The 288,358-nt window shown below is 36.6% G+C and overlaps 1 protein-coding gene across 3 annotated transcripts; it reads right to left on the bottom strand.

Moving 5' to 3' along the window:
• Positions 1-45,806: 45,806 nt before the first annotated feature.
• NDST4 (N-deacetylase and N-sulfotransferase 4) lies at positions 45,807-284,265 on the bottom strand. Of its 3 annotated transcripts, XM_087437694.1 has the most exons (13): positions 284,106-284,167; positions 194,954-195,041; positions 187,899-188,053; positions 163,594-163,779; positions 161,032-161,160; positions 105,219-105,401; positions 89,071-89,167; positions 83,091-83,214; positions 81,009-81,183; positions 75,279-75,449; positions 74,222-74,331; positions 70,675-70,777; positions 66,424-68,014 (listed from the first exon to the last, which is right to left on the bottom strand). In XM_087437694.1, exons 3-13 carry the CDS (start codon positions 187,980-187,982, stop codon positions 67,895-67,897), a joined length of 1,482 nt encoding a protein of 493 aa, XP_087293820.1. In that variant the 5' UTR covers positions 187,983-188,053; positions 194,954-195,041; positions 284,106-284,167; the 3' UTR covers positions 66,424-67,894. The 3 variants fall into 3 exon arrangements, with proteins under 3 accessions (XP_087293819.1, XP_087293820.1, XP_087293821.1); XM_087437693.1 differs by lacking the exons at positions 66,424-68,014; positions 194,954-195,041 and adding an exon at positions 45,807-46,247 and having other exon boundaries at positions 284,106-284,265; XM_087437695.1 differs by lacking the exon at positions 194,954-195,041 and having other exon boundaries at positions 284,106-284,244.
• Between the last annotated feature and the right edge of the window lie 4,093 nt (positions 284,266-288,358).

Raw genomic sequence — 288,358 nt, 5'->3', positions numbered from 1 at the left:
CTTTAAGAACTCTGCCCACACTAAAATATTCTGGGGATTGAACAGTGTGGGAAGTTATGAACTCAGATGTTTCTCTTGCTAATATATGCTTTTTGTATACTCTAGGAGAAGATCATTTAAAGTTCCTGTACTTTTTAGAACCTGAATTCCATATTTAACATTTAGTTGTTTTTGTTCAATGATCTTAAGTTCAAGGAAATTGTGGTCAAAAGTGTGAGAAGCAAATTTATCTTTGTGAGAGCATCTCAGCCAGTGTACCAGCAAAAGAATCCCTTTGCATAAAACATACAAACTGTCTAAAAGAAGAAAATTACACCACACCTCACACAGACACTGAGCTCAGGGGAAGGAGACTCTGTGGGGAAGTTAATTTTAGGCAATCCATGGAATGATTTTTCTGCATGTGACAGCAGGGCTGACACAAATGGGCGCAGGGGCTGCCATGTGGCAGGTAGAGACTGCCGTGGAGCTGGCAGAGCCCCCAGCGTGTGACCGGCAGGGGCTGTCTTGTGGCAGCGGGGAGCACCAGGAGGCAGCAGTGGTGAGCTTGAGGCTGGCAGGGAGACGATCACGAGGCTGGCAGGGGAGACTGAAGCAGCAACCTGGCTGGAGCCGCTGTCAACAATTCAAACCAGATATAAACCCTGCTTAGAGTTCTCTGAGAAATCAAGGGGGTTGATTGGTACTGCCTGATTCTAAAAATAGTCAGCCAGCCACATGAACTGGCAAGATAGAACATCTCATGTCTGTGTAGAATGACCTTCTCCATGAACAGCTGGTACTGGTTGTTTTGAAGGTACTTACTTTTCTTCAATGGAACTACAAGCATAGCAGCAGAAGGACATTTTGCACCACTAGAGAGACTCTTGAACCCACCCCCGTAAAGGCCTAATTAAATGGTAAGTCTTGACCAGTAACAAGCTAGGGAAGCATCTGGTTCTTTCAACCAAGGTTTAGGACAGCAGTGCTCAAATGTAACTTTCATTTTTATAGAAACAAGATTGTAATCTAATATTAAAGAAAGGTCACCTTGCTGGCAATCTACATTTGTGCTTTGCAGTTGCTTTAATCCACAGCGCATCCAAATGAGAGAACATTAGGATGGCCAAGATTAGCATTGGACCGCTCTGGAAAACACACATACACACACACACACACACACACACACACCCCTCCTACATGTACCCAGTTGATTTACAAAATGATGTTATGTGAGGAAAGAAGATTCAGATCAGTAGTACTAGATAAAAGCTGAGCAAAAAAGCATAGTTTGAGAATTCTTTGCTTTTATTGTGCTTGCCACTACATCTACAAGAAATTAATTTCTAGCATTTACTTGTAGCAATACGATATGGATTAGTAATCCTCATGTCGAGGGTCGTGGCTTCTAACTAAATTGTCAGACAGTCTAGAGGGTTTAAGGCAATAAAAACTGTTACTCTGAAGAGTGGAAACAGCACCATTTTGAAAAGAATAATCTTTTTTTCTCCTTATATCTCCATTCTTTCACCATTTTCCCCAGACATTTTCAAATTTCAAGATGTCTCTTTTTCGATAATACTGTTTCATCCCATTTTCAACAGCAAGCAGCTCCTGATATAGTTTAGAGGTAAAGAAACAAAGTTTTTGGTATGTGCATATGGTAGATGGGGATGTGGGGACATTTTGCAAAAGAGGGCCTCTTCCCCATTCCTGGCTCTGCTAGCAGTTGGCGTAATTTTCGGTAGGTTTCCTGCTTGTGTGTCAATTTATTCCCCAAGAGCATGGGGGTAAACCTAATGTAATATCCTCCTACTATGGTCTTAAGAGATGGTAATATCTAAATTTATAATTTGCAAATTGTTGTGAGGTCCTTAAAACTAGAAACTTTATACAATTAAATAGCTCACTTTTTCTAACACTTTTTACACTACCCAGTAAATAATATATAGCCAGAGGCTTTTGTGTACATGATACAAGGATTTTGCAAACAATATGGAAACATTTCCCGGATGTTTGCTGCTAATAGTCATTTTTGCTAATGCCATTTTATTTTCTTCCACGTCTCAGGAAGTCCTCAGCAATGCTCACTACTGAATGTTACTTTGTAATATTACAGGATTTTTTTTCTTGTAACTATAAAGATAACAGCTTTCCAGCATTACTGCTTTGGAGAAAGAAATTGCTCCTGAAACCAAATTGTAATTATGAAACAGTTCTTTATGGTATCTTTTTAAACAAATAAATTGGAAAAACATACATCTATTGTTTGAGTTTTGATTATCTCCTGAGTCTACTATTTGTGCATAATATAGGTAAAACAGTTCTCATTTGAACTCAGTTAGGATCAGATCCACAAAGGACACTCATGAGAGCAAGCAGCTGTCAAGAGCTCACGATTTGGGGTCGGGGAGTCCTGGACTGGAAACCCAGTTCACCTTCTTACCAGTTTGTACCTCTGAAAATTCTTAGCTTCACTTTGATGCCTTTCTTCATTGACAACATGGAGGCAATAATAGAAGGCCCATCACAGGGTTATTGTGAGGGTGCACCATGTAATTCAGGAAGGACTTGGCCTAGAACCTCACAAACAGTGGCACAAGTAAGGGCTGGCCCACAGCCCTGGGAACTGCATTCTTTTCCTCTCAGCCTGTTCCTAGTTCCCCCATGACAGTACCTGGCTTTTATCTTCAGGAATGCCGGTTTCATTTTTCTCAGCTGATGTGGACTGCTCTTCTATATTCGTGGAAATAATAGTTTCTATGGAGGCAATTCTCTGAAAAATAAAATGAAAGTAAGCAAGCCAACAAAAATCAAAACAGATATAACAAATATATGGAAAAAACAAAAGCTGTTACAATTGGTCTGCTTTGTTTTCTAGGATACTTGCACCTAAATTTCCTAAAGATGACTTAGGCTATCCATACTAAAAAATAAAAACAGATCTTCTCTGAAGCAAATTATAAATTTTTTACTTATTGCATTACAATTAAAAAGATATCTGTTGAGTATCTACTGTGTCCCAGGCCCTGCACTGTGCGCCAGGCATTCGGGAGGAAACAGACTGTGTTATAGGATGCGCAGGCCCATCTCCTGCTGTCCTGCAGCTTACAGTGAAGTGGTGCAGTCAGATGCGAATCCTGTAATTATGAGTGACAAGTGTGGGGAAGGAAAAAGACTAGGTAATACGGGAGCAGAGGAAGGGAATTTGCCGTAATCTGCCTTGGTCATAAATTCTCTTTAGAGTAGAGAATATATGATTTCAAACCTAATAAAGAGATCACTTGCATCAGAGATAGGTAGCTCTCTTTACTAGGAAAGTATTTTTGCTGACTCTTTATCAAGAATTGCTTTCTTCAATTTACCAATGTTATGGATAGAAAGTATTGCGTTCTTTTTCTTTCTTTGCTGTACATAACTTAATAATAAACATAATTTGATGAATACCTGCCATTGGCTAATGATGTTGTAGGGGCTTTACGGGATTTTAATACAACTCTGTGAAGTATTCTTCCCATTCGGTAGATACAGAAACTATGAGAGGCACAGAGCTGAAGAAACGTTTCCAACGTCACCCAAACAGGAAGTGATGAAGTGAGATGTGGGCCCAAGTCTGGTGTGTCCAACACTGGCAAGCTGTGTAACTCTCAGGACAGTATAACCCCAGTCAGAGCAAGTGCGTTCATTAGCAGGAGGCTGGTATTTGCACTTGCTGTCTTTAAAATGTATCCACACATCTTCAATAATGCATCTAATCAAGATTTGAATGGAACAGAAAGTTTTAGGCACTCAGATCAAACCAATGGTTGAGCTGGTCACTGAATTAAAAGGTGAAAAAGTGCGCTTGACAAGAGAAAGGATCTTTGATTTGTTCATTGATAAACCCAAGTGCCTAGAACAGTGCCTGGCACTGAAAATTATTTGTTGAATTAATAAAATGACAAAAGAGAAAAATTATCTAAAAACAAAAGAGTCACATTTGTCATTAAGAAGGAGAAAAGATACAGCACTTATTTGTATTTGTGTTAACTTCTCTCAAAATCTTTTGAATCAGATGAGGTATATTATCAGACCACTTTAATTGGTGAAATTACCAATTTATAAATTACTTAAAGTCTTGATAAAGGATTCCGATTTGCCAATATCATGATGAAGAACAACGGGAAATAAGTAAGTTGCTTGATAGATAGTGGAGTAGGTTTATTTTATAAGGTAAATATGAAGATGAAGTGGAAAGTTGTGTCTACATGAATGAAATGACAGTAATTTTAGAGATGAAGGGATAGTTTTAAGAGCATGTCCTCTTAATACCAAAATAGATTATTTTGTATACCTCTTTCCTTGTGTGAAAAATTTGAGGTCCCAGTGAGGCTTCCAGGAGTGTTGAAGCACGCAGAACACTATATTTAGCATGTAAAACCAATTAGAACTGTAATAATAGTCCTACAAAAACAAGATATTACCATATTTTAAAAGAAATGATCAATTACCATCAGAAAGCATAATCCTACAGGATTGCCGTTTGTATTTATTTGATCTCTTATTCATTCAACAAATATTTATTCTTGGTAACCACTGTATGCCACACATTGATTCAGGCCCTTGAAATAGACTACTAAACAAAGTAGAAAAAGGACTCTGCCGTTATGGGACTCATATTCTAAAAGGGGGAGACCATATATAAGAAAAATAATAAATTATATAGAATTCAAAATATGGTAAGTGTTGTAGAAACAAGAAAAAGGAGAGTGGGCTAAGGCATGTTGGGAAGGGGGGCAGTTAAAATTTAGATAGAGTGATCAAGATAGATCTCATTGAGAAGGTGACGTTTAAGAAAGGCGAAGGCAGTGAGAGAGTTGGCCACGCAGACATCTGTGAAGAACATTCTAGGCAGTGGGAATAACCAGTGCAAAGAACTTAAGGCAGTTTGAGATGCAGCAAGAAGCCATGTGAGCAAGGGAGAGAGCAGTGGGAGGTGAGGTTTGGCAGGGTGGGGATACGGACCATGAAGACCTTGTGATGTTGTAAGGCCTGAAGCTCTTATTGGGAGAGGAATGGGAAGACATTTGAAGGTCTCGCACAGAGTGATGGCATGAGCTGATCTACGCTTGTAAAGGATCATTCTGTAGGGGGCCGTAGTGGAAAAGGGAGACCAGTTGGGAGACTTGGAGTCTTCCAGGTAAGAGAGGATGGCGGCTCAGACAAGGGTGGTTTAAGTGAACTTGGTGCTCAGTGATCAGGTTCTGGGCATATTTTGATTCACTGCTAAATTGGTTGTGGGAATTAACAGAAAGAAAGGTTACTTTACCAGAACTAACTTTAAGCTTCAGTCATGAAGTTGAATTCTGGTAAGCATGAAATAGTAAACATTTCAAGGTGACTGCCTTACCTTGGTAAGGGGTTTTTATTTAAATGGAAATATTTTATGTGACTTAATCCCAAATCATTGATTTCACCAATGCCTTTTTTTGAAAAAAACATTTCAATTATATGAGGTTAGGTAGAGTAAGCCTACTATTTAAATCCTGGTTGTGCATTAGCATCTCCTGGAGAACTTTAAAAAATTATTAGATGCCAGGTGCTGCTCCAGAATAGTTGACTGAGCCTCTCTGAAGGCGGAGTCTGGGTACTGATATTTTTTAGTTTAAAAGTTCCCCAGGTGATTCTAACAGGCAGCAGGGTTAGGAACCCTGAAACATTGCCTGTTTGTGCTAAGTCAGGGGAATAGTGCCCCCCAGAGAGGAAGAAGATCATAACTTGATCTTGATGTTCCAATAACATAATTTTAATTCTTCCTGAATAATTTAAAGGCAAAAACCCAAGCACCAAAAATATTTTTTTATCCCTTTAGATCTCATGCCGAATAAGACAGGCCGTGTATAATAGCTTTTTAGCTAGAACTTGCAGAAATTAGCACTTGATCTCAGGAGGTATACACATTATTTCTGAAAGCATTATTGATGCCAAGCCTGGCATGAGAAAGGAAGCATGTTAATCACACGGGTTTCAGGTCCATTAGAAACACCAGAGAGGGAGAGAAATTCCTTTTTGCCAAATGGAAAATGTCAAACAATCAGCAGGGTGAAAAAGAATTTGATTTTCATGCTTCTAAGAAAGGGGAAAAGAGAAGCAAGAAAGACTAAAACCGTGCCAGCCGATTCCCCTAAATAAGTCAATTTAGTATGAGTTCATCAGGAATTCAAAGATCCTACTCCGTTCCGTTGACCATTTCTTTAAAATAAAAATATCCCCCTCTCCTGAATCATGTCTTCTCTCTACCTGCTGTTCCAAACTCCGGGTCTAGACTTGGTAAACCATAAATCTGTCCTTACCTGCTGGTTTAAGTCTCTGAATTCAGATTCCGTCTGTTCTTTTTTGCTGTTAATTGTTTCTACATCCGTCTGCTCACTGGCAATGTTAAAAGATGCTGTTAAAGGAAGAATACACTGAAATCACTTTTGAAATATTTTTAGAACATGATGAATTTTCCTCACTAGAGTACATGGCACATGTGCTTTAAATAACATACCTATCATACAAATAAGTCAAATCTTTAGTATAGACAGCGCAATGAGGCTTGATGATTCAGAATTATACTGAGATTTTTCAGTTCATAATTATGAATACAGGCATACCTAATCAAATGGGATCAACGTTTTCTAGCAAAATTGATTATAAGAAAATTGTTCTAAAAAGGACCATTATTTATTATTATCTTTGAGGAAAAAACAATCAGGATGAGTTTGTACATATCTTGTATAAACTAATGTGAATACACAGTGATGCACACAACAGCACACTGAAATATCAGAGAATTCGAGTCATGGCATTTGGCTCCAAAACAGATGGCATGTTGGAGAATACAACCAATTATACGTGTGCTGGAAGATAGAACCCTCTCAGTGGTTGAGACTTCTCGGCTGCCCTAGGCCACTCCTTTTACTGTACTGCTTGTACTCCTGAGCGCCTAATAAAAACGCTTTTAATTTTTGAAATACTGCTGTCTTTCTCCTTTCTTTTTTATATTTTATAGTATGGAAACAAAATTGCAATGTTTAATATCTCACTATAGTATCTAATAATATTCTATTTACAATTTAGCACAAGGTTTTATTTAAGTGGAAAATTCTTCATGTTTTAGGTTAGGCTTCAATGCATATGTAGATCTGGAGACAATGACTGATTTTATTTAAAACAAATTGCGGTGTCTGGTTCCAGATGCCCCACTTTGAATCCTGGCTTGGCCACTTACCCTCCCTGTGACTTAGGTTCATCACCTGTAAGATTGGGATAATAATGGTACCTACTTATAAGATTACTGTGGGAATTAAAATGAGTTCTTGTGTGTAAAACACTTAGAGTAATGCCTGGCTTAGAGTAAGCACTGTCCAGTTATGCGCTATTACCAACATATTTGCTATTATCAACATTATTAGTTTGGTACTATGTAATGTGATTCCCAAAGAGATAAGTTCTTTTGACATTTAATAACAAAAGGAAAAAGAGCTAATTTAATTTCCTAAAGTCTGTACTGCAGATGTTGTTGAATATCACCCCTTTAAGATCTAAAGAAATTAAGCCCAGCATAGTAAAAAGGAACATGCAATAAATAAACACGTATAAAGAATGTTCTATGGGGTGAAAATACAATTTTGGCCCACACTACATATTTTGAAAACAAGTATCAAAATCATTCGGAGTCTGGCTCTTGGAACGTGGTGTATATAGTTCATTGACAAATAGTAGGTAGCGCTGCCTGCTAAGGAAGTACAAAGATCATTTGAAAAGTATTGCCAGAAGTGTTCATAGAATGAAATTCATAAATGAAAATGAGAATTATTGGAAGAGTTCTTCATTTAATGCATATAGGAGATTTAGCTTTGATGACATATCTGATAGTCAATAAAGAAACCTCCAGGTCACATTGAAGTTCAAAATCTTTTTTAATTAAATTTTAATTAAAATTCAAAGGAATCTAGTGAATTATACCATTAACCTTTTACTGCTAGAATTCAAGGGATCAGTTTTTAGGTCAGTGTGAATAATGAGTTTTCTAGTCTCATCCAAATGCACATTTGTATACATCCCAGGCCAGGAGCATGATTGTTAAATCATCATATATTTAACGAAAGAAAAGTGCGAAACACGGGTCTCAGGTCAGGACTGTCTTGGATTGACAATGCTGCATGACAAATGGAGTGAAGCCTTTTCTTGATTTAACTCTGCTATCAATACCTGATTTATTCAAAAAATTCTAAAAATGGTTCAAGGCTTGCCAAAGAGGGCAGAAGAGAAGATAAAAAGACTGAGAAAATAGAAATCTGTTTAAAAAAAATTTTAGCAGCACTGTCTGTGATACATTTGATTGCATCTGTATTTGCATTCTGTGATTGAAAAATAGCTCAAGGACTAGTGCTAATCGCTGGGCAAATTATTAAGAACTTTTGAATTTTAAAGCAAACGAGAAAGTGAAAGAATAGAAAGAAGGTATCTTTGAGGAAGACTTCTTTATTGGGGCTGAAATATTCCTAGATAGCACATAGAGAATAACCTGAATAAGAAGAGAGAAAAAAAAGATTGTGAGGAAGTTGAAGGCAATCAAAATCAGAAAAGCTATGCCGAAGACTGGAAACACCGCCGAGAAAGGAGAGAAGAATCTTTGGACCAACAGTGCTAGACGACAAGTAAATTCCTGTTCACTTGAGTGGAAATGCAGCTTTTGTTTCTCTGAACAGTAAAGAGGATTTTTAGTCATCAGCAGATTTGAGGAAATCTGTTGGTATCCCTCAAGAAGAAAACCTGAGGCTGGTGACTGAAGTGTACAGCCAGGTTGTTGTGGGCAGGCTATTGTGAGGCAGGAAGAGTGTTGTCTTCCCATATTAATTATCCTGGATGTGGCAGAGTATCTGATGAAATTTTTGAAATAATTTTCTTCCTGTTGGTCTATCTTGGGACAAACGCTGCTGCCAGAGTCTACTGGCAAGGCGTCTCTAAGGAACTGTGGATTTTCTGGTAGAAAACGAAAAGGCTTGAAGATACACCTGATTTTACCTCTTCTTGTAATGGAAGATTATAACTTTAGGGAAGAAAGAAAATTGGGGTGAACAAATGGTTGCTGTGTAGAAAAACAGGACTTTCTTTCCTTGACATGATTTAATCTAGGGAATGTGTCCTTGATTTGGATTGAATTATTCAGAAAGGACGAAGAACAGTGACCCAGACACTTGCCAATATAAACAGTAGGATTTTAAACTAAAGTGGAGAGAGGGAAGGGAGGTAGAGAGAGATTCTTTGATTAAATTAAAAACAAAAGACTAGAGTGCATAGATTATGAGAACCAAATTTTACTGAGTACTTAAAAACGTGTTCTAAGCTTCTTTCATGGATTAGTTTGGTTAATCATCTCCAGCAACTTAATGGATAGGTTTTCTTCTATCTTTTTCATGATTTTTAAAAAATTATTAGATGTAGATGAGGAGAACGGGGCCTGAAAAAACTAAGAAACTTGGCCAAGCTCCTATTGTTAGTAAAGATTTAAAATCAGCAGTCCAACTCCTGAGCTCATGTACTTTAATGGTATTCTTTCTGTCTTCCTGACGTAAATATGTCAAAATAAGAGTGGCAATAACAGAGAAAGCGCCAAGTGATTCAGTAAAGAAAATATTAAGAGTGTCAGGAAACATATTCATCCTCCATCTAAAGTGACCATGTAATAAACAAAATGAAGGTAAAATTTACGTAGAGGTAAGACTTTCCAGACAGATGGAGAAAATAGATGATGGACTTTAGGAAAAAAATGAATAAAACTAACAAAAGAAACATACAAGTTCCTATAGTGATAGAGTTTTCTGATCATGTGGATTCATCTGGAAGACAAATTCTGATAAAAGCATACCATTTGATGTGTTTATAACTGATTGTGTTAGTTTGCTAGGCCGGTATGACAAAGTACTGCAAATTAGGTGGCTTAAACAGAAATTTATTGTCTCCCAGTTCCAGAGGCTATAAGTCCAAGATCTAGGCACTGGCAGAGTTGGTTTCTTCTGAGAGTTGTGAGGGAAAATCTGTTCCATGTCTCTCTCCTAGCTGCTAGTGGCTTGCTGGCAATCTTTGGCGTTCTTTAGTTTGTAGATGAATCACCCTGATCTCTGCCTTCATGTTCACATAAGATTCTCCCAGTGTGTGCCTGAGTCCAAATTTCCCCTTTTTATAAGGACACCAGTCATATTGGATAAGGGACCCACTCTACTCTATATGACTTAATCTTAACTAATTACATCTGCAGTGATGCTATTTCCTAATAAAGTCACATTTTGCGCTACTGGGGGTTAGAATTTCAATATGTGAATTTTTGCAGGGACACAAATTCAACCCACAGCAAAGGTCTTGAATGATATTTTTGTTTTTCAGAACTTAGAACAAGTAATAATCGGGACTACTACTCTGGACTGAATGGCGACCATCAAATAAGGGTGATTGGATACCTGGGGATGGTGGATGCAGATGGTTGTAACTAAAGAAGGGAATACCAGGCATAAATGTCACACGTGCAGTGGAAAGTTCAGGAAGGTAGATTGTAATAGGTAAGAATAAAGATATTTATGGAATCTCATCCTGGGACTTTAAAAGGAAAAGTAGTTTGGCAGGGATTGACAACTCAAAAACAAAAAATTCCCCAAAATGAAGGACCCCAACATGGGTGAGTAAAAGTTGATGGTGTAGGGGGGTAGAGTGGCATTGTTCTTTCTAGGAAGAGCATTTTGAAGAGCTCAAGTATATAATATAGAGCACCAACTGACACTTAGTTTCTATTGATTTGGAGTGGAATTGGTCATGCACAAAACATGGAAATTAAATGACATGACCAAGAACTACTATTAAAAATTCTGTAAACTTATATAAATTGCATCAGAAAATCTGTAACTCTGAATAGAATGTGGCTTCAGAAAAATGTCAATGGTACCAAAGGGCTTTTTCAGGCGTGTTAAAAGCAAAGAAAAGACAAAGTAAGCATAAGCCTGCTGCTTGGGACAGATGGTATAATGTTAACAGACAACGGGGGAAAAGCAGAACTCCTTCTCTTCAGAAAGTGTTAGCTACTTTGTCAGAGGAAATGATCCTTCAGCTAGAGAGGGTAGAACACACATTGTCAGGCAGGAATTGATCTGCAAGAGAGGTGGGATAATTTACAGAGTGAACCTGGTGCTCCAAATGGTCCAGACAAATCGTATCCTAGGTTCCACGGGAACTGGGGAAAGAGATGTCTGCTGCTAATACATTTTGAGGACTTGTGGGAAATGGAAGAAATGCTAGAAGATTGGAGGCAGAAAATAACATCCTGATTTCCAATAAATAGAAGACAGAATAAATTATCTGTATGGCAGATTGGTGAGCTTGAATTAATTCCAGAAAAAGGTCTACCGAACCGCAGTTTTACAAACTTTGGTTGTCCAAGTCTATGGTTCTCCATGCCCTGGGGTTCTTAACAGAAATCACAAGGATGGCAGTGCAAGAGGGAGGGAGCTGGGGGTAGGTAAGAAGAAGAACAGGGAGAGGCTGAGCACATGTGCTGAGACCCCCACAAAAACATCAATGCTTCGCTTTTTCCAGATTAGACTTTGGTTGGGAAGAAGAGTTCTATGAATTTTTTTTTTAAATCACGAAAAAAACTTCCACATTGTATGACAGACTAATAATCTCTTGATCTGTGAACACTTGGGGAAGATTGCAATGACTACCACTACCCACAGTGAGTTGAGTGAGAATGGATGATGGGAATTTTCCTTTCTTTTTTTTTTGGTTCTTATTCTTTTCTTCCTCCACATCTCCCTCCTCCCTCTCTCTTCCTTTCCCTCCTTCCTTTGTTTCTTTCTCTCTTTATCTTCTTTTCCCTTCCTTGCTTATTAAGATTATCAGAGAGTTCTCTAGACATGTAGAACCTGATTTTCTGCAAGACATTGACAATAACTTTTAATAACATACTTGTGGACGAGAATGAAGGAAGAATGCTTGTATAATTAGGTAAAATTGTAAGTGGTTGATTAATGGGATGCAAAGGTTGAAAATTTAATGAGTTGTTAACATAGAAAGATATCTCATGTCAAGTCTCAGAGCTCTATCCTCTTCACAGTAATACTCAACATTTTCAATTAATAACTTTATTTCAATTAATAAAGCATGCTGATCAAATTGGCACATTACATGAAGCTGTGAGAAATAACAAATTTATTTTTAGATTCTTGTTTTTAAAGTGTTTCAGCAGGCTGGACTGGGAATACAACTTATATATCAGCCCTGCATGCCCAATGACCACACCAGCAGAGGACGTAGGGTACATCAGCCACTAGGGATGAAAAAGGGAAGTTTCAGCCATGCCTCTAGAGGATTACCCAAGTGAGTAAGCAGCAAGAGGGCCCATATGGCACATGAAGGTCATTCTCATGGCTGCACAATAAAAGCCAACCTTGGAAGCCATCTATGCCAAGAGAGTCCGTACGGTACCTGCACCAGCTGGGGGAGCAGATGAAACTGGAGAAATGATGCACTACCTACAACCATGCTGATGAGCACCCAACCATGAGCAAGACTTCCATTCTGTCCTTGCTGCTCCCAGCTCCTGGCACAAGTGAGGCAGGGAAATTTGAAAAGGGAAACAGGTGGAATAAGAGGGAAAGACTTTGGAGAATCGGAAGAAGATCAGAGAGGGAGTTGTAAACACTGGCTGAGAGATTAATACATTAATTACATTAAATATTTACCTCAATATGAATATGTTTTGATTCAGAAATGACTATAAGTAGCAAGATTAGTTCCTGCCAAATAGGAATAGAACCTCACAGGGAAATTTAGTTTTGTGAAATATAAGAGAATTCCTTTTTCTTCCTCTCTCCCTCTCTTGCGCTCACTCTTTTTAACTTACCTGATTTGATGCTCTCTCATTCCGACTGTCCTGTTTCACAAGCAAAGCATTTTGATGCATACCTGGCACTGTGTAAATGCTCAATAGATGACAGTTTTTACAGATAAAAGTCCTGTTTTATAGTATGGTGTCAAGGCCACACATGGAAAATTATAGTCAGTTTAAGATGAAAATTGGTAAAAGAAGGTCCAAAAGAAGCTGTCCAAGGTAATGAGTGTAATTCTTGCCCCAGATATTGGGGTGTTGACACTCCTCAAAGTGTCTCAACTGTACAGCTAATGTGTATAAAGTAGACGCAGGGGAGGGGGCAGTGCTGTGGCTCCCAGAAGAGGATGGCAGCCCAAGGTTTATAGCGAGGAAGGAGAGATCTAAGCCAGATGCCTTGGCATTCAAGCTTGTTATGGGAGAGCCTGAGGAATGAGTTTCCTACTGCGGCTTGTTATGAAGGGAGATTATTTTGGAATACTGCCTAATTGTGTAAGAAAAAAGATATAGGGGAGAACTAACCCCACGCAAAATTAGGAGCTGACTAGGACAATGGGTGGCATGGGACAAGATGTGGCACTATGCGGGTGCGGGTTGAAAACTGAATTATTGTCATACCTTCCAGATTTTGTGTTGCCTTTATATAATTAGGCAATGAGTCGGGTTGAGAAATTCAGAGTTACAAAGATAAAATCTTGTCCCCAAGTAGTTTGCAGTTTAGTAAATATAGGCATATCAACAAAGACACAAATAAATCGCTCTACCATGAAAGAAACATGTGCCTGTGTACAGCACAAACACAAAAGAGAGAGGGAGATCAGGAAAGACTCTCAAAAAAAGGAGATGCTAAAATTGAGTCTGGAAAGATGAGTATATTTCTTCCAAGTTGACTACGGAAGGGCCTTTCAGGTAGAGGGATTTCATGATGTTCCATACTAGAAAGCTTGTTATAAAATAGTCTGTCAAATTCAAAATGTCAGGAACTCAGGACTATTGGACTATAAGAGAGATTACCATGAGAAATAGAAATTATAGGTTATATAGGTCCTAGATCATGGAGAACCTTAATAGGATGCTAGTATTTTCTGCCATTTTCTTTTCTTTTCTTTTCTTTTTTTCAATTGTGGTAACATTGGTTTATAACGTTATATAAATTTCAGATGTACATCATTAAACTTCTATTTCTGCATAGACGGCATCATGTTCACCACCCAAAGACTAATTACAATCCCTCCCCACACACGTGCCTAATCATCCCTTTTGCCATTTTCTTATAAGGAGTAGAGAGCCAGTGAAAATTTTTAAGCCATAAAGCAAAAAATCACACTGACAAAGGTCTGAAGATGAAGTGGAAGAAAGAGCAAAGACATGCAGAGATTTTTTTTTGAGGCTGGTTCAGTGATCCCAGTAAGAGCTGACAAAGTCCTGGAGGAAAGCAGTAGTGGAGGCAATAGTGGAGGGGAAGTAGAATGAATAGATTTTGGTCGTCTTCTGGTATTTGAGTTGGAAGGAGAAGGATAAATAAGTCTTGGCTGGATCTCAGGTTTCTGCCAAGAACATTTACCAAGAACAGTAAAACAGGGTGGGAAATTCATTTCAGTAAACGAAGATGAGTTCAGTTTTAGACATGTTGACTTTAAGGTGTCTGTGGTCATCCAAGTGGCCATGTCCTGTAGGCAGTTGGCTATATGGGTCTGGAGCTCAGAAAAGAATGAATTAGTGATCCAGATATCAAGCATATAAAAAGCAGTTGAATCACTGGGTTAAGTGTTTAATGAGAAGTGTTACTGTGTAATGAGAAGAAGGAATACGTAAAATTTTAGGTTATATCAACATTAAACAGATTCCTAAAAGACCAAGAGTCAACAGAAGTGATTAGAGGGAATGTCTGGAGAGATAAAAGGAAAACATATGTGATGTATGTAGTAGAAGACAAGGAATAAGAGCTTCCAGAAGAAGGAAGTATACAATATTGTGGCAGAGAAGTCAAAACAAGTCGAGGACTTAACAACTGTAGATTGAATTGGTTGACTGAATGAGTTGCCAGGGGAGAAATTATATTGCAGTGGGTAGAACAAGAATGCCAGGGGAGAGAATGGACACAATGAGCATCAATTATTCATTTAAGGACTGTGACTGAGATTAATTTTAGAGAAGAGATATCCATTCCTCAGAGACTGGAGAAAAGAAGTGACAATGAGGTCAAATATAGTTACATGTGAGTGCGGGAACAGAAAACATCTGATAGCCTTATTTTTCTCAGAAAAGTAGGAGGCGAGGGGTATGGGGCTGGGTAAGAGTGCAGGTGGCTGGAGGAGGGTAGTGGCTACCTGACACCTCCACTTGGATATATTTAAAGCACCACATATTCAACCTATAGAAAATCTAACTCATGGTCACCCTGCCAACCTTGGCCTCTATTCTGAGCTCTAGATCCATAGACTTAAATATGTACTTTATGTGGGTATCTCAAAGATAGATAGTCTGAAACAAGCATTCTTCCTTGTCAGATCTTATCTCTCATCCCTCAAAACCAGTGTCTCTCTTATCCTGTTTTGCCATGCAAATGTCTCCACAATCTGTTAATTGTACTGTGTCTCACTGCCACTATTCCAGCCAAAGCTCCTGTCATCTCTCACCTACACAATGCAGTATCCAACAGCATGTAAGCTACTTACAAACTGGGACACTGTCTGTCTTCTTAACCATTCTATTCCCACGGTCTGGAAAAGGGGGTGGGGTTGGCACTTAGTAAATAGTAAATACATATTGATTAAATGAATCAAAGAATAGCTTCTTAAGATTTCCTCATCTCCCATTTTACTCTACCCACACTTCCTTGCTCTAAACCTTTGCTGCTCCAAGTGTGGTCTGTGGTAAGCAGAGCCATCTGGGAATTTGTTAGAAGAGACTCCACCCCCTACACATACTGGATCAGAATCTGCATTTGACAACATCCCAGGTGATTTGTAGGCACATTAGAGTTTGAGAAGCTCTCAGGCCCCTAATGCTCTAAATAACATCCAGAGAGATCTTTCAAAATGCAAATATAATCATGTCACTCACCCGTTTCTTAAAAACATTTAGTGGCTTCCATTGCTCTTGGGATAAAGACTAAAATCATAAATGTATCTGAGAGGGCACAGCTTGGTCTCATCCCTCTCCGCCTCCCGACCTCCCTTCCCTCCAGGCCCTCTCAGCCACTCCAGCCCTCTCCCAGGCACTTGAACACCCTCGCTCCCTCGCTCCCTCCCACCACACAACAGACCTCAGCTTCTCTGTTCCTTCTGCTTTGCTCAGTGCTGTTCTTACCTTCACAATACCTTTCACCTACTTAACTCTAACTTGTCATTCAAATGTTGCATCAATTTTACTCCAGAAAGCCTCTTTTGACCCCTAGATTCCTCCTCTATATAGTCACAAAGCCCATGTTTCTTTCCTATGTGATATTTAACACAGTTGTAATTTATTATTATTTTTCATATGTTGGTATTATTTAATTAATGGCTGGCTCCACAATTAGAGTGTGAGGTCCATAAATGCAGAAAAAGTGTCTGTTTTGTTCACCAAAACACCTCAATTGCCTAGCACAGGGTTGACTTGATAGATATTTATTTAGAGACAGAACAAAAGCAAGAAAGAATGAATGAATTTATTTTTCACATTGAAGTCACCAAGTGTATGGTAAGATTTGGAGAAGGAAAAAGGAAACTGAGAGAACAGATCTACAGTTCTGAGTTAATACATGGCAATGGTCAGAAAGATATATATAAAAACTTTAACAGAGGGATGTTAGAAGATTTATTAATCATCTGACCAGGGATAAAACACAGATCAAAAATGCTATTAAGTCACTGAGAGAAAGAAAAAAGAGATTCCTTGAAATTAAGAAAGAACTAAGTAACTAAGAGATTGTTAAAAATAGTAATCCCGCTTTTTCTTTGAGTTTATTAGACCAAACAAGAGACACTTTCCAATCAGTATTGTGAATTTCTTAACCCTCCCACAAAGGGGTAATAGGATTAGTTTCTTAATCAGGACATGGGGATAATGAATCTCAAAGGAAGACAGTAACTTCCCTCAGTCACATAGCAGATGCGAGCCTAAGTTTGCTTGAATCCGAAACGAAGTTATTTTTGCTATTTTATGCTCTTCTCCTGTGAACAAAATATTGTTTATAAAGTGCTGCTTCCCATTAACAGATTTTAAGTCTTTAGTACTGAGAAGAAAAACGCTTTGTTTGAAAAAAATAATAAAAGTCTATGAAAGCTTCTTTTCATTAAAAATTTTTAAAAAATGCACTGTGTACTCTTTTAGAAAATGAAAGAGTTCCTATCTTGTTAGTAGAGCATGTATCAACAGTGAACAGGTTAAATAACAAAAAGATCCACCAGTTCCTTCATCAGCAGTGTCTGTTCTTATAGAAAAAGACTACAACATGAGACAATATTTCACTTGGAAAAAAGTATGCAAAATTTGAAAAATTATCATCAGAGGTTTATATATTTTTGGAATTATTTTATTTGCTTTAGGAAAAACTGGACATCTGTGCAAAAAGTAGGACATTTGCAAGCCAAAATCCAATCCAAATAAACTAATGAGGGCAGAAATAGTCAGATAATATCTAACCAGAGGTTTCCCCTTGTTCTTATTTTAGTAGTAACATGTGCTCAAATTCATGATGGCTGACTTTTGAATCTAATCTGACAGCGCCTTTCAGTATGCATTCCTTTTTGTTGTCAACTTAAGTTCTTTATCTCAGGAAGAACAGAATAATAGAACAGATTCCCAAGGCAGTGCTGAGGTTAATAAAAAAAAGTCATAAATATACAACATGAGGGGAAAATAAGACTGGTAGGAACCAGCATAGTAATAAAACCTATTTCTTTCCCATTAAAAAGGAAATGTCCTGAATTTTTTTAAGATGAAAATTCTCATTGTAAATGCATTTTTTCATTACCAAATAAGGTCTGGTAATTTTATCTTGTAAATTGGACTGGAAGATCGTATGAGGTTTCACAGAGAGAACCTGCGGCAACGATCAGCACTCTCCCTCTTGGCAGGACCCTGGTGCTGCTAAGCATGATTTTCTTTTCCCTTCTCAGAGTTATAAGTGTTTTCCCAGCTGATAGAATTAATGGGGGAGAATTGTGAAGGATGTGACACTAATAATCTGGGAAACTAAAAAAAAAAATAATAATCGTAGTATTCTTAGCTGCTCAGGGCCATTTTTGCTCACCACTTCTTAAATTACATCCATTGTATGATTTACAGGCATCTCTCTTTTATCTAGAGAGTCATCTGGATCAAACAGTAATATAGCTTTGCTGACAAATGCTACAAAGCTGACTTTATTCTCAGGGTCCGTCTTGAATTTCTGCTTAGTCACAAGCAGACCACAAATGAACATGATGACAATCTCAGAATGATCTTTGATAGTGGGTTGCTCATCTTGGCAACGTTGGTTTTTCAAGGGTATTATCTTGTGCTTCACTGGTACACCAGTATCATGTAACTCACCAACACTCCCGTGGTGGACATCTTGCAAGGAGAAGTAACGTTATGATTCACACACTTAGCTAGGAAATCAAAAGACTTTTCTGGATACTGAATATTTGGGAAATTCCAGGAATTAGAGAGGAAAACAGACTGCTTCAAGACAGCTGAATACAATACAATTCTATTCCTCCTCAACTTTATATAATCAAATACTTTTCTTGTATGTGTGTGCGAAATCCAGAAAGCTGAATTTTAGGTCCCTTGAAGGGCCAGGAGCTTATAACAGCTTTCTCTTCAACTAAGATCAGAGAAGGAAAAAAATTGAAGGAGTTATTTTTCGTAAGTGACACTGTTTCCAAGTAATAGACACAGGGAAATGAAAAGGGTCATGTGGTTTAAGAAGTCCACAGTTATGGAGATTCGCTGAAATACTTGCCCAACTTGGAAACTTCATCAGCCCGTCAGATCTTCCCCCATATGGGCACTTTTATAGTATACTTTAAGAGACCACTGTGTAACCTTCACAGGCCAAACATCTACCCAGCAGCATGTGATTAAACTGTTAAACATATATAAAAAGAGCCCTGCTGGATACTCTCCTGTCAACCGGACGGTATTTCAGGCTTCACAACATAATGTTTTTTATAACAGCTTGCATTATGAGGAAAGTCTGCATAACTTGAGGACTAACCAGCTGTGGTTGAAGAAACTGAATGTTGCAAACTGCAGGTCTTCCTGAAACTATTGAAGGCATCTCAGCAATCCGAAATTCAGTAATGGCCATTGCAAATTCACAAGCATTCCAATCACCTACCTGATCAAAATTATATGTTAAATTCTAGCCCTAAAGATGGTATTGTTGAGTATTATTCCTTATATGATTTAAGGGGATGAATGAGATTAATACATACCTTATAATTATCATTATTCTTAAGTACTTGTGGTGTAGGTAGTAATGGCATGGTATTGAATCGAAAGGTAGGCTATCACAGAGTGGTTAATCACACGGGTGCTGTAGTCTGACTCTCTGGGTTCAAATCCCATTGTTTTCCTTTTGGCTAGCTGCATGACCTTGGGCAAGACTTCAGGTTCTTCATCTGTAAAATGACAGTAATAGTGTTTTCCTAACTGGGTACAGGATATTGTGGAGATGAAACCTTGTAAAGCATTTCAGGCAAGTTGTTGGCATTCGACAGTTGCTTCTGTTGTTTTTGATAGCTTCATTATTACCAACATTGTTCATATATATATATATGTTTATATATATACACCATTGTTCATATATATATACCAATGTTGTTCATATATATATACCAACATACATATATATAACAGGTCCTTTGAATTGGTTTACTTTACTCTTTATTAATGAAAGGACCATCCAAAACCTTGAAAAGCTTAAATTAGCAGCAACAAGGTTTGCTGAGTATGAGATGGTGTTTATGGTGGGTGGAGTAAGAAGAAGTAAATAGTCACACAGATCAAATCTGTCAACTGGCATTCCTGAACTTAGTGAATCGCACTAGGTAACTATCTGTATCATGATTTAGACTTGAAGGGCTTACAGGTTTCTTCTAAGATGCATTTCCTGTCCTCTGAATATCTTCTATTAAAAGAACATATGCATTCAAATAGATTAGATGTCAACTCTCTGAATTAACATTTTTGGATTAGTTAATAAACATTTTTTGTGCTTTTATTGCCCTTTAGGACAATCCTTCCTGATTGTTCTGTATACTATGGATGAATGCAGAATTTGACTGGTACTTGTGATAGGCAGCAGGCCATGCACTGGGAAACAATACCGAGAAAGATAACATTCTGATCTTCTAGGAGCTTCCTGTCTGCGGAAGAAGATAAACAGATAAACAAGTACATACAATAGAATGTGAGGAGTCCTGGTCCTAGGATTCCACAGGGGCACGGTCTTGGGCAAGAAGGGGTGAATGGTCAAGGAAGGGTTCTCAGAATATCTGAGCTCATTCCTTAATGAGATGTAGTAGTTAACAAGGAAGAGGGGAATCAGAAAGAAGGAGTATCGTGTAAAATCCATGGTGTGCTTGGGACTACAGCTTTTATTTTCAGTATCAAAGGAGGACACATTAAGGAGATGGTGTGAGAGTCAGTTTCCTGGAGCAAAGCCACATCACAATGTGAGTGGCAAGGAAGTTGAGTCTTTATTGAAGGCATTTGGAGCCATTGAAGAGCTTTGAGCAGGGAAGTTTTATGATATGTGGCTGTGAGGGAGGGAGCGAATTTCGGGGTGGTGGCAGGGAGACTAGTCAGTCTCAATCTTAAAGGAAGAGTTAAGAGCCAGCTGCTGTGGATTCTTTGTATTCTAAAATTGTCAAGGGTTATATCTAGCCCATGTAAATCTAATTATGTCTAAGAGGAGAAATTGAAAATTGATGCTCATGTAAAACTTTGTAGTCATGATCGATATGTATTCACTTTTACATCAATTTCTCTGGCCCAAAGTTTTTACTTTTTGTTTTGTTTTTAAAATATTTATACATTAGAAATCTGGGTAAATAAAAAGTGACTCTCTTGCTGAGGTTCTGTTTGGCCACAGCTTTTTCACCAATTCGCAAATGACAAATCTATTGCTTTTGCCAAATCACCTAAAACTGAAATGGCAAAGATGTCCTATAATTGCTATCATATGTATATATTATTTTATTTTTGCTCTAACAACATTCTCTTAAAATAGTTATTAAATATTTTTATTTTAAAGAACAAACACAGCTTCAAGAGATATGAAGGAATTTTTCCAGAAAAATATCTTAATAATATTGAAGGCAAGTGGGACTTGTTACCAGTGGAAGGAGCATGTAGGCCTGAGGTTGTTTTATGATAAGATAAGAAAAAATATATTTTCATTTCTTAAGAACATTTTCCAAAATACCACCATAAAAGTGACAAGCTTCAGTTTTATTTTACTTCTGGCTTGTGTGCGCTGTTTTAAAGATATAAGGGGATCTATAAAATTTGTTCTGGTTTCTGGGAATGGGTGACTGTGATAGTTCACAGAACATTTGAGAATAGGCATGAATACATTCCAAAGGTTATATTACATGTGTAATATCTATACATATATATGGCAGAAAGCTCTACAAATCAAAAGATTTCAGATAAAATTTATTCAGATAGAATTTGAATGAGGGGACAAGAATGGCAATGGTTTCTGAGCCCTGTTGAAAATTGTGGGAAGCTTTTCTGTTTTCCTGTTAAAGAAGCTAGACCCAGAAAACCTTGTAATCTCTAAAAAATAGAACAGAATCAATTGAGCTACCTAATGCCAGATTTTTCCCTGGGGCTCACCTAACTTAAAACTGAAAATGTGATTTGAAAACAAACAAACGAGAAATTCATCATTCGTTTACCTTTCATTTGTGCTGAAGCTCCTTTTTTTTTTAAGTGTGCTCAAATCTTGATGAATTTTTAGGACAAAGAAACTTAAAAATATCTGGGAAATTAATATCAGCAGCACAAAAAAGGCAGGACAGAGCCTTTGAGGTTGATCACAGGATGAAAACTTCTTAGTTTTATGACTTCTTGAGAGGAGCTTCCTGCCAAAATATAGACAATAAGTTGTTTTAATCAAGTTTATATTGTATTCTTACAGTTAGCGAGAGGAGAACTATATTTCTCTTTAGTGATCAGTGAAAGTACAAAAAGCATAAGGGAAGTTAACAGGAAAAAAGGCACAATATCATACGTTGGATATCTTACCTAAAAAGAGCTATGATTTGAAGTTATTATAGATACTTGAGAAAGTGTAATTTTGTTTTTCTGCATTTGGTTAATAATGATAATTTTTTTTGTTGAGGTCGTAATAGTTTATAACATTGTGAAATTTCAGTTGTACATTATTATTTGTCCGTCACCATATATGTGTGCCCCTTCACCCCTAATGCCCACCCCAGCCCCCTTCCCCTCTGGTAACCACTAATCTCTTCTCTTTGTCCATGAGTTTGTTTATCTTCCACATCTGAGTGAAATCATACAGTGTTTGTCTTTCTCTTTCTGGCTTATCTCGCTAAACATAGTACCCTCAAGTCCCATCCATGTTGTTGCAAATGGGATGATTGTGAATAATGACAATTTTTAAGGAAGAATCGGTATTTAAGTTAATATGTCTGAAAGGAGATCTTGACTGATGACTGGTCATCAGTCAATGATGAGGTGCAGCTTCCATCCTTTTGCACATAGGGAGAAATGCACCACCACTGCTCTATTATCACATTAAAGGTAAGCTTGACCTTGATCTCAAAAGTCCAAGAGCTCCTTCCTTCCTTCCTTCCTTCCTTCCTTCCTTCCTTCCTTCCTTCCTTCCTTCCTTCCTTCCTTCCATGTGACTATCTTTTAAACTATTGCCTATGTAGAAAAAACATCTTAGTGTGATTTTTTTCTTCTTTGAATTTTCCATTTTGAGCACTTTACTAAGTACTTTTAACTTTGTCTTACAGCTAATGGTATCATGGGAGGTTACTGAGCAATTGAAATGTTTTGGCCGTGAACTGTAGGATGGATTGGTGGGATTGCAGTCTAGAGGACAGGAGGCTCTTACAAGAGGCCACACATGAGAAACTGGGGCTTGGGTTAGGTTGGCAGCAGTGGAAATGGAAGGAAGAGACAGTTTTGAAAAGGAGGAAGCAAAGGGACTTGCCAACTGGCTGTCAGGGGAGTGAGAGCTATAGTTGTAGCTAAGGTTTCAGCGTCGCCATGATGAGGAACAAATGATGGAATACGTATAACAGAAAAGAAAAAGAGTAAAATATTATAAAGAGAAAGTGGTGGCAGTAGACGGAATTTGAGAGAAAAAAAAGAAAATGCATTAAAAACAGACATGTCACCTCGAGAGTATATCACATTGCAGGAGGCAGCCCTATTACTTCTCTTAGCTCTTCACATAACAAGCAGTCTTAGTGAGGGCCAGGAAAGCTGCACTGACAAGGTTGGGGAAGCTCGCTGTCCTAGGCCATTTTGGTCAGTTTCACTACAAATGTATAAGATATGATAAAGGATGGTAAATCTGAAGGTAAAAGCTTGGTACAAGAAGGTAAGACCTGGTTGTATCTTAGCTAATTTTGGTTAATTTTTTTCAAGATTCTCTTCTTCTGCAAGCACATGTGTGTACGTGTATGACTCTTGATTACGCTTTGATTAAAGTTATCACAAGCATAACCAAACTACTGAATGCTTCCTCAGTGCCCTGAATTGTGCAGAGCACCAGTAAGCATCACCACATTTACTCTTCACAGCCACCTTTAAAAGTAGTAGCATTATAATTCCCATTTTACAGACGAGGACACTGAGGCTTAGAAAGATTAAGAAATTTTGTCAACCTCCCGAAGCTGGTAAACGGCAGAGCCGGAATTCAAATCCAAGTAGTCTGACTCCAGAGTCTCAGTTCTAACAAATATACCTAACAAGTATTTTACTCTCAAACTGTATGTTGGCTTTGAAAAAAGGTGCATAATGTCTTGTAAAAATTCAAAACAACGCATTTACTTTCATCTCCAATTTCTTCCCATCTTGTGGAGAGTGGAAGATTTATAGAAATGCAATACAGTAGCACATAACAACTTTCATCTGTGTAGACAGAACAGGTATAGTCCGGATTTCTGAGGGGAAGACTGAGTCTCCCCTCCTTATCCAAGAGAGTGTAATGTGGAAGCATCAAAGCTGCCATGTGCATGTTTAATTAAGCAGTATTTCCTAGAGATCACTCGTTCACAGGGGGTAATGTTTCTTGGTGGATGATTTAGAATAGCTAGCTAAAGAGATTTGTTTCTCCACTTTTTCCCTTACTTGATGTTTCAGACCTGGATTGCCTTTATCCCTTCTCCACAGAGCACATTTCTACTCATTCGACAAGACATAGGTCAAACTGGATTCCTTAATAATTCCAGGGAGTTCATAGCTCTCTTTCTGGGATTATCTGGCACTCTGTGTAAGCCTCTCCTAACACTTTGAGCAATCCTGTCTTGAGGGCAAGGATCACACACTCTGATGTGCCCTATTACCTGACGCATAGTAGGAATGGATTAGAGGTGGTTGAGGTGATGAATAAATGAAAAATAGGTGTGTTTCAGAACACCACCATGAGCATTTCAAGCCTGAGTTTAAGAGCCCTTTGTTCTAAGCAGCACAAATGACTTTCGGAAGTCCTGAGGTGCTGTAGAGATTTGGTGAACAAAAGATTTCATTTATGGGCCAAATGAAACTGTTAAAGTAATTTGACTTGAAAGCCATAATGCACACTGCCTGACTACGTTTTTAAAAATATGACTGTTGATGGTGCTGTCTTCAATTTTTTCTTTCTGATTCTGAGTCTATTCTTGATTGCCCTATCATCTTGCTGTTCAGAGCGAATGTCCAATTATATTTAATTGCATCACTTTTCACAGTTAAAATTTCCACCATGACCAATTTTTCTGTGTTCCTGGATAGCTTTATGAGTAATCTATTATTTTTTTAATTTCCAATTTGAAATAATGACATGCTCAATTTGCTTCTTATGTTTTCTAAATGTATATGTCTGTGGGTTTCAATTGCCTTTCTCCATTCTTGCAAAATTGTTTAATTCACTTTAATTATAAATTTGCTATGTTTTTGCTTGGACCAGGCACGCTATAAGATTCAACAGTTTTCTCTGCTATAACAATTATATTTCCCAGGTGGCAAGCCACTGTGCCCGAACAATCAAATGACCCAACATAGTTGGCCAAAGGGGATAATAGATGTAAATGGAAGGTTTATCTGGCACACTTAACTGAGGTGATTGTCTTTTTATGCATTTTGAAGAGAATAAGTTTTATACATTACTAGGCAGAAATGATGAAATGAGTTTTTTCTACTCTCCTATTTTAAATAACATATTCAGCCTTATTCCTGCAACTTTTGTGAAGTCAGTGTCTCTGAATGAAGTTATGCTTTCATCTGCAAAGAAGTAGAGAGCAAACCCAGTTCTGCCCCTCTAACTACGGGTAGAAAGGGCCTTGCTTGGCAGTGGAATTTGAGTCAAACATTAGCATATGAGGCAGCCACACAATCTCCCCCAGTTTGAATTCACTGCCTCTCATGTCTCCAACCAGAGAGGCAAACATATAGCCATGAGACAGTATGTCTGCAGTTAATCATTTAAGCAGCTATTGTTAGAAAGTAACCATTTGCACAGAATTTTTTTGTTTCTCCCAAGTTACGTTGGAATCACAGTAAGTTATAATAATTTATAACCAATTTTTCAACAAGCATTTCCTGAAGCTCAACTACACACCCAGCACTGTATCAGTCTGTGGAAGTTACTGCAGTCAATACAGTATCCAGGACCCTCAGGCAGCTTGCAATCTAGAGGGGACCATGGGCATAATCAAATTAATACAAGTGGGATGACTACCATTAAGGAGACACTCAAAGAGCAAATGAAGGCCAGTGGATTGATCTACCAAGGTCACAGCTGGGAGGGGCCAAGTCATGTGTTGAATCTTTGCCCCAGACGTCATCAAATCTAGTATAACTTAAACCCCTAATCTCCCTGCTGCAGTCAGTAAAATACACAAAGGTTTCAATACCTATATAAGGAGTCAGAGAAACTGAGGGTTATTATGTCTTAGTCTTAATTCTTAGAAAGAGTAAACGGCATTCCCTGAGCCTCAATTTTCTCTTCCACAAACCAAGAAAATCTACCTTGTAATGTTGTTGTGAAGACAAAATTAATATATTCAATATAGTACTTTGCACATCGTGCTCAATAAATGGTGGCTATTGATTTTAGTAAGACCCTGTATATGAACTTTACAATAACGGAAGATTAAATGAAAAATGTAGAATTTTCTAAACAGACTTTAGCTCTTTCTGCTTAAATTCAGTTCAGTACAAAGTGCTAAAGTTAGAACCCATGTTTGGAAAAATCTGTAGTGAGTTTGGGAACAGTCGGGAAGGAATACTGGTCACGGTGGCCTCCCTTCTCCACCTCCCTCCCTCCTTTCCCCACCTCCCTCCTTGCCGTTCTCCTTCCCTTCCTACTTTACTCCTTCCCTCCTTTCCTTGTTTCAGCACTTGGGGTGCATTTTATTTGTCTCTGTTGAGGGAATTATTATCTCCAACCTTCCCTGAGGGAAGGAGATATGGGAAGGAAGCACAGAGAACGAACGAACGGGGCTTTCAAGTTTAAAAGGAGCCTAGTTTGTGCTTATCCGTTCTGGAATCTGAGGAAATTTAACTCTGATTGTGCCAAATCCCCACTTCTAGTAGTCAGGGTGTTTGGGGAGTCAATGAATGAGCAGAAACAGCATCCAGTGAAACAAACCAAACCAAAACAAAACAAAACCAGATCAACAGAAGCTAGGGAAAACCTGCCAAAGCCCCACGTACGTTTTCTTCACGCTCTTGGTAATACACCCTGAATACTAGTCACAGCTGAATAAGAAAAGTTTTTCACCTAAAATCTATGTGTTTAAATTATTTCCACATAAACAACTTATTCTCCTGATTCAGTTTTCAGTTAACACGTTTGTTTAAGGGATGAATATGTTAACCTTAAGCAAAAAGGGCATAAAACTTCAGTAATAAGAGCAATTCCTTTTGACAGTTTCTATAATTTTAATTAAGAGACATTTGTTTTCAGGAGATAGAATATCTGGTTTCAATGGGTCTCTGTTGTTTACATTTTTCTTCTCTTTAATGGAATCATTAGACAAATAGACATTGTAGCACTTCATGGGTCTTAAATTTTTTTTCACCTGTAAATTCTTTCTCAATTTTCTATGCCCATTAGGAAGGGATTTGGGGTATGTATGTCACCAGGAGAAGGGGGATTACTGCATGACATTTCCAGTTGTCATATTCTGTGTGATTTAGAGACATTGAACTTAGTGGGTTCAATTTTAATTTGTTTTACAAGAAAGTGTCACTTTATATCATGTGAAAAATACACTTCCTCAATGGGGGCACAAAACATGAAAATATTTCTTTTAACCTTTCAATATACCTCCTAGGGTAAAAACAAAAACCCTGTCTTTATTTTACACATCCTACAGACTATTTTCCACAATCTTCAGCCTAGATTAATCATGTCTAAAATGCACTGGCTGTCCTAACATTTAATATGCTTGTGGTTTTAATGTTGATATGTCATGATGACAAAATGGTTGATTTCTGCATCACAAACTAATCTCACTTAGCATCGTAAGGCATGTTCTCAATTCCAAATAAAATATGTTTTTTTATCAACAAGATTCATCTAGAGTTGATTACTCAAGCACATGCCGAAAACTCCTTTAAGATTACATTGTACTTACCTCCAGTTTGTTTTGGTAGTGGAGACAATGCAAATAGACATTGAAAGCTAACATCATCACATGGTAGAGTTAGTCAATTTACCAAAAGCACGCATAACTATTTTCCAGAAACACAGACATGCAAAGCATTTGCAGCCTTCACATTATAAAAAATTATTGAAAGCAAAGCAAAGAATGTAGGAAGGTTGTCTATATTCTACACCCATCAGTGTCTCATGTTCATTGTTGTCTGTAATTTTTTAATCTAAGTGTCTTTCCACTGTGTAGGATTAGCCTTTTTGGAGTCAAGCTGATGACTGAAACGGTCTGTTGTTATTGTTTGCAATTTGGGGCTGTTTCCCTAAAGAATTGCAATCAGTTTACTTTTAAAGAATAAGTGATGGTTTGAGAGAGAGTGACAGGCATAAAATTAAAAATAAAATGATTGCAAAATGGAAATACATAACGTAGCCTGAGAAATTGTCTTATTATATTTGTCCAATTGGTCTGAAACAAGCTCTAAACTCATGCTCTTATAAATGTCAAATCTATATATGTATCAAAAGTGGTTCAATTTTAATTTATCCATATGCCTGTGATTTAGAGAAAGAAATAGGAGACACCTGGAGACAAACGTTCCAAACTGACCTTAGTCACAGCTGATCAGTATTGGACAACAACCACGTGGCTTTTTATTTTTTCTGTTATGCCTGGCTCTAAATGTACAGGAGTAGAGGAGCCATAGATTGAATCTGAGTTGGCCGGCCAATAATAAACATGCTTTCTGTTTAGAGATAGGTAATTTGATAAATATCCGTACATTTAAATGCTCTCTTCAAAATTATTAAAATCATTTAGCAACTAGATATGATAATAAAATACCCCATTGGCTCACATTCCAATGCTTAGATAAAACATTTTACTGTCACGTATCTAATCCATTTGTATGTCTATAGATAGAATTTCTGAGTGTTCGTTTACACTATGTCCACATATACACACATAGTTGTAAATTAGGCAGTCTGTTTTGAATAAAATTACTTTATTCACATATCATAAAACTTACCCTTTTTGAGTTTGATGCATCAATGAAACTTTGCTTTTGTCAAACTCTTCCAAGTCTGAGTCATTGTTTAAGAGAATGTATTTTTCCTGCTTGTCGGCTTCCATTGTTTTCATTTCTGAAAGTCTTGATTCAATAATCTCCGAAAGTCTGCTTGAATCCTAAGGTGGTTTTAAAGGTATGACTATAAATTCTATTTGTGTCCCATAAGAACATTTAGGAAAAAACTTCAGGGCAGACGGCTTGTGAGTCTGAGTTCCCCAACTTAGTGTTGGGTCCAAACCCCAAGTGGCCTATGGGGCTTTTCCGTCAAACCCTCCTCCCACTGTCCCTGCAGGGAGAATTTCAGCCCGCCCTTCACAGGACTGGATGTGGGGGGGAGAAGGAGGAACAAGTCTAGTAACATAAAGGACTAAAATGTAGGGAGAGGATGTGAAAACCAATATCTACAAATATCCAGCAAACCATTTGGTGAATTTTCACCTAAATTTTTCTTTCATCTGAAACTGTTACTTTAAAAAAAGTCAAAAAGAAGAATTTTTTCAAAGGGGGGAAAAACACAGTAGCATCCTGAGATGACATACCCTATAAGGCACAGATTTCATTCTCAGGCAAAACACTAAACAGCATTCTTGAGCCAGATTTTTTTCCTCCCTAGCTCAGACTATTATAGTCTCCAGGCTCTGCAATGATTTTTATTCAAGTCAGAATGCAGGTTCATTCAGATAACATTTAAAAAATATTTATTCTGTTAGGTAACCCTCACAATAAAGTATTAGTACCTATATGTTGGATATAAATAAAGCTCCTTAGTGAGATGATTATCAACAGAAGTCAGAAAATTAGTACATTTCTCCTATGTGGACAATTTTCTTCATATTCTTTTGGTTCTGTTTATTTTGTAAAGGTGGTTACTCACACATGCAGTTCCCGTCTTGTGTCCTTTCTCTTAGAGAAATCGTTCCTGGTCCTGACTGCACGTTATAATCACCTGGGGAGTATTTAAAAAATACCAATGCCAGTGCCCCAATCCAGATAAATTAAACCAGAATCTTTGAAGGTAGAGCCCATTTGTATAAAAAAAAAATTCTCTAAGTAATTCTGAGATCTAGCTTATATTAAAAATGCTGCCCTAAAATCTGTTTTCAGTTGTTGCTTGTTAGGTAACGTTTTTGGTTGCAAGTATCATAAATTTACTCTTATTAGCTTAGACAAAAGATTTTGGGTGTGATAGAGGCTTGGCACCAAGTTTTTGCCCTTTTCTGGGAATGTGAGCTAGATAGAGTGACTGTATGATTTCTTAATTGTATCCCTTGAGTATAGGATGAGTACGTTCTCTGTTTGGGAGAAGGAGTAAGGGGCATTTGGTGACGAGAAGTGTTGACTATGGCAGAGACTGACTAGTTGTTCACCAAACTGTTCTTTCTCTCTCCTGGGCACATAGCTAGATAATATGCAGACAGTGTGCGGCCATAGGACTGAGTTCCAGCCAATGGATGGCGTAGAAGTGATTCTGACATTTTCAGGTCTGAACTGTAAATACACTTTCTTTATTCACTTGCTCAACTCTGAGGACTTAGAGGAGGGTAGAGTCACAAGATAGGAGAAGCTTAAGTTTATAAATTGTCAAGTGGAAGACACCTCCCAGGAGAGCCATCTTACTACAACCACCCCCACTGGGCTATTGTGTGAGCAGAAGATACCTTTTTACTCTAGTAAGCCACTGAAATTTGGGGGATTCTTATTTACAACAGTTAGCCTATTGAGGAAAGTATCAGAAGACAAGTTCAATATTCACGTCTCAAGAAGAGACGGATCCAGGCCAGACGTGAGAATCCCAGCAGGAACTTTACTCATCTTATATCTAGAGTACTACACGTAGTTGAGCTCCAACAACTACTAGCCTCCATGTTACTTTATTCTGAACTTCTATGTACTGGAAAAAATAATCTGAATGGTCCAAAGTTGATCTAAACCTGGATCAGTTAGTTAGCTGTGGCCAGCGGAAAAGAGTCTAGCTCAGAGAAGATATGAGAAGTCTCTTAAGTGCACTTGACAAGCCAGCAGCTAGGGCTCTCCCCTCCCTACCCAATTTAATTTTTTTTCCTGTTCTTTTTCAATTATTGCTGTTATTATTTCTATAGCACTTTTGTGAAAATCCCCCCAAAGCCTATATGAAATTAGTAGGACAAAAATAAATAAATGTATAAATAATAAATAGATGAAAGATTCTATTTCTTTCCTCTTTTTAAATTAGCAGTGGTATTTATTTCTCCACAGGCCTTTGGCATCATTCATGTTCTCCAAACTTTTCAAAGATTTCTAACAGTAGTTCACTGATCTCATTTACACGTTTCCCTATATCTTGAGATATAATTATCCTCCCACCGTGAGAATTTAATTCATTTACAACAGCCTGGGTATTCTTTTACAATCTCCCCATTCACACTAGGTTTTATTTCCTTCCTGCCACGCTGAAGATCATTCTCCTTGACAGGGAGGATAGCAACGTGATAACAGAGAAAATAGGCTTCATGTTGTCCATCAACAGTATATCATAGGCTGATGACAACAAACCTTCATATTTCATCATCTTTCTTGATTTGAATTAACCAAAAGAGTGGGTATTATTGTACAGAGCAACTTTTTAAAGCCTAAACTCATTAGGGGCTTTAGATGCAAGGACATTAATCTTATTGATCTTGTTGGTATGTGCCATCTTCTTATTGATCTCTAAGTGCATTTTCCCCACCATTTGTATATGGATTTTAAAGTGTGAGCTCATCAGATCACACTGTATGTACTTTTTCTGGCATTCTTTAGGTGTTTTCTTCCATCTTTCTCAATGCTATCATTTATGATTGAAAAAATAAAGATTATATTTCTGAGAACCCCTAAGCACCTTCTATGACAGAATCTCATATCATGAGTTCAATACTATCTCTTTCCTGAATATTTGGATTTCTGCCTTCAAGGATACATGTCTTCATCTTCTCAGTTATTATAAACTCTGAAATGACATAGTTTCTTTGTCCTTGTTTCATTTTTGCAATGAGAAGGAATAATGCTACCTGAGGAAGGCTGATCTTTCTTCAAAAGAAGTGATTGATGATCACATTTCAGAATTTTGTTCTCAGGTTTGCTGCCTTGGAAGTGTAATTGTTAATGTATGCAGAGTCACTAGCCTTGCTGCAAAACTAGCCAAGAACAGAGCAAAATAAAATTTAAAAACCAGGATGACAATCTATGAATTTACACCAACAGACCTATATCAACCAGGACATGTAGGTACTTGCGTTGAATGATGAGCTTATTCTTTCTCTGTAGAAAAATAAAATTGTAATCTAAAATCATGAAATTGGATAAATTAAAGTGAGTTGGATGATTTTAATTAGGATGTCATTCTGTGAAAGCCTGATGCATCAACCTTAGTAGGAGGGAAATATCTAAATATGAACTATTTTTCACACTGCTATTCAGGAACTCCTAATGTCATTTGGTATGTTTTGGAGATTTACTAGTTCTATGATTATGTTTTACTCCTGATTTTCACTTATAGAATTGTAAAAAATGAGTCATAAAGACCAAACTGTATTTTTTTAGTAATTGTTCACAGTTGAAATGAATTTTTAATTCTCAAGTAAATGTTGTAAAATTGACGTCAACAGACTCCTGGAGGTTTGAGGACAAAATTTGCAAGGGTTTCTGACTATATTTTCCCTTATAATAGGCTCCATAGCCTACTCAATTTTGAGAAACTCTACTATAGTTGATTAAAACTACAGGATAGTTAGGATAGATATAGGATCCTTGGCCCTGGATAATACCAAAGACACTACTAACATTTACAAGTACTATTTTTCCCAATCCATTCCTTCCATTTCTAATCATATACACTCGAGTTTTCATTAGATATCTTAGCTCGTTGATTCAGGTTACAGTCTTGTCTATAAGCCATTTCTCTCCCTGCTGAAAACTAAATCTCTCTGATCTTTCGCTAGCCAATCAGTCATAAATTACCTGCAAAGGCTTGTTTTTAATACAAGTCCCCAGTTTCAGTAAGATTTGCTCAGAAAGCCCTAAGTGTGCAGAAACATAAAAACATTTCTTTGCAGTTCCACACTCTCCAGGGCAAATTTGCCTATCTCTGTTTTAAGCTCTTATGTGCTAATAGTTTAACTCTCTAAGGATAATCTCATTTTCTTATGTTCAAATTCTCTGTGGCTCCATCCTTCCGGATTCCTGCTAGTTTCACTTCAACGTAAATTCATCCTTATTAGCCTGGAGTAGTGGTTTTCTTCATCTCCAGTATGAATTTTTCAAGAAAGCAAGAATTTGTTCGGCATTATGCTTTATTAGTGAAATAAACTCCTAGGATTTCCCAGTATTTGGAATTTGCAGTGGCTTCTTACTTTTGTGCCAGGAGTGGGTCAGAGGGTCCAGAATACTTCCACAATAATGTTGTCTCTGTTTCTCTTTCCGTTTCTCCTCAGCCACGTGTTTACAGGTCAATGTGCACAGGCCCAAAGGTTTCACAAATTTTCATGCAGGTCACTATCTTCTTGAGATACTGCTTTCCTCTCTAAACAGGTCTTTTTTTACATAAGGAATGCACTTTTATTGCTCTAATCTGATATCCAGCTCCATCCTAATAAGTCTCAATCAAATCTGAGAGATCTGATTAACCACTTTGAATGTATAGTTGCCACTTCAATTGGTCTTTTAACGCAACCTGAGGAAACTACCATGGTTTTCTCATCAGTTCCCTTTCCCGTTCCCCATAACGACTTCATGAAACGTGCTCTCCTTTTTCTCAAAACTCTCTGGTCTACCCTCACTTCACAGGAAATCAAAGACTTAAGAGGTGAATAATCTTAACTTGGGGGAGGGAAGGGAAGAAAAAACCTACCTGTATCTGTGTGACCATCTTTACCTCTTTTTCTTCTTTTACAATGTTTAGTAATTCATTGCTACGTGCTAAGGAACTAGATGCTGTTATGGGGATTTACAGCCTAGTAGTCAGGGAAAAATCCAAGTGCATTAGTAAGTCCCACACAAATTGATAAGTGCTGTTGCACAGGTATAAGTGGGTTTAGGGTACTCACAGAACAGACCTCTAATCAGACATTTGAGTCAGGGTTCTCTACTGTCTGTATGGCATGAGCCCAGTGTTGAAGAACAGGGAAGGGTTAGAATGGAGAGCGGAACGGGAGGTCCCCCATGCTCTCCTTGCTCTCTCCGAGCTCTTTCACCTCCTTACTTCAACAATTACCTCTACACTCACTTTGTCTTTAAGCTTATCTTCTCACACAGAATGTGTCTCTTTTTCCGTTTGCATATTAGATTCAAATATCCAAATCTGAATATCAACTCAATCCCCACTACAATCTATCTTCTTAGCCAAAATCTGAATCTTGATCAGTTTCATCATTATCCTCCTTCTGAACTAGTCTTCTTTAGCTCATGACGCTTTTCCTTAGACTTTCCCGCACCCACTCCCACCATCTGAGTCAAGGAAGATATTGAAGCCGATGCCTGGCTCCAGCTGCTTTCGACTCTCGATTCTCATCTCTCGAATCCATCCTGAATGTGCAGTAAGACTAATTTTCCTTGACTGACACGTTCATCTCGTTACTGCTCTATGAGACCCTAGAATATAGGATCGCTGCTTCAGAAGTCAGTCCACTCCAGCAAGCTGCGGATAACATGTATTAGTCTCCGAGCTATAATGAGGCTATTTCCTCATCTACTAAATGAGATGATGACAACATCTGGCCTGCCCACTGCAGATGCTCGCTGTGAGAATGCTTGAAAGAGCTGTCAAGAGCCACACTCACACAACATCATTATCACATATTAAGTTTATACTCCTCTTCTTAACTTTTGAAACTCTATACAATTTTTCTGTATTTTCTTTTTCTTTTTTTATTGAGGTAACATTGGTTTATAACACTATATAAATTTCTGGTGTACATCATTATATTTCGATTTCTGTGTAGACTACATTTTGTTCACTAATTATCATCCATCACTGTACACAGGTCCCCTATTACTCCTTTCATCCCTCCCCCTCTTCTGCTCTGGTAACCACCAATCTAGGTGGGAATGTAAACTGGTGCAGACGCTATGGAAAATGGTATGGAAATTCCTCAAAAAGTTGGGAATGGAATTACCATATGATCCAGCTATTCCACTTCTGGGTATTTATTCAAAGAACACAAAAACACTAGTTCAAAAAGGTATTTGCACCCCTCTGTTCATTGCAGCATTATTCGCAATAACTGAGACTTGGAAACAGCCTGAGTCCCCATCAGTGGATGAGTGGATAAAGATGTTGTATATACATACAATGGAATACTACTCAGCCATAAAAAGAAATGAAATCTTGCCATTTGCAACAACACGGATGGACCTTGAGGGTCTTCTGGTAAGCGAAATAAGCCAGACAGAGAAAGCCAAATACCATATGATTTCACTCATGTGTGGAAGATAAAAACAATAACAAACAAACACATAGATATATTTTCTATTCCACGTTTCTTCACTGCTTCTCAAAATGAATCCTTTAGGATAAGGTTTTCACTGACCTAAAAATATAATACAGGTCTTCCTACCTTTATATTTTTGTTTGATGTTTCCCTTTGCCTGGATTATCATTCTCTTTTATATACAGCTGTCTAGATATATTATTAGGTCAATTCAATCTTTATTTTCTCCATGAAATTTTTCCTACAGACATAGTCATCATCTTCCTTCTTTAAAGTGAATCACTTAAAGCCTGTTTACAATAGTCACTGCAGCAGTTCATTGCTCTTTTGCTGTTGGTATTATTCTACTTTCACTTTAGCAGTTACCACACTGTGGTGGGTATGGTGGCTGCTCCATGATAGTTTCAATTGACTGATATAAGTAGCAAGCATTGTATAATATAGCAAATACAAATTCTTTTTTGAAATAGTTTATTCTAATATTATTTGCAAAAGGACTGATGAAAAAATTTCACTATGTTAGCAAAGCAACAATTATTACTTTATGGATTTAAAATTGTTAGATATAGATAAAATTATCACTCTTTATAGTCAAGTGAACCACAAGGACAAATCAGCCCAAATAATAAATTATAAGTCTGCAATGTGCTTGTGTCACTTGACAATGAGTTCCATCAATGTAAATTGATACCATGGGCAGATTTCTTATTAATCATGCTTCACCAGGGCATTGGGTTAGATGTTTAAATAACAGGATGATAGAAGTCTTGCTGGCAATTTAATTCCTGATTTCCAAGCTCTAGAAGACAGAGCTCCCTTTCTCCCTGGAGAAGGGGAAGTCCATCAAAATGTCATTATTCTGCATGTATAACGATGTCACTTCTCTTGGTTTCCGTGCAGGTAAAGTGGCAGTCAGCTCTTGGTGATGAAGTGCTGCTGATTGATCCTCGTGGATTCATTCCTTTCCCCTCCTTACAACAAAGATCCTGTTTTTAATCACCTTGCTGGGTACTTCCTTTGCCTTATCCATTAGGCAAGGAGGTCAGTTAGTTACACTCGATATGACTAATTAAACAGAGAACTCCAAGGAAAAGAGCACAGGGGCTCTCTGGTAATTGCAGTGATATCTGCGAATAATAATGACAATTAACGAGAACTGTAATAGCTTTGTAAATAGTCATTTGCCCACTTACAGGAGGTGAATGACAATTTATGCTTAGTGAGGAGAGTCAACTCTTGTGATTCCTTTGAGCCTTCTTTCTGCCTTCTCAAGCCAATGCTGTTTTTGGCATTTTAGAAATTGCTGAAGGGATAGACTTGGAATCATGCTCCAGGTGATAGCACAGTGTTCCAATTCAGGGAACAAATGGCATCTTCTCGCGTGGGCTACTTGATGGGAAAAGATTCGGTTAGGCTAACCTGAAATACCCTTAGCAATGGTAAGAAGAGTGGCCAGATCCAAATGCAGAGGAAATGTAGACAGTTGCTGGAAATAGAATCTTCTAATTTTATAGCTACAAGGGGCATTAAAAGCCATCTAATGAGAAAATTGAGGTCACATGTGGTAAAGAAATTTGTTCAAGGTCTTATAACTTGTTTGGGTCAGAATTGGGGCAAGAAGAGAGAATTCCTGGCTCCACACCAGGGATCTTCACAGAGCAGACCTCCGAGGGCTATGAAAATCTTGGGAAGGAGTATGGATTGGATCGGGTTGGGAAGACCTCTCTATGATGTCATAATACTGTCTAGTAGTAAAACTGACTATAAACGACAGGTTGCTAGAGAAAGAACGTAAAATTGTTCAGATGAAACAAACAGCCAGAAGCACATCAGGCTGATAGCAAAAGGGATAATGAAAACAAAAGACCGGAGCGTTACTCTCCAAATTCAGGCAGAAGCACCTAAACATCTTGCACTGACTTAAAAGCAAACAAACACACTTAACCTCTGGAGAGTACTTTGTTGTCTAGAAAATCAGTATCACCTTCTCTGGGCATGCTAAACCTCTTCAATACCATTCTACCTTCAGATCTTAGATAAAGTGGTATTTTGTTGAGAATATCCTCCTGGTTTCTGACAAGTTCAACCATCCCTTTGTGATAGACTTCCACAGCATGGTGAATCTCTCTTTTGCAGCAGCTGTCACAGTTGTAGTTGTGTATCTGTTGTCCAGTTTATTTGATTAATATGCATCTTGATCACCAGGTTTAAAGTACCATGAGACCAGGACAGTATCTATTTTTAGATATTGTGGTGTTATTCTTCCTTAGCTTGCGCCTGACACCTAGTAGGCACTTAGTTTTAATGAATAAATGAATAAATAAATGTATGAAAAGAAATGAAACAGAGAATCATTTTAGAGGGGAGAAATACACAGTACTTTGCTCTGTGAGGAATGCTGGTCAGACTCCAGTCAAGAGAGAGCCCATGTCTGCCTTGCTTGCTGCTGAATCTTTAGCATTTGGCTGTTACTTGGCGCTCAAGCTTGTAAGATATGTTTGTTGATTGAATAGATACAAGTTTCTATGTTAGGAGGTAAATATGGCCCTTAACTACTATATTTAAAATTCTAAAAAAGTTAATGAGTTTACTGGTCAGTTGGAAAACATTTAACAAACGGTACTGGGATAGCTGGATCTCCACTTGCAAAAAATGAAGTTGGATTACCTAATTTATACCATATGCAAAATTAACTCAAAATAGATTATAGACCTATGTGTAAGAGATGAAACTATAAAATTCTTAGAAGAAAACAGAGGAGTGAATCTTCATGGTTTCTTAGATATGATACCAAAAGCACAAGTGACAGAAGAAAAAATAGATAAATTGGACTTCATCAAGATTAAAAATTTTGTGCGTCCAAAGACACCATCAAAAAACTGAAAAGACAACCTGTATAATGGGAGAAAATATTTTCAAATCATATATCTGATAAGGGACTTGTATCTAGTTTGTGTTAATTATGCCTACAATTCAACAATGAAAAGGCAAATTATCCAACTAAAAATGGATGACAAATTTAAACAGACATTTCTCCAGAGGACATAGACAATGGTCTAATAAGCAAATGAAAAGATGCTCAATCTCATTAGTCATTAGACAAATGCAAGTCAAAAGCACAATGAAATACTACTTCTTACTCACAGATGGCTAATATAAAAAAGACAGAAAGTAACTAGTGTTGGTGAAGATGTGGAAAAATCGGACTCCTATATAAGTAGTTGGTAGGATTGTATAAAGTTTCAGCCACTTAGGAAAACCGTTTGACAGTTCTTCAAAATGTTAAACATAGAGTTACCATATGACCCAGCAATTCCACTCCTAGGTATACCCAAGAGAAATGAAAACATAAAAATTTGTACACAAGTGTTCTACAAATATTACTTATAATAGCCAAAAAGTGGAAACTACCCAAATGCCTATCAACTGATGAATGGATAAGCAAAATGTGGCATATCCATGTAATTGAATATTATTCTGCCATAAAAAGGAGTGAAGTACTGATACTTGCTACAATATGGATGACTCCTGAAAACATGCTAAATGAAGGAATCTAGCCACAAAGGTCACATATTGAATGATTACTTTAATCTGATACATCTAGAAGAGGCAACTCCATAAAGAGGGAAAATAGGTTAGTGGTTGCCAGGGGCTGTAGGGAAGCGGGGAATGGGGACTAAATGTTATTGGGTACGGAATTTATTTTTTGGGGTGATGGAAAAGTTCTAAAAGTAGATAATGGTGATGGTTGCACATCTCTGTGAATATAATAAAAAACACTGAATTGCACACTTTTAAAAGGAAAGTTTTATGGAATGTGAATGATCTCAATAAAGCTATTATTAACAAATAAGCAGGAAAAAAAATCAAGTGAAAACAACAAGAACTTATACCTATGTGCATTACTGATGTTTCACGCTAAGATTTGCTGAAACTGATAGAGATGTTATGCTTTAATATAAGCCATTTTTTAAATCCTAGAATTTATACAGAAAAGTAATTTTTAGATCATTTTTGCTCATTATATTTACATTTACTCCTGACAGAATGAGCCATTTAGAGCAGTGATTGCTGGATATGACTATGAATTACAATCACACAGATTGCTAATATTTAAATTTTTTTATGATGAAATATTTCATATATTCATTCAAAAGAGTACAAATGTTACACAGATGTGTTATCAGGTTAAGGATTTATCACTTTATGCCTAGTATAAGAAGTTTTGTCATAAACGGATGTTGACTTTCATCAAGTGCTTTTTTCTCTGCTTCTGTTAATGTAATCATATGTCTATTTTTCCTCAATCTGTTAACATGGTGAATTCCATTAATTGATTTTCTAATGGTAAACTATTCTTGCATTAAAATTAAAGATGAACACACAGTGCGAAACCTGGACTATTTGTCTGCCTTCTTCCATACACTGCTGGTGGATGTCTGAGTGTGTACTGGTGTGCACTGGACAGTAACCTCTGTGGAGTCAGGGCCACATACTCCACAGCCAGCACCAACCAGAGTCTGGCCCTGGAGGTGCATTGAATGTGTCTTCTTTCAGAGAAGGTTTGTTTGAGCTTCTGACAAGTACATGAGGCCATCATAACTAAGGCCAAATGAGATTAATTTTTTCTTGGGATTTTTGGGCCATAGAAGTAGGGTGAATTTGAGCACCAAACCCATACACGTCTGTGGTTAAGAATTGTAAAGGTGAAGACTGTTAAGTATCTTTACATTTCTCTTTTTGGGTAGATTTTTTCAGGTTCATTCACAGAAGGCCTCATTCTGCTTCTTCATCTGGCTTATTTCAAATATTTAGATTCTATGGCCTCTTAACCTAGGCAAAGGTTCCAGGACAAAAGCTGGCTCCATCCCTAAACCATCCCTCTGGATTCACAGTCTTGCCTTCTTTTAGGCTGTAGATGAATTTCCTCTACTTTCACCTAAGTCCAGCCGTTCACTAGAGCTTTGTTTGTTTGTTATATCCCCCTCACCTGTGATGCTTTTTAGATTCCTAACCCCCTTACCCTAGATATCCTGATCAAGCATGTTGGAGAACACCCATTAATACGCCCCTGTTACTAATGGTGACGTTTATACCTTTCCTTCTCTTACATTCAGAAAGATGTAAGGTAGAATCTTGGCATAGAGAGATCTCAAGACCCATATTCCCTAAATCTGCTCCTATGATACTACTTCTATAAGATGTTCTGATAACACAGAGTTTCATATAAATAAAGCTGGGAAACGTTGCTTACCGTGTCCCCATTTTGAAGATTTACAATGAACGTTTGTGCAGTAAAAGTTCTGGAAAGTCATGCCATAGATTACACTACTTTATGTTGCTTAACATTTTTCTTAAAACATATTAACATCTGAAGAAAATAGCAGTCTATAGGTAAACTTTCTCATTTTACGAGAAAACACAATGTCAAAGAGGCTTATTGACGACGATGCAGTTGGCGTTGGAATTAGGAGTAGAAACAAGGTCATTTCTTAGTGCATTTCTTTTGCTCCACTTTCCACATATCTCAGAGGAGTGAACCAGGATACAAAAGAAATGGGGTACAGATGACATAAATATTCTCATATTTGAAATTAGTAAGAGGACCCAGTAAGTTATAACATATGAAAGGCTTTCCAAAGGAGATTTCTGGGATGTCTGAACAGTCAAGGGGGAAGGATGAAAACATTCAATTTTGGAATGGCGGAATAGAGAGATCAGGCATTTACCAAAAGGGATGGAGAAGACTCAAGGGCAGGGGCCTGCAAGGACAGAAATGACCTCTACCTAAGTAGATTCTTCGATATTTGATTAATGTTCTAAGACATTTAAATTCTGTACAACACAAAACTACTTTTTTCCTTTCGTTCTTTTAAAACCTCTGCTTATAAGCATTAAGAAATGGATTATCTTAATCCTACAAAGATAGAAAATTTAAAGTACAAAAAGTAACCTATTCCGTAGTATTATAGAAATCTTTAACATGTCAGTCTACCATGGCAAATATCTTGACTACTTTACCTTCACATCTTGCCATTGCACAAAAACATTTTATTTGTTTTTCATCTATATTATACAAATATTCTCATTTAATAAAAAGAGATCTGTTATTCACTCCTTTTCTGTGTCACAGGACTCTTTTAACAAAGGAATTCTTGGAAGTTCATATAGAAAGCTTTGGTGAAGAGAATTAGAAGATTCGCAGCTCAACTTTCTCAGCCACTCTCTTAACCACTTACCCCTGAGTCATGGAGGCACCTCCTCAGCACCCATAAGACTCCATACAAATACTTTTAAAAATTGTAGAAATAGGTAAGAAACCTGAAATTTTGTCTCTATTCAGCCTTTCCCCTTAAGCTTCATCCCCTGGTAGTTCTGTGCAGAATGGGAGGAGGAGCCCCCTCCCATCCACAACTAAATCAGCATCTGTAGAATCTCTTCTCTGCTCTCACCTGAGTTCTGCTGTCCTCAGCCAATCCTTGGATATACGTTTTCCTTGGGACCAGGGAATCCCAGGACTTAAGTCTCTGCCAGTGCAGGTCAATTCTGAACCCACAGACAGATCTAGGCCTCGACACTACAATACTTTCCATATTCCATGTAGCTCCCAGCAGTTATGTGTATCTGACTTGGAAGACTTGACAATAATCAGAAATAAGTATATTACAGGGAAAATAGTTAAGTTAGGTGTTAAATACGTCTATCTCCAGACAAGAGAAGAGAAACGTAATTTATATACTTTGTAAGATTCCCTTAATGAGTACATTCTTGTTTCTAGTCTTGCTAACCTGAGTCTATATTCGCATTTCTAAGAATAAGCTGTTTATTTATGTTTTTAGTGTGGTGTCCAACTACTTCTGGGAAAACTTCATTTTACATTTATAAGGATTTTTCTTACCCTATCATTAGCCTTCTCCCCCTCCACACCTCCATCCCCTTACCAGGGAAATAGATGATTAAAATAATCCATTGTTCATTTTCAGAAAAGTTAGAATTATTCTGGCTAGAACAACACCATAGGGTGGGTGGACTTCAGTAGAACAGCAAGGAATGACCATAACAATTTTAAGTCCTGGCCCGTTTAAATTTTCCACATTTTTTTTTCCGGGTTTTTGTCTCATTGTTTAATCTTGGAAAGTAAAGACATTCAGAGAAAAATAAACACTAACAACACACATGGCTTTCTCAGAGACAGAATCTACATTCATATTAAAGAGAAGAAATATTTTCCAGATGGCACCATAATATGTCAAGACTTTTCCCATCCTGCAGTGCATATAACATTTAAGATAATTATGCAAGGAATTTCAATTCCCCAATTCTGATATATTTCAAACCTGCAGAAAATCATAAGCATCAAGATTAAAATATTCCTATTTGCTATAGTAATTTAGATGTTATAACAAAATAAAATATTACAAATACACCTAAGCCCAAGGTAATAAGGCAGTGTGTATATTTCTCATGCATGTGTTTATATTTTACTGCATATGGGTGCAAAAAAATGTTCCCTTTTTTCTAATATTCCTGCTGCAGTCCAAGCACCGGGGCCTATAGGTGCCTACTATTGAGCTTCTCCCCATGACATTTACCTCCAATTTTTTTGCAGTTGTTTACACAGAGAACCTAAAGATGGGAGGAGTGAGTACTCACATTGTTTAGAACCCACCTCTATTCAGATGCTTTACCAATCTTTTCGTTTGATTATTACATCCATTATATAAATGGAAAAATTGAGGCCCTAAGAAGTAAGTGACTTAAACTATGTCCATGCCGTGTCATAGGAAAAAGCCGGTATTTGAAATTCATCTGACATTACTCCTGAGCTGGAAGGGGGAAAAGTTTAGGGTCTCTAATCTCTAGAGCAGGTTTGTTATTTAAATTGTGAAGTGGTTAATACTGTGAAATGAAAGATAACTTTATAACAGAATATGAATATCACTTTAACAAGTACCTCACCATTACCTTTTAAATACAGTTTATAACAGAATTTTCCATTTCTACATGCACGCTCAAGTCAGGAAGATGTTTCCAAAATGAATTTGGTAATGGTGATGAAATTTCGAGACTTTCAATAAACGTAGATTCTGAGGATCTCCTCCATAAAAATAAGGAAAATTCCTTTCAAGTAAATAGCTAGAAATTATAAATGGATCAAATGAAATATGTATAATAATTTCTTTTTTGGTAGATTTCTGATAATGTTGATATGCATTTAACTTTAAAAGATAACCATGAGTTGATATTATTTTGGCATCTTCTAAGATTTTGAGGTCTATGGTTGCAGAATGGTTTATGATTGTATATTTCTTTTCACTTGAGGAAGGCAGTTTGTAACTTGTTTCTGTTGATATTACCCTTAATAGGCCTGAAGAACAATGAACTGTTCATGTCCTAATGTCTTTCATGACTGTAACTATAAGACTCTGATATCTGACATATAGACGATATTGTAATATAGCCCCTAAAACTCAATGAAGAGCAGTGTTACTTACTTTCTCTATTTTTCCGCAAGCAGCTGGAACTTCGTAACAGCTTTGTGACTAATAAAACATGGCATCTACTTTCTAATATAGAACCAAGGAAGTAATGCTACTAAGCATTGTTGTAAACTGGGTCACAGCCACATACCGTACTATCTGAAAAAGCTGAGTGGTGCTGCAGTTAATGAATGACCTGGAACTATAACTGGGCTGAGGGTTTTTGCCTAACTCATTTTTCACAAGACTAAATGCAAAGCTTTGCAGAAAGAAAAAAAGTCTAATGGCATCATTATCAGCACACACACAGAACATAAATCAAGTAATGAATAGTGGAGGAAAAGTGTGGGTAAGAGAATTAATATTCATAGAGTGCTTATTTTTTATTGATATGTGCTGTACCTTTCCTGTAGGCTACCTTATTTAGCCTCCATGGAAAAATCTGTGAGTTGATATTATTATTCCCATTTTCTGATGAAAAAACTGAAGACCAGAATGGTTAAATAGTTTTGGTAGGTAGTAAACTATGTGAGTGGGATCAGATATCAATCTGACTCTGGGGCAACACTTCTTCCATTAAATTGCAACACCTATGAATCAGCAAGGAAGTTTTCCAGGATGAATGTGTCCTTGGGTTCCCCAAAAAGGATTCTGAGATGGAATTTGGTGTGCCACATGCTTGTTAGTGCTGTTAAAATCAACACCTGTGGAAGGAAGAAGATGAAGCAGGAGTGGGCAGAGAGAAAAGTTAAACTGTGACACAGGCCCAAGGACAGGCTTGGCCCACCCCACAGGGAGTGGTGGGGCTGCGATGGCCCCTCAGTGTTATTCCAGGTTGAGCTGAGAAGGCCACGTCCTCATATTCCCACGTCAATCAGCCACTGAATGTGAGCCAGGAAAGAAGGAGGCCTGACCCTGGGGGAGGTGGTTCTCTGCAGCTGAGACTGTCCTTGGGGGCTGACAGCTGATGGCAGTCAAAGCAGCTGAGGCAGTAAGTCCTTCACTGAAAGGGGTTCTGGGGTTCATGGCACAGCATTCACCTCGAATACCAAGTGGGCTAAGGATTTCTCAACAAAATCAGTTAGTTCATGAATATAGGTAGGAAATGGCAAGTTTTTTGATCTGTGAAGTATTCCAACTGCATGGCCAGTTTACCCATTACAAGCTGAAATTGCAAAACAGCTGATAGATTGCAAGACTAAGAAACAAGGAAAGGGATTTGCCGTCTGTCGCAGTAGCTTGTTTAGCTTAAGACAGTGTTGGTAATGTATTTTCTAAGATAAACTGGAAAGCTATTTCACCAAGAAAAATGACAGAGGAGCAGACCAGATGTACATAATAATAGCTAGGGTTGTGGATCAAGGGATTCCTGCATAATTCAGAACACTCCCCAGGGAAGTGAGCAGGTACACAGGTCTGAACAAAGTGGACTGGGTTTCAGTTGAGATTTCGGTCCCTGAACATAAGATTAGTTTGGAAAAGGCAAGTATGAGACAATTATCATATTTATCAGGCAAAATGTATTCTAGAAAGGTGATTTTTTTTAAATTACGCTTTTCCCTAAATCGTATCAAGCTCATAAACAATTTTATTGGGAACATAAACATGTTTGTTTAATTTTCTGCCTGTTAGTTGACTGTTTTCTGCATATGCATTCATTATTTTACAAGCCACTTTCAGGTAAATTAGATTACTGCTGCCTTGAAGTTTGTGCTTTGTCATATGTCTATACCCTTTCACTCTTCTTTTCATGAACCTTAGATCTCCTTCATTCTGAGACAGGAAAGACATGAAGATGAAAGAAAATAGCAAAGGTTGATAATAATATGCAAAGAAACATTACCTGGGCAAAAATAAGTGACAGTTTGGAAAGAACACTTAGAAACAGAATAGGAATCATTTTGTCCTGTGTTTATTAATTACCTGTGAAAGTCACTTCACCTGAAGGGTAGGCTCCCAGGGCCAGCCTCACACCGGGCACACAGTAGACCCTCAGTAAGTACTAGGTGAACCCCAATGAAAGGACAAATGAATCCAGTTTCTGGGATGAAAGTTGTATACTAAATGTACTTTATAGCAATAACACAAAATTATTAGAATTTGGAAGACTAACAGGATGTTGTCTGTGGCATTCTGCATGGCAGTCTCCATGACTTGCAAGTTGAGAAATTTACCACCTGTGATAATTTACCACCTGGGGTATGGCATAGGTCATAGTTAATCTACTCTGTCCAGCTATTATTTCTTGAGGCATCCATCTTGATACGATGATTAAAGAAATTTATCTACCTGAAATCCTATATTTACATCCCATCATAAACTTTAGAACAGCTTAGACACCAGACCTTGAGAATAAGCCAGAGCCCCAAATTTCTAGCTATTTTGAGATATAAACTAGGAGGGGAAAAAAGCCTCCTTAGAAGCAGAGTCCCTCTTCCTGGGGGCAGGGTTTGGTATTTGATTGTCTCTTTTCATCCTCATTGGCATTATTTTCCTTCATCTTGGTAACTTGGAGACTTGGTGTTTCAGTTAAAGTTGAAATCACAGACACTGCACAGAAAGAGAAGAAGATGATAAGGAAAAGGGAAGAAAACATCCTGTACTTCTGCTGAGCATTATTGACTCCTAGAGGAAAATAAAATCTGGTTGTGACTTTTTGGCTTGGGAGGAAAAAAGTGGCAAAGCTGCCATAGTTGGCAAGAGAATTCCTTTTGTAATTGATGAAGGGAGAGAAGATGGAATAGGTTCCCTTTGAAATTATAGAAAGAAAGAATACCCCGGAATGTATGTGCTATCGTCACAATGACAAATAGCGTCATAGTTCAAATGTTACTGGCAAATTCCTTACATTGAATATTGTTTGCTATGCTCTTCCTGAAGGTATGCATGCATTCGCTTATTCAGCAACTCTACGGTGCCCCTCACGTAGTTCAGGAGCTCTGCTCTGTGATGGGAATCTATTTGTGAATGAGACTAAAACCTTTCTTGCTATCTTATCGGAACCTAGTGTTTGTATGAGGGTTACCATTCCTATGAAAAAAATCCAGCCGTAGAACCCAACCAAGAAACAGTATCCTATGAAATTTACAGATCTCTCTTACCCAGGCCCAAGATGTCAATCACCTGGTACAGTCCTTCTTTGGATCCAAAAGTCATTTGATCCAAAGTCCTTTCTTTGGATCCTACTCACTCCCTTTGCATATGTCCCCCGCCTTCTGTATTTGTTCAATAAAAAGAAATTTCTATGTACTCAAAATTTTGCTTTTTTACTTCATTATCTTAAGTGAATCAGGCTTCTCCCGACGTAGCACCTGCATTTCAATCTCATGAAATTGAGACCTGTAACTTGTAACTTATGACCTGTGTGACCTTGATAATTAATATACTTACCCTTTGGAGCCTTGGCTTTCCCATCCATTAAAGGGTGTAATAACAGCACTTAAGCCATGGATTTGAGTATTAGGTGAGATAATGCATGAGTTTGAGCATCTTTTCACATATTTATTAGCCATTCACATTTTCTCTTCTGTGATATGCTTATTCTTGTCTTTTGCCAATTTTTTAATTGGCCAATCAATTCAGTATAAAAGTTCCAAGTTGTGTTATTTCGTGAAAATATTTGTATGCTTATCTTTTTCCTTTTCTAGGTGTGGCCTCTGACTGAGGGCTCAGGCCTTGCTGCTACTGATGAGGGGAAGAGGGAATGAGGGTAACAGATACACAGTAATAAGTATGCTGAATTCTGACTTCTGTGGTAAGGGATATGTCTATATTTATATCTATATCTATCTATATCTTCATATCTATATTTATTTCTATTTCTATCTATATACACACATTCACATATAAGCATACGTATAATTATTATTGTTACTTTTAATCAAAGAAAGGGGAAGGAATTGCAGGTTTCATGGTGGTAAAAGGTAGAAGGTGAAAGGTAGAAGACTCTGGGCGCTGGTCAAAAGGAGAGGAAAAGCCTGTAAGTAGGATTGACTCTAACAAGCCCCAAACACACCATTTGAAATCATATGTCATGTTATCATATTATATACAATATTATTTATATAGATAATCCATTTAAGTGAGTGTGAAATATAATGAATAATTTTGAAGTATTGTCAATTTCCTAAAAATAGGAAATTAATGTGATGTAAAATGAATGTGCATTCTATAATTCTGTTTTCAATTATCTTTTCAACAGAGGCAATTACAGAATACATCTTATTTTAATTTAATGACTTTCTTATAGACACTATTATAATAAAAAGCATTATAAAGTAATATTACATGTTGTCATTCATTGTCCTCGCTGTTTACATTTTGTCATTCTGCTCAGCTTGAATATTGATGTGAAGAAATTTGTTTCACTTCCCTGGTCTAATGCATTAATATTAAGAGATTTAGGATATTACGTACTTAAAATAACAATCTAACATTTGTTACTTTACATATACACCACACTAAGTTTTGCTAATTCTCTACTAAGTTATTTCAAAATAAATATACAAAAATAACATGTGAGATCCATGAAAATATGTATAATTTTTGATAATAAGGAAGGGTTGGACATTTACATCTTAAACTGGCTAAATATCATATATGTTTGTGATATTTATTTGAATCAAGTTTTTTACCACAAAAGAAAGACTTTTATTTATATTTAAAAACATTTTTAAAGGTACAGTAACATTTTGAATTTTCAAAATGCAAAATTTAGTATTCTAAACCATAGTTTAATTTTTTTCATCAAATCAGCTAAATAGAGAACATATTGCTATCACTAATTTACCTAACTCAATGTTTAGACTCAGTAATTGAATTCTTCTCACTAAATGTGGAAGTGCCTATAATATATTTATAGTGACTGAAACATTTAAAATGATGGATACTTAGTTTATGAATATTCTACAATACATAATAAACTTTTATTTTTTATCATTTTTCATCTGCAGGCCTAAGTTTTAGTCATTTTAGTATATTCCTTTACAGTATACACCTGGAACTCAGTAAATATGAGCACATTTTAATCTTCCCTTTGGAGATGTGTTTCGTTCTTTAGATGCTACAAAGAAGTCTTAAAAATATAATGTCATCTCTGAGCATATGAGCATCTGGAAGGCAACTGAGTTTGTAAAAATTGCAGTAGATTTTTATTGTCTAGACTTATTACAAATTTATCAATCTAAAATGCAGTTACTGTTACTTAAGTGAATCAATCGTGAAACTAAATTTCAAAAGTGCCCTTAGCTTCAGAGAAAAACCACACTCAATGAGCTGTAGACGACCATTCAAGAGGGCACTTTTCCAAATACTGTTTATGACATTGTGCTCGTATTCCTTGACATCTCTTCAAGGTAACTTATTTCCTTATAGCCACTTTTTTAAAAATGTGATTTTTTCAAACAATAATCTAATACAGGCATTTGATGAACATGCAAATACGTCCTTTAAGGTTTCACATCATTTCTATGCTACCACTGTCTTAATTTCTGATTTATTTACGTCCACAATGAGTTATAATAGCCAGTTCACTTTATTCCTGGGGTGCCTTATTTAGTGTGCACTTTATTAAAAGTGTCATTGCTGCTGCTGCATTGACGGCAAAAATTAAAGCTGAGTTACACATTTTGGTTAGAGGGCTTTTTACATACGTGTTTTAAAAACTCTGCATTTTGAGAAAACTTGAAGTATTTTTCTAATAATTTGATATTTCTTAAAAACACAAAATCAAAGTACAATATTTTCCAACTTGTAACTAATTTCCTGATGGCTCTTTTTATATACTATTATACTATTAAATGAATACTATATCTGGCCAAGTTTGATTGCTTAAAATATTAAATACTGTGATTTCAGAGTCTAAAACATTTTATCCTTACATAGATAAGAATTGTATAGAATACCCAGTTTCCCAAGTTAAACTGGGCAAAACCAGATTGTTTAATGTGACAGCTGTACCCTGTAAATTGGATCATATTTCTGTATGTTAAACATCAGAATGGTGGGGTGTGTAGACCAGAATTCAGAAGTGGTACCAATCTGTGCAGATGCAGTAAAGCTTTTTAAAAGCTACTGTAGGGCCGGCCCGGTGGTGCAAGCGGTTAAGTGTGTGCGCTGTGCTGCAGCGGCCTGGGGTTCGCCGGTTCGGATCCCGGGCGCGCACCGTCGCACCACTTGGCAGGCCATGCTGTGGCGGCGTCCCATATAAAGTGGAAGAGGATGGGCACGGATGTTAGCCCAGGGCCAGTTTTCCTCAGCAAAAAAAGAGGAGGATTGGCTGATGTTAGCTCAGGGCCGATCTTCCTCACACACACACAAAAAAGGTACTATAATGCTAAAACACGTGTACTGTATCACTCTAGTCTGAAAAAGAAAATTGTGTTTGAACTGACCACCTGCTACGTCAGGTTAGAGAAATTTTTGGACCATTTGATAGACCATCAGATCTCCTCCCTAGGTTATGTGTATCGACGCATGATCCAGTTGGAAAGAAATCCAGCTAAACTTATGTAATAACCATCTATTTCATTAAATCGAATTTCCTCTCTGGGTTTTCGTCACTCCTGCCCTCTCTAATTCCTGTGCTCTCCCCTCCCTTACATACCCATTTTGCTCACCTTCATAATTCAGAATTTTGTTCAGATAAATCTTCCTTTAGGAAGTGTTCCCAAACCCTACTGTCTAGGTCAAGTCCTTATTTCGCCCATAGAATCTATGTGTTGTTTTATTAGAATATTAGCATTCTGTGTTGAAATTGACTGGTCATTTGTCTCTTCCCCCACTTGACTCTAAACTTGAAGGCAGAAGCTCTATCTTTTTCATTAACATCTAGTAATCCTGAAATATTTTAAGGGATTTATGACTATCTATTGAGAGAATGAATGACGCTGGTGTATGTGAAGTTACAGCTGAATTGTCAATCTATCTGAAAGTGTTCATTCAATCGCAAGCACTTCTGACTCAGACTCTGGGAGGGTCTGATACACAAGAAACATTTCAACTGATTAAAAAGAAGAGATATTTAAAAATGTTTGGCATGATATTACATATTTAAATTAATGATTTGGGAACAGTAAGATGGATATATATAAGCCTGGGCATTGGTAGGTCAACATTATAAAGAATTTTAATTCCTGCGATTTTGGCCCAAGCTTAAGAAGTTTTTTGAAAGAAGTTCCTAAGTACAGTTTCACCACTTCCATTACTTTTTTTCTTGTTAGTCAAGCTTAATGATATTGTAAGAGAGGACCAATTAATTTTATTTTGTTCATTTTTATATTCTGGATGGCAAATCAATATAAAAATAGATTTACAGAATAAATTATTAGGTTAATATGGTAATGGTCATAAAGCAATTAGATGGAGTTCAATAATAAAGCACCATAGCCATATACATTTTTATTGTCTATTATCTCATTATTTAAAATCGTGATTTATGAAGTGAAATATTACTTTAACGCTTTTTTCCAGGTTTAGCAATCTTTTCATTCGATGACATTTAATCTTATGAATAACAGTGTTTCCTTGTTAGAGAAAAAGATACTAGAGAAAGCAAATTTGAAAATGCCACTTGTGTGTTCCTCTAAATTCAATTTGATCGAGTTTGATTTAAAATAATTTAGCTTAGCAAATATTTGCTGAGAACTTTGTTCTATCCTGAATAGCTCTCAGTCCAAGCTTACTACACACAAACATTTCTAAACTCTCTTTCTATCTCTGGAAGAGTTGTCTACAATATCCTGACAATATTTTTATTTTTATAGTTAAAACAGATATATTTATTTATAGATATATCACTTCAGTATTTATAGTGAAGCAACATTGAATGGCTGTAAGCTTTGTGGTGCATGGAATTATCTTATGGGGCTTTGTAGGTTGGTGACAGTGATCTAGCAAGTTCCTCCAGGAACGGGGGTATGAATTCACTCATATGCTACAAAGCTTCCAGACATGTTTCTTTTTTATTCACACGTATGTTTTAAAGATCCTGGGTTTTGTCCCTAATCACTAAGCCTTGATGAAGTTTGCTGCATACAACATAATGAGATATTTAACAAATCTGAACTACATTAAACTTAAAAAATTTAAGTGGTTAAATAAGTCCCTCCCTGGAAGTGCATGGTAGGCTTACACCTCCCCCAGTGGGTATGAAGAAATGAACCCATATGAACCTAAATTTCCAAAAGTGAGTGTGTTTTATTAATTTAGAAGACTATGTTCAACCTTTTTGAGGTTCTTAATGATACAATTAAAAAATGATATGTGGCTCTATGAAGCGAAGAGAAAATTATCATAATTTTTCTGTTTCAAAAATTTCCATCCAAGAAACTCAAGGAAATCAAATGCCAAACAATTAAAATTTTTGGAAAACCGTCATATAGTACCAAAATAAAATAATTAAAAGATTTCCATAGCTCTCCTATGGGAACAATAGTCTCCCACAAAGAAACTAACACTCTAGAAATGACACTGGGAAAAAAACTCCCCCAGGCACAATATGAGCTAAACTGTAAAATGCATGAAGAAAATTGGGGGCTAATATTAAGACAGCTCTAAAATCTTATTTTATACATGTAGTAATTTTGTACAAAAAAGAATACTTAAATACACAATAGTTTTGACAGAAAAAATGAATGATTTAATGATATTTTAGATTATATTTCATGTATAATGCAATTGCATTCAAAACTTTGATAGGATTAACATGTTTATATACTTGGCAAGATGATATTAAAATTATATTGGACAATAAACAAGCAAGAAAAGACACAGCACATGGGAAAATCAAGAATAATTCTAATAATATAAACTAAAAGCTATAGTGATCAACAAAGTTTGATATTGGCACAGTAATATTTCAACAGAAGTGAATAGATAGCCTAGTTTATATTATTTAATATTTATTAAAATGGTTCTATGAACCTGTGGTGGGGATGAAGGAGAGAAATCTAGACAATTAGTATCACTTGACGTGTGGGCAGTAGTTTATTGTGAGATAATGAGGCACCATCATTCCTCCAGCAGAAACAAGTAGTGAAAGTCATGTCAATATTTGGTATGGCCTCTTTTGGAGACAAAGTAACTCTGATCATATAGTTATAGTATAATACACTTGCAACAATTTCATGAATATGAATTTAAACTAATTTGTTTCATGAAATTGGTATTTTCTGTAACCACACAGTTGCAGAATAATGTAAATATGCACAAATGTATCCTAAATTAAGAATGTGTTTCTAATCATATATAGACCAGCCAGTAATATATAACACATGGAAAAAAATATTTTTGTTATGTGTTTGGGTGTCATGGACAAATAACCTTTTTTTTGTTATATATTTCAGCTTCATAAGTACTCGGAAAGGTGATACTTCATATAACATTAATAACATAATATCTTAAAGTTTGCCTATTATCTACTGTCCCAAAATTTCATTTGGGAGTTCATTTGTGGAGTTCTACAATGATCATTTTGATCAAAAATACTATACTAATTGCCCAAACTAACTTTACTTTCTTATTTGTTTTAAAAAAGATTTAAGCATATTAAGAAGGAAAACTGAATTTTTAGCAACTTTTCATTTGTATTTTTCATTTGTTTCATTTACATTCAAAATCATTTTAAATTAAATTATCATTTGCTAAATTATGACTTGATAAATTATGTATGGGAAGTAACTATCACCTAGACCAACTAAAATGAATGTTATTTGCTTAATCATGTAAATGCCATGTTTAAATTTTTTTCCATTTTTTTAACTTCTTTTATCAATGAATTCAAGAATTTGAGTTCTTTTTCCTTCCTTATCTAAATCTGATAACAAGATATATGTAGCAGAACTCTAGCCTTTGGGAAAATTAATTAGTGTCAGTGTACCTGATAGTAAGTATAGGGTCACCTTTCTAACTCTCTTTGGTTCCCTCCTAGCAAGATAAATGAACAGCCACAACAAGAAAAACAATCCCCGTCTAGAATTTAACAACTGAAAAAGTAAAGCATCTTATTTTATAACCCTCTTCTAAGATTCTTGCCTGGACTCTGAGATGAGCGTTAAATCCTCAGACTTCCTGGGAACTGCTTCCCCTCCAGGCTTCCTGGGCCATAAGGACCCTCTTCCTTGGCCTGGCTGGTCCTACCAGGGACTGCTCTGATGTTATCCCAAAGCATTAAGCTTATTTCCATGGCCTTCTTTGTTTTCCTTGGCTTAGTCATGACACAGGTTTTCTAAGACCAGTACCTAAACACAGTCTTTTAACATGCCCCACACAACCGCTGTTTTCCCACGGCACTTGTGTTATTAAATCCAATACAGTTCTTCTTGTTTGGCTTCTCTGTGAACCCCTGGCTTTCTGTGATTCTGGTGGAATAGATCTTAGCAGTTTCTACCTTTAAAAAAGTTGTAAAAGAGGCCGGGAAACAATGTGTTCAGCACCCTCCCTGGAGCAGCGGAGAGATCTGCAATAAATCCATAGAACTTATTGCTGTTGCTTTGAGCTTTGAAACAGACCAATTTACTTTCTCCTCTGTAGGGTCTAATTCATTAGACTCCTGCTATAAAACTTTTATTGGAGAAGTTGAATCATAAAGTCAACCAGAGAGAAAAGATTTGGTGATAGGTGGTATAAGTGTCATAATATGAAGAATAAAACGCTGCTGACAAAATAAAAAAGGACTTATTCACTGCTTTTAGAAGTGAAACAGTTTGAGAAAGATAACAAAATTGCATTCCCAGTGTGATAAACGTTAGTTTTGCAAACTTTACAATGGTTTGGCATAGTTGCATGTTTGCTGTATTGGAGACGGGATTATCTGTATTACTATACTGCACACACACACATTTATATATATCATATATATGTATGCATTTCTATATGATGTATGTACATATTTTCTATACATATATCTAATCATACGCTATAAATAACATGTATAACATGTGTGTTCTCCTGACGAGGGCAGATGACTTGATTTGGAAATGAGGGTAATTGCTCCTCTTTTGCAGAAATTTGGGGTAGATACAAGTCTCCTGCTCACACACTTCTTCCCTAGTCTATAGATAAGATTAAAACGTATTTAACTGCATTATTAAATAAAAGAGCAAATTAAATAAGTGAACAAATAGAAAACTTTCCACACAGACAACAAATTAACCAATCAAACATTAGCTGTCATTCCCCAAATGTTATATCTTCTCTTTTCTTTTACTCTTAGATATCATACTCTTCAGAATTAGAAAGGAACGTAAGGCTGGAGTTTTAGATTTAATTTATGACTTTCCTTTAAAATACCAGTTCAGTCTATTATTGGACACCTGAAAATGTGACAGTTACTACTCCTCCAAGCAGCTCATTCCAATTGCCCTATTTATCAGAAAATAATTGTTTTCTATTAAAGAGAAATTTACCTTTCTATAACTTCTATTCTTTTTGGTGACAGGTTCTTGAGACAAATAAATTCTTGAAACCCATTCTTACTTTTGATAACTCTTCATTTTCCTTTTCCGTACCCCAACTTCTGTTACAATAGTCCCAGTTTCTAATATGCTCTTCATGTTTTATGTTTCTTTGCCATCTTGGTTTTTCTTTCAATTCATATTTTTTGCAAATATTCATTGAGGGCCAGGGAGCTGCAGGCACAGGAAATACCACAGTATACAAAAGCAAGCCCTTTCTCTCATGGAGCTTATGATATAGTTAGGGGAGGCAGACAGAAGAACAAAAAAATAATTCATACATCAGCTGGTGATAAGTGGCAGAAAGAAGAATCAAGCTGGGAAAGTAGATGGGAGAACGATGGTGCAGGAGTCTGGAGAGATTCATCTGATAAGGTGACATTTAAGCAAAGATTTGGAGGAAGGGAGGGGATGAGCGGTGCAGATATCTGGGGAAATTGTATTTATGCAGAGGGCACAGAGAGTGAGCAGGATCCTCTCTGCTGTGGGAGCCTGTTTGGCATGTTCAGAGAAAAGCAAGGAGGCTAATGTGGACTGGAGATGGTGGGTGATGGAGGAAGTGATAGGAAAGATGGTCAAAGAACTGCTCTGGCTAATATGGAAAATAAGCTCTCGGAGCTCAAATTTGTAAGTAGGAAACACTATTAGTTCCCTTTGAAAAAGATAGTGGGGGTCTCAATTAGGGTGCCAGGGTTGGATGTGCTAGGATGTACTCAGAGTCTGAATAGTTTTGAAGATAAAGCTGATAGGATTTGTTGACAGATAAAGGTTGTGAGAAAAAAGAAAGGAGTCATGGTTGACTCAGCAGTTTTTAGACTGAACAAACGAATTGCCCTTTCTGTAAATGGGTAACCTGTTTTTCTTAGAAAGGGAAAATAGTACATTTGGCTAATGTTTCATGCATGGCCCTTCCATAGTATAAAGTTCACTTGAGAAATTCCATGTCCTAGGTGTGATCTGTTTAGCACAAGATAAAGTAAAGCAGTCAACTCTCATAATCTAGGTTCACTATTATCCACTTGCATGATCTAGGTATATTGTTCTTAATGGGCCCTAATATTGTATCAGCATTTGTGGATGTTCACTGTTTTTCATGTTGAGTTTATCATTAAATTAAGTCCTGGTGTCCCTTTCAACCCCAAACTGTGTGACAGGGGCTAGGTAGCTGTTTACCAAATGTGTATCCCATCCTTTCATGCAAACAGCTCAGTTACAGCACCCAGCCTCTCTTGTAGTGAAGAGGGGTCATACGACTGAGTTCTCGGCAATGCAACATGGGCAGAAATGATGAACATACTTTCTAAGCTTGGCCTTCAAAAAATCTCTCCCTAAGAAAGCCTCCACTCTCTCCTACCCCTGACACTTTTTGGATGTTGACACAAGGCAATCTTGGGTTTAACATGAACAAGAGGACAAATTCTCTGTGTGAAGGAGAACACTTCTTCTGGGGGGCGGGGAAGATGGAGGAAGAAAGAGAGAGATAGAGAGAGGGGTGGGGAAGAATGAGAGAATGACTGGGACAAGAAAATGATGAAATAAAGTGGATTTGAGAACCAAATCTAGGAAAGAATTTTGATGATAATCACTGGCACATGGAACCAAATGGAAGCAACTAGATAAGAGACCCACTAAGTTTTTGAAGGATATATATTGGCAAAGATATCATAAGTCTAGATTTTGAAAAAAAAAAAAATGACACCTAGATGGTAGAGATGGGAGCCATCAGGGGAAAAAAATGATCAAGGGAGTTCCTTTGAGTGAGAAAAATTAGGTTTTAATCAAGAAAAAGTTTTCTCACTGTTAGGCACCCCCTGCCTTCAGAGCAGACATGCATAATCATTACTGTCCACTGGCAGCTATGTGTCTCCTATTCTTCTCCTTTTCAAGTGGGAGTGTTTATTGTGGTTATCATGTCCTGGGCCCACCATTGTATATCTGTCTGTGATGAGAGAAGATGACTTGTACATGGATTGTCAGATCACAGGAGCCGTACCTGGACCTGTTGGAGAGGCTGACGAATGACTCAGAGATTCTCTACATTGAGCTGAATGAAGTGATCGTTCATTTTATAGGACTTTGTGTTATCTTCCTCAGGGAAAAGGTGAATGTGTTCCATGTGTAGAAGGAAGAATGTGATGGATAGTTGGTGATTGGAAGGGTGGGCTACAACAGAGAATGCCTAGCTGATTACCAGACCTATTTCCTTCCCTCTTGGCATACAGCTGGACTACATTTCCCAATCTCCCTTCAGTAAAGTGTGGCGTTGTGACCAAATTCTGGCCAACGTGATATGTGCTAGAGTGTCATATATTATTCTAAGGCCCATAAATTACTCCTAAATGATCCTAATTCTCACTTCCTCTGTCTCGCAAGCTGGATGTCCCAAGCCTATTATGATGATGGATGCCATGTTTGTGCTTAAAGATGTCAAAGCCTAGAACAGACTGGATTTCTGAATGACAGCATGGAGCAAAACTGCCTCCCTTACCCATTCCCTTTCCCCACTGATTGGATTTTATGAGAGTGCAAAATAAACTTTGATTGTATTGATCCAGGAAACTTTCAAAATTTACATGTTGTAGCACATTAGCTTGAGAAATCTTAACTAAAACCACTCTTTTTGATCAAATAGGTTTTTGGACCTAAGACTAGGAACTTGTTTTTAATTATTTTATTCATGCCAAATCCAGATTGCAACTTTGTTTGCAGAGATTTATATCCCTTCCAATTTTATCCTATATACAATTATCTTAATGATAGATTTCAGACAAGGGCACATAAACCTCCATACTTTCAGAATCTAGACAGCTGGGAATAGGAAAATAGTAGGTGATGCATCCCAGGGAACTGAAAAGTACATGCTCTACCTAAAGCCAATAAAGTAAATTTAAAAAACCCTATTTGCTAGTATATTCCAAAGACTGTAATATGGAGAACTTTGATATATATCTTCATCTGAATATTTTTATAAAAATTTTCTTGGACAAAACTGAAGAATGAGCCACTAAAATTTTCTCTTTAGGCAGACATTTATTCATGAATAGTATTCTTTGATTATGCTATTTCAACTATTAGCTGATTTACTGAACTTCCTTACTTTGTTGTTCATATTTCTCTTGGTTGTTCATCAAGATAGTAAATGAAACATTGCCCCACGACTGCTGAAATCTAGACAGATGCTTGACTTATATCCATATATTTGGGGACTCAAAAATTTGAAATATCTGGATTCTTCCAAACCTCAAAAGATGTGGACTAAAGACCGTTGCATCCGAATCACATGAGGAATTTTGACCTTCTATCACATCTCAATTTATGTCCTGACAATTAGTTTTCTGTGGAATACTTTTGCCAAATTTAGTTGCAAACGTTCTGTTCCAGAATCTTACCCATGAGAAAATATTGCTAAGTTCAATGTTCTGTAGTTTAAAAAATATACTATTTTTTTACCCAATTAAAAAAATTAGGTTGATATTTTCTAGTCTCTAGTCTTTTTCTCTTTTCAATATTCCTCAATAATAGCACCTAAACATTTTTATGTTATTCATCATAAATTTAATAATCTACTTTGCACATTCTCTCAGTGTTCCGAATAAGTCCTTCCCTTTCAGGGGACTTGAACTTAATGAGAATATTTCAGTTATTTATCGATCTTAGACTTTATTTTCATTTATCAGCGCTCTATCTTTAGGTTTCTCTTCTCAGTTATTTATGCAGGAAGAAATGAGGCTCAGAATTCCATAAATTGATCAACCACATAAAAATAGTTGACAGAACTGGGATTTTAAGATGTGGAGATGTTGCATGTGGTCACCTTGTTTTTGCCTCGTTATAACCATCTTGTGTTTTTAAATATATTGATTTTATATGCAGTTAGTTCTATATGAAGCCAACCCTTTTGGAACATACTTTTTAAAACTGTGTATTGTGCATCTGTAAATAGATATGCGCAAAGTAACTAACAGCGGCAAACGCTCTGGTAGTGGTTACTACATGCCAGCTACTATTCTAGGTGCTTTCATATATTGTAACTCACATAATCCTCACAATAACCTCAAGGGCTAGGTGCTACTATTATTTCAGTGTACAGATGAGGAAATTGTAGCACAGTGAGTGTAAGCAATGTGCCTGAGGATCCCCACATGAAGAGTAAGTGTTGTTGCCAGCATTGAGCTATGACTGGCTCCAGAGACCCATGCACCACGTGACGCACTGTAGTTCTTCAGGCTTAAATAGTTTAAAATAGTTTCATAGTCCTTGTTAAGGAAATCACGAGGGGTTCATACAAGTTGGTTCATTTCAGAGAATAGCACACAAATTGCTAAATGCTTGCTTTTTTATTTATATTGATTGAAGATGGCTGAGTGAGGAGGTGGTTGGAGTCTGCATATATTATATGTGTGTTACCTGTGACAAAGGCGTAACTTCTGTTAACTAAGTCTACTGTCGTATTTCCTATTAGCTTTGCCATACAACTAAAATGGGATCCAAGTGTCCTGGGGGTCTTCTCTGTGGGGAATATTATATATCTCTTCAATGCACAGGTATAGGTTTACATATACTTAATTTTATCAAGAGGTTAAAGGCTTCTGGATAAGACTCTGTGTGATTTCCAGGCCACATCCTGGGAACACGTAGGAGAGAATCACAATTGATCAGGACATGCGAGAGTTTAGTATGCTATAGACATTGTTAGCTGGAGGCACAGAGAGAAAAACACATCTATAGCCTCACTCTGTAGAGTATGAGTGAAGAGAGCTTATTTTAGATAACGTAGACAAACCAAATTCTGTTGGTTTTGAACCTCAAATGCCAAGTGGGTTATTGCAAGCCCACTATCCCCAACACTCCCCACCACATACTACTCTACCTTTGACTTATGATCCATCTTCATCAGCAAAAAAAATAGGGGAAAAAAAGAAAATATACTCAATGTGAAGTTTCCTCTCCTGACACACCCTAATTTGTACATCTCTGTGGCTTGGTCCACGTACCAAGATGCCACTGCTTGCTCTAGGTCAGAGGCATTTGAAATTTCTTTTTGCTTTTCTGAAAACCTTGTTGACAGTTATTCAACCCATCAGGATCTTTCCCTCTTACACCAATCCATGTCTAGAAATGGTCTTTGGTAGCCACAAGAATGCAGTCACGATTGCCAGTCGGTTCCTGGTTTCTCTTTTCTGCTGTATATTTTTACCCTGCGGCTAGTGTCTTACTCTGGGGTACCATTTAGATTTCTGAAAAGATTTGTAAGACTTAAGGAAATGAGAATAGATTCTTAAATAATTAAGAATATCCTAGAAATAACTGTATACATGGACATATTTGATTATATGGAAATATTTTAATTCTAATTGAATTCAAATTAGAAAGTGCTAGAGTTTTTAACATAACAATTCCACCTATCCTTTTTCTTGGCACTGTTTGCACAGACATTTTAAATGTGTCATTAAACAATTAGTATTATTCTCTTTTTCAGTAGAAAAAAATCTTTAAAACTCAAGGGACTTTGTGGTCAAATACCAAGTCAATGATCTCTTATACCCTTCAGCATGTTGAACACGTTTTAATTGTAAGCCATTCACTTTCACCACACAAAGAGCACTGTAGACAGGCAGCCCTTAGTTTTGTTCTGATTATAAACAAACACATTTGTAGGAAGCGATACTGTGAAAACTTTAAACCAATATGAAAGAACAACAGCCGATGCAGTTCAATTCCTGATGTGTCTAGGGATGCTTAATTTGGTCTGTTTGACTGGTCTTATTAAATAGGAATAGGTGACTTAGAGGTATAAACATAGACTCTTCTAAAGAATAGGCAATATGCCTAAATCCAAACAGCTTTGGAAAAACGTACATCTTTGTGCTGTGAATGAGAAAATGACTATATTTATCAGTTTTATGCTTACAAATTAAAGTTCAATTTCCTACCAATGTAAAGATATAAGGTAATGCATACGCTCATTTAACAGTTACTTACTTTGTGCCAGATACTATGTTATGCATGAGCGATACAAACGTGAAAAGACATCTCTCATTTTGATAATTTACAGTTTGGCATGTAGACAGATGTGAAAAATTACAGTACGATGTAGGTGCAATAATAATGATGCAACCTAGGAATGACAAACCAGCTGCTGGTATTATAGCTCTAAATACATTATCATTATTACCCAGATATTAACGGTCTAATGCCAAGGGAACTGGAAGATTTCTGGTACAACTTAAAGCCAGAGACCCAAAGTTAAGAGGCTTAATACTTCTGTGATTTAGATATAAAGGAATTGGGGAGCAAAAGGGAGAGGACTTCCACAGCCAGGTTGCTTGAGATTCAAAGTGTTATCGTGCTAGTGAATCAGCAATGACAATTCATTCAGGAGATTGGATGAGGAAGGGACAAAAATGTGTGCGAGGCAGCAGCACGTACAAAGGCCTAGAGATGTAAAAATCATGAGGCAATTGGAGAATTGTAAAAGTTCATTGTAACTGGAATTTGGAATGTAATTTTTAAAAGATTGTGAAAAAAGAATGGTCAGGTAGACAAAACCTCATATCACAAAAAAACTTCATAGAATATATTATGGAGCTTGCATATCATCCTTTAGGTTTGGAGACATTTGAAGATTTTTAAGGGAAGGAATAGTATGGTCCTACTTACAAGTTATAAAGACCATTCTCTGGGCAGTGTGCTGTAGGATTTAGAGAGAAGTGAAAGTTCCAGTGCAGAAGTTGTGACAAAATTCTGCCAGAGAGATGATGAGAGCCTGGAGTAAAACTATGGTGAGAGGGGTGGGGTGAAGCTGAAAAGTAAGACTCTATATTTTGTGCTGCCCTGATATCCAGTAAATTCGGGAGCATCTTGAACGACCTAACCAGAAGTTCCCCGTTCCACTCTGCTCCTATGGTTGAGTCCCCTCACCAAAAATTGTCCTTATCAAGTGGAGCAGGTGCACTTTCTGATTATCCCTGAGTAGTAAGTTTCAGTTTCCTGCCAGCCTGCAGAATTATTCAGACCAGCCAATCATATGTTCCCGGAGGAACTAGGGGCACCTCACCCACTTGGTGCTACAAAGCCTGTCTCTTGCAGGTCTTGGATATTCATTCCTTCCCAAGGGCAGCCCCTTTGTGGCCTGGCATGGTGTGCAATGTCCTCCTCCCCAAGCTGTGAGTATATAAATGGCTGTTGTCTCATCTGTCCAGGACTGTTGTGTGTTTGGCTTCCCCTCATAAGCTTGGGGCTGGAGTCCCTCTCTTACCAGAAATATGAATAGGACACAATCGAAAACAAGGAGATGAGGAGAGCAGAGGTTAGAGCTGTGCTGTCCAGTATGAAAACCTCTAGCCACATGTGGCTACTAAGCACTTGAAATGTGGGAAGTCCAAGATTGTTATGTGCTGTAAGTGTGAAATACAAATTGGACTTTGAAGATTCAGTATGAACACAAGAATATAAAGATCTTATTAATTTTCTTATTGATTGCATGATGAAGTAATATTTTGGATACATTGTTTTAAATAAAATATTAAAATTATTTTCATCTTTCTATAGTGTTCTAAAGTGGTTACTAGAAAACTTAAAATTGCCTATGTGGTTTACATTGGTGACTCACATCATATTTTGATTGGGCAACTACGGTTTAGTGAAAGGCATTCAGGAAAAGAGTCAATGTAACTTGGGGTTGTGGAAGAGAAGGATTCTCAGATGGACTAAAGGCTTGGTCTGGTTGGGCGTAGTTTTCAAAAAGACAAGGGGATTGAGGGGAAGCAGAAACTTTACCTGAAAGGGGAGGAGATCAATTGAGGATGTGCTCAGTTTAGGTGCCCGGGAGATAGTTAGATGGGGATGAACAGAGTAAGGTGGGTAATAGGTCTGGAATTCATGACTAATTTGGGGCTGGAAATACAGATTTTGGAGTCACTAGTTCTGGCATTGAAAGCCATGAATAAAATTTCTGGAGCTGAAATGTAAAGTAAACTAAGAAGAAGGTTGATGGTATACATTAAGCTTGGGCAAATAATTAAGTAAATTGGTACTGCTCAACATATTTCAATACATTTTAATGAGTTTTTGTTTAATACTTACTATGTACCAGGTTTTGATAGTATATTAAGACCTTAGACATATGAGAAATAGTAAAATATTTTTTAATGGAAGTTAATTATTTATATAAATGTCTTATTTCAGGCCTGAAATACTGTGCATTTACAATGAAAAATACAAAATATAATAATGTTTGATATTAACAAATACAATAGAAAACAATATATTGAGGTATAATACAATGTTTCATTTGTGGAAAGGAGATCTTAGTAGAAGTTAAAGATAAAGGCTTGTGGAGGGGCTGGCCTAGTAGCATAGCAGTTAAATTTGTATGTTCCGTTTCGGCGGCCTAGGGTTTGCCAACCTGGGGTTCACCGGTTTGGATCCTGGGCACGGAGCTACTCACCACTCATCAAGCCATGCTGAGGCGGTGTCCCATATAGAAGAGCTACAACTCTACAACCATGATACACAACTATGTAGTGGGTGTTTGGGGAGAAAAAAGAAAAAAGAGGAAGATTGGCAACAGATGTTAATGCGGGGCCAATCTTCCTCAAAAAAGAAAAAAAGACGTGGAGAATTCAAAGAGATTTTCTTGTCATTATCTAGATTCTGTAAGTATTGATTCGTTCTTATATATATGCCTTCATTAAATTTGGTGGCTTTCCTTTGGTTTGAGGAAGTTGTACCTCTAGATCTGATATTCCTGATAGAACATCTATTGGGTTGCAAAGGAATTGAAGAGAGATATAAAGAGAAGGTGCTAGGGAGATATTCTACTGAATGAACTGAGGAAGAAGTAGACAGGAGGAAAGGGATAAAGGGACTTCAACAGAATGGACTGAGATAGAACAACCTTGCTCTGAATGTTGGTCAGAACAATAGCAGGGACCAGTACAAATTTTTATTTATTGGATAGTGATGGGGAGGATAGTTTCCTATATTCACCAAATACAATTAATTATATGTTTAAGATATATACTTTTTATTATTAAAGGGAGTAGGAAAACTTATTCTTGTTTGATGAAAGAAGAGATAGTGGTTTGAATATTGTACATCATTTTTTGTAACAAACATGTTCTAGCATAACTACATCAAGCATTGTGTTAACTAATTTAGATATATTCTCCTTTAATGCTTATAATAACCCAATTAGTAATACTTTATTGTCTCTATTTACAGAAAAGGAAACTGACTCAAGGACGTTTCATGAATTGTCCAAGGCCACACAGCCAGTGAGAGGCAGAAGTGGGTCAGAACCCAGGTATCTGAAGTCCACTCACATAACTCTCATATCTGGGTGCACTTGTTATACACTTGGAGCTCAGGGGGTATGTGCACAGTGAACAAGACAGAGGAAAGAAAAAAGATTCATCTATTGATTAAAACCTTGGATTTCAGAGGAGAAACAACATTAGTCTAGTGGCCATACCAGCAGTAGTATTTATTCTGAAGAACGAGAACCAAAGATATGTTATGCATATACTCTATCAGTTATTTTACAGTTTCAGTAAATGCAGAGTTCTTGATCTGCTTTTCCCACCCACCTCACGGCTCACACAAGAAAATATTTGTTTGCATATATATACATATATTGAGTATATATATATGTACCCATGGCTAAGCTGTGTTCCTGTAGTTGAGATAAATTTTATATACAGGACTACTAGATTTCTTTCTTTATGAAATCATTGGCCAGCATTGTTTTTGAGGTACCTCCATCAAGCAAATGGTTAATATGCTATCTAGACACCAAAAACAGGCTTTTAAGATATTATTCCACTCTAAATTGTCTGTATAATTAAAAATAAGTCAATACTCTGGTAAACAAGTCACTTTATATCATATTAAAACAGTGAGATAGAACAAAAACTATGTAAGGTAAATGTAAATAGATTTGTTGAAATTGGGGCAAATAAAATCTCTTATTAGACTGAGTGTTTTTTTTTTTTAGAAAAAGATACAGTGATAGAAGGAGTGTAAATTTTTCTCACTAGCATTCTTGCTTATTTAATCCTTTTTAGGCCATTGTTAAATACAAACAGAATTTGTTTTTGGATGAGATTTGTCGTATCATTTTTAGAGACTGGTATTTGACAAGCATATACTACATTTTCATTTAAGTTTATAATCAAATATTGTTCCTGCCTTTCTTAATGTGAAGCAGTCAATGATTATATTTGTGAGTTAGGCAACTGGAATAAAGAAAAGAAGGAAAGAGAAGAAGATATTGGCTTGCTTAAAGATTTTAGGAATTTCTTTAAAATTTAAAAAAATGTCATTCAAGATCATGAGATAGAATTTATTTAAAATGTTAAATAATTATATATATTAAATCTTGAGTCAATAATTCTGAAGTAGTCAGTAGGTAAAAATCAGGAAAAACCAAGATATTCTTAAGACTGAAATTTTTCCTGATTTATTATAATCTTCTCATAGCCTAGAGTCCCTCTGAGTAGTTTACTGTAAGATGAAGATGATTTATATAATTAAAATTTATTTGATTGTCTTGATTATCAATCTTAATAAGAAAAATGCAAACACTGATTGAAATGAACCCAGGGAAAAGAGTCTACTTGAATTGGAGGAATTTTGCTCTCAGATATCTGTAGGTAGGTGAATGATACTGTATACATTATTTAGAAAGAAATGAGAAAGTGTAGAAAATGAGTTACATTTTTAAAAATCTGATGATGAGTTGGACTTTGAGTTACATGAATTTTACTTAATTTCAAAAATATCTCCTTCTCTTCTATCAATACTTCTGTTATCCCACTCGGAAAAAAAAAGTTAATCTCTACTTCTAGAAAGAAAAAAATAGAATATAAACTGGAGGAAACTAGAGAGCAAATCAAATGTTAGAGCTCTAAATACACAATTATTGTGATTTTAGTGTGTTTAAAGGAACGCTATTGAGCACACGTTCACCTAAGTAGCAATAAGATTGAGAATTTGAGTCTCACAGTTAACAAAGGAACAACACAACAAGTTAGTGATTTGTATTAACTCATGTCCAAGAAGAATCTTACATTTTCTGAAAAAGATTAAGAGCCTCTAGATGCAGTGGGAAAACAACAGGAAAACAAACAAAAATCTTAATGAAGTATATATCCAAAGTTGAATTCTCAAATAAAAAAGGTAAAAATTCTTGATTCTCTTTTAGATTTGATTTGATTTGCTTGTTTAAAACAACAACTACAAAACAAACAAACAAAAACAAGACTCTTCCGTTTTTTTGAAGACATTAATTACGTCAAGCATAATTTCTCAAATTATAGGAAAAAGTAATATTATTTACAGCCTACAGAAAAATATTCTGGAGGAAGGATGGATTGATAGGTAATGTTACCAAAGCTAGTTTGATTAATGTTCTGTTGAAATTTTACCTTCATATACCAATGAAAAGATTAACAAGCTTTAATATATCTTCATTGACAAATGGAATAAAAATCCAACCAGCATGACAATAACCTCCAAATAGGAGAGGAATCTAAACTCTATGACAGAAAGAACATCACTTCTTCTCTAGAAATTAATTCTTGGGTGTCATGGCTGAGAAATAGGTTTTAGGGTAGAGAATTAGTGATGTTTCAAGAGGTAAGTTTTAGATTATATTTCCTTTTTTTAATTAGGCGTTAAAAACATAATCTTCTGCATTAGTACATGTACTGGCATATACAGAAGTCCATGCTTTAAAACGATTGACATATACTACATAGAAGGCACAAGGGCCTCACACTACCTGTTAACACACATCAGTGTTTTCATTCCATTTCTTATCAATAAAGCTCTTTCTTCCATGGATAGTGAAGAAATACATAAATACTACATCAATGTCAAGTTGGAAATACCTAGATTAATAGTAGGGTAAGCTTTTGGACCCTTGTAAAGACAGCCTTACACATACTTGTTAACATTACGCAGAGGATGCACTCTCATTTTTCCTTTTTCCCCAAAACTTCTGATAGATTTTGTCAGAATCGCACTGCAAAATTCATTGAGAATGGCTGACCTGCCAGATAAAGTAGTAATATCAGTGAATATGGAACCTTTCAGATGGTCCCCTCCTACAAGAGGAAAACGGACAGAAAACACGGGAGGCTGCAAATTCACAACTTCTTCAGCAAGTCAAGGAAATTCATAAAGAGGAGTAACAGAAGAAAATATATGTTGGCTAAATATAATAAATAATAACTGCTCGAAATGAGAGTATGGGATTATATAATTTCTTTTCACGACAAAAGCAAAATTGTTTTTCAATTAGCAAAAGGAAGATGTAAGCCCTTCATTCAAATATTGGGTTATTCCCAATCTCATTTACAGATAACTCAGTCCTTGTCTTTTCCTCAAGATTCTAATTCGTCACTTGCATATCATCAGGGTTCTCAGTCATACACACAGTTTCTGAAACCTTAAGGCTGGCAGAGGAACTGGCTGTGTTATGAGCCCCACACTGGAAACTGGATAATGCCACAAAACCCCATACTATTTCCCAAAAGCTCTGCCAGGGTTTGATGCTAGCAATTGCCAATGCGTGCATATGTAACAGTTTTCATTTGATGAAAAAGATGGAAGGAAATTTATTCACACAGACCTCTGTTGACAATCACAAGGGCATTCAGGGGATAAAAGTCGTGGGGTCTGTTTTTCTATTGAATAATCAAGTAAGCATCTCGCGAGCCTTGGTTCCTGTCTCCGGTGCTACCTCACTTTCTGCAGCTCCTGCCTCAGCCAGGATGGCAGGGGCTGCCCCAGTCTATGCAGCAGTTTGGACAGTTCCACATTATGATCTCGGTAGTAATTAGAGAGGAAAGTTCTAGACTGGAAAGCAAAAAGAAAAAGAAGACGTGAAGGAAGTCATTAGTTCATAAATGAGATTGTGCAATCTACATTTCTTAAGAAATTCTATTACAGTATAGGTATCTATAAAATATGTATTTCTTTGTATTTTTCCTCAGATGTCACTCATTTTTACCTTTTGAAAAGGTTTGGCAGAACTGTAGCTGTAAGATAAAAATAAGTCTACATAGATCATATGTGGCTTATCTATCAGATGGAACTTTTTGGCATTTATTGTGGGGTTGATGAAGTCTATGTAGCGAGGAAAGTCGATGAGAGGTACATAATGCTAAAGAAGAATGAGGTAGGGACCGGATGTGGTACCAAATCTACAGAAGCAAGCTAGAAGAAAACATACATTTCCTTTAAAATTGTAAATTCTGTAAAATTGGGCCATAGCATAAAAATAAAGAGTGAACATAAATGATCATAAAAGCTGAAATTCAGGATTAAAGAAACAACTTGCAACATTACAAAAATATTTTCTCTATTCAGGACCAAGTGGATTTTTTTTTAATCATCAAGAGTTTTCTACTTCAAAAATATTATAAAGTCTCATTATAAAAATCATTATAATGGTCTTTCTTACGATTCTTACATTCCTAGTCAAGCTGGAGTGATTGGCCCTTATTAGGTGAATGATTTAAAAAAAAGGATTATCAAATATGTCAATGGTTTTAGTTTATGTTTGATTTTGTTTATGGAAAGCAGAAAATTTATAATTGGGTTTTCTTTCTGGATGTCCCTTATTTCATATTATAACCTACTGAACATAGTTCTGTGTCTCTGATAAAATAGTATGGATCAACACTTTTCCTGTGTACGCATAGGTAGCAACAGCCCACACATCGTTTTCCATCTGGTCAAGGTTACACCATCTCTCTTAAGCCCTTCCCAATACTTTAGCACGAATGAGTCTCTTTCTTCATAAAACTCCCTTAGCAACTTTTGTGTATACTGTGAAAATGGACTTAAGACAACTACATTTTGTCTTGTACCATTAACCAGGTATTTCATTACATTTCTTCCCTTAAACCAGGCTGTAACCACTTAAAATTTTGGATACATATTTATAGAAGTAATGGGAACATTACATTGATTTCTTGGCAGATTAAAGTGATTTCTGAAATCTTTTTGAAATTGTCAAGTTCAAAGGTACAATCTAAGGACCTTCTGGTACTTCTATTTTCATAGTAACACCTGAATCACTTCTATCCTCCCTTTGCTCACCTTGCCTTAGGAGACATGCTCATCATATCTGGCTCAGCTGATTGCTAACTGGTTTCCCAACCCTGGTCTACCTTCTCATACTATCACTTCTACTGAGAGTTTTTTTTTCCTGCCTTTTTGCAGTTTGTCCATTTGTTTTATGCATCTTATTATAAATCAGTGACCATAACTAATTTACGCTCCTATAATAAATCTGGGTTCAAAACTGTTTTATCCTGTACTCTCTCTGTGATATCGTGATTTATAATAAGTAATATATATTTGGCCTTTGTCCGGGTTTCTGGCACAGAGCTCCTAAAACCCTTGGAATTTCCTAAGTGGGAGAGTGATAAAGTTGTCTTTTGTTATGTTAATGAGGTAGCTTTTGGACGTTACCTAAGGATGAGAGCTAGTTGCCAGGGGAACCAACCCTGTGATTAGAGGGTTGGAACTTTAAGCTCTACTCCCCTGACTTCTAGGGAGGGCAGAGGGGCTGGACGTTGAATCAATCGCCATTGGCCAATGATTTAATCAACCATGCCTAGGTAACGAAGCCTCCATAAAAACTCCTGCAAAGGCCAGGGTTCAAAGAGCTTCTGGGTTGGTGAACACATGAAGATGCAGGGAGAGTGACACACTCAGAGAGTCCTGGAAGCTCCGTGCCCTTTTCCCATACCTTGCCCTGTGTGTCTCGTCCATCTGACTGTTCCTGAGTTATGTCCCCTTATAATAAACCGGTGATCCAGTAAGTAAAATGTTTCTCTGAGTTCTGTGAACCACACTAGCAAATTAATCAAACCCAAGGAAGGTGTCGTCAAAACCTCCAATCTATAACCAGCTGGTCAGAAGCACAGGTGACAACCTGGGCTTGTGACTGGCATCTGAAGTGGCAGGTGGAGGGCAGACTTATAGGACTGAGCCCTTAACCTGTGGGATCTGATGCAATCTCTGGGTAGAAAATGTCAGCATTGAGTTGAATTATAGGACACCCAGCTGGTGTCAAGCATTGCTTGGTGGTGTGGAAAATCCGCCCTACTCACATGTTGTAATTGGTGGTCAGAACTCTTTACTCTTCATTGCTTAACCCAGTACCATGCGTGGTATAGGCACTGAATACAAATATTCAGTATACGATAATAATGCTTATATATTTTCTCCAAAATCACTTGTTTAGCAAACAATTTATTTAAGTACTTTACATATTTGGAAAGGAGTTACTGTTCAGTATTTGCATTTGAATTACATCCCAACAGCAATTTCTATGGGTATCTATCAATCATTTATCTCTGTTAGTCTGTCTATCTTCTAAGTATATAAAACTATTAATAGCAAAGAAAGAGCAGAAAAAGGAAGTAAATTTATTGTCACTAGTTTTGAAAAAGTTCCATGCACAGAGATTTACCAGAGTATCTCAAAGATTAGGAAAATACTACCTCTGGATCCATGGGTGGATATTTTCGGCCTTTGCTTTTTCCAAGGCATTTGGTCTTTCCTCCTTCCAGTAGTTGACACCAAAAGCCCTTCTGGGGATCAAACCTACAAAAGATCAAACATAAATGATTATAAAAAGTGTAATGATTATAAATTGTATATGGAATTTTGAGTGAGATAGCCTCACCAATTGGATAAAGGAAATGCACTTTCGTATGCCCTTGGCTTCAATTTAATTTAATTCAGTTCTACAAATATTTATTGAATTGATTTGAGAGAGCCTTACTGAGATTAAATAAACTATATGTTATTAAATATTTTTGAATATTTCTACTGTAATAAAAAAGACATATAGATCTTTAGTTCAATCTCATGTTGAAATTATGAACTTAAGTTCCATATTTTACCTATTCATCCATAAAAGATCAAGGACCAATCATCAGAACTACAACCCATATATAAAGGACCTTTAGAAGATTTATTTACTTATTAATATGATTTCCTGTCAATATACTAACAGATTTCTTTGAAATCATTCAATGGTAAAGTGACTGAATGTAAAGTAAATATACTTCTGTGAATACACACAGAAATTAAAGCTTTTAGTTTGGTAAAATATTGTATTTTTTTACAGTCCAAAACGCTTACACTTCTCAAGGAGGAAATTAAAAGTGTAAAAATATAATTTATTATATATTTTTTCCAGACAACATGAGACATGGGCTGTACAAATAGCGAGTGGGAGATTAGACAACTCTTCATTTCTTCTGTTGAAGGCAGATGATTCTATTGGATAATTCAGGTCTCTATACTCTTAAAGAAATTCTAATGTTTTGCTCTCGTGGCTGCACAAAGTTACAAAAGAAAGCATGTGTGGCCTAATTATTTTGTTTAAAGTCAGATATGTAAGAATTTTTGTTTACGACTAACAAGATAGGAAAAATGAAAGAATGAACCAAATAAGAAGGGAAATTTTAAATTTATTGCTATGGGACTTGCTGCATGCATAAAACATCGAAAAGGTTTGCATTTTTGTTGCTCAGCAGATGTTTTAGAAGGATGACGCATAATTGACTGGGATGTAAAGTTAATTAGTTGCAGAATATTTCATTGCCCTGGGCCCATTCCTATAATACCGGTGCACCTGCAATTTGCCTCTGCACATATGTGAACTCATTTAGGGGGAGAGGGAAATTTTCTTCATAGTTCCCTGCCCAACCTGTTATTATAGGCCCGATCCTTGCAGTCCAGGTTGTCCTAGTACAAGTCATCAATTAAAATTAAATACATCACTGGTTAAATGGATAAAAGGAAGACATAGTCATTTCCAACCTGGACTTTTCAATCTGTTCTTTGCCTATCACAGTCCTTTCTCTAGTTTTCATTAATTTCCCAAGAGGAAAAACAATTCAGCATGCTGTGCAAAATGAGATGGGGAAGTCGACATAACGGTGCCCCTAAACGGCATTTTCTGCCTCAGGATGAGAATATTTAACTGCATTAAGGTAAAATACAGCTCTGGCAACAAAGCCAAGATATTTATACACATGCTGAAAGCATCTCTTTTGCTGTCAGGTGTGCTGAGGTCTCAGGCCGGGCTGCAGTCTCTCCTTGCTCTCCACGGCAGCTGCTGGGAGGCGGAGCTGAATACAACCTGAGGAAGGACAGCCATCCAGGATACTGAAAGTCATTCTTTCAGATAGGGCTGTCATAACCTCGAATACACATGATGCTGCTGTCCTGATTCCATTTATTGCATTGACAACATTATATACCCAAAGTCTAACAAAGGGCATTTATTCTTTCTAAGATGTCAATCCACTCTTTTATAGTTTCATTTTAGGAGGCATGAAATTGTGAAATTGAGATGCAAAGCCTTTCTCAAATAACTGTTAGACAACTTCGAGGACATGAATTGGCTGCCGTACAAGTTCTTTTATTATGCTGAACATCACTATAGTTATGAATTTTTGTGATGTGAGATATATTAAAAACCATATATTCTGTACTTGTTTGTAATCCCTTCTTTAAATGTATGATTTTACAGGTTTATTGAACCATAAGCAACTATTTGTAGTAAACAGGATAGAACCATTCCCTGAACTTCTGCAGCGAGGCAGGGGACCTCATCAGCAGGGGCATGCCTTGTGTTGTTATTTCCATGTGTAGGGAAAAACTTCATTAGGGTTGTTTTAGTGGATAAGGAACAACCCAATCTTATTACTGCTTTTCCTGTCCCTCCATTACCCTCTCTAATTGTCTAATTGCTGATTCTAATCTGCTACAAACTGGAAAGTTATATAATCAGGCTTGTTAGAATTTTCTCTAAAATGTAATAGGTTTTATATCAGGCCTTGTGAGGGAGTCAAGGACATGCCCTTTTAAAACATGTTTTGGCTGCTTGGAGGTTTTGCTTTTGTTTTTTTGTTATTTTGCTTCTTTACATTTTTTTCCATTTTTTAATTACCAAGTATATGGTTTTATTTTACCAAGATGACTGCAACAATATCTCCCCGCCCGCACTCTTTTCTGCAGAATGCCCTTGCCCCTCCCCATCAAGAGAGGGAGGCTCACTTCCCTTCCCTTGGATTTGGACTGGATTTCATGACTTGGTTGTAATCAGTAGGATGCGGAGTAAGTGACGGTGTGTGACTTGCAAGGCTAGGTCAGAGAAGGCCAGGGCTCTCTCGGACCATGCTCCCTTGACACATCACTCCCTCTCAGAAGACAGCCACTGCACTGTGAGAAAGCCACAAGGAGAGGTCTCGGCCCATTGAGCTCAGCCTTTGAGCCATCCCAGTCCAAGAGCCAGAGATGTCAGTGAGGAAGTGAAGAAGCCTCCGGATAACTCTCGTCCCCAGCCATTCGAGTTGTACCCAGATATTCACGTCTTCCCAGCTGTGGCCCCAGGTATTATGAGCAGAGACAAGCTATCCGGCTGTGTCATGTCTGAATTCCCAGCCCACAGACTCCATGGACATAATAAAATGACCGCGGTTATATGCCGGTGAGTTTGGGATGGTCTGTCACGCAACAATAGATAACTGGAACATTATACGTGATTGTATTTGGTTATACATAATCTAATAAATACGGAGTGAAACCTGAATGTATCCCTTTCCCAATTCTGCCTGAAGTACTGCTCACCTTCACAGAGCAACAACGGCGTCAGCATTTCTTTTCTAACCTGTAAATTACTTGGAGGGAAAGACTGCATTATTTTCACCTTTGTAACTTCAATTTCTAGGACACTTTCTGCACAGAGTAGGCATGTAAAAAGATTACTTAACCAAACTTATATTGGGAAAAATCTCATAAAATGAGGAATTTGTGACATATAAAATGTCTATAAGATTATAAGATAAAGTATTCGCGGTCTTCAAAAGGGAGACACAACATGAATAATGAGAATATTCCTTTGACTGCTTTTGAGTAGCATAACGATGTATAAATTCATAGCTAGTATTAATGATGCTATATACACACCTACCACTGATAATTTATGATGGCAAATAATGGAAGTGAAATCAAGCATGAGAATAGACTCACGTTAGTGCTTCAGAGTAATTATAATGAGGTGTAACTCCCAGAAACTTCTGGACTTCATCCATCACAGTAGCTGGGTCAGATCTCAGCTGCTGTCCATCAATAATTAGCAACTGTAAAGTCAAAAATAGTCACTATGTGAAGAACAAAACTAAATTAAATAGATTGAGCTGCCTTCCTTGACCTAGTATGACATTAATCAATTAGGTCAGTGTGAAAAGGAAGAAAATATGCCCTACTTAGAATACATTTTAATGTTTACTATTCTCGTGTCCTTCCAAATAAACAATTAAAGTTTGCCATAAGCATCATTTATAACCCTTAACTAACATGATTGTAAATCAGAAATAAACATAGACACTCTCGATTTAGTTGTTCAGTAGAAACATGATTTTCCATCTGTCGTGCAATCAGATAATTATCCAGCCTACGAAATCCAATGAACTAATAATATTGGAGCCAAGGGCTTGGAAATAGTGGGCACACAGATGAAAATTACCCATCTATTCTCCTTACAAACTATGACAGAGAACTCAGCTTCTAGCTGTAACCTGATCTGGGATGCAGAATATAAACGATATGGACACTTCCCTCAAATCCTTATTTCTTGTTCTATCCCACGTCCCTGGAGCTGATATAGCACTTCCCATTTTGACAGTCTAAGGCATGACCTCCTTCTTTCTCTACAAGAGTCCCACAGGACAGACTACACATGAGTATCCCCACACGGTGTTCCATAAAGGTATTGTCTAACTGGCTGCTCTGTTAGCAGTTGAAAGTTACTGCCTATGAATCAAGTGATGTCTCTTGTGTGAGGACTTAGGACTTTGACACCAGCTACTATCCAAAAGAAGATTCCAAGAATGTGTTTCACAGCCACTTAACAAAATTTTAATACTACTTTTGACATTAAAAACATAAAAGTCCACATTTCTTTCTTAGGTATGTTCATGTCTGATTATAAATCCCTATCTGTGGCAATATTAATTCATATTCTCTGTTTGTGAGTGCAACACAATCATGATAAAATAAACAGAAGAAATTAATTTCAGGACATTACCTGAGAAGTAGCAAAGTACGTTAGCCATCTTTCTATGTGGACCGCATACCATCCAGGTACTAGGCATCTCCTCTGCAAAGTCTTTAGGTCAGATGGGGCCCAATGTCCTGTTGTAATAACTTCATAGAAATTAAACCTCAGGGCAGCTGGATCTTCATGTGATCGTTGGTGCTTTAACAGGAAATCAATTGTAAAATTAATTTTCTTTATGCCTGCACAAGTATGTGTGCATGTGTGTGATGTGTGTGTATGTGTGTGTCTTTTATTTCCAAAAAGTAATGAAAAATGACTAATTGATTTTAGAATGAAAAGGTAAAAAGTGCATGTATTGAAACCTAGGCATTGGCATATTGCTTATTTAAAGTACAAGCCTTCCATATACATCAAGTAGTATGCAGACAGGCCTGTGGTTTTCCTCACGTCTGGAATGTTTAGCTGCAAGGCAAGAAACAGAGAACAAGGATTTTCTTCATGAGTCTGATCAGAAATGAAAAGATACCAGGGACCAGACAAATCAAGCCTGATGAAAAGAGATTTCAATTGGCAAGAGTGGGCTCACACACTACTGTGCTCATTGTTTTATTACAGCCGCCCTCGAGGGTTCTGACATTTCCCCAGTATCCCCGTGTGGCAGGTGCTGTGGGTACAGAGAGAGCAGATGTCTATTCCCAATGCTTGTTTAGGTGTCATATTCCTGTTGATGCTGCCCAGGGTCCTTTCCTTTTGCTCTCCCCAGGGTTTCCACCTAACCCTGCTGATTCCCCAATACTGCTTCCCTGCCTCTTTTCAGCACCACATCCTCTCATCAAACCATCACTGCTCACGCACAACAGCCCAACACAATGAGAGATCAAGTTAACAGTCAATACGATTTCATGAGCATTCAATACGCTCCTCACCAGACAAAGAACTGCAATAGACTCTGGAGATAAAGAGATGTGAGTAAGATATAATTGCCATCTTCAAAGAGATCAAAATCTTGGACGAGAGACAATAGATTAACAGATTGTAATAAAGTCCTGTCTTTGACTAGAGGTATCAGCTATTTGCTGTGATAGCCAGACCAATAAGTGATTAATACTGAATGAAAGATGAAGGGATCTTTTTCAATGGTTGAAGCTTTTGAGCCAAAATTTAATGAGACAGATTTTGATAAGCAAAAAAAAATAAGCGTGGAAACTAAGAGGACTTTATCTCTAAAGTAAGTTTGAGTGAAGGTGGATGAGGTGTGTGGGATGGATGAATTGATTTTGTGAGATATCTAAAAGTGAAGATAGAGAAAATTTATTGCAAGACAAGGATGGAAGGATATCAAGGCCAAATACAATTGTGCAATAGCAGACCTAATATGCGAGTTAGAAATAAAAATGACTAAAAATTAAAGATAATTAGGAAGTGGTGAGTGGTTAAAGAGTAACTAGTGAGTGGTAGATTGGTGGAACTAATAAAAACTTTTGAAGCCCTCTCCTTGTATATTTACTGACATTCTTATATGTATATGTATTATGCTGAGTACATCGAGACTACACAATACATCTAATTGATATAATGTGTAGAAACTATATAACTTGAATAAATATAAACATACTATTGCATATTAATACATTAATGCTAAAATTTCTACTTTAAGCTGTGATAATGTGGAACTTGATCTTCTCTATATTGACTTACACCAGATTAGGACCAACTTCTCTTTATATTTCTGCAACTAAGATTAGCATTAAAAATATGACCAGAAGTCACAAAGGGACATATTTTAGGAAAAAAAAAATAGCACTATATCTCTTCTGTGAGGCCATTATAAAAATATGGGGTAGAAATTACAGTGGCAGGTGACATTGTAGGAGTTTCTGAATTACACCTGCTGGGCTTTGGATTTATGGTATTTACCGAATAGACAGGACCAGCTAAGTAACAGGCTGCATTATTTTGAAATGTGGAGCAGTTTGGGGACCCTACCTTTAGCAGTACAGCAATAAACAGCATTATCAGAAAAAAGAATTCCTTTCAAAGGTGTATGTTCAAAGAATTTACTTGAACAAGCAGGCATAGATTCTCTTTAAATGATTTAAACTATTTAGACGGTTTAATCTGTGTGAAAAAAAAGCTTCATATCAGTCTGCTCTGAGTAGTGACCAGGCTTTCTGCTAGGAAAATGTGCAATGTTTTGCCCCAAGTATTTGCATTCAAAATTTTAAATTAAGGCTTACCGTCTCAATGCTTTTGGCATAGTTTTAAAATGTAAGTTTATCTTGCTTTGCAATATGAATTTTCATAAAGTGAGAAAGGCATATTTTTATATCTTGAGAGAGACTCTGACTCACGTATTATAATAATAATTTCTGAATCTTGCTCCCAATCCAAGTGTCCCACTTGGATCCCCAACCACTTGCAATCCCACTTTGCAGTGTCATATTTTTCTGTCTGTCATTATTTGTTCTCAGTAATATATGTTTATTAAAGAAACTTTGAAAAGTCAAGAGAAAGAACAAAGAAAAAACTAAAATTATTTGTTATCTTACTACACTCTTAAAAAATTCCCTTTCAATCTTCTTTATTTTGGCATTAATTTTCTATATGCATTAAACATATACATCCACAAATGCCTCATATCATTGGGATTTTAGTACATATACATTATTACTACCATGGTAAATTCAAGACGACCAACTCCAGTTAGAGCTTCATTGCTGTATGCAATTTTACATTTCTCTGGTCAACTTTATCTTACCCCTCTATGAAGAGTTCACACCGCCTCTTATCTCCTCAAACAGTGCCTCCCAAATTATCTCCCTTTTTTCATCACATTAACTCCTTCTCGAGTTCTCAAAGGAAGAAGAGACCATCACAGTCACTTGCATTTCTCTATCCTAGACCTTCAAATTTACCAGCATGTAAATTTGTCCCCTCTTCTCTGCCTTAAGTTTCAATGTGCGGGTTCTTAATAGATTGAATTTAGAGGGTCTATAAACTTGGATCTGCAAAAATGGGCCTCTTTATTTTCAGTATCCTCTACATGAAATTTAGCATTTATTGTACTGTGATTTTACCACCAATAAGAATCAGTTATTTTTACATCACATTACAGGTGTTTCAGATATATCAAATGTTTATGTTTATCACGACAAATTACAATATTAGACCCACCATTAGATTTTGCCATTTAATAATTTAATAAATAAATATTTGTTACTGATTCAAAAGTATTTTGATAATTATATTTCAATATAGTCGCTTCCTTGGTAATTCTATGTATTTAGTTTTATGCTTTTAAAATATATTTCTGAAATGGGGCCCACAGATTCCACCAGACTGCCAGAATGGTCCCAGCACCAGAACCGGGAAGAACTCGGGAACTGGAGCACTTCCCTCCCATCTAAGCCATTTCCTGTAGCCATCCCTCCTTCCTGCCTCTCAGGATCCTCACAGGACTGATTCTCCATTTCCTCTCCTTTGATGTAGCTCTTTCTTTGGAAACTTATCATAATTCAAACCACCACCGCCATAGAACACATTTTCCTTGAGCCCACTTCAACTTCTATGTAATAAGCATGTGTCATGTGTTTCCCCTGTGTGATCACATTTCTCGAGTCTTTTCCAAGTGCTGCCTACATTTCTTCATCCCCACTTAATCATTCCAAGACCCAGTCTATCTGGTTTTGCTCTTTTCGCTCTCTTGCTAAGGGCTCCACTTCTTCCGTATCTTTCACCTCAGTAAAAATAATTCAGGCCTCATTTTGCCTAATTGTTTACTTTCTTAGCAGCTGTTTGACACTGTTGTCACCTCCTCCGTGTGACAGTACTCTATTACCTTGTATTCACTGTCACTATACTCCTGGATTTTTGCTTCTACTCCTTCCGCTGTATTCCCTTGTCTGTCTGGCTTCCTCATTCTACTCTGTACTTTTCTTCTCTAACCTCTCTCTCTAGGCAATTTCACCATTTTTGTGGCTTTTTGCTTCTGATTCACAAATTTCTGTCTCCAGCTCAGAGTCTCCCCAGAGTGCCAGCTAACTACTGTTCCTTTCTGCATGGCAGTGATTCCACACCTCATGATCGCCATCTGCATCTCATCGTTAGCCTCTCCCCCCCGCCACACAACTCCTGTATCCTTCTTCCGTGCTTCTTTCTTCATGGGAATATATGGCCATCATCCATTTGCCCAGATTGGAAATTTGATTCACCCTTGACACAGTTTTCTCACCAGATTCTGTTGATTTTAGTCCCCAAACATCTCTCAATACTTCATACTTCACTCAGTTTCTACTTAGCGTCTTTGTGCTACCTCTAGTTTTCAGCAGGACGACTGCGGCAGCCTCTATTTGATTTCTCTGAACACATGTAGTCACTTGTTCCACTCCAATTCATTCTTCAAATAGCAGACAGTATAATGTTTTCTAAAAGGAATTCTGGTAGTCACACACTGGCTTTACGTTTCTCAAAGGCTTTCACTTGCTCAAAGAATGGCAGCCACATGGTTCTCCCACTTGACTTCTCACAAGTCTCCACCTTGGGTTTTGCCCTCTAGTCACATGGAAATTTTCTTAGTTCTTTAAATGTGCTGTGGTTCTCTGCACCAGTGGACTACACACACTTTCCCCTCTCCCCCACTCTCCGTCTACCCCTACCCAGTTAATCCCTACTCATCCTTCAGTTTTAAGTCTCAAGTTTATTTCTCTAGAAATAACGCTCTCATAGCACCTTACATACTTCCTCAAAGAGCATTCAAAATTTCTAATTATATATGTTTATGGCCATTTGATTAATATCTATCCACACATTAGAATGACCACAATGTTTTAATTATCATTCTATTGATTAAAACCATCATTAAATGTAGCTGCAGAATATTTCATTTCAGTTTGACACAAATCTATATTATTGGCCATTTATTTTTCCTTTTGTTGTTATTATTTTTATAGATAGTACTTTGATGTATAAATAAAGGGATAAATATTTGTCCAACCCTTTGATGTTTTCTTTATGATCAATTCCAGAAGAGGAACCACAGCACAAAACGGCCTTTGAAAACCTTTCAATGACTATCACCAAATTAATTTTTAGAAAGAATCTCTCTGCATATCCTTCTATTGGAATGTCTGAGTCCCTTTAACATCACACCCTGGCCAACAGACAGAATAAACATTACCATGTTTGTCAAGATGATATTCAAAAAGAGTATCATTTTGATTTGTATTTTGTTGATCCCTAATTGGGTGGATCATTTTTCACGTAAACTGTTGAGTAATTGCGTGTGTGTGTGTGTGCGTGTGCGTGTGAATTGTCTATCTATGCCTTTTGTTTATTTGGTCATTTTCCTACTGATATATTTATTTATTTATTTACCAATTTGCAGGAACTGTTTTACAAATTGAGGACACTAAGTCACTTACCATGTGTTTGCTAAAGATGCTCTACTTAGAAATTAAATTTTAATTTTGTTAATTGTGACAGACCAGCGCTTTACATGTTTATTTGGTTTAGTCAATCTAGTAATCCTTTGATGTGTGATTTTTCCTATTATTTTATGCTTGAAATGTTTTGCCCAACTTGATATGAATTAAATATTCAGCTCTTATTTTTCATAATTTCTTTTTATTTTTTTATTTCTTGGCTTAGTTCTTTTAACATTTGATTAGTCAATACATTAGGATTTTATTTTGGTATTCATCATTGCTTACATTCAAGCTATGAGAAAACGCTTTAATAGTATTTTTCACTGCTTCATACCTGGTACCAGGAGTATGCCCTGTCTGAGGGGTTGATGAGGATGGTGATGATCTTGGCTTTGGGGACCAGAGATGCAGCTCTCTTGGGAGCTTCTTCCGAATGGAAGTAATTGGCACTCTTTTCAAACAGGAAGTCACTCGTAACATTGGATGGAGTAGGGAAAAAGTCCATATACCTGAAGGTGGAGAAAACAATTCATTAACCTGAGAATGAAATTTTTTCCCTGCCATACTATGCATACGAAATAATTTGACCATTTTTACATTCACTTATATCAATTTATAATTATTAATGTTATAATAGTCAAAAAACTAGCTATTCCATATCCTTTGAATGTGAAAACAACCCAAACCATTATTTCTAATGAACTAGTTAGGGCAGGGGAAGGAGTGAGATGAAATAAGTGGGTTGTTAAGGAACGGAAGGAAACTCCTTTAGGTTTGGGTTGATGTTCTGTGCTATCAAAAGCCAAATCCAGAAAAACTAAATTTACCCTTAGCAAACAGCAAATTACACCATATTGCCTAGTAAATATTTTAAAATAGTAAATTTATGTTTGCAAACTTGAATGCAAAATTCTTAAATGGAGATTAAAATGCACAAGAGAGGAAGATGCATAAGTCAGAACAGCTATAAAATACTTAACAGCTTAGGGCGTCGCTGCTCTCCTCTCTTTTAACTTCTGCATAATTTGTAGCGTGTGTAGCAACGCGAACACATTATAGTCTATCTAGAGTAATTAAGGGATATTTCCTGCCAGTTGATCCTGTGGAGCCTCGGTAGGTTCACTCCTCCATATGCTGTCAGAACGTTCCTCTGTGTGTAGATTATGCAATCAATATGTTCGGAGGTTAATTCAGCGCAAGGCTTTAATTATGTGCGTAACCCTCCTTACACCTCACCACTTGTCTAACCCTCAAATGTTCTAGAAATAAATAATGCGAGCAATTAAGAATTCCTATAAGACACTTATTTTCCTCTTTGACATTTGTTATTATGTTTCCCAAATGTGAAGTGGTAAGAAGTCTCATCTACATTCCTGCTTAACAATCTGTGTTCTGTTCGAGCTCACAGAGAAGAGGACACTGCTGCTCTGCTTTTAGTAACCTGCATGCAATTCCAAAATTCGTTTAGTCTTTGTAAAGTAAGGTAGACCAGGGATATCTTAGGTGCAGAGTGAACGCATCTCTACTCACAATGGGAAGCCAAATCTGCTCACTGGTATCACCCCTGCCCCACTCTAATCCTAGCTACATCTAAAAAGAATGGGCCTTTTCCTGAGGACAGGTTCATGTGTGATGCTGACATAAAGTTACCTGCTACAGAGGGATGCATTGAGGGGAATATTCCTCAGGGGAGATTTGCCTTATATACCTGGGAATTGGAAATCAGGGTCATATTTTCTTAGAAAATTGGGATAGAGCTAGAAAAAAGCCCCAGAGTGAAGATGAGTTCTAGTATCAGGTTTATTCTATTTCAGTTTAGGGAAAATATTGTGATTTTTAAATTTTTCACAATTTATCAAATGCAAAGTAATATTCCTTTTATGCACGTGTGTCGCTAGCATTAATATGGTTTTGGAAATGCTCTGCTATTATTTGCATGACAAATAGCTTATATTATAATACGCCATTTACAGTCTATGTGGTTAATGAAGATACATGTCACAGAGTGTAAAATAAAACAACCCACTGGTTTATTTGTTTCCTCAAGCATCATTGTGAAGACAAATTATGTATTTAGTTTAAAAAAATTCTAGGCACAGTAAAATAATAATATGCTTAAGGAGAATTTTAAATATCCTTATGAATAATTCTGATGAAAAATATTCCATAATCCTCTTTATTCAATCATATTAATTTACCAGAAAAATATTATCATTATTGCACTGTCCAAATCAAATTATAGGCAACAATGATTAAACATATCCTCATTATAAATTAATTTCTAATTCACTGTGGTAGAATTGAGTGTAACAAATTTATTCTGTAATTATGCAGGTGCCATGCATACATCTATAATTGCTCTGCTGTGATTGAGCATATGTTAACAATGGACTTTATTGTTTGTTATTTTTCTTACCAGTCAATTCCCTTGTGATAGTTGTTCCCATTAAAGAATTGAACTTCTTCAAATGTTTTGGGGCTGGGGAGATTGCTGATGATGGAAGGGTGCATAAGAAGAAATAGATAAAGTGCAGTTGTTCCTATTACAAAAAAGGAAGCAAAAGGTTATATGGCAATAAAAGAAGAAACAACTATTATTTTAGCAAAATTTTTGCTCAAAAAATAATATTCAAAAGACCAATTCTTTCAAGTGTCATAATAATTTCCTTAAAATCTATTAGGTGCATTTCAGGTGGCAACAACCTAAGTGTTCTTTTATTAGACTTTACTATTCTATTTACGCAAACACCTGATTTAAGAGTAATACACAGCCAAAGTAAGGCAGATGTAAGTTACGGCAAGGGGAGAACTTCAGAAATTTGGTGGTTCAATTTCCTTGCTGGAGTCAGGTGAGTGGTTAAAGCATCAAGGGAATTTCACGCAATAGCTGAACCTGGTGGGTCCTCAATTAATATTTACATTCAGATCAATTAAATTAAATCAAACTATTCAACAGATGTTGACTGGTGCTACTCTATGAAAGTCTTTGTAGTAATGATTGGTGATAACTCTAGATAAGAAAAACACGTTTGCTGGTCTCAATAAACTTAAAGTGTATGTGTGGCCTTGGGTCAAGTAAACAGGTAATTGACATAGGGAGACAGGTTACATAATGAGAGGACCAGAGTGCTTTTCCAATACATGAGAAAATGGGCGATTTAGTCTTGGGAAGTCAGTGAAAGCTTCCAGGAGGAAGCATATTTTAAGGTTATACCTTAAAAACATAAGTATTCCTGGGCAAAAGACCTGAACAGACATTTCTCCAAAGAAGATATACAGATGGCCAACAGACACATGAAAAGATGTTCAACATCATTAACTATCAAGGAAATGCAAATCAAAACTACAATGAGATATCACCTCATGCCCATCAGAATGGTTATAATTAACATGACAGGAAACAAGTGTTGGAGAGGATGTCGAGAGAAGGGAACTCTCATACACTGCTGGTGGGAGTGCAAACTGGTGCAGCCATTATGGAAAACAGTATGGAGATTCCTCAAAAAATCAGGGATAGAACTACCATATGATCCAGCTATTCCACTGCTGGGTATTTATCCAAAGAACGTGAAAACACCAATGCATAAAGATACATGCACCCCTGTTCATTGCAGCGTTATTCACAATCACCAAGACTTGGAAACAACCTAAGTGTCCATCAAGGGACAAATGGATAAAGAAGATGTGGTATATATACACAATGGAATACTACTCAGCCATAAGGAACAATGAAATCCAGCCATTTGTGACAACATGGATGGACATTGAGGGTATTATGCAAAGTGAAATAAGTCAGAGGGAGAAGGTCAAATACCATATGATCTCCCTCATTAAGTAGTAGATAATAACAACAACAAACAAACACATAAGAGACAGAGATTGGACTGGTGGTTATCAGAGGGGAAGGGGTGAGGGAGGAGGGTGAAAGGAATAATTAGGCACATGTGTGTGGTGACTGACTGTAATTAGTACTCGGGTGGTGAACATGAGAACATGATGTAATCCATGCAGAAATAGAAGTATAATGATGTACACCTGAAATTTATACAATCTTATAAACCAATGTTACTACAATAAACAAACAAACAAACAAAAACATAAGTACTCCCAGTAAGGTTGAAAGAAGAGGGCAGGATGCTGAAAGGATGGCCACTTGAATGTTCTACCCTGGCAAGGTGGGGCGATCAAGTCTGATGACTGAGGCATTAGGCTGAACATCTAGCTAACAGAACCCACTGAGTCTACACATCACAGAAGGCTCAGATGTAATCTCTGAACACTCTTTCCATTTGAGTTGGGCCAAGGACTGAGGGCCATGGCAGAAAGGATCATGAAGTGACTAGGTCTTCACAGCTGTCATAATTCAAAGCTTCCCTTCTGGAAAAGATTATTCCTTTTGTAACACGTTGGATTTAGGAGAATTTGTTGGATTTCCCGGCCCTAGGAGAGCTGGAGATTTCCTGGCCCTACACTGGTGGCCTGGCAGAACAATAATCATTGCAGCTGGGGATCTGGAAACAGAGAAGATCATCAAAGAATTTGCATTTTGTTCTAATATGTCTTAAGCTCATAGGAGCAAAGGCTACTGTGCTTTAAGTATTAATGAGATTGCCACCTATTTAGATCCTCACAGCTTTACATGACCACCAAGATTGAGTAGAGATCTGAGTCGTTAAAGGAAAATAACAACAGATCTAAGAGGACCAACCATCTTAGATGGAAGAAATGTTAAGACATCCAGTATGGGAGGCTCCTAGTGAAATGGGAGGGCAAAAATTAATAAATGCTCTTAAGGAGATTTAAGTACTAATTTAAAAAGAATTTAAAAATATGGAATCAAATCATATAAACTCAATAAAAAAATTGAAGGAGTTAGAACTAGTTAAGAACTGAATTAGAATCCCAAAGGACCAGGCAGAAGAACTATCTTAAACACACTGAAAAATACCGACATGAAAGTTATGAGGGGCGATAGCAGTCTTGAAGAACTGATCTGCTTCTGAAAATAATAGGAGTTCAAAAAGGAGAGAATGTGAGAGGAGGAACAAAAATATTCCAGGGAGAAGAAATAAACTAAAGATTGAGTAGTATAGAGTAATAGCTGGAAGGGGGCAGGGAATCCAGCTGGGTTCTTTCTACATCCTTTTTAGAGTGGGCCCCACATGAAAATGTTTAACTGACGATGAGAATGAAGCGTGTGTGTGTGTGTGTGTGTGTGTGTGCGTGTGAAAGAGAGAGAGAAAATGAGACAGAGAGAGAGATTTTTGAGACACACAAGAGAGTTGAGAATATTGGTAGTTTCATATCCCTGAGATGTTGAGAATAGATTGATCCAGGGCACAAATAAAGGAATATTTTTGAATTATTGCTGAATATCATAAAATAAATACTTCATAACCTCACTCAGTAACACGTACAAATGTTTAATCACCCCGATGGTCACAGAATTGTACCCAGATCTCCCTGGGCTTCAGAAAGCCAAACCCTCTATGTTCTGAGCTATACACCTTCATGCCTTCAGGAGCAGGAGGGACATCAGGAGGCAACTGACAGGAAGGGAGGAGAAAGCACTTTCAACTAGGGACAGTAGACATGTGGCTTGATATTCTTATAATCAGCCATAAAATCTGGGTCCACCACTTCCAAATGTATATATATATATATTTTTTGTGTGTGAGGAAGATCAGCCCTGAGCTAACGTCCATGCCAATTCTCCTCTTTTTGCTGAGGAAGACCAGCCCTGAGCTAACATCTATTGCCAATCCTCCTCCTTTTTTTCCCCCTTTTTTCCTCCCCAAAGCCCCAATAGATAGTTGTATGTCATAGTTGCACATCCTTCTAGTTGCTGTATGTGGGACGCGGCCTCAGCATGGCCGGAGAAGCGGTGCGTCGGTGCACGCCCAGGATCCGAACCTGGGCCGCCAGTAGCGGAGCGTGTGCACTTAACCACTAAGCCACGGGGCTGGCCCCAAAATGTATATATTTTTTATTATCACCTGTGTTTTCTTCTATCCTTGACACTCGTTTTTATCCAATGTCTTTTTTTTTTTTTAAAGATTTTATTTATTTATTTTTTCCCCCCAAAGCCCCAGTAGATAGTTGTGTGTCATAGCTGCACATCCTTCTAGTTGCTGTATGTGGGACGCGGCCTCAGCATGGCCAGAGAAGCAGCACGTCGGTGCGAGTCCGGGATCCGAACCCGGGTCGCCAGCAGTGGAGCGCGCTCACTTAACCACCAAGCCACGGGGCCGGCCCTATCCAATGTCTTTGATATAAATATTTTCATGGAGGAGGTGGAACAGGTCTCATACCTTGTGATACTCTAAAAGAAACTTTATTGTATTTTATATAAAATCAACTTCTTTTTAGTTTTGCCAAAGTAAGTTTACAAGGGTAAGCCAGTAAAATCATGAGAAACTCCTATTGAAAATGAGGACACTGAGCTTCTGGAAGATTTAAGGCCAATGAATTATGCTTTTAGAATTATTGTGCTAAATTTAACCCTTTTAGAAATCCTCTCCTACCCTGGTAATATCAAAATTTGACCTGGAGTCATGAAGGACGACTGTCTGTCCAAAGGATTCTAGAAGGACTAGGATTAAAACTGTGAGCACCATAAACCCAGGCCTCTCCCCGTCCTCTCCCCGATTTTCAGCTGATGGGAATTCCCTCCAGGAGTCTGCATTGGAGAAGTGGGTTATCTCATCCTTCCATTCTCACCTCGCAACAACTGAGCAAATAGGGGTTTGAAAACCACTTTCATATTTCATGTTTATTGAAAGAGATGCATGGGCCATGTTTAAGTTGTTTAAAGACAACTTTGCATTGAAGGCCAGATACTTAGCATTTATCTGTGCCCACCCTCCAGGGAATTTACAGCCTCTGACAACAGCGAGAGTTTTGCCACCTGAAGCAATAAGGAGAACAAAAGAAGCTTCCAGACTTCTAGGGTTGAATGGATTTTAAGAATTATCACAGCCATTTTCACATTAAAATAGCATTTTTATAGCATATAAAATATTATCATCATCCAATTTCTTTGTTTTAACTTGTTTGTTTGTCTTGGGAAAACCAAAACCAGCTAAAAGCTTTATTATTGCCATACTGGTAGGTCAAATATTAAAATATAAAGGTATAAGTTATTGTCTTTCTAAATACAAACAACAAGGAGGAAAAACAGATTTATACTTACTAATCTGTAATTTTCTAGCAGAACTAAGAAGTAATAACATTCAATGACACATGATAGAAGATATGTCTTTAAATTAAATTTGTAACATAATTTTACAACACAGGAGTGTTTTGTTTCTTTAGTAGTCATTCCAGAGTTAGCACTGCTGTAAGGGAGTTGGTAGCAAATTACTGCACATTTTAAACAACAACAACAACGAAAGTGATGTATCTGGAAATACATGCTTTTTTCACCCCTCTCTGCACATGTGTAACTTACTGTTGTAATATAATTTATATTCCTGGAGGAATAAAAGATTTCAACAACCAATATCTAATAGTCTGGAAATTTTGCCCACAACCTTTAAAATGATCTACTTGCTGGTGTTACGAATGTCTTCATCTCAGCCAGGCTTATTTATTGTGACTGTTTGTTCTGTGTTATGGTTTGTGCACTCACTGATGAAAATGCTTCTAGTCAAAGTAGTGAATTCAAAACACAGCAACTCAATAAAAACTTTAATTAATTGGGACATGAGTAAAGTGTATAAAACTGTCACATACTCAAGAAAGTATAAAATATTCTAATTGAAAGTGTCATCTCATTGGTGAAATACTTTCACTCTCTTTTACTACATTCTTATACACTAGTGCTTCAGCACACGAACAAATACCAAAGGAAAAAATGTCTGATGAACCTCAGGTGTAGAGAAAATAAGTCCAAACCATATTTATGCCTAATGATTATTTAACAAAACAAAGCACACAAGTAGAATATTTGAAAGTAATAATGGCAGTGGCTTTGAAAAAAAATAAATTTAAGACTGATGTGCCATGTAAAATAGTTTGAATCAAGTCAAAGCACTTTTTTTATAACTTAATTCAGGACTTAATTAGGCAAAGTCACAAAAAGTAGAAATTAAAAATCACATACCACAACTGTGACACATAAACTCAAAGTGGTTAAAAATTATGATGTCTGTTGAGCAGTTTTAAAATCTAGAGTTAAAAGTTTAGTCCTTAAGTCTAATTAATAGGCAGCATTAGGGTCCCTTTGAGGTTCCTGGCATAAAGATGATCCATAGGGATGAAGAGCGACACAAATATGAACTTGCATGGGTGTCTCAATATTTCACAAAGCAAAACCTAATCCAGTAACACCACATGACAATATATTTCATAATTAAAAAAAAAAGAGTGCAAGCAGCACAATTGGCTATTCTTACCTGTTTTTTGTGGCCCGATTACAAGGAACTTTGGTAAGTGGTCACAAGTTTTCTCTCTGGACCAGATGTCTTTGTGCCGTTTATCATCGCACGGATTCTGCGAGAAGGAAGAATAATCCATCTTACTGTGTAATGAATGTCTGGCCCTGTTCCCTAAAAACTGTTCAAAATACAGGACAAACTTCTTGCCTGATACCTTAGAGCTGGGCCTAAGACCCTGTTTTTGTTCTCTGATTTCCAAATGGTTTCCTTATAAAATGATTGGCACCTTCCTTTCCTTCAGGGCTGGAGGTCAGGATCAAGTCGATCCTGCCATCATCTTCTTCTCATCTAGGTTCTAACTGCTGAAATCCCACTTTGTTTCCGGATTCATATTTTATGTCTGTATACCTGAGTCTTGTCTTAACCTAGATTGACCATAGTTTCATGGATATCTGGTTCTGTCCTAATCTTTCTTATGTTTTTTTCCTCAGAGGCTAGAATGCCATCCTTAAACTCCAGACATGGCCAACAATTCCTCTCCTTTTCACACTACGTGTTATTCTCTGCTGAGCTAGCCGCTCCCATCGTTTGGCCACACTCATAAGCTGACAACCTCCAGATCAATATTTCTAGCTCCTACCTCCCTCTTGAGCTCTAGACCTATATTTTTAATTGCATATGTGTCACTGCTGTGTAGACGTGGTGAGGAAATTCCAGACCCAACATATCCAACATATTCATTGGTCCAATTTTACCCCCATCTCAACCTTCTCCTCCCAGACCATTCTCCATTTCATTCCATTTGAGTGACCAAACTTATCATCTAAATCATAACACTTTTGAGAGTTAAAAGGGCCCTTAAATGAAAATGATACCATTTTTGAAGTATTTATTGACTGACAGATTGGTTTTGTTATACCAGTAATATAAATAATAATTATGTTCAAAAATCACTTTCACAAATAAAATTCTTTCTGAAAAACATATGTTGGGCATTAGAACAATTATAATTTTATATTTATTATCCAAATATTAAAAATGACATAATATGACTATTTATGGTTCATATTTATATACTTTAGCCACATCTTTCTCTAATACCATGTCACCAAAGTTCGTCTGAAGAATAATTGTTTTCACTATGATCTTATTATGTTTCACTTTTCCATAAAATTGCCTGCAATCCTTTTCAAAGTTGTATTCATGGTTAATAAGTTTGAAAAGGCTGACACTTTCAATTGACTCTTCTCTTAGGCCAATACATTTTTAACTGGGGAAATATTTTCTCCATAGGGTTGAGATAAGCTCAGAGTAAATTTGGTTAAAGAGAAGTATTTTCAATTCTAATTGTTTCCCATATTGAAATGTCTAAATATTAGAGACCAAATATTTTCTCAGTTATTTTTCATTTAGAGTGCCTTTCCTTGACAAATATTTTTCAAGATAAAACTTATCAAGTAAGTTGTCTTTAATTATGATTCTTTTGACTATTTTGCCAAATATAGGTGCTGCAAAATCATAGACTTCTCAATATTATTCCATTCCAGCACAGACTATATAAGTTTATCTAATTAAATAGAAAATCCATCAGGAAATGCTTACTACAGTTGAACTTCCCAAATTTAATTAAAGAATGCCAAATTAAACCCCTATTTCATTTGAATTCTCATTACTTAATTTGTTTAGTCTCCTCCTTTCTTGCTTTGAAGTTTGTTTTTTTTTTAAAAAAAAAAAGATGGCAAAAGGCACTAAAGGAGAAAAAAATGTTATTTAAATATATTTTTTCTCAAAATAATATTTTTCTCAAAAATAGTATTCAGAGCCAATTCTTCTTGATGTCCTTATATAGACTGAAGGGACCCAGATCATCCTTACATCCCACAGAATTTAATGTTGATCTACGATATTCATGACATGATGTTAACAGGACCTGAGAAGTAACAAGTGGCAAGTACTCTGGCTGCCTTGGTAAGATGAGTGGACTCCAAAGAGTGGGAGATAAAAGTTTTAGGGGCCTATCACTTTTGGGGTTTCTAGAGGGCCAGTGGTCTCAAGCACGCCAGGACATCCTCTCCAAAGTGAAGGGTGTATTATTGTACTTTGCAACTCTTACTGCTAAGAAAGAAGCACAGTGCTTGATAGGCCCTTTGGGTTTTGAATGCAACATTTTATTGCACTAGAGAACACCACTCTGAGTTACTGACTCAGAGAAATGACGCAGAAAGCTGCTAGTTTTGAGCGAAACCCAGAACAAGAAAGAGCCCTTCAAGAGGTAAGGCTGAGGTACAAGCAGCCCTCCCACTTGGACCATACATCCTGGCAGACCCATGGTATCATGGTATACGTATAAAAGGATGCCAAGTGGAGTTTGGGTCAAGCCCCAGAGGAAAATCACAACGTACACCCCCTAAGGTTCTGCAGCAAGATGTGCCATCTGCAGTAGACCATTTAAACAATCACTCCTGGTATCTACTGGGCCCTGAAAGAGATAGTGTTTGTAATGAATTTTTTAAGTGATTATGTAGCCATCACTGGCCATGATGAGCTGAGTATTGACAGACCCACCAAGTCATAAGTTCATGTGTACCCAGTAGTAAGATGGCAGTGGTATATCTGGGATTGATCTCAACCTGATCCAAAAGCTACAAGTGAGCTCTACAAACAAGTGGTCCAGACCCCCCACATCACCTTCACTGTGCTACCAATGCCTTTCCCTCAGCTCGTTGCTGTAGTTTCATGGCAGGCTCCCTGTAATCTGCTGATGAAGAGGGAAAAACCCAAGCTTGGTTTGTGGATGGGTGGACCCATATGTTGGTAGAAGCCTGCTATGGACTGCTGCTGCGCTACAGCCCGTTCAAGGATGCTCCTAAAAACCAGTGGCTAAAGGAAAACTTCAATTGCAGAGTTGTGGGCAGTGTCACTCACTCACTTTTTTGTGGATAGACTAGTAGCCGAAGGTAAGGATATAACAGACTAATAGGCAGTGATTAACTTGTTGGCCAAGGGACTTAAAGGAGCAAGATAGCAATATTAAGGCTAAGAAGTTCTAGGGAAGAAGCATGGGGCTGAACCTATGCTAGTGACCAAAAAAATGTGATGATTTTCGTATTGTACATTAACATACACCAGAGAGTATCCAACGTAGAAGAGTGCCAAACAACCAAGTGGACAGGACGATTCAGCCAGTTCCCAAAATTCCCACAAGTGACCTAGCCTCTGTCCCCAGCCAACCCAATGCTGAAACAATGGGCTCATGAATGGAGTAGCTCTGGTAGCAAAATGGAAGCCATTCATGGGCCTTCTTCCTCCAAGTTTGCTAGTTACAGCTGCTGCTGAACATCTGACCTGTCAGTAACAGAGACCAGTTCTAAGTCCCAGAAGCAGCACTGTCCTGCCACTTAGTGGGAAATTGATTACAGTGACACTTCCACCCTGAAAAGGGCAGTGATTCATCCTGATCCTAGTTGACACGTAATTAGAGAATGGATTTGCCTTCTCTGCTCACATGGTCCTGGCCATTACCATTATGCAAGGCCTCACAGAGCGTCTGACTCATTGACATGCTATCTCACACAATACTGCTTCAGATAAAGGACCACTTCTGGCAAAGGAAAAGCAGCAGTAGGCATATGCCCATGGGAGTTACTAGTCTTACCCCATACCCCACTATCCAGAAGCTGCTGGCCTGATAGAGTGGTGGGAAGGCCTCTTAAAAGGTGCAGTTGAGGTACCAGCTTAGAGATATACTGTACTCCTTAAATCAAAAACTATTAGTTGGTGCTGTGTCTCCAAAGGGTAGTATGGTTGTGTCCAGGAATTAAGGAGTGGATGTAGGAGTGGACCCATTCCCCATCATTTCCAATGACTTACTAGGAGAATGGGTACTTTCTATCCCCACAATGTGAAGGTCTGCAGGTCTAGGAGTCCTAGTTCCCGGAGCAGGGATGCTTCCACCTGGAGACACAGGAAGAAGCTTACCAACACTAAAGGCTGCAGCTGCTTCCTGTTCACTTTGGGTTCCTTGTGTCAGGAGGCCAGCAGGCATGGAAATGAGTTGCCCTCCTTACAGGGGTAATTGACCCTGATTAGCGTGAGAGGTAGAACGGCTACTATACAGGGAGAAATGTCTTTGGCACTCAAATAATCCACTGGGTTACTTGTTGGTACTTCCATGTCGTTTTAACTGTAAATAGGAAAGTACAGCAACCACAACCTGATCAGTGCTGGGCAGGCACCAGAACAGAGTCTACCACAGTGTACTCCTTGCTTCACAAGTTAAATTATCTTTATCCAGGTACAGTCTTTCTCTGTCATAATTCCCGGGGAAATTTACGAGAGGAGAGTTAATGGGACAAATGAAAGCCACTGGTACTGCAGTTGGTCCTGAGACTTTACCTGACTCGCCAGGCCAGCCATCTGGACCAGCAGAAGTGCCAGCCAAGAGCGGAGGAAATCCAGCATAGGGGATAGAGGTGGGAGACAATGTGCATTGGTTTCAGCTTTGGGACCAACTGCAGTCCCAATGGGGTTGCTGTTTCTCCCAACGACCCTCCTTCTGTAAATTTCCCCAGGAATTACGCTCACAGAATCCTGGAAAAGTCGTTCCTGAAAGGAGTGAGTGTAATATGAGAAGCAAGTAGAGCTAAGTGGTAAAGTGGATAGTGGTGGATGCTCTTTTCCCCACTGAAAAGATTCTCTTTTCCGGCCAGTGCAACACTCTACACCCATTTGCACCCCATGCCCAACAGCTGCCAATGGCCCCCAGCCAGGGAGACTGAGAATTGCCCTTGGCCAATAGGCACCACCTGACAGGAAGCTATGCATCCCCTCACCACTCTCCAGGGGTGGCCCACAACCAATGACTGACTGATATTGGGCTGTAAAAGGCTGACCTGCTTGCCTCAAGGTGAGGCAATTAGTCTGTGTGATTGGCTCTCTCCTTGCAGACCAGGTCAAGTCTAGACTTTAGCTGAGACCACATCTTTGCTCAGCTTTTCCCCCTTCTCTATCTTGTTCTACTTTTTTCCTTATAGGTTTTTTCTGAGAGCATTTCCTCAATAAATCATTTGCAACCAAATCCCTATCTCAGACTCTGCTTCTAGGCAACACTAGTTTGACAGTGACCATTCACACTCTGTGAAATTAAAAGATGCTCTTGATCCGAAGGCATTTTCCATCTCCAGCTTCCACTGGAACAAGAGGGAAGTGCAGTATAAAAAGACTAGTAATGTATAAAGACAACTGCATTATGTGAGAATTCACCTTGGAAAACGGCTATACGTCTTGGATTTCTTTATGAATTCATCTATAGAAATTGTGATAAAAAAAGTTAATTACAGGCCAATAAACGACATTTTTTATCGATTTTCTATAGTAAGTAAAATTTTATTTTACTTTTACCAGTGTCTCTTATTTTCTGCAATCTTTCTTATTCAGTATTCAATCTCAAACCCTCCATAGTCTAGCTTTAGCTGAACTCTCTAACCATAACTCACCGTGGCAGAGAAGACTAAAATATCTAGTCTCCTTTTCTTCCTTCAGTAATGACACATCTCCCATTTTGCTTAGTCTATGGGTTCCCAGCTAGAGACTATATTTCACAGTCTCTCTTGAATCTAGCTTTCGTCCCATGAATAATTTCAGTCCAAAGGAAACTGAGCCAAAATGACGTAAAGTATCTTCTTAAGGATAAAGCCGCTCTCTCTGGATTTCCCTTTCGCACTCACTGCCAGGTGTAAAATGGCTCCAACTGCAGCACATTGGGTTCAGAGGTGGAAGCCACAGACGTGTTGAACACTTGCCAACCTGCGGCCCTGGATGACATATGGGACAGAGTTGTCTCACTCTCCTAGACTGCCTGCCCATTTTTAGACAGTTGTGTGAGTAGGAAATGCATTTCTATTTTATTTAGCCATGATATTTTTTGAATGTCATCATTATAGCAACACTGCCTGTACTCCAGCTCAACGAATTTCAAAGCACTCTCCTGTGACAAGGTAAGAAACTTGTGCCAGAATTGAATTACTGCCCTGCTTGCTTCAACAAGAACATCCAACTAAGTACATGTTGACACAAGCTTCTTGTCTCATGGTGAATCAGCAACGAACAATTCAAGCCTGTTTATGGACCACACTTTGAGTAGCACAGCTCTGGATTAACCATTGCCAACACCAACCGAATGCTTCAGTTATCCTGTACTCACTATTGTAGATATACTCAGGCCTGCACCTCAATCTTCGAATAATTTTTCTGTGCAATGCTCTTATTTTTTTCCCAATCCATAATCAAAATTTTACCAATTCTTCTAGCTTAAGCTAGTATCTATCATAAACTTTCCCTATTTATTTGAGCAGCAGCATAGCCCAGTTAATGAGTGTGAGCTTGGAAGGGAGACTGCCTGTGTCTTAAGCAATTTTCCTAAATTCTCTGGGGCACAGTTTCCCTATCTGGAATAAGTGATTGATGGTATCCACCTCACATGGTTACTGAGAGCAATAAATGAGTTAATATATTTAATTAAAAAGTGCTCTATAAAAGAGGGTGCTTATCATGTGATCCCACATTAGCCCTTTTTTCCCTTTATCCAGAGTAGTTAGGCAATTAGAGCAAGACAAAGAGGTTACTCTTGCTGATAAACTGGTTTGTTGTGGATGTCCGCCTGTGAGCAGACTTCCTGGTCCACTGTCAGAATGCACTCCACCTAAGGTAGCTGCTCTTCTGCAGGAGAAATTTTACCTCGTAGTCAGATGGTTAGACTTCCGGGATGCATGAGTTACTTGATAGCAAAATAGCCCAGAGTTTCTTCAGGCAAACTTGAGGATATATGTGGCTCCACCAGATGACCCAGAGACCTTATATAATCCTAATTCAGTTTATTTCTGGATACACTTGCTGTCTGGCTCTTGCAAGTCATCCAATTAATTGTTTTAGCACTTGTCATCATTCAGGTCTCTTCTCAAATACCACCCCACGCAAGAGGCCTGCCCTGACAACACAGCCAATGCGCCTCCTCCCACTCCTGTCTCTCTGTGACAGCTTCCTGTCAGATTCTCTTCACTGCATTTTAGTACCTGAAATTATTTTACTCATGAATGTGTTTACAGTAATTTTATATTATATTATATATATAAATAGTATACTTATATTTATAATAATTGCATCTCAACCAGAATGTAAGTTCTCTGAAGAGAAGAACTCTGTCTGTCTTCTTGGTTGCTACAATCTAATACATAAGAGGTGCTTGATAAATATGGGCTGAAGGACTGATTAACTGACTTAGGACAGGCATGGTCAACATTTAGCAATAGGCATACATGGATTTTGATATATGTTAGAAAACTAACATAATACAAACTATGTAGACATTTTACTTCCAAGACTCCAACCAAAAAACCATCCAGTCTCCAATGACGTCTTTCATGGTGGCCCCAGAAGCTAGATCTTGCTGTTTACTCACACCATCACTATGGAAGGTAAACAGTATTTTCCTCATATTATCATTTAACCTCTACATTTATTCCTCAACTGTATGATAAATATTAAACAACAGGAAGGCAGTTCCCATGACCTGTACTTATTGAGTTTCCCCACAAATGATTCAGCAAAGAACAAATCTCAAAGTAGGTGTTAGTTCATTTGCTCAAATTGTTTCTTTGTGCTCAGCAAAGGTAGATGAGCAGACTGATCGATTATTCAGGGCCACTGCTGCAAGTCAAAGTCTTTCGTGAGATCCTTCTTAGTCCTACATGTTCAGCTAGACCACTTAGTTTCTTTATGGCAGTGTACATGTCTTTGCCATTCAAATTTCCGCATGCAAAGCTGGTGAAATAAAACATTCACAGAAATAAGCAGATTCAATATAAGACTTGAAAAGAGTTTTCCTTGACTTTAACACATAGAACGTGGAGAACCATGCTTTGTTTTGGCAGACAAAGACACTAGTTATTTCTAGTTGTGCTTCCCAGGAAGTTATGCTGATAGGAGTAAACTGTCAAATAAAATTACCTGGGTGCTATGATGTTATAATACTTGCTGTTCCAAAGGTCTTTATTACTAACAATTTGATTTACGTTACTTGTTTTTCCTGTAGCTGTCCTACAGTCCGTGGCGTTTGTATACTGCGATCTCGGCAGCCTGTTCTTCTTTTTTTTTTTTAAAGATTTTATTTATTTTTTTTATGTTTTCCCCCCAAAGCCCCAGCAGATAGTTGTATGTCATAGCTGCACATCCTTCTAGTTGCTGTATGTGGGACTCGGCCTCAGGATGGACGGAGAAGTGGTGCCTCGATGCGCACCCGGGATCCGAACCCGGGCCACCAGCATTGCAGCACGCGCACTTAACCACCAAGCCACAGGGCCGGCCCAGCCTGTTCTTCTTTATAACTGCATTCCTTCTACGTTTTGCTATTTTAGGGCTTTCCAGGTGCCCATATTTCTTCTTTCTCCTCTTTTCCTGGTGTGTTTCCCCTCATGTCTGTTAATCACAACTTTATTAACAGATGTTTGCATTTCCTATTTTATAGTCTGAAAATGTTTGTTTAGACTTTTCCTACTCTGACTTTCCTCATATTGTCTGAATATTTGAATAACAGCCAACATAATGTCTAACTTTTATTGGTTACCTTCTATATTCCAGGCACTCGCTTGACATAGATTATTTCTAATCCTCAAAGCAACCTGGCAAGACATATTATTATCCCTTCTTTATAGCTGAGGAAGCTGAGACGCAAGGTGTCTTATTTAGGTCTTGTTGAAGGTCACACAGCAAGTTAACTTCAGATTTGGAATCCAAAGCAGGGTTATCTCTGCAGTTAAATTTTGTGTGTGTGCATGTGTGCGTGTGAGAGAGAGAAGTTTCTGGTAAAGATTATGGAGGTCAAAGAGTCTTCCCAAGAAAAAGCAAAGCATTTCATTGCACTTTCATACTTTGTTCCATTGCTATTCTTTTAATTTTAAAAGTCAGAAAATAGCAAAGCAATTATATCCCTTTTCACTCTCCAATCTGATTGTTCCCTGCATATCTGAAACTGCTATAAACAGTAATTTACTGTTTTAAGTATCTAGCACTATAGATATATTGAAACTTTGAAAAAATATTCAGTTAAAATTGCTATAGGCAGCTATAGTTACAGCACCAGTCTAGTGTAAATGCACGTAACTCAGCTCTCACGCAGGTGAAGGGGACGCAGGTGGCTTTTGTCCATGGCATACATGATGAGGTGTGGCAGATGTACTTGTAGGTAGATGTAACTAAGGTGGACAGAAGATTCCCTGAGGTGATGGACCAGACTTCGAAAGGGCAGTAAATTCTGATGAAATCGTGTTACTTAGAGAGTATGAGCATCCAGTTTTTTCCTCTCCAATTAAGGAAAAATTTCAAATTTACAATCAAGCTGAAAACACGTATTTTAGAAAATCACACTACTACCTTATCCTGAAGTTCGTATTTTTATAGAAAAGTGGAAATACCTTTTGTTCGCCTTAGATCTAGTTATTCCACCCTACACTGCCTTTTCTCTACTAAAAATCTGCTTTGCTCGTTGCTTCTCCACATCCTTCACTGACAAGGACACTGTGGAATTATCAATTAGATTGATTATCCCCTCTCAAGTCATGTACTTATTCCAGATAACTAGGACACATCTAGACCTTAATAGGTGAAACTTTAAAAATGCCCAGTGCTCATGGTAGAAGAATTATTTTAATTACAAATGTTTCCGAGGTTATTGGTTTCTTCTTCATTTCTCCTCTGCTTGCCTTCTGCTGTTCTGACCTCAACTGTTTAATGGAGAATGCTATGAAAGGTGTTTTTGTTTTTCTTTTTAAATTAATCTTCTTCCTCTCTATCTGGTTGTATTGTTTTAAAACTTCTTCTGCTTATTAAGTTTTGCCATGTACGTCTTTAAATAAAATCCTTTTCCAAATCTGTACTATAGAGACTGGTGACTTTCCATTTTTTGTCTCGCAATGTCATTTAAGCCTAATACAATCCATGCACACTGATGAGGAATTTTAATACACTAGGGACGTTTATTCTCAATGCTTCAATCAACAAATCCTTATGGAGAAACTCAGACACACACCATCTTTACAAAGACTAGACTCCACTTTCACACTATGTAAAACCCAGCCAGTCCATCAACTCCTTGGAAAGACCTTTCCTGTTTGAGTGCACTGATCTATAATGAACACTCTCTCCAAAGTACTCTGGGGGCACTTAATAGTCTGCTTCTTACTCAAACTTGTCTACTAAAGTACTCTGAGTCACAGCGGAGCGTAAATGCCAACCTCTGGGGGTGAGAGTGGGTGGCAAGGGGCCTGTGGCTCTGTGTGGGTCTAGGGTGAGAGCCCCACGAGTGCTGCTTCGAGCACAAAGTACCTCAGACTTATTTTAAACATCCATGCATTCTTCACCTTATTATATGCATGGTTATTTAAATAAATTGATCCTGTTGGTGTTTTCCCATGAAATACTCTTAAAGTAAAACTGACCCCAGGAGAAAGTGACAAGTTTTCTCTGTGACTCTGAGTACCTTCAGTCAGATGACTGCACACTCCTGCATATGGCACTTTATGTTATTATTTGTGGTTTTATGAATATCCTGTCAGGGAATCTAGATAGCCAACTCAGTACAAGAAACTGTGTTTTTAAACTTGTTAATAGGTTGGTCTAATACAGTGTATTCACTCATAGTATAATATTAAAGCTGGCAGACATTTCTGTAGGGCACATGCAAAAAATTCAGTTTCTATTTTTTTGTGTTATACTTGGATTAGGTGCTCAAAATATATTTGTTTTATGATAATTTTAATTCAGAAAATGTAAAAGCGTTATAACTTCATTTTATTTTAGGGAGACATCTGCAAGTATTTTTTCCATGACTAAACTTCAGTAGGTTATTTGTGGGGAGGATTTGACACTTGACAAGATTGTCTTTGCAACTGATTGACAGGAAAAGGAAAATCCATGACTTGTGTCACGATTTCTGGACGTCATAACGTCTCACAGTCTTGTATAATCAGAACAGTGAAGTGCTTCACTGTAAACGAAAGAATTAAAATTATGAGGAATTATCTACGTATATGGGAAGCATTCCTGAAAGGTTCAAATACTATGCTGAGTGAGTAAGAGAAATGTAAGGCAGTAATACATACATCAAATTGTGATTAGGAAAAAATATGTAATATTATAATGAAGTCTGTGCCTCTATTCTGCCATCTGTGAAGTGATAAATAACTATTCTGGCTGTTTCACTGGAAAGGCTAAAAGACAAATAAATGGAAGTGAAAAATGTGAAATTATAGATCCTTTATTTCTCCAGCTGTTGGGGTAATTACTTATGGATCAATCTTCCTTTAATCTCAGTGTCTCACCCACAAACAATTTCTACCACTTTTTTCTTGAAGATCTCACTTTTTCCACAACCATGAAGCTATACATGGCTTCTCTCTCTCATAGTTAGATTATTGTCCTAGCTTCAGCTCCTCCTTGTTCTTACCTGTCTTAGAAAAAGGCTTCTAGTATAATCTTTACTGGCCAACACTTTTTTTTTTTAATTACTTCACTCTCATCTTCAGAATCTACAGATAGTTGCTCCTTGTTGCCTATCAAATCCAAATTACTCAGGTAGCTGTCTAAGCTTTCCCGACTGCTTGTACGTGCTCCTCAAGGTTATTTCTCGTTACATCCCCACTCTTCTCCAAGAAGCAAGTGTGCCACTTTTATTGTTCTTCGTGCACATGCACACACACACACACACACACACCCCCCTCTGCTTTTGCTTATTCATTCCTCAGCTTTTAATGACAGCAGCTATGGTACTCTGCTAGATTCTAGGTTACAACATGAATAAACATAGTCTCACCCCTAAAGGTTTGCATGAGCTGGTATATGACAGGCAGGAGTGTCTGCAATACCGATGGTAAACACAATAATAGAGTCCTAAATAAGGTATAGAGTGGTAAAGAGAGGAATAAATATGAAGACAAACTTATAACTTCATTTTGTTCACATAAGAAGGAGCTATTTTGGTTTGTAAGTTCTATGAAGGCAAAGACCTTTCTTTTTATTATGTAGTTACTTCAAAAGTATGGGTCGAATAAATTGACCCTGAATTGACCATCAGATTATCCTGAAGTAACAAGATATCCCTGAAATTTCCTTCTACAGAGAGAGGTGATGATAGAAGCAGATGTATTTTTCTAAATGTTAAACTACCATCTTGGTGTGGTTGGAAGTACACCGGAGTAGCAATGAGAACACCTGAGATTTAGTCCTGACTTGTCCCTAATGAGCCTAATGACTTAGAACATGAAATTTCACCTCACTAGGTGTCATCCATTTTTTCTCTAAAATGAATAGATTGGGCTAGATGTCCCTAATTTCTTCTCCTGCTCTTATAATCTACAATTCTCTGTGTCAGCATTCCTTTATTCCTTCTAAGATACACAATAATAGAATCCACAGTGTATACGTCACTAGATCTTCTGATTTGTCTATGTCGCAGATATTCAAATCTCATGTCTAAGCTGGATTGCAGGATTTTGCAGCTCGAATCCTAAGGGTAACACACTCTGCTGTGCTTCCCTGCTGTAATCCTGGAGATGCTGGCAGGGAGGAGAGAGTGCAGCTCCTTGAGATTTCGGCTGGTCCCACGGGCAAGCCGGAATCCACATCATGCTTGGCATGTTTGCTGGCAGTGAGACTGGAGTGACGGAGTGAAGACTGAGACTGAGCTAACCTGACGGTTTGAGAGCTTAAAAGCATCGATTAGTGAATGTGCAAGAATCTGACCTTCCAACTGCCTCCACTTTGTGGTTTTGTTTCTACATGAGAGTTAAAAAAAAAAAAAATGAGGAAACCTTATTCTTTCATGCTTTGTAGTGATTATTCTGCCAAAACAAAAGGGGACATGAATTTACAGGTGCCTGTGAGTATAATTATAAAAGTATTACACACGAGGAACTAAACTGAGGAGGAAACACTAGCATAGAATTCCCTGTGTGCCGTCAGCACATTTTCTCACATAAACAGCTTTGAGAGAATCAGCCTCCACTGAGGGGAGCACAGACACCTTCTGTGGTGCATGTATCACGCTGCTCATTGACAGACAGTCATACTGCATTTTCTGATTAGGTGACAAAGCAGTGTCCCATACATAGTAGTTGCTGCTAATGAAAATTTACATAAGGAACCAAAGGAAATTAAATACATGTGAAGACGATCGTTTTGCACGTTTTTTTTTTTTAATTTGTGGTAATAAAAAAGGGTGAATTGAAAATCTAAGGAAAAATACCTGTTGACTTACTTTTTAAAAGTGAAATACGCTAAATAAGTAGTCATGTTTATAAATACAAAAAGGTACCTGAACATTTTATTTTGACAATATGTAACAAGAGAGACACATAATATTAATCTATCCTAATTCTGTAGGGTTGTGATGAATGGGCTATAACACTTAATTAGTGCTAGTTATGCTTATATGTTTTTTGTGAAATTAAATTCATATTGTATAAAGGATATGATGATAATACTTATGGCTGGTTTTTTTGCTATAATAAATATAAATATGAAAAGTAGAGATAAGCACCAGGGAAAGAAACTCAGAAAGTATTATGCACTTATCTTTACTTAACCATTGGCAGTGTTTTGGATGCTTATAATTGTCAAAGGTTATCAGATTTGCTTCAATAAGTCAACTGTTCTCAAAATCTCGTGTATCTGAATAATCCCTTCTTGAACTTAACTACCCTTCTGCTTTCTCTTTCTTCTTTTCCTTCTTAAATATATTTGAGAATATATGGCACTTTAGTTAATGGGAAATGTTTGCAATTTTATTTAATTTTTCAGTCAAAAGAAACCATATAAATAATATAATTCACATGATAGCAAAGCAAGTCTTTTAGTAAAAAACATTTACCCTTGAGCATTATTTAAATACTCTTATAATAAGCTATGTTTTAATAATATATATAAAAATTCCTAAACATATATAAACTACAGCAACAATAAGAAAAATTTGTGAACTCTATGCAGCCTTTTCTGCTTAATTCTGTCATTTATTAAGAACTTCCTAGAAATTTGCATCTATGATGCTATTCAAAATTAAATTAGTAGCTCTAATTTTCATTTATATCTCCAATCAACCAGCATAGTATTTTACATTTAACAAAAATTCAATCAATATTTAGAATCACCATGTTGACCGAATCATATTGGAGCTGGCATATCTTTGATTATATAGTCACTCTTTAGCAGAATGAACAGTATCACTGATATTGAAACAACATCAATAAATACAATTCTTTGTTTTAAAAGACCCACACAATATTAAGAAATAAAATTATCCATTAAAAAAGAAACCTCTTTTTTCCTAAAGGAAAAGGAAGAGTAGAGCTTGGGGCCATTGACTGAATTTTTATGTGTCAGCTGTCTACAACCTTTGTTAAGTTGGCTACTTTTTTTTTTTTTTTGGTGAGGAAGATTAGCCCTGAGCTAAGATCCGTTGCCGATCCTCCTCTTTTTGCAGAAGAAGATCGGCCCTGGGCTAACGTCTGTGCCCATCTTCCTCTACTTTACATGGGACGCCTGCAACAGCATGGCTTGATAAGCGGTAGGTCTGCGCCTGGGATCTGAACCTGTGAAGCCCGGGCCGCCAAAGCTGAACATGCGAACTTAACCACTACACCATCGGGCCGGCCCCCAAGTTGGCTACTTTTTATTGTTACTGTACCATGAATTATAGATATCTCATTAACAAACATGGATGAGAAAAGAACTGATATACTATCCATGATTTATCAATTTGATAACCATGTGAGCATTTTTGAGTAATTACTATTTATGGGACACAATGCTTTGCCTTTATGAAATTCAACATCTACTTGGTGTGACTGTATACACTCTAATAACTATGTCTTTATCTATTTATCTGTCTATTTAACTTATACACCAAACGTGTAGATGGTCAAGCAACATGTTGGAAGGGGAAAAGATTTAGAATGTGTAGTTCAATGTAAACACAAATGGTAAAAGGGCTGCTGAATTAATCATCAGGATAAGGTATGACTTACTGTAGCAGTCAGTTTTAAAACACATTTTCAAATATATCATAATGAATAAGAAGAACAAGAAAACCCTGCACTGACTTTGAGAGAAAATACTGCATTTTATTCTTCTTTCCATTCTCTAGAGCAACTAGCCTTGCCTTACACATAGTAGATGCTCAATAACCGTGTATTGGATGAATTCCTGACTGTATAGACACAGAGTGGCATGTAACATGAATTATGGAATAAAGAGAAACACATAGTCTTGAGGAGAGGGAGAGAGGACAGTAAAAAGTCTGTTTCACAGTGATTTCTCATTAATGATGATGCTACTCCTCTATCGACTGCTTAGCAGGGGGCTATTTGATCTGCTCTCTGCAGCAGGCTTATTGATTGTGTGGGTCAATGTAATCTGATGCATAAAGAACCAAGAAAGTGGGAGGTAGCATTTTCCTAGATAACTGTTAAGAAGCAGATAGTTTACATTTTCATGCATTAAGCCTGAGTGGCTCCCACATGAAGTTGAATTATTTGTAACAGCAATCCTAAAACTGGCAATTCTTTCTTTTATTAATAGGTCTGATCCTAGTAAAAGATTAGTTAGATTTAAAGAAATTTGAACACATATTAAAGATGGAATCTGTATGAGTACAAGATAAAAATTGCTTTTCTCTTTTTATTTACACTATCTGTGTTGTACACATATATATCAGGGTCTATTTACAGGGTCTTAGATCTTGGTGGCTCTTGGTTTCTATCTCCCTAAATACCCAATGCCTAATCATTTTTATTGTTAGTTAGTGCTCACATACACTAAATGTGAGTCCAAATGATTAACTCTGAGAAGACACCAACAATAAAACAACATCTTCAATGCAAACTTTCCAAACCAACCAGTCAAACAAAACTCCAGAAAAACAAACAAAAAATGCAAACACTTTTTATCCACGAAACAAACAAAAAATATTATTGAAGAGAATGAAACTATTGTATAAAAAAGAAGTTTGTGTTAAATGCCAGTTTTAATATCTCCAGCAGAGTTTCTAACACAATAATATTAGGCAATCACAAATTGCTTGTTTCTTTTCTCCCATCCCAGGATAGAACGCTCAATGTTACCTGCCAGAGAGGATCTTTTTGCTCTGGGAAGAGCTCAAAGTACTTGTGGGCTAGCTGCACTGGAGGCAGAGTTTGCAACTTCAGGTTGGTCCAGCTCTGCACGAAGTTGGCCAAATTCACAAAGGTATATAACCCTAGGCGGTCATTCCCGTAGTTTGACAAATGGGTCATGAAAATGCTGATCTGAAAGATAAATAAAAATGACCATAAAATATCATATGCATAAGCTCAAAAGCTCTACACAGCACCTCACCTAACCTTGGAATTTCATAAGAACTACAATTATCATTTTAGGTGGTGTTATAGACTGAATTGTGCCCCCCATCCCCCAATTCATTTGTTGAAACTCTAACCCCTAATGTGACTATATATATATATATTTTCTATAATTTTATTTATTTTCCCCCAAAGCCCCAGTAGATAGTTGTATGTCATAGCTGCACTTCCTTCTAGTTGCTGTACGTGGTACGCGGCCTCAGCATGGCCGGAGAAGTGGTGCGTCGGTGCGCGCCTGGGATCCGAACCCGGGCCGCCCGTAGCGGAGCACGCGCACTTAACCGCTAAGCCACGGGGCCGGCCCTAGACCAGTTCTAAAATTAAACACTTTTTCTGTATCTTTTTTTGCTTTAGATATATGTACAGGTTGAAATGGAATCAGACTCATAAAAACTTGTTTCTTTATGGTCTAATGAGGAATTTTTACTGCAAGAAAGAAACTATTAATGTTTGTATGGAAACTGCATTTAGCCAAAACTCTTCCATATTCATTAATCCTTTTACAATTTTTCCTATCTCAATATTCACTCGAAAAATATTATAGCGTTTCGGTATTGTACTTTTGTGGATCAGTGACTAGGAAAAAGTGAAATCTAGATTGATTGCTCTTGAAAGAGCACAAAGAATCTGAATGTGATTACAGACATGATCTCATATACAATCCATCAGAGATTACAGAAGAAATTAAAAAATACTAAATAAAGGAGAACTTGCGTAATCTTGATCTAAATTGCAGAGATTACTAATGTAACACATAAAAAGGGAGTTTATCATTTTCTACCATAAGCAATATCTTATACTTGTTCCTCAACTTCATATTATATTCATATATAAATATTTAAAAATTTTATTTTATTACTTATTATTTAGACATATAAATATTTCAGAGCAACTAGTATATTATAATTAAGTACCTTATTAAATTCATTAGAAAAGCAAGAGTAATATAAAGTAACAAATAATAACATTAAAGCAAATATAATGTGAAATTAACCAGAAAAATAATACCCACAGATCAGTATATAGAGGGAAAGTCAAGTGGCATGTGGCTAATTTTTGTATGGATGCTCACTGACTCTTGTTTAAGAGTTTATGTTTGCTGGTGTGCTTATTTGGGTTATTTGGGCTATTTTGGAAATAAAAGTGGGTTTGCAGTAACCATTCCAATATCATGGCATTGCAACCTAGTTAGAATTGTTAGGCATGCAGTAAAGTTTACATACTGTAGAACTTTTGTTCCCAAGACCTAACATGTCATTGGATAACTATAAATGCCCAAAGACGACACCTTTTGTCTTAAAAGTAATAGAACATTAGCTTGTACCAGAATTTTAAAAACAATGCTCTGGGAAGGTAGTGTAAGGTATAAGTTAGATATCAGGCTCATTAAATGCCCTTTTTACTTTGGAGAAAACATTCTTCTTCTATGTATTATACTAGACTGCAAAGGACTCTCTGAGGAAGCCCTATTAAGATGATTGGAGATCTCTTCACCATGGTTGAAGGTGGGGAGGAGAGTGGGAGAGCTGGGCCCATTGTCCTTAACATCCTTAAATTACATAAAATAATAGCTAAAAAGGATATAGTGCTTACTGTGTGCTAGGCATGAATCTAAGCCCTTTACATATAGGAAATGATTAAATCCTCACAACAATCTTATGAGGTAGGTATAGTTATTGCCCCCTTTTACAGATGAAGAAACTGAGGCACAGTTAAGTAACTTGCCCAAGTCCCACATCTAGTCAATGGCAGAGCCGAATTTAAAACCCAGGCGGTTTGATTCCCAAATCTGACACTTGATAGACCTGACACCCTCACCCAAACAGTTTTATTTACAGAGTTTGCATTCATCGTTTTTTTTCCTTTTCGTTTTTTGAAATTAAAAGATCAAGAATATCTTTCTGTAGAAGAAAGTGGAAAAATCTATGTATTATCTTGGCAGCTTAAAGTTTTTCTTTTAAATTGGAATGACAGAAGATAAATTATTTTTGGAATCTTAAACGAAGTATTTTAAGACAATGAATTACAGTATTTGAAAAGAATATTACTGATAGACTGCAAATTTATCTTTGAAGGCAGGATCATTCCTATCATATTTCCAGTCTATTTTTTCCCTGGGGTGTATTCAAATCTTTTAATTCTAAAGGTCAAAAAAGAGAAAGGCTATCTTAAAGAATATTCTTTACATAGCTTGTTTAGACAGAAATTCAAATTAAACTCCCCAAATGTTAGTTGATACAATGTTCTTACCCGAGATTCATGTAGAATCATTTGAACAGGCTCAGGGTATCTATGTCACTGATTTTTACACTGGCCAATCTCTCCCTCTCTTAAGCTCTTTTCTTCAAAGAGGAAGTGCCCTCTTGGCAGGACTTAATTACAGAGTTTCTAGAACGTAACATAGTATCAGTAGTTGATGGCCATATAATTGCAATTGTTGTCATGAGAACTTCTTTATAATTACCACAAAATAATATGCATTTGATCCCAATAAGTATGCATTTATCTCATGTCGCTACTGTAATTAAGAAATAAGACAGTGTAAGTAGTGTGCTTCAGGATAATTATAGTTTCTCAGGAAATTATTATGAAAAACCAGGCTGTAAGCTGAATGCCTGAAGAAATACAATAATGTCCTAGAAATCTACCACCTGCCCTCTGGCATTGTTATTTTAAGATGGAACTTTAAGGCACCTGTGAGTGTCTAATGTCTGACAAAATTATAAATAAAAATTCTACTTCGAGAGTATTGTAAAGATTATTTTTATAGCATGGGAAAATGCATATTATCATTTCATTAGGGTATTAACATAATGCTTTTAAAAGATTTTGTGGCAGACTAGTTCCAAGTCATGTATCCAGAATTTTGTTAGGAGAACAAGCCTTGTTTTCTGAAGGAAGTATAAAATTTAATGCAGGGCAAATGGAAAATCCGTCTTTGGAAGATCGCGGAGTCTGGAGATGTGTGGTTCTAAGCTGAGGCATGCTTCTGCATCTAAACATCCCTTTGCTGAGAATAAAAGCGAGCGCCCTGGTCCCGATGACTGCAATCACTGGTGGACGGGGCAGCATGTGTACATGCCTTACTGGTTAGAAACAATTTAGTGCTGGTATATGTCAATTGACTGCACTTTAAGAAGAAAAATTCTGCAAGCACAGCTTAACTGTGCATATCTGGCTTGCTAAAAGCACCTAATATGCAGACAGAGCATTTTAGTTTTAGTATTTCTGGACAAATGACTGTTTAAAAAAACAAAACCTACTCAGAGAATTTAGGGAGAATAAGACAAATTAAGATGGATAACGGGGCCGGCCCGGTGGCACAAGCGGTTAAGTGTGCACACTCCGCTGCAGCAGCCCCGGGTTCGCCGGTTGCGGGGCGTGCACAGACGCACCGCTTGTCAAGCCATGCCGTGGTGGCGTCCCATATAAAGTACAGGAAGATGGGCACAGATGTTAGCCCAGGGCCAGTCTTCCTCAGCAAAAAGAGGAGGATTGGCAGATGTTAGCTCAGGGCCGATCTTCCTCACAAAATAAATAAACAAATAAAAAAGAATGGATGTGGTTTAAGGAATAAAGAAAATCAAAGGACATGCAGTATGAAATAGTAGCAAATAAATAATTTCACAGACCTAATATATTGCTACTATTTTTTACGACAGTACATGTTCCTCTGTTTATCCTGTCTTTTTATTTCTTTATTTTGATTGTTATTTCCTTATGTATGTAGTCAGAATACTCTACTCAGTACTCCCCAAAGCACCATCTGGATCTCTGTGTTACATCACTGCAAATTGTTTATAGATGCAACTCACTTTACCTCCAAATATTGCTCAGAGATATGCATTGATTCAGACAAGCAGAGCTTTATCTCCTTGTGACAAAGACAGGCGAGGACATCACGTTCAGTGGGTGAGTTTAAGAATAAGATATCAGGTGCTAATATCAATAGGCCAACTGCAGCGTGCCTTCCAGAGGGGCCACCGAGGTCGGGGTGCCGTGGCTTCTGTCATCTAGCCGGCCTCTGGTCTGCCTCTGTCTTTGTCGTTTCTACATATGTCCCTCCCTCCACTCTTAACACTCTCGACTCCATTATAACCAACATGCAACAAGTTTAAATCCTTCCCTTCATCTTTTGTAAAAATAGAAAACCAAGTTTGAAGGCATTATCATGGTCTAATTATTCTATTCATTAGAAACACAAAACAGCGTTTCTTTAACCCAAATGCCAGACACAATATGCATATGCCAAATTTGGGAAGAGCATTACCTATGGAATAAATCCACTTAATGATGCATCTATAGTCCAAAGAAAAAGGAGGCTTTAAATATAGCAATGTATAAATCTTGACAATAGGGAATTAGATAAAAATAGTTGAACTCTATGGATAACCTTTAACTGTGGATAGAAGACCTGCCATAGTGACGGACAGGACAGCACTGTATAAATGTGGTAAGGTGGCTATCCTCCCCAGTGTTTAATTACAAGTTACACAATTAATTGTTTTACATAGCATTTCACTTGTCTCTTTCATGAAATTGCTAATACTGAAAATATAGGAGAAAGGAAAAAGGGGAAAATAAAATAAGAAATAAAGACCTTATTTTGTCCAAAGCATCCACAGCACAGTTCTTTTAAGATAAACGTTAAATATTAGCAGTCGTTTCCATTTGTGTCTCTGCAGCCCTGCCCCTTTTCAGAATGAGTTCATTGTGTTTAAAAATATGTCCATTAGCTTGTTAAATTATTGATTAGGCTTTTAGTTCTCTTAAAACGTGACGATAGATGGAATATAAGGGAAGGTGTCCCTAATGGCCCATCTGGTGGACTTTGCATTGTACTCATATTTTTCCTATAAAAGGCAATTTTGTGTCTTTATCTTATTCTGAATATAGGCTGGAACCAACAAGAGATACTAAGAGTCAGATCATGCTTCACATTACCAATTTGAACACTGGTGCACATCCAGATTTAAACACACGTGACATAACTTGTGCAATAATTAAAGGTACCTTTTCAGTCCTGGGCAACTAATAACTTGGTAAATGCTTACATCCATGTTCTCAGATACCCAAAGTAAGAAATATTGGCCCAAACTTAATATAATTATATATATATTTTTGGTGAGGAAGATTAGCCCTGAGCTAACATCTGTTGCCAATTCTCCTCTTTTTGCTGAGGAAGATTGGCCCTGGGCTAACATCTGTGCCCCATCTTCCTTTATTTTCTACATGGGATGCCACCACAGCATGGCTTGATAAATAGTGCGTAGGACCGCGCTCGGGATCCGAACCTGTGAACCCCAGGCCACCGAAGCAGAGTGCACAAACTTAACCACTATGCTACCGGGCTGGCCCATAATATGATTATATTTTGCCACTCAATGTAAAAGACCATCATTAGCTTGAAATTCACTATTGAGATATATACCATTTTCTTTTTCCAAAATGTAACATACATTGAAGGGTTGGCTAATGGTTGATCTTTTCTTATCATATTATGTTGTTGTTTCATAATATTAATTTATCTATATAACTCTGTCAACTGGTTTTATGTTCACTTTTGTTGTATTGCTTGATTAGGTACTAGGAAACCTTCCTATTTTAGAGAAAAGAAAATGAGGATCAAAGGGGTCAAGTGATCTTTCTGAGGTTGTACAGGGAATCCAGCAAATCCAGCGCTCAGAGTTAGGGCATGTGAATTCAGAATCAGTGCTCTTTCACACTCAAGTTTCTGCCAGAGATTTTGGCAACAAGTTTCTCTAACTTCTTTTCATTTTCTGCTTTCTCTTCTATCATTTTAATTACTTGGTGGATTTTATTTGTAACAAGCTTAGGTTAAAACTAACAATATTTCATTATATACTTTCCCTAGAAATGGTTCAGTGTAAAATTTCATTTACATATTTTTAATTTTTTAAGAAATGGAGGAAATAAAAGTTGATGTTTCAATACCTGTGAAATGTACACACATGTACATTTCAACTGATTATTGACTCTGGACATTTCAAGATAATATTTACTGAAGAGAGAAACGATAATTTCAGTTGGGGAGATTAAGATTTTTCTTAGCAGAAATGTGTTATTGAAATAGAAATTAATTCCAATCTTCCAATCTTAAAGAAACATGTTTGATTTAGACAGACCTTCCAAGATGTATCCAAGAACTGCTTTTAGAAAGACAAAGAAAAAGAGGAGAGAAAAAGGAAAAAAGGAAGGAAGGAGGGAGCACAGGAAGGAAGAAAGGAAGAAGGGAGGAAGAAAAAGAAGCAAAGAAAAGCTCCAAAATCAATCACATCTCACCATCTGTAGGTGAGATGAACAGGAAACCAGCAGGCTACTAAGAACAATGTAGTTCATGCCTTTAAACGTCCACTCAGCATCAACTCTGACTATTGGTTCTCCTACTCAGGCTACTTGCCTAAGCACAAGGGGCTCTTTTGTTCCATGTGACCTGTGGTTTCATGTAAGATGTGCATCACTGCAGGCATTTATAATTAATTACTATTCCTAGCTGATGCTTTAACTTCCCATACCCTTGACTATTAAAAGGAAGTTTTTCTTGGATGTGTGGAAAAACCAAATCTTTGTTTTCTAATTTGAAGCAGGTTTAATGAAGAAAATAATGCTAATCAAAGAGAAAAAAATCAAAAGAGATAGTGATTAAAATATTATCCTGGGAGTCTTTATTTATCGCATAAGCCAAAAAACATAGAAAAATGACTTTGGGTTGCTGTTGTAATTCACATTGGTTTGGTTTGCACACAGTGCAAACACAAAACACAGACAATCACGAAATTTGGAACCAGAATGCCTGGGTTTGAGAGCTGTCTCTCTGCCTGACTGTATCAATTAACTTCTCTGAATCTCAGACTCCTCTACTGTAAATAAAAACAATAACTTAGTTTCCAGGCTACATGATGCTCAGATGAGTTGGAGTATGCCAAAACATTTTGTAAAATGAAAAACACTGTATAAAAGTTATCATCATTATGCATATTTAATTAAAGTAACCATAGAATAGTTAACATATCAAATATAATTATAAATTATTTGATTTATATCTCAAAGATAATAATATAGTTTGTAAGCAACATTTAGTGTTCTTTTATTCCACTGAAATCAACTGCATATACCATGGGTTATGATAATTCATGCAATTTCTAGTTAAACCAGAGAATGTTGGATATATCTATATCAGAGTAAAGATCACTAAGTTTGATGCTTAATATATGAAGCTCTTTTGTAGTCTTCATGTTATTTCTTAATAAATGCAAGTTTTATCCACCAGAATCACCTCTGACAGCTACAGTTAAAAATCAATATATGAGGAGACTGTTAAATGGAATCCTTTGTTTCATTTCAAAAATTGCAATGAGTTGATTTTAGAAATAGACACTACTCAAGTGTGGTAGTGTGATGAGCTGCTGTCTTGCTTTGCCCTAACCCTATGCACCCTAAATCAAAGAGCACTCCCCAGCCATTTCCTCATCCCCTTGACCCTCAGGGCACTCACCACCCGACATATTATGTATTTGTTTGGTTATTTGTTATTTTATTCCCTCACTCCCATGTTAGAATGAAGCTACTCAGAGTCCAGGCACTCGACTGCCTCTGTTGAGTGCCGCATCCTCAGTGCTTAGTAAGACGCCTGGCACACATGTAGGTGTGCAACGAATATTTATTGAATAAACAAATGGTAACATCCTTGGTAACATACACTTCTTTTGCTGGTAGAAAACATGGAGTAACTTAATTGCTTTCTAATTATTCCCCATATTCTAAAGACGTGAGGGGAAAAACAAAACACTCTATCCTAAAACCCTGAAAACAGCTGGCATTTAACAGGATACGATGAATTGCTAAATTACATTTTTTGTGTTTTCCATTTTCATTATCAGACTAAATGCAACAGAAGTTCCATTCTGCATCTGATTATTTACCAGTGTCCCAGTTTTTCAGTCATAATATTTGGTTAGTGAATTATTAACAAATCAGAACTGTTTTGATTCTAGAGTGTAAACACTGATGATCTTCCTGAATAGAGAAGTTGGGCATTAACTTCGTCAAAGCAGCAGTAAATAGGGCAGCTGTTCTAACAGAGAACAGAAGGCTCCTGCTATATATCAGTGAGCAGAGGCTTTCTCTATTTTTCTTGTACATTAATAGAGGCCTGAGACATTGAAAAGCAACACATGCCCACAACCATATCATTATTGCATACATTTGTGTTTTGTTTTCCTTTAATAGTCAAGTCAGACCTGAGGTTTTAGATGTCACAGTAATTGCCTTTTAGAACACCCTGGTTTTGAACAGATCTCCCAATTTTACACAAAGAGAGACAAACAACCAAAGCTGCTTCCTGTCTGAGCCGCTTAGCATTACTCTCTTCTCAAGAGATCAAATCTCCTTTCCAACCATGTTGCAATGATGCCACATAAAAGTCACGAAGTGCGATGTATAACCCCAGGAATAATCATGGGCAATTCAGCCACTAGATAGAGAAAACACGTCCATTAGTGATCAGTGTAAGCTGTACTAAGAGCCTCAAATAGAGTTCAACCATTTTTAATGAAAAAAAAAAGTCATCTTTATTTATTCAAACAATTAACCAATTGACAAATATTTATTAAATGCCTACTAAGTGCCTATCAGTCTATTATGAACTGGCGCTATAATTGTGAATAAATTATATGTAGTTTGTGCCTAAAGGAGCTTGGGGTCAAATGGGGATATAGAGAAGAAAAGAGCAGATTATAACACAATGTAATATGGAAATTCCGTGCTCTATGATATCGCACAGGTGCAGGAGTTGGGTGCTATCCAAGACTTGTGGAAGGGGCTGAGGTCATGTGTCAGACAGAAGAAACTGTAGATTTGAAAGCAGTTGGTGAGAGGGCGCGTTCTAGAAACTGAAAATGCAATGTGGTCCATGCAAGGGGGTGTGGTAGGAAGAGAAAGGAAAAGACCGGTTCATAGAGATCTTTTAAACTCTTGAAGGGTTTGGACTTTAATCCTAAGAACAATAGGGAAACATTGCAGGATTCTGAGGAGGGATGAGACATAGTAAGAAATGCACTTTAGGAAAAATACCCTAATGCCTTATGAAGAAGGGTGAAGACTGGAGGTTAGGAGTCATTTAGGAAGCTTTCATAGGCATACAACTGAGAGAAAATGATGACCTCAACAGTGGCAATGGGAAAGGAGAGAAATTAAACAGATTTGAGTGACATTCAGATAATGAATCTCAAAGAGTGACGTCAGCAACACGACTGAATAGGATGTCCCTCATTTGTGTGCCTCTCTCAACAACAATTTGTCATACAACCATAGACAAAAATGCCTTTGATGGAGCTGTGGGATCCAGCGTCATATGCCAAGCAATCTGGAAGGAGTGTCCCACCTGTGCGCCAGATAACAGGTATACCAATCTTGGTCCCAGCTGTGGACCCTGCAGTGGCCTGTGAACTGGGTCCAGCCCACCTTGGATGTTGTCTAGGAGCCCCTGGAGAACACTGTCTTATACAATTAATCATAGACGACAGAGCCTTTGTGGAAGTCCAGGTTTCCAGTGGACAAGTTCCAGTACACCACGGTGAGAGCAAAAAAAAAAATTGAGCTTGGATGCATTGGAGAGAGGAAGAGGAACAGTTTGACTTTATTCACATCACCTTTTCCCCAAGATGGCACAGTTTAGGGCCAAGAGAGATTTTCCTGGCCTGTGATTTCTCTCGAGAGGGAAGGTGAGAGGGTATGAGTGAGCACCCAGCTTCCCCCGCTGTGCAGAACACTGCCCAAGAGGCCCATTTCTCTCTCACCCCATCCAGAGTCCTGAGTCATGAGCTGCATCACTGGGAGGTGGGAAGAGGCTGTGAGAGGGGCAGATAAGATTCTTGGATGGCATTAAAGAGACGTGGATCCCACTAACTGCTTCTCAGACTCCATCAAGAAGCCAGTCCAGAAGCCTCTGGGCATGTCTGCCCACAGATCCCTCCAAATGGCCCACAGGCAACCCCAGCGCTCTGCGCGCCTCACCCACGTGCACTTCTGCCCTGTTGCTGGCTCTCAGCGTGTGCTCTAGAGGGCAGCAAATCAGCATTGGCAGACAGCTAGTGAGTGTGTGCAAAAAACCAGCCAGAATCTTTGGGCCACAGAGAGACCACAAATGTGAACTTAAGCTCCGCCCTTGGGTAAGTGAAAGGGAGGTCCTGGTGTGTTGCAGGACGAAGAGCAGGCATACAAGCTTAAGAATGTGGCCAAGAGAAGGAGCGAGAAGGGTGGAGCAAGAGTATTCACAGGACAGAGGAAGCCTCAGAACCCCTGGCAGGGATGACGGAAGGCATTTCTCTCCTGATGTCAGTTAGTAAAGACTGGAGGAGGTGACTGCTACTTCAAACGTTAAATGGGAGATGCAAGACTTCAAGGAACATGAAAAATCAGGGAAAAGTGACACTACCAAAGGATCACAATCGTCTTCCAGTAACTGACCCCAAAGACATGGAGATCATGGAATGTTATTCAGCCGTGGAAAAGAAGGAAATCTTGCCATTTGCAACATTATAGAAGGACTTTGAGGGCATTCTGCTAAGTGAGCTAAGTCAGACAGAGAAAGACAAACACTGTATGATCTCACTTGTATGTGGAATCCAAAAAAGGCAAACCCATAGAAACAGAGCAGAATGGTGGTCACCAGGGACTGGAGGGTGGGGGAAATGGGGAGATGTTGGTAGAAGAGTATAAACTTCCAGCTATAAGAGGAATATGTTCCGGGGATCTGATGTACAGCATGGTGATTATAGTTAACAGTACTGTATTATATACTTGAAAATTGCTAAGAAAGTAAATCTTAATTGTTCTCCCCAGAAAAAAAGAAATGGTAATTATGTGAGGTGATGGAGGTGTTAAATAACCCTACTGGGGTAATCATTTTGTGATATATGTATCAAATCATCACACTGTATATCTTAAACTTAAACAATGGTATATGTCAATTATATTTCAATAAAGATGGGGGAAAAGATTATGAATCTCTAATGATCTGTGTTTGATTATAGGTGAGGGGCGGAAAAAAGAAGGGATCAAAGATGATACTCAGTTTTCTGGCTTAGGTAACTGGATGGATACTGGAAAAATTTTACCAAAACAGGAAACAATGGAGGGATGAATAGAAAAAAAGATTAAGAGTAACAAGAACTTTAAAAGAGTGGCTATAAAGAAATCAGACAGAGTTAAAAAGAGAAGCACAGACACTTACTGTGATTGAACTGAGGGTCCTTGTGAGCTCATATAAATTTATACAGACTCCAATCTGTATGATATTCTCCAGCATTGCTTCAATTAGAAGCCAGCTTTAGACCTGAAGAGAGCAGACAACTGAATTTTTCCAGAATTGAGGATTTGCCAAATTAATGGAATGGAAGAAAAGTGGGACAAGGGATTTCTTAGTAATGATTGGAAGATGGAGATTTAAATGATCCCCAATGTGCTTTCTGTAAATCAGTAACATTTTCAATTTTTTAAAATATTTTTTTATATTTTAAACAACTCACTTTATGGCTACAGGTTGGCCATATTAAAAAATACTTATAGTTTTCTACCAAGGAGTATTGAGAAGCATTGACAATTACCCAGGCATTTTTAACTCTACAGAATTCACCTACTCTCTATCTGCTCAAACATCAAGGAATTAGTCTAATAAATGACAACTATGAAATTGAAGATATGCAGTGTATCCTTTTAAAAGAGGAGCAAAAAGATCAAAATTTTCGTACACTTATGTTAATTCTCTTCCCTTTCCTACCTTTGCAGCATTATGATGAGGAAGGCAAGCAGGACCCCTGGAAAGGGAAAAAAATGAGTTCCTAGGCTAGGATTCAAGCAAAATTATACAGAAGATTTTTTTTAAGCTTCCCATGGTAGGACCCATGAATAACTTGTGGGTCAAGGAGACATCAGCAAAACATCTTAGCTTGGGTTATTTTTCACATAATTGAAAAGAGGAATTCCATTGAGGCAAAGGATTCCAAAGAGCAGAGGCTTTAGGATGTGTGGGCTTCAGTGGGGGCTGAAGGGGTTGGTGGAGATGGTTGAGTAGAACTTGGATCTCCCACATCCATTCTCTGTGCTATGGGATATGGGTACCAACCATCACTGCTATGACTCCTGATGAAGCTGCACAGGCCTCCTGAAAGGGTGAGCATTTGAATGCCTGCCAAGCCGAGATCATCCCTGATTAGTTGGTGTTAACTAGGGAATTGGCAATTTATGAACAGATTCAACATAGCCAAGGAAAGAATCAGTGAACTTGAAGTCAAGTAAAGAGAAAACTCCCAAATTGAAGTGCGAAGAGAAAAAATAATCAAAACAAAACATAACATCCAATAACTGTGGGACAATACCAAAATGTATAACATATGCATAATTGGAATATCAGAAAAAGAAGAAAGATAAAATGGAGCAGAAGAACATTTAAAGTAACAATAGCTGAGAAATTTCTAAAATTAATGACAGATACTGTACCACAGATTCAGGAAGCTCAGAGAACACCAAGCAGGATAAACACCAAACAAACAAACAAACCACACTTAGGAAGCCAGAGGAAAAAATACCTTACTTATGGACACACAAGGATAAGAATTACAGAGGACTTTTCACTAGAAACCATGCAAGCAAGAAGGGAAGAGAATAAAATGTTTAGAGTGTCGAAAGATAAAAAACCACTAATCTAGAATTCTATATCCAACAAAATTGTCCTCAAAAGTGAAGGAGAAATAAATACATTTGAAGGCAAACAAAAACTGCGGGACTTCTCTGTTAGCAGACCTGCTCTGCAAAAAAAAAAAGTTAAAAGCAGTTCTTCAGGCCAAAGGAAAATAATAGAGTTCAGGAACTTGGATCCACACTGAAAAAAGGAAAATGCTTTGAAGGAATAAATAAGGGTAAACTAAAATCTTTCTTTTTCTTTTTCTTACTTGATCAAAAGATAACTATACAGCAATAATAGTAACACCACATTGGGTAACTATAGCATATGAATAAGTGAAATGAATAGAATGTCATAAGGAATGGGAGGGAGGAATTGTAAATACTCTGTTCCAAGTTACCTGCACTACATGTGAAGCAGTATAGTGTTATCTGAAAGTAGACTTAGGTTATTTAAAATTAAAAGAAGTATAACTGATATGCTAAAAGAGGAGATAAAATGGAATCATATGAAATGCTCAATTAAAAACATATAAGACAAAAAAATATAGGGGGCAAAGAACAAATGCAACAAATGGAAAACAGTTATAGCATGGTAGATACTAATCTCTGTCAATAATCACATTAATTGTAAACAGCCTAAATACATCAATTAAAAGATAGGGATTGTCAGAATGGATAATAAAACAAGACTCAACCACATGTTGTCTACAAGAAATCCACTTTAAATAAAAGACTCAACTAGGTTAAAAATAAAAGGATGGACAGCCAGCCCTGATGGCTTAATGGTTAAAGTTTGACATGCACCACTTTGGCAACCCAAGTTCGGTTCCCGGGGGCAGAACCACACTACTCGTCTGTCAGTAGCCATGCTGTGGCAGTGGCTCACATAGAAGGACTTACAACTAAAATATACAGCTATATACTGGAGCTTTGGGGAGAAAAAAAAAGAGAGGAAGATAGGCAATAGATTTTAACTTCAGAGTAAATCTTTAAAAAAAATAAAATAAAAAATAAAAAGATGGAGAAAGATATACCATGCTAACACAAAACAAAGAACTCTAGAGTACCTATGTTAATTTCAGAAAAGCAGGCTTCAGAACAAGAAAGATTATCATGGATAAAGAGTATATACACTGCCAAGAGCAGACACCAGACTTTGCACACTCACATACACTAACACACACACACACGCAAGTACACTCATGTATATATGCGCTCACGACCATTCATTTGCACATTCATTCATACACATATGTGCACACACAACAACTCCAAGCCACGGGGGAGACAGGTAGATATAGTCAGCACTAGGAGAAGAAAAGGACTTTGATTTGGGTTTAAAATCCCAAATTTTAACTTAAAATATCTATAATGTTCTTCTGACTGAAAGTACTAGAGAGTTATGGATTCTGGCTAAGATATTCTTATGGAATCCCCTACCTTGCAGGAAGCAGGGTTCAACACAGTACAAGTGAGATTTCTCAATAAACTTATTATATAATCATCATATGTTTTCCAATAGTAGTTCTCTAATGGTTCACAGAAATATAGTACCTTTAAAAAATATTTTGAAAAAGAGAAAAAAAGGAGGAGGATTGGCAATAGATGTTGGCTTAGGGCTGGTCTTCCTCAGCAAAAAGAGGAGGATTGGCATGGATGTTAGCTCAGGGCTGATCTTCCTCACACACAAAAAAATATTTTATCCCAACACATTAACAGAGATAATGTTTATATCTATGTTAAAACTTGTTTTAACATGAATTAAATCAATATCAACTTATAATTTTGACTTGAATTAACTTGTAAAAGGTAGTTGTTCCTCATTTGAAAGCATCTGTGGGGTTTTTTTGCCTTCATTGCCTTTTAGTAAAGAAGTCATACAAAATATATGAATGGTTCTCCAGCTTATGCTAAACAAAGCATATTAGAATAACTCCTCTATCAAAACATCACAACTGACAAATAATGTCAGAATACATATGATATTTAAAAATGTGGTTACTGAAATGATTAAAGTGAACCATGTGGCAATATGAGTTTGGTTCGGGGCCAATGTTATCAGGTGATAGTAACCTCACAGTGGTTTTGCAGTGTATATATAAGAAGACCTAAGAAACTAAAATTCTCTCTCTCCATTTCACCATTTCCCTCCCCGACTCTCTTTTTCCTCTTTTCTACTGTCTATTGTACACTGATATATCTATGAGTTTTTCTGGCCTCAATCTTTTTATTGTACTAGCAGAAGGTTCTATAATTTCCAAGCTGTCAAAATCTGATCTGCATGCCAGCAGGCTATATTTTTAAATACATTGTGAACAAAAACATTCTTGTCAAGTGTCCATTTCCCAGTACCAAAACAGCTCCATCCTTGGTTATCCATCACAGCAGTTCTTTGAGATTTGAGTGTTTAACATGTGTCATATCCTGACAGTCTACCATTACAGACTACAGTCTGCTATTAGAGATTAAAAAGTACAGTCCATTCACTAGTGTTGGATCTCCTAGAACGTTTGGATATGGTAACTCAACAGCTGCAGTAACACAAAAGGATTGTTGAAACAGAGATTTTGGGTTGACAGAGCACTAATTTTAATAATGACAAATTGTCTCAGCATTCAACACTTTTCATATTCATGACCCTTCTGCTCCTGAAACAAAGTAATTTATGTGCCTAAAAATTGTTCCTGTGCTTTAATTTACAGATTCTGTGTGTTTTTATTTCACCACGTCTGACATGAACGCTAAATGTTTTCTTAGTAATATTTCTTCAATGAAAGATCAGAGGCAACATGTGAATAAAATTTTTTTCTCTCTTCTGCATTCCTATAGCACTTTGAACATGGTGTTATGCTATTGTTTACTGTATTTTACTTAATTAATTATTTCTTCCACTAGACCTTGAACATATCTGGAGCAGGGATAAATTTTATACATTTCTTTATCTTATACTCTGTGAGTGCCTGGCATAATTTCTCAACTTTTAAATTTCCATGTGGTCCTCTAGCAACTGTGTAAGACTATTGTCAATAAAATGAAATTGTCATTGACCTTTCTAAAAAGTGAGCCCCAGATATTTTTCTTTTAAATATATATATTAAAATTTAGAAATTCATGAAGAGATAAGTGAAAGATTGCTTGATCAATATATAGTGGCTTAAAATATTTAAATTAAAGGAAAAGTAACTTTTAAAATTTGTTAGCCCTCATTCAATTTGAAAACTGTCTCTTTATGCTCTCTATAAAATTATTAGTATATAATATATTTCCATGAGGTCACTGTTTAGCAGAGAAATAGCAGATGTAAAAAGAGAATATCAAACATTTACAGCAATTGCCTAATTTTATTGAGTTATATTTATTTTGAACCATTGGCAATTATGCAGAAACAAAATGTAACCCAGTGAAAATGTCAACAGAAAGAGTAAGGTAAAAATTATGAAAATAAGCAATGCAAATATATTGTAAGGCGGTTGGATGAACACAGTGGATAGTATTTGCTTTGAGAAAAGAGAGGAAGTCTTCGGGGGGTTGATATGGTCTAGGAAGAGTTCATGAAATAAGAGGAACTGTGATTAGACTTTAAATGTAGACAAATTTTGACTAACTCAAGAAGAAAGTGCTTAGTATTGTTTTTCCCTGGGTAGGAAGGAAAGCATGAAAATGGGACACAGAAGGCACGTGGAGGAGGAGTGAGGTTTTACAGGCTGATCGTGTCCCCTAAAATCCATACATTGAAGCCCTAAAGCCCCAGTACCTCAGAATGTGACTATTTGGAGATGGAGACTTTAAAGAAGTGATTAAGTTAAAATGAGGCCCTTATGGTGGCCTTAATCCAATCTAACTAGTGTCACTATAAGAAGAGGAAAGCCATACCAAGGATGCACAAACACAGGGGAAGACCGGGTGAGGACACAGTGAGAAGGTGGCCATCTGCAAGCCCAAAAGGAGAAGCCTCAGAAGAAACCAAACCTGTTGACACCTGCATCTTGGACTTCTAGTCTCCAGAACTCAGAAAATAAATTTCTGTTGTTTAAGCCAGCCAGCGTGTGGTATTTGTTATGGCAGCCCGAGCAAACAAATACAGTGAGCATGCCATCTTAGCAGGAGTAGAGGGTTTATAGGTTAGGAAGGAGCAGTGGGATATAGGTTAGGAAAGCTCGAGCCCAGATGGAGGAGATCACTGAATCAATCAGCATTGAGAAAGATACGTATGGGGTGCTAAGTGAAGGAATGAATGGGCGGCATATGAGGTTGGGGGCTTGTTTCACTGGCTTATGTAGTAAAGAAGTGCTGGTACATATAGCTCCCCTGCATCATTCCTGAAATCGAACAAGGAACTGAATGTACACCAAAATTCTTCAAAGTCTTCAAAGAGACAAATCCCTGGATTCAAGGGGGATCTCTTCAGACAGATAAAGAAAACACTTTCTGATCACTGTTTGCTGTTTTCCTGCAAGTTACTTTCCACTTTGTGTGAAGGTTTTACATTGCCAATTCACGGTGAAGAGAAACATTTGTGACATAAGCAATCAGGCTGTGAACATGAAATAATGGAACAAGTTGTACACCATCGAGTATTGTCTAATTTGTGAAGTACTATAAACCTCCTAAATTTTTGTGTTTACAGTTTATGGTTTTGCTCATTACCGTGCAGTTTTTGGTAGAACTAATCATTTTTGACGGGAATATTAATTTCTCTTACTCTTAGATACCCTCTGCTGCTTCACTCAATAAGGAATTATGAGGAACAGACGCTGAAGGAGTGGTGGAGAGAAAGAAAACCAGTAGCTCCCTGACGCTGGCTTTACCATGGCTCCTTATCTTCTGGCTTGCTTGTTGGCAAATAACAAAGGGAAGTTTGATTATTTTTATGTGAGTACCAAGGGCTTAGATTTATGAACCTCTTGCAAACAAAAGAGCTCACTGGAGGACTGAGAAAACCAAAAAAGATAAGAAACAGTTAGGCTTTTAGTGAGCGTGTGGAATGATCTATCAGATAGGCCTATGTAGTCTCTGTTTAGGAGGTGCACAATAGCAATGAATCCGTTGTGAGACACACTTAGAAAATGACAAAGCAGCAACAAAAGGGGCTAATGTAAAATCAAGTCTTCCTAAATGTGCTGAAGTTTTGTTCTCAAAGAACATAAATTCAGAATCAGATTCTATATGAGAAACCAGGTGATTTATGAAGAAAGACTTTTAAGAATATCTGAATCTAACTTGAAACAACTCTGTTTGTTTACTGTAAAAATTCAGTTACTTAAAAAGTTAAATGTGATTTTTAATACAGGAAGAAACTAGGTAAATAGAAATGAGCAAATATTGTGACAAAGGAATCCGGGTTGTTTTAGGAATCGTGCAGGAGAAGATGACAAAGTTGAACAAGAGTTCAGGACTTTAGTGAGGGCTGTTTAAGGAGCTGTCTGCCTGGACACACATCCATAAGGTTCAGTGCCAAGTTTAGATTAACAAGGATGAGTTGACATTCAGCTGCAGTTACAGAGAAGAGGCTCTGTGATTGAACCTTATAAGCATTGCCTATCTGCTTGTTGGCACAAAAACAAACAGGCATCCATGCGTGGATCTGCTTAATAATTATTCTATGAAATCCCAAACTATCTAGTTTTAAGTAATTTGACATTTAAAAGCCTTCAAACGTTAAATAACACATCTGCTCACCTGGAGCACATTCAATTCATTTAATAAAATAATGAGTTTGTTTTCCCTGAGCAACCTACTTTTTTCATCTTTTGGACTATAAGTGAGCCAAGGGACGCTGATACACTACCTAGGGATTTCCCACTTACTATCACCACGTGATCTCAGGTTTTCTTTACTGCCTTCATGACGGTAAAAAGGGAGGTAGATTCTTCTCATCTAATTGGTTATGTGGCTCTTAGTAACCCTTCTAATTTGGGGGTTTGCATATTGATACCTCTGCTCTCTTCCTTGTTCATTGCAGCTAGCACTCGTCTTAGAATATAACTACACTTTACTACAAGTGACGGAAATTCCAGAGAGAAATAACACACCTGAGAAGAATAATCAGTTCAGTTTCAAGCTGCTCATTCAGGACGGCTTAAGCTTAAAAGCCTTTATTTGCCTAGTCACTGATTCAGAGGACAGTTGAAGTTTAAAAGTGCCCAGCACTCACAAAGCAGTGCCTCTATTCTAGTCTTTGCAACTGCCTTAGAGCACTCATTTTACTGATGAAGAAGCTAAAATGTAGAGAGATTACATAACCTACTCACAGCAACATAGATTGGGTTTAAAACACAGGAGTTAGTGATTCCAAAACCCAGGCTCTTAAACACTATTCTGTGCAATGTATCACATTTTTGTTAATCCACAAATTTTTTCTTACATCTGATACAAATTTCTTTAATGTCCTTAATTTTGTTGGCCTTGTTGCTGCTTTCCTGATCAGCTCAGCCAGTGGACCGTAACTGAGGCCCTAAGAAACACAGTCTATCACTCTTTCCTCTGTAGAGATCACAACAGTCTAAGAGAGCTCATGGATCTTACATCCGATATTCATACTGATTATTTTTCATCCCACATTTTTGGTACTTTGGGGGTCAGAAATATTAACTTACTTCTATTTCAGCTTTGCTTTCCTTTCTTTCTTTTCTTTTCCTTTTTTTTTTTTAATGTCATTTCCACCTCCAGGTTCTCATCCACACATCTCTGCTGAGCTGTCAGTTCCTCACACCTACATTTAGGCATACTGGATATTATCATACTCTCTTCAATAACTTTCTTCAAGGTGTAAAACATGCAAATCTACATTTTCAAACCAACTTTCATAGATTTTCATATCTCAAAAAAGCACATGTGTTTGAGCAAAAGAACAGCTACCCACTTTGCTACCAAATTGAATACTTCAATTTGTAATCCTTTCTTTGGAAAAGGGGGGTATTCTTTCAGATTGCCTTCTCAAGATACCTGTGAATTGCTCATTTTAGTACATCTTACACTAAATGGATTTTGGTCCTACTCACTCTAGATAAGTGATGAATATACAAATTATATAACTGGTTGCTGCTTATCAAATATTAAGAAGAAGTCAAACAAAGAAATGAGTAGCCTGAAGATGACCTTGAAGAACATATTAAGTCAAATAAGAAGCAGAACATGATTATAAGGTCTATGCTGAATGTGAACACTCTGGCAGAGATAATAAAACTTGTGTTCACATTAGGTAATAAAGTGTTTGAAGTTAAGCCATTCTTGGAACAAAGCACAAAACTCAAGAGAGATGCAGCAAAATTGATAATCCTCATAGAGGTGTACAAAGACCTTTAGAAAATGTCAAAGCAAACATCAATCAAAAACTTCTTTCAAAAATGTTATGTGCTGGCTCCAAATGGAACAGCTGCACCTTCCAGAGAAGTAGTCTTGGATGGGGAAAAAGCAAAGAGTTTGATATCAGATGCATCTGTATGTAACTTCTGACTTCCTTATTTTCTAGTTGTTGGCCTTGGGGAATTTATTTATTCTTTCAGAGCCTCAGTGACTCCATCTGCAAATTGGGGCTAATCATACCCACATCATAAGGTTGTTGTGAGAAGGAAAGTACTTGGCTCACAGTGAATATAAAAACTGTATTTTTTTTTCTTTTTTGAGATTTATAGTTAGTGATTTCATTTTTTCTTTCTTTTTTTTTATGTTCTGAAATCCTTCTCTCACTTTTTTCTTTTTTTTTTAAATTTTTATGCAGTAACATTGGTTTATAACATTGTAAAAATTTCAGGTGTACATCATTGTACTTCTATTTCTGCATAGATTACATCATGTTCACCACCAAAATACTAATTACAACCCATCACCACACACATTTTGAATGTACAATGGATGTACAACAATAGCAGAGGTGGGCCTTAAGAAATCTTGATACCTTTTTCAAGCTATTCTTTGGAAACCCCAATGCTTTATATCACCTAAACCTTTTCCCTTTTTATCCATTGATAGTTCTTTTAATCATTTTTATGCATGTATACAAATTTTGAATAGTTAAAAAAAGAAAGTTCTGCTTTCTAAAGTCTCTTGAATATTTACATATCTAATACAGTTTACTGGAAGACTATAAATCAGATAAGGATATAACTTAACCATTAGAGCAGCTTTAATTAAATAACAGTAGGAAGTCAGGAGCATTTCGACAAAACTTCACTAACACACAAAGCCTTGCATATAGAACCACCTTACAGGAAATGAGAAGAGGACTCATATACGGGGAAAAGCTCTGGGAGAAGCCCCGGAACACCTTTTCATCAAGGGTCATCATCACCAATATTTTCACTAAAAATATGGAGGTTGACTACAATGCAAAACTTTCCCCCAACAGGAATAACAGTCATTACTCTAGTCTTAGTATAACAGTGCCAAGAGACAGTTAAGGATTCCTGCACCTTCTTTCCTAACATCTCCAAACAACCCTGACTTTCTCCTCTCTTTTTCATTTCTCTGCTTCCTCAGACTAGAGCCAACTAGGGTGGCCCGCCTGGGTTAATCCTGTGTGCTCTCAGTGGTACTCTCACTGTCCTCAGGGCATTTTCCCTATTAATTACCCGCTCCCTTCTCCTATCCTAAACCAGACTCCTGAATATTTATTCTCCCTACTCTCCACTATCACTTTGCCTACAAACATCTAGTCTATCCTAAACAGCCTTCAATTCACTCATGCCCTGGAGCTGCTATGCAAACTTTCCTCTACCTCCCCTGACCTAGTTCTTCAAATTCCTGCATTTTTCCCCCTAGGCAATGACTCATTAGTACCTTTATATTTGGCTTTGGGTTTGACCTCTGTGCAAACAACTCTGTCTTTTGAAAGTCATGAATAACTTTCTAGTTGCCACACCTAGAGGTCTGCCTCCCCTGACATTGCCACCCCATTTGACAATGTTGACTTCTCCTCTGTCTTTGCAGCACTCAGCTCCCACAATGATAACAAACCCTCAGATCACACATTCTTTTTCTCTTTTATTGATTCTTCTTCCCTTTACTTCAAAAGTCCTCTGAGTTCTGCATGCAATCTTTTCCTTTTCTCTTTCTACGCAATATCCTCTCCTAATATAATAAAAGTTCTTGTCTTCGATTATTATTTTAAAACAAAGGAATCAGAAATACCTTTAAGGTTGAAAAATTTTAGTGCACATTTGCAATCTGAGATGTAGATCTCTCCAGGTGAATGTCTTTAGATCATTTCACATTCTTCTCAACTCCTTATTTTTCTCTGCAAACTAACTTTTCCCCCATTTCCATCAGTTTAGAATCTTTACGTCATTCGACTATTGATTCTACCCTGGCACTTCTCTTGCTATAATCCTTTCCTTTCCATTTGTGTATTTTTCTAATTTAGAGCCTTTTTATGTCCCCTTAGCTTTATTGCAAGAATCTCCTGACTGGTCTCGACTTCCGTCTTTGCCCTCATATTTCATTCAGCATCAGCCACAACATTGTTCACCATAAAGCATGTCTGTGCCTTTCTCCCTCAGAGATGCTCACTGCTTGCAGTACCGCTGATTACAGTTGAAGCTGCTTTCACACTATTTGAGGCCCCTCATGATCTAATCCCAAGCTACAGTCCCAGTTTGGATTCTGATATAACGGCACGCTGTCCTCATCCCTCAGACGTGGCATTTTTTTCTCCATGACTTTGCATGTAGTACTGTCTGTGTGCTCACTTTTCCAATTTTACTTTTGGAGATTCTATTCCTTCTTCAAGCTTACCTCCTGAATAACTGTAGCACTTCATCCTTCTCTGATTGCCTGTACCACACATACTGTTTGAGATTTTTGTTATATTTGGTGAACCATATGAAATTGCCACTTTATAGGCCAAAAATAGTTAAGTACAGGTAATTTTACCTGGTGCATGCTAATATTTTTCCCTATCACGTAAGAAGCTTCTTCTTTTATTTTATTTTATTTTTTTGTGAGGAAGATCAGCACTGAGCTAACATCCATGCCAATCCTCCTTGTTTTGCTGAGGAAGACCGGCCCCGGGCTAACATCTGTGCCCATCTTCCTCCACTTTATATGGGACGCCGCCACAGCATGGCTTGACAAGTGGTGCGTCAGTGAGAGCCCAGGATCTGAACCCTGGGCCGCCACGGCGGAGTGCGTGCACTTAACCGCTATGCCACTGGGCTGGACCCCAAATTAGAAGCTTGTTAAAGGTAGAATTGGGTCTTACCTGTTTTTGTAAATTCATTAGCATATATTCACATTTATAATCACTCAATTAACATTAATTTATTGAATTGAAGAGTTGATAATGAATACCATGTATATAATTAACTTTGTGCTATTGGCCTACTTATATTTTCCTTCCCCAATTTTTTTTTGACATTCTGTGCTATGAAATATAAGCACTTTCTGTATGACACATACAGAAAGCTACATCAAATTTGTTTATAATAAGCTTTGGTATCTATTTGTGTGAGTCGTCCTACTTTATTCTTCTTCAAGAGCCATAAAATGCCATCCTTCTTTTGTATAAGAATGATGCCTGAGTAAACAGTACATTTCACCACCAAGCAATCTCTATTTCATATCCGTACTATTTAAGTTTTTACCACAATACAGGTAAACACATTTCACATACATTATGCCTCTCGCAACTAATTCATTAATTATTAGAGAGTGTGTGTATGGATTGAGATAGAAATGGGTATGTTAGAGAGATGAGAAGACTTAAAAAAGGGATTGTGAATGCTGAGATCATGTCTTCCTCGGCTTTTTCATTTTCAAAAGGGTTACAACTACCAACAAATTTGCATTAAGAATTCAGTATCTTGTGTTTAAGCTAACAAAACAATAAATAAATGTGATTCTGATATAAAAAGAATAATTGAACAATATTGAAAGACTATACCCATATTCCTGGAATTATTGTATGAAATTATCAGGGACATAGAAGCTTTGATACCATTTAACCAGAGACAACTATGAACAGATGTCTCTGTGGTATGGTCCTGACTCAGTGTTTGAGATCATTCAATTGTATTTCTTTTAGTTAAAACAGAGAACACAGACATTGATTAGTGTGGTTGTTCATCATAACGGCTTTTTAAGTGAGTGTGAGGGTATCATTGCCTGATTCTAAATTATTTGAGATACAACTGTGTTAGCAAAACAAATATTATTCCAGGTATCCACTTGGGCTATATATGAATTATTCAGATTGCAAGCAAATTATTTGCAGGAAAACACAAGCAAATAGCTATTTCACATATTTTTTAGGACCACTACATTTTGTTGTTGTTTGCATGATTTTAAGAAAATTATGGTTTGTTACCAAAATGTTTGCCAGGGTCAACCATGTTTAACTCAAGGATTTATTTATTTATTTAAATAGATGTAATTTTTTTAGAGCAGTTTTAGGTTCACAGCATAATTGAGTGAAAAGCACAGAGATTTCCCCTAAACCCTTTTCTCTCACACATACATAGCCTCCGCCACTATCAACATCTCCCACCAGAGTGGTGCATTTATTATGATCGATGAATCTACACTGACACATTATTATCACCCAAAGTCCACAGTTTACATTAGGGTTCACTCTTGGTGTTGTATGTTCCACTGGCTTGGACAAACGTATGACAGGTATCCACCATTATAGCATCATGCAGAATATTTTCACTGCCCTAAAAATCCTCTGTGCTCCAACTATTCATCTCTCTCTCCTCCCTAACCCTTTGCAACTAATCTTTTTACCGTCTCCATAATTTTCCCTTTTCCAGAAGATCCTATAGTTGGAATCATACAGTATGTAGCCTTTTTAGATTGATTTCTTTCATGCAGTAATATGCATTTTGAGTTCCTTAATGTCTTTTCATAGCTTGATAGTTCATTTCTTTTTAGCTCTGAATAATATTCCTTTGTCTAGATGTACTACAGTTTATTTATCCACTCACCCACTAAAGAGCATCTTGGTTGCTTCTAAATTTTGGCAATTATGAATAAAGCTGCTATAAACATCCGTGTATAGGTTTTGGGTGGACATAAGTTTTCAACTCTCTTGGGGAAATACCAAGGAGTGTGACTGCTGGATCAATGGTAAAACTATGTTTAGTTTTGTAAGAAACTCCTAAACTGTGTTCCAAAGTGGCTGTTCCATTTTGCATTCTCACCAGCAATGAATGAGAGTTCCCATTGTTCCACATCCTCCGCAGCAATTGGTATTGTCACTGTTCTGGATTTTGGCCTTCTAATAAGTGCATAGTGGTATCTCATTGTTTTAATTTGCATTTCCCTGATGACATATGGTGTGGAACATCTTTTCATGTGCTTATTTGCCATCTGTATATCTCTTTTAGTAAGGTCTCTTAATTATTAAGGTCATTGGCTTATTGTTTAATTGGGTGGTTTGTTTTCTTATTGTTGAGTTTTAAAAGTTCTCTGTATATTTTTGATAGCAGTATTTTATCAGATGTATCTTTTGCAGATATTTTCTCCCAGTCTGTGGTTTGTCTTCTCCAACTGTCTATTACTTCTTCTGTGAGTTTTGGCAGATTGTCTCTTTCAAAGAACTGATCCATTTAATCTAGGTTATCAAATTTGTTGGCATAGAGTTGTTCGTAGTATTCCTTGATTATCCTTTTAATGTCCATGAGATCTGTAGTGATTTCTCCTCTTTCACTGCTGATATTAGTAATCTGTGTCCTCTCTTTTTTTCTTAATGAGCCTGGCTAAGGTGGTGTTGATTTTATTGATCTTTTCAAAGTAGCAGCTTTTGGTTTTGTTGATTTTCTTTATTGATTTCATGTTTTCAATTTTATTGATTTTCCCTCTAATTTTTATTATTTGTCTTCTCCTGACTTCTTTGGATTTAATTTGCTCTTCTTTTTCTAGTTTCCTAAGGGGAAAGCTTAGATGAATGATTTCAGATCTTTCTTCTTTTATAATATATTCATTCAATGCTATAAACTTACCTCTAAACACTGTGTTTGATAAATTTGATAAATTGTGTTTTCCTTTTCTTTTAGTTCAAAATATTTTCTAATTTCTTTGTTTTCCTTTTCTTTTAATTCAAAATATTTTCTAATTTCTCTTCAGGTTTCTTCTTTGACCCATGTGCTATTTAGAAGTGTGTTGTTTAATCTCCACATAGTTTGAGATTTTCCAGCTATCTTTTTGCTATTATATGCAACTTTAATTCCATTGTGGTCTGATAGAAGACATTATATGATTTATATTCTTTTACATTTGTTAAGGTGTATTTTATGGCCCAGAAAGTGATCTATCTTGTTACATGTTCCATGTGAACTTGACAAGAATGTGTATTCTGCTGTGTTCAGATGAAGTAGTCTCTAGATGTCCATTATATCCAGTTGATTGATGGTGTTGAGTTCAACCATGTTCTAACTGATTGTCTGCCTGCTGGATCCATGTATTTCTGAGAAAGTGTTGTTGAAGTCTCCAAATATGATATTGGATTCATCTATTTTTCCTTTCAGTTCTATCAGTTTTTTCCTCCCATAGTTTGACATTCTGTTGTTAGGTGTATACATGTTGAGAATTGTTCTGCGTTCTTGGAGAATTGACCGCTTTATCATTATGTAAAGCCCCTTTTTCTCCCTGATAACTTTCCTTGCCTTGAAGTTGGCACTGTATGAAATTAATACAACTACTACCACCTTTTTTTGTTAGTGCTAGCATGGTATATCTGCCTCCATTCATTTACTTTTTATGTATATACTATTTTTATATTTAAAGTTGATATCTTGTAGACAACATATAGTTGGGTCTTGTTTGTTGATCTACTCTGACAATCTCTCTCTTCTAATTGGTATATTTAGGCTGTTAACATTTATATTGATTACTGATATAGTTAGATTAATATCTACCATATTTGTTACTGTTTTCTACTTGCTGCCCTTATTCTTTGTTCCTATTTTTGTCTCCCACTCTTTTTCTGCCTTTTATGGTTTTAATTGAGCATTTTTATGGTTCCATTTTTTCTCTTTTCTTAGCATATCAGTTATACTTCTTCTTTTTACCTTTATTGGTAGTTGCCCTAGAGTTTGCAATATACATTTACAACTAATCCAAGTCCACTTTCAAATAAACTATATGGCCTCGTAGATAGTGCAAGTACCTTATCATAACAAAATAATCCTAATTCTTCCCTCCCGTTCCTTGTATCATTGCTGTCATTCATTTAACTTATATAGAAGTACACACACACACACACACACACAAGCATAGATAATTTAGAACATTGTTGCTATCATTATTTTGAACTAATTCTTATCTGTTAGATCAATTAGGAATAAGAAAAATAAAAGTTTTTATTTTACCTCTACTTATTCCTTCTCAAATGCTCTTCCTTTCTTTGTGTAGATCCGAGTTTCTGTCCTATATAATTTTTCCTTCTCTCTAGAGAACTTCCTTCAATATCCTTGTAAGGCAGGTCTACCGGCAACAAATTTCCTCAATTTTTGCCTGAGAAAGTCTTTATTTCTCCTTAACTTTGAAGGATAATTTCATGGGGTACAGAATTTTAGGTTGGTGGGATTTTATTCTTTCAACCCTTTAAATATTTCATTCTATTCTCTTCTTGCTTATATGGTTTCTGAGAAGTCAAATGTAATTTTTATATTTGCTCCTCTAGAGGTAAAGTGAATTTTCCCTCTGGCTTCTTCTAGGATTTTTTTCTTTATCTTTGATTTTTCTGTAGTTTCAATATAATATGCCTAGGTGTAGTTTTCTGTTTGTTTGTTTGTTTTTTGCCATATCCTGCATAGTGTTTTCTCAGTTTCCTGGATCTGTGGTTTGGTGTCTGACATTAATTTGGAAAATTCTCATTCATCATTGCTTCAAATACTTCTTCTTTTCCTTTCTTTCTTCTCCTGATATTCCTATCATGTGTATATTACATCTTTTTTAGTTGTCCTACAGTTCTTGGATATTCTGGGGGTTTTTTTTTTCTGTCATTTTTCTCATTGCTTTTGAGTTTTGGAGTTTTTTACTAAGATATCCTCAATCTCAGATATTCTTTCTTCATGTCCAGTCTACTAATAAGCCCATCAAAAGCATTTTCCATTTCTGTTAACAGTGTTTTTGATCTCTAATACTTCTTGTTTGGTTCTTTCTTAAAATGTCTGTCTCTCTGCTTACATTGCCCACTTATTCTTGCATGTTGTATACTTTATGTATTTGATCCATTACATTATTAATCAAAGTTGTGTTAAATTCCTGTTCTGTTAATTTCAACATCCCTGCCATATCTGAGTTTGGTTCTGATGCTTGCTTTGTCTCTTCAAACTGTGTTTTTTACCTTTTAGTATGCCTTGGAATATTTTCTTGATAGCCAGATATGACGTACTAGGTAAAAGGAACTGCTGTAAATAGGCCTTTATTGATGTGGTGGTGAGGTGTTGGGGGAGGTGAAGCATTCTATAGTCCTGTGATTAGGTCTCAGTCTTGTAGTGAGACTGTGTCTTGAACTGTGAACTTCTCCAGTCCTTCTCAGCCACCGTCTCCACTCTTAGGTGGGATAGGATGGCTAGACCGGTCTGGAGTTGGGTATTTTTATTCCCCCAGGTCAATTAGGTTCTGAAAAAACCCCTGTAGGTTAGCCTCTGGTTAAATAGTTTCTCCTAAGGGAAGACCTTGTTAAGAAGAACAGAGCGCTCTGGGGTGTTGCAAAATGGTTCCTTTTTCCTTCCCCCTGCTGGAAGCACAAGAGGATATTTCTCTGACATTCACTCTTGGAATCTGGTGGAGCTTCTGGATGTAAAACTCACTAAAGTGTCACAGTTCCCCTAAGACTGGGTCCCCTGGAGTTTTTGACTCTCAGACTTGTCCCCACTGAGCCTCCAGCAACTTGTCAATTACAGTTCAGGTGTTCCTACCTGGCCACTTGTTCCCATGCAGGTTTCTACTCCAGTAAGTTGTGATTCTCTCTGTTTACATGTCTGTGTCTCCAACGTTGGGAGTACTGGTTTGCTCTGTGACCTCACTTCTCTGACTCGTCTAAGAAGAGTTGTTGATTTTTCAGTTTGTTCAGCTTTTTATTTGTTGTTAGGATAGAGTGGTGACTTCCAAGCTGCTTACATGCCAGACCAGAAAACCTGAAGTTTGGATTGATTTATAATCAAGAAAAATAAAGGAGAAATAAAGAAAAAGTAGCACATGCACCATCTTTAAACATGAAGCACATGTGATCTGGACTTTAGTTTCCTATCTTAACTCTCCAGTATCTGGAAATCTCTAGATTGACATTTATAGGAATTTTCACTTAAGTTACAGATACCAAAGGCAGAAGCTAATGGAATAAAATAAGATTCTGTAAGGTTTAGTTTAGAGTTCCTTTGGGATTGGCATTATAATTCCTATTACATACACTTTTAAAAAAAATTTTAGTCCTGATGTCACATATCTTTCATAATATTAGTGATTTAAATATGAAAATCTTTGCCCTTTGATTAATGTATAGTTATTAGAAAAAAGTTAGAAGGAGTATGAGAGAGCTCTTCTAATTTACCAAACGCTCTACTTTTCCTTATGAATTTTATGTGAGTCACATGCTTTTGACTATGATGCAAGCCTTATTTCCCACTCAAGTGAGATAAGTTTTTACTGTAATACATATCACATATTTCTCCTCTCACAACTAGCACATTAATAATTACCTAAAATGTGAGGGAATATGAAACGCTAGGATGATAACCAAAGTGTAGAGACAGAAAACTTCACAGAATTTTCTTGCTTATTTACTATAGAATTGCACAAGTTATTATTAGTAATGATTAAGGCTATTACTTTCATTAATAATCTCATCTACCAAGAAATGTTAGTATCAATGGTACATGTTCACTTTATATGCTTATAAAGATCATAAAAATATAAAGAAATAGGGGGCCGGCCTGGTGGCACAAGCGGTTAAGTGTGCACCCTCCGCTGCCGGCAACCCAGGGTTTGTTGGTTCGGATCCCAGGCTGCACCGGCGCACCATTTGGCAAGCCATGCTGTGGCGGCGTCCCACATAAAGTGGAGGAAGATAGACGCAGATGTTAGCCTAGGGCCAGTCTTCCTCAGCAAAAAAAGAGGAGGATTGGCAGATGTTAGCAGAGGGCTGATCTTCCTCACACACACACACACACAAATATATATATATATAAAGAAATAGACGCGTGTGTATCTGAAACATTTTTGACTATATTTATCCAACTGCTTTGTTGCATAGACACTAGAAATAGCTGAATGTTAAAAGAAATTTTAGAATAACTACATTGATAATTCTGAGATATTTGACAAAAAGGATGTGCATGCTTTTGGTAATTTGTAGAATGTTTTTTACAAGGAACAAGATATAAAATATTAATAGCAATAATATTAAATACATACAATTCCAATTAGACCGATAGGTATTGTGTCTAATAACACTTCACTAATTACTGGGGGCCACATATGGATTATAGAAATTTTCAGATAATCAAGCGATTCTGAGACTTTGCTGTTCTTCCTCATCCATGAAATTACCAGTTAGTTACAGACTGGAATATGCCCTAAAAGGAACATTTTCCTTCTTTGGTACTGGATTGTAGAGTTAAATATTTCCACATACTCTTAAAGCTACTTTACCCACACCATCAAACCAGGCTAACAATGGAAAACAAAATGAATAAAAAAACAAAAAAACAAGCTATAATAATTTGTTTGCAGTTGGTTTCTTTCCTCACATTCCCTGCCCAAAATATAATTGCAAAGTAGAAATTATTTCTTTTTCTCTCCTCTTAGAGGTCAGTCTGTGGTACATGTATAGCCTCAACCTAATGAATACACCACTCTACAAAATTCCTACTTTACTCATCTCTAGATCACTTCATCGCTAATTTGTGAGAATAAAGCTTGTTAAGTGGGCTATTTATCCTGAACAGAATTATACAGATAATATTTAGCTTCTTCTCAAGGCCATTGTGTAACTCACACAAATTGAATCTTTCTATAATACATTAATAGGAATTTCTTATCAATGTATCAGCTACTCACAGAGAAGACTTAATCTGACTTTTTAAGCAGAGTGTCCTTATAAGTGTAGATAAAGGGTTTTATTTGACTTTGCCTTAGGTTAAAGATCCTTTTTTAAATTTAAGTTATAAAAAACTACAAAGAACTAGTGAAATTAAGATACAAAAAGATATTATTTATTTTCATGATTTTCTCTTTGCTTTCCTTTGTCTAGCTGATTCAACGCATTTTTTTTTCCAAAAAGACAACTTATGATTCCAAGTGCTCGCAAATGTAATTAAAACTCATTTTGGAGTCCTACTATGTGTAAACAAATCTTGGAATTAATTTTATTCACTCTTTGGTCAGTTCATTAGAGGATATCATATTTTCAAATCAACGATGTTCCAATTAATTTTGAACTGTGAATAGCACGGTTGCAATTCTGTTCTTCTCCATTTACTTACATTAAAGATTCATTTTGAGTAATCAGAGAATTTTGCATCAGCTCTTTTTTACCCTAAAGGTTTGCTTCTGACACTTTAATAAATTATCCTGTAGTCTGTGCTGGAAGGTAACTGAATTTTTTGCTCAACAGCCCTCTTGTTGACACATGTTCATTTATTACTATTTCTTCCATCAGCTGACTCACTTGGGGCTAATTCTGATGAAGTGCTTTCAAACGAGGACCATTACTGGTTTACATTAACCAGGAAATGGTGGAAAGGCAGCTTTCGAACAGGAGAAATTAGAAAAAGAAAAATTATGAACCTCGGGATCAATTTTTCTATGAGTCATAACATAATTAACGATAAAATACGAAGCTGAAAAGCATTATTTTCCATAGGCTCTGATATTTTGCTTCATTTAGAAAGTCTATTAAGAAGGAAAACGAGGGAGAAGGATTGAAAAGAAAGATAGACTTACACAATTATATTTAGGAAGACAAATTGTGCAGAAAAGCTTGAGTTAGGAAGAAATAGATTTAATCAGGTATCTGGAGTTGGATGATAAAAGTCTGTCTGACTTTTATGTTTGTACTGTAATTTTTCTATCATGTTATCACCTCTAGCAGCATTCCTTGTTATGAAAGGAGATATTTGGGGGAGATTATTCTACAGATAAGCATTCTTTAGTAACATACCTTTCACTATAAACGTAATCTTTGAACTTCCATATTTGTAAACAAATGGATGTGATTAACCCATTCTGTCCCTCTAACTCAGTTAATTTCACATGTCAACACAGACACAAGATATGTAAAACATTTAATTGCAAAGTTTTTGCCATATTTGTTGAAGCAGAATAAAATCATTTTCTTTATCTTGTCTTAGGCCTTTTACCTTTAAGTGTGGAGGATATATACATATATTAATATACATTATTTATCTGGTCTTTGTCTAGAATAGAGGCAAGCTTTCAATCAACTTGCACTTGAACTTATCCAGGTTTTTCTAGAGGGACTGTGGTGCATTTATTTCTCACAATTAAGCCTGTTTGTCAAGACTGGAGTCTTTGCATATTTTATAAAAATTTGGCTTTCAACAAATAAAAGTAATAACTCTCTATATTCTCTTGGTGATTCATGATTCTATTTTCTTTGCAGCTGTGTCTTAATTTTACAGAAAAGAAGCTTTAAGTCAGCTTAATCTTGTGGAAAAGTGCCTTAGAATGAAGAAAAGGAAAACTAATTGTTGTCTTATATGGCCCTAACTAGCTAAGAAACATCGGCAAATTGTTGACCGCTGCTTACTCTCTAACTTTTTGAAACTCTGGGAAATCAAGCAGAGGCACTGACGGTGTGTGTTTACTGTCTGAATGGACTGCTGTGCTCGAGAGTCATATCTCATGCTTGTCCTTGGATTCAGTGCAGTCTTTGAGCAGAGGCTCTTGTCTGGGAGGGCTGCCCTCAGAACATGGCTCTGACGTCACCAAACGTGTAACTTGAGGTATACTACTTAACCTCAATACGCCTCAGTTTCTCCACCTATTAAAAAATAAGGTAAATAATAGCACCTCTCTCAAAGGGTTGTTTTGAAGATGAACTGAAGTTCATATATGCAAAGGACCAGAAGCACCAAGGTCTAATGCGTAGTAAAGTTCTCAAAAAGTTTTTAATTTATTTGACAAATTTATTTATAAGCACTCAGTTGCATTGGTGAAGCAAAATTGAATTTCATATACAAACTCAGCCCTGAAGCTGCTCACCATCTAAACAGACAAGTTAAGAGGTTAAAAGGAGTTTTTAACGAGTGATGATGGGTGCTCAGAGGTTTACACAAGCTACTATGGGAGCTAGGCGGAGAAGCGCCTACTGAACCTGGGGTGGGGTGGTCAGGAAGTTTCCCAAGAGGATGTTGTACTTATAAGCTGAGTAGGAAGAGAAAAACGTTAGGCAAAGAAGGTAAAAGAGAGAGTGGGAAGCGCACAGGCCCTATCTCACAGGCATGAGAAAAAGTGGCTCTTGGGAAGCAGCCAATACCAACATTGCTGGCTGTCATAGGCCTTGCAATGGTGTGAGACCAGTGCTGACTAGCTGACTAGATCCAGATCGAGAAGAGACTTGCATCTATGCTAAGAAGTTTGGACTTGAAGGAGAATCATTAAATGATTTTGAGAGGAATGACTTGAAATGATTTTTGCTTAACATAAGATATATTTCTGGCAGGTGTGTAGAAGGTGAATTAAAGGAGTAATACAGGTAAGAAATAGACAGCAACAGAATTATCAAGGGAATAATGCCAAAGTCATGGTTTAGTCTATAATATAAACATATATGGTGTCACTTTAAAAAATTCTCATGTCAGGGGAAAATCCTCATGCTATAATAGTGAGTTAAAAAGACAGGACAGAAACTTTATATTGTATGGTGATACACATTTAAAAAGTACTTTCCAGGACTTTAAAATGTTAATTGTGGCAGAATGTAGGTGAATTGTCTTGTTTTATTTTCCTTTATTTTTCATTTTGTGCTCAGTAAGCATGCATTTATTACTTTTATCAGAAGAAAATACAATTTTAAACATTTTAAATCAACTCAGTTGAGTTAAATTCTGGTGAGTTTTTCTCCCTTTCTGGGACAGTAAAGAACTATGTTGACCTACTTTTTAATTATGTAGAGTTTGTTAAATATAAAATGCGCAGCCCTTCCATTTTGTATGATATGCTATGTTAAGACAATTTATTGGACAGCAGCTGCAGGACACGTGCAGTTTCAATTCTGAATTACATTTGGATTTAGACAATTATCTTTGTTGTCCAAGGTTAGATTTTTCTCCCTACTCTAATTAGACTTAGAAAAATAGAGAAAATCAAGAAACATGTTAACACACGCACAGGAACGGTAACCTTTCAAATCTTTTTTCTTAGAACAATAAATTAATGCTTGTAAGCCTGTACTTTACTATTCTGAAGCAATTTTGATTTAACGTTATTTTCTTTTTTCACAATTATAGTAAAGAAAGAAAACTACAGATTGAAATAATATATATTTAAAAGTTGTTTAATTAATTAACATGAAATGCATTCTGATATTATTAGGCTTAAAGATAAAGGAAAATTTTATGAAAAATGTGTTACAAAATATAATGATCAGAAGGGACCAAAGCATTTTTCTTTCCCCTCAATATCTGCCTTCCACCAATATCCTAGTCAAAATAGTATGCTGATTTGACCCAAACTCTATAATTGAAGAATATTTATATATTTATTATGATTTTCAAAATTCACTTCCCAAAAACTACCCCTTCCTATTCAGGAATATCCTTCAATGAAAAGTAAATAATCTCCACGATAATAAAAATTTTAATGTTTGCCTTTAATTATTATAATGATTATGAATAAAGCATATTGAGGATGGAGAGGTTGTTAGGTAATAATATTTAGGTTGACATGGCATCAGGGTTAGAGGCTTAAAAAAAATCTCAATCACTGAGACTTATTAGAAATCTAAATTTCTAATTTATATTAATTCAATGGCCATTCAAGAATTTATAAATTAAGATATCACCAATTTCCTTTGGCAAAGCCTTACTCATTAGTAAAGACAATTTTATGCATTAGTATGAAATTAAAAGATTATTGAGATGAATAGCAAGATGTATCATTAAAATGCCAGAAGAGTTACTAACATCTCATTTGAAATGTAGATTTTTTTTTTTTAATTTTGACTTGGTTTGACTTTATAGAGAGCTTTTCTTTGTTGGCATAAGGAATTACTCCAGGACAAATAATTCTTTGACTATTCTAAGGGGATGATATTTAGAGCTGTATTTATTAGCTTATCTTATCTGTTAAACATTTATGAGCTGGTTCTTTATGGTCCAAAATGGTAAGGCAGCAAGAAAGATGAGCTGGAAAAAGGATACTATGAGACCTTGTGAACACTGAAGAAATATGATTGTGGGTACAGATTCTGTCTCAGGATGCCTTGCCTTAAATATGTCAGAACACGTCCTCTTCAGACCCATTCAAAAGCTTGGTGAAGGAATAGGGGGAAAATTAAAGGTATCCAATGAGGCATAAACTGTAGTGTGTGAGCAAAAATGGAAAGCTTGTCTCAATCATCCATGTCCTTAATTTCTCAGAATTGCCATTTCAGGAAATGAACATTTCTATTAGAAGAAAAAAGAGGTCTTAAAACATCATCATATTTCAATATTATGACAGTCATTCAAGAGAGTGCGTTTTGTGTGTGTATGTATAGTGGCTTGTTCTTTGTCCTAGAGAAAATGAGAAGAGATTGCTTGTAATTACCAACCAGAAATAGCAGTGTCTGAATAATATTCCTAAACATGAAACAGAAATTTTGCATGTTATTGAATTATTCTTTTGCTCTGTAGATAGATCATTCAGTCCCATAACTTTATATGCCATCTCGATGCCAATACGTCTCACCCTTATAGAACTCTTGAACTGCAGACTTATGAGGTCAAATGACTAACGTTTTGGATGCCTAAAGTATATCCCAAATCAACTTATCAATAAATGTACTCTTGGTAGCCCCTTCCCCAAACTGGCTCCTCTCCCAATATTCCCGTCTTAGTAAATATACTTTCATCCATCTGCTTCTTCAAGCTAAACCATTTTGGCCATCATTGATTCCACTTTCTTCCAAACTTCACAACTAATCCATCATCAATTAAAATATATTCCATAGTCAACTATTTCTCACTATTTCCACTAGTCCCGCCTAGTTGAAGCATTAATTTCTGCCTTGCAATAGCTTCTTAATTGGTATCTTTGCTCCACACTTACTGTCTACACACTTTTCTCCTTTCTGTAGCCAGATTATTTGTTTCAAAACATAATCTGATTGTATGAGACCCCTGTTCAAAACCTTCCAATGTCTCACATCATAAGTATATAAATACAAAATAAAAATATGGAAACACACTTATAAAAACATAAAGAGTAAAATACAAAGTCTTTCCATGGCCTACACAGCATTGCATGATTTGGTCCTATTACCCTGCTGATTTTATCTCCAACCATTTCTTTTGCTCACTGTGCCTCAACCATACCAGAACTCTGGAATTTTCTTAAACACGCCAAGCAAGTTCTGCCCCAGGGCCTGTGCGTTTACTGGCCTCTCTGCCAGGAAGACTTTTCCAACACGTGTCTACATTAATGATTGCTTCAGTTCATTTCGCTCTCTGCCAAACATCACCTCATCACAGAGGCCTCCCTTATCACCCTCCATAACATCTATTCATACACAATTCACTCTCTTTCCTTATTTTTCTTATGTGTATTTTCGTTTGTTTGCTTTCTGGTTTTCTGTCTCTCTCCATTAGAATATAATCTCATAAAAGCACAACGTTAGTTTTTTTTCTCATTCCTCTATACCCAGGGCTTGGAATACTGCCTGGCAGAGAGTAGCCGCTCAATAAAAACATGTAGAATGAATGAACAATATTGCAGAGAAAGCTGAATGATCAAATATTTCATTCCTCTTAAGTATTTGTGGCTCATCCATAGAAAAGAAATTCATAAAAGTATTGTAGGCATTAGACATTTTTTCCTTTGCAGCCTCAAAATAGTTTCTCCTGGGGCATGCCTGATGGTGTAGCAGTCAAGTGCACGTGCTCCGCTTCGGAGGCCCCGGGGTTCGCAAGTTCGGATCCCGGGCAAGCACCAATACACTGCTTATCAAGCCATGCTGTGGCGGCATCCCATATAAAGTAGAGGAAGATGGGCACAGATGTTAGCCCAGGGCCAATCTTCCATGGCGAAAAGGAGGAGGATTGGCGTCAGATGTTAGCTCAGGGCTGATCTTCCTCACACACACACACACAAAAGTTTCTCCTAACGTGCTAGTTAATGAAGATTTTAAAACACCCTTTCATGGTCTCCTGACATTTTTTTTTATCATTAAATTAATTACAAAAAGTGTGAAATTATTACAGTACTTAAAAAATTATATTAAAATTATTTTTATATCCCCAGTTCCTTTTCATGATTTTAGCTATCTCTCTAGCACTATCATTTACCTACTTTCAGAAAGGGTATAAAAATAGGTTAGAAAAATATACAACATAAACTAAAGGTAGGTGAGAAGGAGAAAAAAGTTGACAGGCATTAGATGTAGCCTAGATGTAGCCAGGCAGTCTAATAAAATATGTTTAAAAAAATAACCTGCTACCAATGGAACCTAAATTTGGCTCTAAGCTTTCTTTATTTCTTTTTTTTTTTTAATTTTTTGTTTATTGCAGTAACATTGGTTTATAATATTGTATAAATTTCAGGTGTACATCATTATACTTCTATTTCTGCATAGATTACATCATGTTCACCACCCAAATACTAATTACAACCCATCACCATCTAAGCTTTCTAACAACCAAAGTGACAAGGGGGAAACTAGTCAGTTATGCAAATTACTATTTTATAAGAATAAAAGAGACTAATTACTCAGAATAAGCATAACAATTTCTTTTTTTTTTTTGGTGAGGAAGATCAGCCCTGAGCTAACATCCGTGCTAATCCTCCTCTTTTTTTTTGCTGAGGAAGACTGGCTCTGAGCTAACATCTATTGCCAATCCTCCTCCTTTTTTCCCCCAAAGCCCCAGTAGATAGTTGTACATCGTAGTTGCACATCCTTCTAGTTGTTGTACATGGTATGCAGCCTCAGCATGGCTGGAGAAGCAGTGCATCGGTGTGTGCCCGGATCCGGATCCGAACCCGGTCTGCCAGTAGCGGAGCGCGCACACTTAACTGCTAAGCCACGGGGCCAGCCGTAACTATTTCTGATACTAAGTTTTTTCAGGAATTTCTTTCAAGATCCTCAAAGAGATGGCACTATCAATGCAACAAGTCATGAGATCCACTAAAGCTGCTTCTTAGAAAGTCTGTATTAACACATACACACCATTTAGTTTAAAAGCATCCCCTGTAAGGAGGGTGGCCTGAGCGGCCTTGCTGGAGATGTGAATGACCTGAGAACACAGCTCTCTTCTTGTCTGCCCAAAGCCTCAAGGAGATCTTAGAGTATCTGGAGAAAGGGCAGGACCTCATAGGCTCTAAATCATTCACCCCAAGTATAAATAGTCGATAGATATTGGGCCAGGATGAACTTGAAAGGATGCTTCTGAAGTACTTACAGTGCGATTTTTCACGTTGGCAGTTACACCCAGACCCAGGTACACGAACAGGCATAGAGGATGGAAGGCAGGAAGTGAAGCAGGAGGATTAATAAAATCAAGAAGCTTCACAAGAACACTTGCCATCCCACCTTTTCTCAAAAATAACTGTTGGAGGGCTGGCGTGGTGGCGTAGTGGTTAAGTTTGCACGCTCTGCTTTGGCAGCCGGGGGTTCGCAGGTTTGGATTCCGGGAGCAGACCGACGAACTGCTTGTCAAGCCGTGCTGTGGCGGCGTCCCACATACAATGTAGAGGAAGATGGCACAGATGTTAGTCCAGGGCCCGTCTTCCTCAGCAAAAAGAGGAGGATTGGCAACAGATGTTAGCTCAGGGCTAATCTTCCTCACACACACACAAAATGACTGTTGGATGTTTCTTCAGAAGTGGTCACAATTCTCTTAGAAAATTATTTTCTATTCAGATTAAATTGTAGACAAGATAGTGTATCCAAATCCATTCTTTTGGGCAAGAATTAGCATGTCTGCTTTACCATTGAGGCCATTATTGCCAAAATAACAAAATAACTCCTTATACTTCATAAAATAACATTTATAACTCATATAAAATAATTTGTTTTTATTTATATTTTATATTGCTGATGTGGGAATTATGAGTGTAAATGGTGAAATATCTAGCCCACATAAAAGTGACATAGTTTTATGAATCAAGGTCCAGAAGAAGGGTGGATGCAACATATCTATACCTTACTCAAATGGAAATGTATAATGTTTTATCAGAAGACCATGACTACTGATTTTGACCTTCTCAGTAATATTACACTATAAGTTCTTTATGAGCATTAATAAATTATTGAACTCATACAACTTATCCACATCCAATTTTTCACCATGAAGTCATGAGCCAAGGAAAGAACAATAACATATAATTCTTCAAAAATAACAATTAACACCAATATATCCTCTAGTATTATTTAAGAAAAAAATATTGTATGTTAAATATTGATGCTGTGATCTTAAGTCCTCATGACACTTCTAAGATCAGAGGTTAACTTGGAGTGTTTGTAAATCTTGTTAATTAACATTTTTGATTCTAAGTTACCCATGTTGGAAATATAACTTTTTAAAAATTTTCGATACAAAAGGTGTTATCTTCCCCCCAAAATCTGATAATTATTTTTGCCTATAGTAGTGCTATTCAAACTTTAGTATGTACAATAAAGTTTCTTGAAATGTTGATCATGATACTCAGAGATACCCAGACCTCAGCATTCTGATTCAGGTGATTTTAATGGAAACTACCTGCTATACTTTGAGGAACACTGGCCTACAGAAAAAATGAACTTGGTCAGATGGAATGAGATCACTGCCGTAATCCATTCCTTTTGTTTTAATTTAATTTTATTTTTTGTGAGGAAGATCAGCCCTGAGCCAATATCTGATGCCAATCCTCCTCTTTTTGCTGAGGACGATTGGTCCTGGGCTAACATCCGTGCCCATCTTCCTCTGCTTTATATGGGATGCCGCCACAGCATGGCTTGACAAGTGGTGTATCGGTGCTTGCCCGGGATCCGAACCTGCAAACACCGGGCCACTGAAGCGGAGCTCGCACACTTAACCACTGCGCCACCAGGGTGGCCCCATTTCTTTTGTTTTTAAACAATAGATTTCAATAATGTGAAATTTCTTCTGCATATTTAGAATATTTTTCTCCTTCTTAATTAGCTTTTCAATCTACTACTGCAGTGGTCCTCGGAGTGCAAGAACCCCAGCAGGGTTAATAAACCCATCCCCAGAAAAAAAATTATGATTTTATTGACATTTACTTTGCATGTCACTATAACGTATACGGTATAGTAATGCATTGATAGAGTAGGAATGAATCTAATTTATACATAAATAAATATTTATGAATATTTTGTGGATACTTGCTCAAAATCATTTTTGTTGATATGATGTATGTCTAAAAATGTTGAAAATTACTGTATTAGATGGAATTTCTTATTTTTCACCATCCATAAGGGAAACATAGTAAACATGCTTTAATAGTCTTTAAATATAGCCTGCCTGGGGACTGTGTGTAAACTATGGGGAACATTTTATTATTTATTTATGGTGAGGAAGTTTTGCTCTGAGCTAACATTTTTTGTCAATCTTCCTCTTTTTTTGCTTGAGGAAGATTAGCCCCGAGCTAACATCTGTGCACATCTTCCTCTGTTTTGTATGTGGGACACCACTGCACCATGGCTTGACGAATGGTGTAGGTCCGTGCCCAGGATCCGAACCTGTGACTCTGGGCTGCTGAAGCAGAGCACATGAACTTAACCACTAGGCCATAGGGCCGACCCCAAACATTTTATTTTTTAATCAGGTAACAATCACCCTTTCAGAATTAGTGCCTTTTTTCTAGATTTCCTTGAAACTTGAACAGTCATGGTACTGGCCTAAATTTAAGTTTTGTAATTTGCTTATGTTAAAGCTGAGATAGCAGGAAACTGAGATGGAGAGTACTTGAATTTCCAGTCCATGCTTTTAATCACTATCTTTTGAAAGGCAAGAGCAACTGCTTGTTTCCCTTTAATGTTTCATTAAGTTCTTTTTCACTCCTTACATCACCAGGCAGAGAACAGGTAACCCGGACTCAAGAAAGCGGCAGGTGGAGATAGGGGCGTTTTTATGTTTGCTTCTATAATTCCTCCTTTGCTACAGAAATTGATCTGATCTTTATTTTCTCTTAAAATATTAAATTGGAACTATCCTAATGAATTTTCAAAAATGAATAAAAAATTGAATACTAAAACACACTGCTTAGCAAAGGTGCTAGATATGAACCCTAAAAGCAAGGTCCTCCAGAGATGGGTAAGAAAATCCCTGAAGGCGAATGTTCTCAGTAACTTTGCTCTCTTCTCAGGGGTTTTGCAGCCATCACAAATAGGCAGTTTGCGTTGTGACCTCTCTGCTCAGTCTGCTAAGAATGGAACCACAAAGCTGTCAGATCCACGGGAGGGAACCTCAAAAGACTGGTCAACGCCATAGTGGGGCCAGTGAACCAGTCATACTCGAATTTAGTTTTATTTCTTAATGGTTCGCTATTTTCTCTCTGCTGACACCAGGTAGGATGCAATGAGGTTAATAAGTCTAATTTAAAGTTAAGATAAATATACCGGATATTAAATTCATTCATCTTTTATAATCATCTACTTGTTAACAGTCAAAATGTGCAAAGAATTACAGCCCTCCTTTCATGGTTGAAATTATAAGTTAAAGAGTTGTTTTCTTGGGTGGGAACAAAGTCTTAAGACGAGATTTCTTTCTGTTTTTGTATTTTTAACACAGAAAACACTTCATTGGAGACACTAAATGTAGTAGTATAAAGCCTATGTGTTTATCTAAATGTAAGTTCATTTTAAAATCTACTTCCTTGGTTGTTAATCAGAATCTATTATTTTTATCATTGTGAGTGACATTAAAAGTCAGTGGATAGTGTAATATTACTACACGTTTTTTGTGACCTAATAATATAATGATTCTAGAGGTAATGAGCTGGAGTTGTTCATTAAAGAGAGCAGGAGAAGAAAGAAAAGAAGGGGAAGGGGAGGGAGGGGGTGAGGGAGAGGAGGAGGGGAAGGGAAAGAAAAGAGGGAGGAGAGAAAGAGAGAGACAGAAAGAGAGAAGGAAAGAAGGAAAGAAACAGGGAAAGAAGGAAAGAAGAAAGGGGAAAAGCAGAATAAAAAACACAGAGACTACAAATCCAAAATTTCAGTATTCCCATTTGCTACACAGTTTCAAAATCAGTTTTAAAAGGCTAATCTTCAGAATCCTGATGTTGTTCATTTTGCAAGGACAGTCTAGGAAGAAAGGACAGCCCATAGGTGGTCTCTCAGACCACCACCTTATTTGTGAGCAATGGGCTAAGAAGGTTTATTCCTGTGCTCCTTGAGATGAGGACAGTTTTTTGAAGGTTCTAGCAAACTCATGGTCTGATGAAAGAAAAACTGTCATTTTTCAAGGGAGGTCATGGCGGAATAGCGTGACTATCAAGAAATAAGAATATTAGCTTTCTCTCTAAATCACTCACCCACCTATGTGCCCTGATGCATGATGCATACAAATCTGTGCCATGTGGCCCCAAACCCTCTGCCCGCCTCCTTCTTCCCACTACTCTTATCTCTCTCTTTTTCTTATTTGTTCCTTCCACACTCTTTGTATGCCTCCAGCTCATTAGCGCATTAACTTCCCCACAGCATGAAGCCTTCTCCTTCAATAACAGTCGGAATCTACATACTCTGTTCAGCTAAAATGTCATATCACCTCTGTAAACTTTTCTGATTCTTCCAGGCAGTGAAAATCTCCCCTCCCACTTTTCTGTATTTCCCTGCATTTTTTGACGGCACTTATCAAACCTTAGCCTGGTTTTCTGTCATGTATTTCTCTCTCTCACCAGTCTGTGAGAACTGAACCCTTGTATTCTTATTTCTTTGGCACGCTAATAATGTTTAATAGGTGTTGAGAATGAATCAAGGAGCCTACAACTTTGAGGTGAGCATGGAATTCTGAAAGGTATATATATCCCTCTGCAATTACGTAAACGTATTCAATCCCGGAAGTTGATGGAGTACAGTTATTGATGTTAAAATCACTCTCCCTCGAGAAGACAGATTTTTTTCCAAGTTATATTACTATTTTGACAGTGATCTGACTTGGAGAGACAGTGCAAAGTGCTGCTAAAAGAGTGGGGGTTTTGGAAGCCTGAGTTCTAATTGTAGCTCTGCTGCTCTCTAGCTGCATACTACTGGATTGATGAGTTAACTTCTCTGGATAGTTTCCTCATTCAGAAAAAGGAGATAATAATAGCATCCACTTCACATGGTTGTTAGGAGGATTAAATATGTTAGTACATGCAAAGCATTTAGAATAGTAAATATAGAAAACATTGAATAAGTACTAGTTATTATAAATAGTCAGAACAAAGAGAGTTTTATCACATCAAAAGTAATGGGTGTCAGTACTTAGTTGGATATTGAAGATAGCTTGGCTATCACAGGAATTTTATAAATTTTACCGTCATATCCCAGATTTAGACTGTGTTTCTTAGAAAATGATTACTAAGTATCTTTTTCTAATTTTAGGCAGACATGAATCTACCCAGTTTGGTGAGGTAAAATGAAGTACTACTTTAAGTCAAATTTGCACAAACCTTAAAAAATCTTCAGGTATATGTTGTTCCCCCCCAAAATTGTAAAATTATCTGTGTGCCAAAACAAACAAGCAAAGAAACAGTGATCAAGTATACACAATTGCTCTCATTTGCGTGTTAACATTTTAAATCTTTGGCTAAAGATCACTTCTAAGGCTCACAAAGGTGTCTATCCAGGGATATACAGTGGTTAACAATCAAAAGTTTTAGCAATATCTATGCCACACGTATCCTCCCTGCACCCTTCAGCCCAATATAAATGTTGCTGGACTCATGGAGATCATGTGGATGGATCATTGGTGGTGTGAGAATGCGGAACGGAATTGGGGAAGGGAGAAAGAGAGTGAACACATAAATCAACAAGATTGCTCCAGAGAGTGGTAAATTCCGTGAAAAAAAAAGACAGATAAGTGACAGAGAGTGACTGGGAAAAGGTCAGGCAACCACTCTCTGAGGAGGTGACTTTTGACCTGAGGCATGAAAAAGAGAGGAAATCGGGCTTACAAATTCCTGGAAGCAGCTCATTCCAAGTAAAGTGACCATAGCACAAAAGCCCTGAAGGGCAAACAATCTTGGCATATTTGAAGGACTTTGCAGGAATAAGCATGGTGCGGTTGGAGAGCACTAAGTGAAGGTCAGAGTGCAACTCGATCAATGTAGAGAAGCCAGCAGAGAGAGCCAAGTCATGGACCAGAGTTTGAATTTTATTCTAAGATTAAATGAGAAGCCATTGGAGGGCTTTAAGAACGGCCATGACGTGCTTTACCCTGCATTTAACAATATCATTCTGATTTTCTGGGGACAATGGATTCTGTGTGGCCAGAATGGTAGCATTTCTCTGAGGGAGAGAAAACGGAGCCATTGTCTAGTAGGCTCACTGCGGAGATGGAGAGAAAAGCACTAATTGGGATATATTTTGGAAGTAGAGTTGACAGTACTTACTGTTGGATTTATTCATTCAACAGATATATAATAGGACCTACTAGGGACACAAACTTGTAAAAGGAAAGTCTCTTGATGCTACTGGGAGTTTGCCTGCTCTCAAGAAGGTCATTTCCAAAACCATAATAATTAAGCCAATGACTCCTTACACTGTAAATCACTATCCCGGTGCTTGCTTACAGATGGGCTTCTTTTTTAAAATCGAAATCACTAAAGATTCGAGTCATTATATTTTTTATAGCATATTTTTTTTTGTGTGTGTGTGAGGAGATCAGCCCTGTGCTAACATCCGCCAATCCTCCTCTTTTTTTGCTGAGGAAGACGGCCCTGGGCTAACATCTGTGCCCATCTTCCTCCACTTTATATGGGACGCCGCCACAGCATGGCCTGCCAAGCAGTGCGTCAGTGCGCGCCCGGGATCCGAACCAGCGAAACCCGGGCCGCCGCAGCGGAGCGCGCGCACTTAACCGCTTGCGCCATCGGGCCGGCCCCTATAGCATATATTTTTTTATAGCATATATTTTTTTTAAGATGCATTCAGCAAAAGATGGGATAAAAGCTGCTTCCAATTTGGGGCAATGTGATGTGTTTAAGTTTCTCTTTTATTTCTCTAAATAGCTCATAATTCCTAAACTCTTTGTGTTTATGAGCATAACATCTCAGCCCATGTAGAAAGCTCTGCCTATATAGATTTGATTGCTCAAGCGAGTTGTTTAAGTGAACTACAGAATGGACTTCTGAAAAGAAATTGCAGGAAGATGGCAATTTTCAAGTCACATCTTTTATTCACATTTGATTTGAATGTGTACCTGTGTGTGAAAGAGAATTTAAGTGGATATAATAACAGCTTCAAGAAGGAGCAAAATTCCGCTACTTACACTTTATACTGTGAATGGCATTATTGGATACCTTAAATTGTGTTAAAAATGACAACTATAAATCACGGAAACACTTCATGCTTGGAATTTTATCTTTTACATTGTTTAAGCTAGTAATTTTCATATAGCACTAGAAGAGGCTGGCAGTCATCACAAACTTTCCGTTTACAAGAACGTGACCTTTTCTTTACTTCTAAATCTCTTGGTTCCTTCTCTAGTTTTAGTTAACGTTCTCACAGAAAGGTAATTGAACACTGACTGTTCTGTTAGGTGTGAAGTTCAATGGAGACATACCTAAAGGATCAATGATTGTAGACATGAAGAGTATCCTATCCCCTTGTGAAAGGTAATGTAATCCTGCCTAGAGTTTTCTGTTTGGTTTGTGGGGTTGTGTTTTCTTATTTCTACTAAGCTCAACTCATTCATCTAAATTATCCATAATTATGTAACAATTGGGAAGGTCTTCCATTTTTCATATCGTTAATTTTTATGTACATTACGTACTAAACACAGAGATTGCTATAATTCTGTTTATTTCTCATTTGAGCTAAACTCCACAACAGTCAGTGTTGACTATAAAGTATTAACAAAGTATGGACCCAGTGTTTCCAGAAAACCTCTCTCTTAATAAAAAAAAATAAAAGACCTGAAAATCAGCAACACCAACAACAGAAACCTTTGACAAAAATATCTGAGGCACTTTGGTAGACAACAAAACCAAATTAAAAAAGCAGTCTTGATCGACCAAGCGAGCACTGCATTTGATGACTCAATTTGTTTCACAGGAATAAAGAATAATGATAGAAATTTTATCATTTAAAAATAGCTCAGAAAGCACAATAAAGTGTCACAACCAAGAACATTTTCAGAAGCAAAACACATGATGAACTAAAAACCTTTGTAACAGAGAATGTCTTTATCCCATGATTTATGTCTTCCAGCAGAGAGCAGCAACCAAGCAAATTCACACTGTAAACAAGCCCAGAGTTTATAGGCTGCTAACACACCTCAAATACCATTTGATAATAAAAATGATATACACTTCTCCTTTTTCAAATAAGAATTGTACCCAAATTATTTACATTTTCTCGGAAAAATCAAAGCACTTGCTTTTTGTCCCATCTCGTACTATCTGTATAAAACTGTAAGGGAGCTAACATTATTTTCCCCATTTTACAGACAGAGAAATTCTGAAGCCTAGGGAAATTATATGACTTTTTCTTCAGTATTTAGTAAGCTAGGAAAAAGAAAATAAAACAAGACATTCTGAGTTTTGGTTACTAGATTATACACTTACATTCCTGCTGCCCATCTCATTTTATAAAAGAAGGAATGGCTTCCTAGCTTTCCTTCTTTCTCTCCATCCTCGACTCCTTCCCTTTCTTCCTTTTCCTTCCACATGTCTCCTCTCCTGTCTCCCCCGCTCTCCTTTCTGTCCCTTCATTCTCCTTTCCTTTGCCTTTTTTTCTGACACAGCTTTAACAACTCAGATGAAGCAGCATGTGGTAGACACAAGCAGTTCTGACGCTAAAATTGTCATGTATTGATTTACTCCATAAACACCTATTGAGCCAACACTACACGCCTGGGGGTGCACAAAGTATGGGTGAGGAAGATAATATTCACTAAACATAAAGATACCACTGTGAGCAGTATCACGCACGTGGCTCCATGTGTACATACAGCAGTGAGAGCTGACCTAAATCTGTGAGGGGCCCCAGGTGAGGAAGAGAAAGTAGAGGTAAGGGCTGATGGAAAATAGTGAGGTTAAGGTGGGAGTAGCAGGGGTGGAGAGGTGCTGTAGGCAGAAGTAGGGGTATGTATTAAGGTCCTTTGATACAGAATGGACCGAGTATAGTAGTATTCACACAGTCAACATGTCATCCAAAAACTTTCATGATCTTACTATTACCCACTCTTACAACTTTATCTTCATCTTGTACCCATGTAAAACCCACATGTCTACAGTTCCCAAACTTGCCATGATCATTTTACCCTCTATAACTCTGTACATCTCTTCCGTCTGACTGGAAAACCTCCTACTGCAAACTCCCAGTCCCCAACCACACCACACTACCTCACTGTCTAACGAATCCCTACTGTTGCTCAGCTCTGTGCAAATATCAGCTCCTCTGGATGGCAGTCTCAAGATTCCTTGACTGAGTTATACACACACATGAACATACACACAATAGAATCACTAAATAGTGACTCATCAAGAAGATCTCCTTGAAAAAAAATCTACTAAATCAAGAAATAAAATGAGATACACATAGTAGGGTTTGCACTCTAAACAATAGATAGTACTGTAACAATTCATTATAAATTAAGCACCAGATTGCCAATTTTTCAATCAATAATTTTTATATTTAAGATTAGATAAATCTCAAAGAAAAATTTAACAAATAAATATCAACTCAAACTAACTTTAGTGAAAGAACCCTTTGGGACATCTGCTGATAAGACTGTATGGATGGAAATTATAAGACTTTTTCTTTTTAATTCCTCAATGAATGCCAGCAAGTTTAGTATTTACATAAATACTCCTTATCATATCAGAATATAAGCCACTAATGGAAAACTGATTTGGTTTCCTGAAATACAAAAATATGAAAATATAACATGTTTCAGAAAAGAGTTCATATTTTTATTTTCACACTATCTGACTCTGAGGAGTAGCCAGGGGAAAACGAAGTAGGAATAAACAAAGTGAAATAAAGTAAAATGATCCAAAATGGTCATTCTGCTTCACTGTACTTTAAAATAAAAACAATAAATATTTAGGAAAAGAAGCAAAGTGTATTGAAATATTTAGATGTTATATAATTTGTGGAAGAAATTATAACATCAAGAATTTTGAACTCTACAGTGGGGTGAAAACCCACAAAGAAAGAAATAACATATGTTTTAAATTTTAATTTTGTGGATTCCCACAAAACTTGTCATCTTTCTTATTATCCCACCAATGCTCTAAGTCATATGAACACTGATACAGGAAAGGTTTTTTTTTTTCTTACTACCATGAATTCACTGATTTTGCTTTCAAACTATTTCTGTGCCAAGAGCATTATGCACCTAATCTTTATAAATTACAAATCTCAAAAGAAAGAGAAATAAAGGTTTATCTATTGACTAACATCCTCATAAATAGGACGTTGTATTTTTTGCTGTTGAAAATTCATTTATGCTAAAGAGCTATTCCAAGACCTTTCATAACATGCTTTGGGAAAACTAAATTATCCAGTTACCCTAGATGAAATAGACATCCCAATAAAATATTGCTGCTTTCATTTATTTTTCTATGGAAACAAAATTGAAAAAAAAAACTGCAATTTTATGGACTTGTTCATGGTCTAGAAATACATAAGAACGTAAATTGTATTCCATCAGGACCAAGGGCAACCATTGCATTAGAAAGATGCATGTCTACACAATAATAGCAATTGCCCTCTTATTTGACGAGAAGACAGTTCAGGTTTAGGAGACAAAAATACTCTGTTCTTTTGTGGTGGCACACATATTCTGAACTACTAATTTCTAAGTAAATCCTACTGTGGAAAATTAAACAAAACTTGCAGCTCCCAAAAATAAGGAAAGAGCAAAATTTCTCTGCATTCTCTAGATCCTTGTAATAACTCTGATCCTGATTTTCAGTGCTAACAGAAGAATAATATCACACATATTATGAGGCCATGGATCTTCGCTGACTCCAGACTTTACAAAGTCCCTGCTGTGAGTGTGAATCACTGCAGAAGTGGTGATTCATGTCCTTTTGTAAAGGTTAGTCCTGAAAATCTTTAAGAAAAGTTTGAAAAAAAAAAAAAACAGATAAAGGAAAAAAAGAGGTGACTGCAGGTCTTTCAGTGAGTGGAAATAGAATTTTCCACAATCTATATCCTCCACAGGGGTCCATTCTTCTCACAGTTGGTGGCTGTTCTCCCAGGCTGTAAGCCCCAGAGCTCCCAATAACACTAATTGCTTCAAAGTCCCTGCCCATAGAAGAGACAGATTTCACAATAGTAGAGCAGTTAGAAGTCAATTTATTCTTTTTTAAATAAACACTACTGGAACACACATAAAAACTCCTGTGACCCTGAGTTGGAAATATTAATATATTATTTTATAAAGAAGCATATTTTGATGGAATATATAACTTCTATATTCTATATCAAATATTATCTGATTTCAACAATTATCTGATTTCAACATTTATAGAAAATCAAGATCAAAATCGTCAAAGAATACTTGGATGCCTTGATATCAGTAATCAGTAATTCTTTATAATCTGCTCTCAAACAGACTTGGGATGTTTCTTGCATTTTATTTTGTTGTGCTACACATAAAACATGTTTCTGTGAATTATCTTACAGATTTGTTTCTATATTATTTCAGCATTAAAAAGAAAAAGTTCAGTTCCGGTTATTTCATGTTGATGTTTTCCTATGCCTTTTCTCTAATCTGTCTGAAGAACCAGCACTAATCCGTAATGTACTGCACCTGCTAGTAGATTCCACAAACTCAGAGATTGATATACACGAGGAAGGAAGGCTCATTAACCAGCCCGGGTGTGTGAAAGTTCAGCAGACAGCACATGAGAAGTATATCACTGCAGTTCCATTACACCCTACTGTCAATTTCAAGTACACTGCTCTTTCAGACACATATTTTTTGCTCACCTGAATTTGCAATTGGCCCACAGAACAGGCAAGGGTTAGTGAGTCTAGGCACTGCTCTGAACTTTGGGAAACGTAGTAGATTTCCTAGCTCCAGTACTGCTGTTTTAAAGCATTCTAGAATCTGAGCATCTTTAAATACATCGGTCAAGAAAACTTAGAAAATTCTATTTTCGTAATGTTCTTTGTGTAGTATAAAATTAAAATGAGTTAGTGAAAAAAATTAAATCCAGTAGGGCATATTTATTTCAAGCTTTTATAGTCACTGGTGACACCATCTGATAAGACTCCAGACTTCCTTTGCTATTGTCAGTTGCTGCATATTTTATAGGGTAGTGTCTCGACTTGAATGATGGTGGGTTACCTGGTATAAGCTGTTTCACCTCATACATGATTAAATTATATTTCTTCCTGTCTGAGCAAAGATTATACTGAAAATACAGGAAGGATTCGGCACCAGGGAAATACAGAGTAGTATCTGACAAGTGTGGAACACTGCAGGAAAATATCAATATATGATGAGGTCATGAGAGAATCTAAGAAAAATAAGAGGAAATTATCTGAATGTTAAGTGGACAGATGCTTAGCTATTCTTTTGAAATGCCATTCAAATGGCCTTCATATCATTTAATTTTCAATTGTTAGATTCATTTGGGCAAAACAAATTGGTATCCAAAGAAATCAAGAAACCTCATTCCTTGCAGTCTGCTGAATCAAAAGACCTAATATGCAACAGTAACAGGAGTTCATATCTGAGTCAAAATGTAAAAATATATTTCCATTTGCATTTTCTGTTTTATGGTAGATTAGAAAATAATGACATTTTAAAATGTGTAAAACTATGAAAACAAGATACCAGCTAGAATCAAAATTAAAATAAAAAAAAACTGTTGCAAATGCAAAAATAAAAAATAACAGACTTCTAAGTACAGAAAGAATACAGTTCTATTCTAGAAGGGGGGCATTATTCACAAACTAATGTGAATCCCTAAGTTAGAAGCTGGACAAGGAAAGAAACTCCACTGGTCTTGGTGTGGTTCATGCATTTTTGACTGCAGAGCAGAGTTGTGGAAGTTATAAACCAGAAAAGAAACATGTGGAACTTTTCAAGGTTATTTAATCCAGTCCCCTTCCTTTAGGCAGATGAACTCCCGAGGCGATAAAAAAGAACTGTATAGTTGTTGATCCTATTTTAAAGTACTCTAGAGAGGGAGGGTTCAGGACATTCCCTCATATACTTTTTCCAGCTTTTGTTAGCCTCAAATGATGCTTACATGCAAATAAATCCAGAAACTACCAATCAATTCAAAATGGTTCTGCTAAATCTGGAAATAATATTTCTTTTAGTATGCTGATGATGGAAAAAAATTTTTCTCCTCTACTTTCCTCAATACATTCTTTTTTTCTTATACATGTTGATGTTACCGTTTCCCTGTTTCTCTGACCCTACAGTAATAGAGTATAACCAAATTTATAATGCCGGTTTGTAACATTTAAAATAAAAATTACCTTATATTTTTTATGTTTTACAATGAAAGATATACCCCATGTCTTAACTGGATAAGAATAGAATCACAGATTTTTAGCATCAGATGAGATATTGAAAGTAATAGATTCCACATTCCTACAAAATTTCTGTTTGGACAACTTCAATGATAAGGAACTTAATATGTCACTATGCACCCCATGAAATTTTCTGGAAAATTTAATCTATCCTTATATAGTATTTATCCTTATATAGTGCTGCAACTATACCACTATTTCCTTATAAGGCAATTTGGGGCTTTTCATTATTCCTTGTTAAATTTCATCTTCCTAGATTTGGTTTATTATACCAATATGCTAAGAAAAACTGGATTTAACAGTATCATCAGGTGTATTTACTATCACTGCCAGCTTTATGTCATGCTGTCTATATCCTTATTCATCCATTCATCAACATACTAAAAAAACAATACTAAGGACAGAAATCTATAGATCATTTACAAATCCACAGAGAAAATCACCATGCAAGAGAGATGTCATAATATACGATGTCTGTAGCATTTCTACGTTGTGAAAGTATAGATTATTAATGAAAAAACAAAATAAAGTTAGATTAACCTTTAATCTTAGAGTTTATGTTAACATTAGTTATCACTTATCTTACTTATAAGACCTCACAAACCACTTTTATACATTTCAAGTCAGTTGGAACAGTACACAGAGGAAGTAGTCATCTCTCGGGATGACGTCATGGATGTTGAAGGCTTCCCACTGAAAACATGTCTCCAAGGGACATTAATACCTAAAATACTGTAATCATAGACCTCTCCTTTGGGAACTGGCTCTTTTAGAATACAAATATTCTTTAATTAACTCACATCAATAACATACCTTCATGTCCATGAACTTATAGATTTTTTCTTCAGCATGGTTTTGGTGAAAGAGTAAGGAGATACTCTTTAATCTGACAAAGAATTAAGTGATGGCTGGAGAAAAAAAACAGATCAGAGGAGAAGGCTTGGTGTCTATTATTTTTTCTCTTTATGTTTTCTTCTTTCCTCACTCCTTTGCTGAAAGCTCATTACTTGTCAGACTTGCTGGAACCATCTAACTTGCTATAGCAATTAATCAAGCAGTCTCAATACTTCTTTTCTCCACATCAGGAGGTGAGTATTGATGATAGCTCATTGTCATGGTACTTCTCTATTCATAATAGGACATATGTACAAAAAATTCCAAGCTTACATTATCTTTTCTTCATTCATCACTTCCTCTCCTCTTTCTGTGTTCCCCATTTTATTTCACTCACTTGCAGTCTGCTTCCCACGTTAAGTTCCTCATCTTTGTGATGGTTAATTTTATACGTCAACTTGACTGGGCCACAGGGTACCCAGATATTTGCTCAAACATTATTCTGGGTGTGTCTGAGATGGATTTTTTTGGACCAGTTTAACAATTGAATTGGTTATCTGGTAAAGTAGATTGCCCTCCCTAATGTGGGTGGGCCTCATCCAATCAGCTGAAGGCATGAATAGAACAAAAAGGCTCTTCTGTAAATCAAAGGGAATTCCTCCTGCCTGACCGCCTTTGAGCTGGGACATTGGTTTTTTCTTGCCTTTGGACTTGATCTGAGACACCAGCTCTTCTTGGGTCTCAATCCTGCCAGCTTTTGGACTGGAAATACACCATCAGCCCTCCTGGTGCTCAGGCCTTAGGACTTGTACTAGAACTACGCAGTTGGCTTTCCTAGGTCTCCAGCTTGCCGACTGCAGATCTTGAGACCTGTCAACCTCCATGATCACATGAGCAAATTCCTTATAATAACTCTCCCCACCTCCATCCTATTGGTTCTGTTTCTCTGGAGAACATGACTAATACATCTGGTAACTTCTGCCTATGCAGCTCTGGAACTAAGTCTCATTTTGACCTGGGTTCCACCAGATGCTGCCAGCCACCTGTCTCCTTAGAGAGCTGAGTAGCATCCACCTAGATTGCTTATGGCTGTACACTCTTTATGTTTTGAGCAACATTTTCCCTTAGTCCCATATCTTTGTGGACCACTATTTGTCTGATCCAGGCTTCATATGGCTATACTTAGGATGTCTTATATTATCCACAGTATTGACCATCTCTAGCTTTGCTCCTTCTTCAGTGTCTATTTGGTCTCTCTCCTTTACTCATGTATCCTGTTTTGAGTTCACCATCAATTCACAATGATAAAGAAAGTACAGTTTGTGAATGGATACAAGAAGCCTCTGGAAACTCCCCCCTTCCACTGTTCCATTCTGCCTGCAATTAAAATAAATCTGTGTAGCAATGATGATAGGCTTTTTATGTGAGGTTTACAGTAGTTAGTGTTGTTTGTTAGTACAGAACAAGTGCTAAAGATAGAAATACTATATGCCAAACAGTCTTCCATCTTATTTAAAGGACCAACTAACTATAGTCTCTGAATGATGCTGTATGATGGGTACTGAATTCAAAAATTTTGAAAGCAGAATTATAAATCCATCTCTTTAATGACAAGTAGGCACTGGCATCCAGGTAAGAAACAGCAGTGGCAACAGAGCTGAGGGCAGGGGGTTTAGGGGAGGCGATCATCAGTCCTGATGCTTACCCACTTCCCCTGAGGAGGTGACCAGAGCATATTTGGGGTCAGATGTGTAGCCCCAAAAGGAGAATGGTGTGAGGAAGTGACCCTTGCCTCTGTGGAGATCAGATTCTCCATCAGTGAGGGGAGGGATAAAGAGAAAGGTTTCCCACATTTGTTTTCATTTCCACATGCATACCTCAATTTCCAAAAATTATTTTTAGAATATCCTTGACATCTTTTAAGTGTCAATGAGTTTGAATTATATACAAAAAAAATGGAATATCTCAGATTTATCTCCATAAGGAATACCTTTGAGGTACATTGAAGATTGGCTAGTTCAACTAGCTTGTTTTACAGGAGAGCAAGGAAGTTCTGAGAAATAGTTTCTTGCTAAAGATCATAGAGCATCCAAGCTGTTCCCCAGCTTAGGGCCACCCAACACGACCGACCTTTTTATTTTATTTTTAATAACCATGCAATTTGAGGGGAAGGTCTTTTTGACTATTCATACTAGGTTAAAGCATTTTTATCCCCACTTCCCTACCCCTCCAACTTAATTTACAAATTTCATTTTTACACAATGTAGGTTTTTATTTAATTTCTTTAGGCATTTAAAATACCATATTTAAATTATCTAAATAATTCATTTTAAACATATCCGGAGTTTCACCAGAGACAACTGAGCTATAGTTTTCTTTAAAGCATGGATCATTTTCTCTGAGCATGGAAATTTCTTACATTAAATAGGTGGGCATAGCATACGACCCACTATTTCATATTTTTTGTGTGAACTGTGATGTATAGGGGGACGGGCCTCTTAGGACCTCAGAAGTGAAATCTTTATGGGAGAAAAGTCAGAAAGCTGAAATAATCCCGCCATTATTTAATGATAATATATCCCCACATTGCTGTACTTTTCCACATACAACAGGAAATAAAATGGCAAAACTTTGAAAGACAAAGGACACAATTAAAGGAAAAACGGCTAAATTCTTTATCTTTGTTTCCAAATAAAATTAGTGGAGATTTTTAAAAAGGCCTCAGATGACCCTAGTATACAAAGATAATACATAGCTACATATTTGCAATGCAGTTTCGCATTGTGATCATTTTTAGAGACTGAAGTAGGTGTGCCTACCAATATCTCAAGCCAGAAGCAAACTCAACATTCGGACAAAGTATGCACCACTGATGATATTGTGAATGTTAATTTTTGGCTAGAGAACTGCACATTAATATGTCTTTACTACAATTCAAGAATAGAAGTTAACGTTGAGAACACATTACATTTAATTGTTATATTTAATACATGCTTCTTAACGAATCTGTTTTTCTTGATTGAAGATCACAAGGGAATTGAATAATTTGGAGAAGTAGTCTAATTTCTCTCTAGTAGGACTAGTATTTACCAACTATTCTTGTGAAAAGACTGACCATGGAAACAAAGTGAAACACATATTTGAAAATTCTGATACTACCGTAAAAAGTGTAAATAGAATACATACTGGATTTAGAAGGATTGTGAGGAACAGTTCACCTCCTCTGATACTTTTGTCCAATTCTTGGGGTCCTCCTGGGTACTCTTTGTAGAAAATCGTGTGGGTGAACAACCCGCAGGTCTGTCGAGGGAGGACCTGAGGCAAAGGGGGAAAAAGCAGCACATTGACGCGACTTCATTAAAAGCTCCATCACTATCTCATGACTGCAGAGTCTGCAAATATCATTTCCTGTTGGAGTTCCTTGGTTGCTAAAGCCAAAGTCTTATTGTATTCAACAGTTGACGTTGGTGTAATTATGTAAATACTAAGTGAGTTGCCAAATAAAGCTATAGGACATAGCGGTTAAAGCATTTTCACTTAGTTCTATAAATCTCAGCTGCCAGCTAAGCTATGTTAAAGAATAGGCAAAAAGTAAAAGCCTTCTTAGGCTTAATTTAATTCAAATATGGAGATTCTGGGCCGGCCCTGTGGCTTGGTGGTTAAGTGCGCGCGCTGCGATGCTGGCGGCCCGGGTTCGGATCCCGGATGCGCATCGAGGCACCACTTCTCTGTCCATCCTGAGGCCGAGTCCCACATACAGCAACTAGAAGGGTGTGCAGCTATGGCATACAACTATCTACTGGGGCTTTGGGGGCAAAAAATAAAATAAATAAAATCTTTAAAAAAAAAAAAAACAAATATGGAGATTCTCCAAGGTTACATTTTACATGATATTAGGCCATTACCCTCCTTGCTTCTGAAATACAGTCTTACATGGGACTCAGGTTCTGGGATTCAAAACAATCAGTTTTCATCACCCCCTCCATCTTAAGTTTGTTTTGGTTTTACTACACTCTGAATTAAAATTTTAATCACAGTAATAGTCAAATCATCGAATCATTGCTTCTGGCATATTCTGTGGTTAATTCTGTTGCAAATCTGAATGTTCAACAGAGAAAGCAAATAAGTAATTTTATTCCAAAAACTTATTTTGAATAATAACCTACTTATGATCTAATGGAAAAATGAATCCAATTGCACAGAGTAGCTGTAATTTTATTTATTCTTTGCTTAATTTTCATAATAGTTTGCATTAAATTCAAAGTAAATGAATTCATGTAATATTAGTTAAAAGCAATGTTTTTATTTCATAATACACAGAATGGTTATGCAACACAATAAAGGGAAAACTGGGTACTTTCACTCTGATTTGAAACTATGTAAGAGTAATATATTTTATATTTCCTGGATTTCTACAGACATCAATACCACTTGCATTATCAATAGCTTCATTTAAATCTGAGGCTTCTTTAGATCTTCTAGTATCAGTTTATAATAAAAAAAATTAAAGTTTATGATTAATGAATTGAGTACTAGCTCTGGTTAGGCATCTGTACTACTGCTTTTTCTTTGGTTTTAGATAGTGATTAGAAAGATAGAGGGAGAGAGAGGAAGAGAGATATAAAGACAGACAGGTAGATAATTCCAATAGCAATCTGAATAATGGATTGGGAAGATGTAAATATTTAAAGAAGAGATAACAGTTTGTAAACCCTTGCTATGATCCAGGCAGCTCATGATGAGAACATGAACTAAGGCCCTGGAAGTGGAAGGAGACATGTTAAGATGGGCTATTTGATCTCAAACTTAAGAATACCACTTTTTGAATTCCAATGAATATTTATAAATTCCCATTTAAAATTCATTTGGGTTTATTCTCATTTATAGAAAATAATACATCATTCTTACATCAGATTATTATTTTTTCAATTAATATCTCTGAAAAGAAAATATATACCTCTGTTTTTGTAGTATGCAAGGAAAAGAGAGATGAACAAGAACAGTATCCTTTTTTTTTTTTTTTTTTTTTGCTGGGAAAGATTCGCCCTGAGCTAACATCTGTTGCCAATATTCCTCTTTTTTTTTTTTTTCCCTCCCCAAAGCCCCAGTACATAGTTGTATATTCTAGTTGTAAGTCCTTCTCCTTCTTCTATGTGAGCTGCTGCCACAGCATGGATACTGACAGACGAGTGGTGTGGTTCCAAGCCTGGGAACTGAACCCAGGCCGCCGAAGTGGAGCGCTCTGAACTTTAACCACTGGGCCATCAGGGCTGGCTCCTAAGATGTTCTTGAGTGTCTGAAAGCCAAAATAAACTGAGGGGATAAATTTAGCTCTCACATGCTATTTGATAGATTCTGCCTGATGATAGTGTACTTGTGTCTTGAGAGGTGTTTTCTTGATCTATGAACTCACATTTTGCCTGGAAAACTTTCAATAAAACCACCCAAACAGACAGACACAGAGAAACTCCTCAGAAGTATAGAATGTCCAGACAAAACTACAATCCAGAAACTATAGTGGATGATCTATATGAAACTCATTCCCAATATTTTGAACTTGTCTTGGATTTGCTAAAACCACCCCACAGCTTAAGAAGCAAGTTTACAGCCAAACAATATATGAATATGTGACCACCACGGGATGTTAGGAATTTATGATACTCAAGTAAAAGGGGTTTGAAGCTACATTTTGTCTTCATTCACATGTAGATATTAAGACCTTCAAGACACACAGTGGTATGTGCTCACCATGATGCTATTGTGAATGAAGCCCTTTCGGTACCGCGCAGGTTTCAAATGTGGATACTCTTCAGTGCTGGTGACCTGAATACCCCAGACCTTCTTCCAAGCCACGTACAGCTGAATATGAACCGGGTAGACCCCTGAGTGATGTGGCGCCACCGCATAGCCCATGTTGATGGGTATTCCATGTTCCTAAAAGAAAGCCAGAACAACATCATGTGAAGTGTGGTCAATTGAATTCAATTAAAATTGTTTCCACAAGCATCCGTTTAGGATACACTGAATTCTAGGCTAAGCATGAGAAATATATAAACTAATAGGATGGAGCTTTTGTCTTGCAGCAGCTCATATCCTACGGAGCTCTGGCGGTACGACAGACACAGTAAATGCTTTGGGAATGTGGTGTGTGGGTGAGAATAATTCTGAACTTTGAATACAGAAAGTTTCAGGGGAAGATAGGCAGAGAACATGGCCCTTCCTCAGACAGATATGGAAAAAAAAGTGTCATTTGAGCAAGTGTCCAAATGTGAGATGAAGGGCACAGTGTGTGTGTGTGTCTGTGTGTGTGTCTGTGTGTGTGTGTGTCTGTGTGTGTGTGTGCGTGTGTCTGTGTGTGTGTGTGTGTGTGTGTGTCTGTGTCTTTGTGTCTATGATGTTGAAAATAACCAGAAAGGTAAGTATGACCATAAAGTGATGAGCCTTTAGCTAAACTTAGGGGTTGGAATTAATTCTATTTGAACAGTGTAGACAAGCAAGCTCTCTGAGCATGGAGGGCCAAGATCTGCTTTATGTTTTAGGAAGAGGGATCTAGTGACACCCGGTTAAGATGAACTAGAAGTGGGGGAGGAACGAATCAAGGCTGTGCATTAGGAAGCTATTGCAATGGTGGAGATTAGAGGGAACACAGGTACCTAAACTAGATTTTTAGTGGTAGGAATAAAAGCCAGGGGATTAATGCCATACAAGATCCAATGACGGTTTGGATACAGAGGATAAAGAAAAAGTAAAGATTAAAGTTCTCCCCTTGGTTTTGGACCTTAGCAGCTCAATTTATTTTTATGAAACATACAGTTTACTATGAGATGCTTGCCTTGGGTTAAACAGTCAATTCTAAAAGAAAATAGCTATAAACTTAAAATAAGAATATGAAAAAATTGTCAAAGAATGGTATTATGGCGCAAGGTCCATGATACAGATCTGCAGTTTTCTACTTTCTTCTTCTTTACATTTCTCCCTTTAAATGCTTATCTGCTTTATAAAGACTCCTTGTAGGATTGAATCTCATCAGTTGAGGTTTTAAATGACAATATACAGTAATATATGAAAGCTGATTGAATCAATAAACAGGACACAAAGGTGTTGACTTGACAACTGCCATTTATATTTTCTGTTACATGGCACACAGCATGGGAGAAGCATTCAATCTGGCATAATAAGCAAGCAGTGAATGGATCACATATCTACAAAGCCTAAATCATATGTCACACTCAGCTCAGAAGATGGGCCCTAAAGATTTCGCAAAGCTCCATCATTCTTCCTTTCATGGAATGACCCTCACTGTACAGCCAAATTCACCTCTCTTTCATGAAGACTATGTGTTTTCTAACATCTATTACAATAAATGACTCTGTAGAAAGACTGAAATATGAAATCAATGCTATAAAATGAGCCAGAGTCTTCTGCTAGGTACTAGGGAAAATTCATTTCTTTGAGTGTGCAGAAGAAAAATACTTCTTCCAGGAGCTTATATTTTCAATACAAGGCAAGGTTGAAAAAGTCCAGTAACAAAACTACTTGGAAGCTACCAGAGGGAGCAGGCAGCTACTGTTCCCTGTACATCGCTGAGGGATATGTACTGGGAAATGCCTCACTTCTCTCTGGTTAGTTCCATGCTGCCCAGTGAATTGCTGCAAAGCATTCTGGGGATGAGCATCATAGGGAAGCCAAGATGTGGATGCATTAGGTGTGATATACAGATGAACCTCCTCATGAGAGAAATCTAGGGTCAAAGATGTTCAAACCTCTTGGTCTGGTAAATAGAATTTGTGTGACTGCTGCTTAGCAAAGTATTCCTGACTTACAAGAAAAGGAAAAAAATCTGTTATACTCTTATCACTCCTTCAAGTGGTTCATACTGAGGTTTCGTAACCATCTTGTCCCATCATTTCAAAAATAACAAAATCAACAGTGTATGAATCTTCATAGTCTACACTAATCACTTTATTAGTCCTCATTTTCTATCACTGTATAATATTTTATTCCAAATTTGGGGCCTAGACCACTAGATAAGTATGTGAATGTTCTATAACAAAGAGATGGAAAATAAAATTGTGAAGAAAATTGAAACATCATACAACTGTATCTCGGGGCTGGCCCCCTGGCATGGCCGTTAAGTGCGCGTGCTCTGCTGCTGGCGGCCCGGGGTTCGGATCCTGGGCGCGCACCAACGCACCGCTTGTCAGGCCATGCTGTGGCGGCGGCCCACATAAAGTGGAGGAAGATCAGCACGGATGTTAGCTCAGGGCCAGTCTTCCTCCGCAAAAAGAGGAGGATTGGTGTGGATGTTACCTCAGGGCTGATCTTCCTCACACACACAAAAAAAAAATTAAAAAAGAAAAAAACAACTGTATCTCTTCAGGAAAAAGAAAGACATTTCACTTTTGACAGGTAGTAAAATGAATTGTAGAACTTTCATGAAAAACCAGAAGGTAAAAAGCAATTGATTTGGTGAGTAGGAAGGAAGAGGCAGTAAAAGGATTTTATTATATTTATTGATTTCTGGGGGCTCAATGTTATACTGCTTATAAGGTCATCTTACCACACTGACAACCAGAGCTCAATCAAAACAGTAAATCACACTAGATAATTATGAGTTTATACTTTTTCAATCTAAATGATAACACAAAATGAAAAGTAATTCCCCAGTAACTCTTTTTCTGTTATCAAGGAGCTTACTGAGCTAGAAACCTTCATTCTTTACTGTCCAGAGCATAAAACCCACTTCACAGAGACTTGGTCAACTAAAAAGTGAACTAAACATTATATTTATACAAGATCACAAAAATGACAAAATTTGAAAGACTTTCTAACGTGAATATATGAGGCATTTGAAACTATAAAAATTCAAACATGGGTTTTATTATTTAGTAAAACAATGTCTGTTACAGGATCTAGGAATCCTGATATTATAATATGACATGACACCACAAATATTTACAGGGGAGTTTAACTTGATCTAATTTTTCCAATTACATTAAATTCCCAGTTGATTGGGAAATGAGATAATATGGTAATTTACAGACTATGTAAAAATAGGGTCACCGTTTTTCAAAACCTAGAATAAAATAAAATATATTTAACACTAAACCTCTGCCAGAAACAGACATGATCTCATTTAATTTTTCTTTGATCATTCCTCCTGATCCTATCTGCTTGCAATTGCTTAGTACATGATATTTACAATGTGTTTTTACGTTCATGCCTAATGTGATCCTCAGAATTACCCTGTGAGGTGGCGCAGACATTATTATCAGATGCGGAAACTGAGGCTCAGAGAACGCAAACGACTTGCTTATGTTCACAAATGTCAGAGCTAGAATTACACCCAAGTCCTCTCAATTCATAGGTTTTGCTTTTGCTTTTCTACTAAGTTGCTACTACTGTGACCCCACAGTTAATGACTGGAAGCATTTTCTGACAAAAGGGAATTGATTTTAACATACATTTCTGAACTGGAACTCTTATCCTTTCCGGTTTTACTTGGAGAAGTTATAAAGCAAAATCATACATTTCCCAAACTCCTCTGCAGCTATCCTCTTGGATGGAAACATGGTTCAGCCAATTAGAAGTACCTAGGACAGATTTGAGAAAGCAGTAGGTGGGCAGAGCTAACGTCTGGCAGCTCCAGGTTCCTGTTGCTGGCAGGTAAGATCTTGAAAACAAGAGACTTTTCTGAAGCAGTATTTGGCGCCCTTTTGCAAGGCAGTGGTGGAAACATTGCTTCTGCCGGAGCTCCAGTGACAGCTTCAAAAGCGGTCGCTCCCCAGGGAACCAGTTCTGCCTGGCTCTGTGAGTCCCCAGAGGAGTTCAGCCTGGAATCTGCTCCATCAGGCCTTCCAGTGTATTTGGAGGCACTTAAATCATTGACTAAAAGCTCTCCCTCTTTAAAAAAGCTCCAAGTGGCTCCTGTCTCTAGCATGGAAACCTGACTGACACAGGCGGTCTTTGCCCCTTTCTGATCAGTATAAAAGTTTTAAGGGGTTCAGGTGAGATGTCAGTGTTTTGAATTCTAGGAAAACAGAGGAAGAGCTTGCTAAACCACTGCCCAATATTTCTCCAAGAAAATTCATTGATATGTGGCAAACACATATTTGGCTAGCTGGATACTATCGTTTTATATATATGACTATTAAATCTTCTGTACTGATCAGCCAATGGCTAGAGTATACAGAAAATAAATAGGAGACTAGTCTATTTAAATAATAAATACCACAGGTGTTTGACACAGGTCAATACTGTGGTCAAACCGTACAGTGTAGGTACCATAAAGAAGGGGAACAAATTCTACTGAAAGGACATTGCTCTAACAGGTTAATTTTGATGACCACAAGCACCTGTGTGCCAGCATGCACCCCTTCATGAGGATAACCACCTCCTAATAAATGGACAAAGAGATATGTAGGCATCACATGCAGAGGTAGAAAGAACCATTGGTGAGCATGAGCAGCACTCTGGTCAGCCAATGGTAGATACTTTTTAGAAGACCTGACACACCATAGGGAGCCAGAGAAAGAAAGGAGAAAAATGGGAGTTGGAAGGATTGGGCTCATGGACATACAGGGGACATTCCTGGATCTCTCACAAATAGCTGGACAGAAACCTGAAGAATGAATGGAGGTTTTCATACAGAGAGAAAAAAGTCAGACAAATGTCATTTTCCCTATTATTATGACCTTATGTTTGTACTCCAAGAGATATGGCATGTGAAACTAGCCCATAATATACTTAGGATGGTTTTATATCCCCTTGCTTAGCATCATGCCTGACACATTTTTGGTGTTTAGTAAATATTTTTTAAAGGAAATAATAAGTTTAAAAAGTTATTAGATAAATTCAGCATAGATGTTTAATGAATGAATATAAAAAGAAAGTAAATGAAATAATGGTCTCATAAATGAATGTACTTGTAGTAAAGAGAAAATGCATTAAACAATACCCTGTTGAATTTTAAAGTATTGATTTGTCCTCCTAAATATACAGCTTCTAGGAAGTGACACTTGTGCGAAAGAAAATAGATCTCTTTATCTACTTTTCCTTTTAATAAGGACTTAGAATCGCATTGTCAACTTCGAGAATGATCCCAGGATCATTGATTTTCCACTGTGTTTTGGGAACTGAAATTGGCTTCTGTTTTCATAAGTGATAAAAGCAATGACTGTGTGACCCTGGAAATTGCCTGGGTCAGTCCTGACACTTTTTGGACGGAAGCCTAGTAAATGGTGACAAATCTCTGGAGAGCTCTGTGTTACAAATAGATTTTTCTTTTGAAAGAGAAATAGCACAGCAATGGCGTTGCTTCTACAGTGTGAACTTTCCAATCCTAAGTAGAGCTATTTTGGGCAATTGATACATATCCCTTTAATATTCTTGACCCTGCTGAAGGTCTACTTTGCTGCTTAAAGGGAACTAACAGAAAAACTAAGTCTTCATTCACATTGCATAAAATATGGTCGACTAGGCACCTGCATTGCTAACATTTTGTGGTCAGAATTCTTACTTTATTGACAGTCAAGATGTTCAACACATTTTGGTTCATTAAGTTCCTTTATTCAACACATATTTATTATGTCCTATGATGTATCAAGAGCCATTCTAGGTGCTGAGGAAAGAACAGTGAACAAAACAGACAGAAATCTCTGCCATCAGGGAGCTTATACTTTGGTGGGGTGAGACTACAATTACACAAAATAAATAGGTAAATTGTATAATATATGAGAAGATGCTAGGAGCTATGGAGAAAATTAAAGCAGACAAAGGGAGAGGAATGAATGAAGGCACATGGATTGCAATACCAAATAGATTACTCAGTGAGGGCCTCGTGGAGAAGGGAATATTTTCAGTCGAGGTCTGAAGTTGTGAGGGATTAAGCCATACAGAAAACTTAGGGAAGATCATTCCAGGCAGAGGGAACAGTACATACATCGTCCTGAGTTGAATGCACCTCAGGTATTTTGAGGAAGAATAAGAATTCAATTGTTTTTGGAGTAGAGTTAGCAAAGGGGGAGAGTAGCAAGAGATGATGTCAAGAGGCAGGGTTGCTGCAAACAGCCTTATAAGCTATTTACTGAACAACCCCAGGGGGCACCATTCACTTGACTATGCTTTTACAGAGGCTGTACAATGCAGCTTCACTGAAGAGAAGGAATGGGTGCAGATCATTTAGGTCCTTATATGCCACTATAAGGTTGTTGGTAATTACCCTGAATAAGATGAGGAGCTACTGGAGTGTTGAGCAGATAGATGATATGATCCAGCCTACCATTAAAAAAATTCTTCTGGCTGCTATGTCAAGAGCTGATTGAAAGGAAGTAAGGAGGAAACTAGGAGCCAGTTAGCAGGTTATTGAAACAATCCAGGTGAGAGACAATGATAGCGACCAGGGTGGGGACAATGTAGCTGGTGAGAAGTGATTTTATTCTGGATATATTGTGAAGGTGAGCCACAGGGTTTAAGGATAGACTGAATATAGAACATGATAGAAAGTGCTTAACTGGAAAGATAGAGTTTCTATCAAGTGAGACTGGGAAGTTTAAAAATTAAACAAGTTTTGAGGAGAAAGATAGGACATACATTTGAGATTAGACATCCAATTGGATATGTCAAATAGGAAGTCAAACAAGTTGAGCACTCAGAGGAGAGAGTTCTGCTGGAGATCTAAATTTGGTCAATTATCAACATATAAATTTTATTTAAAGTCATAAGACTCATTAAGATCACCAACAGAATGAGTGTGTAAACAGAGAAAAGAAGAGGTCTAAGAATAGATCTTTGGGGTATAATAACTTTAAGAAGTCAGTGAGAAGAGAAGAAATCCAGAAAGCATACTGAGAAAGAGTATTGCAAGTGAGATGGGAAGAACACCAGAAATCTACAATGAAATGACAGCCAACTGAAGAAAATGTTTCAGAAGAGAGTCTTGAGTTCAGCATGTCCAGTGCTGCTAATAGGTGAAGTGAAATAAGAGGTAAGAACTGTCCATTGAGTTAACACTGGATGTCCACTGGTGAACCGGACAAGAGAAGTTCCACTGGAGTGGGGAAGGGCAAGCGCATCACAGTGGATAAGAGAGAATAGGAGGGGTTGAAATGGGAAAAATGAGTATCATCACTATTTAAGAAGTTTTGCTAAAATAGAGAGTCTAGAAATGGTGCTGCAGCCGGAGGGAAGCAACATAAGCACAGGATTATCTAGAGAAGGGAGAAATAGCAGCACGCTTCTAGAGAGAGGGAAATGATTCAGAAGAGAGGGGAGAATTACTGGAATGATGTTCTTGAACAGTTGGGAAAGGATGAGATCAAGTGCAAGAGTACAGAATTTGGTCTTTGCATTTCTAGTTCTTTTATTCATCGTTTCAAGATGGAAGCCAAGACTGTGCACTTGTCTCACAGGATGCCCATCCACAATTCATATTTATGTCACTGTTAACCCAGTTTATGTTCATAAGTGGAACCTACATATTCAAAAAATTTTACTAAATAATTATGATCACTGGAGTAACTGGCTACAAAAATTATTATAATTATTACATTTTTTATGTAGCCATGTTCACGTGTTTCAAATTAAAATCAAACCTATTATTGTATCTCCATTTTGTTACCATCAAGTTGAAGTAGTAGTTGCAGTAATAGGAGCATGTGGGAGTTCTCTTCTAATTGATTGATATTTTTTTCAGTGGAATAAGAAGACCTTCAGCTGAGAGTGAAGATGAGGGTGAGACGTGTGGTAGTTTGCAGAAATAGAAGGTATGAAACAGTGGTCTAGGGGAGTAGGATTATGAACAAAACAAGGACTTGCAGTGTTACTTCTGGGCAGCACAAAGGGCCCACTTGAGGTCTTCACAGTGAGAACAGTTAAGTGTGGGTCCCAACCACATTCAGTTTCAGGGGCACAGGCACAGACTAGGTAGAGATTTGGATTCAAATGGGGTTGAGGCTTTGTGGGGGAGTATGATGAATCAAGAAGTATAACAGGGTTCTAGGTGTCTTCCAGAGCATGCTTATGATGATTGGTTCTTGAATTCAGCTGAATGAGGAGGACAGCGAGAACCTGAGAAGACACGAGGGCAGCAAAGATGTGCTATCAGGACATGCTAGAACTGCAGTTCAGCGCCTTTCCCTTCACTGTTGCCCCTGCTTCATGGAAAGATCTAGTTCTAGATTTAATTTAGTAACAAGAGAAACGGTGCCAGATATTAAGTATTTAGAGCTTCTAACAATATCTTCAACCTGGAAGAAATGATAACCTTCAAGATTCTTAAATGTGTTAAGAGTCAGATGGAAACAAGAAGAGTATTATCCATTCCATTATGAGATCATCTCTATCGTTATTGTAAGTAGAAATATGAAAAAAGAAGGTACTCAAAATAATTTTGCTTAATACAAATCACACCATTTTCACAATGTTTATTTGTAATTTTATCTCAAGTAATTAACATATCTAATTTGTCTCCATTCTTAGTTCCTCAAGTATTTACACACAGCAAACATTAAATATTTTTTTTGAATCTTCTACCTGATTGCCCATGTTCATGGAATAAAGCCCTGGTTTAGGTGGAGTGGCTAGGAGTGTGTGTGTGTGTGCGTGTGCACGCGCGGGCGTGAACTAGGAGTCGAAGAGGGCAACTTGCCCTTTTTAAAGCTGGCTAGAATGCTCTTCATTTTCTAATTCTGAACACATTTCCAAACTTTTTGAATGCTTCCACAGTTATAGAGGTGATGGTTTGGAATCATTGATTTAAATGCATCACTTTGCAGAAATATATTTGCATAAACTGTTACTGGAATATAGATCTTATATTATTTTTGAGTCCAGCTGAGATTTCCCTTAGGTGTCATTTTTTCCCCTTAATGTCACTTAATATGTTTATGGAAAAATGCCTTAAACATTTGGTGTAGGCATGAGCCATCCCTCTGATTGTCAATTCCCTCCCCCACACCCAAAATACAAGGTGTTATTACATTTTGTCCTCTGTGACACACTGTGCCTTCTCTAAGGATTAAAATAATTCAAATCTGTGATTGTTTCTAATTTTGTAGAGCCTTTACTGACATGTGAAGTAAGTTAAATTTCATCAGACAAAAAGTAAGTTTATGTTAACAAATGGTACCTCTATAATTAAAAAACGTAAATTATCACTTAAGTATCTGCCTATGAGGATGATTAAATTACTATATTTTTTGTAGACATGTTTAAAACTAAAATCACACCAAAATATTATATTTGCATTTTGTTATCACCATGTTAAAGTGGCATCATATTTGGAAATCAAATCATCAGTGCAGTCCTCACCTTGAGACCACTGCACTTCCAGCACTCCAATTCTCCCATATTATCAACCAGCTTTAACTCTCTCCACTGTCAACATGTTTGGAAACAATTTCTCATATACTCATCTTGCTCAAGTGACTACAGGAATGACTGCAGGGAACTGAAGTGTCAACTATAAAGAGGTAATCATGGAACGATGAAAATGTTCAGCCACTATAGATAAGGTATAAAAGAAACTATCAAGCTGAAAGAATTTTTCAACTTGAAAAAAGCAAAAAAGAAAGAAAAAGATAATAAAAGAAAAAGAGGGGCCGGCCCCGTGGCTTAGCGGTTAAGTGCACACGCTCTGCTACTGGCGGCCCGGGTTTGGATCCCGGGCGCGCACCGACGCACCGCTTCTCCGGCCATGCTGAGGCCGTGTCCCACATACAGCAACTAGAAGGATGTGCAACGATGACATACAACTATCTACTGGGGCTTTGGGGAAGGAAAAAAAGGAGGCGGATTGGCAATAGATGTTAGCTCAGAGCTGGTCTTCCTCAGCAAAAAGAGGAGGATTAGCACAGATGTTAGCTAAGGGCTGATCCCCCTCACAAAAAAAAAAAAAAAGAAAGAAAAAGAAAACATGTGGTAACTAATGCTTTTGATGAATTATCCAATAGGAATCGGGCATATTCAGTATAGCAGGAGTTAAATAATGAAAAAAAAATCTTGAAAACCTTGGCTATTGATTATTTCACCATAATTTAATAATTAAAAACAAATTTGGTCATTGCAGCAATGAAATTAAAATCTGCCAGTGAGAGTTAACTATGCTATTATTGACCGTTCTAAGAATCCATTCACAAAACTGGTATCTAATAATTGATTGGTAAATAGCCATAAAATCTCACTATCAACACTTCTTAAAAAGTGTTGAGCCATTATGTTCAGGGTATTCTATATAAATACTCCTTTGAAGGGGCTATAAATTTTCCACATTGGGGCAATTTGTATGCAGGCAAATCTCCAAACAGCTTAAGAGAAAAAATGCAGTGGAAAAGCATTGGGTTGGAAATGGGTTCAAATTTTGTACCAGAAAAACAAAAATGAGAACAAAAAACAGTGGATTAAAAAAGAGAAGAGCTTATTTTCCTTGAGTAATAGACAATCTGAAGATAAGCAGTTGGTTCAGAAGTTCAAGAATGCCAGAAGTGAGGTCACTGATTCTGTTGGTCTTTCCTTCATAGTTTTAGGATGGATGCCTTAGTTCCAGCCAACAGGACCATATACTAGGCAGGAGAAAGGAACAAAGGCAAAGAGCAGAAGGGCAAGCCTCTGCTATATCTAACCTCCTTTCCTGGAAGTCCCATACCACAACTTATGCTTACACCTAATTGGCCAGAACTATGTGAAAGGCCCCCTACCTGAAATAAAAGCTGAGAAATCAGTGCTTTAGCCAGACACTCTGGCTCTACAAGCAAACTTTGGATATATTCAGTAGGACGAATGTGCAAGTGAGTATTGAATATGCATTTAAAGGTGATGACCAAGGACTAAAGACACCTGTACGCTGAAATGAGAATGAGGACATAAGAATTCCCATGCCCTGTTGCTAAGCAGCCCACTTCCTATTCTTAGGTACAGAAGGCACACACGAATAATGACCTAGGAGGTTATAGGAGAGCAATACGTCGGAATACATGGGGAGGTGATATGATAATCTAGAGAATCGATATGTCAAATGGTAGAGTTCTAAGCAAAACTGTTGAGTACAGTTGGATTTAGGGTCACTGAGGCCCTAAGACCTAGGGTAAAAAGTTCCTGCATGTTCTCGCCCCACATGAACTACTCAGTCTCATCTTCTAATTTCCATCTCAAAGCCTCCTCTGACACCAAATCAATTTTTTCTTCCTTTCCTGACATTTTATGCTCCTTTTGGAGATTCATAAGGGCAAGGATTATCAGAAATGTATTTTGCATTCCATCAATTTCATACTTCTAAGAACACAGTAAGTTACCAATGATCACTACTGGATAGATGCACATTAATTAGTGAATCAGGAAACACAGTTCATCATTATGATTCTAATTTTATATATCTTTCTCTGGATCATTACGTGTGTGGGTCAAGGTCTGGCAAATTTTTTCTCTAAAGAGCCATGAAGTAAATATTTTAGACTTTTTTTTACAACTCTTTTACAACCCATTCTTAGGACACCAACCATACAAAAACAGGCTGTAGGTCAAATCCCACAAGCAGTAGTATCCCGACCCACGGGTAGGTTGTTGCTGAAGCAATATATCTTATCAAAAGAGTGGAACACGTTATTTTGGGCACTATCTTGTGCTCTCTCTCACACTACTCCCTCTGCTTGGATACTCCCCTCTTGCCTTCTGCCTCATGGACACCTTCTCGTTTTTCACAAGTGTTGCTATCTTAATTGTTTGTCCTGTTTCTTATTTTTTCTCCCTCTTATAACTAACCCGTGTCTCCTTTGTGGCTGTACTGTGCTCTGTATATTTCTCTTAAAAACCAAAAATGCCATTTTATTACACTTAAATAAAGTCCCCAAGAATAAGCAGTATCTCACTCATTTTTGCATGCCTGGTGTCAAGTAAAGTGCTTAGCAGATAATACATATTCATTGGTTGTCTGTTAAGGAAAGGAAGGAAGGAAGAGAGGGAGAAAGGAAGAAAAGAAGGAAGAAGGGAATGAACAAATCACTCAACAAATGCAAGGAGGGAATTACTTTTTTACACAGGAAGAAGTATCTGAAAACTTCTGGACATCATTGGAAAGCAATAATTTCTGAGATTCAAGAGATTACATATGCATAGATGAACTCTTTTTTATTTTTTCACTTATTTCCTTAAAAACACAAATTTCATCATCCATGCTCTTTTTTCTTGGACTGTTTGGTAAGATATTAGTCTCTTTTAACCACTAAAAATTAGTGACCACCTTGAGTATTGAATCACGGATAGATGAAGGACTACAGAGCAGATTAGAATGTCTTGGGTCTGTTCCCAACTTACATATTACATAACTTTGAAAAAGTCATTTGGTGGTTTTATCACCGTCATCAACCTCTTATTTCAAAAGAAATGCTCATATACTTCTTGAAGAAATATAGTGAAAATGATGCTAGCCGTGATGATAATGATGATGATGATGACAAATACTTTTTGAAATGCGTATGTGCCAAGCACTTCGCTAACCATTATACAAACACAAACATGTACACACATTATCTAATCCTCATAAAAATCTATGTGGTAGGAACTACTATCAATCATCCCTATTGTACACATTTGAAAATTAAAGGACAGGAACTTTAAGTCATTTGCTAAGGTCATACATCTAGTAACTGGCAAAGATGGACTTTGAACCAAGATAGGTGTGAAGCCAAACACATCAGCTTAAATAGTACACTGAGCAATTAGGTAATGGCATCCATGGGGTAAACTCACGTCACAAAAGACTTTAATAAGGTTAAGGTTACAGTTAAGGTTTTGTTTACTTCAGAGGGACATGACTTTTTCTTTTGTACACAGTTATATTGTTCTGTGTAACATAAACAAAACTTAATATTTAGAGAAAATATTTGTTTGCTTTAAAGCAAGTAAATTAAATATTAACAACCACTTTAAGCAGTTAGCTTATCTCCTAGGGGGAAATTTCTGTTGCAATTGTTTCATGTATAAGCACTTAAAAAGAATTAGAGCTCCTCTAGTTAATCTTAAAGATTATTTAAATGCATAAAAACTATAAAGCAGAAGGAATGACTTTCAAGGCTTTACACTTATCAAAAATAATGATAACAAGGTATCCAGAACAGACAGATGCAAGTCTTGATAGATTCATGTTAATGCATTTTGAATGATAGAAATAGTTCGTTTCCTTCAATTATTGCTGCCCAATATTGAAGTGCATTTTGTAGGTGGCATTTATTCAGGATAAACATGTTCAGAAATAAAATAGCTACTTGATAGAAAAAAAGATGCTGCTGCTAAAATAGGAATTTGCCGGGGGTGGGGGAGCGGAGTGAGAGGGAATGATGTTGCCCTCTGCTAAGAAAATAAAATAGATAAATATGTATTGTAGAGATTTTCCGTCTAAAGGAGATTCTCTCGTCTACCTGCCAATACCAGATCAGCAAGTCAAGGACTTACCATGATACAACACATGACCAGAAAAGCTATTTTTTCTCTAAATCTATTGCTAAGCAGTATGAATATTAATAGCTAATGAAATATCAATTCTAATTTGCAGGCAAAAATTTCATGCTATTCTTCATGTTGTAGGTTTGGTGAAAACAGGATTTGATGAGAACCTTAGAGACTGCTTGAATAAGCTAGCTAAGAATCTTATTAAACAATATCATCCTACTTGTAAAAAGGGTAAAAACCCTATCTACTGTCAATAGGTAGCTGAAAGAGAAATCAAAATATTTTCATTTGTTATGCAATACACTGATCATCATTTATGCGCATCAGTTTTCCATAGTAATCTTCTAAGTTTTACACAATAACATCTACTTCTCTCAATACAGAAAGGTCTCTGTTCTTCAACAATTATTCAACTTGCAGAGATTACTTATATACTACCTTCATTACCTGGACTATGGTTAAAAAAAAAGGCCATTAGGAAAACGGGGCATACAAGTTGGTTCATTTTACCTTGAGGAGACACTGTTGGGTTCTTGCTTGGGGTGCTGTATGGTACACTTGGAAGAGGATTGGATTAGGAACCACAAAGTGTGGGTTTTCTGTGTGACCATGCACAAGTCACTTACACATGAACTTAGTTTTCTCATTTGTGAAACTGATAGATTTCACTGTCACTTTAGAAACAAGGCTGAGAAGCTTGCTCTATCTGATTTCCAAGCTCAGGGCAACTCAGATTCATAGACTGTTAGAGATATCAAGGACCTCAATGGTCATCTAATTTGACCACTTCATTACACTGAAATGGGAATCTGGCTGCTAGACCCAGACAACATGGCAATGGCTAGAAGAGGAAACTATCAATCTTACAAGGCATAGACCAGAAAACTAGAAAAAATAGACTCAAGAATTCAAAAATTCTGAGAACATAGTTTAGGAGTCAATAGTCCACATAATCTCAGCAGACTCTGAGAGCACAGCAAGAACACAGTCCAGCAAAATCATTTGTATTAACAATGAAAACCTTTATTCTTTGTGAAAAATGTGGCATGATGCTTAGTACGCATTTATTAATTTATAAGTAGTAAGTGACATATTTTAGAAAGTTAATTGCTGAAATGGTTAAAACAATAAATCACCCAAATGCTGAAGCTTTTCAGTGACAAATGGATAACTCACACATTGTAATACAATACTCCATGTTGATACAGCATATGTTAAATGTTAAATCTATAGGCGTGCTATTTTGACTATCCTGAATATAATACAAAAGTATTCATATGAAGGTGCAAAGGATTGTGATAGACAATACTGCCATAGAAAAGGAATATGGTGATGGATGAATTGTGTCTGTGAATAATACGTTTGACCAATATATGAGAAATGCATGCATATTTAACATAAAGAGCAAAAATAATTAACAGACATAATGATGAAGAGATATCTCTACTGATCACATGGATATATGAAAATACTTTTAAACTGTTATAAAATGCCATCTATAAGTAAATGTTCTATATTCAGTAACAAAATCATTTAAGTGCTCATACAAATGAGGCTCAAGTTTGCTGGCTGGTGTTCTATAATCTTCCCACTGTGATTTCATTATTTTCCTCCTTCCTAAGACCATTTTACTCATCATAGGTTTCCAACAAGTAGAATTAAACGTATTCAAGATCATACAAATATTCCGTTTACTAAACATTTAGCAAATTTTCACTGTTCTGTCTTCCAAGGAAATGCCATTAATATTTGATTTTATTATTTAATGCTGTTTCAAACTTAAGAATACTTTCTGCCTACCCTGCTTTAGGGTTTAAAATACTGATACAAAAAACAGACACAACAGATTTAACAAATAAATTATTTCCAAAACCACAGTGGGTTTTAATTTGAAAACCTAGTCTAGAAATTCTACGTATCAGGGGAAATTACTGGCAATTGTAGTTGCATTTCTATCGCAGAGCTTAAATGTATAAGTACGATGGTAACTTTGATATGGAGAGAGAACCAGAAAAACGGATTACACGGACTGAAGTACATAAAAAACAAGGCAAAATAAAAGTGGTTCCATCCTTAGGGAGCAAGGAGAAGGGGAAATGGAAGATAAGACTAGAACACAAGTAATTTACTTTTAGGTAGAAGAGACAAAGGCAATACTTTCTCCCTGCTCCTTTGCTCCTTTTCAGTACTGGCAAGGATCACTTTTGACTCGACACAAGATGAAGTTATGAAAATATTCTTTAACCCACGCCTTCATAATTTGTTCTTAAGGATGTGTACATGGTGTGAGGAATGTGAGGTAGGAAAATGCTCCTCCAAATTCCAGAACCCCACAGCCTGGATAGAATTAGGTCAGCAGTGAGTTGTAGGCAAAGCAGGGGAACCTTGGGGTCAAGAACAGGGTCACCACAGCCGGAGGAGGAGCGCCACACAAGGACGGCCACGGTGGAGATCAGCGGTTGTCATCAGGACTGCATGGAAGGAGACTTTCAAGGACCAGCCATCAAAAAATCAGATGGGGAGCACATAGCACACGAGACAAGGAACCAGATGTTAGGTCTCTTTTAGCGTAGTATGGAGGGCTTTGAGACAAAATGTGACAGGATCTGAATTACACGTTAACCAGATCACTGCAGCTGCTTTGATGAGAATAAATTCAAGAGGGCCAAGAGTGGGATTGGAGACCAGTGAGGAGGCTGTTCCTATAAATTAGTCAAGATATGATGGCAGAACTCAGACTTCTGGAATGGTGCTGTGAGGAGCTCTGTGGAACCTCTCTCAGCAAAACAACCATAACTGGTAGAAACAATTTTTTTAAAAATAGAAAACCGGGCCTGCCCCGTGGCTTAGCGGTTAAGTGCGCGCGCTCTGCTGCTGGCGGCCCAGGTTCAGATCCCGGGCGCACACCAACGTACCGCTTGTTGAGCCACGCTGAGGCCGCGTCCCACACACAGCAACTAGAAGGATGTGCAGCTATGACATACAACTATCTACTGGGGCTGTGGGGATAAAAAGGGAGAAAAAAGGAGGAGGATGGGCAATGGATGTTAGCTCAGAGCCAGTCTTCCTCAGCAAAAAGAGGAGGATTAGCATGGATGGTAGCTCAGGGCTGATCTTCCTCACAAAAAAAAAGAAAACCATTTAAAATCTCTGAAAGATAAACTAAGGATATATAGCAAATGAAGAAACATTTATTCAAGAAACTCTACTAAAATTGGTAAGAACAGTGAAAGTGTGTGCCCTTTGAGCCGTGACCTGCACCGGACCCTTCCTGACTTGCCCCGGCTTAGAGTGACAAAATTAGAGTGACAAAATTGCTACCCCAGGTGGGTGCCGCCAAGAACACAGGGGTCCTCTCTCCCTAGCTTCCAGTGTAAAGCTATGATTCTCCCTGGGAGTAGCAGGCCATCAGCATTTCTCACCCGCAGCTCTGTGTGCAGAAGCTCTATTCTAGGCAAGAGCAGCTGGGAGATCTGGAGCTCTCCTCCTCTAGGTAGCCCCACTCATAGAACAGAAGATGCATCCCAGATGCAGGAGACCAAGAAGACTGGAACCATGGTTTGCCCTTGCTGCAGCTCAATCGTAGGGCAGTGGTTCTAAGCCAGGAGAGGCAAGCTGAGAAGACGAGAGGCTACCACCCCAACCCAGCACCCTGCTCATAACACGGGGTGTCACTTTGAGAGAAGGAGGCCGTCGTCCCCACCCCCAGCTGTAGAGCAGTGGTGCAGAGAATTTTATCCAGGGAGAAATATAGGTCATAAAAAGCGAGAGCCCCTAAATTCTCTCCAAGGGAAGTGACTTTACTAGGGACAAATTGTGGAAAAGTTCAAGCCTAAAGTCACTCTTGAAAACAATGGAGATTTTGATGGCAAGTTAGGGGAGGCTGTTGTTATTTTAATTACGATTAACAACAAGCTAATAATAGACCCAACAGAAGTTTACTAGAGAGAACCAGGCAAAGAAACAGCTAAGAAGAACATTTGTGGGGTCAGAAAAAGCCTTATAGACTGACCTCAAAGACCACTGCTGCAAAAAGGATCACATTTTATTGGTTCAGACTATGGTGCAGTGATAATAATGCACTTCAGGGCATTATCAAAAAACAATACAGCACGCTGTTGGTAATTAGTGGAGGTTCAATTGGTAAAATCAGGAATAAAGAAAGAGACAACAATACTGACTTTATAGAAATAAAAAGAGCCACAAAGGATACTGTGAATACTCTATGCCAAAAACATAGATAACCTAAAGGAAATGGAGAAATTCCTAGGAACACACAAACTACTGAAACTGATTCAAGCGGAAATAGAAATTCAGAATAGATTTACCACAAGTAAAGAGATTGACTTAATAATTGAAAAACTTCCCACATAGAAAAGCCAGGGCCAAGTGGCTCCACCAGTGAGTTCTACCAAACATGTGAAGAATAATTAACAGCAATCATTCACAGATTCTTCCAAAAAATAGAAGAGAGAACACTTCCCAACTAATTCTATGAGGCTAGTATTATCCTAACACCAAAACCAGACAAAGATATCATTATAAAAGAAAACTGCAAACAAATATCTCTATGAATATAGAGGCAAAATCCTCAACAAGGTACTAGCGATTAAATTCAGAAACATATAAAAAGCGTTATACACCATGACCAAGGGAGATTTATCACAGGAGTATAAGCAAGGCTTAACATCTAAAAATCAACTAGTATAATATACTACATAATAAAACAAAGGAAAAAACATGATCAACTGAAGAGATACCAAAACAGCATGTGAAAAATTCAATACCCTTTCATGATAAAAATACTCATGAGTAAAATACTTAGAAATATATTTAACAAAAAAAGTGTAAAACATAGACTCTGAAAATTATAAAATATTGTTGAAAAAATTAAGGAAGACCTAAATATGTGGGAAAATACCCATGTATGTAGATCAGAAGACTTAATATTGTTTAGATGACAATATTTCCCAAATTGACCTGTGGATTCAATGCTATCCTATCAAAATCCTAGCTAGCCATTATGCAGAAATTGGTAAGCTGATCCTAAAATTCATATGGAAACTCAAAAGAACCAGAATAGCCAAAATAATCTTAAAAAAGAAGAACAAAATTGGATAACTCACAATTCCCAATATCAAAACTTACTATGAAGACATAGTAATCAAGATGGTGAGGTCTAGCATAAGGAGAGGCATATATGACTATAATAGAATTGATAGTCTAAAAATACATCCTTACATTTAAAGTTAATTGATTTTTGACAGAAGTACCAAGACAATTCAGTGGTGGGAAGAATAGTCTTTTCAAAAAATAGTGCTGATACAACCAGATATCCACATCTGAAAGAATAAAGTTGTACTTCTTTCTTGTGCCACACAAAAAATTAACTCTATATGCATTATAGACCTATATGTAAGAGTTCATATCATAAAACTTACAAGCAAATATAGAAGTACGCTTTTTATGACCTTGGGTTAGGCAAAGCCTTCTTAGGGTTGACACCAAAAGCACAAGAGACAAAAAATAAATGATAAATTGGATTTCATCAAAATTAAAAACTTTTATGCTTCAAATGACACTGTTCAGAAAATGAAACGACAACCCACATAATGAGAGAGAATATTTGAATTCATAGATCTGACAAAGTACGTGTATGAAAAATACACAAAGAACTCTTGCAAAAAATAAATAATAAAAAGACCACTAATTCCAGGCTGGCCCAGTGGTCTAGTGATTAAGTTCGGTGAGCTCCGCTGTGGCAGCCCAGGTTTGGTTCCTGGCGCGGACCCACACCACTAGTCAGTGGCCATGCTGTGGTGGCAACCTACAAACGAAATAGAGGAAGGTTGGCAATAGATGTTAGCTCAGGGCGAATCTTCCTCAGCCAAAAAAAAAAAAAAAAATACCACTAATTCAATTAAAAATTGGGTAAAGAATCTTAATTGATATTTCTCCAATGAAGATATATGAATGGCTGATAATCATATGAAAAGATGCTCAACGTCATTAGCCATTTGGGAAATGCAAATCACAACCATAATGAGATACCACTTCACACCTACTAGGATGGCTATAATGAAATAAAAAAAAAAAAACAGACAGTAACTGGATTGGCAATGATATGGAGTAACTGAAACCCTCATGCATTGCTGGTAGGAATGTAAAATGGCGAAGCTCTTTAGAAACAGTCTGGTAGTTTCTCAAAATGTTAAACATAGAGATATCACATGACCCAAGCATCCCACCCCTGGGTAGATACTAAAGATAAATGAAAACATATGTCCACACAAAAACTGGTACACGCATGTTCATAGCAGCATTATAAATAACAGCCAAAAAGTATAAACATATCTATTAACTGATGAATGAATAAATACATAACCATACAATGGAATATTATTTGGCAATAAAAAGGAATGAAGTACTGATACATGCTACAACATATATGAACCTTGAAAACACTAAGTAAAAAAAAAAAACTAATCATAAAAGATATTGTATGATTCCACTTATATCAAATGTTCAGAATAGGCAAATCTATAGAGATAGAAAGTAAATTAGTGATTTCTTAAGATTGGGGGAGTTGGGAGAAAAGAGGAGTGACTACTGATGGTACAGGCTTTCTATTTGAGGTGATAAAAATGTTCTGAAATTGATGTGGTGAACTTTGCACAAATCTGTGAATACACTAAAAACCATTGAAGTTTACACTTTATACGGGTGAATTGTATGATATATTAATATCAATATCAATGAAGCTGCTAAAAAGGATACAATAGTAACTTAGGCTAAGTAGATAGCAGTAGGGGTGGTGAGAATTCATCAGTTCTAAATACATTTTCAAGTGGAGGCAACGGATTGGATGAGAGAAAAAGAAGTGTCAGATCAATCCAATATTTTTAACCCTGTGAGTGAGCTTGAGAGCTGGTCCACCCTCCAGGTGAGCCTTGAAATGACTGCCGCCTCAGCTGACACCTTGACTGACGTCTTGTGAGAGATCCTGAACCACGGGATCCAATTAAGTCGTATTTGACTTTCTCATCTACATAAACTGTTAGATATTAATGCATTGTCATTAAATTTTGGGTTACTTTGTTATGTAGCAATACATAACGAATGCACTCAATTACTGAAGTAATTTACATAGATATTTGTACTACATACGTTTGTATTCCACAGGATCCCTCAAGAGCTCATGCAACTGCCAAATATGTTTCAAATTTTTCTATGCCAGGATGTTTTCTTTCTTTATATTTTATCTAAATTCTTCATGCTCATATAAGTGTCCACTCTGCTGAAGGTACAGACTGCCCTATTCATTATTGAACCTTCAAAATACGTTATTTGCTCCATAGTAAACTCTTTAAATCAATATTTAGTCATAATTTTACTTTTGATTAAATATTCTTATCTTCTCTAAATTTCTATCTTTGAAATAGCCTATTGTAATTATCAAGGTTTCTTGACATCTTGTATTTGTTGTACAGCCAAGGCTGTATACTGCATAATTTAGCAAAGACGTAGGCACATCAGCTACTGAGAGGCCTCTCGCTCTCAGTTTTATTTCATTGTGCCATTAATTCCACTATCACACTCCTTTATCTTTTAATTAAAACCTCTACATAGCTGATTTAGTGTGCAGGCCCTTATGACACTTAATGATTTTCCATAGTTGCTCTTTTGACAAATTTGGGTTTTTATGAGAACAATTTAAATGTTAGCATTTTTCATATCAGGAATGTTGTGTCTAATTATGAAAAAAAGTTACATAGAGTTAATAAATATGTGTAGCATTTTAAAAGCAAAATTTAAAAACTTACGCCTTTATTTCAAGAATCCTTCACTTATTTACTCATGAATAAGATACACGACTGTTCAATAAAATGTCAAGAAAGACTCACATCATTACTGAAAAGTTAGCGTTGAAGACAAAAAGTGATCTTTTTCCCTCCAGGGTATTTTAGGGTCTGTTACTATGAGTGAACTGAAAGGCCCCACTCATTTGGAAATTTTAATGAATCTGTATGCAAAACAAAACAACAAAACAGTAATTCTTAATTTCTTTTTTTCTCCACAAATCTATTGTGGAAGAAACATAAATAACTCAGGTTTATTCTATGGGCACTCTTCTCTCGAGGTTTGAAAAGGACATGTGGGTTACGTCAGGAGCAATTTTTGGTAACTTTTTCATCAAGCTCTTTAATGTTAGCCAAAGTTTCTCGTTCTCTTTAGCCTTTGTTAGTCTATTGTCTGAAGTGTTGAGTCTACTTAGTGACGTGCTCAAGCCACTGAATGGCAGCAAAAATGTATGGTTTATTAAAAGAAAGACAATCAAAAAATATTTTTGCTACTGCCATGTAAATATAGTATCTTGTAATTACGCTATCTTGGTTGACTGTGCTTATCACTCGACTAACACCCTCTACACAAACACACACACACGTGCACAACTTCACGTGGCATATATGTTCATAGATTAGGCATGCATACACATATATATGTACACACAAACACACTCACACTGCATACACATGTACTCATGGATTAAGCATGTACACATACACACGTACATTCACACTGCATACATAAGTGTGTACGGATTAAGAAATGACAACGCTTTACAGTAATAAAGGTTCTTCTAACATGATGAAACAGTAAAGAAACAGTTTCCAATGTGCTTCTCTCATGATTTTTAGACATGTTACAACAGAAAATGAATTCTATCCAGAGAGACTTCAGAGAAATTCTACAAATAAAATCATTTTGATTGATTAACTATTTTTGAAATATCAATAGGAAGCTATTAATACGTCATTTGAATCATTTTTGTAAATGTTCTGAGAACAACTGTGCTTTTCCCTAATGATCCCTTGCCAGCCAAGGTCATACCAAGGAATGGTCAGGAATGTCAGGATGGAATAAAAAAAGAAATTTAAACACTTGATTTCTTTCAGTATAAATTGTTCATTTAGATTGAAAATCTCTTTCCATAATTGCTTCAATTGCAGCTAGATGAGTATTTCAAGATGTTCATTCCAAATTTGTGGACCGATGTTGTCAACTATCACAGAATTTTAGAAGCGGAATTGATCAGTGGATTATCTGGTCCATTGCTTTTGGTTGGCAGATGAGCTGATATAAATTAATTATCTAAAAAGTTTGTAGTTTAGAGAATGAAAAAGGGAATCATTACCATTTCAGGGGAGGAAATCGAGGCATGAAGACATTAAATGAGCTGTCTAACTGTATTAGAACTTGTTACTAGCAGTCAGGATAAAATTTATCCTGCCAATATCTCATTTAGTGCTTTCTACTATTCTATCCCATCTTGATACTGTTGATACATCTGGTGTCATCTAGATATGGAAAAATAATAATTTATTAAGAAGGAAACACCTTTCCTGGTTCTCTGCACAACACATATATTGTCTTCCTATGCTTACAGTTAAAGGTGGGGTTCTGAATGTCACCTCCTGAAGAGTCCTGAGAAGTTTTATTGAGGTGAACTCCAGAAGGAAAAAGACAATGTCATTTCAGTATGTGTGTTTAATGGACTTCATTTTAGTTGTAATATTTTGACTATGCAACATATAATAAGATTTTTTTTTTTTTTACCAAATATATTTATAGACTTCAGTCTAGCTTCTACCCACACTGACTAAGCAAATGTAATTGTTCTGAATGGGCTCTCAATAGCTTTCAACATTTCATTACAAAGCAATTACATCTGAGTCTTTCCCAGGGCTCTCAGCGTGGCTTTTAAAAAAGAAATTACACAAACAGGTGAAATCAACCATTATGAAATGTAACCTACATGCCCAAAAAACAAGCCTTCAGAGTGGGAGTGAGGTGAGGGAGGTTTATGCCAAATGATAAACACGGTTTATTTTCAGGGTAACCACACAGAGAGAATTTAGCATGCTTACTCAAGGTAAGTTTAATTTTTAAAAAGGGAATATGTACTTAATTTTACAATGCTCTGAAGTAGTACAAAATTTATTAGACATTCCCTAAAAGTTAAGTGAAGATCAGCCTCTTATAAATCTATATTTAAAAAAAAATATTTGACTTTTTTAAAGCAAGATATAACTGCATACTTGTCTGGATTTAGAAAGATCGTAATTGTTAATTAACACCTACTGAGTGCTTACTGTATGCCAGGGGCTGCTCTAAGCATGTTATACACACCCTCGAAACACTCCTGTGACGTATTTGTTACTCTAATAATGATTAAATTCATTCATCCGTGCAACAAAAGCTTCTTGAGAGGGTAATTATAATGCATCAGGAATACAATGGAGAAAATAACTATTTTGCCTCTCCATAAATGCAAGAATAACCCTTCCATAAAACAAGAGATGGCAATTTTCTGACAATGACCTACTTTTTGAAATACATGTTATATATCACATCATGGCCCAATACATACACACACACATGTGGGGAAACAAAAGAACACAAAGCAAGATGTACCCTTAATACATGTGATACACTCTGATATTTTCTGTTCTATTCTATTTCTGTTGGATTCAACCCAATAAGTTGATTTTACAATCTACTAATGGATCACAACTCATAGTTTGAAAAGTACTGCAATAAAATGTGCTTACCAGTGCAAATTCCTTGTTGAGAATCATCTGCTCCACCAAAGAGGATTCGTTATGGAAGAGGTGGGGCTGCATGTGGCTCCACATGTGAGGAAACCACCAGAACTCATCCACAGACCGAAGCAAAAGGTCATCTCCTTCATCTTCCTCTTCAGTTCCTGTAAAACATAAAGTTAAAAATGGCTTAAGTGAAAATTTTATATTAGCTTAAAGGTTATGTTTGTCAGATTTTTGTTATTCTTCTTACTGCTGACACATAAATTCAATTTTGTGTTATTTTAATTAAAAAAATGACCATAGTCTAAATTATATTAGAGGAAATGGAGTTGAGGGTTGGGATGGGGTGGGGTCGGTGTGGTGGCCCCAGGTGCAGATAGTTGTTTAATTTAGAATTTAAGGGTATTTTATCACTGACATTGCTTCAAATTGCTAGCATATGGTGGTAATAAAAAACAGACCTAGTTTTAGATGGTTTATTTTTGTTTTAAAATTATCAACCAATAATTCCCTCCTTTGTTGTATGCGTAGGGGAAATCCGATCAGGGATGATGATTCTTTTTACTCCTAAAAATATTCTTGCATATATGTCTAAAATTGAGCTTAAAATTTAACTGATGAAATTTGTTAGTTTTTTTCTGATTACAAAAATAATATATGCTTATTGAAGAAATGTGGACAGCACAGACAAGTGATATATAAAGCTCAAAACAAAGCAAAAACTATCTTCCAGAACTAATTGGTCGAAATATTTTGATATCTTTCTTTAAATCTTTTTCTATTGGGGCCAGCCCCGTGGCATAGCGGTTAAGTGGGTGCGCTCTGCTGCTAGCTGCCTGGGTTCAGATCCCGGGCGCACACCGACGCATCGCTCGTCAGGCCATGCTGTGGTGGCGTCCCATATAAAGTGGAGGAAGATGGGCACAGATGTTAGCCCAGGGCCAGTCTTCCTCAGCAAAAAGAGGAGGATTGGCATGTTAGCTCAGGGCTGATCTTCCTCACACGCACACAAAAAAATCTTTTCCTACTTATTTTTTTAAAAATTGAGCTCTTATTGTGTAAATAATGTTGTGCTTTGCCTTTTTAACTTAACATTATAAACATAAACATTTCCCACTTTGATACAAATATTTCATAAAATTTAAACAATGAATCTTTTAACAATAAAAACTTGACCTGAGAATTTAAAACTAATATTAATTTCTCATCCCCCATTAGGAAAATTTGTTAACAGTTTCCAATGCATATAAAAAACCATTTGTCATGCCACAAGTGAGAAAAAAAGAAAAACAACAAGAACAATTTACTTCTCAGGGAATTCACTATGTCACAGCTATCCAAGAGTGTTTTCACTGTATGAAATCATAGTTTTCATATAATTTTACAATATCCAGTCCAACTTAAACATGTCCTGAATGGATAATATAAGAATTAATTACTATTTGGTCTCTAGATACTTGACTAAAAAAGTAAAATAAATCCTGGTTTTAGTGTGAGGTGTATTTATTTGGCTTATTTTTTCAAAACAGAGTATGTTTTATAGATGGCTCTTGATTTTATATTCTTTACTTAAACAAATAAACACTAAAGGTCTTTTTTTAAGAGTCTTCTCCAAGTACTCCACTTGTGTGTCCTATAGTAAAGATTCCGTTGATCATGCAGTAGTGCCATGAAATGGTTAAAGCATATATTTGGTGTCAATCAATACCTGGATTAAAGTCCTTACTTCTGTCATTTATTTGACTATGTGATCTTGGACAAGTTAACTTCTCTAAGACTTCTCTAAGGTTTCCAGGTTTAAAATGGGGATATAAATACCTATCTCACAGTCTCTTTGTGAAGAGTCAATGAGATCAATGTATTAAAGCACTTAATATTGGGACTTGTAGATCGCAAGCACTTAGGATATTAGGATAATATCCTAATAAATATTAATAATAATATTTATAATTGTTATTAATAAATAATAATTAATAATATTATTTATATTTATTATAATAAATATTTGGATAATTTTCTTATTCAAATAATATCTACTGGTTTATAACTGTGATGTTCTAAATTTACATATTTTCACACATTCTTAAAAATATTGCCTGCTTAGATTATTAATTTCTTAAAGTCAGGGACTGGATCCCTTTACCTTACAGTGTATCATGCCACTTCCCCGGAGCAATGAATAAGTGAATAATTTACTTCAGTCTGTATTAACATAAAGTCAGTGAACTTTAGAGCCTTCATATGTCTGCTGAAGTGCATGCTGCCAACTTTTGTTTGTATTTATGTATATGCATTATTCCTGGAATACAGACCATAATCTATAGTTCTTAAAAGGTGTAAGCATCACCAGGTTTAATTAGAGTTTTGGCACTGTTACTACTATAACAGTTGATACGATACAAAGAGTAAAGAAATAGAAGTTTTGAAAAGGATAAAGTCCTGTGAATAAGATGAGCAGACAAAATTCTTAATTTTTGTTAATTTTAGCTAAAATTGTTAGTACTACAGACTTACACTTCACTGACGTTTGTTAATATATTAAGAATATCAAATACTGAAATCCAAATGAAGAGAAGTTTATTACTTCCTCAGATGGATTTTAAGCATGATGTGTTTATGCTATAGACTGAGTGCTGAGAATGGCCATAATTCAGCCAACTGAGGCATAGGTTAGAAAGAGTTACTTTATGTCACATGCGATGAATGAATTGATAGTCCTCCCACCATTCTGTTGTGCTTTGAATATAGAATGTTTGAGAAACACTTCCATTCACTTTAAACTCCACTGATTGTTATTGCAAGTGGCAGGAAGCACATAATGCATACTTGACCGGGAAGGAGATCAATTACTCAATTTTAAGAAAATTTTGCACACTGTTGATATAAACAGATGCATGACTGATCGTAAAATCTTAGTAATGCTTATATCAGAGTGCGTTAATTTATAAACACTCCGCACAAGCTTAAGAGTCATATTTAACACCTGCTTTTTTTCACTTCATGGATTAATATCCCGTCAGCCTTTCTATTATTTTATGCAGGTCATATAATTCAAAGCCACATAAGGCAAACTCGTGAGATTAGAAATAGCTTAATGAAAAATATGATACCAAGTCATGCTGAGGGACCAAAGCAGAATTTCAAATGTTTTCAAATCCAACTAAATGAAAATATTACATTTTTGACTCACCGTAAACACACATTTTCTATGCCTAATTTACGCTTAAATTATATGTAAGAATATAATTTGCAGTTCACACATGACCTCAGACTCTTAAAATGTCTGTGTTCAATTGAACCTTTTACTTCTAACTTGATCTAGATTCAAATTTACATCATTATTAATTAAAAATACTTCTTTTGTTCTTATTTAAAAGTTATGTACTTTTACTTTTTCTGATTCTCAGAGATTAAAAAGTGTTTTAATTTAGAAGTAAAGTATTTTAGAGTTCATTTCTTTGTTGCCACTTTTGGAGGATCTGTGTTATGAGATAATAGTATGCTTCTAAAAGTACTTTAAGTCTGCTAAGATAAGAATAATTTTAGCAAGATCTGGCTATAGGTTAATTCCTATAAGGCACAGCTGTAACAGTGAAATAAGATACGTCAAGTTCCAATGCCTGCATTATCCCTTTTGTACAAATGTCTGCCTTGTATTTGCTATTTATGTATGAAATATTGTTACTTCTAAATGGTAAGAAGATGTTTCTGATTTTCTTTGTATACTGAACCTGGCACAGTTCCATAAAAGTGGGTATAGAATAAACTAATTTTAAATATTATACTAAACAGAAATGTTTGGTGATGGAAATTGATTAAAAGCTACCTATAATTCTAAAATTAGAAAATAGAGCCATGTGAATTGTTCACTGTTCACTTTTTTGACAATATTTTAGTCTTATACAAAAATACTTTTTAAAGAAATAATAATAATAAACACTTATATAGCACTTACAACATGCTATACACTGTTCGAGATGAGCAAGGTAGTATTATTATTACTCCCATTCTGGAGATGTGGAAACTGAGGCACAAAAGGTTAAGTAACCTGTTTATATTCACATAGCTAGTGAAATGTCAGAGCCTGGATTCAGAAAAAAGCAGTCTGTTTCCAATGTCTAGTCTTTGAACCAATGCTTTACACAGAAAAGCAAAAAACACAAAACAAACAAAAGGGAACGAATGTAACACTTTTTTTTTACTTTCATGTTTGATTTATATAAAGATCTATTTTTTGTAAAATGAACTCTCATGGAAAAGACCAATATTTATCCAATTTGCAAATATTATCCATGAGCGTATTGATCAAGTCATATTCAATTGATTTTTAATTACAAAGAATGGAAATGATTATCACCAAAAATCATATCCTATAGAAATATTTGCAGCCCTTTCATCCCTAGAAGGCATCTTAATGCCGTAATGTCTTCCTTTTACAATTGAACTTACATTGTGCTATTCCAATCAAGCTTTAAATATTTCCAGACTAAAATATTTTACTGCTAACTCCACGCTTTTTTTTCCCTTTTAATCAGCAGTATCTCTCTCCTCTTTCAATCTGGCACCTGTGAATGACTGACTTTTAGGGAAGGCTTAGTGATATGCCCTTTTGGGGTGAGATTTTCCGCATGAAGGGCAGAGAAACTGAACAGGAAAGTACTTGGGAAATACAAATGAGAGAAGCAGTCTGAGAAATGCAGAATCTATCATTATTACACTGGGCATGTGTGATTAAATGTCTTCAAAACAATGAGGGTCATCAATCAGCATCCTCATGCATTGGGAAATCAGATCATCCTGGGAGAGAACTGAGACAGTCATTGTGACAAGGCCGTCTTCTCATGGTCACACATCACAGCCAAAATGCACGTGTAAGGAAAGCACTTCCCTGATTTGCGATCGTTTTTCTATACAGTTAAACCTCCATATAGGAATGTGACTAGACAGGGAAGAGGCATGCTCTCCCAAGAGTGGGCATCAATGTTTAATTCCACTCTGGAAGAGACCTTGATATCATCGAGTGAATTAATAAGTACTCAATATAATATGATTGCACCCTGGAAATACGTGATGGATGCATCTCAATGATTCTACACACAAAGTAGCAAATCAACTGAAGTTTCATATTTATGTGAAGGAAATTAAACTTTTAGGACTTACAAATTTATATATATATTGCTTAATCTCTAAAGTGCACTATCACCACAGCATAACAGAATAGAGTGTTTCTTCCATTATGTTTGTTAGGTTAGTATCTAAAGAGTCAATAAGGTCTGTTTAAGAGGTAAAATTAAAATGTCTTTTTTTGTTTTGGTATCTTCCTCCAACAATTATATTAAGTAGTGTGATATTAACTAGTGTGTTGTTCATTTCCTGGTGGATGTGTACTGTGTACATGTTCAAGATTTTAAAAAATAAATGAGAAGTATTATAACCTGCTATCAACATTAACTCTGCGAATGTCTGGCAATTTTAATAGGTCTGAATATGAAAAGTAAATCAAAGCTGAGGCAATTATCCAGATATATTTCAGCCAAAAGAATGGCTTTGCTTACGCTATACAGCTATTTAAGACAAAACAGTATTGTTTGCATGTGAACTCCAAATAATTGCATATTTTTTTCCCTTCATGAGTAGATACAGCCTTTAGAGTTATCTGCTTTATAACTTCATAGTCCGAGCTTCTTAGGCCTGAATTCATTTCTGGAGGGGGCTTTTGAAGAAGATTTACAAAACCATGTCTATTTTCAAAATTGTAAGCTGGAATCGCTTTGCCTGTGTGGATATGATGACCCAAATCTCCTTCTGCAAAATGTCGTTTTAAAATATGTAGTCATTTGATTTATCAACTGGTCTAAATACTAATTTTCCTTCTATTACTTTAAACAGATTTACATGTTTCAAAGCAAGAGGGAAAAAGTAAAAAAAAAAACCTATAAGACATTGCTGCTTCCAGGTTCTAATAAACGATGCTGAGCCTCTTAGGGTAAACATTAAAAAGCCTCTTTGGGTAAACGAACTTCATTTACGATAATTCAAGACTGCCTTTGCATGGGATATTTTTAATGAGTCAATAAGCTGCATGCATAGAGAATACTATGAAATGTTTTCACTAAGACACTATGAAGCGACAACAGTGCAAAGTCCTAAACAAAGCATTTAGCCTTCACCACAGATGCAGAAATAAGAGCAGATAGTAGGCATTGTCCGAATACAGGCTCTAACATACCGTTTTGTGCTATTTTTTTGTCACTATAATAAGACAATCACTTTTATGCTCATAATTTTCTTTATACTAGTGCCAGACATTATAATGCTGATATTCAAAGAAAAAAGGAGTCAAATTCTAGAGGTGAAGTTGGGTAAAGAGGTGAGAAATATCATAACATAGAGTAGTACATGAACACCAACCACACTTGGAGAATCTGTTGAGAGGCTGAGACTGAACAGAAGTGCAACTGTGGCCGGTTAGAGATGGAAAGAAATACAAGTCTGACTGCGATGGTTTTAATGCATGTTGGGCCAAATTACTGTAATATTTTTAGGGAAAAATTCTGCAAGGGAAGGCAAATTAAGCAAGATGACCCTTAAAGTCTATTAAATTTTTGAGGCTATAAAATTCCTGTCTCATCACCAGATCTTTTCCAAAAGAATATAATATGTACAAAAATGTCTGTCACCATGACTATCCTAAAATTTTAAAATGCTGTCCATTATTATTATTATAGTGTCATTGTCATCATCATCATCATCGTCATCACTATGCTTTCTACTTTGACTACGCTGAGCGACAAGATGCACAGTCATGCTTAGAACAATGGTTACGGTTTCTTTTTCTGAGTTGACAAAGTCAATTCTCTTCCTCTTTTGCCCTTGATTATAAAAGTATTTGCCAAAGTAAACAAGCTCGTTGATCTTGGATTTGGCTAACTCATATATATAATGCAACCAAGTCTTCCCCATAATCAGTCTGGATATTCTATTTCTCCTACTTATGAAACATTTAAAATCCTCTCTCCTATTTATATGTAGCTGCCTGAGAACACAAAGCTCCTTCTTACCTGTGTGGTAAAACTTCCCTGAAAATCCAAGGTTGAAGGTAAAATTTGCAACCTGAGTGCGCAGTAAATTTTGAGTCTCTAGTAATGCCTGAAATAAATAAGAAATTAACATGATTTTAGAAAAATAAATATGAAGCTTTGGGATGCCTCTTTTTCAAAAGTGTATGCATGAGTGAAACAAAATAGTATGAGTTTTGTTGCTTTTAGGGTTTTTGATGAGTTCTATGTGCTGTTCATATTTCAGATATTATAATCACAATTATTATTTTTATTGAAGGTATCAAATTATGAAGCAGTTAAGTCCTAAGCACATTATAAGTTGCTGAGAGGCAATTCTCTAACCACACAGCACTGAAATCATTTTTCATTTCTGTGTGAGACATTTCTTGAATTTCAGATTGTTATGCTTCTTTTCCTTGGGGAAAATTTTTCAGAATTATTGGATGTAGACAAGTACTGTATTTATTGGTAAGGAATAGCAAGATAATTTTTGTTTGAGTTGCAATTTATTATTTTGTTTAACTGTGCTACCTCTCCTATCATTTTTTAAGGCATAATCATTGAGTTTAAAGCTTAGGTTTTTATTTTACAAACTAAAGAGCAATGTATATTTTATAGGGTGTAAATTGCAAATCTTGAGATATGAACAAGGAAAGGGTAGGTGGGAAATAGCTAATTCTGTAAAGAAATATTCTCTAAATGTGGCAAAAATTTTCCTAATTTCTCAATTTGGAACTGTTCTATGTTAATTTCTTATTTGTAGACAGGATAAGAACACACTGAAAATAATCTTAGAGCCAGACTTAGTCCTGTAAATTTTCTGCCAATCCTTCCACTGTTATTATTCCCATGTCAACATATGTAGCACAATTCAAAACTCTCATATCCTTGGTCTTTTTTAGTTTGCTTATTGATTCGGAATGATTTTTTTCATGAATTTTTAAAGGGGATTTATTTTATTCTGATGAGAATGAGAAACTCGTTTCAAGTTAGAGATATTAATAAGACTGATTTTTGGTTACTGCTATCTATCTGTTAAGGTGAATAAAGAGCCAGAGGTTTAGACAACTTCTTTTGAGCATTAATCATGGTGGCTAAGAATTTGCTTCAAAAATTTGTGAACCTAACTATTTATTCCCCCAGAATTAAGAGGACTCTCCTGCAAATTAGTTTAATTAAAGAAAAAAAGAAAGAAATGACCAAAGAACTAAAAGGTTGATGAGCTATATAGCCAGTGGTTATCCAAGGTCACAGTTATATAAGGTGTAATCGTGGCCAATTTTGTTTAAATATTATCAATTAAACAGAAAAAGGAAAAAAATAGACCTATTAGTTTGACTCAGTTATATGAAATATAAAAAAAAGTTGTCAAAAGGAACAAACTAAATATTAAAAAGAGGGCAGAATTAAAAATAAAGTCTACTGAACTAATTGAGCTTATTGGCAAATACTGTGAAATATAGCCTTAAAATGAAAACATCATGCATCATTTTCTTTTAGTGAGTTCCTTTTTCTGGCCTTCTTGTTTTATTCAATGCACAATCCCTGAGCCTCCATATCTTGAAATAGTTTTTTAAAAATTTCTCCCTTCCCCTGTTCTCCTCATCACTCCAAACCCATCCACTCAATTTTCTATCTGAGTTCTTGAAGTCATTATTCTCCATTTATTTATCCACCATCCATTCTTAAACTCAGTAAATATTTACCGTAGATGGATAGAGTGTTGGGTTTAACAAGCGTAGCCCCTGTAAGCGTGGACCTTACTGCCTAGAGATGGAGAGAGATGTTAAACAGACAGCCACACAAATGAATAATTACACTCCAGATACTGCCACAAAGAAATTGAGAGCATGCTGTGACAGATGTAATAAGGGACTTTAATTTAGACAGACATTTGATGCTTTTTAGGGACAATCTAATAACGATCAAACAATCTGTTTTTCCCCCAATCGGCTCGCCAGCACTTTAGGCAGGCCCTCATGGTCTTTTTCTTTGGCTTTTAAAACACCGTAGTCTGCAGACGGTGTTCCACCTTCCATTTCCAGCTTCCTCTACTGTGCCTTCCACCCTGCAGTCAGGCTAACATCCCTCAGGCAGTAAATGCACTTCACCGTCGGGGTCAGGGAGGCCGTTCACTTCATGACTCAGCCTTGTTGGTCATTTCACTTCTCTAATCCTTTTCCTTATCTGGGAGATGGGATAATACTTAACACTAGTTTCACACTATTATTGTGAGGATCACATTGTATAAGGCATAAAAAGCGCTTAGCTAAGTGCCTGGTACATAGTAAGAGCTCAACAAGTGCTATTAAGGAGCACTCAATATGTCATTCTCTCCTCATCAATTAGGTGCCTCCTAATTTCCAATTAAGTTACGTGCATTGCTATTTCTCCCATATCACCCTGTCCTCTGAACTATCTGCCACCTCCTACATTTCTCCCTGTCTTTTCTCACTGTTCTCTGCCTGGAAAGCCTCCAGCTGCTCCCAATCCATTCCCCAACCCCACCCATTCTCTGCTCAAATGCCAACTTTTTGTATGAAGCCTGCCCTGATGCCTCAAAGCTTTGCCTTTTCTCATCTCCCAAAGTAAGTTCCTAAATTATTTTTCTTATGACCTGCATCATTTTCCACTTTGCTACATCACTTTATATCTTATTTCTCCTTCTAGTCTACAAGCCTCTGCAGGTCGATCAAACCTTACTCATGTTTACGTATCCTATATTGCTAAATATATTTTCGTAAATGTGGAAGGCATTCAATATATGATAAAAGTATATGTTAATGCACAGCAACAAATAGAATTAGTTTCATTTATTTTTATTACTACCAGTTTTCTAATGGTAAAATGATAAACATGGTTCATGGACCATACCATTAAAAGATATCAGAAGGATATAGGTAGGATCCTGCATTTTACCAGGACATTTATAACATGGATATCTTATAATCTTCTAATATACCTCCTAGTAAGGCCAGCTCACAGAGGCGAAGGCAGATGGATTTTCTTCTACTGGTGCTAATTAGCTATATAAAGAATTTGACAGACCTTTCCAATGTTGAAAGGAGTAGAGTTGTCTAGTCACAGCCTCCCAATATGTAATCTTGATTAAGGTGGGAGTAAAAATGACAATTTCTATAAGTAAAAGCAAAACAAATGGATAAAATAAGCAAATTCTAAAAGGTTCCAAGCCTTCCTGCTTCACTGTAAGTAGATGTTCTTTGGTTTTGAAACTTCAAGGAAAGGAAGCTTCTATGTCTTTCAACAATAAAGGAAGAGAGACACAAATAATAATGAATATACACAAAATAGATCTAATTTTTTTTTGGGGGGGGGAGAAAGATCGGCTCTGAGCTAACATCTGCCAATCCTCCTCTGTTTTTTTTTGCTGAGGAAGACTGGCCCGGGGCTAACATCCATGCCCATCTTCCTCTACTTTATATGGGACGCTGCCACAGCATGGCTTGACAAGCTGTGCGTCAGTGCGCACCCGGGATCCGAACCTGTGAACCCCGGGCCGCGGCAGCGGAGTGGGCGCACTTAAGCGCTTGCGCCACCAGGCCGGCCCCAAAATAGATCTAATTTTTAAAAATAAAAATCAGAAGCAAGTTTAAAAGAGAAAAGTGTTAAACCATAAAAATTAAAGAATAATTGTGGAAAAAAATAAAGAATTGAAATACAGGAAAAATGTAAAATGTCAGAAGAAATATTAGATAAGAAAAATACAAGTATAAAATTATGAATAAATGAAATATAATAAAACCAAAAACTTATTAATGGGCTAGAAATAATGTCTTAATTTGAGATAAAAATCAAAAAGTAAAACAGGCAGCTGTATATGTACTATTTTTATCTGAATATTTTGTAGGGAAATTTGACTAACTTTAGAAAATATATAAAATACAATGTATTTAGTGTTTGGATAATAAACTTCAGTTATTTTCATTAACAGTTTATAAGTCATAAAAAAATATAAATGGCTTTGACGTTTTCCCTTGCATTGTTTATGAAAAGCTTACTAAGTAATTTGATGGGATATTAAAAAGAATAAATACATAACTTATTTGAAAAAAAGCAATAATATGTTATTTTAATAAACATTATTTGCCTTCACTTAATGTTCTCATAATGAGTTCCTTAGCATTTAATAAAGCAAGTCCAACTTTGCCCTACTGCAAAATGTTAAAGAGAGCAATGGTTTTCAAACTTTCCTGGACAAAAAATTTTCTAGAGGAGGCTGCTAAAAGGATCAATTCTGGGGCCCACTTGAAGAGTAATTGATTTAGTCTGTCTGTGTTGGGGCCCAGGCATGTGTATTTCATCATAGACCCCACGTGGTTCTAAAAAAAGTTCAAGCAATTGTTTCCAAGTTTCATAAGAAATGAATCACCAGAATGCTTTCCCAGGCTCATTCCCTGGGGATTCTGAAATGGAGCACAGGATGGAGCTTAGGAATCTGTGTTTTTAACAGTGATTCTTATAGCTTCAAACTGGAGAGTATAACCATCAAAGAACTTTTGGAAATGTTGAGTTAGTGTATTATTTATATTAATTTCAAGGTATGTTGCATATAACTTAAAGCATTCTGATATGTAGATTGCTTATTTTCAGGCTAACCCTTTCCCTAAGTGTACATAATTAATAAGGCATTCTATGCACTTCCTTTGGTATAGCCTTATACTATAAAAATTTCAAATCAAATACCTCGGGGTGATAGATTTTTCTTTGTCTGTTCTATACATTCTTTTATTATATAAGATCTTGAGGTGGGAATCAGAAGAGGTTACTTCCATACTTAGTTTCCAGGTGGAAAAATTTGCTTCATGGAAGTAAACCACCCAGATAAAATAAGGAATGCCAAAATTGAGCATGTTTGCCTTAACACTTGGTCCAACCTTAATAACCTCAGGTCCCGCTACAGTAAGTCTGTGTGGCCACCCAGGATGAAAAAAAAGGACTCAGGATGCCGTGAACTTTTGTTACAAGACTATTTGTCAATGTACAAATGAAGATGAATAGGGCTGACCCTGGGTGAAAGTACCAAGTTTTTCAAGTTTGCCTTTGATAATTTCTGTGTCCCTTCTTGCTCATCTCTTTCCCCTTATAAGCGATCCCCATTCCTTCAGAAACTTACGCTCTTCTTTTTTTAAATAAACTCTTACTGCTACTCAAAGAGAAAATTGTCTGATATACTTTATAAATTGACAAAAACTTATTATACTAACAGGCTAAGTCTTCTAAGAAATTTCACATTGAACAGTTTAGTTATGATTGTAGAATGGATGAGTTAATTAAGGAAGAATGAATGAATGCTTCTGGTAATAGTACTGAAGAGATGCGGGGGTTCTTTCGTGGGGAGAAAGGTTTGGGGTTTGGGGATCCTTCTGCTGAAATCAATTTGAAGAACCACTTGCTGAGTAGAAAAACACTGTGGTGTTTCAGAGCGATTATCCTCTCGTCTCTCTGCCCATCACTTAAGTGTTCCACTCCCATTTCTCATCTCTCACCTAACTCTCCAGGAAACTAGGAATCTGGAACTCACTCTCTGGGCTCCCTTCCTCCTTGTGCCGTTATTCACTCATTCATCCATTCAAACAACATTGATTGAACCCTGCTATGCTTTAGTCATTCTTCTAGGTACAAAGGACACAGTGGAGAATGGTAATAATAATATCTAATATAATTGAGCTTTTACTCTGTGTCAGGTATGGTGAGAAGCACTCTACTTGAATTATCTCTTTAAGTCTCCCCATGATCCCTTTATTAACCCTATTTTACAAATGGGGAGAATAAGGCACAGAGAAGATAAGTAAGCTACATGATGTTATGCAATGAGAAAGTGACAAACAAAACTGATAAGTTTGTTGTTCTTACATTGTCTTTAGGCATACGGATGATAGACACAGCAAATCAATAAAATAATTACTTAATTGCAAATTATTATTAGTTGTGCAAAAATAAATGTAGTATGTGCTGTTATTGAAACTAACGCAGAGTACCTACATTTCAACAGGATAGGCAGTGAGGTCTATAAGGTCTCTCCGAAAAAGTGGCAATTTAGTTAAGGTATGAAAAATGAAAGGCCAGCCATGTCCCAAACAGGGCTCCGGGGAGTGAGCTCCAGGCAAAGGGGCCAGTGAGAATAGGCTCAGTGTGAGGAAGGACCTTGGCATCCTAATCCGCCACCGTCTACTTCATCTCACGTAGGATATGGTTTACATTTTCAATTGATTCGGCTACTTGCTGAGAAGAAATTGTAGGAAAACTGGAGTGAAAACAGGGAGATCATTTAGGAGGCTTTTGCAGTAGTTCCAGTAAGAGAAAATAGAGGCCTGGCTTCTATTGGTGGTACTGGGAATGGAAAGAAGTAAATAGTTTAATTGTTGATGGACTGATGTGGAAAGCAGAGCATGATTTCATTAATGATTCAGATTTCTGACATTCAATGAGGTGAGGGAAGAGTTAGGAAAGATTCTGAGGAAAAAATCAATACTTCCACTGCTATGCTAAATATTTCTTCACCACAACAGGATGACTGTGCTGTTGGAACCTCTGCATCACCCCTCACAGAAAAGACAGAGCTTCAAGTCCTACAGCCTCCTTGCTTTCAAACCTTTGTTACTCAGGATTGGAGGGACAACTTCAGGAACTAACTGCACGGGGCGCGTATATATGAGTAAGGGAGTGTTCTCACAGCACACGGAGTGCTTTTTGAATACTGGGAGGTTAAACATTGATACTGATTACAGACACTGGCAAAGAGAAGAGAAAAATGGAAAATTGATTTGACCTTGTAAAATAATATTAACTTGTGTCACATATGTCAAGAGTTTGCATTTTCTGCTTGATTATCAAAGAACACAATGAAGGTTATATAAATCACTAAATTTTTTTTGTGTGTGTGAGGAGATCAGCCCTGTGCTAACATCTACCAATCCACCTCTTTTTTTTTCTTTTTTTCTTTTTTTGCTGAGAAAGACTGGCCCTAGGCCAACATCCATGCCCATCTTCCTCCACTTTATATGGGACACCGCCACAGCATGGCTTGCCAAGTAGTGCGTGGGTGCGCTCCCGGGATCCAAACCGGCGAACCCTGGGCCGCTGCAGTGGAGCACGCGCACCTAACCACTTGCGCCACCGAGCTGGTCCCCATAAATCATTAAATTTTAAGTGTATTTACAGTGCTGTAAATCTTATTTGATTGTATCAGCAAAACATTCCATGTGTCTCATTTCCTTCCCAGTGGGTGTGGATGGATTTGTTTTGTGCCCTAAACTTTGTTACTGGAGAGTGTCCTGAAAATCTCTGTGTCCACAGAATTCTAAGCCACTGACTTCATTCTGAAAGTATGTGAGATGGGATACTGCTTCTGCTTTTTGATTAGCTCTCTGGTTCTCTCCTTGGCATCAGAAATTTTCCATAAGCGTGGTAGAATACTACCTGGTTCTTATTAGCCCCAATTTCTCTTCAACTGTATTCTCAGTTTCAGTCCACGTGGGTCATCTCAGACTATGAGTGTGTCCTGCTCTCTGTACCTCTGTTCCACATTTTCCATGCACTACCTAACTGACTGGAATTTTGAATCAAATAAATAAATTTGAATCAAATATGAACTCATATGACCTTTCAGATGATATTACTTGAAGCTCTGGCATTCTCCTTCATAAGTTAGTTCCTCTAAGCCTGGTCTTCAATTATGTTATTTAATTTACTTTTCCTATATGTTTTGCTCCCAAGTCTCTTTCATGGCCTACAAGATTTTTTGAGTTGTAAAAAGACACATATATATTGTAACTTCAGAGTCAAGTTTCATATAGATGATTATTTCCTTAAAACCATTTTGTAAAGTCATGACAAAAGTGAATGTCTTATTTTCCCTAGGCCAAAGTATTTAAGTAAATGATAGAGTAATAGTGAGATAGAACTACCTTCATTAGGACTTCTTTATGGATGTGGAATGAAACTAGGCATTGTAAGCTCAATGACTAAAGATGGCATCAGGAATAATCCTTCACTGGGTGAGGATAAGAGCAGAGTAGTTTTTTTCTTTTTTTTTTTTTTTTTTGGTGAGGAAGATCAGCCCTGAGCTAACATCCCTGCCAATCCTCCTTTTTTTGCTGAGGAAGACCGGCTCTGAGCTAACATCTATTGCCAATCCTCCTCCTTTTTTTTTCCCCCAAAGCCCAAGTAGATAGTTGTATGTCACAGTTGCACATCCTTCTAGTCGCTGTATGTGGGATGCAGCCTCAGCATGGCCAGAGAAGCAGTGCGTCGGTGCGCACCCAGGATCCAAATCGCGGGCCGCCAGTAGAGGAGCGCGCGCACTTAAGCGCTAAGGCACCGGCCGGCCCCAAGAGCAGAGTGGTTTATAACTCAAGATATTTCCAGAGATTCTCAGTGAGGATCTGCACTGAACTGGGCCCAAATTCTCTTTGTGTTAAGTTGGAACTTTAAAATGTAACCTGAATCACCCAACATAATCTTGACTCTGGTGTTGGAGAGCCGACTTGATAGAAATGCTTTGTGCTGCATTGGAGCTCTAAAGCAGACACAGAATCACCACCTTCAGAGCTGTCTTGGGGTCCATGGATTGTGGAAGCTTGGGTTGCCTTCAGCACTGAGTCATCGTCGACAATTTTACTGTACAAGAGGAGATAACCAGTGAGACAGAGTTCCTGATCACACAAGAGTGTTTTCCAAACTGTGATCCACAGGTCACTAGGTCTGCGAAATTTAATAATTCTGTGAAAAAATAATTCCACATAGAAAATGTATGGGAGACACTCTATATTATACTCCTCTTGAGAGGTTCTCAATTAACATTAACATACTGAAGTCTGTAGTAAGAAAAATCGGAGGTTTGATTTACCTTAGCTTTTTCCTCAAACTATTAGCCACACACTCCTGCTTGCTCAAGTTGAGGATACACTGTCTTAGGAAAAAACATTAGGTGGATAGCTAATCCCTGGAGGGGATTAGCAGAGCTGTTTCCTGGAGTCATGCTATCCTCGATTAAATATATTTTCCTATCTAGTATCCAATGCAAGTTGCAAATATAATTGCCATGATTTTATATGCAATGTGATCTGGCATATGCACTCAGTCATATAATCATGTTAGCTCTCCGCAAGTGATCTGTAGAAAGGAGTATCTTTCCGTGATTCCAGGATTTGTTATCCCAAAACAGCTTCAGATCAAGATCAATTTCTTAATACTATGAAACTGTGAAATATATTCAGAAATAACAATTATACCTTTGATAAATATGTTATTATTTCTTGGGGCATCTTATTTTTCTTGAGAAATTACTAAAAACAATGTAGTAATTGTTTTCATTCACAAAATTACTTTTTACTTAAGGATTAAAAAAAATATTTAAGTCTAATTCTCATTTTATCTTTTAGGCCTCAAAAAATGTAAGCCTCCAAAGCTGCTATCTCCTTAATCAAGGTCAAATATTGGCATTCTTCCTTAGAATCCTGCTTCTGCCTTTGCTCCTGGCTTATAATCTCCATTTCTCATTGTCTGTCCTCTCTTTATTTAGTATGAGTTCGGATGGGCTTATAACAGGACAAGGCACAACATAGATACTCACTAATTGTTGACTGCTATTGTAATTGACTTTTCTAATTTCATCTCTAGAAATACTTCCTGCTCACGTACTGGTCAGGAATCTTTCCCGTGTTAAGGTATTCACTTATTAGGTATATTTTATCTTTATTTCATTAAATATTGTGCTGTGACAATTTCAAAATGTTTCTTGAGCACGGAAAGTATACTTTCTATTCCCAGTTTTATACAACTCTGCATTCTTTCATGGATGCACCTTAGAAACATCTGAACTAGGGAATAGATTTTTAGTGTCTTGGAGACAGGCTTCAGCGATTCCTGGCATAGCTTTGGCAGCCATGTTGGTTCTATAGTAATTCTCCTAAAAATGTCCTGGAACCACAGAAGGAGAATTCTGTAGATGGTATTTAGGGTTTTAACTTCAAATCTTATCTCTACAGCCATTTCATTCAAAATTAAAAAGAAAAGAAAATATTTCATTTTCTTGTCAATTCTCATCATTCCTGTCACACAGGGATACATTACTGAGAGTATCTGGGGGTGTCTGCAGGTCTTTATCCACTTTTCTTAGGTAAGATATAGTCTCTTCCCTTCTCTGTGATTTCATTCACAATTTCGCTGTACCCCAAATATAAATGAATTTGAGGTTAAAAGCTGTATGACTTTTCCAGTGGCCAAACTTTTCCTTTTATTATGGTTATTTCGTTTAGACTATATTTGAAAATTACCAACCATACATTTTAACTTTACAACTGTCTTTCTGTTACTAATTTAAAAGAAACCAAACCTTTGATTTACTTTTATTTCCTACATTAATAGAGTGGATCCTGTCAAACTGCAGTTACCGTCAGGGCAGAGCAAGCAACAGTAATTTAAAAAAGTAGATAATAGTGAAAATAGTTGTATACGGTAATGACTCAATTGACTGATGTGCTACAAGTGATTTGAACAAAGATAAGTCATTGACTTGGTTGGGTATTGATATATTGCATAACACACGTAGGATAGGTGGTGTGTTGATAAACAGATGTTTCATGTCCCACAGTGAATCTATCTGTCTTCTTTCTGAACAAGAATGGTATCTATTTTAAAATACATATTTAGGCTAATAGATGAGTAAACTGGTTACATCTATTAGCAAATTCATTATTTATTATCAGGATCTGCTCTATTGTTGTAGTACATTATAACTTAATTTTTTAAGACTTTTTAAAGTATCATTCTATTAGAATATTGACATATTTGGGTAAAAGGATAGGAGTGTCAGATTAAAAAATTCAAGAACACCCCCTTGATCACAGAAAACAAACAAAAAAGATTATTACTGATAATAGAATTGAAAATATAATAATTATTAGAAAGTTTTTCATTTACTCATTATAATAGTATAAATTCAGTATTTAACAAATGTGAGTTTATTTAACAAGTGAAATGAGAAAAATTGCTTAGCAAATACACACATCTACCTGTGGTGACCAAATAGACTTTACGTGAATACCAAAAACTTTCTCTCCATAGGGAACTGTACTTCAGCCAGCATTTATTGAACCGCCTTTGTCTTCCAAGCAGTCTCCTAGGTCTTGCAAATATACTGTGCCCCTTTCAAAATTATATATATAAATATTATATATATTATATACATATATATGGTCTGCATGTGAAATATTTCTGTTTTATTTTCATGATATTTTATCATATCTGAATATATCTGGATTGGTTAAAAATTTCATGATCAACTTTATAAACTTTTAAAATTTTTTCATATGATACATAGTTGAACATTTTGCAGACACACATTCAGATACATATATCTTTAATGTATATCAAAAAAATCATTTCCAAAGGCTAAATATCAAATCATGAGTCAATTCATATACATTTGAGTCATTAATGCTTACTTATTGTTTAAGCTCAAATGCAACAGAATCTTATTACACTGCCAGCAGGGTAAAGATACATCTATTTTTAGATTTTGTTATAAATATGAAATACACATGTCATTATCTACATAAAACCATGATTTGGTTATAGAAACCATAACCAAAACATATTACAAATTATGGTATAGATATTTTAAGGTGAGTTTTTTTTTGTATGTGGTAGATGAATCATCTTCCAGCAAGTCTCTCTCTCTGACAAAAACTTAAGAGTTTCAAAAATAAAAAGATCCTGTAAGGTCTTGTTGTCATCTCTTCAAGGTCTATACTATTTAAAGCCTAATTATAATTCACATTCATAACAAAACAAGCTTGACATCATCTGATAAACACCTACTAGTCTACCAACTCTGCTTTCCTGTAGAAGGGAAACTAGTGAGACAGTCATGAAGGAGAACAACGAAAGCAAAAATGTATTAATGGTGACATTTTCCAGTACAACTCGCATTTCCCAACAAAAGAGGCAACGTTCAAAATATTTTCTATGTAAATGGTATCCTTTAGAGTTCTCTGACTGGCGTTATCTAACACTCACATTATATTTTTTTATAAAGGCAATTTTGCTTTAATTTTAAGAAAAATTCTCAAATAAGTGAAATATGTTACTGTCCTTATTATTCATGAAATATCTGAGTTGCTAATATATTCCAGCTGTTCTATGTACTGGAGATTCAGCTTTGAACAAAACAAAGTCCTTTCTTTAGGAGTTTATATTCCAGTGAGTGAGACAGACAATAAACAAATAAATTAATATTATGGTGCAATACGATCAGTGTACGGGAATCCACTGGAGAGTTTTGAACAGAAATATAATGTTCATCACACCTTAAAACTTTGGTCAATGTATGAAGAGTTGACCAGGTCAGGGGAGGACCAGTACGGAAGAAGTAAACATTTAGAAGAGAGAAACAATTAGCCTAATTGAGAAACGAGTGTCTTGGAGTTGGTGGTAATGTGGGAAGAAAGCGCTCAGATTTGGGACACAGTTTGAAGATATTTAGGACTCTAAATGTCAAATAATGACTTGAATGCAGATTTTGAGAGAGTTGGATGTGGTGTGTGATGACTCCTGGATTTGCTCACAGGTTTTGTGTATCAGATGGACGTTGTTTGTATGTTACCAGCTACCTTTATTCTCCAAGAGGGAAGCATTTCTTCAAAATCCCCAGAGTATCATTTGGTGAGTTGGCTTCCTCTACATAAAGCAGGTGTTCCTAATCTATTATATTTTTTTGCCCAAACAATATTTTTTTCTTTCTGTGTTTTCACGAAAGCTCAAGAAACATGGAATGAAAGCAAGCTTTTTCAAACATTTTCGAGAAAAAATAATAGAATGAGTTATCAAGCAAAAATACTGCTCTGAAGATTTTTTGTTTAGGAAGTATATTAGATACAGGGTAAATGCAGAGGAAATATATTGAAACAAATGTCTAACCTTATTTAAGGAATCTGAAAGAATGGAGAATGAAAAGCATATAATTACCAATCTTTTTATGTAAATATTGTGGTATAGATATTAGGTATTAAAAGAATTTATACTTTCATTCCATTCACTGAACAATTGATATAAAACTCCTAATTATTATTTTACTATGGCTCATTTAACATTATAAAAGAAACTTACAAAGTATTAGAATCTGTTGAAACAAAAGTCTTCGTACTTCTAAAAATGAAGTGTAGTAGCTCTTTTAAATAAGTTCTTAAGGAATCTCTTTCCCAGAAGATATCTAATCCACCACAGATATGTTTCATTTTATTAACTGACTCTTTAGTTTGACATTGCAAACATCTCTCACCTTGGGCCATGAATGAGATAAAGTCTCCTAAAAAAACTTACTCTCTCGTTCCACGTTAATCTCTAGAACTACCATTAGAGATTTTGAGTCATCTTTATTCTTCCTAATTGCTGCATCTATTAAGCAGGATAGATATTTTTCTACAATATCCTTGTTAATTACTAACATATCCCACATTTACATAATACACTTTTTGCGGCAATTTCTGTGGTAACATTTCATGGCCAATAGGAAGCAATTTGCTTTCCTTTATTAAGTGCATTAAAACTTCATGCCCTAGACATCATTGATGGTAAACATTTGATTCTGCTCAAATTTAATGCACCAAGGCGTTTTGCTGTGCCGTATTAGTTTTATTTATGTGCTGTGTTCTGCATTGTTAGCTGCTAATGAGACTTCAACTCTTATTGCTCTAAGGCCTGAACACTAACCTCATTTTAATGAGTTCATTATTTGCTGCCTTCTGAAAGGAAGACAACAAATTTTCCTTTTAATTAAAGGTCATAACACCTCTGATAAAGGAAAGGGAAGAGGTTATCAACCCCCAGGAGCAGCTGAGAGAGAGCTCTTTCAGATTTTTAAACTAAGCAGAGTTAGTATAGACTGGGGTAGGCGGTGGTTCTCAAGAATATAGACAGTCAATCAATCTCAGGAGACCAAGGTGCATCTAAATTGAAGACAAATGAGAACACCGCAGCGCGAGAGCTAATGTGCCCAAGACTTGGGAAAAATGAAAGTCAGCCAAAATAATTAAAGAGGCTTTACTCCTAACCAAAACGGCCACGTGGATCAATACGGCTGCAGGAGCAAGACTCGTCTTTTGCATGACGAATGAGTTATGGGGTTGAGAGAACCCATGCCATATTAATTGAGCTAAGAAAAATTAATCCCAAGTATTTTATCACAGAATGGGAAGCAGAGGCAAATCAATTATTTTGTGGGGGACCATTTTGAATAATGTAAAGGATGTGTGGACCTAGCATGAGATCCAAGAATATTTATATTCAGATGAAACTGGCCGCTAAACTGTGAAATCCCTGGGAATGTCAGTTGTTATTTGTGTTTGCAGGCAACGTGTACCTCTAACCACAGGGGAGAGGTGAATTTAAATAATACATAGTCCTGTCATAACAGACAATATCAACAACTTGCTACTTATGTAAATTTTAATACAAATGAAACCAAGAGATTTGAGCGTAACAATTAAATGAAGCATTTGCACTTAACAAAGAGTGTGGTTAGATTAAAACCCAAAACATTTTCATTTTGCTCTGATGACATGCACATTCCACATATGGGTTATTTTAATCTAGTACATTGCTTTCTAAGTAAGATTTAAATTTTTAAGAATATATTAATATATTTTTATTTAAGCATATGCATTCTGTAACTTTATATTTATGTATGAAATCTACTATTTACTTTGTTATTTTTCTAAGCATTGTTCCTAGCTTAGAGTATATGATCAATAAATATTTTTTTAACAAGCTTTTTATTTTAGAATATTTTTAGATTTACAGGAAAATTGCAAAGATAGTACAGAATTCCCATATACCAACACCCATTACATCTTCTATTAGTGTGGTACATTTGTCACAATTAGTGAATCAATATGGAGACATTATTTTTAACTAAAGTCCATACTTTATTCGTATTCCTCTCAGTTTTCCCTTAATATTCTTTTCTGTTCCAGGATCCTATCAGGATACCACATTACATTTATGCGTATATTTCCTTAGGCTACTCTTGGCTGTGAGATTCACTCTTGTTTTCTTTTTTAGAGCAGTTTTAGGTTTACAGAAAAATTAAGCAGAAAGTACAGAGTTCCCCTATACTCCCTCTTACCCATATCCCTGCACAGATTCCCCATTTGTCACAAATGATGAATAAATATTAATATACTATTGTTAACTAAAGTCCATAGTTTACATTAGACTTCCCTCCTTGTGTTGTAAATGCTATGGGTTCTGACAAATGTAGAACGTCATGTAGCCACCATTACAGTTTCACTGCCCTAAAAATTCCCTGTACTCCCTTATTCATCCCTTCCCCTCTCTCCTGGCAACCACTGATCTTACCGTCTCCATAGTTTTGCCCTTTGTAGGATGTCATTTAGTTGGAATTATACAGTATGTAGACTTTTGGATTGGTTTCTCTCACTTAGTGATATGCATATAAGATTCCTCCATGTCTTTTTGTGGTTTGATAGCCTATTTGTTTTTATTGCTGAGTAATATTCCATTGTCTGTATGTACCATAGCTCGTTTATCTATTGGTCTATTGAAGAACATGTTGGTTACTTCCAAGTTTTGAAAATTATGAATAAAGCTGCTATAAACATTCATGTGCAGGTTTTTGTGTGGACATAAGTTTTCAACTCATTTGAGTAAATACCAAGGAGTGCGATTGTTGGATGGTATGGTAAGAGTATGTTTAGTTTTCTAAGAAACTGCCAAACTGTCTTCCAAAGTGAATATACTATTTTGCATTCCCACCAACAATAAATGAGAGTTCCTGTTGCTCCATTCTCCCCAGCATTTCGTGTTGTCACTGTTTCTGCTTTGGCCATTCTAATAGGTGTATAACGGTATCTCATTTTAATTTGCAATTCCCTAATGACATATGATGTTCAGCATCTTTTCATACACTCTCTGCCCTCTGTTTATCTTCTTTGGTGAGGTATCTGCTCAGATCTTTTGCCTACTTTTAAATTGGGCTGTCTGTTTTTTTATTGTTGAGGTTTTAGAGTTCTTTATATATTTGGATGCAAGTCCTTTATCAGATATGTGTTTTCCAAATATTTTCTCTCAGTCTGGCTTGTCTTTTCATTCTCTTAACAGTGTCTTTTGCAGAGCAGAAGTTTTGAATTTTAATAAAGTCTCACTTATTAATTTTTTCTTTCATGGATCAAGCTTGGAATAAAGTTTATTTGGTGAATAGATTCAATACAAAAAGCCAGATCAGTTTTTATCGAGCATCTTTTATGTATATCACACTGTAATATGGACCAGAGTAAAATGAAGTGGGAAGGAGATAATATAGGAAATACTCTTTGTCTCTAAGAAGCTGAAAATACTGTATTGTTGTTGATCATAAAGTACTTTAGGGGCTGGCTGCTAGTATAGTGGTTAAGTTTGCGCACTCTGCTTTGGCAGCCCAGGGTTCATGGGTTTGGATCCTGAGTGCAGACCTACACACCGTTCATCAAGTTATGCTGTGGCTGTGTCCCACATACAAAATAGAGGAAGATTGGCCCTGAGCTAACATCTGTGCCAATCTTCCTCACCAAAAAAATTTAAAAAATAAAAAAAAAGAATTACTTTATATATTTTCTTAAACATCATTTTATGTTTTGTCTAAATGTATTTAAATGAAATAGAAGGTGGTCATTTGTGTGCATTTGGAAGTTATCCAATAAATATTAATATAGATTAGCTTCAAAGCCAAAGACATTCAGTTAAGAGAGAAAATAAAATTGAATTTTTCCCTTTGACCATCTCTTTGCTTTGGCTTTTGCCAAATATGCAGAGGGGAAAATTAAGATTTGGAAAAGAAGAGAATAAAAAAAAATGAGGATTTATTATTTCAAAAGACTTTGAAAAAGAAGTTAAGAAAACAGATTATACTATACTACTACAAATAACGTCCTTTGAGCATTTTATGATTTTCAAAAGGCTGTCATATAGTATTTCATTTAACCTTCAAAATAATTATGTTATCTCTATTTCACAGATGAGGTTAACAATTCATCTAGAAAGTAGAGTGGCTCGACCAGGCTCTAAAATGTAAATCTTATGATTCCCAATCTGTTGTTCCTCGGAGCTTCTATGGGAACTCGAGCTGCGGGACTATGGGTGGCATCATCTACTTGCTGATGGTCAGCTGGACTGTGAATATTTTAGCTGAGCTGTGTATATTTTACTTAAAGAAAATAGCCACTTCAGTTCCAGAATTTAATCTTCCAAAGGAAGGAGTTAAAACTCACATAAATGAAATAGTATTCAAATAATGTTATATATTTATAATTTACTTTCATATTGTGCTATAGAAAGTAAGTGATTGGGATTTCATATAAAGAGATGAGATGCAGATTGTGAAAGATCCATATTTTTTTGTGATTTTAGCGAAGGTATTTTTTTAAACCCTCTTGTTCATTACTCTTATGTAGATGCTAGGATCCAGAGGTGTTTTGAATACAGGCATTTCATCTGGGTGTGCTCTACTAACTAAATTGGACACAATTTGAAAAGTTTAGGACTCATTTTTTTGACAATAAACTGAATTAGTAATGCATTTCTTCATGATTTTTTCTTATCTGATAGAAATAGAATAGGCAACAACTTACTTGGGTGTTTCTTTGCCCTCTAGCCTTAAAATTATTGTTTCTGTTGTAAAAAGACTAGTTTTAGATGTGGTGGTGGGTAAGTGGAGGGATGAGAGATAGAAAGTAGCTCTGCCTCAGCATTAATTCCAAGTCGGTACCATGCCTTCCATTGGACACACATTCTGCTGCCTTTTACATCTGTTTTCGTTGGAGAATTTATGTGTTCTTTACATCCCTTTTTGACAAAGAAAAAAATTTAAAATAATTTATAAAATTACATTTGAGCCTCTGTTATCAAAACAAAGTGATGAAGGCAACTGTCTATATAGGTATTATATGAATCCTGGAAACCTGTACATTCATATAGTCTGTTTTCTGCTAAGCAGTTCTCTAGTTATTTAAAGTTACATCCTTTTCCTTAAAGTGAACCCCTTAAAGACATCGTTCCTCTAATTTTGGTTGTACTACCTTAATTCAGGATGTAAAATCAGATCAGTAATTCTGTTTCTATTTGTGATTCATAAGTGGTCAACTACATTCCATATCTCCATATCTTCTTTTCTAGGGACACTTTATTGGCAAATCTTGAGGAAATTGTTAAAAGTATGATCCTGCATCTATTCCATTTTCAAAAGTCATATTTCACCCCGCTATTTGGTTCAGAGAGCCATGCTAAATTGTTAAGATATATTTGTATAAGTCTCAAAAAGAATGTGCTGACTTTCTTGATATAGCGTTCTACCTGTTAAAAATCATATTCTTATTCCCATTCAATAAAACTTGTATTGATGGAGTACTTAGTATGTAGTTGAAACTGCTCCATGGTTAGCAGGAACCAAAATAAATAAAAGTAATTGTCCCTACATCTAAAAGAAGTAATTTTCTGTTGAACAAACAAAACAAAATAAAACTGTATAAAAGGTAGCATAGAAAGAAGGATATAATAGAAACAACTAGATGCAAATGCTTAATGAATCCAAATTAGGGAAAAAAGTGGTGTAGTACAATGTTGATCAGGGGAGTTTCCATTAGGTAAATGAGTTTTACACAGATCTTTGGGGAAATTGTAATATTTGGTCTAGTGCAAAAAAATTTAAAAAATTGAAGAAAGGTGAGAGAGTATGCAAGATGAATTCTTTACTATCATATGTTTTTGTAAATTGTATTTCTCTTCTCCCCCTTCTCTGATTTTGGAGAGAACTGGGTTATGCTAAATGACCTCCCACAATTTGAATATCTGGCTGTAAAAATATATTTTATTTTCACATTTCTCATAAAATGACATACTGTCAAATTTCCTGCACCTCTTTGCATGTTCTGACTTCCACATATATAGTAACTTTCTATTAGCTGATGTTTTCTCAAATATACTGATCAAGGACAAGTAGACAATATCAGTGCCTCTAAGTTTGTGAAATATGTTAAAGTCCATTCTAAATAACAGGGGAAATATTGCCTTATTTTAGAGTACTTTTACTCATCAAATATTAATTTTAAGTATTTATGAGCATGCAAATATGCTAGAAGTTGCTAGAGATTTTTTTTTAAATGTGGGAAATATAGTCTCTATCCTCAAGGGTAAGCAATATGAACAAAAACACATACTTGAGTAATTATAATGAAAAGTAGAAAAAATGTCATAAGTATTTTTATTAGCAAAGTGCAATGCAAATTCAAAAGAAGCTTGACATTATTGTCTTGTATGAGACAAGAGGCAAAGTGCAGAATGAGCAGGCCAAAGGGTAAAAGATAAGACAGGTGGGACAGAGAGTTTTGTGAGTCAGGTGGGAGAATTTATGTACTTCAGGGTGGTTTTTTGAAGAGGGTTGGAAATAAGTCCTCTTCAAGAAATTTTAATCCTTAAAATTAGAATAATCTGGCAAGTGTGGCCAGATCAATCATGACTATTATATAGGGTTTGCATATCACAGTGGAGGCCAGCAAAAAAGAGGCTATTAAAATAGTATCTACTTGGACTTTAAGAGCTTAGATGGTGGCAGCAATGAAAGGAAAAGGAAGAGACAAATGGGATTGCCTTGCAGAGGAAGAAAACACAGGACTCGTCAATTTACTCATATGTCAAGAAATAGAGAGGAAATAGACAAAGCTTTGCACTTCGGTGTCTGAGAAGATTGGGAGCCCCCGATAGAAAGATATTGAAGTTGAAGAAAAGAAGTGGAGTGGATGGCGACATCAATGAAGAATTAACATTAAGTATTTTAATTGAGCTAGAATGACCTGCAAATGAGTTAAACATATGACCTTCTCGTATAAATGCATGCTTATGTGCTAAATATAATCATTTATTAAAGGATAGATAGAAAAAAATAGAGTTATAACTAAGTTTGAAACAATAAGATTTATTCAGACATTTAGGGACATTGTTTAAAAGTTATAAGTATGGATACTTAATTCTTATTAGTTTATATGTTAATACAGAGGTAAATTAATGCTAATTTTATAATAAAAATCCATTCCCATCTGTAATGGTAATTGTTTTGATCATCTAGATCTGTGACCTCACAACATTCAGCAAATATTTTGAGATTGCATCCTTAATACATGAATATTTATTTCTGTAAATTATATACTTGTACTCCCATAATCTTTTATGTACTGTATAAAATATGCAAAATGCAAGTGAGCAAATGAAGTGAACACTATTTTAAATATTTTATTCTATTTATTAACAGTATAGCACTTTTTTCAGTGCTAACAAAAATGATACTGTCTCGACTAAAAGGAATGTGACTGACTAGGTCAGATCTGATTAGAGATCCTTGTTGGAAATCTGTAGTGTGACTTGACTGACAAATCACGCACTAAAGAAGTGGGAGAACCGTCAGCTGTGCCATTGTCTTGCTGTTCATTTATGCTTCAGTCATCGGTATTATGTTTAATTGGCAGTCTCTTCATAGGAAGAGTTTTCAAACAACTTGCTTCAGCTTCAGCTTCAAGGGTTAATTTAGCTAAACTAGAGCACAAAATCTGTAAATGTCTTTATATTGTTTCATAAACTGCAGTATGTAGCAATGGACTGGACCTGAAGAAAGCAGTGAGGTTGCTACTGTCAACTCTGTTCACTGTGACACTCCCATTTCGCCCCCAAGGATGCTGTGCACGTGGTCTGAGATACAAGGCTACCTGAGGTTCAGTCTAGTGGGGCATCAGAGTTCATTTCTACTATAATATTTTAGATCAACATAGTTCTTACTTTTAGATGAACATCAATCAACGTCCTACTATTTTTTTCCCACATCTCAATGGATTGCCTTGCATTCAACCACGTTGAAGTAGTGCCTGTCAAAACTTCCTATAGGAGTCAATATCACATTGTGGTTAAGGGCTCAGGCTCTGGAGTCAACACACATGGGTTCAAAAATGAGCTCTATCACTGACCCTACTTAATGCCTTCTGTTTCTTAACTCGCTCATCTGTAAAATGGAGATGTTACATACTTCGTAGACTTATTGGGAGGAATAATTGAAGCAACATACAATGCTCCTATATGGGAAAAATGTGTGGTACACAATAAACCTTCAATAAACATGAATTGTCGGTGTTGTTGTTGTTATATCGGCAACAAAGAATCCACCTGAGGTCATGCAGGTTCCAGAGTGTGTGAAATTATATTAGTTCCATGAAAGCAAATGTACATATATGCTTGAGTTCTTTGGCTTCACATCACATATCCCTGTTGTCAGTCTTTAATAGCTCTTCAAAGGAAAGGGGGGTCACTGTGTCAGCTGTAGCTTAATCTTCTTTTGGGATATATTAACAGTTATCTTCCTTTCTTCTAGAACACTAATTTTCAACATGTAATAGAATATATTTTAAAAAATAATAATCTTATAAAGTTATTATTTTAAAAAAAAACTACAACTGTGACCCAATCTCTTTTTCTTAGAAGAAAACTCTTGGTAAGAGATTCAGTATAATTTGCATTTCAAATATAATAGGAGTCATGTTTTATCGTTTCATGCAATTATTTATTTTGAATAGCTTTTACTTGGCTAACACTGATTTTCTTGTTTTCTCATGGAAAAATAGGGTCCTTGGTTTGTTGAAGAAGTACTGATAGTTAATTCTGGGACCTCCTTCAAGCCGTTCACCAAATCTCCCCTACTCCAAAAGCCACTTGTGAGCACACTATTTAATAATGCAGCCTCCTCCAGCCCTCCCCCAGTACTCCTTACCCTGCTCTGCATTTTCTTTACTTTCCATAGGACTTAACACCTTCAATATAACATATAAATTTACTTATTTTTTATGTATGTTAACTGTCTCCTCCCCCACCCCACCTCCATACACTCACATGAGGATAGAAGAACCTTTCTTTCTTTGTACCCTGATGTGTCCCATGAGGCTAAAACAGTACCTGGAACATAGAGTGCTCAATAAATATGCACGGAATGAAGGATGGTGGTGTTTGGAACTGATGGAAATCAATGACCAGGAGCTAGGTGCTCAGATTTCACAGCCCCAGGGTGAAGACATTTCCAGCGCAGCTGCAATTACCAGCAGTTGACTGAGATGAATAGGGAATCATGTTCAAATATACACCATGTTTCCCTTAGTTACTGAGCCATTGTATGTAGCTGGGTATTTGAGCCTGATGAGTTAGATAGATAATCAGATGATACAACAAGAATAAGACTGCAACTTGAAGAACACTTTGATCTTGTGAAAAATAAACGCTTAGAGTTAAAAAAAAATTTTAATAGCTTTCACTTTCCCTGTTAATTAATCAGCAAGCTAGAGCTAACTAGGTATTCATGATTAACTAACCAGAAAATGCCAAGCTGAATGGAGAAAACAGTAAAAATCTCCATCAATTTCTTGAACAGCAGCAGAAAAATCTCTGAATAAATTATCTGCTTTTCTTGGAATAGGTCACTTTAAGAAGTCTCTGAAATTCTGTCTGATTTGTAACTATTACAGATCATTGAAGTGGTGCCAGAAGTATAAATTTAGAGACTGAAATGTGTGCTGAACTGGCTGCCCTAATTCACATGTTTCCTCTCCTAGAATCTCAAAGAAGCATTTAAGTTATTGCTTCTCATTTTTTTCTAAATTTCATCTAAACTGGGCAGGAAGTTATGCCATTATGAACTGTCTGTTTAATGATATAATCTCATGAACCCAGAGCTATGTCATCACTGTTAGGGGATTTGTGAACGTAGAATCAGTACATGAAATATTTACAATGGGGCCGGCCCTGTGGCTTGGTGGTTAAGTGCGCGCGCTGCGATGCTGGTGGCCTGGGTTTGGATCCCGGGTGCGCATCGAGGCACCACTTCTCCGTTCATCCTGAGGCCGAGTCCCACATACAGCAACTAGAAGGATGTGCAGCTATGACATACAACTATCCACTGGGGCTTTGGGGGGAAAAAATAAAATAAATAAAATCTTTAAAAAAAAAAAAAAGAAATATTTACAATGATATGTTGACACATATTTTACTTTGAATAAAGAAGAGATTAGATTCATAATAATCTATACATTGATTCATTTTCAATAAACTAATACCTCTGCTATTTTCACTCAGAAGTAATGAAAGGTGAGCGTATTCTCATATCTCTTTTCTATTAAATAACTATTACCATTTCAATGCTGAAATTCTGACATTGAAATACAATGTTAATTTGAATAAGCATCTAAATTAGATACATGTATACAGTCATTTTGTGTTGCCCAATGCATTCCTTCCAGGCCACCAAATATGATTTGAGACTAAATGATGTTAAACGACTCCAGAATTTCTGTGTGAATTTTATTTGAATCATCCAAAATTATCTTCCCAATCATTCATTTTAGTTGGAATGTCTTTGTTTTCATTAATTTCCTATACTGTGCGTTGGCTTTTATAAATACTTTTTAAAATGTCTTTATAATGCAAATAATCTCTTTTATAATCTCTTGTTACTGCGCGAAAATCTTGTATTGGTTTTTTGAGGCATTAAAATGATAACACAGTAAAGATTTAAAGTAGACTGGTTATCCACTGACAGTGAGTTTTCTGAACCTTGGATTTCCTATCCTTAAAATGGGGATAAAAAGATCTATCTTGAAGAATTAATGTGAGGTATAAATGAGATAAATCATGAAAATCTGCCTTGTGCATATAATTTTTTATGTATGAAGAAGTAGAAAACTAGAATGATCGCAAGATTGCTTAAATTCCCATAGGAAGCTCAGAGTAGAGACTGGGGTCCAGGCTTTCAGATCCCTCATCTTTCTACTGTGCTGTACTGTTATTATTCATGTCTAAACTCCAAAATGCTATGTCAGAGAACACCTTTTCATGATTAGCACACCTTTAAATAATAGTCATAGGCAAGAGGCCTTCTAAGGGCTGAGTCTTCATCTCGCATCTCTGTTTCCAAGGTTCCATCTCAGATCTGGAGGCTCTTGCTTACTGCAGCAAGCCTAGTCCTTGTGCCCGTCAGAAAGGTGATCAGCCTAGAATCAAACAAACATCCCTCATTTTTATTACAACAAACTCCCTAGGTTATTTGAAAAAGGCCAATATTAAAAATTCAATTTTCATTCAGTATGCATCCCTCCACTAGTTTAAATTGAGAACTCAAATTACTTGCCAATGTGCATCTCTTCATTCAGGCTAAATTAGAAAATGACTCTGGAGAATTCCTTTCCTGGGTTCATAGGTGGCCTCGTAGACCAAAAGGAAAACAAAACAAAAAAAATTCATGTTTAGAAGAAATAACTACTCATTTTTACTTCAATACATTCTTAAATGTCAGTGATGCTACAAGGTGTTCTACTGAACAGGCACTTCAGGTACCATGAGGCAGCTGCCTCACCGGGCCATGCTGTACTTAGTTGGCTAAACACAGGGACTGGAGGGAGTCTTATACAGCTTTTTCATTTCCTCATTTCCCCTCTTATCTAGGCTGATAATATGACTTTAGCAAATATGATTCTTTTTCCAACTTCTGAGCTTCTGTTTATGTGGTGTGCTTTTCTCTTCCTCCGCAGCTCTACCTATTAGAAAAATTATTTTTCCTCCAAATCCACTTATAAATCTAAATCCTCCATGATTCTTTTTTTTTTTTGGTGAGGAAGATCAGCCCTGTGCTAACATCTGCCAATCCTCCTCTTTTTTTCTTTTGCTGAGGAAGACTGGCCCTGGGCTAACATCTGTGCCCATCTTCCTCCACTTTACATGGGACGCCGCCACAGCGTGGCTTGCCAAGCAGTGCATCGGTGCGCGCCCGGGATCCGAATCGGCAAACCTCGGGCCACTGCAGCGGAGCGCGCGCACTTAACCACTTGTGCCACCGGGCTGGCCCCTCCATGATTCTTCATTAGGGAGAATTTCTTACTCCATATTATTTTCTTTCTGTTTCTCCTAGCATATTTATTCACCAATAGAGATCAAGGAGATAAAACCAGGAAAAAAATGGAGATGTGCTCTCTAAGTTCCTAAAGTAAAAATACATCTGTTAAATAGGTGATAATATTATCAAAAATTCATAAAATCAACTCTTAAAGGTATGAAACATGTCACTGTTCTAATTGTTCAGTGACAGATTTTTTTAGTAAAGTAAAAAATAATGTCCACGTCCACATACAAGTAATGTGAATGTGTTAGCATAACATTACATCCTAGGAACGCTGTGTCAGTGAATTCAATCTTGTATCGTAGTTTTTGTGTGTGTTTTCCTAACTTCTGCATGATAACAAGGACTTGAGGAGAAGGAATTGAATCTTATTTATCTTCATATTTCTTATATAAACAAACATGCACAGTACCTTATCTATAGTACAGACCTAGCAGGTATTGGATTGAATTGAACTGAATCAACGGCTCCATTAGCTTTCTTAACACATCTGGAGAGCAATATCACTCATTATGAAAGAATTAAGTAAATGATGTTCTTTTTTGCCCACTCCAACCACCAAAATTCTGATTTTAATAGAGGATCAATATCTCCCTGGTTCTAGGGGTTTTAAAATTGCATCCTTTTGAAGAGGATTAAGGGATTTGTTGGAAATGACACTCCATATTGGAAATCAAATGTCGTCTCTGATACATAGGCATCTACAATATGTCATCTCTGGTTTGCCTCTGCTGATGACAACTTAAGTGGTGTGGCTAATGGAACCGTTCTGCTTTAGACCGGATTTCTGTACTTAGAGGCCCAGGGGATTAATCATTTGCACCAGTGACTCCTATCCATCGCCTGCTTTCCTCTTGAGTCCTCTAGTGTCAGAACTCTTGCAACTGTCCACAAAAGTTAGTGTTTGCTTTGATAAATGCAAGAATGACTTCTTCACATTACAACTTTCTCTGTCTGTCTCCAAAGTGAACATCGCATATCTACAGCCTCTTCTGGAGATCAGCTTTTACTTGAACGCTGTGGGGATGAGAGAGGCATTTTAAAACCTATTTTAATGGAAAGAATCACTTCCGGCTTAGAATCCAAGCTGAAAATGGGTTCCCCAAAGTGCAGAGACCTGGAGGTCATGGCTCATATTGTACAACCCCATTAACTATTCCCCGGGTAGCAGATACTCTGGAGTAGCACATACCTCACTCCCTCGGTGAAGGCCTTAGGGAAACTGTTTCTATAAGAAAGCAGGCTCTGGGCAAGAATTAAAAGCAGTCTCATAACATAAATGCTAGAATTCAGGCTTTTAAGCTTCATTGCTCTCAGATATATGATCAAAATGATGTTGTCGATGGAGGAAATTTTGTGGTCTGACTATAGTTTTGCAATCAGAGCATTTTCTTTCAACCTACCCCCGGACTTCATCAATAGAGTATTTTGTGGTTTTGCCTGTTTGCCTAGAAAACTGCCTGCCTCGTGGCATATATTTTGCCCTTTGGTTGTGGATCTCTTGCTGGCAAAATATCTCCTTTAAGCCTTAGATTTAAATATGACTTGCCCTTCTCAGATGAGGCACCTCAATCACCAAGCCTCTTGACAAGGCATGATTTGCTATCCCTTCTATCTGAGGCCTAAACTTTGGATCAAGTTGAGAGTGTGTCTCGCTTATCTCCTATTGTAATCATGAAAGATTGGGAGAATAATTTTCATGAAGGCAGAGTCAATGTCCTGTTTTGTTTACTGCTAGATCTCCAATGCCAAGCACAGCTTCTGGTTTGTACTAAGTACTGCATGTGTGTAAATGAGTGGATAGTTTGACTTATCAATGGCTTTGATTTATGTGTTTCATCAAGATATTTAATCACCTGCTCATTTTTGGTTGTACTTCCACAGAAATTAATAGATAATAAAAAATTAACCTCTCCTGAAGATTTTTTCAGCAGTGTTCTAAGCACTGTATACGTATTAACTCATTTAATCTGTACCAGATAGCTACGTGTTCTATTACTTCATTTTACAGATGATGAAACTGAGGCTTGGAGGGGTTAAGTACGTTTTCCAAAGAAAAACAGCTGGTATGAGGCAAAGCCTGGATTTAATCATAGGTGGTCTTGCTTCAGAGCCCTTGCAGGATCTCTGGATTTGAGTCCTGGTTTGCTAAGTACCAGTAGTGTGACCATTTGGATTTTCATTCACCTCTCAATTCCATCATCTATAAAATGGGACTAATATTTGTATCTACCTAATAGTTTCTTGTGAGGAATAGTTGAGATGCTACATAGAAAGTGCTTAGAATTGTTTCCTGGTGCATGAAAAGTGCTCAATAAAGAGGAGTGATTAATATTACCATGATAAATTAAAACACTTATCATAATTGCTATCAGGATATGCATTCATTTAACAACATTTAACATTTACTAGACACCTGACTTTGCCAAATGGAGAAGATTTAAAGCATAATAAATGTATATAAAAGAACAATGCTATCAAAGGTCATAGTATGTTCATGGAATAGTAAAACATTCTGAGTGTCTTTTCTTGCTAAGAAGTTGGAAGTTATTTTTTAGGGAACAAGTAATCACAGAGGTTTTCCAGGAAAATTATTCTGGAATATGGTCTGAAGTAGGGAAAGAATCATCATGGTCAGGACTGTTAGGAAGTATATAATACCACACAGTCTGATGAGATACTTAGTAAGTCTATAACTGACATGTTTGGAAGGCCCTTGGCAGTGATCAATTAAAGACCTATACTTATCAATCCTCATTTTGTTAATTTTGGTTTAAGTGGCAACAATACCATCTTTCTGGAATATATTAAAAAAATCTACAATTAAGTATAAACTTCTGATTTTTTTTATCAACAGTCATGAACATCTGTTATTCTATGTTATAATGCAACAATATAGAATATAAAAGTGTATGGTTTGAAATATTAAATTTTATAATTGTTTAGAAGCTATATTTTATTAATCCAGTTCATTTCTAAAATATCATGGCAGCTAGATCATCTGACATTAAACGGGAGTTGATTCGACTATTATGCCAAATCAAAAGAATGATAGAATGAGGGTAAAGTTAATTGACATAAATTACAGACAATGTGAGAAAATCAAGTATCTCCATTTTAACAATTTACCTGATTTCCCAGTAATTTAATCTCTCATTTCTCTTATATATTGCCTCATGAGACTATCTGCTTCTTAGAAGTCTTCTAAGAAATTAAATATTTCCAGTAATCAATTCATGATGATAAATCACAGAAATACAAAAATTTTTAAGATGTTTTTAGCTTCTTTCCATGTATATAGTGAGGATTTTGTTTAAACGTAGTTCAAGTGGATTGCCAAATCATTTTAAGGAGAAAGCAAAGTAAAACAAAACAGGCCCCCAACTCCTTGAGGCAGAAACTTAAAACTCCATCTTGATTGTCCACAGTCTTGGTATAACATTCCTTTTTATGAAGAAGTTATTTCCCTTCTGTAAGAGTTTTCTGCACTCAACTGTTCAAATCCTGCTTTTCAAGATCTACGTCTTTTCTGAAGCCTTCATTGAAATCCTCCACCCATCATAATCTTTGATTTTCTCCTTAGAGTGGTCATTTTTATTTACCCTGCCAATCATCTATTTTCCTTGTAGTGGTAACAGCACCTTGATTTTTCTCCATTACAAGATGTCTTAGAAGGGCTCTCAATGCCTGCCCCACCCTATCTGAGGGATAAGCATGCACTCAAGCAGGCCCACCAGACTCTCTCCCAGGAATTTAATTATTCAGTGGAATGACCAAAGACAGAATGGTTAAAGCTTTCTGTCTTTGACCAACCAAATTGATGCTGTAGAGAGCGTGGCCGTGCATTTCCCCCACCTAGACTATCAGAGCTTTCCCGCTCCCTGTTTTGAAACCTGTTTTTTTTTCCCCTCCAGCTTTTTAATACAAACACTTGAACTGTCATATGCCTTCCAATCAATTGATTTGGCTTAAGATAACCAGAGCCTGATCCTGTTTGATTGCCAAACTACAACAACTCTGTGTATTAGGTAACTTTTACTAGAACCCCACATTTCGAATTTACTTAGTTACATATTTACAAGTGCTTTCACTTGTTTTTTTTTTTCCATAATGTATTAGTCTTGTGTGTATAATGATATCATAAACACCTTCAGGGTTGCAACCAAATGCTATACTTTATTTTCACAGCATTTCTCAACATAACATCAGGCAGTTGCTTAATAAATAATTATTAAAATAGTGTCCAGTTTTCAATAATGATTTACAGTTTTCATTTTACTTCATAAAATGAACTTATTTTCGTATCCACTGTATGCACTTTTCCAAGGTGGGTATTCTCATGGTGCCTAAAGGCAGCATTGCGAATAGGAGAGATTGTGGGCAGAATGAGGTTTGAACCCTGCCCCACCACTTAGGAGCTCTGTCAGCTGGGGCATGTTATTCAATGTCTCTGTAGGGACATTGAATATTTTGCTATATTAATAGTAAAATATAATTAATATTTATACTATTCAAGTATAAATAGATAACTTCTACCCTAAAGTTGTGAGGTTATTGAATGGTGATGTAAAGGGAGTAATATAAAATTGTCACTAGGATTTAATAAATGTTAATTATTTTTACTATCACTTTATAAATAAAGAAAATGAGGCACAAAATGTTTAAATGGGTTTTGCCTTTTCACGTGGTTAGTAATTGGCTGAATGAGGAGGAGACTTTGAGGCTGTGCATCCCTAGACTACGGGGCAGTCCATTACAGCAAGGTTCTGCTCTCTCCTTACATATCAATGCATGGCCACATTTACTTCTAAAAATTAAGTAAATGCCCTACCCTTTGCCTACCTCTATGGATCTAATCTCCTAAGCCATTAAAATAATTTAAAAACATAAACAGTTGAAAACAAAGAATTTGAACCTACACGATGATATAGCCCACTAGGACAGAAAATAATTAATTTGAGGTTTTTTATCATGATCACCTTTCAACAATAACACCATTTTGGCTTCAAAATTTGTATCACTTGCTAATTATCAAAACAATAAATAAATAGGAATCTTCAGTGGCAATCTAGAAAAGGTATAGTCTTCCAAACAGCACAATTCAGTTTTCACGCCTTTGCAAGGTGAAGGGATTTTGCAGACTGCTTTTGCAGTTGGAGCTTGGTAATACTTTTTTCCCCACGCCCTAAGCTCTGGGTGCTCTATGTACGACGAATGTAATAGGAGGCTTTCCGAGCTGTGGCAGACAAAACGCATATCTATTTGTCATTCTGTAAGTAAAGCTGGCCTCGAGCATGGGGTTGGTATAAATGTATCTTCATCTTGCTGCTCGTCACACTAACCGCTGCTTCTCAGTCAACACCCAATCACAATACCATTTGAACATATAATAGAAAGTTATTCTACTATAACAGATGCATTAGTTTGGTGAGTCATATATGACATGTATGGTATTTCATCAGTACTTAAATTTCATCCCCTTTAGGGTTAATTGGGAAAAAAGTCCCCGGGATTATCTCTAAATTGGTGATAGGAGAAAAAGTGGAAAATAGTTTAACCTCTTTCACAAGAAAATTAAGCTGTAACCAATTTAATTTTCAAGTGATCAAACTGGAATGTAGCTGAATTTACAAGGTTGACTATTTTTCAATCTTAGCAAAATGGGGGAATTATGCCTCTAATTTTAACTAGGACTTGATTCTTTAATTTTAAATTCCTTATATTTAATTTAATTGTGAAAACTGAATAGTTTAAAGCTTTTAATTTATCATTAACTCTATGAACATTCATTGAATATCTATTATGTGTTTGGTGCTATACTACCTGAAAAGAAGAATAATTCATTTGTCACTCCTTGTATTCATTTGTTTACTATTTGTTGAGTGTGTGCTTTGTTCTAGGCCCTGGGGATATAACAGAGAACAATACAAACAAATGACCTTCTTTCATGCTTACATTATGATGGAAGAGATCGTCTATAAACTTAATGAATAAATTACATAACATCACAGAGGTTAATAAGTTAAAGAGGCTGGGCCTACTGGGAGAGGTTTCCACTTTAAATCAGGTGGTCATGGCAGGCCTCGCTAAGAAAAGGAGATTTGAGCAAATCTTTGAAAGAGGTAAGGTAGCGAGCCATGGGTATATCCGGCAGAAGGAACAAACAGCACTAATATCCTTGCTGACGAGAATATCTGAGATGGTTAAGGAATAGCTAGGAGGCCGGTATAGCTGAGGTGGAGGAAGCAGGAGGAAGAGCAGTGGGAGTTAAGTCCTTGTCCTTGTCGAGTCCATAGTCCAGCAGAGAAAAGACAAAAATATTGATGTTTAAAGTCCAGTACAAGATGTACCACATTCAAAGAAATCTTAGGTGTGAATGGGGCCTAAGAGACTGGGAGGCTGGGAGCTTCCTAGGAGTGGGTGACCAAGAGATCAGTGAGATCTGAAGGCTGAGTACAAGTTAACCAGATGGGAGGGTGGGGAAATCTGGAAAGGAGAGAGGGAAGAGAGTATGGGTGGCTTGGAGAGAGGACACAAAATACATTTAGGAAAATGCAAGAAGTTCTATTTGACTGAGGAATAGTTGCTTAGAAAATTATGATGGGATTTATGTTACAAATTAAAGGACTTGAATTTTATCCTCAAAGTCAGACTGTGCCATTGAAGTTCTTTAATCGAGGGAATGATGAAGATCATTCAGATGACATTTGTTGCAGATGGACTGAAGCTAAGCCAGTCCATAGGCAGTTAGAAGCCTATGGCTATAATCTAGGGAAAACCTGAACTGGGGAGGGAGTAGGAAGAAATATAAGAGCTATCAAGGTGCTATAATATACAGGTATTAGATACAGATTGGATATGTGGAGGAAGTCAGAAAGAGATTGCAAATTTTACTCACAAGTTCTTGGTTTGAACACGTGAAGGGGTAGGAATGACATTCATAGGTGGAGGAAGAACAGGTTTGTGGAAAAAGATTATGGTATTATTTTGAGACATGCTCAATTTGAAGTGCTTGAGGGATTTTCAAGCTGAGATACCAAAAAGTGGTTTATATAAAAGGTATATAGCTAGAAAGTCTGGAGCTATTACATGTGTGGTGAGGTTGAAACCATGAGTTTGAATAGGGTTTACAGAAATAATATATGGAATTGGTAGATCAAAGGCCAAGGAAAGCACCCTGGAGTACTCTTGGTTATGGTATGAATAGAGGAAGAAGGGCAGCAAAGGAGACTTCGAAGAAACAGCCAGAAAAAGCAAGGGATGATGATGATGATGATGATGATGATGATGATGATGATGATGATGATGATGATGGTGGTGGGTGTGATCAAGACTTACAATTTTGAGAGTTTTAAAATGATCATGTTTTATTGAATATTTACTAATGCACTTTACACTGGTTAAGGCATTTAGTGTCACAGACACTCTGTATGTAATGAACTCTTATAATCGCCCATTTTACATCTCAGGAAATGGAGGTACTGATAATTAAACTTGTTGAGCCAGACACAGCTGTTACCACCTTATACAGACTAAATAATTTAATTTTCGTGACCACACTGTGGAAATTACTATCATTATGACCCCATTTTACTTAAATGGTAATTGAGGTACAGCAAGTTTAAGCGAACTTGCTCGAGGTTACAGAACTAGTAAATGTGCAGGCAGTCCGGCTCCCCATTCCAGAGGTTTAACCCCTCTATTGCTGTTTTTGTGAAATGATGACAGAAACAGATGCCTTTTCTTTCACAATATGGATATGACTGGGGAATAATGAGAACAATTTCAAAACAACGACAGTGGCTTGAGCGCAGACTATACGGTATTGAAGAATTAAGTGAGGAGCAAATGTAAGCAGCACTGCTGCGAAGTTGGCAGTGAAGAGATGAAAATTGATGAATCAGGAGCTAGAGATATATGTGGATTGAGAAAGAGGATTTGTTTGTTTGGGTTTTTTTCGTTTGTTTAAGAGGAAAGCAAGCTGAGTTGAAAATGCCAGTAGAAAAAGGGAACCATGATTTAAGAAAGAGATGGTAGGATTGATGGAGCGAGGTCACAGAGGAGGTTGGGAGAGATGGGATATAAAGCACAGGTAAGAATGTGCCACATAAAAACAAACAAACCAAAAACCTCATTGGCCGACATCTACCCAAATGCTAATGACCACAGGAAGATTGTTCAGGATATGTCCAGTACTCCAGTACGACCGAGCATTTCCTCTCACTTCTCTGGAGATAAATGTGATTGCGGCGAAGACCATCTGGCCCTGCTCCTCTCCGGCCTCTGTTTTGCATCACTCCTCTAGGGAGTTGGGCCTGAGTAAAAGCTGGCTCTGTTCTCAGATTAACCTTGGGATTCAAGTGGTTCAGGGGATGCTAGAGCAAAATTAACTTTTAAACCCACCACAGGATGGGCATTAAATTCCGTTATTTTCTTTTCAGCTAAATTAGAAACCTAGGGAATGACCCAGAGCTTAGTGGGTTTTTCTAAGGTTTCTGAACCAGAAAAGAATCTCTGAGTTGGCCTTAAGAATAGCCTCAGAGATATGATAAGCTCTGATAGATGTTTCTGGATGGACAAGATGGGGGAAATTAAAATTCTGTCTTCTCAAGCATTTTCCTAACTCTAGAATTTTCAACATACACACATCGAATGTAATGTATTTCAAGAGGGCATAATAGAAACGATTATGTCATAAGTATACCATTCGTCTTTCCCTTATTTCCACGTAGTTACCAATGACTTATATTCACAGCCTGTTATGATAAGGTGATTCTGTGGTTCTCCAACGAGTAAATTCACTGACTGTCTAAGTCTAGGTCCATAAATTTAATATTTTAGAAGATTTTTCTTTTACCTAGACTCACATTTTACTGAAGAATTCTTCCAGATTTCAACTAATATTTTAGACGGTAATCTTGACCAGAAGTTGTTAGATTTGCCTCTACTTAATTTACCTTCTATATTTATTTAACAATAGTAAGTGACAGTTACATTATGCGATTGTCTTTGAAAGAAATAGGGCACAGCTTTACAAGGTTTACAAACAGCTTACTTTCTAGTATTGGACCAACAAAAATATCACAGGCACGTACTTAACACAGTGGATTGCCATTACTCTTGCCTCAAACAATCGCATTCACTCGCACTCACACATATAGGTGTCAGATGGTCTACTGTGTTTTCTGAGGCTGATATAATCTGTCTATTAGCCCCCCCATAAACTTCAGAGCTTCAAATGGTTTGAGATGAGGTCACAGCAATTTCCTTGATCTTTCAGTGCTTTACTAAATAATTTACTAGAGTAATCTTGCAGTAAGGATTCCTAGGGGGAAAAACTCCTCATAAAACTCACTGAATTAACCACTCACTTGCTCCTAAAATATCTGTTCTGGACAAATGAGTCATTGATATATAGGACAGTGTTGTTAATACGCTGTGCTCTCTTTAAAATTTTGTGAATTATTTCATTGAAAATAGATAATTAATAAGAGAGAGAATTAAATTAGGAGAAGACTTGCAGCTGGACTATCATCTTCAAAATCATTTAGTAAAATATTTGTATGGAGCGCAAACTAGTATTAGCTCTTCAAGATGTTAGTCCTATTGTATCCTTCTCCTGTCTTCTTCCTTTCACTCTGCAAAATGACAACTTATTCTTCTGTGCCACACTATACTAGGACTTATGTAAAGCAATATTATTTGGTTACTTTTTTAATTTAATGAAGTGGCTCCTTGGGGGTATAAGGATTTTTTTTTTCATTTTTAAAGTGAATGTAAGATATAAAGTCCCAGCTCCCTAATACTTATAAATATCAACAGGCAATACATACATATTATGAATCTGTTAAGAAATGTACATACGTAAAGGGAAAATATCTTTTAAAATTAATACAGTATATAAAAACAAAGGAAGTACACGATTTACTGATGAAGTAAGAGAAAAGGGTATGAGAAAATTAGAATATAAGGAGCTATAGTATATATTTAAAATCCAATGCACTTCAAGATATATTGATAACCTATAAACTTTTCATGCCATGATCTTCAGTTCTGCCTCTGAAAACCAGTACAAAAAAAAAAAAAAAAAAAACAAATTAAGAGATTTCCTGAAATTGTTTTGTTCAGATTAGGCTTCTGTTGAAAAATAATTTAAATGAAATATATGCATCTTCGACGCTCAGTCTAACGAATTTTGTCAGTTGAAGACATCTGTGTAAGCACTACCTACACCAGATATAAAACATTTATGTCACCTCGGTGAGTTCCCTTGTGCCTATTTTCAGTCAATTCCTGTCTTTCCAGAAGCATCTATTTTCTTATTTCTATCACCTTATAGTAATTTTTGCACTTTAAAATCAACTTTATTGAGGTATAATTTACAATAAAAGGCAACTATTTTAAGTGTACAGTTCGATGACTGCAGTTTAATGAGTTCATCACCCAAAATTGTTCCCTCATGCCCCTGTAATCAACCTCCCACCTGCCTAGGTTACCACTCATCTGCTTTTTGTCACTTTAGATAAAACTGTTTTATCTGTTTCAGAATTTTATGTCAATGGAACCATGTAGCTCATTATTTTTGTTATTTACTAGTATTCAAACTTATGGGTATACCACAATTCTGATGATGACATTTGGATTAGTTTTAACTATGAACATATTAATTAAAATTTCAAGCACAGACATCATAACAATGTAAATTCTTCTAATCCATGAACATTGTCTATCCCTACATTTTTTAGGTCTTTAACCTCTCTAAGCAATGTTTGATGGTTTTCACTGTAAAAAAAAATTTCCTTTTTTTCATTTTTTCATATTATAACTGATATACTTTACAATTTTTTTTGTTGCTGTTACATAGAAATACAATTGATTTTGGTATACTGACAATGTACCTGTGACCTCGTATCCTGTGACCTTGCTTAATTCACTAAATTTTGTACCCTCCAATAGGTTTTCTAGATATATAATCATATCGTCTACAAATAAATAAACTCTTACTTCTTCTCTTCTGAACTTTATGCCTTTAATTTCTATTTTGCCTTATTTCCATGTCTAAGGCATCCAATAAACATTGAATAGAAGTAGTTAGGGCAAACATCATTACTTTTTCCCGATCACAGGAGAAAAGGGTTCAATGTTTCATATTAGATATGATGGTAACTGTAGCCATTTTGTAAATGTTCTTTACCAGATTAATGAAATTTTCCCCTATTCTTAGTTTGCTACGTTTTTTTTTTTTTTTGTGAGGATCTCTAAGCTAACACCCATGCCAATCCTCCTCCTTTTGCTGAGGAAGACTGGCCCTGGGCTAACATCTGTGCCCATCTTCCTCCACTTTTGTATATGGGACACCGCCACAGTATGGCCTGACAAGCGGTGCGTCGGTGCACGTCCGGGATGCAAACCCGGGCCGCCAGCAGAGTGCGCTCACTTAACTGCTACGCTACCCAGCTGGCCCCACGGTTTTTTTTTTAAATCATGAATCATTGTTGAATTTTATCAATTACTTCTGCATCTATTGTGATGATCCTATAATTTTTTCCTTTATTCTCTTTATGTGATGAATTACATTGATTGATTTACTTATATATAGTAAACATTGCAGTCTTGGAATATACCCCATTTGATCATGATTTATTACCATTTTTATATTACTGGGTTCAATTTGCTAGTATTTAGTCAATAGGAATTGCACCCATGTTCATGAGAGATATTAGTCTGACATTCTGTTTCTTGTAATGTCCTTGGCTAGTTCATATCAGGTTTTTGTATTCTCATACAAGTTGGAAATTTATCTCCTCTCTGTTTTCTGAAAGTTTGCGTAAGGTTGGTAGTATTTTTTTCTTAAGTACTCTACAGAAATCACCATAGAAGTAATATGAACTTGGAGTTTTCACTGTGGGAAAGTTTTAAATTACAAATGCTTTTAATTAAATATCTATATTAATGGAATTTGCCTTGCTGGTTTTGGACTTGTTTGGGACCTGTGACCCCTTCCTTCTTTCCTATTTCTCCCTTTTGGAATGGTAATGTCTATCTTATGCCTGTCTCAGCAATGTATTTTGGATACATATAACTTATCTACTTTTACAGGTTCACAGCTGGAGAGGAATTTTGCCTTAGAATGAATTGTACCCCAAGTCTCACCCATGTCTGATTTAGATGATATTTAGATGAAACTTTGGACTTTAGACTTTAGAGTTGATGATGGAATGAGTTAAGACTTTGGCGGCTGTTGGGATAGAATGAATGTATTTTCCATGTGAGAAGGACATGAATTTGAGGGGAACAGAGGAGGAATGGACTGAATGTTTGTTTTCCTCCCTCCCCAAATTCATATGTTGAAGCCCACAATGTCCACAATATGATGGTATTTGGAGATATGGCCCTGGGGAGATAATGGAGGTTAGATTAGGTCATGAGGGTGGGGCTCTCGTGTGGAATTAGTGGCCTTATAGAAGAGGAAGAGAGAGCAATCACTCCCTCTGCATGCATTCACCAAGGAGAGGCCATGTGAAGACAACAGCAAGAAGTCAGTCAGCTGTCTGCAAGCCTGGAAGGGAGCTCTCATCAGAAACTGAATCAGCCTTCAGCTTGCTCTTGGGATTCCTAGCTTCCAGAACTGTGAGAAATAAATGTCTGTTGCTTAAGCCTCCTAATCTATGGTATTGTGGTACGGCAGCCCAAGCACACTAATACACAGGGTTTTTTATTTTTTTCTTTAGGCATTTTAAAGATGTCTTTCAGTCGTCTTCTAGCTTCTTGTTTCTGATGAGAAGTCAGCCATGATTTGTATAGTTGCTGCCCTATATGTATGTATGTTTCTTTTGGATTTTCTCTTTTACTTTGGTTTTCAGTAGCTTGGCCATAATGTGCCTAAGTGAGGTTTTTTTGTTTTGTTTTGGTTTGGTTTTTTGGTATTTATTTCTTGTTTTTTTTTGCCTGATTTCTTGAATATGAAGTTAATATCTTTCAGCAATTTTGGAATATTGTCAGCCATTAAAATATTTTGTCTTCCCCATACACACTTTTTTTCTGGCACTCCAATTAGCATTAGATAGATCACTTGATATTTGTAACTTCATTTTGTCAGATGGCTCCTTGTGACTTTGATATCTTAAATGGTTGACTGAATAGACACATGGAATTTCAGATGATACAAAAGACGGTTACTATGTAAACTCTTCATTCTTTCAAATACAATCCTAATTTCTTCTAAACTATTTCTAAAAGTGAAGCTGTTAAGCACTTTGCTCACTTGCAAACAAGAAATGAATCGTTGCTTAAGAAAATTTGCAACCATTTGATTAAACATAATGTTGAAGTTTATCACTAATTCAGAATTGAACAATGCAAAAAATGATAATTAAGGAGCCCTATGTTGTAGATTTTTTTCACATTGATAATGATTTAATTTTCTTATGGAATCTAATTGCAATGCCTTTCTTTTCCCATGGTCACCACAATACTGGGCAACCGACAAATGGAAAAAAAAAGAAAAAAAAAGGAAAATAATAGAATTATTGATACTATTTACATTCAACTTGCCTTCAGAAGTTTAGTCGTCAGGCCTAATGTGCTTATCTTACCCCACTGTAGGACTGACTTGTCTGCTGAACAGCTTCTCATTCATCATTACGTTACATGTCTACGGGTACACTAAACAATGACCTTGACCTCACTTCATAGCTGTCATGCGATTCTGATACTTATCTATATTCCTACACTCTGAGGAAATCTTATCACTTATCTCTTCAGATACTCCATTCAAGTCTCTTTCTTAGCCTTGAATTACACTGCATGCACCATCGAACTCTCTACTTTTACAACAGTTTCAGACCAACATTAAGGCATCACATTTTTTCATGCTGCAATCTCCATGCATACTTGCTTCTCTACAATGATCGATAGCTTTATGAACTGGCATTTCTTGTAAGGCCAACTGCTGTCAACTTAGACACCCTCTTTTTTAAGTGAAAAATTTAATATGTTAGAGAAATAGCAATGTCAGGTAATAATAAACAATAAAAATCTATTTCTTTAAGGTCCACTCATCTCAGAAGCATTAAGTAATATAGTGTCTATTAAAAATATTAAAAATATTTTACCTCTCCAAAGAACTGAAGAACTTTATTTTATATTCTAATATATCTTCCTAAGGCAAAAGAACTCTATTTCATACTGCACCTAACCACTAAGAACAGAAAAAAGAAATAACATTTAACTTATAAGAATTACATGGACTAAATGAATAGTGTTGCAGATACATAGACCAGTCTTCATTTTTCACGTCTATGATAAAAAATAAAATTTAAAAAAATGTTAATTTTAATAGAAGACTTGTAATAATTCATAAAAGAATTTACAAATAGGATACATAAATAGCAAAATGACAGCAAGAGAAAAAGTTCCTGTGTGTGGGCATGTGGCACGGGGGGAGTGGATGAAGTGGATGGGGAATAAATGACCACGTAAAATGAGTCCTAGAGTCTTAGAGCTAATCCACCATCTCAGAGAACAAAACAAAAAACACAAACCAATAAACAAGTACCAATTGATTCTGACCATCAACGATATCATCATAAAACAAATAATAATTTATCAATTTTATAATCTAGATATTATGCATATTAAAGCCAGATATTCCAGAGGCCATTTTTTACAACAGCAAAACAACTTGTTTTTACATTTATCTCTGATATATGGGTGCTTTCACTCATAAATGGCTGGGTTATCTGATGGGAAATTCAACCAGCGTCTTAAATTTTCACTGCCTGATGTTATGGCTCAATGTCACTCTAAATCAACGTGTTATTACTTGATGGTTACAAATAAAACTATCATCCCAACACCACAGTGTAAGTGACCTCACTTGCTCTCTTTTCTTATTGGAATTTCTTCACCCAAATTAAGTAAAACTAAAATTTTATATTGTAGTACGTGCTTGCCCTATGATTCTTAATACAAAGGTTGATTCAAATATATTTTAATACCATAATTAATTTTGCTAACTATATTAGCTTTGCTAAGTTATCAAGCACTCCATGAATAGTTGTATCTCTCTCAAGTAACGGAAATTCCTACCTCTAAAGTGGGGTGGTTTTTTTGTGTTTTTAAAAACTATACGTAAATGTATAAAGAATACAAAGATTTTTTCTCCCCTGAGAAAAAAAGACAAACAAAACTTTGTTGCCCGCCCCCCAGGAGTATTATTGTATCTGTCCCTTTTACCGGCAAACTTTTTTTAAAAATAGGCTACATTTACTCCTTTCTCTCCAATAATTTAGCTACAATTAGCACCATCAGAAATTCAGCACAATTGCTATTAGTAAAACCTGGTTGCAGAATATATCTTCTTCCATTCTATTTTCTTTGATCACATTTTAAAAATTCTCTCTTCTTTGTATGGTATGGGATAGGGTAGGTTTCCTTCTATTATTCCTATTTTTTCTATTGCAGTAGCTCTACTTATCTTTCAGTGTAGAATAATTCCCAAGCCTCATACTCATTTCTTTCACTCCTATAAAATTCACCTACTTTTAACTATCACCACATTATACACGTCCATTAAATACACATCTGGCCTGGAACTCTTTCCATTTGCCAGTTGCCTAATGAACCTCTCAAGTCAAACGCCTTCCATCACCTCAAGTTTAATGTATCTAAAATTTAATTCATCTCCATCTCAAAATCAACACCCTTTCCAGTTTTCTGATTTCTTCTAATGCTACAATCATTTCTAATGCTTTACTCCAGGGTGACAAATTCAAGGTCATACTCCACTCTCCCAACATCTGCCTACTATATCTTCAAGAGTTTTCCTCCTGTCATCCATTTCTTTGTATTTTCATTGCCTCTTACTACTTCAGACTCTTATCAACTCAATACTAGGTCAGTGTCAATGTTAACCCATTTAAAAATATTCAGTGGGTGCATATTATCTACCAAAGGTTATACAAATGTTGTTGTCTGGCGTACAAAATCCTCTAAAACCTGTCTCCTACATTATTTTCCCAACCTAGCTCCCAGGGTTTCCCTTTTGCAACCCAAGTCCAAAGCATATTAAATGAAGTTCAGATGAGGAAATTTTTCTATGTACATCATCTGTGTTGCGTCCTCCCTGGGGAATGACATTCTGCTTATCCTTCATGTCCACATACTGTCAGCTCTCCGTCTCCGCGGGTTCCACATGTGTGGATGCAACCAACCATGGATTGAAAGGCCTATGGTGGTTGCATCTGTATTGAATGTGTACAGACCCTTTTCTTGTCACTATTCCCTAAACAATACAGTATAACAACTACTTACATAGCACTTACATTGTATTACGTATCATAAGTAGTCCAGAGATGATTTAAAGTATGAGGGAGGATGTGCGTAGGTTATATGCAAATACTCTGCCATTTTCTATAAGGGACTTGAGCATCTGTGGATTTTGGTATCCGCAGGGGTCCTGGAACCAATTCCTGCCCCCTAGGAATTTAGAAGGACAATTGTATTCAAGTTGAATCTATAATTCAAGGCCTAGAGCAAATATTGTTTTCTCCTGTAAGCCTAAATGATACCACTCCTGCTTCCCAGACCCACCAGCTTGAACTAACAGTATTGTCACGTGGACTGTGCTTCAAGGCAATCTGCCTTGAATACAGTATTTACATCACTTAACGTAATTCTGCCATGAGCATATTATTGATGTATTATTATTCCAATTGGACTTAACAATAGCCCGTAATATTTGTATTTGCCACTACCTAACCACACTTAGTTGGGGAACCTCAAATATGTACTGAATGAATAACTCAATTAACAGAAATTCATTGTATTCATTTCACGTGTTAACTTGACTGGGCCACAGGGTACCCAGACATTTGTTCAAACATTATTCTGAGTATGTCTGTGAAGGTGTTTCTAGATGAGATTAATATTTGAATTGGTAGACTGAGTAAAGTAGATTGCCTTCCTTAATATGGGTGGGCCTCATCCAATCAGTTGAAGACTTGAATAGAAAAAAAGTCGGAGTAAGAAGGAACTCCTCCTGCTTTACTGTTTGAGCTGGGATATCAGTCTTTTCCTGTCTTTGGACTCAAAATGAAAAATCAGCACCTGCTGGGTCTCAAGTCTGTTGGCTTTCAGAGTGGAGCTTATACCATCAGCACTCCTGGTTCTCCAGGTAATTAGACTTCTCAGCCTCCATAATCACATGATTCAATTCCTTATAATAAATCACTCTCTCTATATATACATACACACACACACACACACACACACACACACACCTTATTGGTTTTGTTTCTCTGGGGAACTCTGACTAATACATTCATATATTACTTTCTTTTCCATCTTTTGGAGATATAATTGACATATAGCACCGTATTAGTTTAAGATGTACAACATAAAGATTTGATATATGTATACACTGCAAAATGCTCACCACAATAAGTTTAGTTAATATCCAACACCTCACATAGTTATAAACTTTTTTTTCTTGTGATGACAACTTTTAAGATCTACTCTTTTAGCAACTTTCAAATACAAAATAAAATATTGTTAACTCTCAGAATCAGACTTCAGAGCAATTTTGAAAACAACTGAGAGATCTTAAAATTAGGAAATAGTTTTTCTTTAACAGAACCTAGGGATTTATTGTGCTGTTAAAATAAATTTTATTGTTCAATTGGTTACTTGATTTTTAACTAAAAAATGGTTTCAATTACAATTAAGTCACTTAAGCAGAACTAACACTTAAAAGTTGTCAAATATTTGCTAATTACTATTAAGGGAAAACATACTACTTAATAAAGCAAATTGGCCTTTTTTTTTTTTTTTTTTTTGCTGAGGAAGATTCCACCTGGGCTAACATCTGTTGCCAAAGTTCCTTTTTTTTTTTTTGCTGGAGGAAGATTAGCCCTGAGCTGATATCTGTGCCAGTCTTCCTCTATCTTTGACGTGGGATGCTGCCACAGCATGGCTGCTGACGAGTGGTGTAGGTCCACACCTGGGAACTGAAACCAGGCCACTGAAGCAGAGCATGCCGAACTTAACTACTAGGCCATGGGGCCAGCCCTGCAAATTGGCTTTTTAAAACTTCAGCATACTAGTACAGAGAAAGCAAGAATGGATTACTATGTATTTTCTTTTCTCTTAATGCCACTTTCAAATTCCATGGAATTCAATAACATTTCATGGCCATTTTTATTCAACATATATATTTTTCTTCTTTGTTTTATCCACCGAATGCATCACTGAAACAAAGAGCCACAGAGTAGATATTCTTTCTCTGTGAAACACTGCTATAGGCACAGTCTTTTCTCCAGAGCACTGCCTCTTTAGCCAGCCCTTCTCCCCCTAAGCACACTCAAATCCCGGCGTCATCTTCCTTCATTCAGGCTGTGGATCCCTAGACACCCTGAAGGTTAGTTTGGGCAACATCAGGTATAGATCGATTTTTCCTTGCCACCTAGTTCACTCTCTAGAGAGGAAGCCATTGTATTTTCTAAAGAAATGTGTAGTGAAACACCCAGATGACAAGAGGTGAATCTGACGTAAAAATGTGCTGGCTATAACATGGAATGTCTTGATTACTTAGGAATAAGAAAGCAATAGTTTATAAAAGTATTATCTAGAACAATGCTTCTCAGATTTTTTGGACTAGAGATAATTCATAAGCAAAGCAAAGGCACCAAGTGCCCAACTCCATAGCCCATTCTTAATTTAGGGGGCAGAGAAGGGAGTGGAGAGTAGCACGTAGCTGTTTGGTCATAACAATTAGAGATCCTCTTCCACAAAAAACTGAAGAAGAAAAATTTAATACATGTCTACTATATTAAGGGTATGATATTATGAGTTAGTAATAGGGATATGGATATATCTGTTTGAATCATAATACACATTTTTCTTAAGATCTAGTTATTTTTTAAAAATAAGTTAAAATGCTGTTGAAGCATGCATATGTCACTAAACACTACTGTACCCAAAATATTTTAAATTGATAATTACAAATGGAGTTAAACTAATAATTTTCTTTCAAAAATAAAAAATGATAGCCATTCAGGATGGCAATGACCAACCCCACTCCTGATGTACTGATTTCCCAGTGTCTTTAACCCAAATTGCAATATTTGCATATGTGCATGTACAGCAGAAATTTTGCCACATGAACTAGTATGATGTGTAGGAGACCGATTTCTTAGTAGAAGACAGAGTTAAAATCCTCAGTACAATATGGAAATATGTTAATTCAAATTTTATTGATTAAATCCCTTTTTCCACATAAACAATACAGAGGCTGAGGTACTTAAGAGTTTTTAACTATATATTTAAAAATTGATAGTCTTTTCTTTGCAAGCAATCTCAGCTGCATTATTTTTACTTTAAATTATTTTTTTCACAAATAAGTAAAAATGAAGGAACTCAATCAAAATTATTAGAGTGTGTTTCTATAATTATTCTATCAAATAAATGGCTTATCAGTGATTGCAAGATGGACTACAAATCTTCCATCACCAATTAGTATCCTGGGCAGAGTTTCGCATACACACCAGGAACAAAAGCTAAGTGGTTTATGTGGCAGATTTGTGTTATTTTATTTTTTTAAGATTGTAACATTCAGAGTATTTATAAAATAAATTGTGTAGCCAAAATAATAAAACACTTGTACAAATATTATTAAGTTTATTGTCCATGCTCAGTAAAAATATATCAATCAACACAATAAAAAATAAAAGTTACCAGATCATGAAAACTTTGATCTTCTAAAATTCATCTTTGATTTCAGAAAGGTGTGTCAATTCCTATGTTTATTGTAAACTATACGTTTTCTCTGTGAGAACACAACTGCTAATTTTTTTAAGGTAATTAGAACTATTTCTGAGAGAACATTCCTTCCATTCCTTCTTTGCAGCTCTCTTTAGAACCATGTCCACTTTCTTTTTTTGGTCTAAATATTCACTCAACTAGCCAAATTCTTATTCACACCTAACGTTTCTCCTGGATCCTGCATTATCAGCAGGATCAGCAGTGGCTGTCAAATGCCTTGGGCTATGGAAAGATTCCTCATCTATATAATTCCTAGCTTTCATTTAACTATGTTTAAAAACATGTTTTCAGATATTTTATGCCAAATATATAATTGTGGGTAAATTACCAACCTCGTCCAATGGGCTTCTTTAGTTTCCCCTCAAAATAAAATATACCATTAGGGAACACATTTTTTTTTAAAAAACTCTATAAAAATATAAATTCATTTAAACAAGGATCATACATTTATGTGAAGACTTTTATAGACTATATTACCTGGAAGAAAGGAATCAGAGCAGCTGACCTATGATCTATTCTCTCCCTTTACTGAGGACATCTTCAGAAAAAAGAAAAGAAGGCAGGGTGACCCAGCTAATTTTCTTGTCATCTGAATCTTTGGGTAAATAAACTCATTAGATTTGCTAGAAGGAAAAGACCAGATTTCTGAAATGCCCTGAGAATGATGCCCTGGCTCATAACTTATAGTAAATAGAACTCAGCACCTATAAGGCATGGTCTGCTGGATAATATCATATAAGTTACGCAACCCTCAGGTTATAAAATGGACAAGTTTCATAATTTAAGTGTTAGGGACCCTGAAAACCTCCCTTAGGGGCCTCACTATATTGGGCTAGAGAGGCACGTCCAACATGGGAAGAAGCGACCTAGAGGACAGCCTTGATGTCTGAGGAATTCTCTGCTTCATCGGAGCTTCTTGATCACCCGCATCCTGAAATTATCTAGTGAAGTGTGATACTGAGTAAGACATCTAATTCATGTTAGTCTGATTTGACAATCTTATCCTGTTTGTTAGCTCAGTACCTTACCTGGAGAACGTATGAATTTGATGAGGCAAAGATATGTCATTTCCTGATAATACTTACCTTGTGAACGTGAAGAAACAGAATGTACACTCAAGTACAAACTTAAAATTGAAGAATATTATTGAGAGCTCCTGACAGAATTTAACCTTCAGAGAGGATTTATACTTGTTAGTAAGTTTCCATCTCTGTTATTTGTTCTTCGTAATGGCCATAATTGAAGGAGAATTATTCCATAAAAATCCTGCTGTCTTGCTATCACGTCAACCGCACACTCTGCATTTTTCAGGTTGACATACCCTGTGGTATATAGCTATCACCGTAGAAGAAGCAGAGTTTAGTATACAGAGACATAATTTAAAGTGGTGCCTCATTTTAAGTTTATTTGCTTTCAAGCTTACCAGTCTTGTATATGTTTCTATAAACACGTTTACCCAAGGTAAATACTTACACAATATGACTTTACTGATGAGAATTGTGAAAATTCTCTTATAGACTGAACCATTTTCTTAAATAATATCTGTCAGCCTTGTTCCTTTCTATTAAAGTGTCAGTTAGGCTAGTCAACTAATACTCTTATTACCATTGAACTGGTTTTGTAGCCTTAAAATCAATATTTATGATATTCCATTCATGTTATTGAATGCTTTCATGTTATACAGTGCTTCTCCTTCCAATATTTCTTGCTCTAGTTCTAGAATAATAAATCCGTATTTATCTCTCAACTTTTTTGGGTAGTCAAGCTTTCATTTGATTGCATACAGGCAAACCTGAAGTTAATTTTCTATAATTTAACAAACGCGTTGTATCTTTGACTTTATTGAAGTTTATTGCGTTTATTGAAACATGTTGGTTTAGGTCAGTACAGGGCTCTCAAAGAAAGATGTGTTATAAGAAAGAATTGTAATTGTTACCGTCTGTATTAGAGAATATGATGGAGGTTAAATTTTCAGTAAAATGTATTTGAACTAGTTTCTGCATGTTGATCCCTAAAATACCCACATACATACACAAACTCACACATACATATACACACTCATGCATATACCTACATCAGACACACAATTTCTCATAGTCACATTTCTTAAAGGAAAAAATATATTTTATACACACACACAGTTTGGTTTTCACACAATTCACAATTTAAAGAAGGAAGCTAGGATACTGACTCTCACCCTCTCTCTGATTTACTCTCCTGCTCCTCTAGGGCGGCCACGTTAAAGTCCAGGTAGGAGAGACTTGTTGTTCCTCGTTCACCATGTTTTTTGTTTGTTTGTTTTTCTTGCTTTGACTCAGATTTCCATCTCAGATATTTTCTACCACCAGAGAGATGGCACAGCACAGTGGAGGGTACTGTAAGGCACAGAAATTTATAGAAAAAGGGGCCACTGAAGGGTTTTATGTAGGACTTTATATAGGACTTGACTGATTCATGTTTTAGATGGATTCTTCTTATAATTTTGTGAAACATGAACATAAAAGAAGCCAAAGTAGAATCAGTGAAAGAGTTAGGAGGCTGTTATGGTTTTACAAAACGGAGGATAGGAGCCTTAGGTAACCATCCTCCTCATCATCATTAATAATAATAATAGCGATAATAATGGCAGTTAATGTACCCAGATGGTTGGAATGCATAGTTTATGACATAATCACTACCTGACTTTATTTTGTTTTCTACTGCCCTTTTAAAATGCATACAATAGGTGTAGTATTTCCCTCCATTACAAGAAAACTCGAGCAGTCTTCTGACTTTTCCACTCAGTCTTAGACAGTAGGCAATCTGGCTTCCTCATAGGTTCATTCCCTCAGTAATTAAAGGTATCTAGACAAAAATATTAATCACAAATCGATCTTTATTTAAGATAAGAAGAGTTCTCTGCCCTTCTTTCCCTTCCTCAGTCTACAACTTGCCTTTGAAAAGGAGGTAGGATCAGCTTCTACTTTCTCTGCTGACTCTCACACTTCCCCAAAGTCTAATTGTTGTTTAACTCCCAGCTTGGTTCAAAAGGACAGCAGGGAAAAGAGGTAACCTGGCTGACCCCTTCTCTGTTGGAGTGTTTTCACAGCTTCTTTGAATGTTCCCAATGCTGTGAACCCCATGACATTCTCAGGCTGCTTTTCTGCGCGCTGTGTAGGTGAGGCATTTTATTTCTCTGTTGACCACTCCTTTTCGGTGAGTCTCACAGGTGGGCAGCTGCATACATATGCTGGGCTCTACATATATTCCCAGAAGTTCCTCTTGGACAGGACTGAAAACCAGCTGACTCCAGTTTCTCTCCCTGAGTCTTACATTTGCTCCCTTTGAGACACATATGCATCCTTTGCTCTCTGGGATGGAAAATGAAACCCTGATCTCACTTAACTTCTCCACCAAAACAGTTTCTCAGCCCATATATTGATTTCTAGATTTCTGGTGAGAGCAATATGTCTCAAAACTGTAGGTAAAACATATCAAGCTCTCTGAGTTGTCTTTTTGAAGTGCAATCTCTGTGTGTTTGAGATGAAAAAGAGAGCAACCCACATCCTATTTTCTCCTGGGGAGGAGGATGGGGCTTCATATCTTTTTGAGGAATTTTTCTCAAATTACTCTCTTGATCTTTTTTATAGTCTTATAGTGAGTGAAAAGTTTCAAGTACCCTGGATACAGTTTTTGACTATTTCCTCCGTAAATCCTTCATATCTTGATCTGATTTTGTAATTTCATATCTATTGTATCTTGGTATCTTGCCGAAAACATAAAATTTAACATCATGTTAAAGCACCATTTTTGAGTATTGAACTTTTTTGGCAGGCACTCTTATAAGAGCTTCACATTTATCAATCCACTGACTCCTCACAATAACCCTGAGTGGAAGAAATTATCTCTATGATTCATACAAATGCACTTATAGTAGAGATGGATAGGAGGGGATAAATTCCAGGAGATATTTTGAGGATATAATCAGTAGTAAGTCTTGATTAGACATTAGAGGTGATGAAGAGGATCAGATATAATTCTAAGGATTCTTAGCATGAATGTCTGGTTCGAAGAACTTGCTATCAAAGAATAATAATTTTAAAAATGCAGGATGAAAACCCTTCAGAAAGGGTAGAGTTGATGGGTACACTTTGGACAGGAACTGCCAGAGGGTGATGCCTAACCGGTGGTTTAGTATTAAAATCTGAATCTCAGGGAAGAGATATGGGTACAAATATAGATTCGGAATACTTTTGCCTGTATGTTGTTGCTGAGACTCTGTCTATTGATCAACCTCACAAATCTGAAGGTCCAGACTAAAAATAACATCAGGCTGAGCTGGAACCACAGGCAGAAACAATATTCCAAGAGGAAATATTAGATACAAAAAAAAAATAAAAAGTCGAAGAAGAAGAGATAGGAAGCTACAAGGAAAACTAGAAGAAGATTATATGTTTGAATTTGTGAAAATAGCAAGTTGCAGGAGAGCATCACTAAATGTAGTGGCAATGTCAATAAAATAAGAATTGAAGAAGACTAACTGGGGATAGGAATTAGGAAGTACTTAGAACACTTAGCAAGATCAGGTTTATTACAGAGACATGGTTGAAGTCAGATGACATTGTGTGAGAATTGAATATTGTATTTATTAGTTAAGATCCTTGCAGAAAGCATGCCTCATTGAAATTAGAATAACTAGAGGAGAATTTTATAAAGGGGCAATTTACAAAAATGAGGATGGGGAGTAGAAAAACCATAAAAGATAATACAGTTGTTTAGTGCCTAAAAGCAGGGTTCCATTTCCACTTCCAAACCTAGGAGTCATGAGGAGAGAATGGTTACCAGAGCTGAGAGAAAAAGAATTCTGTATAGAGGGGCAACCTGAGAGAGGTGAGAGTTGCAGTCAGATACTCAGCCAGAGTGCAGCAACTCTACAGGTAAATGGACATTTTCATCTTACTTTCCTTCTGCCAAGATTCTGTATGTGTTTCACATTGGCGAAACTCAATTGGAAATTGTAGAAGGTAGTTCATTGATGTAATCCATATAGGTCAGCTTGGATCTGGAGAGGCACGTGTAAGATGTCCAGCACAACTGTGGTAAAAGGAAGTGTTAAAATCAAAAGTAGACCACTGTTTAAAGAAATGTCAATAAAGAGAAGAAAAAAAAAAAAAAATCAGCTGCAACCAGAAAGGCATGGGAGGTCAAAGAAGGGTTTTTAAGGATGAGCAAGCATTGAGCATGTTAATAGGCTGTGAAGAAGGATGTCTTAGAGGAGGAGAGGTTGAAGATACAGGAACTAGAGCTGTTCATTAATAGAACGTTCCAGAGGAGACAGATGGCATCAGGGCACAGGTTGAGGAGTTGATTTTAAACAGGAAAGGGGGCACTTCCTCCTCTGATATTTTAGAAAAAAGAGAAGGATCCATGCATATGTATATATGTTTTACGTATGGGAAATATTACATTAGAGAGATCATCTGAGTGGCCTTTATTTTCTTCATAAAGTTTGGGATAAAACTACTAAGACTGAAGGCTGTTGAGTAGAGGACAACATGAGTATGGGTAAGAAGAATGAGTGAGTGGAATGACAAGTAAATGTATATTCCAAAGGCCCAAGTGAGGTCAGATACCTACCACTCCCTTTCACAGTGTTCTGATTTTCTCAGAAAAACTTATTTACTCATGTACAATGATAGAGAACACAGATTTTAGTACAGTCATGTGTCACTTAACAATAAGGATATGTTCTGAGAAATGCATCGTTAGGCAATTTCATCACTGTGTGAACATCGTAGAGTGTACTTACACAAACCTAGGTAGTATAGCCTACTACACACCTAGGCTACATGGTACTAAGCTTATGGGACCACCATCATATATGCAGTCCATTGCTGACCGAAATGTCATTATTTGGTGCATGACTGTATTGATTCAATTCAGAGTTTTGTTGTACAGATGTGACAGGAGAAAAAACAGAGGGATCACGGACTGAAAATCCCTTCAAGACAAGTAAAAAAAGCAAACATGTACTGGGTGAGAGTACGGGAAAGCTAGAAGAGAAAAAGATTTTGGTCAGAGAGTGGGACCATGGAATCTATCTCTGAAATTGATAAATTTCAGATGATGGCTCTAGGAGTAGGTGGCAGGAGAGTGGAGATGAAGGTATTGAAATTGGTGTGGACAGAGAATTGAGAACTTAAGGCAATGTTTCTTGAACACATTTAGGCATAAGAATAACCAAGAGAGTTAAAAGTGCAAACATTTAAAATCCATCTATAAAGATACTATCTCAGTAAGGCCAGGTTGGATCTGGAAATCTCTTTCTTATCTCCTTAGGTAACTCGGATTGAACTGGTCTTAGTATCATCCTTGTAGAAACAGAGGCTCAGGGGCAGGTCCTACTTGGAAGTTCCAGGTTGAAATCTAGGTTGAAGGTAAGGATTGGAATGGAGAGAAAGACTGTGAGAGAGCCTAAAGTTTTCAGTCTATAATTATGAGATTGTTAGAAGACAATGGAACAGGTTGAGGTCCATGTGGCCAATTGGCCTCATGCTCTAATCAGGAAATGGAAACAATCCAAATGTTCATGAGGGTAGAGGAGAGACACTTGGAGCAGCAGTAAAGCATCAGGAGAATGCCCAACTTCTCTGCTGGACCAGTATCTTTTTAGTTACAGAGAGGGCTACAGAGAAAGGAGTATCCCTAAGAGTTCCAGTTTTCAGTTAAGGCAAGATAAGGTGAAAACCTTCTGTGGAAAGGCTGAGAGAGTAGGAATGTTGGTTCACAATCAAATAAGCATTGTAGAGAACATGGGGAAAGTCTGTAGTTTGGAGTGGAGCATAATTTTTGATAAACTAGCAAAAAGTGAGCATAAAGTATGCCTAGTTTCGTTTTTTTCTTCTAAAACAAGAAAATCAAGACATTTTACCTCATTGTGTGATTTTGTGGCTATTATTGTTTTATGCTACACAATGAAGAGAAACAGTGAAGAAGGAACATACTTGTGTGAAAATTCATATATTAGAGAGTTGAAAATAAGAACTTTGAATGCTTATAAATGGAGAGAGAAACAGAAGTGGCACATTTCCCAAAATATGTTAGAACCTACCAGCAAGCCAGAAGATACAAGGGACATTTTCCTGACATAAATTACAATATGAACATACACAAAATATGGTCTGATCAGAAGTAGCATCTGTTTGAAGGTATTTCATAATTTTTATTCTATTAATGCTGAGCATCTAATAAATTGCCTTACTCAGAAGGAAGAAGAGAAACTTCTGGTTTGAACTTAGTTCTGACCTCCACAAAAATGCTTATTTGTAATGTCATCTTGACAGAAACCTTAAGTCACAGTAAATATCATCCCACATCGTCTAATAGAGAAAGAAAGGAATTCTGACAGACAAGTCAGACTTTTGAGGAAAAAAATAGTAAAATAGTAAAAATTAATTTTTATCCCATGGTCAGATATGCTAACTGAAAAGTCAACTAAAAAGGGATAAATGGAGGATGCTAAAAATATAATTCTGATCATACAGTTGCAAATAATTACAATGAAAAATTTAAGCTGAGGTAAGAAAAATAAATTCAGTAGGGTGGAGAGTTCTCCAAAGATCTCAAAATTCCAAAGATGTGTATAAGATAAAATGAAGAACATGTTAGTAGGAATGAATACAAAACTGTGTCATGTTCCTTTGAGGACAGTGCTATAATGAGGCAAGTATTGGTCTCACACTTTATTGGAGAAATGGTAGATTATTCAGAAAAGGGTTACAAGGATATTTAGAAATCTTGACACCATATTCTGTAAGGAATGGTTAAACAACTGTAGCCAATATCACCAGTCGAATCCCCTCTTTCTCCCACAATGTCATCACCCCTTCTGTATTGGCTCCTGCTTCTCTATCCCCTCTATGATATCTTAGGCATATCTCATAACCTTCTTGTTCATTTTTCAGTGTTAGAACAGTTTAATTTTCAGCGATTAAAAGAAATCCAGTCCCATTAAGTAAAAGGTTTGTTCCCCTATCTGATTTGATATATGTCTTCTCCTTGGCTCAGAGGTCATGTGGTAGTGGGGGAAGGAGGAGTGGTCTGCTCATTTGTTATTCCTCTGCCTGGTTCTTTAATACTTCCTTTCCAAACCTGCTGCTTCTGGCTCCTCCATGGCCCAGGGGATAAATGAGCGGAAAGACCTGCCTGACTGGAGGGGATCAACTGCTGAGATCACTTCACTGCTTGGGTGGAAATTGTGCAAGATAGATCTAGCCATGCCATCCCCTCTGAAAGTGTGGACCCCTCCCCCTAACGCCTGCCCTCCGCTCTGCTCTGACAGGCACCTCTGCCAATCTGTCCTTTGGGATTATTCTTTTATTTATTTATTTATTTATTTATTTATTTATTTATTTGTTTGTTTATTTATTTATTTATTTATTTATTTATTTATTTATTTATTTATTTATTTATTTATTTTTATTGATGTTTTAATGGTTTCTAACATTATGAAATTTTGGGTTGTACATTTTTGTTTGTCCATCACCACATATATGACTCCCTTCACCCCTTGTGCCCACCCCCCACCCCCACTGCCCTGGTAACCACAGTCCAGTTTTCTCTGTCCATGTGTTGGTTTATATTCCACATATGAGTGAGATCATACAGTGTTTGTCTTTCTCTTTCTGGCTTATTTCACTTAACATAATACGCTCCAGGCCCATCCATGTTGTTGCAAATGGGACGATTTTGTCTTTTTATGGCTGAGTAGTATTCCATTGTATATATATACCACATTTTCTTAATCCAATCGTCAGTCGAGGGACACTTAGGTTGCTTCCACTTCTTGGCTATGGTGAATAATGCTGCAATGAACATAGGGGTGCATAAGCCTCTTTGGATTGTTGATTTCAGGTGCGTTGGATAGATTCCCAGTAGTGGGATGGCTGGATCATAGGGCATCTCTATTTTTAATTCTTTGAGGAATCTCCATACCGTTTTCCATAGAGGCTGCACCAATTTGCATTCCCACCAGCTGTGTATGAGGGTTCCTGTTTCTCCACATCCTCTCCAACATTTGTTGTTTTTTGTCTTGGTGATTATAGCCATTCTAACAGGCGTGAGGTGGTATCTTAGTGTTGTTTTGATTTGCATTTCCCTGATGATTAGTGATGTTGAGCATCTTTTCATGTGCCTATTGGCCATCTGTATATCTTCCTTGGAGAAGTGTCTCTTCATTTCCTCTGCCCATTTTTTGATCGGGTTGTTTGTTTTTTTGTTGTTCAATTGTGTGAGTTCTTTATATATTATGGAGATCAACCCCTTGTCAGATGTATGCTTTGCAAATATTCTCTCCTAGCTGGTTGGTTGTTTGTTCATCTTGATTCTGGTTTCATTTGTCTTATAAAAGCTCTTTAATCTGATAAAGTCCCACTTGTTTATTTTTTCTTTAGTTTCCCTAGTCTGGGTAGGCATGTCATCCAAAAAGATTCCTTTAAAACCAGTGTCAAATAGTGTGTTGCCTATATTTTCTTCTATGAGTTTTATAGTTTCAGGTCTCACCTTCAGGTCTTTGATCCATTTTGAGTTAATTTTTGTGAATGGCGATAGCACATGGTCCACTTTCATTCTTTTGCATCTGGCTGTCCAGTTTTCCCAACACCATTTATTGAAGAGACTTTCCTTTCTCCATTGCGTGTTCTTAGCACCTTTGTCGAAAATTAGCTGTCCGTATATGTGTGGTTTTATTTCTGGGCTTTCAATTCTGTTCCATTGACCTGTGTGTCTGTTTTTGTACCAGTACCATGCTGTTTTGATTACTATTGCTTTGTAGTATGTTTTGAAGTCAGGAATTGTGATGCCTCCTGCTTTGTTCTTTTTCTTTAGGATTTCTTTAGCTATTCGGGGTCTTTTGTTGCCCCATATAAATTTTAGTATTCTTTTTTCTATTTCTGTGAAGAATGTCATTGGGATTCTGATTGGGATTGCATTGAATCTGTAGATTGCTTTAGGTAATATAGACATTTTAACTATGTTTATTCTTCCAATCCACGTGCATGGGATATCTTTCCATTTCTTTATGTCATCATGGATTTCCCTCAATAATGTCTTGTAGTTCTCATTGTATAGGTCCTTCACCTCCTTGGTAAGATTTATTCCTAGGTATTTTATTCTTTTTGATGCAATTGTAAATGGCATTATCTTTTGAGCTCTCTTTCTGTTAGTTCATTATTAGCATATAGAAATGCAACTGATTTTTGTAGATTGATTTTGTACCCTGCAACTTTGCTGTAGTTGTTGATTGTTTCTAATAGTTTTCCAACAGATTCTTTAGGGTTTTCTATATATACAATCATGTCATCTGCAAATAGTGAGAGTTTCACTTCTTCGTTACCTATTTGGATTCCTTTTATTCCTTTTTCTTGCCTAATTGCTCTGGCCAAAACCTCCAGTACTATGTTGAACAGGAGTGGTGAGAGTGGGCAGCCCTGCCTCGTTCCTGTTCTCTGAGGAATGGCTTTCAGTCTTTCCCCGTTGAGTATGATGTTAGCTGTGGGTTTGTCATATATGGCCTTTATTATGTTGAGGTACTTTCCTTCTATTCCCATTTAATTGAGAGTTTTTATCATAAATGGATGTTGTATCTTGTCAAATGCCTTCTCTGCGTCTATTGAGATGATCATGTGGTTTTTATTCTTTGTTTTGTTGATGTGATGTATCACGTTGATTGATTTGCGGATGTTGAACCATCCCTGCGTCTCTGGTATAAATCCCACTTGATCATGGTGTATGATCTTTTTAATGTATTGTTGTATTCGGTTTGCCAATATTTTGTTGAGGATTTTTGCATCAATGTTCATCAGCGATATTGGCCTGTAATTTTCTTTCTTTGTATTGTCTTTGTCTGGTTTTGGTATCAGGGTGATGTTGGCCTCATAGAATGATTTAGGAAGTGTTCCATCTTCCTCTATTTTTGGAATAGTTTGAGGAGGATGGGTATTAAATCTTCTTTGAATGTTTGGTAAAATTCACTGGAGAAGCCATCTGGTCCTGGACTTTTATTTTTTGGGAGGTTTTTGATTACTATTTCAATCTCTTTACTTGTTATTGGTCTATTCAGATTCTCCATTTCTTCTTGGTTCAATTTTGGGAGGTTGTATAAGTCTAAGAATTTATCCATTTCTTCTAGATTGTCCAATTTGTTGGCTTATAATTTCTCATAGTATTCTCTTATAATCCTCTGTATTTCCATGGTATCCGTTGTAATTTCTCCTCTTTCATTTCTAATTTTATTTACTTGAGCCTTTTCTCTTTTTTTCTTAGTAAGCCTGGCTAAGGATTTGTCTATTTTGTTTATCTTCTCGAAGAACCAACTCTTTGTTTCATTAATCCTTTCTACTGTTTTTTTGGTCTCAATATCATTTATTTCTGCTCTGATTTTTATTATTTCTCTCCTTCTGCTGGCTTTGGGCTTTGTTTGTTCTTCTTTTTCTAGTTCTGTTAGGTGTAATTTAAGGTTGCCTATTAGGGCTTTTTCTTGTTTGTTAAGGTGGGCTTGTATCGCTATGAGTTTCCCTCTCAGGTCTGCTTTTGCTGCATCCCATATGGTTTGATATGGCATGTTATCATTTTCGTTTGTTTCAAGATAGTTTTTGATTTCTCCTTTAATTTCATCAACGATCCATTGGTTGTTCAGTAGCATGTTGTTTAATCTCCACATTTTTGTCACTTTCCCAGTTTTTTTTTCATGGTTCATTTCTAGTTTCATAGCCTTATGGTCTGAAAAGATGCTTGTTATGATTTCAATCTTCTTAAATTTATTGAGGCTTGCTTTGTTTCCCAACATATGGTCTATCCTAGAGAATGTTCCATGCGCACTTGAGAAGGATGTGTAGTCAGCTGTTTTTGGATGGAGTGCTCTGTATATGTCTACTAGGTCCATCTCGTCCAGTTTTTCATTTAAGTCTAATATTTCTTTATTAACTTTTTGTCTGGATGATCTATCCATTGCTGTAAGTGGGGTGTTAAGATCCCCTACTATTGTTGTGTTGTTGTTGATTTCTCCTTTTAGGTTTGTTAATAGTTGCTTTATGTACATTGGTGCTCCTATGTTGGGTGCATATATATTTATAAGTGATATGTCTTCTTGATGGAGTGTCCCTTTTATCATTATATATTTCCCTTCTTTGTCTTTCTTAACCTGTTTTATCTTGAATTCTACTTTGTCTGATATGAGTATGGCAACACCTGCTTTCTTTTGTTTGCCATTAGCTTGGAGTATTGTCTTCCATCCTTTCACTCTGAGCCTGTGCTTGTCTTTAGTGCTAAGATGTGTTTCCTGAAGGCAGCATATTGTTGGGTCTTGCTTTTTAATCCATCCTGCCACTCTGTATCTTTTGATTGGAGAGTTCAATCCATTTACATTTAGGGTAATTATTGATATATGAGTGCTTAATGTTGCTGTTTTGTCACTTATTTTCTGGTTCTTTTGCATTTCCTTTGTTTCTTGTCCCATTTGTTTTGGAGTGCCAATTCAGTTTGGTTGTTCTGTCTTATGATTCTTCTAGTTTTCTCTTTGTTTATCATATGTGGTTTTGCTTTGATTATTTGTTTAGTGGTTACCTTGAGGTTTGGGCAAAAAATCTTGTGTATGAGATAGTCCATTATCTGATAGCCTCCTATTTCCTTATACTAAGTCAATTCAGTCATTTCCTCTTCCCCTTCTAAGTTGCTCTTGTTATACCTTATTCTATCTTGTGTTGTGGCTGTGTGTTTACAGTGATGAGGTTAAATTTATTTTTGGTGAATTTCTTCCTTTGATCTTTGAGTTTAGTATTTAAGTGGTTGCTAACCTATTCCGGTAAAGATCTACTATTTCTCTGATTTTGTCTACCTACTTTTCTCCTTCCTCCAAGCTTTGTGTTCCCTTTCTCTTCTTTTTTTCAGGCCTGAGGGCCTTCTTGAGTATTTCTTGTAGTGGGGGTCTCGTGGCCATGAACTCCCTTAGCTTTTGTTTATCTGGGAGAGTTACTATTTCTCCATCATATTTGAAGGATATTTTTGCTGGATAGAGTATTCTTGGCTGAAAGTTTTTGTCTTTCAGTATTTTGAATATATCATTCCAGTCTCTTCTAGCCTGAAAAGTTTCTGTTGAGAAATCCGCTGAGAGCCTGATAGGAGTTCCTTTGTACGTTATTTTTGTTTTTGTCTAGCTGCCCTTAATATTGTTTCTTTGTCGTTGACCCTGGCTAGCCTTACCACTAGGTGTCGTGGTGAAGGCCTTTGTCTGTTAATATATATAGGTGTCCTGTTGGCTTCGCTTACTGGTATTTCCTGCTCCTTCCCAGATTTGGGAAATTTTCAGCTATTATTTCCTTGAATAGGCTCTCTGTTCCCCTTTCCTCTCCCCTCCCTCAGGAATACCTATAATTCTTATGTTATATTTTCTTATCGAGTCAGATATTTCTCGGAGTCTTTCTTCATTTCTTTTTAGTCTTAGTTCTCTCTCTTCTTCCATCTGGAGTATATCTGTATTCCTATCCTCTAAAGTACTAATTCTTTCCTCCATATTGTCAGCTCTGTTCTTTAAAGATTCCAGATTCTCCTTTATCTCCTCCATTGTGTTCTTCATCTCCATCAGCACTGATTGGTTTTTCTTTATGATTTCAATCTCTTTTGTGAAGAAACTCCTAATCTCATTGAATTGTTTGTCTGTGTTGTCTCGTATTTCGTTGAGTGTTTTTATGATAGCTATTTTGAAATCTCTGTCATTTAGTTTATGGATTTCTGTGTCTTTGGGGTTGATTTCTGGGTGCTTGTCATTTTGTTTCTGGTCTGGTGATTTCACATATTTTTGCATTGTGGTTCCTGTGTTGGTTTTGTTTTTCCTCATCCTGGAAGTCTCTGGTTGCAATTTCCACCTGCCGCCACTGTCTGGTGGTAAAGGGCTGTGTAGTCTAAGCCCCCTGCGCTCTGCCCCAGTTTTTCTGCTGCGATCCGCAGTTTTGTTTTTTTTTTTCCCGCTGCGATCCACGGGTCCAGTCGTTTGATCAGGTCTGCCTCGGATCGCTAGGTCTGGTCTGCTCGAGCTGCAGACTCCGGGTTGCGGGGAGGGAGGAGCTCTCTCTTTTGCCCTCTGGGTCCCTGACGTAGGAGGCTTCTCGTTTGCCCCTCTTTATCCGCTCTCTGGGGTGCTCAGATGTTGATGGTAGCCCTGTGGCTCCTCTGAGTCCTCTGTGCAGGAGTTTCCCACTGGCTGAGAGAGTCCGAGGAGCCACGGTTTCCCAGCCGAGGGCCGCCCCTCCCCCCTCTCTGGGAGCCGTGCGGACCGGGATCGCTGATCTGATGGGGAGGGAGCGTAGTTCTCCTTACCTTTCCCCACTTCCTCCAGGGGCCCAGCACGTTCTGCTCTCAGATGTGCGGCAGTGTGGATCCCTCCGCTCTAGGTTTTCACTGTCTGGGATTCCGTTGTTGGTCTGTGGCTGTTGCTTTTGTTGTATCTTCTCGGGGGAAGAGTTCACGGGAAAGCTCACTCTGCCATGATGCTGACGTCACTCCTGGGATTATTCTTAGTAGGAGTAAGGCATCAGCCTCCTCCTCCAACCTCTGGGAGTCTCTACTGAAGTTCTCTCAAGTACTCTTTCCCTACACACCACTCAGGTTCCATGATAGCTCTGGGGCTCTCTGAACCCCCTCACGTGGTTTCAAGTGTGCAGGTTGGGGAATGGAAATCACTTTTCTCTCTCCAAAAGGAAGAGAATGGAGAGAAGATATCCTAGTAATCATCTCTATAAATAAATCGTCACTCTGAATAGCTTCCTTTGATTTTCCTCTTCCCTTCTGTAACCGAGAAGAAAGGGGCCAACAGTCCAACACCCTCTCTCTTTAGAATGTGTCAGCACTTAATGTCCATGGTCCTCAAGAAAACGGAAAAGTCCCACAGAACATTTTGTTACACTTATCCTGAAGAAGGCTTAATGTTTATTGTGCTTGAAGGTACCTAATGACGGGAACATTGGAGACATTACTCTAACTCCAGAAGCAGAATCAGGATCACCACTGATGGAAGATTCAGAGATGAGAATGAGAAAGGGAGTCCCACCCACTATAAAAATGAGATCCTCATCTCTGGGAATTTTCAAATAGATTTTGGAACTATTTAGTGACTTTACAGAATCAAATCATGTCTAAGTAAATATGTTGCAGAGGACCACAAAGTTCTTCTAATGCCTCTTAGTCTTCAGGAAGAATTTGAATTCTCTAATTAAAAGTTAAAATGATTCTCAAGGAACAATCTGAAAAAGGATACTAGTAGGCAATATCATTGATTGCATTTTTAGTTTTCTTATTTTGCTTTAAAGCTACTGTTTTTCAGTGGAATCATTGTTAATTTTTCAGGTAGGAATTAATCTCCATTCCTGAATGTTTACTAGAATATTTTCTCTGATAGGCTAATTATATAAAACTATAATTAAAAAGTTATTTTGTATCACTGGAATTATTTGAGAAGTTTCAAGGTAAAAGCTACACCAGCATTCACTCAGAAAGCATATAAGAAGAGGAAATAATGTTGGTCTCAGATTTAACAGAATTTATACTTTCCTTTTTTTGAACTGTCTGACAAAATTTAGACTTAAAATTATATTAGACTCTATAATTAAATAGTATAGTGATGTGTAGATTTTGATTGAGATGTTTATGAAATTAGCTCAGACATATTCCATATTTTCACAGCCACATATATCAAGTCTTCTGACTGAAGCTTGCTTCATTGCAAGAGCCTTTGGTAGACAAGGATTTTTGTTGTTGTTGTTATAGAAGTTTGACCTTTGGTCAAAAATAATCAAATTCATTAGATAGAAGATAGATCTTTCTGTCCTTTTAGTGTTCCAAAAAATGTTTTCCTCAACAACTTTCATGACTTTTGCCCCCCTAAATAGTGCTAATTTTGTAAGCAAGTATGTTGTTTCCTTTGAATTTATAATTCTTTGATTACTAGTAAACTATTATATATCTTTTTAAATGTCTATTTACCATTTATGTTTTATCTTTTATTTTAGTCTCAGTATTATCTTTGTCAATTTATCTATTGGGATTTTAAGGGGCCGAATCTTGCTGAGCTGTTAATTAGGTTTATTTACTTTTTTATTTCTTATTTATTTATTTTTTTTTGCCAAGGAGGATTTGCCCTGAGCTAACATCTTTTGTCAATCTTCCTCTTTTTGCTTGAGGAAGACGTGCCCTCAGCTAACATCCGTGCCAGTCTTCCTCTATTTTGTATGTGGGTTGCCACCAGAGCATGGCCACTGACAAGTGGTGGCCTGTGCCTGGGAACCGAACATGGGCTGTGGAAACGGAGAGTGCCAAACTTAACTACTAGGCCACAGGGCCAGCGCCCTAATTAGGTTTATTTGTGTCGTATTTTATTTATTTATTTATTTATTTGTTTGTTTGTTTGTTTAGTAAGGAAGATTAGCCCTGAGCTAACATCCATTGCAAAGCCTCCTCTTTTTGCTGAGGAAGACCGCCCCTGGGCTAACATCCATGCCCGTGTTCCTCTACTTTGTATGGGATGCCACCACAGCATTGCTTGATGAATGGTGCATAGGTCTGTGCCTGGGATCCAAACCCACAAACCCTGGGCTGCCGAAGTGGAGCAGGCGAACTTAACCACTAGGCCACTGGGATGGCCCGTTAGGTTTTTTTTAAAGTAAAAATGTTGTCAATTTTTAAGTAGTTAAACGTATATTTAACTTTTAAAAAACATATTTCTTCATCATATTGATTAACAGGTTTTCTTCTACATTCTTTTGTAAAATATCCAATTTTTTAAATCTAACTATAAGTTATTTTGATACATTGTGTGGAGTGGGAGCTCTCATTTAATTTTTCCCACAAACCAATTCTATTTATTTAATAATGCAGAATTTAATCAATTAGAATTGTCACTTGTATCCCTTATTAAGTGACAATACTCATTTGTGATGATGGTATAGAAAAACTGACTTAAATAAGCCACTAGTGACAGGTTGTTTGCTTAGTCTTTTGGGTAGCATTTGAACAATATTCATCAAATATTTAAAATTTTATTTCTTTTGTAATAGAAAACAAACTTCTAAAAAGCTATTTTAGGATTAGTCTAAACGGCAAAAAGAGATTATTCTCAATATGCTAGCTGCAGAGTTACTTAAAATTTGTGACTAGTTGTAAACAACCTATGGACTCAATATTAGAAGTTAATTGCATTTTGATACTAACATATTAATTATATTTTGACCCTAATAATTATGGTATAAGGCGCATTAATATTCTTATTAATTGTGTGCCTTGACATCTGGTGAAATAGGGAAGGCCTCAAACGGCCTGACAAGTTCCCCTCCTCCTTTGTTCCTACAGATAAAGTCCCCTAGCCCAAAATCCTTATCAAGGAGACTAGGAACAGTTCCTCCTTATTCCTCAGTAGCAAGTTTCATTTCCCTGCAAGCCTACAGAATTATTTATACAAGTCAATAATATCCTCTTGTGGGAACCAGGGGCACCCCATCCTCTTAATACTGCAAAGGCTGCCTTCTACACGCCTAGTGTTCACTCTGTTCCCAAGTGCAACACCGATGTGGCCCTGCATGGTGTGTGGTGTCCTCCTCCTCTAGACTGTGAGTATATATAACCAATAAACTGCTATCGAGCTCATCTGTCCAGTGTCAAGTGTTATATGTTCAGCCATCCCCACAACCTTAGGGTGGGAACCTCTCCCTCATCAACTGCATGAAAAGGAGGCAATAAAAAAACATGTTATGCATGATTAATAAACCTTTATAACAATTTAGATAACATTTCAAATGCTCATGTTATAATAGTAAATGGAAATATTCAGGATTCAGAATTTTATTACTTTCTTCTAAAAATATATACCTTAAAATGATTGGGAGAAAATACACTAAAATGTCATCTTGATAATTACGACAGCCATAAAAATGTGCTGTTCTAATCTCCTAAGGGAGCATCATTGATTGATGACCCCAGTTGTGGCCCCCTTGGATCCATCACTGCCTTTCACACCATATGCTTCACACCAGTCTGTTCCCACCTGATTACTGAGCATGGCAGGGGTGCTAATTCAGGACTACTCCTGAGAGACACATGACTTCTCCAGTGGGTGTCAGTCTAGTCTAAACTTTCTTAGAACTGCCTTACAATCTGAAACTCTTCCTATCTATCCTCCCTCCTTCTTTTCTTTCATATGAGTCCGATCAGCATCACAATATGAAAACTCTTCTCACTTTCGCCATCTTCCTTCTCTCCCTTAAATCTCTTGCATGTCTAATCCCAACTTGGCATCTGCTCTTCAAAGTACTCAAACTAACACGATAATCTATGAGTGATTGGATTATTTATGGTTTTAATTTTTCTCTTATTTTTCCAAAAACTATTGTATTCAGTCACAGAAAATAGTAAAATTATAACCCATTATTTTGTTATTTCATTTGCTTGCAACCTTAATTTGTTTACCATACATTTAATATCATCCCACTAAATAATAGGGGCCATACCATAAAAAGACTTGCAAATTTGTGGTACAAACAAGATTATGTCCAATTTAAACTGAGTATGCAAATTAGAATAAAAGAAATTTCACTAAGTACTATTTCCTTATGTGATGCAGAAAAACAGAAAACAAGTGCTATGAATTGTGAAAAGATAAAGGTCACGGTTGAAGTAGCGAGTAAAGTCTACATGGTTATAGGATTGGAGCTGGTTCTTCAAGGTAAGATAACATAGGGAAAGAGAATGGTGGAAATTTTATGGACAAGGGGACATAGAAACTATAGAAAAGGTAAGAAAAAGGAATGTGTGATATGTTTGAAGAGTGATGAATGATTGTGGAACTATAATTTGTAGTCACCATTAAATTTGGAGATTAAAATACATGCCCTATTATTTAAAATATATTGGTATGCTTTTAGTTTTAAGAGAACCTGATGAAACGTTTAATCAGTTGACTTTTATTCTGTACATGTAGCTATTTGAACTACTAGCTAAGGAGTAAGAACATTCCACATATGGGTATGTGCATTATGAATGTTTAAACACAATGAATATATCAGTCACATATGGGTATACAAGTACCATGTGGATTTTTGACTCCCTGCTCAGTGCCTCCTTTGTCAGCTGCATACCAAGGATGTAGCAAAGAATCTAATTCATTCTATGAAAGTCAATTATAGAATTCTGCTTACAATGGAAAATGTCATTACCAGTAAGGATACAGAAAGATAATGAGAGCATAACTTGGATTTATCTCATGCCACTGTATGTAGGCCAAGATAATTGGGACTCTAAGCTTTTGAGTAGTTATCTTTGGAAACAAAGATTCAAATAAATGATTAGCTAGATTGTTTTCTTTGTTTATTAAGACATAGCATTTTTAACAGGTAATGGGGGAACACAGAATTAATAAAAAAGTAAATGTTAATTGTGTTTTTTATTTCAAAAAATCTTACTTCTCAAAGGAGAAAAATATTTTCCTCTGGTTAGAAAATTTTCTTAAGTTGACTATAATATTTCTTAATAGAGCTTTTTCTTTAACAGATATTTGCAACAATGGTTTAAAAGAAACTACAATTTTTCTGTTTACTTTCTTATTATTTTAATATAAAACATACCTGGTTGCAATAGTTTACAGCTGTTAACTATTCATTTTTTAATATAAATTTAATATAAACTATACAGTTCTATAATTTTAAATATAGCAATTGTGTGTATGTATATATATTATATTCAGTCTAAATTTTCTAACAAAGAAAACTAATAATAGTAAATACATATAATTTATGAAGTAGTCTAAAATAAATTATTTCATCTAGTCATCTCAGCAGAAAGATAAAAATAAAATTTTTTATGTATTCTTCCTTTGTAAGTGGAGATTATGCAACAAGAGATTAAAAAAATTGCTAAGGTTATATAACAGGCAGACGTCAAAACCAAAATTCTTCCCTAGGACTTCTATTGCAAGTTTGTGCATCTTTTCTAAATTCAGATAATCAACTTTAATGGTACATGACTAATTTACCTCCTAAGTGCCTGATGTCTAAGGATGAACTTAACTATAAAGATATTAAAACAAAATCATCATTTAATTGTAAGAAAAATTCTCAAATATGATATTGGTATTAAATAGGGAACACAACTATATAATATCATTCATATTTGTTTATTTTCATACTGAGAATATTTTTACCAGCAAATATAAGAGTTGAAATATGAAGCAAATTTAGTTAAAATAAAAGAATAAAAACTTTAAAATATATAAGACAGGAAGCAACTTTTTATATATTATTTTACTTGATAAATTATGTTGTATTTCAAGAGGGAGGGAAAGATGGAGGGCAGAGAAAGAATGTGTATTCTACAAGAGCTTTCATGAAAAGAGGAACAGAATGATTTAATTAAGATCAATAAGGCTGCATTGCGAAGGCTGTTTCTCCTTTGTTAGGATAGTTGCCATTAATGATCCTTCCAAATAGAAAAAAAGATGGAGAGAAGACAGTAATCTGTAGCACAGTGAACATTGCTGGAGACTAGTGACCCATGGAAATAGAATCAAAGCAAGACAAATCAAGGTAAATGAGCAAAATGTACCACCAGGAAGGAAAGGGAGACTAAGGGTGGCTTTTGAATTTTGAATTGGACGTATGGTTGCTAATCTGTGGATTAAAAGTTGAGTCTGTATATCCGTAGCAAATTAAGAGAGATATAATTTTATCTTTTGAAGTATCTGTCTATACATCAAGCAAATCCCCAGTTGCAGACTTTTTGTTTGTTTTTACTATACTGTTATGTGATGTATATGTATATACACATACATATATGTATATGTACATACGATATATATGCCTTTCTCTCCAGAATGGCCTTTGTGATCAGAGACTCTTTTTGCATATATCCAGGGCATAAATTTAGTACCTGGAACATTGTATGCATTCAACAAATATTTTTGGAATTAATGAATAAATAATTGCTTTGAATAACTCCTAATAAATAGCTAATGCTGAAAGGCCAAATGTTGGATCCTAGTAACTCTGGTCTGTGTCAGTTCTGAGTCATTATTGATTCAGGTATTCATCAGCATAAGCTGTGAATATCATGCCTGCTTCAGTAGCCTACACTTAAGTTAGAAGAAATAAATTTATGAGGAAGTATCAAAAGAGAGCAACTACAGAATGGGACAATGACACAGCCATCAAAGATAGAAATTTGAGGTAAGTTCACAGGTGACTTTTCCTATGTTAAATACATATTTTGACTTTTCATCTGAAGCCAAAATCAGAAAGTGAGGATAAAAATAGAAGTCAAAACCTCATCTATCTAGAAGGCTGTATATTTTGTGAGTCTAGAATCGAGCACAGTGCCTGGCACATGATACCTGTTCAATGAATATTTGTTTAGTGAGTGAGTGGACCCAAGCGGGGTTTTCTTTATCATTTCATAAGAGAGTGAGAAACTATAAACAGGGACAGCTGCAATAAATTTTACAAAGTCTAATAACATTTCTAACGTTCCATGTCTGTGTTTTTGCTATCCTCAGTCTTTTTTAATGTAGTTATTGTCTAGGAAAATCATTACAATTAGATTTGTTCTTAACTTCAGAAGCAACAGGAAGGGGAGAGCTGGGGGAACGGGTAAGACTATAGAAAGAGGAACCCTAGGCAAAGAAAGGGGGATCAATGCCATCAGAGAAGCCTAAATTTCTCTGATCTTTTGCAGAAAAAAGAAAGTTGGGGAAGCCAACCTAGGTCTGAGAAAGGGTCCAGTGGCTTATCACCCATTTATTAAATTCAACGTTCTACGAATTAAAAAACCACAGGGCACCTCATCTCTAATTGTATATTCTTATAAAGACGTGATAATTTCTTTTCACAGCATTAAAGAATCTGCTATTAAGCATGTTTTAAGTTTTTTAACAGGTTATTTTCTCCTTTAACAATTAAATTATAAGAAATATTTTGGGAATATGGTAGCAGAACCATATATCTCTGAATTTTCCATAAACATAAAAGTGTAGAGAAACTAAAATCATGGACTACACCTAAAACAAAAGTAGGTGAACAGATATTCCAATGAAACCCACAAAATGAGTGTACAGGACCCAACTGCCACAGGTAAAGACTCATGTAGTTTCAGCATCTGTAGAGGAGGAAGCAGAGGGAAGCGATAGGGTGTGTGAAACCCCAGAGAGCAGACCCCTGGAGTCACTGAGACCGCCCACTGGAAAGCACTGCACGCCAATTTTAGAAAACCTTGCTGAAGCCGGAAATGTTTTCATGTGTCTCCTTTCACAGATGAGTCAGAGGGGAACGCTGTAAAGTTTATAGTAGCTGGAGAGATCTGGGCACATGAACCTCAAAACTAACCAATGGAGGCTTCCTGTGTAAACAAATTCTATACCAAGGAAAAACCTGTTAGCAATGGAATCCAAATTGAGTAAGAATGAAAATAGGGCAAATGCATTGACATAAAATGCTTGTGTGTGTGTGTGTGTGTATGCAAACATATGCGCATGATATGACAGAACTGAAGCTATTCATACTGATTATATAAATACATATAAATGCCTTAACTCATCCATTAGAAGAAAATATATTCACAATGCTAACAAAGCTAAACCCAACACTATGTTATCTCTCTCTGTACTACTATAGGTTGATCTCCAGGATTTTTGGTTAAGAAAAAAAATCAACATAGACAAAAGTGTGTAGCGTATGATAGCATTTATCTAAGAAAAGAGGGGTGTATGAGTAATATATATGTATCTACTTGCTTTTTTTAAAAATAGCAGGATAAATCAAAACTCCCTTTTGAAAAGGTAACCTACATGGGATTGATGGAATAGAATGGAGAACAGAGATAAAAGCTAGACTTTTTTTGAACATACCTTGTTTGGTGAATTTTTCTTTGGAAGCATGTAACAATTTTACATAATTTTTTAAAATTAATTTTTAAAATGCAATTCATAAATATTAAAAATAAAATGAAAAAATGAAGATAAATGTGTATCCAGTTAGAGGTATAATCATGCAGTAGGATACTATCCAATGAGCTCCTTAAGCAAGAACATAATTGTTCTGTACATTCCTACTGGTATATACCTTCAGAACAAGAACTACAAAAGAATTTGTGTTATCAATAATCACATTGGTATGATTACTCTAAGAATGCTAGGTTGGTATCATGAGATATGGCAAAGTCATTTGTGCTCTTCAATTGTTCCCAGTGCCACTGAACACCTCTCAGCATTGGAGAAAGGAGAAATACATGTGAGACAGAAATGAAACTTTGTGATCCAGTTTGAGTTGGAAATATGAATATGACTCTTAAACAGATCATGCATTTTATATCAAAACAATGAGCATCCTTAGGGCATGGTTTGTGGCCATGAAATGATATGTCCTTTAACAGGGATCTTTGGTAAAGTAGCTGAATCCAGTTCTAGGCTAGAAAATAATCAAAATCAGACTGGAAAACTTAGTTATACTACATAATATATTGAACAGGTTCCCACTACTAAAGTTGGAATAATTTAAGCATCAAAGATGGATAATAACTTCTTCAATATGTATGTATTTAAATTCATTAGCTCTTAAGGATACTGAAAACAAAAAGCAAATAATTTTCCACATTTGGAGAATGGCAGTTAACCAACACTCTTTTTTGAAAACTGGTAGGTAAAGAGAACCCAATATGTATTTCACCTTTCCTTTATGAACTGTGCCATGAGTAACCAAATAGCAAAGAAATTTCTCTTTATAGAGGTACTCCAGCTAATGAATAAAGAAGAAATTACAATACCACCGTTTCATAACTCCTAATGAATCAACGGATCTAGGCATTGATCACTAATGGCTGCTAAAACCACACAAAGAGTGACAGCCAGATATAATGTGTCTCCTGATGGAAAAAGACAACTCTCTTTTTGAAGGAGTTTTTCTTGAATATAGAACGTGCATCTTATCTAGTCTGTAGATCCAACTCTCAATTTACAGAAAATAAAGAGTATGTTAAAGATAACTATTAGACAAGTTATTAACAAATGATTGGGTTTTTGCTTAGATCTCTTATTATTGTTATTATTTACTAAATATAACTCTTTTAAAACATGTAATTATTTATCAAGTGCCTCAGCCTTCTAGAAGAACTTTCTCAGTTCATTGAAGGAGAATTCAAACAGGTTTAAAAAAATCCTCAATATCAAATATGGGTATGATGCAAATGAGTTCAAGGCTATTTCTGGTTAGCCACATGCTGACAGGCTCGCTAATGACATTCCCTGGGAAGGATTACTTCTGAATGAAAGTGTATTGCTGAAATATGAATGTAAAGAAAAAAGGTTAAATGTTTTGTTTTGAAGTTAATTTAATCACAGAGCTTTTATATCTGTCTCCTTTTCATTTCAAGAATGTTACTGATCATTACAACCAGAATTTGGCATGTTCCATTTATTTTTTCCTGACACATCACATTATGTACTTGTGAAGTGTCTGAGTCCCTACCTATAGGTTTGAATTGTCTCAACATACACCCAGGAAAGACTATATCCCTCAGGTATTGGTGAGGTTAACATGAGAAATAAAAACCCGGTGGCACTCTCTTCCTTATGAAGCAATGGCTTCTTGTGAAAGGCCTTAGTTATTTAGTCATTTATTCATTCAGTCATCAAATATGTATCAAGTGTCTATTATAGGCCAGCTTCTAAGGGAGGTGCTAGGGATATAATGATTTACTGATTAAATTTATTTAACAAACAGTTTTATAGTACTCATTATATGCTGGACATCTTTACAACTGGCAGATCTGCGATTTAAACTCAGAGAGAGTGGCTCCAGTTTATGTGTCAGGGGTTCCCAAAATTTTCCATTCATAGCACTTTTAGTGTCTCAGTAACTTACTTCATGATGTTCCTAGTCCAAAATAAATATCTTAGAGTTTCATTATTATGTATTTAGTTTCCAAAACTTATAATAGTACTATATGTGGTACCTGACAGATGTCCCTGTGTTTCAGTCAAATATTTAAAAGCTCTTGTGGCACTCCTGAGAGTTTACTGCGTGCCCCAGGGGTGCCTAGGTACAAAGTTTGGGAAATGCATATTTACTTATTTAACCACTACACATACTGCTTACGTATAAAAAAACAGTCCCTACTCTTAGTCTACACTCTGACCACAAGGAAACCAGAAATATTCTATCAATTTTAAAATGTATTTCTAAAAATCAAGGCAATGCATGAACAAAATTATAACTAAAAAAAACAAAATAAAATTCCAATCAGTATGCACTTTAAAGTATTGGTTCTTAGTGACGGTCTTATACTGGTACACTAGAATGTGTCTAACAGTTGGCAGAAGTATTGTAAGAATTCTTTAATATTAGCTAAAGTACCCAAGATTTGAGAATGACGTACATTTTAAAAATAACATAAAGGCGATTCAAAGTTATCACTAAAATGTACTGTCATTCCCACATATTTTATTGAATAGAGGAACTAAACTACTATACGTATACCCAGCTCATCAGGAATTGTCCATTACTATCTTTATGTAAGATACATTCACAAGTATAGGCAACATACATATGTTCATCGTGAGTCCTATCTTTTGCAGAAAAATGAAGTCAAGAAACACTGTTTAGTTATATAAAGATAGCATGATGAAGTGAAGAACATAGGTTTTCAGATGTGAGAGACCTGGAGTAGAATCCTGGATCAACCAATGAATCAACTGTGAGACCATGGACAAGGTACTTAATGTCTCTTAGCACATCAGTTTTCTCATCTGTAAAATGGGCAAATAATATTCACTTTGCATCTTGTTCTGATTTAAATAAGATACAAAGAATGCTTACTGCTTTGCACACATTATTAATGGAATAAATATTGAATAAAGAAGGGATGTTATTAAAAAGTTGACTTCATGAAGTATTATATGAATAATATAATTGATATGCCTTGATATTTCATATTGAGGAGAAATTATTTACAGCTTGAGGGGTCAAAAAGGATGTTATAGGAGTGGCTTTTGAGGGTGGCTTAGAGCAGTGACTTTCAAACTTTTTTACCAGGGCCACAAAAAAAATGCATTTTTATATGACATTAAAACTTTGTGTAATTTTAACACATTTAAAATAATTATTTACTTTTTATACTTTATGCATCCTGTTTACAACCTACTAAATTATTTTCATGTGCCATAGTTTGAAAGAAACTGGTTTAAAGCAGGGGCAGAAACTGGGTTGGAGCCTTTATTTCAGAATCAAATAATACATAGGTAGGGGCTGATCCTTGTAACAGTGTGGTGGGCTAAATATGCTGCATATATTGTCAATAAAATTACAACAAGATCTGGAATAAATTATAATGGCATATATGTTTCATATTGGTGTGCTCACCAAAATTAAGAGAGAAAGATTAGAGACTCAGGGGTAATAAACCTACCACACATACAGCCCACACACACAACTGTAAGCTGAAACATGAGCAGAGAGCGATACAGAGGAAGCACGTGAGCGGGGAAGGATATGACCAAGCGTGCTTTTCCATTTGGGCAAATGCCCGTGTTAGTGTTCCATAGGGAAACAGTTTTGGAGCCATGGCAAGATGGAGGAGGTCAACCAGAGATTCTCCAGTTAAATCAGGGCCCTTGATAAGAGCTAAAATATTCCAAATGAATTGTAACCACTGATTCAGTCGTAGAGAAAGTTCAAATTCACTCTGGTGAGAAGCATGCTCAAGTTTAGGCCCTAAACATTTTCATAGATTAAACTCAAAATCAAATAATCCAAACACTAAGGAAACAAGCCACCATGAGTACAAGTCAGCAGGAAGGAAGGGGAAAAAAATAGATTTAGACCCCCAAGAACACCATCAGATATTGGAGTTATTAGATAAATAATACAATATAATTATGTATGAGTGTTTAAAGACAAACAGATAAAATAAGCAAGTAAAATGAGACCAAAAAAATGACTAGGCAAATTTCACAGAAATGGCTAATAAACATATGAAAAGATGCTCAAACTCATTAGTAATCCTGGAAATTCACATTAGATTTCAACGGATGCCATTTCACACCCACTAGATGGGGAAGAATTAAGGTCTGGAAATGTTACGAGTTGGCAAGAATGTAAAGCAATGGGAACTTTTATATTCTCCTAGTGGGAATGCAAATTGATAGAATCATTTTGTAAAACAATTTGGCACTAATTATAAAAATGAACGTGTGCATTCTCTACAACTTGGCAATTCCACGCGTAGAAAAACACTCATGAGGTCTAGTAAGAGAAACCCACATAAATGAGACCCCAAGTTTTTACAAGTGAAATCTGAGAGTAAAGGGAAAATAAACCTTCCATATGGAAGGGGAACAAGGAAATTTGCCTAGGTAGTATGAAAAATTTGCTTGGGTGGTGGAAGAATTTGGAACCATAAGCCAACTCTCACATAGATTTGAAGTTCAAAATCATGCTACCTATGATGTAGGGAAAAAAACACACTGGGTAATTTAATTAAAAAATTAACTTTTGTTGGTAGTGCCCCCTGGGAGACTGATAGAAGTGAATGAAGATCTCTTAGAGGAACTCAACTTCCACTGAGTCCTCTAGTAATTTCCATAGGAATAATCTATGAAAGGATTTTAGGTATGACTTTAGGTATGGTTTTAGGTATGGAAGCTATGCAGGGACTCTCTCTCACAAAGGTGTTCTAGATCTTGCTATTGCTGAATGCCTGACTCCTTACCTGTAGAGACAGACATTGAACAACTGAAACCCTACAATCCTTGAGACCTCTTTCACTCTGGAGGGGGCAGCGAGTTATCCTTGCAGAAGTGTCATCTGCTCCTAATATGGGTTTGCCTTCCTTGCCTACAGTACTTTTGTTTTTTGTGTTGTTTGGTTTAGGTTGGAGACATAACAGCAAGGGGGGCGGGGACAGTGTGATGAATCTTATCTAGTAGAGGGGAAAACTGATGTGTTAGAGAGAAGGGAGAATTATTAGAGCAAAGTCCATGATCAGTGAATTGCACATAGGGCTGCTGATTCTTGAAAAGGCAAAGGATTGGGCATTATGGAGGGTTGTAGTGGATCTCTTGGTGCCTTGCCTAAATCACCTTTACCATAAGCGACATCTATCCCCCAACTGCTGAAGTATTGTCTGCTGATGGCCCACAGCTGTTCCAGTCTTTGGAGAATCACCTAGAACACAGGCCGACCAGGAGCCCTGCTGCCCAGGTAGTTTGATGCAGAGCTACTCCCAAACCCCACCCCAATCCAGACCAATGACAGTGAAGTGGCTTATGCCAGAGATGCCCCGGGGGAAAGACTGAAGCTAGTTTCTAACTGAGATCCCTTTCTTCCTGCCCCTGCCACAGCCTCCCTCCCTACTGTCCTGCTCCTGATCACTTTCTTAGCAAATCTCTTGAACAAGGATCCCCTTCTCCGCTTCTGCTTCTAGGGAACCAAAACTTTAAGGGAATCATTGTCCAGATCTTGATCTTCTATATGTTTTTTTTACTAAAAAATCTGTTTTGTCCTTGCCTGCATTCATGGTAGTCCTTCTAACACTCAATCAGAGAAAGCCATACCCCTTACCTCAAGGGTATCCTACTGTGGTGTATTTTCCCAAGGTGAAAATCCTCTTGAGAGTATGTGGCAGTGGACAAAGGAGTAACTCATAAAATTGATTTCAGGATAGCCTTCTTTAATTATTAATGATCAAACACATCACATTTCTTATTTTTCCCTGTTTGATATGTGTGTATGTATCAGATAGATAAGTAGATGATAAATAGATAGACAGACAGATAGATAGATACATGTAGATAGATAGATTTGGTATTAAGAGTAATTTCTGTTAAGCCTGTATTTTAGCCTTTAGCTCTTCATTCAGAAACTTGAAAAATGGAGCGGCAGGAGTAATGACAATTATTGATCACTATATCTTCCATCACTGAATAATTGTCAAAAAATTCAGTGCACTTGAGGGAAGGTCCACTGACAGCAAATCAAAGACAAAATTGGCATGAAATATTAACTTCTAAAAATGACTTTCTTTTAACATATTTCTATTAACATATCGCACATAGTCAAAAATTCATCCCAAATATGTACCTTTAGCTGGAGTAAAAAGCACATTCTATCAGCTTAAGTACTTAGTGATGTTCATTCTTTTAAATACAATTGGAATATTTTCCAAGACTTCTAAATTTTGCAAGGTACAATACATAAAACCCACAGAAAAAAGTTCATATGGTTTTGTTTCAGATACAGTAGTAAGATCATTAAAAGCTATTTTATCAGATATATCACAAAATTATCCAATCTGCTTTCATTTTCTAACATATTTAATTTTATAAATAGTTTGAAATATTTATATTTAATTACTATATTTTATATTGTATAAATATAAATATTTTCTAAAATTTTCATATTTATATTATGCAAATATTTAATCAAATAATTATTAATTATTTATAATAAATATTTTAAATCTATTAAAAATAAAATTATATGCTAGGTGTCAGACCCATTATATTTTAACAGCATATACATATATATATTTTTTTATATAACTGATAGAAATTAATGGAGTTACTTCTGAGTTTTTACATTACTGTTATTAATTATTCCCCAAAGCCAAACACTAGATAGACAGGCATACATTCACCAAAAGAAAATCATATTATTATAGCATATTATAGCATATTATTTGCCTTGCTCCATAAATAATATTCTAGTTTACATTATTAGCACTATTATAAATTACACAATGAAAGTAGCACATATATTTATGATTTTCTTATAACTTTTTTTTTTTTTTGCTGAGGAAGATTCACCCCGAGCTAACATCTGTTGCCACACTTCCTCTTTTTTTACTTGAAGAAGATTAGCCCTGAGCTAACATCTGTGCCAATCTTCTTCCATTTTCTATGTGGGATGCCTCCACAGCATGGCTGATGAGTGGAGCAAGTCCACCCTCGGGATCTGAACTCACGAACCCAGGCAGCCAAAGTGGAGCGTGCGGAACTTTAACCACTCGGCCACGGGGTTAGCGCCCTCTCATAACATATTTTAAAAAAGGATAACTAAATTAGATTCATTTGATTTTAATTCTGATTGCTTTGTTTGTAATCTATTTTATAAGACACATCTTTTATTTCAGAGTAGTTTAAATATTATTACTAAAAATATTTTTTTAATTTAATAATAATAATAGACTTTTTCCAAGAGCAAATAAATCTGATTTGGCTGGTAGGTTTGACAGTAAAGACCACCCTTGCTTATTAGGTTTAACAGCAGATATGCTGAAGTTAATTGAGCCAAATCCACAGCTCTATAGCTGTGATCACTATATCTCTACGTATTTATATCTTTATCTCATTATCTTTCTTCTCTCTCCCTCTCTCTCTAATTTCCAATAAAAACATCTTACGAAAATTATTGCATTGTTAAAGTTATAATAAAATTTAAAAATATTTTGATTTTCCCAACTCTTTCTGAGTGTATGAGATTAAAAAAAGTGCCATGGGCCGGCCCCGTGGCTTAGCGGTTAAGTGCGTGCGCTCCGCTGCCGGCGGCCCGGGTTCGGATCCCGGGTGCGCACCGAGGCACCACTCCTCCAGCCATGCTGAGGCCGCGTCCCACATACAGCAACTAGAAGGATGTGCAGCTATGACAGACAACTATGTACTGGGGCTTTGGGGGAAAAATAAATAAATAAAATCTTAAAAAAAAAAAAAAAAAAAAGTGCCATGATGTGAAATTGTAATATGCAAAGTAGTTATTTGATAAATGTGGAAAAGTATTTTTGTGTTCTTTCCTAAGCTTATTAAGGGATGGACACTAATGACCGTACACAGCCTGTTACAGAGCAGGAGGTTTCTCATTTTTTGCCTGAAAAAATTGAAGGAACATCTAACTCGATCAACTTTTTATCTGATTGATCATTTTAAAAAGAATTTTTTTTTCTTTTCTGAAATGAGAGATTGCTACGTGGGGTTTTTTAGCGTCTACTTTGAAAGCAGTTAAAAGAATTGAACATATATGGTTAAGAGACAACTTCCACTCCCAATTACTGTTATATAAACAAGGCTTTAGGCATTTACATTTATAAAAACAAAAGATAGGAAGAGAACTGGTGTTGAACTGGTCTCTTTCTAAAATAAGTCAAATTCATCCACAGAAACATAAACGCATTGAAAAAATCCTTATTCAACCTCCTTAAGAGATCATTTTAAGTAAAATACTTTGTGCTTACTAATTCCTTTTCAAAGTTAAGATCATTGCATTTTGATCAAAATCAAACTAATGGTAATACCAACTCAATACAGATGAATTTTTTTGAGGCTTAGAATTTTATAGAACAAGGAAACAGAACACATTATAAAATTGCAAGATATTACATTCTTCTAGAATTATAGGAGAGTACGAACAACAAAAGATTTACATGCATAAGTTACATTAGGATAATATTTTTTGTGTGGTAAATGGAGTGGAGTCAGAGTTATAGGAATAACATAATAGAGTTTTTGAATGTTAAAGAAGGGCTTCTTTATAGTTACTGTGTGTCGCCCCCCAGCACCTTGGATGACTGAGGATATTCAATTATTTTTGTTGAAAACAACAATTGGAACCACTTGACTTGAAACAGGATTTGTCGCTTCACCTTTAGAGCAGTGTATTCTATCAATACTAATATTCTGAAACTTTTATTTGTTTTGCAACTCAGAGATGATAATCTTTCAGCAATGAGCTATGGTAAAATGTAGATTGATTAGAAATAGTGTCCTTCTTTTGGAAATTGGGAAAAGGTACTTATGCAAGGAGGAGTGGAAAAGGAGTCCAATAGGATGTCAGGACCTCAGGTGCCTTCTGTAGATCAGGTGTAGGAAGGAGTGCATAGGAAAATTGAGGATGTTGTAATTGATTCGCTTAAACCACTCCTGCTAGGAATGACTGTGTACTCCTCAGGTTACACGTAAGCCAGCTATTTGGTAGACCCCTGCACTAGGGTAACTGTGTAGAGGACCAGGTAGCATTAAGCACCCTTTCAAGGCGAGAGGTAATCAATTAAAAGTGAATCAGCAGTGTGATTGTGTGTTTTTCCCCAATGGACTTGAGCAGTTAGAGTCATATGTGGAGTAACTGGACAGTAAGATTTAAACTGGGCTGGAGTTTTACCTTATGAGATATGAGCAGAAGGTGAAGACGTATAAAGGGATTAAACCTACAGTGACTTAATTGGGAAATGAGAACACGTGCATGATGAGGGGCAGAGAGGTGAAAAACTGTTGGAGTTGGAGAAATAGAAAAAAAATATGAAGAGATGGAATGAAAAGGGGAAGTTGAAAATTGAGGTTATGAAAAACCTAAGCTCGATGCTATCTTTATTACATCCATACAAAATAATCAATTTGTAGACTTGTAGGAGGCTTTATAGCTCATCACAGCGCCTGTAGTCTGTTACCCTTATTTTATAGGGGAAGACACTGAGACCCAGCACCTTTAGGGTTGTGGCTAACATTCTATCAGAGCAGGACCAAAACCTGACTCTTCTGATTATTGGGGTCATTGCTTTTTTTCCATCCCTTCCAAAGTGACTTTTTTTCAATATCTTGCCTTCATGTTATATATTCCTACCCACTCCCGTAGAGTTCAGATTTTTCCTCCAATGAGAACACAAGTGAAGTGATTTCTTAAAGTTTTACTCTTCCATGTGAAGGAAAGACCATAATGATAATATTTGGGGTCTGTTCTAAGTCAACACCCTGGGGAATCACAAGCTTCAAACATGTAAATATATTTCACCACCATTAAAATTTCTCTGAGAGCATCAATTACAAATATTGCTAAGTGACCTTCCAGAAGCATGTAAACAACTAAGAGTCCACTTAATCAATCATAAATTATACCTGCTTACCTGGCATATATTGCTTTGAAAATGAAACATTGTCATGCACACACACACATACTCTACTGTTCAGAAGATAAGTCTGTTGGTTTTTAAAGGAACGAAATACTTCAGAGGCTGCCCAGAGATATTTACGGTACTCATGATCTTGGCCATGCTTTAGAAGTGTGCTTCTAGTTTTCAAAGAAATAATGATGTCATTTTATGGGAAACTTTGTTTTCATCTTCAATAACAAATCGAGTAGAATTATAGTTTGTAATATCCTAATCATGCCTGGTTATTGTGTCCATGAATCTTAGCAGGTACTACTGGGAGGAGACATGCACAGTTTGTGAGAGTCATAAAGGATTCATAGTCTGTGTGTGCATGTTTCCCTCCAAAAGGACTGTTATTAGTCACAATTCTAAAATGTGAGATGTGAGATGTTACACTACATTAAATTCTTATGACTGTAGAAATAAGTAGGCTATACATGCCTTGATAACATAAAATCCCCTTCAAACAGGAAAATATTATGAGTTTGTAATGCAGAGAATTCTATTCCAGAAGCAAATCCCCAGATTAATCAGTGGAAAGTGGTTTCTTAGAGTGACATACTGCATTTTATTTAGATTGTATGCATTTTAGTAGAATGGTTCTAAATACCTCTGAGCTTATTTAAATAAGAATACACTTTTATAATTTAAAGTTAAACAATTTTTATAGATAGAATTCTTTTTAAAATTACAAGGTTTTAGTGAACTAGGAGTTGTTCACTGGCTCCCTATATATACTTTTTTCCCCATGACATTAGGTTATTATTTAAATTTTATAGTTTTATTAAATTATTACTAGCCTTTATGATTTTGTTTAGTTTTAAATGTATTGCCAACAGTAGTTCAAATTTCAGAGCTTCTACATACTGTTTACCTAAGTTCATATAAAGCATATATTCCTGTAAATTGTATGTGGAAACTGGTCTCTAGCTTCCCAAACACTGAAGGATTGGCTTGAAATTTGCATGAATCTAAACCTAAGTACTTTTCCACGTCCAGGCTTTCTTTTAAAATCGGCAGCTGTCTGTGGTTGTCCCACAAGCCAGCGCTGTCCACAGGCAATCAGATTTAAACAGCACCTTACCCCCTGCAACGTTTTTACCCAACGCCTCTCAGAAGACACACAGCAAAAAGGTATAGATAAAAATGTTCATCCTAGTATTTTGCCAGGATACAGTATTTCATTCACTTCTTCCTTCACTCATTCAAACAAATATTCAGTGAAGCCTACAAACATTGTAGAGTTTTGCAGCTTCGTTCTGACCCCATTTGCATGATTATTAAGCACCCGCCTAGAGGAAGCTGTTTAAGAAAGCGTGATAGTATTTTGAAAACTTCGTTGTGATTCCTTGTGTAGAAAAGCCACACAATAAATGCTAATGTTAAATATAGATGTAAACCAACTTAAAAGAAAAACTAAGAATATTTTGTCAAAATATCACTGTATTACTTAAACGAAGGACAATTATTTATAAGGAAATAGGCCATTTATTCCATACTAGAGGCCAGTGGAAAAATCAGAGTAGCCAACATATGCTGAACCATCAGTACATGGGAGCTCCACTGTACGGTACGAGAGGTTAATATACTGACTGAGAGTAAAACTGGATGAGAAACACATCTCTCTTAGTGCCAGTGAGCAGCGGATGTAGCTGAAATAGGCAACTTAAACAAAATTTTGTTGTCTGATTACAAAGAAATCTGGCTAGTAACCACTGAAGAACATCCTAACCACTAGTAAAGAATTAGTAGTGGAATTTCAGGAAAACATAATATACTCAAAGTACTGAAATAGAATGGACTTATTCTTTTAAAATGATGAGAGCAGTGGTAATAATTTTGCAATATACAAATGTATCACATCAACATGTGGTACACCTTAAACTTACACAAGGTTATATGTCAATTTTGTCTCAATAAAGCTGGAAAAAATGATGAGATAATTGTCTCAATGCTCTACATTTTATTATTCCCTGGGACCTAATTCTGTCTCCTTTTCCCTGCCACACCCTTCTCTGGGCAATTTTCCCCGACTATTAAATTCTCAGTCTTCTGTACTCCTGGAATACTTTACTATATGCTTGGAAAGCTCTGACACTTGAACGATGAGCACCATCACATATGAAACGATGCTCAAGGATATGAAAATTTTTCTGGAAATGCAAAAATTAGGTGTACTATTTATCAAAACTGTTGTTATAATAACTGTCTTAGCATGCACTTACACTATGAAGGAAAGTAAAGCAGTCTGATGAAGAGAGTGAGGGAATATGAATCTAGGTAATATGGTCCACCCAAAACTGCCTCTGAACTTCTGATTTCCTTAATCAATACCATACTGCTTCTCTAGCTTCCCATAACTACTTAGTTATGACAATGATGCTACCCCTTCTTACATGGAGTGGAAATCTATGTAAATATCTAAAGTTTCTTTGTTTAGTTATCTCAGATATAGAAACATAATGCATCCTAATCACATTGGCTTTTATTAAAGAACTGAATCTCTATATACATTACCCACTGAATTTCTCTGAATGCTAATAAGTCCCTATGAGTTCCTTAAAAGGAAAAAAATGAAAATTATTAAGGTTTAAAATTTTTATAATATTTAATAATAAATATTTATAATATTTCAATGAATGATTTATCTAAAAAGATATGAGATGGTATAAAAAGATAAGACATAGTAGGTTTTGGCTATCGTTGGAAGCAACCTAAGTGCCCATCAAGGGACAAATGGATAAAGAAGCTGTGGTATATATACACAATGGAATACTACTCAGCCATAAGAAACGACGAAATCCAGCCATTTGTGACAACATGGATGGACATTGAGGGTATAATGCAAAGTGAAATAAGTCAGAGGGAGAAGGTCAAATACCGTATGATTTCCTTCATTAAGTAGTAGATAATAACAACAATAAACAAACACATAGGGACAGAGATTGGATTGGTGGTTACCAGAGGGGAAGGGGGGAGGGAGGAGGGTGAAAGGGATAATTCGGTACATGTGTGTGGTGATGGGTTGTAATTAGTATTTTGGTGGTGAACATGATGTAGTCCATGCAGAAATAGAAGTACAATGATGTACACCTGAAATTTTTACAATGTTATAAACCAACGTTACCGCAATAAACAAAAAATTAAAAAAATAAATAAATAAATAAAAAAGAAAAAAAAAAAAGACATAGTAGGTTTATTTTCAATACAGGAATCGTAGGAGAACTAGACAAACAAACAGAACTTCTTATACCTATCATGAGGTAAGAAATCACTAGAGTGACACACTTGCATATGAGTTGTACTAAATAAAAAAGGAATATCAGACAAAGTACTAGTTGAATTAAATCATTTTCTTTGTGATTTGGTGTATTTACCTAGGGCTGTCTTTTTCAAACCGGAATCATTGTATGTATTCTAATGAGCATACACGCTTTCTGTTACACTCATACATAATACATAATTTTGTATTTTATTTCCATGATAATCTTTAAAAACTATCATGCATATTTCAGACCAAACAGAAATACGATCACCAACCTTTTTGACTTTATGTAGATTTAAACAAATATGCTACAAAATATAATTACTAGAAAGGTGAGATAAAAACCTAAAGAGCTGAAACTCTAACGTTTTCTCTTGGCATTCTAGTAGGATGCATGCAGCCTCCTTTGTAGGCCACTGATCCAGAGGAACATTGAAGGTTGTCAACGGCCTCACTTGCTATGAGCCTTACGCTGTAGACCTGCCAATTACATGCTAAGAATTTATTCATATGTTACCGTTATCTGGAAATTTTCGGTCCTTGATTTTTGATGTGGTCCCTACCCCTTGGCTGATTGTTTTATAAAATTCAGAAAACTCAAATCACCTTTGACTTGGAGGATTCCTTATTCCATTACGGTTACGTTGCCCATTGTAAAGTCCACACACACTCATGAATAGATAGGAAGCTGTATCTCTAAATGAATGATCTATCTAAAAAGATATTGACTTGTATAAATCCTTTTATTGTTTGTTTTTCCATCTGGAAGTAAACTAAAATGAAAACAAGCTTAATCTGAATTCCAGTTGTCATTCATGTCAGTTCTTGAGTCCAAGCAGATTTTGTGGTCTTGCTAAACTTTCCACCTCATGGCCTAGTACAGGTGTTATTAATGCCTAACTTGAGTCTCTGTTTTAAAGTAATTTGTGTAAAGTAGTACTTAATTTGATTCCATCAGTTAATGAAAAAGAACATAGGGACAGTTAATAAGTAAGTGGCAGGATGACACAAAGCAAAGGCTGATAGGATGTACAATCAGAGAGTCAAGAGAAAGTAGGATCACGCGGAGCTTAGATGAACTTCCGCACAGCAGATAGCACCATAGTCACACTTCTCATGTAACACACATCGTGGGCAACACTTAATTAAACATCATCCATCACATTAATTTGTTAATCTTAGGACTGCCCGCTAGGGAGCTTCGTTTATATATAAATTATGGGTTTATTTTTTGGTTACAATTAAATACAAACTACAATTTTACATATAGTTTTATATTAACAGATATTTGTTGTAATATAAAAATGATTTAAATTATCACTGTGGTTCACAATTGTTTTTCTTTAAAAAGGACCTGTAAAACATTCAAATTTGAAAAACAGTGATAGGGACATGACTGATAATATAATTAATAGTAAACTGCATTAAAATTATAGTGTTAGCTTATACTTTCTAAAGGACTAAAGCAACCCCTCTCAGCCCCTAAACTAGTTGTAACCGTCTAAGCGTGAAGGTGATGTTGATAGAGTGAAGTTAGTTTCAAAAATCTCTTGATTTTCTTGGAGGTTCTTTACAATTTAATTTGAGTTTCTCAACCAGGGAGCAGCTCAAATGATTTGTGGTTTCATAAAGCATTCTAAAAGGCCATTTCACTGTCTATAGGAAATAAACTTAGAATCAGATTCCCTCTATCCAGTCTCTGATGGAATGCCACTTTCACAATGTGCCATACAACTTTTATTAGAAATGTCGTATCGCGGTAAAACCAAATTCTTCACTATGTTTCTGGTCATACTCAGTGAATAAACATTTATACTACGATCTAAGCATAGTTTATAAACTTTCAAGACCATGGATCTTAACATTAATACGATTTCTTTATTTTCAAAGACTAATTGCTCTTCTTTTGAGAAATTTAAATTACAGAAAAGGAAATCCTTCCTTTCTCTGGATGCTTATGGTCAGAGATTTCTATTTTGAAAGTTATGCTGTAGTAAGTCCTAATAACAGCAGTAATAACAACAAATTCTGATAAGAAAAAGCATTACCATTTTGGATGATTTTTTCCTTTTTTTATTTTTGTATTTTTATTCTTTCTTTTTTTCCCTCTCACATATATCTCCATACACACGCATGTACACACACACATTTATGTTGAAATTACCTTTAGACATTAAAATTTCAATTTAACTGGAATTGGTACTCCTCATAGATCACATATTTCAGGAGCATTTATTTCCCTAAGGACTTTAACATAAATAAAAATAGACTCATCTTAAATTTCCATATTAGTATATGTGTGGTTACAAATGGTTTAAATGATTTTAACTTAACATCCCTGGCTTCCCATTTGTATTTAGCCTTTTTTCTCTCTGCCCTCCCCCGTCAACACACACACTCTTGTTTATAAAGAAGTGTCTTTAAAGAAAACTGGGAGAAAAATATATCATAAATATGATCACATCAAGTATTAGTTTAGACTTTACATCTAGGCTGTCATTCTGGAAGTTGCTGTTATTAATAATGATCAGGCCAAGTTACATTGTATTGTCACTCGTTTGGTGAACAGTGCATCATAGACTGCTGGTCACCTAAATTAGAGAAAAATACAAAGTCAAAAGCACCAAACAGACATGCCTCATAGCAGATGACATGTTGCCTAATAGGAAGGGCATCAGTATGTTCAGTGTATATGAATATGTATTGGCAGATGAGGAAGCCATCAATGTAAGAGTTGATACTTTGTATTAGTATATTGCCAAATGGGAACAGCATTAGTATAATGCATTGTAGGTAGTTGTACCACAGCGACTTTTATATGTAAGTAAATCGGCAGTACATAGCCCTAGGGGCTGATGCTTCTTCTGCTTATAAGAAAGAGATCCTTTTCCTCTGAAGTAAATGGTCCTTGGTTAGCAAATATATTAAGGGAGGTACAATTGTTTAGCAACCTCAGCCTGTGAAAGGACACAGATTGGAAGAGAAGAGGAGATAGCTAAACAAAGAGTTGACTTGTGCTTGATAACAGATTACTTCAGATTGGCCATCTAGGATGAACCTTAAGCAACTGAAAGGAGAGAGGAGAAAGAGAAGCAGAGGGAGAGGAGGAGAAAAAGAGGGGTTGTGGGGAAAGGCAGAGGGAACAGATAAAGGAGGGGAAGAGGAGAAGGGAGATGAAGAATGAGTCTCAGCAATATAGCAATCCATGGAGGACTTGCAGAAAAATGTCAGCCAGAAATTAATTTCAGATATGGAGGTGGCTAAAGGATTTTTAAAATTTGGATATACAGTATTGAATTTTAATTGTTGTTGTTGTTGTTACTATGTAGTATTGTAGTATAATTGTTACTGCCCAACGTGGGGCCTTCTGCTCGCCGCAACACATGCCAATAGTCAAGAGGCAAGGTGGTAGGAGAAAAAGGAGTTTTTATTACAGCTTGCTAGCAAGAGGGAAGATGGCTGACTCATGTCCAAAAGAACCATCTTAAGGGGGCATGAAATCTTACAGCAGTTATATAGGCCATTGTGTTATTGGGGAGGGGGTTAGGAATGTTGACCTTCTGGTGTTACAGACTGGGCGTCACCACACCAGATCTTTTAGTTTTCATTGATGATGGCTATTAGCATAGATTCTCTGTTTGGGGGTCATCACATTCCTAAGGAACTCAAAAAAACGAAGTTATCATCTTATCGCAGCTGAGAGGTACATGCACAAACAGGGGTCAAGGAATCTACAGAGCAGTTAGATCTCCTGGAGGGTGCACATCCAGCTGGGTTAGTTTGTCAGAGGTTATTCAAAGTTACAGTAGGGTTTTGCTTTTCTACAATATGGCTTCCCTTATGGCAACCTTGTCTTGAGCCAGTATCATAATCTCATTTGTAACCGTAAACTTCCATCAAAATCTGTTATAAATAAGTTCTTAATGTGGTATTTTGGGAAAATCAAGGGAAATGTGGCAATGTGTAAGGGAACAGGATACGGAGACAGACTGCTGTTGTTTCTTTCACTCTCTCTGTGGCTTTAAACAAACACCTCAATATTTGCAGAGTCTCATTTTTCTCATCTTTAACATATGCATAATTATAATAACTTTGAAATTATTGAGAAGACTAGAGGGAATGTAAAATACCAATCACAGTGTATATACTCAAAATATATATTCAAAATATAATTTTTCACATTACTAATAAATAATAGGGAGATAACGAGCACTTTTCTAAACTTTTCTCACTCATTTTTTCCTTTTTGTTAACTTATAAATATGTGTTCTGAAACTTGGGCAAATATTTTTTTTAAGACTGTTTTGTTTTGCCCCAAGTCTATCTGCTTAAAATTGAAATCTCAAATTGGATTCTTCTCCAAGGGCCCTGTTCCTGTCTATGGACTGACCCTCCCCCTCTCTTCCTAGTTTCATGATGTAAACTTGAAGCTATACCCCTGTTTCCCTTCTCTTTGTTCCATAGATTCAATTCACCAAGTGCAACAGATTTGTCCTTCAAATATCTCAGATTTGTCTCCTCCTCCCAGGTCTTACTGTGACCACGGTGACATAAGCCCCATCACCTCAGGGAAGTAGCACTTTTCCTTGCTTCCCAGCGTACATGCTTCAGTCCACTTTAGGATATAATTTCATGTAGGATACAATTTCCTGCTTCAATATACCACAACTCTCCTTGAAAGTCTCTCCTGGCAAACCTACACGACTCCCTTCCTTAGGTCTGAAAGGACGAAACCAAATACAGTCCTTAAAGACATGGCTTCCCTTAGCCAATTTCACTTGTGACTGTTAATGCTTCCCCATGAGGACTTCAAAATCATCCATTGTGACCCTCTTCCCTATTGTAGTTTCCAGGGAGCGCTTTCTCTTCTCTCTCCTTTTACTTTTCTTGAACAATCAGCTCAATACTCAGCATCCTCATGAAACTGACCTGACTTTTTTCAATATTATTTCACTAGCTTTTAATTCTTTAAACCATAATACAGTCACTATTTTGGAGTTGGATACCTCACTAATTACTTCCAACCCTGCCCCTAAAATACATGCTGGGTTTCTTTCTCCTCATAATAGCATCACCAGCATTTAAATGACCCTAGCTCAATCCTTAGAATAATTTTTAAGTATTTCTTTTCCTCTCTTCCTTCTAGATGCCCCCCACTGTTACCCTTCATGTAAAGTAGTAAACAAGCCCTGCTGATTTTTATCAGTGGTACCTCTTCTGCACCCATCTTCTCCTGTCTAGTCCCAGGGCTAGTTCAGGTCTTAGAATTGCCGGCATGATTTATTGCCACAATTCTCTGAGCCATGTCTGTAAGGGCTTGTTTCCAGCCTTAACTCCTCCCATACATCCCACACTGTTATTTTTCTATGACAGAACGTTGATTGGCCCATTTCCTGCTTAGAAAAAACAAAGCAAAACAAAACATGCCGTGATTTTGCATTTACTGCAGAATAAACCCTTAACTCCATAATGGGTCCTTTGAGCCTCTACATAAAATAATACCCAAATAAATTTTTAGTCTCCCTATCATATTTCTACACAAATATAACACCCAGGCACACCAGACAAATATTATGTCTTTCCATCTCAGAAGTCTACTGAAGAATTCTTTCCGCCTGTACTGTTCTCTGATTGGTGGCATTCCCTTAATCCTTGAAGATGGGGTTCAAACACCACCTTCTCCATGAAATTTTTCTGGTCATCCTCATCACATTTAATTCTCTATCTATTTATTTATATCTTGCTTTTGTTATATTTTATAATAACTTGAAATTATTTGCATACATGTGTTACCTCTGCCAGATGATAGATCTTATTCAATATTTCCAGAAGCTATTCCTGTGTTCTAGCCCTCATCATATAAAACTGTACTTTGATTGCAGTAGGAATTTCATTAATACAGTTTATTGATTGGATTCCACTTCTCCTGAATCTCAGTCATGGCTATTCCAGTTCTATAGAGAAAACCATCTCTTAAATATTTTTGAGCACCAATTATTGACAGACATCAGATAATTTTGATGCTTATGTATTATTACTTACATATATATCTGAATATTAGTATATAGTACTTTATATTTCAATATTTACTGGAATTAGATAAAAATTTAGAAGGAAGCATAAAGAGGTATGACTTATTGACTAATAATTTTTAAGAAAAGACTATCAGAAAATTGCTTTATGGAGCTAAATGTTGCTAATATGTCTTGTCCATATTCTAAAAGAAGTTAAATAGTTTCCAACTGCTCTAAGACTGAGAGGATACACATTCTTGATTTATTAAAACAGTTTTAAATTTATTTTCTAATGAAAATTCAAACTTCCATAGGGAAACTATAAACCCACATAAAGGAGGAAGGCAGTTTTGGTTAAGAGGCTGAAAAATATACTCCAGCTTCCATTAAAAAATTTGGACTGGGGCTGGCGCTGTGGCTTGGCGGTTGAGTGCGTGCGCTCCGCTGCCGGCGGCCCGGGTTCGGATCCCCGGTGCGCACCAACGCACGGTTCCTCCCGCCATGCTGGGGCTGTATCCCACACGCAGCAACTGGAAGGATGTGCAGCTATGACATACAACTATCTACTGGGGCTTTGGGGGAAAAATAAATAAATAAAATCTTTAAAAAAAAAATTTGGACTTAGTGGTTTTTTCAACCAAAAATATACAAAAATAAAAATATCTTCATATTTAAAATAATCTGCATTCCCTATCGTCTTTGACTTTCTGTGCGTACAAATCAATTCATACACAAATGAACACACAAATATATTTTCCATCTTTCATTTACTTCATATCCTAGTATTTGTAGTGAGATAATATTTACTAAGACTAAAATTTTTAAGATGGAAGAAGCATGACCTAAGGCAGCTGTTTTCCGGCAAATTGCTTAACTTCCAACACCATTATTAACAACCAAATTTGGAATTATAGACAGAGTGAATGAAGATTTAAAATACTGCAAAATTACTTTAAAGGAATTAAAACAACTCTTACAAATTTCCCTAACATATTTCATTAAAATGCTTTTTTGAGATTAATTTCTTAGATTCTCTCTGCATATCTGGTGCATAAAACTAAGCACTTTTATTAATTTATTGTTTGATCACTAGAATAAAAATATAGCCAACAAGTAAACCATTAATAATAGTATTAATGTTGCATTAGGGAATAGATTTAAGGGAAAAAAGTACATTCTAAAAAACTTTCCTTCCTCCCAGTATTACATGGTAGTTACTAAATAGAGTAGCTATATAGAGACAAATTTTCAGACTTTTGAAAAAACTCATTTTTATGAATGTGATTAAATATAAAACACATATGCATATATCATATGTGCATTTATATGGTTTATCAAGTCTAATGCTCATCATGAATTTAATAGAATAAGTATCTAATTTTTACTTTAAGCTACACTATATTATGTTGAAAAATAAAAAGGTATTAGATGAGTTTTGCAAAGGAACAAATTATGAATTATGATTCTTATCTTAAATTTCCATTTGCTAGGGTCGCATCTTCTAAGAAGTACAGTTAAATTACAAAAATTTGTTTAAGTAAAAACATATAGAGAAAAAAACAACATTCAAACATAACGATCAGGAGAGGAGTCAAGACGGCGGCGTAGGCAGACTCGGAACTCACCTCCTCCCGTGGACACAGCCAATTTACAACTACTCGTGGAAAAATTACCCCTGAGACAGAACTGAAAACTGGATAAGAGGAACTCCTGCAACAACGGACAATCCTAACTGAGGGGGAAGAGGCAGAGACTCCCTTCCGGAGAGGAAAAACGCCGCCTTCACAAGCCGCCAGCTTCACGGCCGCCGGGAGCAGCTCACAGGTGCGCAGCCTCCCTGGAGGCGCGGGGTCCTGAGCCGGGAGCGCCCCCGCTGTGGGCATATTGTGGACCCAGCACAATCGAGACCAGCGGCATAATATCTGACTGTGCCTGCTACTAAAACACTGGGGAGCACCCCCAGAAAACCCGGTTCACAAAGAAACTAAAACTGGCTCTTAAAGGGCCTGCACGCAAACTCACCCGTTTCAGGAAGCACCCTAAAATCACCAGAAAGAAAGGTGTACAGTGCTTGGGTGAAAAGAGACTCACCTAATAGGCCCTGAGTGCATCTCGGTGAGGGGTGAGACCTCTCCAGGGACTGGGACATTGGCGGCGGCCATTGTTGTGGCCTGGTGTGGGCGTGCTGACACAGACACCATTGGAGTTCTCCCTGAGGCCTGCTAGCCCAGGGTCTGCCCCACCCGCTAGAGCACCGATTTAATCCAGCTCAGCCAGGGCAGGCAGCCCACCCTAGAGACTGGCCCCACCCAACAACAAGCCCTCAGGCAATGTGTGGGCCTGCATAGATTGGTGACTGGATTCTCTGCAGCCTGGCAACTGAGCCGACTTGAGCAGGGCAGGGTGTGCACAAGGAGCGGGTGGAGAGTGTGGGGCAGTGGCAGACTGTGTGGGGCTCCCGCCATGGAGAGACTGGGTCCACTTGGGGAGGTCGGGGCACTCACACAGGGCAGGACTGTGTGGACTGTGTGTGTGGACCTGTGGGTGGCAGGGCTTCTCAGCCGCAGAAGACTTGTACTTCTCAAAGACCCACATAGGAGGTTTGCTCCACCTTCCAAAACCTGAAACAATTGGGTGCTCCTGTGCCTGAGGCCAGCCCCACCCAGCTGCAATCCTCAGAGAGCTGACAAGAGACCTAATAGGCTAGAGGCTTACAGCAATTGTAAGGCCCTGAGCCTAACAACCTGCCACAGTGGGGGCCTACTCACTTAAAAGAAATACTGCAACACAAATGTGGTATTAGAACTTGCAGCCAACTGTGCTGGGGATCCCCACACCTGATAAAGAGACTGAAGGGCCCACAACAACTACAAGCAGCTGAGCATTACAACAGCTGGCCAGGAGCATAACTCAGCCTCCCTGGGCACCTACAGGGAGAGCAAACAGGCCACAACAGAAGGATACACGTAGCCCACATAGGGGTCACCCCTGGAACTTTGAGAACTGAGGGAAGCACACTGGAAGCCTCCTAAGCCATCAGTTACATAAAGTCACCTATCCAAGAGCAGGAGACGTAGCTGACCTACCCAATACGTAGACACAAGCACAGGGAAAGAGGCAAAATGAAGAGGCAAAAGAATACATTACAAGTAAGGGAACAGGACAAAACCCCAGAAAAGGAACTAAGTGAAACAGAAATGAGCAACCTACCTGACAGAGAGTTCAAACTAAGAGTGTTAAGGATGCTCACTGATCTGGGGAGAAGAATAGATGAACTCAGTGAGAATGTCAACAAAGAAATGGAAGACATAAAAAAGAACCAATCAGAAATGAAGAATACAATACTGGAAATGAAAAATTCATTAGAGGGACTCAAAAGCAGAGTAGAGGATACAGAAGAACGGATATGTGAGCTGGACGAAAGACTAGAAGAAATTACCCGAGGTGAACAGGTAAAAGAGAAAAGAATTAAAAAGACTGAGGACAGTCTAAGGGACCTCTGGGACAACATCAAGCGCACTAACATCCGTGTTATAGGTGTCCCAGAAGGAGAAGAGCGAGACAAGGGGTCAGAGAATCTATTTCAAGAAATAATAGATGAAAACTTCCCTAACCTAAGGAAGGAAACAGACATCCAGGTACAGGAGGCACAGAGAGCCCCAAACAAGATAAACCCTAAGAGGCCCACACCAAGACACATCATAATCAAAATGTCCAGAATTAAAGATAAAGAGAGAATCCTAAAAGCCGCAAGAGAATGTCAAGTTACTTACAAAGGAAACCCCATAAGGCTATCAGCTGACTTCTCTGCAGAAACCTTACAGGCTAGAAGAGAATGGCACGATATATTTAAAGTGCTAAAAGGAAAAAACTTACAGCCAAGAATACTCTACCCAGCAAGGTTATCATTCAAAATGGAAGGAGAGATCAAAATTTTCCCAGATAAGCAAAAATTAAAGGAGTTTGTCACCAAGAAACCAGTGCTACAAGAAATGTTAAAGGGACTGATTTAAGGGGAAAAGAAAAGACCACAAATAGGAAAAATTATCTATTTCCATGATTAGAACGTAATGGATACAAATGCACAACAAAGAGGTTAGATATGATATCAAAAACATGAGGGAGGAGGGGAGTTAAAGAGTACAGCTTTCAGACAGAGGTCAAACTAAAGTGACCATCAATTCTGTATAGAAGAAGAAAGGAACAGAGAAGGACTACTAAAACACTGAGAAAAAAAAAGTTAAAAAATGGCAGTAAGTACATACTTATCAATAGCTACTTTAAACGTCAATGGACTAAATGCTCCAATTAAAAGGCATAGGGTGGCTGACTGGATAAAAAAACAAGACCCATATATATGCTGCATACAAGAGACACACTTCAGACCTAAAGACACTCACAAACTGAAAGTGAAGGGATGGAAAAAGATACTCCACGCAAATGGCAATGAAAAGAAAGCTGGGGTAGCAGTACTCATATCAGACAAAATAGACTTTAAAACAAAAACTGTAAAAAGAGACAAAGAAGGGCATTACATAATGATCAAGGGAACAATCCAACAAGAGGATATAACACTTGTAAATATCTACACACCCAATGTAGGTGCACCTAAATATATAAAGCAATTATTAACAGACATAAAAACAGAAATAGACAGTAACACAATAATAGTAGGGGACTTTAACACTCCACTTACACCAACGGATAGATCATCCAAACAGAAGATCAATAAGGAAACATTGGCCTTAAACGACACACTAGAACAGATGGACCTAGTAGATATATACAGAGCATTCCATCCAAAAACCAAAGAATACACGTTCTTTTCAAACGCACATGGAACATTCTCCAGGATTGATCACATATTAGGCCACAAAACAAGTCTCCATAAATTTAAGAAGATTGAAATAATACCAAGCATCTTTTCTAACCACAACGGTATAAAACTAGAAATCAACTATAGGAAGAAAATCAGAAAAGCCACAAATATGTGGAGATTAAACAAAATGCTACTGAACAACGACTGGGTTAACGAAGAAATCAAAGAAGAAATCAAAAAATACCTGGAGACAAATGAAAATGAAAATACGACATGCCAGAATTTATGGGATACAGCAAAAGCAGTTCTAAGAGGGAAGTTTATAGCGATACAGGCCTATCTCAACAAACAAGAAAAATCTCAAATAAACAATCTAACAATGCACCTGAAGGAACTGGAAAAAGAAGAACAAACAAAGCCCCAAATCAGTAGAAGAAGGGAAATCATAAAAATCAGAGCAGAAATAAATGAAATAGAGACCAAAAAAACAATAGAAAAAATTAATAAAACCAAGAGCTGGTTCTTTGAAAAGATCAACAAAATTGACAAACCTTTAGCTAGACTCACCAAGAAAAAAAGAGAGAAGGCACAAATAAGTAAAATCAGAAATGAAATAGGAGAGGTTACAACAGACACCTCAGAAATACAAAAGATTATAAGAGAATACTATGAAAAGCTATATGCCAACCAATTCGACAATCTGGAAGAAATGGATAAATTCTTAGAATCATACAACCTTCCAAAACTGGATCAAGAAGAAGTAGAGAATTTGAATAGACCAATCACCAGTAAGGAGATCGAAACAGTAATCACAAACCTCCCCAAAAATAAAAGTCCAGGACCAGACGGCTTCCCTGGTGAATTCTACCAAACATTCAAAGAAGACTTAATACCTATCCTTCTCAAACTCTTCCAAAAAATTGAGGAGGGGGGGAAGCTCCCTAACTCATTCTACGAAGCTGACATTAGCCTGATACCAAAACCAGACAAGGACAACGCAAAAAAAGAAAATTACAGGCCAATATCACTGATGAACATTGATGCAAAAATCCTCAATAAAATACTAGCAAATCGCATACAACAATACTTTAAAAAGATTATACACCATGATCAAGTGGGATTTATTCCAGGGATGCAGGGATGGTTTAACATTCGCAAATCAATCAACGTAATACACCACATTAATAAAATGAAGAATAAAAATCACATGATCATCTCAATAGATGCAGAGAAAGCATTTGACAAGATACAACATCCATTTATGATAAAAACTCCGAATAAAATGGGTATAGAAGGAAAGTACCTCAACATAATAAAGACCATATATGAGAAACCCACAGCTAATATCATCCTCAATGGTGAAAAACTGAAAGCCATCCCTCTAAGAACAGGAACCAGACAAGGATGCCCACTGTCACCACTCCTATTTAACATAGTACTGGAAGTCCTAGCCAGAGCAATCAGGCAAGAGAAAGAAATAAAAGGGATCCAAATTGGAAAGGAAGAAGTGAAACTGTCACTATTT

The sequence above is a fragment of the Ceratotherium simum genome, chromosome 12, assembly GCF_057802395.1.
Source record: "Ceratotherium simum simum isolate JZ-2026a chromosome 12, ASM5780239v1, whole genome shotgun sequence".
Taxonomy (NCBI): domain Eukaryota; kingdom Metazoa; phylum Chordata; class Mammalia; order Perissodactyla; family Rhinocerotidae; genus Ceratotherium; species Ceratotherium simum.
The sequence above is the reverse complement of the archived record's forward strand: the minus strand, read 5'-3'. Positions and strand labels throughout refer to the sequence as shown.

What these genes read in the sequence shown, in the direction of transcription:
- NDST4 (XM_087437695.1), bottom strand. Translation starts at nt 284,163, where the DNA reads ATGTCCCAGTCCCTGGAGAGGTCTCACCCCTCACCGAGATGCACTCAG. An exon ending in TCATTCACAATAGCATCATG is followed by an intron (nt 161,161 to 163,593) that starts GTGAGCACATAC and finishes CCTTTGCCTCAG; the next exon opens with GTCCTCCCTCGACAGACCTG. An exon ending in CGTACTTTGCTACTTCTCAG is followed by an intron (nt 74,332 to 75,278) that starts GTAATGTCCTGA and finishes TTGACTTTACAG; the next exon opens with TTGCTAATTATTGATGGACA.